General features: G+C 37.2%; 5 protein-coding genes and 2 long non-coding RNA genes across 9 annotated transcripts; 2 read left to right on the top strand and 5 right to left on the bottom strand.

Moving 5' to 3' along the window:
• Positions 1 to 19,611: 19,611 nt before the first annotated feature.
• Positions 19,612 to 25,994, bottom strand: LOC110834730 (uncharacterized). Its single transcript, XR_002544676.2, has 3 exons — positions 25,925 to 25,994; positions 22,657 to 22,715; positions 19,612 to 19,719 (listed from the first exon to the last, which is right to left on the bottom strand). It is a non-coding gene; the product is annotated as an uncharacterized LOC110834730 (long non-coding RNA).
• LOC110834728 (uncharacterized) lies at positions 25,878 to 37,458 on the top strand. The gene is made up of 2 exons (XR_002544674.2): positions 25,878 to 26,017; positions 33,824 to 37,458. It is a non-coding gene; the product is annotated as an uncharacterized LOC110834728 (long non-coding RNA).
• Positions 37,459 to 99,494: 62,036 nt separating this feature from the next.
• Positions 99,495 to 138,644, bottom strand: LOC110834736 (uncharacterized). Of its 2 annotated transcripts, none has more exons than XM_022074182.2 (5): positions 138,392 to 138,644; positions 134,120 to 134,243; positions 133,166 to 133,326; positions 103,628 to 103,725; positions 99,495 to 99,765 (listed from the first exon to the last, which is right to left on the bottom strand). In XM_022074182.2, exons 2-5 carry the CDS (start codon positions 134,229 to 134,231, stop codon positions 99,549 to 99,551), a joined length of 588 nt encoding a protein of 195 aa, XP_021929874.1. In that variant the 5' UTR covers positions 134,232 to 134,243; positions 138,392 to 138,644; the 3' UTR covers positions 99,495 to 99,548. The 2 variants fall into 2 exon arrangements, with proteins under 2 accessions (XP_021929874.1, XP_021929875.1); XM_022074183.2 differs by having other exon boundaries at positions 99,495 to 99,762; positions 138,392 to 138,605.
• On the top strand, positions 99,995 to 230,309 carry Osi24 (Protein). 2 transcript variants are annotated; one of them, XM_087350639.1, is made up of 6 exons: positions 99,995 to 100,282; positions 215,943 to 216,691; positions 217,259 to 217,682; positions 218,338 to 218,664; positions 224,551 to 224,820; positions 227,781 to 230,309. In XM_087350639.1, exons 2-5 carry the CDS (start codon positions 216,028 to 216,030, stop codon positions 224,780 to 224,782), a joined length of 1,647 nt encoding a protein of 548 aa, XP_087206765.1. In that variant the 5' UTR covers positions 99,995 to 100,282; positions 215,943 to 216,027; the 3' UTR covers positions 224,783 to 224,820; positions 227,781 to 230,309. The 2 variants fall into 2 exon arrangements, with proteins under 2 accessions (XP_087206765.1, XP_087206766.1); XM_087350640.1 differs by lacking the exon at positions 99,995 to 100,282 and adding an exon at positions 204,050 to 204,287.
• On the bottom strand, positions 172,161 to 177,090 carry Osi20 (DUF1676 domain-containing protein Osi20). Its single transcript, XM_022074180.2, has 2 exons — positions 176,597 to 177,090; positions 172,161 to 174,320 (listed from the first exon to the last, which is right to left on the bottom strand). The coding sequence occupies exons 1-2, from the start codon at positions 177,030 to 177,032 to the stop codon at positions 173,902 to 173,904; spliced, it is 855 nt and encodes a 284-aa protein (XP_021929872.2). The 5' UTR covers positions 177,033 to 177,090; the 3' UTR covers positions 172,161 to 173,901.
• LOC110834735 (DUF1676 domain-containing protein Osi19) lies at positions 181,622 to 186,574 on the bottom strand. Its single transcript, XM_022074181.2, has 3 exons — positions 185,997 to 186,574; positions 185,130 to 185,376; positions 181,622 to 183,729 (listed from the first exon to the last, which is right to left on the bottom strand). The coding sequence occupies exons 1-3, from the start codon at positions 186,459 to 186,461 to the stop codon at positions 183,416 to 183,418; spliced, it is 1,026 nt and encodes a 341-aa protein (XP_021929873.2). The 5' UTR covers positions 186,462 to 186,574; the 3' UTR covers positions 181,622 to 183,415.
• Positions 190,983 to 193,843, bottom strand: Osi18 (DUF1676 domain-containing protein Osi18). The gene is made up of 3 exons (XM_022074179.2): positions 193,182 to 193,843; positions 192,268 to 192,466; positions 190,983 to 191,421 (listed from the first exon to the last, which is right to left on the bottom strand). Exons 1-3 carry the CDS (start codon positions 193,752 to 193,754, stop codon positions 191,102 to 191,104), a joined length of 1,092 nt encoding a protein of 363 aa, XP_021929871.2. The 5' UTR covers positions 193,755 to 193,843; the 3' UTR covers positions 190,983 to 191,101.
• Positions 230,310 to 231,177: the final 868 nt, after the last annotated feature.

The raw sequence follows: 231,177 nt of genomic DNA, 5'->3' as shown, positions 1-231,177 counted from the left end.
AAATAAATGGCACATGTATAAATTATAAAACAAGCCGTTATTTATTTACAACGTAAGAAAAATGCGATAAATTAATATATATACAGATTCATATAAATCCATTCTGTTTTTTTTTGTCCTGAAAAAATTGGTATTCTTATCACTAAAGTACATTTTTAACTAAAATTTGTCAGATGAGAAACTGTGGGTCTATTTAATGTTGTACTGAACATTTTTTGGGGTATCTGAAATCATAAATCCCTGCCTTTAAACACAGCCCTACACTTCCAGGTGTAATTTTCTGTAAAATGTATACACAATCGGTTACAAAAGAACGCGTACATGGACACTTGAATGCTCATGTCAAATCCCACAAAACAGCACACCGCTGGTCATCCACTACGCGTTGGCTCACAATAAAGAACTTAGTCACGCCTTTGAGGTCGATCTCACTTGAAGCAGATGCGGTCGGCGCGTGTGGTCAAGCCTGATGAACTGACCATGGGCCACTTGACCCCTGCAGAGTTTTTGGGGCATGCTGACAGATCTGCTTAACACAACATACACACCGCATGTAGACAGATGCTTTCAGCAGCTGTCTTGGGACGGTGTGTGTGTGTGTGTGTGTGCAGCCATGTTTTGCAAGGTGGTGTATGTTATTTCTCACAAGCCGTGGAGAGCAAATTTTGAATTTCTTTATGTTACAGTCCGAGTCATGACATCGCCTCCTCAAATGCAGAAATCAAGGACTCTGTAACTGGCCTCTACACATTCCCCGTGTAGGAATCGAATCTGCAGTCTCAATTCGATCGACGACTAAAATCGGAAGACTTTGACAATGCAACAGGAACTTTGAAATCTGTTTTGATTTTCAGAACTATAAACCAACTCTGGATTTTCCCAGGCTCGGTAAACTATATGTCTTGCATTGCACAATATAAATAGTAGTTGAAAAATCGAGTTATTATTGATCGTAACTTATAAACATATTTATTTATATTATAAAATTAATAATAATTGTTGGGATGCCACGGTGGTCTAGCGGTTAGAACGCTGGCCTTGTAATCCTGGGGGTCTCTGGTTCGATTCCCGGCGGTGCCCGAATTTATAACTTGTGTTGGGCAAGGCCGTGGTCTAGGCAACACGGAGTTTTCCTCCGTGGCATCCCAACAATTACTCCATTCACACACAGAAGAAGGCAATGGCAAACCACTTCTGGATCATCTGCCAAGAACGTATATGAACAGGTCCCAGTCCGAGAAAAGGATGGAAGGATCCTGTTCATATGGACCTGTCGTCAGACAGAACACTAAATAATAATAAGATGAGGTGGTCTAGCGGTTAGAACGCTGGCCTTGTAATCCTGGGGTCTCGGGTTCGATTCCCGGCGGTGCCCGAATTTATAACTTGTGTTGGGCAAGGCCGTGGTCTAGGCAACACGGAGTTTTCCTCCGTGGCATCCCAACAATTACTCCATTCACACACAGAAGAAGGCAATGGCAAACCACTTCTGGATCATCTGCCAAGAACGTATATGAACAGGTCCCAGTCCGAGAAAAGGATGGAAGGATCCTGTTCATATGGACCTGTCGTCAGACAGAACACTAAAATAATAGATAAAATTACAGATAGTATGTGACTAAAGTAGAAGGAACGTCATATCACTAATATGGGACGTTTGAAATTGACAGTTGTGAAGAAGTCTTCTGCTGATTTATATCAGAGAGAGAAATAATCATAATTGATTTTGTTGAACAGATACTGTACAAAAAACAGCTGTGTTCAATACAGACTGTATTAGTTACTGAAAGGAAAAGCATAACGAGAAGAAGCTGCTTTTAAAGTACTGACTGAATATAAATACTGAGTAGAATTTGAGATCTAATGACGGAGTCTTATCATTTATGCGAGGAAGATTAAAAAAAAGACCGGAATCGACTCTATTGGAAAAGAAAAAAACAACAAAAATAATTTGTTTTGTTTAGCACGATATACAGAAAGTTATCGCATGTTAGGAAGGTCCATCTGTCTGTCTGTTCGTCTGATCTCAGAAATTTCTGGAATTAAATGAAACGTCGACTGTGGAGTCCGTAACTTTTCTCCCACCCTAGGAAAATGGTTATGCGACCTCACCATTATGTGTTTTATTCAGTCTTGAGGGCCTTCAGAGGCTAGATTAACGACTGGCTTATGTCAAAAAATGTCACAGCATGTGCTGAAAGCGAATATTACTGGTTTCCGTGGAAACGCCAAATTCAAGAAGTCTGATAAATGGAGAGAAGGCATATTGTATTACGGCTGAAACAGTATGAAGATTAATGGTTAGTAAATGTGTTGAACTACATATTTTAAGAAAGGGTGGGTAGAATATTCCGTATCCCAGGTGAGGTGATACGCGGTCAAAACAATTTCTCCTCCCCTCCCCTTCCTCTGGAAACTCGTGGTACAAATGTTACTACACAGCGCAACAACCCAGAAGACAGAAATCTTCATACTCATCGCCCTGATGATGGAGGCTGTATGACCTCTGAAACGTTGGTCAACATCGACCAGACTACACAGCGCAACAACCCAGAAGACAGAAATCTTCATACTCTGATGACGGAGGCAGTATGACCTCTGAAACGTTGGTCAACATCGACCAGACTACACAGCGCAACAACCCAGAAGACAGAAATCTTCATACTCTGATGACGGAGGCAGTATGACCTCTGAAACGTTGGTAAACATCGACCAGACTACACAGCGCAACAACCCAGAAGACAGAAATCTTCATACTCATCGCCCTGATGACGGAGGCAGTATGACCTCTGAAACGTTGCTTAACATCGACCAGACTACACAGCGCAACAACCCAGAAGACAGAAATCTTCATAAATTGTTATCCGTTCAACTGCTATTTCATTCTTAAAAAAACATGAAAAGTAATATAAAATGACAAAGAATAAGGGACAAGGTTAGGAAATGGTAAAAGCACTTTCCCTTAAACGTCTTTATTTACGTCGTCTCTCAGCTTCCTGGGAAGCCTCACAAGCTTTCAGCCGCAGAAAACTAGTATTGCGGGCTGCTTCTGTGCGGTACACAACACAGAAGCCGGATTAGCAGAATGTCTCGCCACTTAGGAGCCGGCTTGCTCAAAACATTCACACATAAAGGGATGGGGAAATATTGCGGTTGCAACGTATAATTATATCTCTTTAGGGATTAGCTGTCTTTAAAAGAGTGAAGACTGACTGTCCTTCTAAGAAAAATATAAAATAAAACAAAGCAGACCTAGACCCAGCTGGACCTTCACTTACAAGCCTGACCATGTCCAGGTAATGTCATTTCTACAATTCGTGAAGACGAATGATTTATTAGTATTTATGTCAAGAAAAGGACCACCATAAATCAAACACGACCTCCACTAACAAGTCTCTGCTGGAAGGAGCTATGGAAAGAGAAAAATTACATTGGTTGAGTCACACATTCTTACACACAGAACCATGGAAGCAAATACACAGGACACACTACTTTATGAAATTCTGATACTTGTCTAATGAAAGGAATCATTCTGACCGAAATCATACATTCAAGATACTGAGAAAAACACTGATCAAAATTATAAAATATCAAACCTGAAAAATGTAGAAAATTACATAAGAAGATTTTTGCTTGTTATTGAGATATGAAATGTTAAAAAACCCCTCAGAGAATAAGATAATTTGGAAGACAACGTAGCAGATGGACAGAGATACGGTATTAAAACAGATCTTAGAGAAAAGGGTGTGAACTGGACGTATTTTGGGCTAGGATCTATTCGTGTGAATACAGCAATATAAATTGTAGTTGGTTACAAAATGCACACGAAACTGTGATATTTTATTGTATTTTTGTGTGAGATATTAAAAAACTTAATCAATCTGATTATCGTAGTTGTATTACAATCTTTATATTTGTGAAAAATTATTTTGTGTGTAGGTAACTATGACGTGTACAGTTTATTTGTTAATCGTAACACTGATATATCAACCGAAGAAGGTATTTACAGTTTATGTTGTGTTTAGTTTCAAAGAAGGCGTTATGTATTGGAAAATTGGTAAGAAAATTTTAGGAAAATGCAGAATATTACAATCAAATTGCTCGGCGAGATATGTATCATCCAGATTTTTCACTTTTCACTTTATTAACGTTTCAATTCACGAAGGGTTTCAATTAATATCACTATTTAATCGAAATCGAACGAATAACTGAAATGTTTACCTCAATTAATCCAGACATCACACGCTTCGCACTACACGCAAAATCTACGAAAAATATTGCAATTCAGTTTCGAAGTTTAGTCGAAAAACATAATTCCTGGTGATAATGCACTATAAAGTTGTCACTAGCATGTCAGTTTAATGATTGGGCATAGAGGTTACGTGTACCTTATAGAATTATATGCAGGCCTAAATAGATAGGCGGGTTGTCAGAACGGGGTTTCTTAGAACATTAAATTGATAAACAAAAATCTATGAAATAGAAAAATAAACAGTCAAAAACTTATAAAATCCTGTGGTTTTAGACCAGTCAGATTATTCGCAGAGACAATTTTTAGAATATCTTCAGATCCAACACTCGACTGAAACACTGAAAACTAATTGCCTAGTTACTGATTTTAATACACTTTCATATAAGTCATTATTCCCCACCATTCTTTAACTCACGGCACTCCACAAAATTTCACCTCACGAAAAGAGGATACAAAATTATAACATTCTTTCTGTAACTACATATCAATCCTTATCCTATAAGAGTGCAGGCAAATTAGAACCAAACATAACACATACCGAATAAAACTCTCGATGATGAAACTGTGTCCTGGTAGCTTTCACGTTGAAACCAAAATAAATATATAAGACAAATTATCAGTTAAATTCTACATAATTCTGAAATGACAATTTCAAATTTCTTTAAAATAAAGAGAAAGACTTGAAATGTAGAACAATATAATATCTACACAATTCGGTAGTCGATACTAAACATTTGTAACTATCAAAATCGAAACATTGAATTTCAAACTATATTATCGTGTACTATTAAATGATAAGACGTCTTAGATCAATCAAATGTATGTTAGTTTTGAAAGTAGCCTATATTTTGCGTGATATTTTAGATATTCGACCTTACACATGCTGAGAGAGATCTTTGGCTATTTAACGTTCTATATAATTTATATCTCGATTACATATTAGCTGTACACATTGGACGTGTGAGGTTATGCACCCCGCATTATGAAAACACAAACAAACAGCAAATTATAAAATCTAAACCCACCTAAATGAATATCCGTTTTACCAACTGACGGTTGGCTAATATCTTATGCCAAGAAATTACTAACTGGGCACAAATTCAAATTTATATCATGGATCTTGAAACATATTTTGTTACTAATATTTCAGACGTGTTTGGTTAAGGACAGATTTAACATACAAACCTATAAAAAAATATTACATCCACAGGGTTGCCAAATTGACATTACGACTTGCAGACTATCGCATGATTTAAAGTTATCACCATGGAAAGCCTGGAGTCTGGATGACTGACCTAATTTGCTGCCAAGTATCCTGTCCATACATCTTTGGAGAGGTCCTCAATTAGTAAGTGTTAATTTCAACTCACGGTTTGTGCGTTGCTCCTGTTGAAAAATCACAGGTTTTGAATTCTGCCTCGCTGGAATTCTAGAACACGTCAGCCGCTGATAAGATCCGGAGGTCACGTGCGAGTCTTCTGCTTGCTGATTTCATTGCAAACACACGCTAATAACCGGACGCGATCACAAGAAACCAAATTGTTCGTCAATGAGGAGAAACACGTTTGTTTTTCAATTATATTTACAAGTTTAAACCACAGCACAGAAGTTATTTCTGTTTACATGACAGCCCATACAGACTCCCATACGAACACTTGTATTGTTAATTGTAGTTCATTTTCAGAAATTCAACACACGCATCTGGAAATTGGTTGCATCACACAATACCATGCTGTTCACACACACTTAATTATCCGGAGTTTTAAAGAAACGAGCTCCTTAGAATCTTTCCTGCCTTCCACCGCCACAGCTGGGCTTTACGGATTTCTCTGCTCGAGTTTAAATAATATTACTTTCTGGAACGGAGCTAAGAGTACATTATAATAGAATTTCTCTGTAGATTTAAACCGGGAATTTAAACGGGGTGTAAAAAGTTGCCTATATTTATATCGGTACAATTAACACACGTTTATCTTTAACTCACCGTTAAGAAATGTTTAGTTGATTTAAATTGAAATCGTTGAAGGCTAAATAACATTTTTTTTTATCAAAACACGTCATAAATTTTGGGTTCACTGTTCCTAGTTTCTGAAACGGAACTGTTCACCACATGAAATTTCATTTTTTTTTTCTATCACGTAATCACCATAATATGAAGTGTTCATTTGTCCTACTAAATGCATTATCCCTGTGAAACAACTTGTAAATTCCCTTTTTTTCGTAAAATCTTACTAGAGGGCCAATCTTTACAGTTTCAAAAATTAAACCACGTTATTATGTAATGCGTTATGAAACTCTACACAAGGTATATAAAGCGAAGCTTTCGTGACATTTTCTCCTGCGTTGTCTCTTCAGAATTTTACATTTTTGCCTACATTTTTTTTCTACGTTAGGCCGTTTAGGAGAAAAACTACACTATAAATTTTTGAACAAGCATGTTTCTAATTTTCGAAATGGAGAAAGTCAACACATTTAGTGTGTGGTTTCCTCAAATGGAACATTTTTAATGCTGGTCAATTTTTCGACGACTCGATGTTGCATAACGTCTTGGACACCTTCGTTCTAATTTTAGAAATAAACATAAGTCAATATTTTCCCTGAGTTCTCTCTGCAAGAGTAACGTTTCCTTGTGTTCGCAACTTTTTCTACAACTCGCCTTTTTTTTTTGGATAATTTTCAAAATTTAAAGAAGTATACAATTTTTTTAGCGGCCGTCTCTTCAAAAGAAATATTTTTTTGTTTTCTTATTTAAAAAACCTCCCGTTTGGGAGACATCTGCCGTTTTATATGCTCTTAATGTCATCATAAGTTTATGTTAATATTTAATTTACATAAATAGTAACAGAATTAAATTTTGTGACATTTCAGCACGCCTACATTTTAAAAACCCTCAAAAGTTAATTTTAGGATAATTAATTACGATCTGAAAATTTTCAACATGGTGTCTTTTGGGTCGCCATGGAGAAAAGATGCAAACCCACCAATATTACTTTTCTTTGAAATATTAATTAAATTACTTCCATAATCTATATGGTTGATTATTTTATTATATTAACTTAAATAACGTTTTACTGATAGGCGTGTTGCTGGGTGAGAATAGGCACCACACAAAGCTTTGAACTTAAAAACAGACGCTAATGATTCCAAAGAAGCCATGTCCACTTACAAAATACTTTTAATCCACTACTGTCTATAAACGTTCTGTAATAGCCTTAATTATATCGAAACAATGTTATGATTTCTAATAAAAGATTACTTTCAACTTACAGGGATGACAATGGAGTTTATAAAACATAAGAATAGAACACCCACGAGGACTGCAGCAGTTCTGTTCCAAACACTAGCAGGATGTGACGAAACAGGTACGCAGCAGTCGTTGTTTGGTTCCATGGTAACTAGAACTCACCCGCTGAAGGTCAGTCATATCGAAATCAAATCGACCTATACTCTAACCAAAGATAACAAACCATTTAGGTATTCAGACAGTTTCGCTCTCACAAATCTGATTGGTCTGTAGTTTACTTAGCTCAGGCTACAGCTTTGAATAAAACTAGTCTACTTGATTCTACATGTTTCATGTCATGAGGTTTCAGCTGTTTCCATTTACAAAGATTCTAGAACTCTTCACTGTGCCAGTAGGATTTTTTTTTATATCTTAATTGCGTCATGTTTGTGTTTTATTGATACAATATTTTATTTTCCGTCTATACACAAACTTAAAATAATGTTGTTTAAAATTACTTAAAATTATAACATTCTCAGTAGATACTGCATCTTGTTACATTTTTTGTATCGATACAAAAAATGTAACAAGATGCAGTATCTACTGAGAATGTTATAATTGTAAGTAATTTTAAACAACATTATTTTAAGTTTGTGTATAGACGGAAAATAAAATATTATAGGATTTTTGTTGTTAACACAATGCAAATACATTCCTCATTGATTTTAGCGTGTTTCATAATTCAATCAGCTGTTTGATTACATTGGAATCTGATGGGGGAGATACTTGGTATTTAGAGTGATTCATAATGTCACATGTCTTCTATCGACCTGAACATGAACTTAAGTCCTTATTAACTTTAGCGAATTTCAAAATTCGCTCAGCCTTAGTGATTACACTAAAACCTGATATATACTTGTTAATTAATTATGCAATATGTTTATTGTGGGACATTAATTCCATTTCTTATAAATCTTAGCGTGTTTTATAATTCACGTACTCTTTGTGACTAAACTGAAATCTGTTATTTTTTTTAGCGTGATTCATGTAACGTAATTGATGTGAGTAAAACTGAACTGCATCATTTAATAACTTGAGCGTGTTTAATAATTTGTATATTATTTGTAAGTACAGACATCTATCATTTCTAGAATATTTGTCAGTACCATGTGAACTGTCATCACAAAACACAAAATGGATCCCGATATTGTTTTAGAGCTTTTCATAATTTATATATATTGCCTTTGTATAATTAAAGGCTCACGAGTTCTATTTATTTTGCTATGAAATTGTGCATCTAATGCATACCTTACTGCATTTGGTACATTTCATAATCTGCGCAATCTTTATCATAAGCAAGCTATTAATTATAAACCGACATTTTAGAAAGGTAAATTTTATGATATTTTTATACGGAATAATATTATTTGTTCGAGTTAACTTTAGATTTGTGTAAAATAAAACTATTAAATTGTGTTATACATCCCAAAATTAAATTAATAAACCAACTTTACTCCAAAACTTATCTAGTTATTATTAAATATTAAAAACTCTGGCGAACAGACACGGTCTCCGATTTATTCAAACAGGGCAACTATGAAATAAATAATTAAAATTCTCCTCTTAGAATAAAACTCAAAAATGACGTGCCTTTGGAACAGACAGCTGTAAGACCTTTTCGTAGTGCCTGACACTTGTAGATCCGTGTTAACAAAGAAGGAAGGAAAACAAAGAATAGCCCAGAAACCTTTCTATACTTGCATACAATCGCTGTAAAAAAAATTGAAGTCGTAACTTAATAATATCAGCTCGTTAACCTTGATTTAAGGAACACTATGTGGAAAGTAACCGTCCTTCAAATATGTCTTCTTGTCAGGAAGCTTTCGAATGCCATCCAAAAGGTTTCGGAAGATTTTCCCCTTCTTAATTTTATCGCAATAAATGAATTTGCTTTGACGTATGCAATGAGAGAGGCGACGAATTTTAGTCGGTGCAAATGGGTAGACTTAATGTCAAATGGAAAATTTTTGCAGAGAATTAAGTAACGAGTAAGGAGTACAACCCCAAAATAGGAAAAACACATTCCAAAATTTCTATTCTGTTATGGCATGTTGGATTGTGACGCTTTGTGGACTTGTAAGGAGATAAAATTTCGGAGGAACAAACTGCCTGCCTGTGTCCCAGAATTTGGACTCATGTTCCCAGCTACTGAAGCTCTTTTACGCTTACTACGTGTCATACCTACGCTACCATTCATGCATGGCTGGACATTCTGCTTTCATCTGCACCGCCTGGTGGCTGTAGGGACCACCTGCCGAAAAGCAGACCACAAGCAAAGTGTGCTCAGTTCTGCGTCTGAATGGAAAACACTCACACAGTGGTGAAAGAGTTATAAAGACTAAAATCCTTTTCAATCTAGTACACCTACTAGAGGCAAGGAACCGTGTTATAATAAATGGAAGTCTTAAGATGTCCTTTGACAGATTTATTACTTAAGACAGGACACGGTTCTCAAGGGACAAAACTGCTTTGGAGTAGTAAGCATATTTTTGGAGGATAATATTAACAGCTTAGGGATTGTTGGCTTAGCCAAACAATTTGTGGAACTTTTGCTAGAATTTGTGTACTTCCTGTCATGTACCAACAGGCACTTATGCCAACATTTTATTCGGCACTGACTAAAATTGCAGTACATATTTTGAGTTAAATTTTGTGTTACTATTCTAAAAATTTATATTTCTTTGTATATTCAGTGAAAAGTCCAAATTTCAGTTATCTCATTTATTACTGTATTTATTTTTTTATTATTATTCTTGTCCCATATTTATTTTTAAAATATTTTATGTCTATTTTGAGATAATTTTCACTGCAAGTTTGCGACTATTTGCATTGCCTGGATTGTGATAGAACATTTATTTATTTTGATTTTTGTTTTTGCCCTCTCATTATTCCAGTGTTTGCAATTCCATCTATCATTGTACCTGGTATTATTCTTCCAGCTTCCAGTTGATAATTAATACATAATTATGTGTAAAACAAGTCAGATGACATGTTCCGATGATAGTTGTTTTGGCAGGTCTGAGTTGTACGTGCAATACGGAGATATTATTTTAATGGGAATTCCACGTAAATCCTCATTTCGCATACCAGTAGACAGGGAGGGAACAGAGGAGAACCAAAATGTGCCTCAGACAAAGTCCAACTTAATTGTGGTGAACCAACCATAATTACAGACCTTTAAAGAATCATAAAAGTTTTGCTGTAGGTTTAATTAACCGCACATTATATTTGTTTGGAATTATCCGTTGTAGAGCTAATTACCTAAACGTCGAATTCTAGTACTAAATATTCATCAGGCAATGACCATTATCGAACACAATAGCGGACCTTTGTTCGGTTGAATGTGTGTCAACCTTTTAACAGAAACACGGTATAATAGAATTTAATACCAATAGATTTTCAGGTTATTTAACGACGATGACTCATCTTTGTGGACTCTAGACTGTAGTGTTTAAAAGAATAAAAGACTTTAGTGATCGTTAGGACATGGAAGAGGGTAGCCTGATCTATTTGCAGATATTGTTCCAGAATTCGCCGCCACAAATAACATGTGGTCATAGATTACAACGTCTCCGAGATTCAAAACTCTTATCTCACAAATACAAGTATAAAGCGAGTTACACAAAATAGTTATTACAGACAATTTGAAGGACATATCATCGAAAGCGTAAAACCTATTAACATTACTAGAATATTTCTTTAATTTCTCTGGATTGGATTAGAGAATAAAATAATAATAAAATAATAATAATTATTATATTATTATTGAACTATGGGTTGTGCAAATCAGGAATTAATATTGAACTTAAGATGGCTGTTTTCTGAAATGTTGACCTAAGCAGTATCGTAGAAACTGATCGACATTTCAGAGGTGCTTACTGCCTCCATCATCAAGTTTTCATGTCGACGTCATCGACTCACGTGGACCAAGTATCGATGTCTCACGCCGCGATGCCTCAAGACCACGCGTCTCTGTGAAGAGGCTCTTAGCCATCTTAAGTGAAGTGACAGTTGTTGATCTTCAAGAATAAATCTGATCTAAGTAACTGTTCCACATTACTAACACTTTCAAACAGACGAGCTTGTTACTTGATTTGGCTTGGGCTGTCGAAACGGCTTTGTGAAGTTAAGTCTTTGTACTGACGACTTCTCACTAGCAAGTTGGGCTTGGAGATGAAGATGAAACTAGTGAAGTGTTACGTATGGAGTGTCGCGCCGTATGGAGCAGAGACTTGGACACTCAGGAAGAAGGAACAGAAATACCTGGAGAGTTTTGAAATGTGGTGTTGTAGAAGAATAGAGAAGATCAGGTGGACGGATCGAGTGACCAACGAAGAAGTATTGAGGAGAGTCAACGAGCAAAGAAACATTCTGCAGGCGATTACACGAAGGAAAGCTAACTGGCTGGGACATATTATGAGAAGGAATGGGTTACTGAGTGATATCACCGAAGGCCAGGTTGAAGGAAAGCGAGGACTGGGAAGAAGATTGATACAGCTAACCGACGACCTTAAACAAGGAAAGAAGATGACGTTCCAGGAATTAAAGCGAGAAGCCGAGAATAGGGACAACTGGAGAGCTCTTTTTGGGCAGAGCAATGGACCTGTCGTAAGACAGAACACTTAATAATAATAACTGACGACTTATGAACCCAGTCATAAGTAGAGCTCCTGTAGTCGTTGTAGACTTTCTATAAAAGACAGGAGTAGAAGAAGGAGAAAGTGGAGAGAGATAAATAAAAAGGAAAGACAGATAAAAGAAATACCAGGCCCTTAAGTGCCTTCCAATTGGATCTCTTTTCGGTTATCCTATTCGCTCAGCTAACACGAGCGAAAGAACACGTTAATTTTCGCTGTCAGGAAAACACGTGGCCTTTGTCACGATCGGCGAACTCTTTACTAGAAGATAATTCATGCTGTTTCCACGGTACAGGCTGTTCGTTCTAACACTGAATTGAGTGAGACCCTGACGACGATCAGAGAATAACCGAAACACATAACGATCTCTCTCAACTGTGCTATTTATCGTGGTTCTTTAGAACTGAAACACAGAAATCAGGGCGAGGATGACAGGCATTGCCGTACTAAGCGAGTGTTTTGGATGAAGGAAAACCAACATTCTTTAGATTTGTGCTGTCAACCGAGGTTATTGTTTAACATCACGTAATTCTTGTACTAACGTAATCAAAGTTCTCTGTTGAGTGTTGCAGGTCGCCTACTACCCCGCAGGGGAAAACGTGACTGACAGACAGACATACGGACACAGGCGGGCCCACAAGGTGAACTTTGTCCACGCCAGAGCGCAAAGAACATCCAACAAACATTCTGAACGTGGTCTGAAGAACACGGCGCAACTGAATGTCGGGGTGTCGGTATTACTTTATCACAAGCCCGTGTTCACGATCTTCCGTCACAATCTAATAACGTAAAACATCGTCTTATCGGCGTGAAATAACACATACCAAAGTAAAACCAAAATCTGAAATTGGATGAGATCTTGAGTCATTTGAATTCATACTCACCGCCCTGATGACGGAGGCAGTATGACCTCTTAAACGTTGGTAAACATCGACCAGACTACACAGCGCAACAGCCCAGAAGGCAGAAATCTTCATACTCATCGCCCTGATGATGGAGGCAGTATGACCTCTGAAACGTTGGTTAACATCGACCAGACTACACAGCGCAACAACCCAGAAGACAGAAATCTTCATACTCTGATGACGGAGGCAGTATGACCTCTGAAACGTTGGTTAACATCGACCAGATTACACAGCGCAACAACCAGGAAGACAGAAATCTTCATCGCCCTGATGATTGAGGCAGTATGACCTCTGAAACGTTGGTTAGCATCGACCAGACCACAAGGCACTACAACCCAGAAGACAGAAATCTTCATACTCTGATGATGGAGGCAGTATGACCTCTGAAACGTTGGTTAACATCGACCAGACTACACAGCGCAACAACCCAGAAGACAGAAATGTTCATACTCACCGCTGTGAGAACCTCAAGTCTTACGATTTTAATATTGTTCAAAATACCTCTGGGAATAACTTTAACAAATTAATTTTAAAAATAAAGTTTACGATTAAATTAAAAATAAAATAAAATTCTGGAACTGCTATTTATCATTGCGTCTTTTTTCCAAAATCGTTTAGATAAAGATGCAAGAAACAATAATTTTGCCAGTAGCTTTGTTTGACGACAACGGGGAATCAGAAATTTTTATAATAGATACAGACTACATCGTGTGACTGTACAGTTTCTTATAAAAAGTCTTCGGAACGCTGCCATGAATCCTGTTGGAATTTTATACAAGCAAATGTATGAATGTTCATATGTAGTTCTTGCACTAATTCTCGCAATTATGACATACGTAAATTTATCTTTTGTCTGGAGACGTTAGTTGCATAAAGAAGAGCTGGCAGCCAACGGGACCGCCACCCACACGTGAAGTAACAATTGACAACCATTACTGCGTCAATACGACGGTCACCGTGTCGCTGACATTGTTTACCTCTCCCCGCCCACTAATTCCTGGTACGATCCGGGTAATAAACGTTTCCCTATTGGCCTATTAGTAACCAGGAAGTCGTCAACATGCGCTTGTCCCAAATATTTGTGTACGCGTTTCTGGCAATGGGCAGTGAAGTTTATTTTGATTCAAGGGTCTCGTAGGGCTCGTGATGGAATGTTGGTGGTTCGTTATGTACGAGATAACGCTTACTGACCCTACAGATTCATCAAACAAACGCCGTCATTGAAAAGATTTATCTCAAGATGAAGATTTCTGTCTTCTGTTTTTGCGCTGTGTAGTCTGGTCGATGTTAACCAATGTTTCAGAGGTCATACTGCCTCCACCGCCAGGGCGATGAGTATGAAGATTTCCGTCTTCTGGGTTGTTGCGCTGTGTAGTCTGGTCGATGTTTGCCAACGTTTCAGAGGTCTTACTGCCTCCATCATCAGAGTATGAAGATTTCTGTCTTCTGGGTTGTTGCGCCGTGTAGTCTGGTAGATTTCCACCAACGTTTCAGAGGTCATACTGCCTCCATCATCAGAGTATGAAGATTTCTGTCTTCTGGGTTGTTGCGCTGTGTAGTCTGGTCGATGTTAACTAACGTTTCAGAGGTCATACTGCCTCCACCGCCAGGGCGATGAGTATGAAGATTTCCGTCTTCTGGGTTGTTGCGCTGTGTAGTCTGGTCGATGTTAACCAATGTTTCAGAGGTCATACTGCCTCCACCGCCAGGGCGATGAGTATGAAGATTTCCGTCTTCTGGGTTGTTGCGCTGTGTAGTCTGGTCGATGTTTGCCAACGTTTCAGAGGTCTTACTGCCTCCATCATCAGAGTATGAAGATTTCTGTCTTCTGGGTTGTTGCGCCGTGTAGTCTGGTAGATTTCCACCAACGTTTCAGAGGTCATACTGCCTCCATCATCAGAGTATGAAGATTTCTGTCTTCTGGGTTGTTGCGCTGTGTAGTCTGGTCGATGTTAACTAACGTTTCAGAGGTCATACTGCCTCCATCATCAGAGTATGAAGATTTCTGTCTTCTGAGTTGTTGCGCCGTGTAGTCTGGTCGATGTTAACCAATGTTTCAGAGGTCATACTGCCTCCACCGCCAGGGCGATGAGTATGAAGATTTCCGTCTTCTGGGTTGTTGCGCTGTGTAGTCTGGTCGATGTTTGCCAACGTTTCAGAGGTCTTACTGCCTCCATCATCAGAGTATGAAGATTTCTGTCTTCTGGGTTGTTGCGCCGTGTAGTCTGGTAGATTTCCACCAACGTTTCAGAGGTCATACTGCCTCCATCATCAGAGTATGAAGATTTCTGTCTTCTGGGTTGTTGCGCTGTGTAGTCTGGTCGATGTTAACTAACGTTTCAGAGGTCATACTGCCTCCATCATCAGGGCGATGAGTATGAAGATTTCTGTCTTCTGGGTTGTTGGGCCGTGTAGTCTGGTCGATGCTAACCAACGTTTCAGAGGTCATACTGCCTCCATCATCAGGGCGATGAGTATGAAGATTTCTGTCTTCTGGGTTGTTGGGCCGTGTAGTCTGGTCGATGTTTACCAACGTTTCAGGTGAACCATTTTTTAATCAAAAGTCTTCGGATATTTTAATAGTGTTCTTATAGTACGTTGTGCCTTTCTACATAGAGAGAGCATCATTCCCTCTTTTTGTTTCTAACAATTCTTAAAAATTTATACTGCAAATGCTTACACACACACAGACAAATGTGTAGTCTACAGTCAACTTGTCTTCCTTTAGTGGTATTGAATTTCTAGGGAATTAAAATTTAAGAAAATCTATTCAAATTAAAATTAAAATTACGTATTTTCTGAGTACAAATTTAAAGATAATTTCTACATACTCAGTATTTCTAGAACTGACACTAAGTATAAATAAATGGGACGTTAAACGTTCGCTTCGGGGCGTGATTCTGACCACTCACCCCCATCTAGTGCCGAGGTCAAAAATGAGTAGGAGCTATACTTCTCCTCCCCCAAGTGCCTATATGGCGTGTAGTGCGACAGCTTTAATGCTCGCTTAAAGAATTTTCAATTTGTTTTTATCTGTCTTTATCTTCTTCCCCTCTCTCTCTGTTTTGTTTCTTATGATATGTATTTCTTTCGTGAAACGCAACATTGGTAGACCTCGGGAAGATGTCGGACACTCAAAGAGTATTCACAGGCCTACCTGAGTTCGGTCACAAAGGAGCCGTGACTAGTGAAACGAAGTGCCAGGTTGTTCGAGGCTGTCTCCTACATACTGACAGATATTCTTTACATATGGGTGACGGCCATCGTGTGAGGGACCCACCTATGGGTTTGTAGTGTGTTGCCTATTAGCACAGTACTAGCTGACACCTTGCAAACAAGAGTCACATGAGAAGCATAACACGCTTCCCGGTTCATTGACAAAACTTCTTACTGGGTTCAACCTCCCATTGTCTGGCTTGCGAGGAGAGGAAGTCGGTTGCGAAATTCCTTGGCATATCAATTGCAAAAAGTGTCCAACTCCACTTCGTATTTCTGAAGTAAATTCTGCAGAAATGTATTATTTTTGTTCTTAAAGTTATTAGTGAAATACAACAGCGCACACAAAATTTCATTTGGGTTTGGGGGGGGGGGGGAAATCGATACTTTTAAAAGTGTGACTAACAAGAATGGGGCCCCATGTGTTTTGGAAGTTTCATGAGCAAACATTTATTCACATGAAGAATGGCTGTCTTCTGGGTTGTTGCAATCTGTAGTCTGGTAGAAGTTTACCGACGTTTCAACAACCCAGAAGACAGCCATTCTTCAGACTCACCTCCGCGTAAACCTCAAATCCTACAATGTTGAAGATAATTTCTTCTACTGACTTAAGGAACAAAGTTATTCACGAGAAGCAAAGGCCCTGTATAATGTGTCTTAATATGATAGTTTTGAGGTGAGCTCCATTAGGCCCCGGTTTCTGCTCAATCTGGAGGACTGTCCCTTGTTGGCTGTCCTCAGCCGCTTATACATTGTATTCACGACACCTCGAGCACAAACTGAGGACGTGCTATGACGTGGTAACAAGTAATTCCACTCAATATGATAAGTATTGAAAGAGTCAATAGATTCTTCAAGTCTGTGACGTATAATTTAATTCACTTGGTAGTAAGATAAACGCTAGGAGTGTTATCATAGAGGCAATGCAGAAGTAGGCTACATGATGAACGAATATGAATGGAGGCTATCATAAGACCAAAAAGGGCACCAACCCATGATATAATTTTGTCCCCCTCTCCCCCTTATTTCCAGACGGTTGTTTCTCGTCGGAAAACGCCTTGCAAAATCTGCATTCACCGACGTTGGTTTTTTTTTTTAATTTGTCCAACCTGCCGCCTGTAAAATAGTTTTTTGAAGCTACTTCGATTCGAGTTGAATGACCTTAGTCAGGCAGAGGAGTGCGACAGTACTAAGACAATTTCTGTGCAGTTCATGTTACACGACAAAATTTCAATAGTTGGTTTGATTTATACCATTTATTGTTGTAAAACCCGTGTTAACATTTAATAGATTTCAATTCTTGTAGTAACAGAATTTAATTATAGTTTATATCAGTGGTATTCAACCTTTTTATGTTCGCGTACCCCCAGATATAATTTCTCTTCAATTTTGTACCCCCCAAAGTTGTTGGTGTATAATTCAAGTTATACATAGTATATAATCTACATATAAAATAAATTAAATAAATTACATTACTCATTATTCAGTGTTTATCATAAAAAATATATATATTTTTTAAATTTCACGTACCCCCTATGATGTCTTAGCGTACCCCTGGGAGTATGCGTACCCCAGGTTGAATACCATTGGTTTATATGATATTCTATCCCATGCCACAGAAAATAGATAAATAAATTGAATGTATTAAATAAATTAACAGCCTTGAATGTAAAGCAGATGACATCGTTAAGAGACTGTTTGGTAAATGTTATCGGAAATTCATATAAGACTGGATGCACATTACCGCAAAATAATTTTTTTAAATATGGTATTGAGAACTGGTCATTTAATTAAAATTTGCAAAGAAAAGCTTGAAGCAGCACAGTGGGGTATTACGAAAGTAGAAAATCACCCGAATACAGACATAAAAAAGGATTAAATGATCAAAATTTTATCTGTGAAAGCGAAGATTATAAAAGTAGGACCTGAGATATGAAACATTTGGACGAACTGCACATAAAAAAGTTTAGGAAGAGACTATTGAGCCTAGTTATTAATATTTTATTATGTTGACTGAGGTCTTTTCAATATCATTGTAAAGTGCTAAAGAATGATTAACACCCTTAAGTTACATGCCTTCGACATCATCTTGTTCCGCGACTATACATTTTGTATCTCTGCACAAAGTGAATGAATCGAAGGCATGTCTCCATTTATTCACAAATTTCATCTCCGAAATTACTCATCGCATGAAGATTAGATTTTATATTCGTTTTTACACTAAAAAGTATTCGGAAAATTTACCTTCTATTCTGCAAAGTAAAGGCCTACATTGGATTGGCTTTAGCGCTAAGACTTTGAAGTAAAGGAATCAGATTGATTCGTCGTAGTTTCTGTAATCAGAGGACATTCTTATTAGTTTTTCTCGGCAAGGGTTCGGCAACCTGATGACTGAATCGGCCTCAGGGTCTCCATACACGTCGTCCTATAGGTTTATAATTTCTCTTTGTATTTTGGCGATTCGTCGTAAGCCATCATATTACTTCATGAATCTAGAAATCATTTCAGCTCCATTGAAGACGTCAGATTTTTAATCTCATTGCGTACATACAACGAAGCATATCTTTCCTGACACTTAATTTTTACCTTTCACCACTAATTTAACTGATATTTTGTATAATTTAAAATATTTATTACTAGACATTCATTCACTAAAGGATAAATTATTCCTCTGTTACGTACAAATGTAAACAAAAAAGAAAGCAATATTTTGCTACTATGTAAAATATCTGTGAAGAAATTTAGAGCAGAAAGTATAAATTAATGGGTACTGTAATTATGAACCTCTGTGTGTTATTAGACAACCTCACACATACCCACAATCATCATCTTTGTATTTTCTAGTACACGACAGAATCTTTGCATAGTATTTGCATATGGAATAATTCTATTTCCGTACCAAACTTCGATGGCCACGGTAGTCTAGCGGTTAGAACGCTGGCCTTGTAATCCTGGGGTCTCGGGTTCGATTCCCGGCGGTGCCCGAATTTATAACTTGTGTTGGGCAAGGCCGTGGTCTAGGCAACACGGAGTTTTCCTCCGTGGCATCCCAACAATTACTCCATTCACACACAGAGAAGAAGGCAATGGCAAACCACTTCTGGATCATCTGCCAAGAACGTATATGAACAGGTCCCAGTCCGAGAAAAGGATGGAAGGATCCTGTTCATATGGACCTGTCGTCAGACAGAACACTAAATAAATAATAATAAAAATAAATAGACACAAAAGCTTTTTGATAAATTCACAAATGGCTGACGTAATCACAGGTGGGCATGGGTTATTCTCACCCACAACCGTTAGCTACGTTTTATCACCTGTTGATGATTGAAATGTGACTAACGGGTGTCTGTCCCCACGGGTCACATGCAGTTGAATACTGAGCTCTAGCACTTAACTCTTATAGACACGATTTTGACCTCCTCGCTGAAAAAAGAATAAACTGTTATCATGAACCATATTAGGAATAACCATCTAGCTTATTGCGAGCAACATTATAATATTTTATTGTTACTAATAACAAAGTTCTATCAGTTACAAACTAATTCTATGAGGCAGAGTCATTTTGGGAAGCTAATAGCTGTTTAGCTTGTCAATAAATTCCCCGGACTTCATGTAATCCAAAGGTTTATTTCCATGTTCACTCCAGCCCGAAAGGACCTTAATCTGAGCCACGTCACTCATGTTATGTCTTTAAGATCCGTTTGTGAAGTTAATTAAAAATTAAATATTGATTTATTATAAGTGTTGACGAATGACACATCTGGAAGGGAAGAGACTACTGGAGACACCTAGGCTTAGATGAGAGAATTAAAATGGATATTAAGGAAATATAAGTGGATGAATCATCACTATGAATGAATATCAGAATCCTTACTTGTTTTCTTTCATAAAGACTGAAAACTTCGAAGGTTCAGAAGTTAAATTGGGTTGATGAAAGACTCTCGGAGAAACAAACCTCGTCAGATGGTTGAATGGTGAATGAACCATTTCTACCGCCAACGTATCGTTTTGCAGCTGCCCTGAGGATGAGAGCAGAGATGGCTCTCGAAACTTTGGCGGAAGAAATGGTTCATTCACCATTCAGCCACCTGACGAGGAGGTTTGTTTGTCCGAGAGTCTTTCATCAACTTTACTCGCCGCGAAAGCATCACTTTATACATTAAATTGGGTTTCTTCTAGGTCTGTCAATGTCTCATTTTACTCTTAGAGACTGTGTTAACCAATGTAGGAACTTTGACTGACATTTACATTTCATATATTTTATCAAGAAAATGAGGCATTTTCAAGCCAGTTCAGAGGTTAAAATTAAAACTGATATTATTGTCTAGGCCTAGATCTACTTCTAGATCTTGCTGCAGGCCAGTGTCTTGCGACTCTGAGAACAGAGATTCTGTATTTTTGCATTCAAATTGCGTGTAATTTGTACTGTAAGGTCATTTACAGAAGCGATATTCGACATTTTATTTTATAATATTCTATATTTTCTGACGTTTTATTAAATTGAATTTTCTGTCTATATGATTTTTCAGTGTTATACTTCCGTGTTCCTTAAATCAGACTTGACAGTTGCTCAGATATTAAATAAATTTAGAAACCAACGGGTACCGACATGAGGAATGCGTTTGAAGTTTTTCATTCATTTTCTGACGCGAATTCGTCGTGGGGAGATTCAACAGGGGCTAATTTAAGTTTATTAAATGTTTTCTTCAGTCTAAGCCAGTTGGTGAAGCGGTGGTTTGTATTTTTCGAATCTTGACTGAGTCAGAGTCAGAGGCAAACCTGAATGAGACATTCTGTAGTTTTGCCTCAAGCAAATGTGATATTTTCTTAAAACTAAATACGACTTTTCATTCTATATCTTGTCGCTCGTCATTTTTATAATGTTTCCAATTCTATTAATTACATTTTGGTAAACGTTAAGTAACAAATATTAAAGTTTTACAACGTTTTTCTCTGCTTAATCTTGCAGGTATTATTTTTGCTTATTTTAGTTTTCTAATCTGAAAATAATTGATGATGAAATCAGTTCATATTAATCTTCCATCTGAATCCATACTATTGTACACGTTAGCTACTGGTACAGATAAGCACAATTTAAGTATCTTCCGTCTCAGAATGGTCAGAGTAGAGGATCTGTCATATTGAGACCAATGGCACCCAAGCTTTGAACGGTCATTCACCCCAAGCATCACTAGGTTAAATGTACTACCCATTTCCAAAACATTTTACGGAAGTTGTTATTATGAAATTTAAAGACTGCCTCTGTAACCATTTTAGAGGCTTAAAAAAGGGCTTAAACCTAATAGGCCTAATACCCTTTATCCAGCGTTTCATTCGATCTTATGGAATACCCACATTTTCTCTTTTCCATAAAGTTCCTTTTTCGTTTTAATGGATTTCATTTTCAGTGCCAAATTTGTTATTGAATTTATGACATATAAATTTAAAAATGTACAGAAAGCAGGGACCAGGGCTGTAATAAAAATACAACATACAAATATAAATATATATTATTTAAATCTTCTCCGTCTAATTACAATAAATTCTTATTAAATATTATATATTAAAATATTACATTCATTAACATTTAAAATATTTAAAATATTAAATGATGTTCTTTATCGAAATATTCGATTTACATTAGACCATCAATGTAATCTAATGTAAAACGAATATTTCGATAAAGAACATCATTTAATATTTAAATATTTTAAATGTTAATTAACGTAATATTTTAATATATAATATTTAATAAGAATTTATTGTGATAAGACGGACAAGATTTAAATAATATATATTTATTATATCACAATATGACGCAACTTTACCATCTCATACAAATATAACATATTAACATTAAAATTAAATTAACAATTCTATAATAAGGAAAATAAGAAAGGATATTTCAGGTGAAGAGGGACTTTTGCATTTAGATTTCTGTTGTATTCGATTGGTGAAGTGTCGATGTGGCAGCTGAGACATGATTTAAAAAGTGATTTCAGTGAAATGCTGAAGTAAATTAGTAGCTCAAAGGAGCTAGGAACAGTGTCGAATTCGAGTTAAAAGTGACTGTATATAGATACAGAATTTAAATTGTTAAAAAGTTTTATTGTAAAAGATAAATCAAAGTTTCTAAGCATGCCTTTAATTTTATTATGAAAATCTTATGTGCAATATTTTAACAACATAAAAATATAACGTGAATTTTCTGAAGAAGGCCGGAAGTATTCGAAGCATTAATATTTGAAGGACACAGTTATATTTTTGATTGTGTTAAGTTAGACTAAACACTTCGATGTAAATGATTAGCATTAGATTATGTATTTAACGTGTTTCATGTATCGTAACATTTAAACTTACAGATTTGTTTGGCACGAAGATCCTCTGAGAATCTCTGCTCCAGCAATTTGCGTTTCAGCCTGAAACCATAAAAGAAATATCTAAGGTGTTAGCGTATCGATATTACTTAAAAGGAACGCGTACTCAAGTAATCTCTCGCTGGAGGGTATAATCTCACCTTCCCCATTCATTAGTGCCTCTTCTAATAGGCATAATCGTACTTTTCATCATCAGACAACAACTAAATTCATAACAAGTTTGACGTCTCATTTTCACGTCGATAAAAATGTAGGATCTAGCTTTTTGTTCCGGAAGTACTCCTTGTTTCCTGGTTTAGTTTTAAATTATCCTGACTGATGTTTCTTGTCACATATGGTGTGATAGAATCTTTCAAAATTACAATTAAATCAGATTATAGTTAAATAGTCAGTAATAAGTTGTTATATTACAGGCAGTTTCTTAACGTCTAAAGGAGACAACAGAAAAATATGGATCCTCACAAATTTATTAAAATTTATTGCAATTGGAGTCATGAATATTTTGGAGATTAATTTCTGAGACAGGTCACAGTTGATGCTGCGATTTAAGTTAACTTACGAACCGAACTGCCATTTAATGTTTAAGTGAAACATAGCTGGAGATTCTGGAAAGAGAGAAATGTTGAAAGAACAGAAGTTAGAGAATGGAATAAAGGAGGATGAATGAAAGGAATTTACCTCCGGACAGAGCATTACAATCACAGACAATATGAACAGCGGTCTCGAAGCAAACTGTGACATCTGTAAGGCCCTGGTATAATCAGGTACGTGAAAAAGGGAGCACATTTGATGAGACAGACAGTGAACGTGATAACACGGGGCTCCTGAACGTAGGTGCTGTCTGTTTCCCCGGAGTGCCTGGTTTCCTCTTGCCCTATACACGTGTAGGGGGCAATGACCCGGCCTACATTAGCTGTAGCTATGTTCTTGGTACGGAGGACGGTAACGAGCTTACAAACCAACCACTTAATAAACTAAAACAGACAACAAACTTAGTAACCAAGAAACTAAATAACTATCTCACTTTATACACTCGTAAGATGTCACCGACGTTTTGGAGGACCATGCTGTCCTCATCTTCAGAGCAGAAGATTTTAATAATGTACAAGTATTCGTGGTGTCGTTCTCTAGAAGTTCACAATCTAAACTAAGTAAGCAACCACGTAACTGACTAAAGATTAAGTTAATACCGTAGCTAATTATTCGACATGATAACGGCCCTTCCACCGTGGAACAGATGAAATGTCAGTGGAAATATCTTTAGAAATGTTTAATTCTCTTAAACATTTCGTCTCAGAACATTGGATTTGGACATCACAGTGAAATAGCAATGTTAACTACAGAAACAAGCATTTTTAAAATTTGGTCAAGCATAAATCTTCAAATCCAATTCGTATAGTCAGTCCCTGGATTATCAAAACCCGAAATATATGAAAAATATATACGATATATTTTAATAAATAAATGTTACTGCTGACGGTAGTGCTGTAACCCATCTGGGTAATGTAATGTAAGTAATAAACGAAATATGAATCGCGTTAAATCAAGAAGGGGTGCATTATATAAAATCTGTAATAATAAATCACCTGACATTATGATGCAAGCTGGAACAAATTTTTCTGAATTAGTAAAATCACAAAAATAATTAATTTATTAAAATGCTAAGTGTAATTTGATGCGAATTTTTGACTGTGTTAGAGAACCCGGCACATTTTATAACGAGGCAAATATTTTCTTTCATATCATGTGTAATCTTACTACTTTAAATATTACATAGGTTTTCCTTTCCTGAATTCGTCACCTCTTATTTTAATAAGTTGTATGACTGTTTACATAGTTTAATACGTACATCTTGAATATTACGTATTTATTGATTGCATCATCTATAAATATATTTATATCGAAGTTTATACATTAGTTATGTGTATAATTACCGATATTCTCCCAAAAATTTATTTATCACATATAATATTGTTTCCATGCTGTAGCTACGAAATTTTAATGGTGAGAAATTATTGAAGACTTAGTTGTGTTTAGGGGCGAAGTGTTTAAATTCTTGTTTTTGGGTTTTCAAAGTGTTAGCCGGGCTAACACGATTAACGAGAACGTTCCAAATTGATTTATACGATGAAATGTATTCAGTTCTTTTTAAAGATAAAATTGACATATTTTATAATAGTTCACATTTGCATGAAGAATGTAGTCTGATGTGTTCCTTGTCGCTTTCAGCGTGGGGCAGAGCACACTGGCAAAGTGAGCGAAAAATACTATTTAACCTTCCAGACTCTTTGGTCTGGAGTTTTGTTTCAGAATGTAAAATACGTGAGATTTAAATTTATTAAATTTATATCTTATATGCGTCAAACGTTTGTGTATAGACTGTACAAAATAAATATATTTAATATATTAAATTTATTAATTGAAGTGCAATTGTAGAAGATTGTTAATTTATACTCTTGCTAGAACTGAGGCATTCGACTGGCTTCTAGGAGGATACCTGTTTTGAATCCGAGAGCTTGACATAAACAACGAATAGAAAGGAGATGTAGCGAAGGAAACAGTCATAGTGAATCAGGGGTACCAGGTACGTACAGTAGGAATCAGGCCCACTCTCACTACTCGGTCAGTTTTAAGGTTGAGAAGACAAATAATTCGAGTGACTCCTTTTCCTGAACTGTTCGTACAGTTTGAAAAAGTGTTGTGTTGATATTAAATGACTGTTGACGGGAAAGTTTCTAAAAAATTTTAAGCACGCAATATAAAGTTTAATTTTAAATTAAGTTACATTTATTAAGTAGAATTTTAGACGCGAGTCATTAAAGAATTAGTTCACGAATTGTTTCAGAGCAGTACAATTTAAAACTGAGTAAGACGGTTTAAAAAATAAAATGAGAGGAATTTGATTCCCTGTTTAAATCTTCAGGGAAATGGTTCCCTAATTTACCCTTTGCTTCGTTCCAGTATTATTAATTAAACTGGAGCAGTGTGGCGTTGAAAGACAGGCTGGCAGCCAAGGGTCTATTGCGCTATTTTCAATCCACGCGTCTCTAAAACCCCAGGTAATGAAGAGAAAGAAAGTGCTTAACAAGGTTTTATGTGATGTGACCAATTTTTTGATCTGTGTGCTGGATCTCTGTAAATGAAATGATGAACTACAATTAACAATTCAAGTGGGACTCTGTATGTGTTCTTGTGATCTCGTCTACATATTAGCTTGTGTTTGCAATGAAATAAGTAAGTTGAAGACTCACACGTGACGTCACTGGTCCTTGTCAGCGGATGAGGGTTCCCAGAAAGGCAGACTTCAAGAACTGAGACCTGTTAACAGGAGCAACGCAAAAACCGTGAGTGGAACTGGACAATTGACAGTCGAGGGAGGACCCATCCACGAAAGGATGGGGACAGTACTTGTACCAAATTAGGTGTGCCACAATATTAACAAATTCTTATCGTCTCAGTCAGATTCAGGGCTGGCCATGTGAACACTATAACCTGCCACGACATTGTACTTGAAGCGGTAACCACCAAATCAAGTTAAGTCAAATGTTAAAATGTTAAGGTTAAGTTGGTAACCTTGTGGACGTGAAATTTTTTTTTTTTAAGTTTGTGAGTTTAATTTGTTATTTCCATTTTCTCAGAATGTGATTAAACACATACGTTACAAATTAGGTTTTGTGTACAGTTGGTCCTTTCTTTAATTAGACTTCAGCTAATCTTCATCCGATAAAACTGTTGTTAAAATAGTGTAGTTGCGTCATATTGTGATTTATTAAATTAAAATTAAATTATTTGGTTATTCCGTCAAATCAAAATGTATTTAAAATAAGATAATTAAAATATCATTCTGTGTTCCAATTGTAAATCGATTATTCGATATGGAACACAGAATGATATTTTAATTATTTTAATTATCTTATTTTAAATACATTGTGATTTGACGGAATAACCAAATAATTTAATTTTAAAACTGTTGTTCTTTAGGAGGGTAATTTTCTTACGACGTTGAACTTAATTTTTTAAATTTTTTAGCTCCAAATAGATTTATTTTCTATCAGATGGTGTAAAATAATAAGTGAGAAAAATACGTTTTCAGCCTGGACACATCTCTTAGATTCACTCCAGTCCCACTACACAATTATTGAACATCGCTATGATTGGAAGTCTTCGTCTTTTAGGCAGACTACAAGCTGGACTGAAATAACTGATTAAGGTTTAGAAATCTTAGGTATTTTAATGAAGTTTTAACGTAAAGACATACCTGTCTATCGTCACTGTTAATATTTTAATAGTACTGAATTTGACTGGCGCATATAAATGTTTATATGAAGTAGGATCTATTGTTTATCCATCTTTCATTTTTCATAGACTTTCTGTTTTACCAAATTCGTTATGTAATAATAAAATAAAACGTAGGCTTACTGAGAGACAGATAGGCAAAACGTACTCATTAAGCTTTCATTTTTAATAATTTTGTGAAAAATCACAAGAAGGAAACTTAAGTTTTGCTTTCTGAAACATAGCTAAAATCTTCTCCTCCTTACTTACAGGCTTCACCCTTACGCCATACTCTGTGGCGAAGAAAAATCAGATATCAGAAATATCTGTGAAATCCTGTACAGCATCACTAGACACAAGTGAATGAAGTGTGATGAATGAATGAGCTTCAGCTACGCTGATGAGTCAGCCCAGGTTTTACCATTAATTTTTGTGTTCTTAGAACATGCTGGATTAGAATGAGTGGATACTAAGAAGGTAGCATCTCTACGTCCATCCACATGTTTAGACTATTTTATGTATTGATTACATTTTTTTCAGGGCTAAGGTCTATGAATTAATACACTCCGGTTCGTGACCTTTTTTTAAAATATTAAAAACAAGATCTTTAATTAACTTTTGCTTTCTCATACGTAGTTTCTTTTTTTAAGTGTTCTGTCTGACAACAGGTCCATATGAACAGGATCCTTTCATCCTTTTCTCGGACTGGGACCTGTTCATATACGTTCTTGGCAGATGATCCAGAAGTGGTTTGCCATTGCCTTCTTCTGTGTGTGAATTGAGTAATTGTTGGGATGCCACGGAGAATCCAGGGAAGCCCCCGGAGGAATAAAAGAACATTGCGATGTTTATGGAAAAGTTTTTTGGGTACCAGTACATGTGTTTACTATTGAATGCCTGGAATTACTATCCCTATGACGTCATGCACTCGAGGACTCTTTATACTAAGTTTTATTAACACCAAAAACATAGGCCTAGAGCCTAACATACCGATGGACGGAAACGAACCCTTCCATTACGCATTCAGTTCATGTGTTTCCTGCTTTTAATTAAAAGGCCCCACAACCCTGACTCCTGTTCATGTCAGGACGTGGTGAGCAGGTAGATGACAGAGAGGCAGTCACTGAGGAGACATTAAAAACAAAATTTCAACCTCAGCGTCTCCGAGACTTAAATCTCAATGTAATGAAATTAGTACAAAAGGATTTTTCTCCTGAATTCATGTGTAACTCAAATAGACCTATTTTGGACTATGGTCCAAACACTTTTGAGAGTTAAACTTCGCTTCACTTTATATACCTTTTTGCTAATTTCTTTTGGAGATGGGTCTTAGTGGCTGTGAGGATGGAGAATTGTTTTTTAATGACTCATCTGAGTCTATTTGCCTTTCTTTAATTTATCTATCAGCTCGCGACATAATCAATAGAGGTGTGACCGAGTGCATTCTCTTAATACTACTGAGTTTTTTTTTTACAGTGGGATAACTCTGGAGTAAGATGTGGGCGGATGGAAGGGGAGAGTAGGATGAAGTAAGGCAGATTAACCAAAAAGGGGAGTCGAAGAAATGACAGATATTTTTGTTGGGAACTTTTAAGGGAGGAGCTCTTTTTACTATCAGATAGGTGGATAGGAGTCTGAAAAAATACATTAAGATAAAAGGAGCCGAATGTAATTAGCTATTGAGGCAGTCTTTGATATCAGCTGCATTGAACTCTCTGTTACCAGAGTTAGATTATGGGTTTTCAGATTCTAGACTATGTCAATGATAATAACAGGTTCAGGCCTGTGTGGCAAAGCATTTACCAAAACCACGAACTTGAGGACAATATATAGCAAAATATGCACAAACATCAGCACTTATAACGGAATTTTAACTCACTCAGTTTAATATAATGCCGACTTGAACACGGCAGCTTCCGGCGTTCACTGCTATTTCCGTTCTGTATTAAACATAACAGCACTGCAAACGAGTAGTGTTCTAATAATAACTTATTATGATTTTGTATCCTAATAGGGAAACCGGCTTCAGACTGGTGTAATGATCGATATATCGTTTCACCCAGACGGTGTCTATTCATTTTAGTTGATCGATTGCATTTTGGAAGCTAACATTGTGCTGACTGATACGAAAGCTATAAAAAATAGCAAATGGTCAATAGACCTTCATTTCGACAGTGTATTTATGTTAATAACAAGAAAAACAATTCTCCTAGAACTGAAATGTTATCTACTAAATTTAAATTTAATCCATCTTCACACTCGCTGCTGTGATAACCTGAAATCTACTCTGTCAGTGATGTGAATGATTATAGGCTCAACAGGCCTGATTCATTTCCTGGTTTAGGCGTTGAGACTTTTTGCCAGTAGGTACAGCCGACGATTTGGACAACAGGGGTTCGATTTCCGTCAGGGGTTGTTATTCTTTTTCCTCACCACGTTTGACTAGCGACTTCATGGACAACCACGTTTAAATTCCTGCTACAAGCCGGATCTGTAGTCCGTTCTGGAAATACTACATTCCTATCCAATAGGAAGAGATTGTGGGCCTTTTCGAAGGGGGTATCATAAGAAGAATACGATTCGCCTGTATCCATTACCGGGGTTAAGATAGCTGGAGCTCTGTCTCACCCTAAACGCTCTCTGAGTAAAATAGCGAGATGATCAAGATTGTGAGCTGTAAGCATTTGGAAGGAGACCGTCTTGATATTTCAATGTACTATCTCAGCATTCGTGTGTAAAAATAAAAAAAAAAAACACTGGAGTAATTATTCCCTGTCTTGTTAAATTTAACATTGACTCAATATATGACTTTTAAAGGACGTCAAAGTCGTTATTGAACTACAGATAACTGAAAGTAACGGTGGAACGTTATGTTTATTGTTAGACTATGCTTAGATTACATCTCAACAAGATTGCAGTCTGCATGCATTATCGAAACAGCCATTCTTGGACAGCGGGCACAGATTTGAAATCTAATTCCTGTTTGCTTGCAAGCTGTTAGTGTTTACGAACTAAAAATAATTATAGCTACCAACAAGTGCTAATTTAGAAGTACGTAACACAGTTCCATATTTAGAATGGAGCTTTGACCGCACTTTTGAAATGGGCTATCAGGCACACACATGCAAGTACGAAAACTCACATGTGGTAATTTTCTTAGCTGGTAATTATGTCTTGGCGGTATAACCGTTAGGCTTGCTTACCGTTCATTTAGGCACTTAAAATGATGCTAACTAAACTAAAATAATTTTTTTTTTAGAGCAGGCCTTGTGTCACTAATTTAGCAAGTAACAACATACGAACAGACAGACATAGAGAAACAAATTATTAATCTTGAATTTCTTTACAGCTGTTACAGAACATTAGTTGAAAAGCTGATAGTACCAAAGGTGAACAAGAAATTCCCCGTCATTTACGGAACCTATCCCGAACCAGATGAATCCATTCTATGTTTTGTATTTAAGATACATTTTAGTATTATTCTATCTACTCCTAGGTTTCGCAAGTGGTCTATTACCTTTCGATATTTAGACTATCCGTGTCTGTGAGCATCTTCATGTGTGCTACATGTCTCGCCCATTTCAATTCCACAACTGTTTTGATTCTAATAATGTCTGATGAAGAACAGAATCATTCTCTTTACAAATGCACGTAAAGCACTTAAAATTAAAATACAGGCTCTGGAACTTAAATTTTCATGCTACTGACTTATTCTAATTTAATAAATAATTCTGCCTCTCTGTCAGCAAATTATTGTTTTTGAAAGAAGATTAACAACGAAGCGGTGAAGTTAGCGTGCAGATAAGGCGTGTTTTAAGAAACGAATTCTACACATTTTCAAATTTCTATTTATTTTACATCCATACTTTCACACAAAAAACTCTCTTACAGATATATTTCGGCATAAAATTTCTGTCATCAGTTTTTAATAACCCTATGTAAACAAAAAATATTACATCGTAATGATTACCTTAGACAATCCAATTTATTCCTTAAATCACAACGATGGACTACCTACATGTACAACCTATTTTAATCCTTTAAATTCCAGTGGTAACTATGTATGTTACCTTACTTAACAATCAGTAACTCTGAATTCTGTTCAGTCCTTACGCAATTCATATGATTCTCGCAGAAAACAAGAATTATTTCAATATTTAAACAGCATTAAGAAGCTGGTCGTTGCAATGGAGTTCCTAGAGATATTATTGAATAACTGTGCGTTTCGCTCACAGAATATAGCCAATGTACGGGCTTCATATGATTTCAGAATAAAATTCTATTGTTTTCTTACACATTAACAAACCAATTTCTGTAATGGACACGTCTGTGTTCTTTAAGGAATATTATTTAGATAAGATTTGTGGTTTGAATGGTTTAAACGTCAAAATATATGCATATCTATTACAAGTTTGGTTATAATAGGAATCAAGAAGGATGTGATGGACTAGGCATGTAGTATGTATCAAGAGATTAATGTATAGGTACGCGTTTTGTTTGGAAAGCGTAATGGAAAACGATCACTCGGAAGATCTATCTTGTGGAAATGGGTTTAGCGATTGTGGATTTTAGTAATCTAGTTCAGGACGGAGACCAAGGGCTCTTGTGAAGATGGTAATAAACTTTCGGGTTCCATAAAAGGCAGGAACATTTTTGAATAGCGAAACGGACTATCAGTTTCTCAAGAAGGATTTACGGTCTAATAGTCAATGTTCTATCTCAGTGGTATTCAACTTTTTTTGTTAGCGTACCCCCAGATATAATTTCTCTTCAACTTTGTATACCCCCAAAGTTGTTGGTGTATAATTCAAGTTATACATAGTATATAATCTACATCTAAAATAAATTAAATAAATTACATTACTCATTATTCAGTGTTTATCATAAAATAATATATTTTTTTTAAATTTCACGTACCTCCTAAGATGTTTTCGCGTACTCCCGGGGTACGCGTACCCCAGGTTGAATACCACTGTTCTAGACAATCTGCTAACAATTTTTTAAATATAGGATTTGATACTTTCGCGGCGTGTACAAACAATAAAATCTTCTGGGGCAATCAGCCGCGTCAACTGGTTACCGTAGTAAACCGACGTTTCGGGAACAAACTCTGTCCCCATCATCAGTGTACTACGGTAACCAGTTGACGCGGCTGATTGTTCGAGAAGATTTTATTAATTTTTATGAAATTTAAAATCAGTATATTGGACATTTTTAATTGGTGTGCGTATACTATGATGCGTGCGTGCAAGATATATAAACTTGTGTAAAAGCGTGGGTTGAAAAGTAAATACGAATTTGAAAGTCTTTTGATAAAATCCGGAAATGTAGGTCTCTTCAGAATAGGAATTTTACCCTTCGCAAGTCAAGGTTTGCCCAAAAGCAAATTACTGTCCCAGGAGTCACGAAACGTCCCACCCCAGGGAAGCGACGTGACCCGTCATCACAAAGCGGCCTACTTTGGTCAGTGGGCATCTTGACCCAGGGTACTTAACTCCGCCCACTTGGTCTCCGGTTCGACCAATCCCACGCGACTCCCCTCCTAAAGTAACGAAGATTCGCGATCAGCTGTTCTCGTTGTCATGTGGGTTTTACTGGTACGCATGAGCGACTTTCTCCTTGTTTGACTGAACAAAAACATTATGCAATACTCGAGGAAGGCGATGTTACCTGTTGCGACAGCACGCCTTGCGTTTTTCTGTTACAGAAGGTTAAAAAGTTAAGATTACTCTGTGCTAAACCACTCCTTTAAGGCGCGTTCTAAACCTAGGCACGATACTGAGATCGATAAATTTTGAGCTTTGCCCCCCAGAAAGGATTTTTAGTTCAGACTGGAGAGGAGGTTACGGAATGCAAAAATCTAACATTTCAAAGTTTTATTCTGTCTACCTACCTGTTGTCACCGTTAAGCTGCCATTTTTAAATAAGATCTGACGCACTGTAGACGTTGACATATTCCTTCCATTTGTAGTATCGTGTATGTTGCTTATTTAACAACTGCTAAATGTCATATGTCCAGACAGCCTTGACGGCATCTGGAAATGTTTAAACAGCCTCTTCAGGTCATGGTCAGTGTGTAGACCCGGACACTGTCTGTTCTAAGATGAAATATTGTTTATAAAATTTAGTAAATTACAGATAATACAGTGCCATTACGACAGGCATAACCAAGGACGTACTCCCATGATCAATGTTACAGATCGTTGACAAACAGCGTTTAGCAAATAAAAGGTACTCGAACCATGGATGGCAAGGAGAACACAGAAGTAAATACGTAATAAAACATTAAAACAGCTCACATTCACAATTCAATTGATCATAAATTTTAACATCAGTTGTAAGTAGGCACTCGCCACGAAAATAACTTTATAATTGGTAATATAATAATATAATATATATGTAAAACTGGATCCATTTAATGACTCATAATTATTAATTAATTATTAACTAATCTAATAACAAACAAAATTGTATAAAGAAATCGTGATGGAACACGTAGCCTAACCAAATCATTTATGGTGGTTATTGTCACTTAATGAAGGTATTTTTCTAATATAAGTTATAAATAATTAAGCTCATTATGCATATTTAATAGTCTTCTGTTACTTACTATCAGAAATGAAACAATAAAACTTTGTTGTACATTAATGTTGTCCATGTTGTACCTGTAGACCTTATGTTCGTGAACACTGTACAAGAACGGACTAAGTTACATCCTGAATAAGTTTTTCCTGAAAGGGATAATTACATTCCCTCACAAACTGTGACATGCCGTTAATATAAAATGACATTCATATTCCTTTCGCTGCTGTCGTAACGAAGGGGGGGATAGATATCTTCCCACTACTTATATTATTCCGAACGAATGTTTCCAGGTCGTTCAGAGGAGACAGACAGGACCACCGCAAGATTTTAAACTTCCGGGGGTCTTACCCCTCCTATGTTCCCCTTCTCCATATAAACCCCTACCTCACGACCGTGTCTGCGCTCCGCTAGTCGTATTGAAACTCAGGGCTCAGGCGAGGCAGGTTGCAAGTCGCGGTGAGGTCCTCGAACGGAGAGGTGTTTCAGGCTTACGCGCTGCTAGCTGACGTGAGTGAGGTCGTTGAGTGTGACGAGGGAAGACGAAGCCTGAACTGCGAGAATCAGTTACCTACTCAGGTACACATTGACACTGCCAAATACCTCTGTGAACATTCTTCAAAAATGGGTCCCAAAACGCTAGATCCTACTGGCTTGTACTAGTTCCTTGAGGTCTTCTCAGTTACCAACAGCGGAAGATTATTTCAACATTTTCATTTGACTTCAAGTGTCGCGACAGTAACCATGAATCCTAAACAGCTGGACCCGACTGGTCTCTACTGAGACGAGGCAATGCTGACCATCAAGACGAAGAAGCTGCGATGAAGACATGTTACCATATTGCATCACGTGACATTTCGAACTGAGGGGGAAGAACCATTTTTTTTTCCCGGAAGATGATGAAAATCAAGAATAAAAAGACACAGGACATACAAAGGAAGAAGAAAAAGAAGAAAAAGGGATGTGGAGGCACGCGTGTTCCTGATCAAAGCCGCAGCGAAGGCAGGCGGGGAGGAGACGAAGCGATCAGCTGTTTCTGGTCGAGACACAAGAAGACTGCCAGCGGTTGTGATACCACGTGGTCTCGGCTTTCGGTAAGCCTCTTCAGAAGATATTTATTATTTATAATGTAATATTATGACGTGCCAGAACAGTTTGTTCTACGTTCCACGTGGTATTTAAACATCTGTTCGACACTGGTGTTTCTTTAATAATCGTGTTACCATTTTAATATAGTACGACATACACTTTCGAGTTTAACCCTTTCCATGGCGTATGTGAACGATATTGAGTCTAGTAACACGTGTCATTTCTGCCTGAAATATTGTTCAAACAAATTCTGCAATTAAAAATGATTATTTACCAATAAAAATGGCATGTACGTTATTACGTAAGCACAAAATATGCCAAGTTAAAGTAACCTTTCGTATGTTATGTTCTCTTTTATACTCAAAATAAAATAAAAAAAACATTAAACGTAAATGTATTTTAAAATTATCAGAAAACTTCCGTGTGGGTACGTACATATTGTCTAGGAAGTGAGATTTTCTGACATTTTACAGTCGTCAAAGTAGATAATGCAACCCAAAATAAATTGGTATCGCGAAGCCATCACAGAAAATCACTGGTGACATTTGACATGGAAAGGGTTAAAAGATCGCTCTCTGCAAATGATACGTAAAGTTTATCTGTGGTTTGTTTGACATTTGGATACTGAGATCAAAATCCAATTGAGAAGTCGTTACAATTACGTAAACAGAGATTTACTTAAAATTTGTATCTTTATTTATGAACGTTTGCTAATGTGTTAAGCCTTATTTAATCTCCGCATTACGAGACTTGAGTTTCTTGAACGGGCGTTGACCTTTCATATTCAAGAGTTGTGGTTGCTTGGTAACTAGAGAGAGTGTGTTGGATCAGATACTTCTGGTTTGGCCGCTGTCCTCGCCACGTTGTCAAATTATTGGTTTGTTTGTTGTAATAAGTACTCATACATGTGCGAACCATGTACTGTTCAAGAATCTACTCTGATGTGCATAAATTATATAAGACAAATCAAATTCGCCTCTTCTGAAAGTTATAAACTCTTTTAGTACAACATATTATGTAAAACTATTTCGATGTGAATGATAATTTTTTGGGAAATTATTTTCGTGCAATGTATGTGATCTGTTTGTTGCCCATAGCAACGGTAGTCTACTATTAGGTCTATTTTAAATTAGCACGTCTTTTATATTTACCAGAAATGTACTATATATACAAAGAAATACATATAAATGTACTCTTAACCTTTTAAGAACTAATCTGTCGGATACGGATATAGTTCAATTATGAAAATATATGCTCATATTACGAAAAGCATAGTAATGAAAGAATGGTTTTATTCTGTTATCCAATCTTGATAACATGGCTGTAATAATGAAATATTACAAAAATTTCCAGTTCTTAAAAGGTTAAAAATATGCCAACTCTCAGTCTTATTGCTAGTATCATAGCAACAGATTTAATGTTGCTCTGAGTATATCACGTTTGTTTACCACTCTGTTGTGATAAGTTTGTCTTGTGATAAGATGAAGTCTTAACGTAAAATATTACACAACAGAATCGCTATAAGTTTTAGTTAATCGTCAACAACAAACAATGAAATTGTAACACCAGTAGACAAAAACTGCTAAAATAACTTTTCTGTCTGTTGTGTTTAACAGACTTTGTCTGAAGCAGTACATTTAATCTGAACATATGTAAATGCAAAACACTTTTTACATACGTTGACAATTTATGCTGAGCGGTTGAAGTGTTTTAACATTTTAAATATTGCCAGCAGTACTGAAACAACATGGCTTCATTCAGTCTTAGAATATATATATTACCTCCTTCTCCGAGTGAGAAAAATGGAATAGCGTTAACACGTTGCTCAGTCACGAAATAATTGGTGTTCTTCATTTTAATTAGTGTAGATACTTGAAATGTGTTTTCATATACAGGGTGTTCAAAATATCTCTATAGAACCGCAGTTCTAACTCTACATATAGAAATTTGAACAACCTGTATGTTAAAAAGATTTACTGAAGCAGTTGTCATAACGTCTTTAATAATTAAGTGGGGTTACTTTTAGAGGTGCGTAATGATGTATGGCTTAGCTGCATTTGGTTTTGATTTATTTTATCTTACTTAAGGAAATATTTTGATCACAACGTATTTAAATTTTCAGTTCATGTACCAATGTACGTATAGATGTCTGCCTTTTATTTAAATGTAGATCTACTAGAATTGTTTGTCAAAAGAAATACTTTCGTTTTTTTTTTGTGAACCGCGGAAGTTTAGTCAGTGACTGGCTACGTACTGCTCGACCGAAGTTCGATTCCAGGAAGATGCAGGATTTTTATTTTCATCACAACATCCAGACCAACTTTTGGATTCATCAAGCCAGGCCCGTCTCTAGGGGATGAAGCGGTCAGCCCCATCTAGTGCCGGTTTAAAAAAAACCTTGGACATTGAGCTCACAAGCCTTCGTGGCACAGGGCGATTTCATAAGCTTAAATTTTAAAGACTTTCGTGTACGATTGTACCAAATGATGTGAAGTTAAACTCAAGAGCACCTGTTGCAGAACGTGACTTTAAAATAAAATCGGTTCACAAGAGGACGATTTTAGGAAGCAGTTAACACAGTATGCAACTCGTTCATGTATTAAAGATAGATTACTTGTGTTGAAGCCTAACTCTTTTGTGAATCATCACTGCCACGGACATGAGAAACAGTTAGGCCTATATAAGCAGAGACACTGAATTTAGTGTGTATATTATTATTATTATTATTATTATTATTAGGCCTATTATTATTATTATTATTATTATTAAAATGTATGCCATTTCTGTGAAATGACTATTTTTTACGTTTGAATAAAAATTATACATAATTGGTATGAAATGACTTTCATTATTTAACTGGAAAGCAGCTCTGTAGGTTCCATCCTTGTATACATGCCTATATTTCCAGCACTAACTTCCGTTCCTTCTCGAATCTTTCACAAAATCTTTTCCATTTAAGATACTACTTGTTAAGTGTATTCAGGAATCTACACTACGCGAATGCTCTCCTTTCATTTCCATTACCACCTGCATCCGACCTTGTCACTTGGTCCGAATTTACTATACATATTCAGCCCGACCAAATTTTTTTTAGATTTCAAGTTTTCGTTATGGCAATCTTGTTAGAAACTTCTATTCATTTTATAGAAATTCGTAAAATATAACACAGTTAATTATCCTAACTTTATCTATATATTGATAACAAATGTTGACCTTCATCGGGATTACACTCCGCAGACAACCTAGACTTCTGTGTGCATCCCACATCGAGTCACCGAGAAGCTGACAACCTGGGCTTTATGGAAGCCAAAGATTTATTACTTACCGTGATCAAATAGACCCCCCCACCCTTTTGTAGTGGACCGTACACTGAGACATTTGAATGTAATCGACATCCTGACATCTCGCTTTTAAAGTTCATTTTTAAATATATACTCCCATCTACTCTTAGGTCTCCGAATCGGTTTCTTCCCTCCAGGTTTTCGACTAAAATTTATACATTTTGCTATCCCTAATGCGTGCTACATGCACGTTTTCCTTGATTTGGTCACAGTGGTGAAATAAGGAGAATACGTTCAGGAAATATTTGTTTAGTCTTTCAACGCGAAATATCTGCAGGGTTTACATAATCATCACTTTTTTCAGAACAATAAAAATAAACTAAGCGTAACAGATTTGTGTCTACAGTAAGTTAACATCAAGATCAATGAGATAATATTAAAATAATGGAGAACGCATTTAGAACTTGTCTTAACTGAATTACGCATTCTTATCCATTAATCGTTACAGCTATATATCTGAATACATAAGAATACACAATCCTTTCACTGTGCCGGTACTCGCAAAGAGAGTAACAGAGTGGTTTGACAGCACACAGACATATACGCTTAAAGTAGAAAGCTTTCTCTGGAAATTCCGAGTCACTCTGTGAAGTCTGAAGCAAAATGTGACCTAGTTTGGAATAGGAACAAAAAGAATTTTACTTTCTAACCTACAGACACTGGATCTTAAAGATGTAGCCCGTTGCTATGCGACCTTCAGCAAATGTTTCTTGAGTTCCACGAACAAGGTGCATAATGAATGTCTGCATTTCCGAAGGTACTCGGTGGCCTTTGATCACATTTCGGCATTCGTGGTTCTAATTCAATGTCAATGAAGGAGTTCAGTAATGTTATTTTCATCTTAAAGCTTAAAGTAAACTTAATGGGTTTCTTGTTTGAGTCGTAATGCATAATTGTTAGAGCATAGCGGATAGAAGGCTGGCCTTGTAATCCTGGGGTCTCGGGTTCGATTCCCGGCGGTACCCGAATTTATAACTTGTGTTGGGCAAGGCCGTGGTCTAGGCAACACGGAGTTTTCCTCCGTGGCATCCCAACAATTACTCTATTCACACACAGAAGAAGGCAATGGCAAACCACTTCTGGATCATCTGCCAAGAACGTATATGAACAGGTCCCAGTCCGAGAAAAGGATGGAAGGATCCTGTTCATATGGACCTGTCGTCAGACAGAACACTACAAATAAAAAAAAATAATAAAACAGCCAGTGGATTGATATTTGTGATATTTTACTGCAGTTTATCTTCCAGATAGGCGATACCCCCTTTTTATAAAAAACAAAAAAGTACACATCTTTTAAATATTACGAAGTTTGGGGGAAAAAATCTTTGAGGAACACATTCAAGGCATTGTGAACATGTGCTGGCCTGTGAATCTCAGATGGTGTCTCCATGATATCAATAGCTGTGCATTAATCGTTTGAAGTCTAGTGGTAGCTATACGTATCAGCTGATTTTTAAATATTAGTACAGCTGCTTTTTGTATTTTTTTGGATTTTATCGAAAATAGGAATTATTTCCATAAACAGCATTAACCAATTAAATATTTTCTTTGAGACACAGATTGATTATTAAATATTAATTGGACGAACTTCTTCTTAAAAAGGTTAATGCAGGCCCAATTTTTGTCTCCAATGAATGTAAAGTCAAGGCAAATTGCAGACACGATGAAAGAATTTTGGAAATATGTTTACCCTTTTCAACTATTGTTATTTATGACATTTTTGTACATATAATGGAGAGTTTGTCTCACCGTCATCTTTCCTTATACTTAACGATTTGTGATTAAACTTTTACATGCGTGATCTACACATAATTTAATTAACGAATTTAAGTTTCGTCCATTCAACTAAACAAACAGTAATTAAATTCTCAGAGGTGACGCATCATACAGATAATTCTGAAAATGCTTTGTACCCCTATTACCATGCCCCACGCCACAAAGGAATATAGGGGAGTGCAGGTAAGGTTCGCGTTCTAGACATCGGAATTAAATGAAGGTGAGTGGTAAATTTCATAATCTGGCTGCTATACGTTCTGATAAATAAATCTCGACAGGAATTGGATAGGAGAGAGCGTGGATATAAGGGCTGATCTCCGTGCGATGGAAAAGGGAAATCAAAACCTGGTTTTCAAGCCAATAACAAAACTACCCCGACAGTGAATTACGGTGCCCGAATTTATAACTTGTGTTGGGCAAGGCCGTGGTCTAGGCAACACGGAGTTTTCCTCCGTGGCATCCCAACAATTACTCCATTCACACACAGAAGAAGGCAATGGCAAACCACTTCTGGATCATCTGCCAAGAACGTATATGAACAGGTCCCAGTCCGAGAAAAGGATGGAAGGATCCTGTCCATATGGACCTGTCGTCAGACAGAACACTAAATAATAATAAGATGAGGTGGTCTAGCGGTTAGAACGCTGGCCTTGTAATCCTGGGGTCTCGGGTTCTATTCCCGGCGGTGCCCGAATTTATAACTTGTGTTGGGCAAGGCCGTGGTCTAGGCAACACGGAGTTTTCCTCCGGGGGCTTCCCCGGTTTCTCCGTGGCATCCCAACAATTACTCCATTCACACACAGAAGAAGGCAATGGCAAACCACTTTTGGATCATCTGCCAAGAACGTATATGAACAGGTCCCAGTCCGAGAAAAGGATGGAAGGATCCTGTTCATATGGACCTGTCGTTAGACAGAACACTAAATAATAATAATAATACCATTTGAGATTTAGAAGTTCTCACAGTGGTGAAGATGATAATGTTCTCGGTTGTGACTCGAAGGCGAAACCAACGTTCTGTAGATTATACTGTCGCCCTCTTCAAGGCTGCAGGTAGGGATCGTATGTAAATCTGAAACGTCGGTTTGTACCTACGGGTCTACACGGCGTCATAACACAGAAGATCATGCAGCTGATTGTCTTTGTCAGCAGCGAAAATTGACATTGTCAAGAGTCGTGCATCTGTAACAAATCAAATGCGAATGAGAACCGAGCGGGTTGCATAGCACTAAGGCTGTCCACTCTTGTATCCAAGTTCTGATCTCGGCAAAATTACTTTCTGACTTTTTGTGGGGTTTTTCATTCTTACCCGACGAAAGACGAGATATTACATTGCAATTGACCACGGTCACATGTTTTCAAAGTACTCCTTACTAACCATTTATGATGATGTGGTCTTGTTACTGTGGAAATGGTCCGTTGAAATTCAACGTAGAATGATTTATCTCGTTACTTTATCCCTTAGCCTACCTTCCCCTTTTCTCCCCTTGCTTTATCATCGTCTTACCTTTATCTCCTTCCATTCTTTCTCCCAAATTTCTTTCTCATAATTTTCATATGAGAATAATATTGAAAAATATAACATCCATTCAACGCACTGCGTTATTTCAGTTTTGTCGTCACCCATTTTAAACGTATTTTTCAAAGTTGTTACTTTACCGTCTGACGTCTTAAGTGAAAACTTTTAGGCTTCTAAAGCACAGTCAGTCATAAGCCAACATCGAAGCAAACAAATATCGTACTTGCGTTAATATAACGCAGATGTTAAATATTCACAGTAACATTAAATACACATTGTAAGACAAGGTAATCAGCAAACTCAAGCCGGATAATGATTCAATTCAATTCAATTCAATTTAATTCAATTAATTTATTTACGTGTTTGCAAACAGCAAGAAGCCAATAACAGGCAAACACTGATAATATATACAATAATAGTGAAATAATAATGGATAATATTACACAAACGGATTAACTAAACTTATACATGTACAGTATTAAATATAACTGCCAAGTACAGGCAAACCCAAAATAGAAACAATATTAAACAAAAAGCAAAATAAATGAAGAAATATGATAATAATAATAATAATAATAATATGATAAACCTGATTTTTAAATTAATAATATAAAACTCAATGAATGCAAGAAAAGAGTTAAATTGTTTAAATGATTTCCTACTCACAGAAGTGGTTATAAATGACAGAGTAGCTGAGATGTCGCTTCTGTAAGCAGCTCGTGGTATTTAAACGAAACAAAGCAAAGCGACACGCTGAAGAATAAGAACAATAGACGAATTGTACTTCGCCGCTCTAACCTTTTTCTTACATGAGGCTACCGGCGTTCAAATGCATCAGTATCAATGTCTTGTTAACAAGGGCACTCACAGCTACGCTCGGAACAAATTGACTGTTTCACGTCAGCCTGTGGATAAGCAGAGAGCGAGAGAGGATATTAACAAAAAATATCAAAGACATTTTTCACTCTTCAGCCTTGGTTAATCATGGATAAGCAGACGAGAGACTTTATTGAGCCCTGCTTATTAAATAATCTTGAGCTGGTTTATGATTCTTCGACATTTAATTAATTAAGACTCGTAAATAGTTTTTGTCTGTAGTTCTTATGATGGTAACTGCGTATGTATTGAATAAGCATCCATTGAGATCCAACAAGAAATGGTCCTCTAGCTTGGTGGTTGGGCACGTGAGATGAAAACAATGACGAGTTACGAAAAACTACACAGGCGCTCTAAATTTAAGAGTGTTTCGACCTGAACAGTGGCTAATTGAAAGCCCTCGTGAACACGATAATGAATGTATGATTTGAGGTTTACACAGCGGTGAGTATGAAGATTTCTGTCCTCTGGGTTGCGTTGTGTAGTCTGGTCGATGTTTACCAATGTTTCTGAGGTCATACTGCCTCCATCATCAGGGCGATGAGTATGAAGATTTCTGTCTTCTGGGTTGCGCTGTGTAGTCTGGTCGATGTTTACCAACGTTTCAGAGGTCATACTGCCTCCGTCATCAGAGTATGAAGATTTCTGTCTTCTGGGTTGCGCTGTGTAGTCTGGTCGATGTTAACCAACGTTTCGGAGGTCATGCTGCCTCCATCGTCAGGGCGATTCTTAGTATGAAGATTTCTGTCTTCTGGGTTGTTGCGCTGTGTAGTCTGGTCGATGTTAACCAACGTTTCAGAGGTCATACTGCCTCCATTATCAGGGCGGTGAGTATAAAGATTTCTGTCTTCTGGGTTGTTGCGCTGTGTAGTCTGGTCGATGTTAACCAACGTTTCAGATGTCATGCTGCCTCCGTCATCAGGGCGATGAGTATGAAGATATCTGTCTTCTGGGTTGATGCGCTGTGTAGTCTGGTCGATGTTTACCAACGTTTCAGAGGTCATACTGCCTCCGTCATCAGGGCGATGAGTATAAAGATTTCTGTCTTCTGGGTTGTTGCGCTGTGTAGTCTGGTCGATGTTAACCAACGTTTCAGATGTCATGCTGCCTCCGTCATCAGGGCGATGAGTATGAAGATTTCTGTCTTCTGGGTTGTTGCGCTGTGTAGTCTGGTCGATGTTAACCAACGTTTCAGAGGTCATACTGCCTCCGTCATCAGGGCGATGAGTATGAAGATTTCTGTCTTCTGGGTTGTTGCGCTGTGTAGTCTGGTCGATGTTAACCAACGTTTCAGATGTCATGCTGCCTCCGTCATCAGGGCGATGAGTATGAAGATTTCTGTCTTCTGGGTTGTTGCGCTGTGTAGTCTGGTCGATGTTAACCAACGTTTCAGAGGTCATACTGCCTCCGTCATCAGGGCGATGAGTATGAAGATTTCTGTCTTCTGGGTTGTTGCGCTGTGTAGTCTGGTCGATGTTAACCAACGTTTCAGATGTCATGCTGCCTCCGTCATCAGGGCGATGAGTATAAAGATTTCTGTCTTCTGGGTTGTTGCGCTGTGTAGTCTGGTCGATGTTTACCAACGTTTCAGAGGTCATACTGCCTCCGTCATCAGGGCGATGAGTATAAAGATTTCTGTCTTCTGGGTTGTTGCGCTGTGTAGTCTGGTCGATGTTAACCAACGTTTCAGATGTCATGCTGCCTCCGTCATCAGGGCGATGAGTATGAAGATTTCTGTCTTCTGGGTTGTTGCGCTGTGTAGTCTGGTCGATGTTAACCAACGTTTCAGAGGTCATACTGCCTCCGTCATCAGGGCGGTGAGTATGAAGATTTCTGTCTTCTGGGTTGTTGCGCTGTGTAGTCTGGTCGATGTTAACCAACGTTTCAGAGGTCATACTGCCTCCGTCATCAGGGCGATGAGTATGAAGATTTCTGTCTTCTGGGTTGTTGCGCTGTGTAGTCTGGTCGATGTTAACCAACGTTTCAGATGTCATGCTGCCTCCGTCATCAGGGCGATGAGTATGAAGATATCTGTCTTCTGGGTTGATGCGCTGTGTAGTCTGGTCGATGTTTACCAACGTTTCAGAGGTCATACTGCCTCCGTCATCAGGGCGATGAGTATAAAGATTTCTGTCTTCTGGGTTGTTGCGCTGTGTAGTCTGGTCGATGTTAACCAACGTTTCAGAGGTCATACTGCCTCCGTCATCAGGGCGGTGAGTATGAAGATTTCTGTCTTCTGGGTTGTTGCGCTGTGTAGTCTGGTCGATGTTAACCAACGTTTCAGAGGTCATACTGCCTCCGTCATCAGGGCGATGAGTATGAAGATTTCTGTCTTCTGGGTTGTTGCGCTGTGTAGTCTGGTCGATGTTAACCAACGTTTCAGAGGTCATACTGCCTCCGTCATCAGGGCGGTGAGTATGAAGATTTCTGTCTTCTGGGTTGTTGCGCTGTGTAGTCTGGTCGATGTTAACCAACGTTTCAGAGGTCATACTGCCTCCGTCATCAGGGCGATGAGTATGAAGATTTCTGTCTTCTGGGTTGTTGCGCTGTGTAGTCTGGTCGATGTTAACCAACGTTTCAGAGGTCATACTGCCTCCGTCATCAGGGCGATGAGTATGAAGATTTCTGTCTTCTGGGTTGTTGCGCTGTGTAGTCTGGTCGATGTTAACCAACGTTTCAGATGTCATGCTGCCTCCGTCATCAGGGCGATGAGTATGAAGATATCTGTCTTCTGGGTTGATGCGCTGTGTAGTCTGGTCGATGTTTACCAACGTTTCAGAGGTCATACTGCCTCCGTCATCAGGGCGATGAGTATAAAGATTTCTGTCTTCTGGGTTGTTGCGCTGTGTAGTCTGGTCGATGTTAACCAACGTTTCAGATGTCATGCTGCCTCCGTCATCAGGGCGATGAGTATGAAGATTTCTGTCTTCTGGGTTGTTGCGCTGTGTAGTCTGGTCGATGTTAACCAACGTTTCAGATGTTATGCTGCCTCCGTCATCAGGGCGATGAGTATGAAGATATCTGTCTTCTGGGTTGTTGCGCTGTGTAGTCTGGTCGATGTTAACCAACGTTTCAGATGTCATGCTGCCTCCGCCATCAGGGCGATGAGTATGAAGATTTCTGTCTTCTGGGTTGTTGCGCTGTGTAGTCTGGTCGATGTTAACCAACGTTTCAGATGTCATGCTGCCTCCGCCATCAGGGCGATGAGTATGAAGATATCTGTCTTCTGGGTTGTTGCGCTGTGTAGTCTGGTCGATGTTTACCAACGTTTCGGAGGTCATACTGCCTCCATCGTCAGGGCGATTCTTAGTATGAAGATTTCTGTCTTCTGGGTTGTTGCGCTGTGTAGTCTGGTCGATGTTAACCAACGTTTCGGAGGTCGTACTGCCTCCGTCATCAGGGCGATGAGTATGAAGATTTCTGTCTTCTGGGTTGTTGCGCTGTGTAGTCTGGTCGATGTTTACCAACTAATTCATCGCCCTGATGACGGAGGCAGTATGACCTCTGAAACGTTGGTAAACATCGACCAGACTACACAGCGCAACAACCCAGAAGACAGAAATCTTCACGATAATAAATGTTTGAATTCCACAAAGTCGTGTAATTTATTGATGAGTTATGCGACTACTACCTTCTCAAAGATGACTCTACATTATTATTGTAATTAAGATTTTATCACACTGCTTTATGGAATTGATCCACATAAAGATTAAAACATTATACCGTGAGATGAGGTTTCTGTCCCGCGGATATAGAATCCAATGTCCTGTTTTGTCAACCATCGTTTTATTATTGTTTCTACGTCGTGATCAGTTTTAAATTCCTCACAGATTGTGGGCCACCTTTATCCATCGTTGAAACAACATCAGGGAGACCAAAAAATCAATTGGTTTCCAGTGGATATGAGATGGAGACAATTCATCTGATGGCATGATTACGTGTTTTCAAGGGAATTACGTAGAAAAATAATTTACATGTGGCACAATGAAGTTGTGTTATTACACCACCGATTCAATTACTCATTTCATGATGTGTGTCTCGTAAACGTATTTTTAAACCGTATAAAGAATTTTAAGTGTTATATTGCTGAAAGATGTATTCTGAAACAAGGTCAACGCATGAGATGTACTGAGAAGCATGAAGGATTGGGTGGGGCGGCTGAGTTCCATTCTAACGACACTGGAGGCCACCGGGATCTGCGTTCTGTGACTCCCACTTGCCAATGCAGAAGTACGGAACTGACTGCTATAGTCACATGAAATAACAGACGATGATTAACATATCACAAGCTGTGATTTAATAAAGGCTAACAACCCACTGTTGTAACCCCCAGAAAGGTACATTTCATCGCCTTAATCCTGGATTTCTGGACGTGACATATTAACTTTAAGATAATTCTATAGGAAATTGACGATGGTGTATTGCAATAGTTTTGGTTAAAATTATGGACATTATGCATCGTTTGTAGTTTGTCATAAAACGACGTTTCGGAGACTAGATCTGTTTACGTCATCAGATAAAATAAAAGTATAATAGACGCCTACTCTACGGGGCCCCTTAGAATAGTGGTATTGAACCTTTTTTGTTCGCGTAACCCCAGATATAATTTATCTTCAACTTTGTATACCCCCAAAGTTGTTGGTGTATAATTTAAGTTATACGTAGTATATAATCTACATCTAAAATAAATTAAATAAATTACTTAGATGGTATAGTTGCGTCATATTGTGAAAATATATTTAATTAATTATTCTTGTCCGTCTAATCACAATTTAAAATTTAAAATTAAGATAATTAAAATATCATGTGATGTTCCTATCGAAACATTCGATTTTACATTTAGAACATCTTTTTTCTTACGACATGTTTCGGTTCTTAAATCAACCATCTTCAGGTGTATAAAAATTAATTAAAATTATATAAACATCACTATTAACTGATAAACAACTATAAAAAAGTTGCATATAAGAAATTATGATTATGTTTTAAGTTTATATAATTTTAATTAATTTTTATACACATGAAGATGATTCATTTAAGAACCGAAACATGTCGTAAGAAAAAAGATGTTCTAAATGTAAAATCGAATGTTTCGATAGGAACATCACATGATATTTTAATTATCTTAATTTTAATTTTAAATTTTAAATTGTGATTAGACGGACAAGAATAATTAATTAAATAAATTACATTACTGATTATTCAGTGTTCATCATAAAACAATATTTTTTTTTAAATTTCACGTACCCCCCGGGGGTACGCGTACCCCAGGTTGCATACCACTACCTTAGAAGATTAACTTTACTATTTTCTGCGTCTTATAGTGAAAATACAGTCTAAAACGTTTATCCCATAAAATTTAAATAGATCTTTTTATTTTTATTCTTTTTCTATTACTTTATTTAATATTTTTTTCATTTCCATCACTTACCTTCTTTGTTCCATGTTTTATATCTTATATTTTTAGTTTTTCCTTTTATCATTCCAATGCCACTGCATCAGGCCACCAAACTTCTCGCTCAGAGAAGAATTCAAGTACAAGTGAGATGCAATGTGTTGACAATTGGGGATGTTTACATAGACCAGTGTGTGTATTACGAATTTTAATTACGAAAGATAAGAGTTATCGCCTTTTTATAAATGTAACGTGAGAATAAACAATTTAGTTTAAAAATTCGCGGCGCACTGGTTTCGGAACACTGTCATAGATAAAGACGGAGATATTTATGTGAAACATAGATAATATTGCTAGACTAAGGCAACGTTTCAGGATTTGTGTCGTGAAATGTTGCGAAATGACAAGTGACAGTTTGATGAGCTCTGTTTTTATTTATCTCATCGACTTATGGTACAGTTTAATTATTAAATTGTTGATGCCTTGATATTTCTGTATATGCACTGCATTTATCATCCTTTTAGAATATGACATTCGTTTTTAATATTAATATTTTAGTCACTTATCGGACCCAAGATATTTCTGTATATGTTGTCAGTATATTAAACTAATATTTTTTTGATGTACTCCACACATAACATGACATTAAATACATTAAATCAGTAAAGAAATATGAATAATGACTTTGCTTAAGAAACTTTTTAGAAACGTGATACTGGAATGAGGTATAAGGATGTGACAGTATAATATTAATATAGACTACAGTGAAGTATGTTCTGAAGATGGGAAGAAATTAGAATTTTGGCTAATGGTGGGATTTGGTGTTAGCAGCGATCAGCTTACGGGTTCTACCATCACATTTTTAATTATATAGCCGTACTCCATCTTTAAGGTTAACTAGAAATATGTGAAAAATTGAACTATGTTTTAAATAAACTGAACAATAAAGATCAAAATCAGTTCGTAATTAAAATGCTGGTATAAAACTTATAAGATGGACCACAAAATATAAGTAGAGAGCTACGCCAAGGCGTTGTACGTCCTTAAAGTAATTACTGAGTCAATATTAAGGAAACCGGAGACCAAAAATTGATTTGACACTTTGGCAGAAAATCGCAGATCGACAGACTATACAAATTAGTTATGAAACAGATATCAAGTGAGACACCTAGGCCTAATGACCTCAAACAGTTTGCCTTTAAGACGGAGCTATGCTATCTGAAACGTCGGTAATACAGCCTACGTTTTAACCTCCAGTGTAGGTAAAAATTACCGGATTAAATACGACAGAGCCGGTTTTATAGGTTTAAGTCACCGCTCTGTACTTTGTTTCCAGGGTGCAACGAATTAGAATCAGCCATAATCGTTTTCGATATTTTCCTCAGTCTTTGTAAGAAAATTTCGAAAGAATGCCTTGAAATAGGTCGCGACTGTTCTCTCTCGAATTTTAACTATTTATTCACAATTCCCTGTGATCTTTCAACGCCATTACACCTGCTGTAGCATAGATAAATAAAGTTTGTCCCACTATACGCCATGTAGGCGCTTGAGGGGAGTGGAGGTATAGCTCCTCTCTTTCTTTAGCTCGGCACTAGATGGGGGTGAGTGGTCAGCATCACGCCCCGGCCGGCTTTACCCCCGGGAAAGGACCCCGGTACCCATTGTAGAGGAGGCTGGGTGGGCCCCAGAGCCGGTCTGGACGCAGAGGCTAGAGGAAAAATCCTCTGTCCCCGTTCTTTGAGGTAGTACGACGTTACAAATGATGACGGCCGTAAGTACGTAAATTCATTCACAGACCAAAGAGAAACGAGGGTGCCGGAGGGGGCAAACCATGTGAGGGGAAGGCGGAAGACTAACGAACATTCGCAGGGATCATGGCGTGAAACATTCATGCATGTTAATTGGATTTCCGCCAAAAGTAGTTTGCAGTGCTTTTTAGATTGCCGACTGGATATTACAGGCGACTGAGGCAAGTTTTTGTTGCCTATAATTCTTTTCATATCGAGAGCTCATTACATTTGTTGTGTGCTTACTACCATTCAGTCCAGTATCATTCAGAATATTTGTCTTCCCGTTTTGTATCGTAGAGAAAATAAAACAATTATTTTATCTGTTGAAGGTTTGTCTTCTGGGTTGTTGCGCTGTGTAGTCTGGTCGATGTTTACCAACGTTTCAGAGGTCATACTGCCTCCGTCATCAGGGCGGTGAGTATGAGGATTTCTGTCTTCTGGGTTATTGCGCTGTGTAGTCTGGTCGATGTTAACCAACGTTTCAGAGGTCATACTGCCTCCGTCATCAGGGCGATGAGTATGAACATTTCTGTCTTCTGGGTTATTGCGCTGTGTAGTCTGGTCGATGTTAACCAACGTTTCAGAGGTCATACTGCCTCCGTCATCAGGGCGATGAGTATGAACATTTCTGTCTTCTGGGTTATTGCGCTGTGTAGTCTGGTCGATGTTAACCAACGTTTCAGAGGTCATACTGCCTCCGTCATCAGGGCGATGAGTATGAAGATTTCTGTCTTCTGGGTTATTGCGCTGTGTAGTCTGGTCGATGTTAACCAACGTTTCAGAGGTCATACTGCCTCCGTCATCAGGGCGGTGAGTATGAGGATTTCTGTCTTCTGGGTTATTGCGCTGTGTAGTCTGGTCGATGTTAACCAACGTTTCAGAGGTCATACTGCCTCCGTCATCAGGGCGATGAGTATGAACATTTCTGTCTTCTGGGTTATTGCGCTGTGTAGTCTGGTCGATGTTAACCAACGTTTCAGAGGTCATACTGCCTCCGTCATCAGGGCGGTGAGTATGAGGATTTCTGTCTTCTGGGTTATTGCGCTGTGTAGTCTGGTCGATGTTAACCAACGTTTCAGAGGTCATACTGCCTCCGTCATCAGGGCGATGAGTATGAACATTTCTGTCTTCTGGGTTATTGCGCTGTGTAGTCTGGTCGATGTTAACCAACGTTTCAGAGGTCATACTGCCTCCGTCATCAGGGCGATGAGTATGAAGATTTCTGTCTTCTGGGTTATTGCGCTGTGTAGTCTGGTCGATGTTAACCAACGTTTCAGAGGTCATACTGCCTCCGTCATCAGGGCGATGAATATGAAGATTTCTGTCTTCTGGGTTGTTGCGCTGTGTAGTCTGGTCGATGTTAACCAACGTTTCAGAGGTCATACTGCCTCCGTCATCAGGGCGATGAATATGAAGATTTCTGTCTTCTGGGTTGTTGCGCTGTGTAGTCTGGTCGATGTTAACCAACGTTTCTGAGGTCATACTGCCTCCATCATCAGGGCGATGAGTATGAAGATTTCTGTCTTCTGGGTTATTGCGCTGTGTAGTCTGGTCGATGTTAACCAACGTTTCAGAGGTCATACTGCCTCCGTCATCAGGGCGGTGAGTATGAGGATTTCTGTCTTCTGGGTTATTGCGCTGTGTAGTCTGGTCGATGTTAACCAACGTTTCAGAGGTCATACTGCCTCCGTCATCAGGGCGGTGAGTATGAGGATTTCTGTCTTCTGGGTTATTGCGCTGTGTAGTCTGGTCGATGTTAACCAACGTTTCAGAGGTCATACTGCCTCCGTCATCAGGGCGATGAGTATGAACATTTCTGTCTTCTGGGTTATTGCGCTGTGTAGTCTGGTCGATGTTAACCAACGTTTCAGAGGTCATACTGCCTCCGTCATCAGGGCGATGAGTATGAAGATTTCTGTCTTCTGGGTTATTGCGCTGTGTAGTCTGGTCGATGTTAACCAACGTTTCAGAGGTCATACTGCCTCCGTCATCAGGGCGATGAATATGAAGATTTCTGTCTTCTGGGTTGTTGCGCTGTGTAGTCTGGTCGATGTTAACCAACGTTTCAGAGGTCATACTGCCTCCGTCATCAGGGCGATGAATATGAAGATTTCTGTCTTCTGGGTTGTTGCGCTGTGTAGTCTGGTCGATGTTAACCAACGTTTCTGAGGTCATACTGCCTCCATCATCAGGGCGATGAGTATGAACATTTCTGTCTTCTGGGTTATTGCGCTGTGTAGTCTGGTCGATGTTAACCAACGTTTCAGAGGTCATACTGCCTCCGTCATCAGGGCGATGAGTATGAACATTTCTGTCTTCTGGGTTATTGCGCTGTGTAGTCTGGTCGATGTTAACCAACGTTTCAGAGGTCATACTGCCTCCGTCATCAGGGCGATGAATATGAAGATTTCTGTCTTCTGGGTTGTTGCGCTGTGTAGTCTGGTCGATGTTAACCAACGTTTCTGAGGTCATACTGCCTCCATCATCAGGGCGATGAGTATGAAGATTTCTGTCTTCTGGGTTATTGCGCTGTGTAGTCTGGTCGATGTTAACCAACGTTTCAGAGGTCATACTGCCTCCGTCATCAGGGCGATGAGTATGAACATTTCTGTCTTCTGGGTTATTGCGCTGTGTAGTCTGGTCGATGTTAACCAACGTTTCAGAGGTCATACTGCCTCCGTCATCAGGGCGATGAATATGAAGATTTCTGTCTTCTGGGTTGTTGCGCTGTGTAGTCTGGTCGATGTTAACCAACGTTTCAGAGGTCATACTGCCTCCGTCATCAGGGCGATGAATATGAAGATTTCTGTCTTCTGGGTTGTTGCGCTGTGTAGTCTGGTCGATGTTAACCAACGTTTCTGAGGTCATACTGCCTCCATCATCAGGGCGATGAGTATGAAGATTTCTGTCTTCTGGGTTATTGCGCTGTGTAGTCTGGTCGATGTTAACCAACGTTTCAGAGGTCATACTGCCTCCGTCATCAGGGCGATGAGTATGAACATTTCTGTCTTCTGGGTTATTGCGCTGTGTAGTCTGGTCGATGTTAACCAACGTTTCAGAGGTCATACTGCCTCCGTCATCAGGGCGATGAATATGAAGATTTCTGTCTTCTGGGTTGTTGCGCTGTGTAGTCTGGTCGATGTTAACCAACGTTTCTGAGGTCATACTGCCTCCATCATCAGGGCGATGAGTATGAAGATTTCTGTCTTCTGGGTTGTTGCGCTGTGTATCTGGTCGATGGTTACCAACGTTTCAGAGGTCATACTGCCTCCGTCATCAGGGCGATGAGTATGAACATTTCTGTCTTCTGGGTTGTTGCGCTGTGTAGTCTGGTCGATGTTAACCAACGTTTCAGAGGTCATACTGCCTCCGTCTACAGAGTATGAAGATTTCTGTCTTCTGGGTTGTTGCGCTGTGTAGTCTGATCGATGTTAACCAACGTTTCAGAGGTCATACTGCCTCCGTCATCAGGGCGATGAGTATGAAGATTTCTGTCTTCTGGGTTGTTGCGCTGTGTAGTCTGGTCGATGTTTACCAACGTTTCAGAGGTCATACTGCCTCCGTCATCAGGGCGATGAATATGAAGATTTCTGTCTTCTGGGTTGTTGCGCTGTGTAGTCTGGTCGATGTTAACCAACGTTTCTGAGGTCATACTGCCTCCATCATCAGGGCGATGAGTATGAAGATTTCTGTCTTCTGGGTTGTTGCGCTGTGTATCTGGTCGATGTTTACCAACGTTTCAGAGGTCATACTGCCTCCGTCATCAGGGCGATGAGTATGAAGATTTCTGTCTTCTGGGTTGTTGCGCTGTGTAGTCTGGTCGATGTTAACCAACGTTTCAGAGGTCATACTGCCTCCGTCTACAGAGTATGAAGATTTCTGTCTTCTGGGTTGTTGCGCTGTGTAGTCTGGTCGATGTTAACCAACGTTTCAGAGGTCATACTGCCTCCGTCATCAGGGCGATGTTAACCAACGTTTCAGAGGTCATACTGCCTCCGTCATCAGGGCGATGAGTATGAAGATTTCTATCTGCTGGGTTGTTGCGCTGTGTAGTCTGGTCGATGTTAACCAACGTTTCAGAGGTCATACTGCCTCCGTCATCAGGGCGATGAGTATGAAGATTTCTGTCTTCTGGGTTGTTGCGCTGTGTAGTCTGGTCGATGTTAACCAACGTTTCAGAGGTCATACTGCCTCCGTCATCAGGGCGATGAGTATGAAGATTTCTGTCTTCTGGGTTGTTGCGCTGTGTAGTCTGGTCGATGTTTACCAACGTTTCGGAGGTCATACTGCCTCCGTCACCAGGGCGATTCTTAGTATGAAGATTTCTGTCTTCTGGGTTGTTGCGCTGTGTAGTCTGGTCGATGTTTACCAACGTTTCAGAGGTCATACTGCCTCCGCCATATTCCGACCGCGCCACATTCATTCAATCAGTCATCCTTAATTACCTCGGAGGTTTACAATGGTCCCGACCAGCGAGTTTATTATCGCAACCTTGTACTTCAGTCTTCAGAAGTTTCACTTCTTATCTGTACTAGCTGCACTCAGAGTAACATAGGCTCTGATGACAGCCATTAAGATATATGTGTCTAATATGGTTATTTGTTTTGGCAGATATCAGCGGCTTCACTGTTTGATGTCATACCGGCGCTAGCAAGGTACAAGCAAACAGTAATGTTGGAAGAGGACTACTGTCTTCAAATTCCTTTTCGCTGTAGAACGACGTTCCTCGTTCCGAAATGGAAATAGTCTTTGTTTACCGATCAACAAATCAATTGTTTGTTTAAATAACCAAATTAAATGTTTCTCGACCACGTTTCCCATTCTTATTTAGTAATTTGATGGGTTCATAGTCGACCCAAGTAGTTATATACCGACACAAACTTTCTTATATTCACTTAACAATTCTGTGTTTCTGATTTGGGGTTTCAACGGCGGTGATGATTATGATTTTATATGGATTTGGGAGCCGTGAAGACCTTTCGATAGATGTCAACGTTTCAAAGAAACAATCTGTCTCCATCTCCAGGGCTGTGTTGGGAATTGAAATGATTTTTGGGTCAAGGAAGATGTTCCATATCGATTGACCCACACCTATTCGAAAACACTAGTACTTTTGGACATATCGGGACACTCACTCCTACATCTTTGGCCGATATGTACATCTAATAACATTTAAGAAAAAACAACACCTCCGCCCAAAAATGGAAAAACAAACGTAATGAAAACATCACCAAAAAACTACAAAAATCATAATTGAGTTTTAAGTTCTTAGATATATTTTACACCTGATGATGGTTTTATAAAAACCGAAACATGTTGTGTAAATGTTCCGAAATGCAAATCGATCAATCGATATGGAACATGAATGATATTTTATTATCTTAATTATAAGAAATTTTAAATAAAAATTATATCGTGATCAGACGGATTAAAATAAATAATTGTTATAAGAGATGTAGGCTAACTCAATAATAAAAACATAATATCAAAATCGAACTAAGGCTAATGGTATTATGTCCGTGTATCATTTCGCGAAAAAAGTGAAGAACGAATGATGATAAATACTCCCAAAACTTCTCTGTTGCAAATGCTCACTTCATGTCTCTTCATCCCGCAAGCACAGCATCCTATAAATAGGGGTACTTGTTTCCTTGTTACAGTACCAGCTGTACAGTAGCAGTTATCTAGTTAGTCATGATTCATGCTAGTACTCAGGTTGCTCAATAGAGTTCGTGAGATTTGCAACGAACTACACTAGAATTTGTTTTCATACAGACTGGCACTCCAGAATAATCATAAATACGATCTTGTGCATCCGCTGAATCAATGCAAAGTTTCTGCTTTGTGACGTTTCGTAATATGGAATTTTTTTTTAAGGTTTTGTAGCAAACTAAGAAATAGAAACCAAATAAACGCACTTAATACTCTTTTGTATTGGTATTGCGTTCGGTAACCTAACCTAACACACAAACCTAACCTAACCTAATCTGACAATGTAGGAACAAATAATGATTACGTAACAAGAAACTACTACAACAACAACAAAAATGAAATGCCTTTGCTCTGAACCTGTTGCTTATAAATTTTGAAGCTGTGAATTCTTGCCTAAAAGAGATAGGTTTATTACTAATGATTTCACCCATTCACAAATCTCAGTATGAATTCACACGCCAGAAGATGAAAATAACGGGTGGGGGGGGGGAGTATTATTATTTGAGTCTGAATTCGATCCTAATACGCCCAAAACTGATGCCTATTTATTTTATTTAAACACTAATTAAGAACACTGTACTATCAGCTGTCTTTTGCAGAACAACTGAAAGGGAATATGCATTTAAATAAAATAACGCCAAGCGTCTTTCAGTCATGGCGACGTAGGCATGCTCCCTGATAGGTCAATGACCTCTGATGAACCAATAATAGTTTATATACCTGGTTCTTTGTTATTCAGCAGATAGCCTATTCCACTGAAGTCATATATTCTTACATTAGTCAGCGAAAATAAGATCAAATTACTTACTTACTTAGCTGATCAACAAATTCCCTACTTCAACGCAACACTAAGTTTAATTACTGTGTTGTGAAATAAGTTAAATCCAACCAACACACCCCCCCCCCGCCCCCCAGCACCGTAGTTTTGTGAACTATCGATTTGAATATTATCTTGGCATACGCACTATTCTCTTTTAAGATTTTCCAATTAAAAATTTGTAGATATATAAATATATTCCCGTCTCTTGCCTCTTACCTATTTATTCATGATGTAATCAGCCTAATAATGTTTGATTCTGGTCAATAGTCATGGCTTAGTAAATAATGTTTTAATTTTGAATTATTCTTGTGTTATAAAACCGCTATCACATTTAAAAGAGAGGGAAGGAGATAAGCAGATAATATTAAAAAGAGTTTTAAAACCGTGTCTTTTGAAGATGTGAATTAGCTCAGCATCGCGTCCAATATCAGTTTTCTGCGTTCGTCATTTGGTAACGTCAGTTACCACAAAGACATTCTTGCGTGCACTCACTCCCCTGTACTTTGGGCTGCCATATTTCCCTACACTCGTTACATTGTCGGCTCTGTAAGTTACCCGACTTAAGCAAGGAGCTTAAACCTGTGTACAAATAGACCTACACTTCTGACGTTAAACACACAAAATAATGCCATTAACAAAACTGTCACGATGTGAATTTGTTAAAAGCCAACGGTTAATGACCTTCGTATTTTGGACAGTCAGCCAAATCTGTGCCCTGTACGAAAGTTCTCATTCTTTTATTTCCACTGCAAATAAAAATATCTGCTCAGGTTTAAGAAACAGCGTGTCGTTCTATCCGAGTTAAATCCTTCGTTGATTTTTTTATTATTTCCTTTATTTTAATATGATTTTCTGAATGAAAATGTTAAGTTATCAGTATTCTGAGACGACATGCATCAACATTTTAAATTCAAATGCCTTTTACAAATATAATAACATTTTTACGAAGTTATGACAATATTTTGTGGGATATTGTCCAAAATATATGGAATATATTTAGGATTTGAGGTTTTTACGACGGTAAGTACGAAGATGGATGACTTCTGGGTTGCTACGACGTGTAGTCTGGTAGATGTTTCTTACCTTTTTAACTGAAAACTAAATTTGATCGAATTACTATTGAAAGTCTATTGATATATTTAATAAGAAATTGGTTTTGTTATAAAAATGTCCTTGTTTCGCACTGGATGCATTTGTGTTTAACTTTCGTCATAGCCACATAAGTTCTAGATAATTATATTATTAATATTTTAATATTTTCCGTTAAATCACAATTTTAATAAGATAATAAAATATAAAATATTTAAAATATCATTTCACGTTCCGCATCGAATGATTCAGTATTAAACCTCGACCCGACACAGTAATACTTCTAGATGTCTTCCGCCAGACACGTCGCGTCTCTATCAACTCATCACCGACTAACATTGAACATCAGATGAACCACGCCATATAAAAAACAATACCTTCGTTCTAATATATAAGAGTAATCTGATAAGAACATTTCAATAAACTGTAAATGATTGTAATTCGAGTTTTAAATTTACCAATCTAATTTTATACCTGACGACGGTTAAATATAACCGAAACATGTCGTAAGAGACGTTCCAATTTGTAAATCGATCATTCGATACGGAACATGAAATGATATTTTAAATATTTTATATTTTATTATCTTATTAAAATTGTGATTTGACGGAAAATATTAAAATATTAACCTAATTCACAATATGACGCAACTATACTACCTTAATTATATTATTGTTAATTTGTTGTATATAGTATTATGTTCTTCTTGACTATCTCCTGATGCAGCAGACTAATCACAAATAATGAACTGAAGAGCTTTATACATGCATAAAACTTATAAAATTTAACATTATCAATAATTAAATCGGAACGTGTCAGACAGCCTAATTCTTGATAGCGGAAGAAGATTGCAGTTCTACATAATACTCTTTTGCACTCAATTGTCTAGAAGCTTAGTCTGAGTGTTCGTGATAGTTGCCTATATTAGGGGAAGCATTACTATTCAAAGTGTTTCTTAAAATTCTTTTTATTTGTTTAAAATGAAGAGAAATAAAAACTAAGATCTTGTTACAGAGAACCATATAAAATCAATAATCCAAAGAAGGCAAACTTAATTCGTCTCATTGTCCATTTACGTCGATACGCATAGAAGTTTTAATAGTTGTTTCTGGTTCAGTGGGGCACCATATGTTATGTACAGGCTGTCACAAAACAATGCAACTGCATGAAGGATAAGAAACGACACTAACATCTGCTGTTAATGGAATGCAAAGGATCGTAGACACTTTGTCGTTTCAACTAGGTTTTGTTTAAGACACGTCTTCAGACATGCTCAGTGCATACCCCATCAATATATGACCAAAATAAGAAACACGAATTTTAAGTTATTGGATGGTACATATTTTCACTACTTTATATCTTCTTTTTCATGATTTCTTTCTTGCAGTCCATTAAAGAGTTATGTAAATGTTTTGCCCGAGGTAGACTTTCCCATTAAAATACGTCATGTCTATTCATTCAACATTTTACATTTCATAAATCATATTAATCCTGTTTAACAATATGTAACTCACGAAATTGGAAAAGCTTTGTTAAAATTCGTAACACTATCTTCAAAAACTTTTATTTTCTTATAAGCTAAGTAATATAAAGAAAATATTCTAACGTTAACTCCATGGAGAAGAGTTCTTTTTAGAATCTAATACTTGCTAAGTTAGTAATAAAATTACACATCCTTTATGGAACCAAAAGCCTGTTTACAGGAACCTCTCACTAAATAATATTCTGAGGTAGCTGAAACGAGCTGAAGCCATGAGATCCCATAAATTTAAGATCTATTCTAATAATATCCTCCGAGCTGAGTCAAAGTCTCCCAAGTAATGTTTACGTCAGGGGTTTGTAATAACATTTTGTATAGATAAGAGCTAATATATCAAATGAATTAAAATCGATATTTAGACGTATAAATGCTTCAGGGTATCTGTTATACGTATGTAGGACTGCTATTTATTTTATTCTGTCTATGAATGACAATGAGAAAGTCGTGATCCGAATTCGGGGCGCTACACACTTAATATTAGACTAGCTTTACTGAGGTTCGAGCAAATAAGTCGCGTGAGGAGAGTTTAAATAAAACTCTACACATTTCTACCTCCCGCATTAGATTAGAGGTGGTTAAAAAGCTTCACGCTCTAGCCGAAAATTTCCAAAGAAATTGTCACAGGATTCAATTGGGTCCATATTTTAAGTGGGATCTGATGTCACAGAGCTCCTTCGTCCAAGCCTTCAACTCCCCATTTTGACTGGCTGAAATGCCCCGATATTCAGTCATTGTCAGTGACAGACAAGTTATGAACTACAGCCCTTTTCTTACTAGGCTGACCGGTCCGTGGTAACGTCGTTGAAGTCTTATTTCGCTGCCGAATACATCCCATTCACGACAGCACACAGAAGTTGAGTTGGCAAGCATGAGTCAGTCCAGTTGTCTAGTCGGACAGACTCTGTAAAAGGAGCGATACAGATTCTGGACATTTTCTCTGTTGTGGTAAGTTTTTATCAGCACGAAACTAATTCCTCAAGTCTCTCCCAAAACCAGAAATCGATTCCTTGAATGGGCAATGGAAAGGTTTAATAATGTAAAACGTCTTAGGAGCTGAAGCAATGGAGACGATGGTACACAATAGAACGTACATTCTAGGTTGTATCGTGAGCTGGAATATATTAGTCAGTAAAGGGACTGGTTACAGGGTTTGATTCCCGACACGGGAAGGGACTTTTTCTTTAGTGTAAATGAAGGTGTCCTTCCTAAGTAGGATTTGAGGTTCCTATTTCGGTAATGGCTGTCTTCTGTGCTGTTGCGACGCATTCAATAGCAGAAATTTAAGATAGGAGTTAATGCGTCTTAAGTTAAAAACGCAGTATCATGTACTGCATTAGTTAGCAGGTCACTTTACGTTTTCACTACCTAAATTAGAGTTTTATAACTAGCGGCCCACGGACCACCTACTCAGCTGGGTCCGTTTGAAAGAGCTAATCTCAATCATCTTTTCGATCGTCCAGTGATCGACATTAATTTAATTAGACGTAACCAATTGCGTAGGATCCTCTAAACCAGGGGTGGCCAACCCAAATGATCTTTCGGGCCACTTTGGAAATGCATCATAACTCCGCGGGCCACATATAAAATTATAGACATTTTTTTGGAGTGAAAAATTGAAACATAATGAGTTATTATTATTGTGTTTACTATTATTCATTATAAAATAAATATATTTTGTAAAAGTGTGATGAATCTCGCGGGCCGGAAAAATGTTCAAGGCGAGCCACATGCGGCCCGCGGGCCGCGGGTTGGCCACCCCTGCTCTAAACCTAAGGACAAAAATAGATCGCGTTTTCGAAACGTTATGTTGTTTAATTTTAACCGTCTAATCACAATAAAATATTTTATTAAATATTAAAATATTATTATCACAATTAACATTTAAAATATTTAAAATATATTAAAATGATGCTCTTTCTATCGAAATGTTCGATTTACAATTAGAGCATCATTTTAATATATTTTAAATATTTTAAATGTTAAATGTAAATTGTAATAATAATAATATTTTAATATTTAATAAAATATTTTATTGTGATTAGACGGTTAAAATTAAATAATTATAATCATCACAATATGACGCAACATTATCATGTCATGAAACGTTATGTGTTTTAGAATACCAGACGACAATTTAAGTAAAATAAATAAATGAAAAACTCAGTTATTCAGAAATAGATAAATAAATAATACGTATAATTATTCTGTTTATCGTATGGCGAGGCGTTAAATATTCTTCCCAGAGCTTTTCGCATTTGTTAAGGAAAATATCTTCAAAAAAAAAGAGGAAACGATATTGCTTGTTAAGCGTTTGTTATTTTTCCATCTCATCATTTCGCGTAGTAAGGAGAGATTTTATTTTATTATTTAGTGTTCTGTCTGACGACAGGTCCATATGAACAGGATCCTTCCATCCTTTTCTCGGACTGGGACCTGTTCATATACGTTCTTGGCAGATGATCCAGAAGTGGTTTGCCATTGCCTTCTTCTGTGTGTGAATGGAGTAATTGTTGGGATGCCACGGAGGAAAACTCCGTGTTGCCTAGACCACGGCCTTGCCCAACACAAGTTATAAATTCGGGCACCGCCGGGAATCGAACCCGAGACCCCAGGATTACAAGACCAGCGTTCTAACCGCTAGACCACCTCATCTTATTATTATTTAGTGTTCTGTCTGAGGACAGGTCCATATGAACAGGATCCTTCCATCCTTTTCTCGGACTGGGACCTGTTCATATACGTTCTTGGCAGATGATCCAGAAGTGGTTTGCCATTGCCTTCTTCTGTGTGTGAATGGAGTAATTGTTGGGATGCCACGGAGAAACCGGGGAAGCCCCCGGAGGAAAATTCCGTGTTTCCTAGACCACGGACATTGAAAGTAATTTATGGTTTGTTTTGAGATACAAACTGGAAGACCTCTGCCCTCATATCACTGTGCTTACACACAGCGAAAAATCAAACGTTATCAGTTCCGTACTTAGACTTTAATAATGTTGTCGAATATAAATCGTGAGGGTCTGAATCGAGAAAGATGTGCTGTGATCGAGTAGACAAAATTTCGGAACCTTGAATTTTTATTTGTACACAAGTTGTTTGTGGCCTTGTCAATTAACGCTGTGTCATTTATGTCGTCTGTAGGTCAGTTTGCCCAAGTCGTGACAACATAGGCCACATGTATCAAGGTCACGTAGAATTAAAAGCGATAAATAATTTTTAATTCAGTTTCGTTGCTTTGCTGGAAAGGCAAAACGTACTGGAGAGACCGAAGAATGAAGTCAATCTACATAATTTGGTGATCTGTATACTTGATCAGTACTGACCCTGTCGATGTCGCTGTCGTAACACGAAAAAAAAAATGCCATCGCCATTTTCAAAATTGTTATTAAGTATAAAATAGGTTTCATAAAAATATCGTTCATGTTTTGTAACTATACAAAACACTACATGTCGCAAAAAAAAGGTTTAGCCCTCCGGATAAGTTTTTGAGAGGTACTGAGTTGAATCTGGAGTCGACAATCCTGTTTCCTCAGTCGGGATAGTATTTTTAATAGGCTACGGCCGCTTCCTTTCAAGTTTCTTCTTCAATCAGCCATTTGCACAGAAAGGCTTATATCCTGTGGTGGTAAAAATTTGTCATTAAATGCATTAAAATTTAATCTATCAGCACAAAATTTAAATAGCTCTGAACAGTTGAAGTTATACCTTGTAATTTTGGGCTTTATGAAGTGGTTAATTGGTTAGGTAGATAGCTGATTAGCTACTTGCACCCCCCCGCCTCTACCTTCTTCGTATACTGACTATCAAATTGAGTAACTATCTATCAAGTGAGTTGGTGGATTGTTTGGCTGGATTATCAGTTAAAGAGAGAGTTCTTATAAAAACAGATATATACAGTTAAACAACAAATTTTTGAAATACATAAAGTTATATTTATCTATTTTCTATTGCTTTGCTCTTTTTTCCTTAGTATACGCAAAATGTATGTAATATTTCAATATATATTATGGTTAATTCTGACTATGAACTAAGCCGGTAGGTTCAAAGACCATTTTATAGGAAAAAAGATTTTTTGAATCTTGGAAATAATAAATTGTTGCTGGCATAGCTTGTAAGCTTCAAATTCAGTTCGTAGCTTCCAGAAAATCTTACTTCTTTCAGGTCACTACGTTTCCGATAAATGATTCACTGACCCTCGTGCACTATCTGTAAGGATATTTGTAATACATGTAGCACGTAAGTTATAAGGATCTTAGAAGTCGATGGTTGCTCCACACGTTATATGGAACCCGAATATTACTTAATTCCCATTAAAATTTATACTGAACCAGTTGAATCAAGTCTACATCATCAGAGCCAATGTTTTAGAAATACATTTTAATATTATCATCGATTCTCGTGAGTGATGTCTTCCTTTAAATTTTCACACCATAATTTTTATACATTTTTCATCCTCACTTTTCTCCATTCAGCATAAATCCTATAATTTATGGAACACGAATATTAATTATGGTGTTCACAAGAGACCACCTCTGTTGTATATCGTGAGGTTGCAGAATCCAATCCACATCCTCTCATCCTATTCCCCAAGATCCATTTTAATATTATCCGTCCAATTACGTCTATGTCTTCTCTCCTATGCGTTCTGTATGCCTCACTCAACTCACAGGCCTAATTTAGTCACTTTTATGAAGTTTACAAAGGATGAAGCTTCTACTGTCTGTCGTACAAAATTACAAAACCCTGGATTCAATGGCTCTGATTTTTTTCCCCACCTCAGACGTTGGCACAGATGAGATGTCGGTGTTATTAACTAAAAAAAAAATTCAACGTACCACAGTGGTGTTCACTTTAATGAGCTAATTGGCTTAGAAGTTGTTATGGGCTGGACATAGGGTGTGTAAGAATACCGCACACACTTTGTGTCTCATCCGTAAGTCATAAGGAAATTAGACTGAACTGTGCTACCGTGTTTCTAGTGAGACTGAAGTTATTTTGGCACACTGTATATTTAAAGACAGAGGCTGGGCGAGTTACATGGATTTTTGCCCTCTGGCGCCCTTGGGGGGAGGGGGGGGGGATAAAGCGTGACCCATAAAAACTCGCGTAATTAGTGACTACATTCCGGAGTGTTATAGGCCTGGTGAGTTCAAGAATATGGCGCTTCGAGGTCCTAACCTACGTCTTCGTTATTTTAATAACAGCTCAACATCTTTTTCAGAGGAATTTAAAATAAGCCACAAATAAAAATATTTCACATTTTTGCATAATAAAACGTTTTTTTTTTTAAAAATTTTGTCTGCGTTTTCTACGTCTTTGTAACTCCATTGGTCATGCTATTAATTGGTGGCATAATTATGAACTAAGGCTAATGATGATTTTTATGTTAATTTATAACGATGTATTAACTCCTAAGACTTCTTTTCAAATGCACTGTGATAGAAAGCTTAAGAATGAAGCATTATGACTGAAAGTGAAATGTATATTTACGTGTCATGCCTGAAGAAACTGAGACATGTAAACAAAGTTATTCCTGGTACTTAATTAAGCACAAAACCACGAAGACATGTAGGTGAACGGGAATGTAGCCTCACGCTCCGGTCGATTTGTCCCTGGTAAAGAGCCCTGATTACCACTGGGAGGGGGCTGAGTGTGCCCCATAGCGGTGGCCAAGAAAATATTCCTTATCGATGTCAGGAATCCAACCCAGATAGTATTGTCCATAACCACATTACTGTATTTTCAGAACTATCCTGGCTGATACATAAACTGAGGAAAAGCACGATAAATATTATTATAATCTTTCTAGTTACTTATTACTCATACGAAATTCTTAATGGAAATCTCGTGTCTATCCATCAGCATGTTTAATGTCAGAAACTGTAACATAACACTTACTCGAAATATAGATCTGAAATGTAACAATTCAGTTTTAACAAATAGAAGTATTTTTTTAAATAACATATAATATAAACCTCGTTAAAATACGAGTACATCATAAAATATGTTTACTCAGAGATGAGCCATGTCCGGGGTCAGTGATAAAAACCCTAACCTAGAATTAAGGGTACAATATCGTGGTTGGTGAGGTCCATGACAAACTCCATAGTAAAACGTAATGGATAAATGATGATTAGGGAGGAAAATCGAAGAATTCGGGTAAAGAACTTCTCCTGCCCTACTTTCGTCTCCGCCCTGGATTGAATCTTGGTCTCCGCAATGAAGAACCGCTTTTTAGCTGCACGAGATATAACACCAATTGTAATAGTCGTATCCTTTTAAATTCATCATCCATAAATCATACACTTGACAGTACACAACATAGGTAGTTGAAAACGCGTCGTTAAAAACACAATACTCGATCAAGTTATGTACCCTATTTGTTGTATACCTGTCGATAAGAGTTTTTGAACATGCGCGTTAGAGAAGTTCGTATGAGCGTTGGACAGCCGCAGGGGAGGTCGAGAATTATGCCTATTAAAGAGATTTCTTTTTTATTAAATATCGTATCTCAACTTGGCGCCAGCAAATCTGAAGCAAGTGTATATAGAAGCACGGTATCGGTTGATCAGACATTCTTGCCGACCCTGACATTTTACATAACCTTTTCTTTTTTTATTTTTCGAATGGACGTTCTATACGAAATCAAAGTACCCGCTTCCTCATAAGGGCAACATCAGCTACCACATACATTACCTGCGATCGCGTAAATAACTGTTTATTTTTTATGCTAAACGTCACTGCAAAGCAGGTAACACCACTGATTTGTATTTGGGAGTCTGGTATTTGAATCTCTTTGTGGAGGTTTTCTGTACTTTTTCTCAGTCTTTTAAATAATTACTGGTATAGCGCCTTAAAACAAACACCAAAGAACCTCCTCCACTCTTCATATCTGGTATATTTTTAAATTAAAATTTCTCAATATGTAATTTTGTTTTCTATCTCTAATATTCATTTAGTCTTTATAATATTATTATTTAATTTACAGACAGATTATAAAAAAACCACTACAAACATTTCACCCACGCAAGATCACGCTACACGCGAAATACATTTACGAAACAACATTGAATATGATAACAAAGTACAATTGATCTAGAAGAAGATAACTTTCCGATATTTAATGGACATCTGACGAAAGGATTGCATTTAGAATATTACATTTAAATTTATATCGATTATACACCTGAAGATGGTTCATTGAAAACCGAAACATGTCGTGAAAAATATGATGCTCTAATTGTAAATCGAACATTTCGATAGAAAGAGCATCATTTTAATATATTTTAAATATTTTAAATATTAAATGCTAATTGTAGTAATAATATTTTGATATTTTAATATTTAATAAAATATTTTATTGTGATTAGACGGTTAAAATTAAACAATTATAATCATCACAATATGACGCAACATTATCATCTCATGACGTGATCAATCACCAACTAACACGGCTGATAGCCCGAGAAGACTTTATTAATGAAAGCCACTGTCAAACCTTCACATCATATACCAAAGAACTTATTTCACATCCCAGTATTAGACGCAGTTGAAAAGTGTCGTTAAAAACCTAAGAATGAATCATTCTATGGTTTATATGACGATATAGTAAAGTATACATAGTTTACTATTTTACAGTGTCCTGTGTCATGTTTTACTTTCAAGTGCGTGTTTATTTGAAGCAATGTTAAAATATTTATTCTACTCATAATTCTTTACACACTCTGTCTTTTACATTTAGATATTTTTTTAAATAGTGTGTTACAGTTCGTAATTTTTAACGGATTAGAAACATAAATAACGAGAGTGACAGACAAATGACATGAATATAAAAAGTTTTATTTTAATTGCTATTCTGACAACAACGTAGCATATAACAAGAATAAATAAATAAGAGAAATATTAGGAAGTAACAGTAGCATAGCTTAGTGGTACTGAACAAGACCTCAGTGCTGTTGTCACAATTTATGAACTGATAAATGTGTAGAGACGCATTTATTTTTTTAAAATCAAAATGTCGCCTCACATCGGCTGAAAAAACACTGCGAAGATAAATAACTTATGATGATGATGAATTTCCATCGATGATAGATGGCACCGTACGAAGGCTGCATGTGACACTCTGGCCGAAGTTTGTCTACAAATTAAAAGAAAAAAACTCTGTCCTTAAGGGCCCCTAACTACGTAGGCCTACTTCAAAACCGGCTTGACGATACCACCACAAATTTTTTGTGTCGTAAGTTTGAACACTGTCGGTATGTCAGTCGACTGCTTTGAGAACTAAGAGTTACGAGGTGCGATCGGAAAGTTTCAAGACTGTGTCAATAGAGGGCGAACCGGATGTAGTACGAGCTTCTGCCGCTAGGGGGTTGCGGCCTACATTCATAGTGAATCAGTGTGCCAGCCGGCATCAACGAATTAGCATTTGTTTCTTAGTTACGGGCGTTTTGGTAGTGCATTACACCGACCCTCCTGCGATTTCGGAATGGCGTGTGCATCAAATTTTGCCAAAGACTCGCCAAAACGGCTACGGAAACCTATGAAATGCTAAAGCAAGCATTTGGGGAGTCCGCAATGGGTCGTGAACAAACTTTTGTGTGGCATTCACGTTTTAAAAATGGCCGAACCTCTGTCGATGATGACGAGCGTTCTGGACGACCATCTTCGAGCACAACGCCCGAAAATGTTACGAAGATTCGGCAGGCCATTCACGAAGATCGACGTAGTACCATCAACGACTTGTGCGACATTGTTGGGATAGGCTATGGGACCTGTCAGCTGATTCTAAAGGAAGAACTCCACATGCGACACATCATGACAACGCGCCAGCGCACACCGCCCTCAAAGTTCGGCAGTTTTTGGCCTCAAACACCATGGCCGTCATCCCGCACCCTCCTTATTCGCCGTGTGACTTCTTTCTCTTCCCAAAGATGAAAATTCAGCTAAAGGGAAGGAGATTTGAGACGATAGAAGAGATTCAGGCAGAATCGCAGATGGTGCTTGACAGGCTGACAAAGAAAAATTTTACAGGGATGCTTCCAGGCTTGGCAGCGGCGCTGGGATCGTTGTGTTCACTCCCAGGGGAACTACTTCGAGGGTGATGGATGAATTTAATACCTGAGATAAGTGTACGGGTTTTTATATGCGCAGTCTTGAAACTTTCCGATCGCACCTCGTACATAAACTTGTGACAGCAACTTAAAACAGCAAGATGGAAATCCCATTATTCTCAAGCTAGTGAAATCTCAAGACAGACCTGTCACAGCGCACGGAGCCTATACACGGTATCACGAAAAGTCTCGAATAAAAAGTTTCAGATTTTAATGAGACCTTCATTTGCATTATGTGCCATTTTGTTCGAACGAGTTCTTTTCGAGAACCATGAGAAATATCTTACACGTTATATTAACCAAATTCGAAACAAGAACAATTATCTATAATGATTAATTTAGTCAGCAACGCCAAATTTAATTGAAATTCGTTCAGTAGCTTTGGATTCGAAACATACTGACCGGCAGGAAAAAGTTCCTAACTGAGCGTTCATTTTTACTCTTTGTGCCATGTAATAAAGTTATCCATACGCCTTAATATTATATATATATATATATATAAACGGGTTAAATTAAGTTTGGCATTAAAGGCTGCTTTAGATGTAATTAGGCGAATTTGATTTTGGTCTGATTGCTAAATAGAGTAAATGAAATTCAAATAGAACGTCATCTATTCTTTCGAGGGTATTTAATAATCTTGGATTTCCGAGATCTGACTTAAGTTCCAGGATTCTCCACTGAAGTTGGTCGTTGATTTATACCCAACGTTCATGCATCTTTGCACTCCTTTCACGAAAATTAAGTGCGAGTCACGGACAACTTTTCAGTGACCTCCTTCTATAAATAATTATAGGATTCTTACAGAAAATTATAGCAATATGGTTTTTGCGGTTATATAGGGCGCCTCTCTCCTCCCCTCCCCTCATCATCCTTGTTTCATCTTACGTCTGACAATGAAAGGTTTCTTGTAGTATGCAAAATGTGAAGGAAACTGAGTGGGTGACATTAGGAAATGAAAGGGCACATACGAGAGAAACCACACAAGTGAAAGTTGTCAAGTTCAAGACACCTATTCTAATATCGAGGTTAATTGGAGGTTGAAAGACAACTCATCTGAAAGAGATACAGGCTGTGCCAAATCGTAGTATAAGAAAGGCTTCTTGTAGGATTTGAGGTTTTAACGGCGGTGAGTCTGAATATGGCTGTCTTCTAGGTTGTTACGTCGTGTAGTCTGGTAGACGTTTTACCGAAGTTTCAGAGGTCCTTGCTGCCTCAATCATCAGTTAGGTCGATTTTTATCATCTTTATGTACAGGCTTGGCTTAACCCTTTTTATCCTACTCACAAAATATTTTGCTGGATTAATCCGATGTTTGAGTGGGTTAAATATAGCAAAGATCCTTACCACATCTCGACAAACAAAATGTTAGGTACTTGTGACTTTTTCATAGTGTAAATAGGTTACAACGGAAGTTGAGGATTTTAACGTAATAAGGTCTCTGTATATAAAGGCCAGTGTTAAAGGTTAACACACTGAAGAATACGAAGGATATACGTCTATAAGAAACTTAGTTAATTTTGACTGTAAACAAATTCTATATTTTATAATGAAAAGTAAAAATTAATTTATTTTTTGTTATTGCTAATTTAAAATTGTTAGAATACAAATAAAGATTTCTGAACGTTTTATAACTTCACGTTTTGGCCTAATTTACCTTCAGGGTTAAGCGTCCTCGGTATCGATACGACAGCAGACTACAGTAATTTAAGACATGGTTAGAAAAACAAAATATTTCTGAATGTACCTTGAATCGATCACTTTTATTCCTGTCTCTAAACTAACTGAACTGTCTCGGTTTATCGTTAACAGAAATATACGAGCCGGTCAAGACACTTGTTTCATGATGTACTCTCTACATGGGAAATGTTAAATAAGAAAATTATGACCCCTGTTGGATGTACACACAGGATACATAAAAATTATGTATTTATATATGCATGTGATGATAACGTCAAGAAATTTATAGGCAGATTATAGGATTTCATTTGTCTAGCTGTTTAATTATGATGTGAGTTCCGCGAAGAGAGAGACATTATTTCTAAATTAATCAAATGATCATGATGACCTCAATTGCGTCAGTTCTAATTGCCGAGCTTTTGTCACAGAAAACGGGGAATCCCAGTAATAGACGGCAAATGTGTAAATTAAAAGATTTTGTATTGGAAACGGCATTAACGCGTAGCATTTCTCGATAAGTTCTTCCTGGTAGTTGATTGAAATAACATATGTCAGAAATGCCATTGTAAATAGTGAAGATTCCTTTTGCATATATAGCTTTTATAATGAAAATAAATGACTGTCGAGAAATTTTTTTTTAAACAGAACAATTAAAATTATTAACCTACTTATTAAATATCGCAGCTGTTGTTAATGACTTACGTCTTTATGAAGTTTATGAGGGAAATTAAGTGGAATTTTTGTTCAACTATTAATGTATATTTTTATCAAGGACATTGGCAGGATGATCGATTCTAAACTGAGAGTTCGATACAGAATGTAGATGGTCACTGTTTCCTGCGGGCATCGTCTGGTCAGCATTTAAACCTTTCACTCTTTGATTGGACCTGATATTAAGTTGCTGCAGATACAATGTTATTGAAAAGTTAATGAACAGCACACTCTGGAATTGAATTCAGACATGATATCTTTCTTGTATTTCGTTAATAACATCAAATCGAAAAAGAGTTCATGAGGTACTTGAGAGGAATTTGGACAATACAGAAAATAAGTTCATTTTGCTTCCACAGATTGTCAACAGAAATTAGCACCAGTAAGTCAACATCGGCCACGCTGTGTTTAGTGAGACAGTCGCCAACTGCGTGGCGCTACATGTCATCAGACGTCATTTAAATGTCAGTTGAACGAAGGAAATAATGTGTACCTAACTTTCAAAACATAAGGAATGTCTTTAATATTCTCCATAAACAGAAAATTCATAATTGCTTAGAGCTGAATCAAAAGGGAAATTTCTGCACATTTATACGGAGAAACTGGATTTTACGTCAGGCTTTGTTAGATATCATTTTGACAAAGATAGAAGAGAAACTTTTCAAGTGCAGGTTACATGGCCAACCTCACTCAAAAATTAAATCTGTTCACTGTTAAAGATTATTTTGATAAAGTCAAAGAATTAGCTACTAATGAGGTTAGATATATGTCATGGACAAGACTGAATGGATTATTTACAAAAGAGAACGCAAGTCGTTTCTTCTTTATCTACCCAAGATATGTCACTTAATTTTAAATTCCGAGATTTGTCACTTAATTTTAAATTCCGAGATTTGTCACTTAATTTTAAATTCCGAGATTTGTCACTTAATTTTAAATTCCGAGATTTGTCACTTAATTTTAAATTCCGAGATTTGTCGCTTAATTTTAAATTCCGAGATTTGTCACTTAATTTTAAATTCCGAGATTTGTCACTTAATTTTAAATTTAAAATAGCCCTCTCGTAAATGTTTTCTGCTCAAAAATGTAACAAGAATCTTAATAAAGCTTTAAATTTCACGTGTTTTAATTATTTGAATTTATATTTGTATTTACATACTTCTATATGGAAGAATTTATTTGGAAGCCTGCCTGAAACGTTGTGAGTATGAATCGACTTTTCTTTCCTACAATTCTCTAACAAATGGAATCACAACACACACGTACAAAACCGGAAACGAACATTTTTGTTTAGGTCTAACATTTTAATCGTTAATATGAGAAAAATAATATTCTAATGAATACTTTTATGACATACTTGTGTGGAAGGCGCAAAGTTAATGTAAAGCGTAATACTCCCTTCTACCATCTTCTCAGTTATTCTGGCGTATCTAATAAATTGTCTGTTGGCCACATCGCGAATACGATTTCGAGGTTTACTCTGTTCCTGTCTTCAGGTAGAAGGGAATTTAACATCTGAGGCCACAGAGTAGAGACCTGCACGTGCTGAAATTTTAGAATTTTATCCGGTCGTTCAAGAAAAATTTGGCCCGAATTCCTATTATTCCGACCCGAATGAAGCCCAGTCTATTTAAAATATTCCCTGACTATCCTATCATTAATATATGTTTCCTTTAATGTATAAATGTAAGCAAACTTTAAATTAACATTCAGTGATATTGGATACCAAGTTTGTAAAATGTTATCTGGAGCTATTTCTGGGAGGCACCAACTGTAAAAATCTAGTTTTGGGATTTATTTTAGGAGTCCGACAGGGTCACGAACATAACATGAGTGCAACTTCCAATAAATTTTTTTGTGCAAAGAAAGAACGGCACGAGAAATTCCGAAATGTTCTTTTTTACGTAGATGGCTGTTTTTTTTTGGGTTGTTGCGCCGTGTAGGACTTCTGAAACGTCTGTAAAATTCTACCAGACTATATGTCGCAACAAGGCAGAAGACAGTCATCTTCAAACTCACCGCCTTGGAAATCTCAAATTATCCACGTTCAATTTTACGTCTGATTGCTATCATTTGAACCAGGTCTGAACTCAGCCCGGGCCCAAATCTCTGTCACAGTTACTAACGATTTAAAAATTCTGATACAAAGTCTGTTAGATATGAATACAAAATTTATTCGTTGGGTTGCTCAAGGCATAAGACCAAAGGCCCAGACAAGGAGTTAACGAATTAATGTTTTAAAATTTCCACTCGCGATGAGTAATCAGAATGAATCATTGTAGGTGAAAGTGGATGAGGCAGTGTAGGGCAGAACTGTATTAAGAGTGTCCTGATTTCAGTTGCACCAAGCAAAAGTCACGTGGTCTGGTGCTAGGTTTATTATCATAACGCAATCTGAATGAAATGTCGTCTTAATTTTTTCGAGTTTTCTCACGACGAATAATACCGAATAAATTATGTTGTAAAGGTTGCAATTTGTATTCGGAAGACTATTGGTTAGTATCCCCGCCTCTGCTACCATTATAATTTATGCCAAAATCTGGATTTTGTTGGCCCAAGACAGGGTCCGGTTGAGGGCTTTGGTTAATTCTGTGATGAACCTTCGGGTTCCGTAAGCCATCTGGTTGGTTGGGTCCACTATTTGGGAAGCCTGAGGGGAAGAGACCGCTGGGGAGACCTAGACGTAGATGGGAGGATAATCTCAGGCGGGATCTATGGGAGATAGGAGTTGAAGGAGACTGGATTTTGTTGGCCCAGGACAGGGCTTTGGTTAATTCGGTGATGAACCTTCGGGTTCCGTAAGCCATCTGGTTGGTTGGGTCCACTATTTGGGAAGCCTGAGGGGAAGAGACCGCTGGGGAGACCTAGACGTAGATGGGAGGATAATCTCAGGTGGGATCTATGGGAGATAGGAGTTGAATGAAACTGGATTTTGTTGGTCCGGTGGAGGGCTTTGGTTAATTCGGTGATGAACCTTCGGGTTAGGTAAGCCATCTGGTTGGTTGGGTCCACTATTTGGGAAGCCTGAGGGGAAGAGACCACTGGGGAGACCTAGACGTAGATGGGAGGATAATCTCAGGCGGGATCTATGGGAGATAGGAGTTGAAGGAGACTGGATTTTGTTAACCCAGGACAGGGTCCGGTGGAGGGCTTTGGTTAAGTCGGTGATGAACATTCGGGATCGGTAAGCCATCTAGTTAGTTAGTTAGTTAGTACGAAGAAAGTCTGACTGTTATTACGCATGAATGTGGGGATTGCGATGAGCGCTCCGTCATGTTGCTGCAATGTCGTTCGAAAGGACGCTGAGATAAAGATATTTAATTGGTGATCTATTTCTCTCACGATGTGCTGTTAATTACAGGAACTCAATCAATAATTGCCTCTAATTTGTGCAACTTTTTGAACAATGTGATTATAAACGTTACGAGACTATAAATTTATTTCAAGGTTTAAGAGTAATCTGAAGCGTACAAAATAACTCAATAACAAAATGTTACTTGATTATGTAAAGCCGAGATTTCTATAAGTTGTGATTACAAATGAAATATTTAAATTAACTATCTGTGCAAGCAAAACAAATGAAAGTTAACTTTGAGGGGAGAGTATAAATTGCAGGTAGCTAACAAAATATCTTAAGCTGTGGTGGATGAAGTTAGTGGAAAAGTCAGAATATTATGTGGCAAGGAGCTTCGTGATTTATTCAGGCTACATAATATTATTACTCATTAAATCAAAAATAGTTAACGACGAAAAGAGTATGTAGCTATGTGGGGAAATAAGAAATGCACACAGAATTTTTTTGTGAAAATTGTGGATGACAAAGGAAGAAAATAGGAGGTAACATTAAAATGAAAATATTTGATAATGAGAACTTGCTCAGGATTGCGTGTCCAATTCAAATTTGGTTGTTAGCAGTGTTAGTTTGTTCGTTGGTTAGTTAGTATGAGGTGGAGCTAACTTAAAAAAATACATATTTCGGAAGGCAAATAAACTAACACTGATTCATTCGCTATATATTTTCTTCTTGGTGAGAAGGTATTTAATTATATGTAGTTTATATTGACTTACGACCTTCTTACCAAGAACCAAGGATACAGCGTCGAATGTGGTGGGAAGTCGAAGTGAATGTGGAGTAGCCAAGGCACTTCCGGACATTCCTCTCAGAACACTGATGAACAAAACAAAAAATCTCTCAGTTTATTCGACATCCAGATTGTTTAAAACCGGGTAACTCCTGAAGCATTACCGACCTGCATGAATGTCAGAATTTATGAACTAGGTCAGTAGGCTACTTACGGATTGGAAATTTTTTGAACTCTATTGGAGAGTGACAATGTGAGACGTCTACAAATAAATAGCCTATATATTTCCTATTAATATGCATGAGACGTGAGTCTGGATAACTAAGCCAGTAAAGTGATTGGCCGACGTTCGATTCCCGGCGGGGACAGGCGTGTTTCTCTTCTCGACCACTTGCAAACCGGTCCTGATGCCCACATATCGTCTTATCCCATGGCCACTGGGGTGTCTTTCTATGACATTTAACTGCCGGAGAGCCAGGTACCACAGATTGTAATTAGTGGAGGTTTCTCTCTTCGTCTCTTACACGCTTTCAAGACTTTGTGCTTGGGTATAGAATACACTAATAGGGTGTAACCTTTTGCTATCATCCACAATGTTTAACGACACAAGAGTTTGTTGCTTTCGAATTAAAGGCGAATTCATGGAGACGTGTGTTCCTACTTCATGTCACTGACAGAACACTTCTTGAACTATTCGTATTACTGTTTCTTCCTGTTAGAGGTTATAACGGTATTAAATAATACAAAATAAAAGAATAAAGAAGTTGTATTGATACAATTAGACATAAAATATTGGACGGGAAATTATTTATGCCATCTTCTTGATTCAATACTAGACGATGTCACGATGTCATTAGCAAGTAATTAATATATCTTCCTCCGCCAACTGTAACCAGCAGCAAGTTTCATTTAATGCATGATTTATTGCTAATCTTCGAGAATCACGTCAAACAACTCAAATTGATTGCGGTATTTTGTGGGTAGAAGAGGTCATATTTCTCATGCAGAAATTAGGAGCAGCTCCATATCAGTTCCTGGCAGTCTTCCATCAGAAAGGAGAAGGAAGCTGTTGACTCCTAACTATTCCCCTTTTCTTCAGCTGCACAATGAATGAATATTTGTCAACTATGCAATGATCTGTTCTTGGTTAGCTACACGCGGTTACGGTCAGGCGGTTAGTAATTGTTGCTGAATGTACAATTGTTTGATGTACTCTCTTATTATTATCATTATTAATATTATTTATTTGACTGCAAATGGGTTTTTACCCCGTGGCAGTGGTCCTACAATAAGACACAACAAAAACAATAAGACACAACAAAACAATAAGACACAACAAAACAATAAGACACAACAAAAACAATAAGACACAACAAAACAATAAGACAGAACAAAACAATAAGACACAACAAAAACAATAAGACACAACAGAACAATGAGACAGAACAAAACAATATGACAAAAACATAAGGCACAACAAAACAATAAGACACAACAAAATAATAAGACACAACAAAACAATAAGACACAACAAAACAGTAAGACAAAAAAACATAAGACACAACAAAACAATAAGACACAACAAAAACAATAAGACACAACAAAACAATAAGACAGAACAAAACAATAAGACACAACAAAAACAATAAGACACAACAGAACAATGAGACAGAACAAAACAATATGACAAAAACATAAGGCACAACAAAACAATGAGACACAACAAAATAAGACACAACAAAACAATAAGACAGAACAAAACAGTAAGACAAAAAAACATAAGACACAACAAAAACAATAAGAAACAAAAAAACATAAGGCACAACAAGAACAATAAGACACAACAAAACAACACACCACATTCAAAATACACACCACACTGTCTGAGCTGATCTCGGCGATGTGAATGAATATCAATGTTCAAATAGCAGCGCCGCGTAGAGGAGCATTCTGTCTGTCATCAATTGTTCTTAATAGGGTCTACTATTGGTTCTAGACCTTGCAATGCTGTATTAATTGCTGTTTGGTTAATTTATTGACTTTTTATCAAGTGTAGTTGCCTCCAGCAAACAATGTTCCAGGAATTACAAGAGAGAAACAAAGTAAGATGCAAAGAGATTTGTAAAGGAAGAAATGTAGAGGTAGGAGAGAAGTGAGACGTGAAGAAAGGAAGAGAGAAAAAGGTAAAGATAGGGAGGACGGGAGGAGGTTAGGAATGAGACTGCAGTGCGCCTGCTTGCGTCTACATGTCGACGAGATCCAGCCTGAGAAATGGAGTCACGGGCGACCCTGAACTGCTTTTAAAAGTTTGCGTGTTGCATCACAACGCCGTGAGACAAGGTCACTAGTGTGGCAGTTATCTCTCAAGTCGTGGGCAGACAAGTCACAGGATAAAAACACATAAAAAAATCAGACGTGCTGAAAACGATTAATTTTTAAGTTACTTTTATCATTTCACAACGAGTTGCCGTGACTGCACGTGTGTCTACACGTAATACATTTTCAAACATAGGCCACATCCCTAAGATTGGAAAAAAAAACCAGATCATCAACAAACATCTTCAACGCCGCGAGAATCTCCATATCATGAAACGGACACGATTTGTTGAAAATTGGCATTAAAATAATGTCACATGATACCACTTAATATTTATAAGGTTTAATTTAATAACGTATACTGGCTTCATGGATGGTATGGTAGTAACTTGGCGGCAATAGAACCGACATTATGCGCGCAGTGTCAAGTAACTTTGTGTTCTGTGGAGAAATGTCAAAAACTTTCTTTTTGTCTTTCTAGAATGTAAAATAATGATCTGCAGTGACAATGCTGCCACCTTGACAGGATACTTCCGCTAGTCGTGTCTGTAACACCTTTGTCTCCCTTTTCTGGGGTGACATTCCCCTTTCGCTGTCATGTCAACGTCTAAGTTTTACTATTGATAACATTAAGAGTGTACCACAGTAACGTCTCGCCCACGGCAAGAAATTCCAACATTTCAGATAGCAAACAAAGGATCTGCAACGATTTCCTCTCTTTAAAATTTTTCGTAGTTTTTCAATTAACAAAGTTCTCCTATGACGTAAGACTTGAGGTTCTCACAGCGGTGAGTATGAAGATATCCGTCTTCTGGGTTGTTGCGCTGTGTAGTCTGGTCAATGTTAACCAACGTTTCGGAGGTCATACTGCCTCCATCATCAGGGCGATGAGTATGAAGATTTCTGTCTTCGGGGTTGTTGCGCCTTGTAGTCTGGTCGATGTTAACCAACGTTTCGGAGGTCATACTGCCTCCATCATCAGGGCGATGAGTATGAAGATTTCTGTCTTCTGGGTTGTTGCGCTGTGTAGCCTGGTCGATGTTAACCAACGTTTCAGAGGTCATACTGCCTCCATCATCAGGGCGATGAGTATGAAGATTTCTGTCTTCTGGGTTGTTGCGCTGTGTAGTCTGGTCGATGTTAACCAACGTTTCGGAGGTCATACTGCCTCCATCATCAGGGCGATGAGTATGAAGATTTCTGTCTTCTGGGTTGTTGCGCTGTGTAGTCTGGTCGATGTTAACCAACGTTTCAGAGGTCATACTGCCTCCATCATCAGGGCGATGAGTATGAAGATTTCTGTCTTCTGGGTTGTTGCGCTGTGTAGTCTGGTCGATGTTTACCAACGTTTCAGAGGTCATACTGCCTCCATCATCAGGGCGATGAGTATGAAGATTTCTGTCTTCTGGGTTGTTGCGCTGTGTAGTCTGGTCGATGTTAACCAACGTTTCAGAGGTCATACTGCCTCCGTCATCAGGGCGATTAATATGCCCTGATGATGGAGGCAGTATGACCTCTGAAACGTTGGTTAACATCGACCAGACTACACAGCGCAACAACCCAGAAGACGGATATCTTCTCCTATGACCCTGAATTTGTGGCACACATTCTGTATGGAGTTAGGTTATAAACCAACTTACAGATTATCTGTAAAATATTGCTCTGTATGTTAACTTACAAACATGTCTCCAATAACGTTGACGTATGCCCACTTTTGGGTTTCATAAAAAGAACAGGTTGTTGATGGGTTGAATATTTGTCAGCTCATGAAGGAAATTCCTTCATTTCATATTTTTTCCCCCTAAATTCAACCACCTGACACGGCTGGTAGTCCGAGAATATTTAATCGTGCGTAGTTTCCATAAAACTTCTGATCGTATATCGCTAAGAAAAATTATGTATCAAAGAACTATTGACGTTAATCATATCCGTGAAGATGTTTCTGACAGTTTTAAAGGAGATGTCAAATCTTACTAAAGTATAGGCCTTTTTCTTTACATAATTTTTAAAGGCAAAGTTTCCCTTTGGAATATTAAGTAATATATATCAAGTGTCTTATATTGATTAAAAATTATTGAAAATTAACAAGAGGCAAGAAACCACAGATTTTACTCAGGTATAGCTTACAACACTGTTATTAATGTTGTTTGTTCGTGCAATCTTTCATATTAATGGCGTTGCCATCGTAATGTATGCAGTCCGCACATCCAATGGCCGGGTGACCCGGATTTTGTAAAATTTGCAAATGTTTTAACATAGCTATTGATTCAGTAGTTACTGGAGTTTATAATAGATTATAGAACTTAGGTAAAATTTTACTAAACCTTCAAGCAAGTTCTTTTTAAAACTTCTGGTTTTGTAAAAATATTTCTTTAAAGTAGAAACCATCTTATAGGCCTATATTATTTGTTATAAACTTGTAACATTTTATGACAATCTTTTAACTAAAGTACGTCTCCGTGCGTAATAAAACTACCTTTTTAGAAGAAATTTACGGATTTCAGAACTTGGTCGTCCTTCAGCTGGTGGCGTCACTGCAAGGGGCAACTGTAAATAGTAATGTATGCCCGCCAAGCGGTTTCTTAACAAAGATCATTTCGCCTGTTCTTTAGTGCTGTTTTTAAAGTTTTTTTGCAAAATGCTAGTTGAATGAACTCATTCAGGTTATGGGTCTGCTAGAATTATTATATAGTATCACCCAAGGTTAGCACGGCAATCACCTTGCAACAAAAAGTTTCTTTCAGTATGAACAACAGAACTCAAGACATTTTTGCGACATATTTATTGCATTTTATCATGTTTATTCCTTATTGCAAGTTTTATTGTCACAGGACTAATGCTCATTGTATACGTGTTCAAGCCGTGCCTCTCCTTTTATGAAAAGATTTACAACTACCAGTACCTTGCGAAAATAAAATAACCTCTCTTCCTATCCGCCTTCTTAAAAAAAACATTCGTAAAAGTAACTTAATTTTAAAATGGATTACGAATAATATAATCTCTCTTTACTTGACTATAACTTCTTTGAAGCAAGGCTTTGCCACAAATAACAGATGGCGCGCGAAATTTCCCTTTCCGGTTTTGACCAAAATGTCTACATCAGATATAAGATAATTGTATTAATTATATGAAATCAGACAAATTAACCAAGTGCATGCTGTAGAGCAGTGATATTCAACATTTTTTGTTCGCGTACCCCCAGATACAATTTCTCTTCAACTTTGTACCCCCAAAGTTGTTGGTGTATAATTCAAGTTATACGTAGTATATAATCTACATCTAAAATAAATTAAATAAATTACATTACTGATTATTCAGTGTTTATCATAAAATAATATATTCTTTTTAAATTTCACGTACCCCCTAAGACGACTTCGCGTACCCCCCGGGGGTACGCGTACCCCAGGTTGAATAACACTGCTGTAGAGTATGTCTACATAATTTTTCAGTTGTTATATCGTCAAGAAATTCCTACTATTTTGGAACTGGGTACTGCACAAAATACCGCCGTTAGATACTAATCTTAGGCACATTAATCTAGTCCAGGCACTCACACGCCAATTGATTAAGTTGCATACTTAGTCGTAGGAAGCCAGAGAAACAAAATTTTGAAGGAAAATGGTAACATCAGATTGTGTTCGACAAATGAAAGACAAAAGCGAGAAAAACATTAAGGATATATCAGAAAGGAGATGAAAGAAATAATGACAAAATGGTGGAATTAATAAATAATGAAAGAAATATTTAAAAGATTGATTAATTAATTAATTGAAGAAATGGAGGGAGAAATGAAGCTAGAAATAACTGAAAAACAGACAATGAGGGATGAATATGAAAGAGGGAGGAATGAAAATTGTGGATTGGCCGGAGTCTGTTGGATGTGACGTCTTGTTTCCGGATCAAATTTTAGATCTGTTTTAGAATTCTTGCGTCTCTCAGTCTTTGTGATTTTTTTATTTTTTTTATTTTCGTTGATACACTTTTAGTTTGCTATTAAGCGACCTTACTCGATCCTTGACAACGCAGAATATTCTGTTGGATATTCGGTGAAAGGAAAATATATGTTTTTTTTAAAAAGGAAAGTTCGGAATATCTGGCTGTGAGATTCAGGGTCTGATAACGTTCACTTTGTCCTGCATATTATGCAATTTTATATTTGTTTTAATTTTAATTGTGAGTCACAACGCTTCGAAGCGGTCTTCCGGGACAGAAAACTGTCTATATTATAAGTAAGTACACGGGTATTCAGAAGATGTCTGCAACTTTTCGTGAATTTAATCCACCTCAAAATGTCAGTATGTATATTAAAAATGGAGCCCTCGGCCTTTCGTCGTGATATCATAAATATATTACGATATTAATTCACTATTAACCTAATATTATTTCGGGGTATAATGCAGATGGGAGCCGTCGGCGTAGACTGTAGGATAATATTAAAATGGAGCTCATATCAATTAATTGAAGCGGTGTTGGTTCAGCGAAGTGTCTGTGTTCTTATGAACACAGTAACGGACTTCGGGTTAATAACTATGAACATTATATTATTGAAGGAATTTAGTGACTACAGGTTTTCTCATTTTAAAAAATATCTAAAGGTGACAATAGTTTTCTACAGCTTTAACAAAATGTCACTGCTTACAACGAAATGTTGGCTTGTAACCAAAAGGAGTACGAGGAATTATGACAGAAGATCGAAACAGTGACAAACGAGCATTGATGTTTCATTATTTAAATGATCTTTCCCCCGGGGTAAGTTCTAATTTACCTGAACGGCAATGCAGCCGATCCAAATAACCGCAAATCAACCTTCAGTAACCAAACCCAACGTTCCTTAACCTTCCCATATCCTCAAAAATGAAAGGAAGAGGAAACATAAGAACCTTCACATCATTGACAGTAAACTTATACGAGGCCACTGAGCAATTTGCTGCAAAAGTATAGCAGAAAACACTACATTTCTTTCTTCAGTTCGCCAAGGTTACATGCCATGGTTCAATTCACAATGTCTCCCTCTACCTGCAACACCATGAGACTGCTTGTGTCACGTAATTACGTAACTGCAGAATAAGATTCAGGGTGTTGGAGAACAAACGAGGGACAGAACGAGAAGAGGACTTTGAAAAAGGACGAAGAACTTAAAAGTAACATAGGATTTGAGGTTTACAAGGCGGTGAGTCTGAAGATGGCTGTCTTCTGGGTTGTTGCGTCATTTAGTCTGGTAGAAGTTTACTGACGTTTCAGAGGTAATTGCTGCCTCAATCATCAGGGCAACAACCCAGAAGACAGCCATCTTCAACTTAAGTAACGTGGAGAAGCGTTATAATTTCTCTTCACGCTGGCCTTGTAATCCTGGGGTCTCGGGTTCGATTCCCGGTGGTGGCCGAATTTATAACTTGTGTTGGGCAAGGCCGTGGTCTAGGCAACACGGAGTTTTCCTCCGTGGCATCCCAACAATTACTCCATTCACACACAGAAGAAGGCAATGGCAAACCACTTCTGGATCATCTGCCAAGAACGTATATGAACAGGTCCCAGTCCGAGAAAAGGATGGAAGGATCCTGTTCATATGGACCTGTCGTCAGACAGACAGAAAGAAAAAAAGAAAAAAAAAAAAGAGAGAGAAGAGAAGAGAAGTGAAAAATGCGAAAAAAGAGTCGGATATCATTCAGGGGAAAGAAGACTTTGGTAACGTGTGCGTACATGAGAATACAATATTAACCGGTTTTTTAGATAAATAAGTTAAGCATTTGTGATCTGAATTCATCTGACTCAGTATAGAACGTGATAAATCATAATATTATGATTTTGAGTAAATAGGTTAAAATTGCCAGTAATAATCCACGACATGGCGTTTAAATACAATATTATTCTCATTAATTAGAAAATTTACAGAATTTCGTCACTGGTCCCTACGAGAGCCAAATGAGTGAAGTCAACGCCCTTTATAACATCTGATATTTGACGTTCCACGGTGGTATTCTGGATGACAAAGAAGTACGTATACCCTAAAGATAGAGGCGACAAATTCCTTCTAATCTTGGCAACCAACTGCGTTACAACCCGGAAGACCACTCTCTTTCTTTGTCATCAGTCTTCCGACTGGTTTGATGTCCTCCATTTTCGTCTATAAACATTCTTAACATTCTACGTCGAATTATTATCAGCCGCCACCCCCACACAACCTCCAAATAAGAAGAACCACCCCCTATCGTCTGTCAGTCGTTACTGTGCCCTGGTGACGAGGGATCCACTTAAAACGGCAGCAGATACTGAAGACGTCAGATTGTACTTCCAATTGCTAAAGATCAGATCCGCGTACGGTAAGACTCGTGCTAAAAATAACATCAGCGTGTGTTACAAAATAAGTAAATAAAAAGTCAAGGTCTTTGCATGTTTAAGTGTGCCTGGAGGAGTTGGCTGGCTGCAGCTCCACGATCACTGGGCCATCGAGAGGCCCCAGGCAATAGACTGAAAGGTCAGCAACCTGTTGCAGCGGCTTGTTAAGTAATGGCCAACTGCTCATCCTCGGTGGCGTAACGAACTAACGGGAACGTTGCAGCAACGTCCTTTCTTCTGAGTCTCCTCTCTCTTTTTTTACTTTATTTCTTTTATTTGGCTGGGTCTTTGAACTAGGGTTCTTTCACTGGTAGAATTAGGGTAAGAGGAAACGAACGTCACTTCTAGAGTCCTGACCTTTTTTTTTGTACTATGTTGATAACGGTGTTTTTTTTATATTTAAACCAGTCTCCGCGTTTGTTTCGTATGTAGGTGGGTCAACCTGAAATTCTAATTTAAACCTCACTTAATAAGTCGTCCTGACTCGGTAAAGAGTGTAATGACATTGATTGAGGGAATTAGAGAGGAAAATAATTTATGGTGTTTGAGAACAAAATATACGAACAATATCTAGCAAAGATAAAACAAAAACAAACAGAATATAAAAATGAGTAATGAGGTTGAGGTGTGAGGATCTCACGGCGGGGAAGAAGTCGATGTTCGTTTTCTGTGTGACAAAGGCCGCGTGGTGGATGTAAACACTTCGGAGGAATATATTGTCTCCGTCTTCAGAGCCACGATCAATCTACATACATGACAAGGAGCTTAAAAACTTTTGTGTTTTTATCTATTATTACTAGAGCAGTCAAGTAAAGTAGAATACAGTCAGGGGTTATAGAAAACATGGCGGAAAATACAAATTCATACATACATCGCTTTGGTAGGAACACCTCAAGGGATTATGCAGTTTGGGAGACGAAGGTTTAGATGAGAGAATAAAATGTTTATCAGATCATAATTTTAAAAATTACAGATTGATGGAAAAGTCACGCAAACCATATTACATTTGTTATTGATGGTTGAACTTAAATACAATAAGGTTGTCATGAAACCATGGATTAGAGAAAACGTTAGGTTGCTAAGAGCCTGAGATTTGAGGTTCTAACTGACGCCATTTTGTATTGTTTGGTTCAACTTCAGGGCGAAGATCGAGACTGCACGTTCCTCTCAAATCCGGCAACCACCTACACGACCACAGGGCGTCACAATATAGACCATAGGTTCAGTTTGCCATAAAATTTACCAGTTTCAATATGTGTCGAAGATTGTGCTACCCACAGTCCGCCATTGGTCCATATCCTGAACCAAATTAACCCAGTCTAACCCCCCCCCCTCCATTCGATCTTCTAAAATTAAATTCGGAATTATCCTTCAAAGTGATTTCCGGCTATGTACGTATTTATAACCTCTTCGATGCGTACTACATGCCTCGCCCAACTCATCATCGTTGATTTGACCTTCCTAATAATCATCACCCTCCAGCTTCCTGTCACTCCCTTCGTCTTAGGCCCAAATGCTCTCCTCAAGTTCGTGCGATCAACGACTCTAAATCTGTTTCCTTAAAAACTGTCGTACGTGCTTCGCTCGCCAACACACTCAATTTGTTAGTTCGGACTAATGTCAGCATTTGCTGAACTGCAGGCTTGCATCCTGAATGCCGTTATTACGATGGAACGTTGCAACCTTGACGTAACTCTTCAATTGGCCGACATTTTCATTCTGGCCTTCAGATTTCCCGTAAGCCGACTGGCCTGCGGATAGATCCATCGATGTGACACGCACCCAAGTTTCCTGGCATGTGCATCGCCACTAGAAAACAAGACAATTTATTAGTACGACAGGTTTTAGATGTTGGAAGCGTTGCAATTATTCTATGAAGCAGAGTCCTTGAAAATCTAAGATTGTCAGAAAATTCTCCGTTTTATAGGAAACTCGAAGGTTCATAACCATGTTGACAAAAGCCCACTACTGATCTCTGTTCTGAAAAACAAAAGAAATTATTGTTGTAACATAAGAAACACGTATTTCCACTGAGGTTTAAGAGCTAATTTAGTTCGCAACCTCAAACTTAACAGAAGTTTTAATATATATTGTTTAAATCTTGTCCGTCTAATCACAATAAATTCTTATTAAATATTAAAATATTACAATAATTAACATTTAAAATATTTAAAATATTAAATGATGTTCTTTATCGAGTGTATTGTGAAAAATGATGGTCTAATGTAAATCGAATATTTCGATAAAGAACATCATTTAATATTTTAAATATTTTAAATGTTAATTATTGTAATATTTTAATATTTAATAAGAATTTATTGTGATTAGACGGACAAGATTTAAACAATATATATTTATTATATCACAACATGACGCAACTTTACCATCTCAGAAGTTTTAATATTATTCTCCCACCGCTTAGACCAAAGGCTCTCAGCCTCTTCGAAATTCGAGGCCATATTAACTCTCCCAATCGACTCGCGGACTACAGGGTTAGAAATGAAGACATATTATTGAAACACCATGACAAAATATTAAAACTACTACTGAATGTCTTCTTACTATTGAATCCGATAATTTATCATAATTTTCACAAGTGCCAACTATTTCATTCCATATTGAGGTGTTAATATTTAGTTTATACAGAATTGTTTGTCAAATTACCGTCCCATATATGGCGAGGTTACAAGCCTTAGTTCATTAATGCTCTTAACCTTAAAAAGCGGTATGCATGTCTCATGTCTCTATGCGTGCTATATACTCCCCCCACCCCATTAATCTGGATATAATTATAATAACAGTGTTAATGAAGCGAATCCTGTTCTTCGTATGGTGCTTGAAGCAAAGTGTTATACTCATTTAGGCTTACAGTTTAGCGTAGGAAACTACTGATAAAAGTTATGAAGCTAATGATAGCAAGCATTTCCAATATTTCACGAAATATTTTCATCTGCAGTATTCAAATAAAGTCCTAAGAGAATGATTATGAATTAGGAAAGAAATGACGTATTTTAAAACTGTAATCCGGCATTTCGGACTGAGGACACCATAGAAAATGCAGAAGTTATGTCGCCACTTAACCGAGTCCTCCCGAATACGAAACGTGCTGTTCTAATCTAAGAGGATACTTACAGAGAACTGTAGTATCGACGGAACAGGTAGATTGCAATTTGCATATGATGTTTCCACACACGTGGATCACGCCAGCTGTCTTTATGCAAGCAGAGATACCAGTCTCCTTGACCTCAGTTAATATCCGCCTCGGACCACGTGACACTAAGGTAATGTCAAGTTCTCCACACAATAATGTCATCAGAATCGTCTAGTGGAGTTCCCGTCATGGGGCTGGGCGACCTGGCGACCTTGTGTGATCCCGTGATGTCCAGCGGTCCTGTTTCTGTATACTCCCTTCCACTACAAAAAGTCACTTACTTTGCCTTCAGAAGGCAATTTATATATTTTTGGTCTTATTATTATGTAGTGTTCTTGCTGAGGACAGGTCCATATGAACAGGATCCTTCCATCCTTTTCTCGGACTGGGACCTGTTCATATACGTTCTTGGCAGATGATCCAGAAGTGGTTTGCCATTGCCTTCTTCTGTGTGTGAATGGAGTAATTGTTGGGATGCCACGGAGGAAAACTCCGTAATGCCTAAACCACGGCCTTGCCCAACACAAGTTATAAATTCGGGCACCGCCGGGAATCGAACCCGGGACCCCAGGATTACAAGGCCAGCGTTCTGACCGCTAGACCACCTCATCTTATTATTATGTAGTGTTCTGTCTGACGACAGGTCCACATGAACAGGATCCTTCCATCCTTTTCTCGGACTGGGACCTGTTCATATACGTTCTTGGCAGATGATCCAGAAGTGGTTTGCCATTGCCTTCTTCTGTGTGTGAATGCCACGGAGAAACCGGGGAAGAAGCCCCCGGAGGAAAACTCTGTGATGCCTAAACCACGGCCTTGCCCAACACAAGTTATAAATTTGAGCACCACCGGGAATTGAACCCGGGACCCCAGGCTTACAAGTCTAGTGTTCTGAATTTTGTTCGTATGAACGTGGCTTTTAGACGGAGTTATAGTGGCATACCCGATTTAATCTGTGCTCCGATAAGTAATGCCCTCACTCTTTCCAGACGAGTTTGAAAATAAGCGTTTGTTCACCGTTGATGGAATCTTAAGAACTCTATTATATTTGTTTCTGCATTAAATCCATAGTTGATATAACGTCTTTAAATTAAGCACCAAGAAAGCGGACTTCGCGTTTGTAATTTGAAACTGGTCCTAGTTTGACAAGAACTCGTGCGAACATTGAGGACTCTCGAGACGGAAGTACCGAGGGATACATTTAAAAATATACAAGACTTAGAAATAAAACAACAGAAAAATAGCGAAAAAGGATTTACTATTAATAAAGTACATTAATTGTAATTAAAACAAGATTCTTTCGATGGGTTGGATAAGTAGAACGTATGAAAGAAATTAGAAATGTATACAGAATATTGGTTAAAAAACGTGAAGCCTAGGTAACACTATGATACGTACCGGTGGCTTTAGGTGGGAGTATAAATTTTAAGTAGATTTTGAAGAATTAAAAACTTGAATATGTAAACAGTATTTGGGAAATGGGTGACGGGTCTCAGTATTTAATGCAAATATGAGAGACCTTTTGGATTAATATCAGTGGCTAGATTCACGCTCTGTAGTATTAAGTTACTAATGACAATTCATAGGTTCCAAAACCTCCACGAATTTCTCATACTTTGTAGTGACAAAGAGTGTACGAATTGTGTTATCTGAAACTAGTTTTAGTTTGACCAGTCAACTGGAGTCCTCGTGAACAGGAGAGAGAGAGAGAGAGAGAGAGAGAGAGAGAGAAACCGAAAGTCTGCTGTCGATGGTGGGTGTAACTGAGACTGACCACACGTTGTCTTTATTATAATTGGCGCTCTGCCATTATAACGAATAGCCTTCGATTAGGCGATTTCTCGTTGTGGCATGATATATTTTATTTCTTTATAATATGTATCTGTATTCGTGCTTGTATCCAAAATCGTGCTATGTAGTCTTCCAATCTTCAAGTTATAGTTATTACGTAATTTTTCACAGCACGTGTTTATCGTCCTCAGAATCTCTTCCAAGGATATTGAAACAAATCCTTAATAATTTACAATCTACCTCAGTTTCACTAAATACATTATTCTGTTCTGTCTGACTGCTATACATTGTCCTAGACTAAGTTTTAATCTTGAGTTTTTTTTGGGAGATGGTATAGTTCAGTCTACATAGTGTTTGGCTATGGGCTGGAAGACCGGGGTTTGTTTCCCAACAAGACAGTATTATTCTCTTTTCGTCAGCCATCGACGGGTATCAATGTTTTCCGTGTTTCTTTCCCCAAATACCAAGTGGGAGGAGCATACAAGTAACCAATATATTAATTTAGTGAAGAATATCTGTAACTCTACCTCCACTCCCCCATACACCTTTATGGGTGGTGCTTAGTTAAGCACCAAGGATAACTTTGCATTTAATATTACATAGGCTTCCTAATTTTGACCTAGAAAAGACGAAGTAACGGAAGGATTTCAATCTTTAAAGATATAAATCCTTTGTAAACTAGATGTAGGCAGTAGTCTACTTATCATTCAATATAATTAATATACAGTATTTCCTTACGGATTTTATGAAATATGGATGTAATAGACTTCAATATCTGTGGTCATGTTCGTCTAATTAGGGTATGTTCGTATTGACAGAAAAACCAAGTTAAACTTTATCAGATTTCTGAAAAACTCCTAACCAGGCAAAAAAAAAAATTAGTATATAAATATATATAACATAAAATGTAGATCAAATATTAATATATATTTAAAAGTTTACATTCTACAATATGACAAAAGTTTGACATCTACTGAAAATAATATTTTCTAACTACGTAGTCTAATATCTGTGGACTGTTTAACAAAGAATTTATGCCTACAATAAATGAACAGCAAGGTTTTGTGAACATAGATAAAAGAGAACTCAATTATAAATAATGTGTGCCCTGAAATGAGATTTACCTCTAAAACTTAAAAATAATTAAAATTACAAACTTTTGCACATGACGGCACATTAAACTGTAAATCAGTATCTCATGGTATACAAAAATTATTATGGATTTCATTATGATACGCTGTAATGTAAATAATAGTTCCCCTAAAGCATATTTAATATTACCTCATTTTCTACTACTAATGTCGCAAGTTGTATCACTGAGGTTTATGACGAAAATTTTGTGCTCAATTCTTATTCTGCCTTTCGGCACTCCATTACGAATGGATCGGTGTCAGGTTAGACGTATTTACATGTAAAAGTTCTTAGCCGTTTCGGTGGAAGGCCTTGTGCATATAAAGCAGAATGTACATCACGCACTAAATAAGCTTTGACCGGTTTTTCTCTCTGTGGGAAGGAGGAGCATTTCGCGTGTCGCATAATCTTTGGTAGGGGGGACATTTATATCACTTGCTATTCTGCACATGGCCATTTGTCGCAGGCGTGCGAGAAAACAAACAAGAAACTGAAACATAAACACACAAATTATGTCGTTATATGCCACTTATTCGCTAAGGCAAATTAAAAATTGTCTGAATTGTACCGTGCTGCTAACGTTAAGTCTTCGGAACATTAAACAAAGCATTTAACTGATTTAGTGAACAAAGAAACATTCATTGGATACCACTAATTAAACTTGTAAATTCCAGTGGTGACTATATGTACCACCTACGTTAAGAATCAGTAATTCTAATAAACAATCATACATTTTATTTAATAATTGTGTTTTTTTGGAGATACGAAGTCATAAGATAGCATAATTGCATCATATTGTGAATCAAATATTAAATTAATTATTCGGTTTTTGTCCGTCTAATCACAATTATATTTAAAATTTACAAATAAGATAATTAAAATATCATTTTATGTTCCACATCGAATAATCGATTTACATTTGGAACATTATTACAACATGTTTCGGTTTCATCGAACCATCTTCAGGTGTAAAATATTATTTGGAAAAAACTTCACTGCTAGATGGCTCTGGCAGTCAAATCGGGATTGAGTAGAAATTGTACAAAATCAGTCGGCTGGTCACTCACTACTCATAAATGCACACTTGAAGACCAGGAAATCTCTCAGGATAGCACAACTGATAATGATGATTATTTGGAAAAATTTTACCTTCAAAGATTTAAATGTCTAACTAACCAGTGGTATTATGGTTTATTTATTTGCTAAATGAAATTCTTGCTACTATTATGCCTTCATTATCCTGCTCACAAAATCTGCCCGACATTCTTATCTCTAAGATCTTTTAATAATATCCTTCCATCTACGCCTAGCTCTGTCAATTGCTGTCTTCCCTTTAGGAATGTTAGGTGGAGAGTATAAATTATCGTGTTTCTCCTTACGTAGTGTTCTGCATTCATTTGTGACGTCATGTCTCCTCCTCAGTGTGGAACCACCTGTGTTTCTGATTCAATATACCGAGAACTGGCTCCTCTACATGTAGAACTCCAGTAAAGATGCAGGTAATTCACGGAAAACTATTGATCATCTGACATCATCAAGTGAATTTTACTTAAACCGGTAATTTAATGGAGTTGCACCTTCGTAAATACAGTAAGAAAAGAACGGTTTTACTGGTCCGTTATGTAAAGAGGAATGCGAAAGCCTGTTGGCTGTTCATCCTACAGCATCAAGCCAATATACACTTCAAATTAACCCCCACTCGTCAAATTTCCTATGTAGTCCTGAAAGTATTTCATTGTTTCTGATGAATATTTGTTAGGAAAGGAGTTTATTTATTTATTTATTTAGTGTTCTGTGTGACGACAGGTCCATATGAACAGGATCCTTCCATCCTTTTCTCGGACTGGGACCTGTTCATATACGTTCTTGGCAGATGATCCAGAAGTGGTTTGCCATTGCCTTCTTCTGTGTGTGAATGGAGTAATTGTTGGGATGCCACGGAGGAAAACTCCGTGTTGCCTAGACCACGGCCTTGCCCAACACAAGTTATAAATTCGGGCACCGCCGAGAATCAAACCCGAGACCCCCAGGATTACAAGGCCAGCGTTCTAACCGCTAGACCACCTCATCTTATTATTATTTAGTGTTCTGTCTGAGGACAGGTCCATATGAACAGGATCCTTCCATCCTTTGCTCGGACTGGGACCTGTTCATATACGTTCTTGGCAGATGAAGCAGAAGTGGTTTGCCATTGCCTTCTACTGTGTGTGAATGGAGTAATTGTTGGGATGCCACGGAGTAAAACTCCGTGTTGCCTAGACCACGGCCTTGCCCAACACAAGTTATAAGGAAAGGGATTATCAAACAATATTTGGATCTGGTTAGAAATATTATCTCAGATTTAGTTCTGTTTTGGAAACTGCCAGCACATCTAATCTGTGAAAATAATAATATATGATTCATTGGTGAATATTTGTGAAATTCATTTCGCTCCACGACATTATAGTTGCACTGAGAAGCTTATAGTATGCTGGGTTCTTTATAAAGTTATCTAAATGCCATTTAATTGACAGAGCGAAAGGTCAACTGGTATTAGTTTGTAAGGCCACTACATGCTCCACACACACACACACACACACACTTATAAGTTTATAAATATACAACCCGAGGCACGTGACTACAGGTTGTTCAGAAATACTCTTTATTACAATGTCACTGTGATTAGCCCAGGAGAAGGTAATTATGATTTGCTATAGGGGGCGTGGATCTTCACTTCAGAGACCTCTATATACTATTATGAGGCGGTGTTTGGACACAGGGCCAGCTTCAGTATTTATCTTTGATTTAATGGTGAATTTGACTGTTTTAAGCCAAATGGAAACATGATGAATATAGGTAAAGATACACAAATTATAGTAGTAGACATATAATGGGGAAAATGGTTTGATCCCTGCTTCGGTTGTAGGTTAGATTAGGTTAGGTTAGGTTGGGTTAGGTTGGGTTAGGTTGGATTAGGTTAGGTTAGGTTAGGTTGGGTTAGGTTGGATTAGGTTAGGTTAGGTTAGGTTGGGTTAGGTTGGGTTAGGTTGGGTTAGGTTGGATTAGGTTAGGTTAGGTTAGTTTACGTTAGGTTAGGTTAGGTTAGGTTGGGTTAGGTTGGATTAGGTTAGGTTAGGTTAGGTTAGGTTAGTTTAGTTTACGTTAGGTTAGTTTAGGTTACGTTAGGTTAGGTTAGGTTAGGTTAGTTTACGTTAGGTTAGGTTAGGTTAGGTTAGGTTAGGTTACCCACCGACCCCCCAGGGTAAAGATCCCGCAGTACTATTACAAGGCGAAATATCTCTGGCAGAACCATGAAGAACTACGTTTAATAGACGTAGTCTATGGTCATTTATTTTTGTTCGGGTACCGGACTCAACAGTTAAAAAAGTTAAATAGCCGTCATTATTTCGTAACACTTTTTCGTTACATTTTTGCCGAATGACACTGACCCTAAAATATAGACGTATTTACGTCAAAAAGAATTAATCGAATATATACTTTGCAAAAAATTTTCAATCTGAATTATACAGGCCTGATTATATTCAAAGAAAATCTATCTTAAACAGAAGAGATAAATATTAAATATCCTTTTTAGTCCATTACTAGCATTACTCAGTGTTACTTTGTGGAAATTCGACAAATGCATACATTTCTTACCACAGGTTTGATCATACGATAAATATCAACGAGTATCACAGAATTTATTTTTCTAAACTCATCTTTACCGAGATTCCAACCCAGGTTGGTGTTCAGGTTTGCGACCTTATTTCCTGTAATATGCAAGCCATTCTTCTATTGTTCTTAGTTTCGGGGCTACAGGAATAAATCTTTGCGGGATTCAAACTAAGGACAATTTAAGAGCTATGGCTTCTCTAAAGGCTTTTCTTGATCTCAAGGAATAATCATGCCAGGTTTGGTGCAAATTGGTTTATCCGTTCTCGAGATATAAGGAAACATACATAACCACAGTTTCAATTTTATACCTGGTAGCAATGGCACCTGTCATTTATGAGTAATGTTGTCTTAGCAACTTAAATAAATGAATCTGGAACACAATAGAGCCTTAATCCTATCACTTCTCAAATACAGCGCTGCTATTCAGCAAACAGAAATATGGCGGTAGATGGAAGTAATGTGTTGATTGTGGATTCTATTTTTTATATCTGTCTCATGACGATGTATTTTCGCGCTCAGTAATTTTTATTTTATATTAACCGATGGGCAGTGCGAGAATGCAGGTGGGGTGGGAGGTGCAAAATTTGTTCTTGAATGAGTTTTTCGTAAAATCCTCAATGTTATTAACTGAGGTAACTTAAACGTTGTCAAGGAAGTAAATATATGCGGCGATAGATTTTAAAATGGAAATGCAAACAAACTCCAGCACAATCTTAAACTTTCATAAATGGAGATATATATTCGGTTTCGTTAACAAAACGTAACAGCGAATTAATAATGTTTACGATATATTATTTTATTTGTATATTATTTTATTGTGAATTACACTTGGAGAAGTCTAGCTAATATATTTATCTTTTTTTTTTTCAGGTTTGAATCTCAACATTCGACTTCGCGATAAAGCCACAAATTGACCAGGAGTTCCAGTCTTACCACCCTACATTCCTTACTGCCAACCTTGTGTGATATGACCCAGACAATAATTCCAGGGAAGCATGCTCACAATTACCAAATTTCCGTGAACATGTTTAAAATACCATTTCTTAGTTCAATATCAATATTAAGCGAAATTAAAACGAATTTTTAAATCTAGATTTACAACTAAATAAGCATAAGCAGTTGCTCATGACAGTTGACTTTAGTTATAATCTTTACAATAGAAAATTTATCCATGAATGGCATTTGGTTACCTAACGCACGAAGATAGATGTCTTCCGGGTTGTTGTGCCATGGTAGAAGTTTAACATCATCGCCCTGATGATGGAGGCAGCAAGGACCTTTGAAATGTTAGTAAACTCCTACCAGAACACACGGTGCAACAACGTCGCAGACGGCCAGCCGGGCATCTTCAAAATCATCGCCGTGACAACCTCAAATCCTACCTAACGTACGTTTAGAATCAAGAGAAACGATAATGTTCTACATGACTACAGGGTGTCCGGTCTGAGGTGGAGCTACATTTCGTCTGCCGAGAGTCTGAAGTACAAGATAGCGTCTAGGACGACTCTACAAGTTCAGACAAGTTAATGAAGCGATGAACTGTCAATCTCGTTCTAGCTTATAGTGAATATGAAGTGTGGATAAAAGTACCATTTTTATCTCTTGTATATTAACCCTTTTTCATGCTAGGAAAGATATTTATTCGTTCAGAAATAGTTACTGTTCTGAATAAGTATGGTTCAACAACGTATGTGAAATTGTATTTGTATTGGTTTCTTTCTTAATTCAAATAACTGTAGCTTTCCATCGACTGAAGTCATGCATTAGTTACCAATTATATATAACCAAAGGAAACACGTTTTGCTAAACAGAACTTATCGTGGAAAGGGATAAAATTGCCTTAATTATAAATAGACTGGAATCCCTGTTCAATGTTTCTCGACTTTAACGTTCTCCTTCATTTAATTTTCAGTTTTGATGATCCCAGCCCAAGTATTTTATATTTTCCTCAATGTAATGTTCATTTATATTGTCCTGAGTATCAGTCTTAACAAATAAATTAAAAGAATTCTAATATGTACTCCTGCATGTTACTTTATTAAAGTCTTTGTAAATTATTCCACTCATAAATGTTTACCGTATATTTAAAAATTTTCCTCTCTTCTTGGATTATTATTTTTCTTTAAACATTTAGTCTGGTTAACCCATATTTTGTCCTTTTAAAATGACACTCTGTCAAATTTACTCTGATTTGGTTTATAAACTGTCGGACTCAGCACGACACTGGATTGAAAATGTATTTACCGATGTCGGACTGAGCCCAAAAGAGGACTTACTTTGAGGTGCATTTATTTGAATATATGACAAATGATCAGTGGTAATTTATTTTGATAATAATGTTAAGATAATTGTAATTGTTGGACTGAGGCTAAAATTGGGCCAGAACACGGTGCGTACAAATTTCGGGCTAAGGCCGTCTAATGGCTCGGAAGATTTAAAATTGGGCACTTGCGATAAAATATCAATGGTTTATGTGTGTATTACTTTAAATTTTGGTACTAGGGTACTTTAGATTTCTGTAAAGTTATATTAGTACATAGTTACCGCAAAATATATTACCAAGCCGAAAACATAATTCAGTTTCATAATTAATAACTGTTGTTTTCGCATATATATTGAATGATTTTTTTTTATATTTTTATACACTAATTTTTGTAAGAATCTGTTATAAAAAAATGTGTGTAGTAACTTATATTTTAGAATTTTCGTGATTATTTCACATTATTCGAAAGACTGAAAGTTAAAATTGACTAAACTATTATAAATATTTATGGCAAAATATATCTCATATAAATGTTAAGATGTCCTACTGAAGCTTATGTAGGCCTAATTGTTATAATTTTAATATATTTCTTTTATTTTAAAGCATTTTGTAGTAAGATTATTCAGGTCTACAAACTTTGTACTTTCAACTTCAGACTGGTCGTGTTTTATGGACGACGGTAAGCTTACGCACTATGTATCTTGAAATTATTCCACTGAATTCTTGATATGAACAATGCGTAATTGAGCTACTATAAAATTCTCATCATCAGTTTTAAATCAGTGGCCTCTCAGAACTGATACAGTGGCTGGAAAAGGGCGAAACACTATTGGGAGACCAAATATGATAACGTAGAAGCAACAGTGACTCCATGATTGAAAGTACAGGACTCTGATTCCTACGGGCAGGAGATAGAAGATCTTAGCCACACTATGACAGGGTCCATGAGACCTATTTCCCGCGGGATTAAATAGAAAATATTCATGAAGGCACTTGAAGTTATACATACACCATGTAAACTTGGTTTCTGACGACCTGTTAAATGAAAGCTATTCCACCATAACTTTTAAATTTTACATAATTCTTTGATGTGTCAATTTGATTTACGTTTCTACATAGTATCAACAGTCTATCATCTGACGACGTGAGTATAGATTCGTCATCATGAACTGTATACAACGTATGTGTAAATTTTAGACCTCGAGACTTCCCTACTTTAATAACTCAGATTACAATTATTTTTTATAAAAAATATATATATATATATATATATATATATATATATATATATACTGTCAGTTTTCCATATGATATTTCGAATTTGCTCATTTTATTAAATAACATAGGTCTGTTTCGTTTGTACCATGTATAAGATGGCATAATAAAACTTAGTTCAATGTGGATCTGTACACAAATGTATCCTGTGAAAGGATCCATTACAAACCTGTCTTGCTTCTAAGTAGCCGTTGCAAAGAATAAAGTATACAATCCATTTGTGTAATTTCATTTCCTTAATTTTTTGAATCCAGTACCACGAAAAGACGTTCAAGGGGAAACTCAACTTATATTTTTCCTTTTCTACTATCACTCGATGTCGTATGATGTGGTTAGCAAAAATTATAAATTAATATGCTATAACAGTATTTTCCTCCGAAATGTTGGTACCTACCTACTAGATCACACGCCGTTCTAACACGAAAAATCAAAATTGACAAATTAATCTAGTAATTAATTTCTTCTGTATTAACCTCATAGTTTAGGACCGTTGCCATACTTGTAAAAATAATTTCTGTACAGAATCAGTAGGTAGGCCTATATGTGTTTGTGATCTGTATACATACGAAATTTCATATTCCTAGTTGCAATGACAGCTCTCATACTTATAGACTTCACTCAACGGTCATCGTATTTTTAGCGTAAAAAAGTAATTCATTAACAAGAGTTGTATATTTTTCTCAGATTTAATACCACGCAAAAATTTCTGGACTCTACATTAATCGGTCTTACTGTCGCTGCTACATCAGATGTTAGTTATGATTATGCTATTAATTGTAAGAAACTAACTAAAGTTGGAATATTTCGGTCATATCATGAGAAATAATGATAGATACGGGCTGCTTCAGCTGATAATCCAGGGGAAATGTATTCGGAAAGAGGGGACTTGCCAGGCCAAGAATCTCCTTGCTTCAAAACCTAAAAACTTGGTCCTGGATGTCCACTGGAGGGATGTTTATGATGACAATTCTTTTGAGTTAATGATTCCGTTTCATGTTAAGGGATTTGAAAGATTTGCATTAAATGTGAGGGTAATCTTAAATAATGACCTGGTAATGTTGTCAAAAGGTTCGGTTGTGGCGTATTTTAAGGTATTATTTCTGGAATGTCGTGGATACAAATAGAAAAAATTTAGTCGGGAAAATTAGTTACCAGATCGAGATTCGATTCGGGTACTATCCGTATATCAGACAGCTGTACCTAGAGGCAAAGTAGACAAATACAGCAACGAGACGCCTTGCGATACATTTTGCGTCATTCCTCCAAGTATGAGTACTCGTATCTTGTCATTAAAATGTGCCTTGGTCTTAAAATGGACATATGACAATATGACACACCTGAATAAAGTCTAATAAACGTTATGCATTTATCACCTTGTATTGAAAGTGTATGTCCGTGTGGGTCCTTCCACTTTCTGCAACCCACACGCAGTCTCGATCCGCACAAGAAGAACGAACAGTCTTCAGACTGCTCGGCCCACAAGAAATTCTGACTGACTCCACGGCAAACTACAATTTTCTTTGTGCAAGATGAATCTTAGTCATTTTTCAAGTCAGTAAATTACATTTTGCTAAGAAACTTGAATGATCATCACAGTGTTTACAAAATACCACCATCCGACTATATTCTGAACTTGTTAAATCGATTTCAAATGTCGAATTATTCCTCTAAGATCTCTTGTAATATCGTCTCATCTGTGCAAACTTGAACGAAGATCAGACAAATGTCAAACACTATATACTAAACTAAAAATTCATGTATTTTGAATGGATTTTTCAGCCGGACACAGCCCGATATCTGGGAAATCACATTCCATTTCATTGTAATTCAGCGTCTTATAATTCTGATATTGATGCAGAATTATATGGACCAGACTGGGCTCCATACTTTAAAACTACCCACACAAACCACAAAGCATTTTACATTTATTTAAATAAACTTGATTTGTGGAATTCTGACGCAGCTGGTTTCAGTGATAACAACTTTACAGATTGAAGATCGGGAGACATTGAGTTCGAGGCTTAAGAACTAACCTCACCGACGATTCTCGTGATTATCATGAGTTACTGAAGATATCTTTCCATGCGTGTTGTTTAATTCAGCGCATGGGAACTGGTAGCATAGTCGTGCGCTGTCAGATACATGAGACAACCTCGCTCGAAGCTAAGCTGTGTTGATCATTACGCAGATGCAGTTCTAATTGCTGATTGACAGACTGCTCTATACTCTCACGGCCAGTAGTCAGAAAGCAGACTAAATCGGTTTCAGGGAAGGTTTCTACAGAACGTGATAGCCAATTTAGCTATGAAAGCTACAGAAACGTCAGTAATCTACATCAACACTGTATATTTCATTAAAATATAGCTACAAAACTATAATTTTGCTTATACTCTGAAACTTGGTATCATCCTAAGGAAAGAACATAAACTGAGAATTTTAAAAGTGCTGATGAGAATGTTTGGACCTCTTAATCAAATATTAAGGTGATTATGTTGAAATGACGGGTGCAATGATCTGAGTGTGAAGACAAAATTACGAACAGTTACATTTTGAAAGTTTTAAGAGCACAGATTACTTGGAAGTCCAAGGCATAGATGAAAGTTTAATGAGCCTATGAGTTTAATTAAAGGTGGGTAAATTATTAACTAGCTGAGCGCAACTGTCGTCTTGTAAAGGCGGACTCTGCTCCATAGATTTAGTTTAGTTATCTCCTGGGCAATTAGCTGATAGCACTTTGGACCATGTCACAAAAGCCTTTGGCCAGCTCACATTGATGGACTTTTCCCCACAAACTGTTTACCTAAAATCACAAAAATATATTATCTAATAATAAATTTTATATATTCTTATAGGCCTATATGTGTGTGTGTTCGCGTGAAAATCTATTTTTTTTTTTTTTTTACCATTTCGGTTACTGGTCACAAGACTCGTAATTTGTTCTTGAATGTTTTCAGAAAACGCACAATGGGGATGTATCTGTTGTGTATTAATTAAATATAAACTCTGCTTCTTGTAAAGCTCAAATCAAACTTATAGATTTGCTCATTAACGGATCGTCGAACACATGTTGTAATATGTGTTAAAATATAGATCTAAATATGTTAATAACGTTTTGTTTAAGGTAAATAAATGGTTGAAAAATATTTAGAGAAACGAAGGAAAGAGTAAGGCTTTGGTCTTAGTTGTGACGCAGTTCTGTCTTGTAGATGCCTTTTGATCATAGTATTGCGTCTTTTAGAATGTTACCAATGTTTCGCCTCCATCTTCATTTAACCCTGACTACAGAGATAAAACGCTCCTCTGAAACTTTGGTAATAATCTCAAAGAAGCAAAATTATAATCGACAAACATCTATAAGATTACGTGGCGTTTAAATCGGACTATAATCGACATCTTTTTCCTTGAGAGTTACTTCAAATCTTAGATATTTAGAAAAATGCTTAGCTTACTGAAAACTAGCATATAAACTTATTATAGATTTTAAGTTTATGGGAGGATAGTTCTGAAGAGAGAAGAATGGTAGCACGTTTTACTAAAACATTTTATTGCAAATGTTCTGAACTTGAAGAATCTTTGTTCACTCGCTGATTCTGAAGTTAAAGGCTGAACCCAGAAATTTCCAGAAATTGATAGCGTCCATGTCAAATATCTTTCTTGCTTCGGAACGACAGGAAGAGAAGTGGTGTTCACAGCTTCCGGTCTGAGTATCATTCTCTGCTGACATGACTCCGTGTTGCGCCGCTATGACGTACTGTGAGTAGCGACCGCCTTCATCTTCCGGGAACCATAGTCTGCTTAAAACAATATTTCGACATGAGACACAGAAAGAAAGAACCTGTAAGTTCTAAGAATAAATTCAGATGCTTCATTTTATACGACGAAATTAACAACAAATAATAATTTATAATTATACAAATTAGTTATAATTTCTATACATAATTTTATGTGGCAGGTGTTAATTTTGTCATACGTCATCTTAAACATTTCCGCCGTCACCGTGGAATCTACTGTCCTCGCGCCACGAGAAGTCCGTTGCGAAGTCGGAGGTGAAGAAGGGGTGATCCTTACTCATGCGCACTCTTCCTTTCCCTTTTCCAAACAAATTGTACGCCAGTAGTCTCCAATAGTGCAGTGCATGGTATTGTGTGTGTGTGTGTGCAGGAGCGAACAGAAAATTCGTCCCAGCGGACTTCTCTTGGTGAGCGTGCATAAGGTAGAATGACTGAAGAAAGATAAAATGGGCAGGGCATACAACACGCACTAGGAAAATGGAAACGAATAGCTACAACGTTTATGCCTGGAGAAACAAAGGCAAGTTACCAGTTTGTAGACGTAGTCGTAGTTTGGATGATAATATTAGAACGAATTTCAGTGAAAGGCCTTCCATAGGTTATAGTAGAATCAGTTAATTTTTATTAGAAAGGAAAACATTAAGAACTCGGATGTGAAATTCACAATGAAGCTATTTTAAGGTCTTATTGCTACAAGGAACACGCGGTTAATCGGGGCATACAGTGGTTAAAAAGAAATGTTCATGCACCATTTTTTCTTGATCTGCTAGAAAATATATTTATGTATAATTAATATTTAATAATAAATTTATAATAATATTTAGTCCAAAAAATGTAAACATAACACAGTTTTCAGTAAACAGAAAAAATGTCTTGATTTCAATGTAAAAAAGTTTTCATACATTAGATTATGTTTACAAACACTAGGCTTTCCTATTTGAATGTTAGTCAGTACTAATCCATAAATGTATCAAACAAACATTTGCCTTTGTTCTCTTGCTTATAAATAAAAATGAATCAGTTGCAGGCATGTAAACAAGCTTATCGACTTCTGGAAAACAGTTTTATTCTCTGATGGTTCACAGTATGTTTGGTGAAAGTCGAAATATAACTTAATGAAAAAAACTTTGTACCAACAGTGAAACATGGAGGATATTACGCAATGTTTTGAGGTTGAATGAACTACGTAGGTGTGGGAGAATTTACAGTTGAAAGGATTATGAACGCTAAGGGATATGTGAACATAGTTCAGTGTAATTTAAAGAAGAGTTTTCTCAATTAGGGATCCAAGACTCGTATTTGTTTCGACAAGATAATGATCCTAAACACACAGTTCGTGTAAGGAGAAAATGGCCTTTATATAACACTAGCGATTTATTGCAAATTCCTCCACAATCTTCTTATATTAATCCGATAGAAAGTCTCTGGTCACTTTTTAATACAAAAATTAGGAAATGAAAATATTCGCCAAGAAAAATTCTCATTGAAAACTTGAAGAAATAGGATAAAATAGGTCAAAAGTGACTGCCAACCTTGTTAATTAGATGGTAAGAAGACTTCAGGCAATAATTAATGCTGAAGGTCTTCATACCAAATACGATATTTGTTTATTTTCAAGAATATTTAATAACTTTGTTGCACGAATACTTTTTTTGACTTGAATATATTGATTTTTTATATTATATGTATTTTAGACGTTATATTTACTCTTGATAATATAAATGTTTTTATAAATGTATCGTTAACATAAATTTACTCGATAAATGCGATATGGCAAAGATCGCATTTATTAAATCATACGACTTGTTTGCCAACTGTTTCTCAACATTTTAAGATGCGGGACAGCATTCAGCCTTCCTTATAGACTCGGGGCACGCCGGTTTAGATAATAATGATTTCCGTTCGTTGTACTTCACATTTACTGTTTTTTTTTTAATTATTCGCTAAATATAATATATTTAATTTAGGAGATAAAAATTTTGTATTACAAAAAGTGATGCATTGTTTTTGAACAAATACACAAAGTACACGAAAGACATAGTTTCTCGGTCCGTGGGCTACAAGACCTTCGTATGTGTTTCTAAGCCTCCGTTAAAATTCTCTGACCTGTCAAAACGTCTGTCCTCTCATCAAATTTTTGGAAATGTTCGGTAGCTAATAATTTTTTAAAGAATTTCCCAGTCATTTACGAACTCTTATTTTATTTGGGATTTTTGAGTTCTTCACTACGGTGAGTCAGAAGATGGATGTCTTCCGGGCGCCATAACCCAGAAGACAGCCATCCTATATTTTATTTATTTTTGAAATATTTTGCCTCGTATTGTTTTTGATAAGACTTCGTTCCATATCTCAGTAAACATCGTCTCTTCGGATTTCCATATGTTATTTAATAGACAGACATAATTGTAGGCAGTGACTGTGGTTCCGCTTGGCAGGAAATTGACTTATATATAATAGACTGGTCATATCAAAGAACTTGATAGTATAAAGAAATAATAAAAATTATATCCGGGTAGAGCTTTATCTAGCGGAGCCAGAGTCTGTTGGCATATTATTATTGTTGTTCATTTGTTTTAATTAACTACTAGAAATACCGTGTATTGGCGCAGTGGGCGAATGCAGATGTGAATATAAATTATCCATTGTCTGATCTTACTTACTTCTAAGTTGAACGCCTTGTGATGGCAGTATTTAAAGGTCATTTGTTTTAGAACAGCGTTAAATTTGTTTGGTATACACCAAGTCAACATATTGTCTTGTTAGATAAACAGTAGTCAAAATTTTTTGTTACAAAATGTTCTTGGATAAAATTTTTTTCGTATTTTGGTTTCTTTCTTGATATTTTTTGGGAAGTGACGTTGAGAAGTCTAATTTAAATCAATAAAGGAAAAAGAATCTGTACATGTTGTGTTGTACTTGACGAGCGTGAATGAGAAACTTAATAGGTATTGCAGATTCCTGGCGTAGAATTTATGGACTAATGAACGAAAGGAGTCGCCTACACATGACAAAAGAACAACATCACGCGTCACAAGAAATTAATTTCGTAATTGAATTATTGGGTCTAATTTCTATATCAGGAATCCTACCGAATACTAAAGTTTTCTTCTCTTTCGAGATTAATTATGAATATGAAGAAGTTGAAGTGTTTACCCATGAAATCTGAAGTTGAGAAGTTATGAAATTTTCATAACTGAAAAGCATTCTTAGATGTAATCGGTTCTCCAGCTGATGTGTCATACAGGAGACTAATAACTCTTAATCGTAAAAGTACAGCATAATACGAAGTGTCTGTCTTTGACGGATTCCTTACAAGGTTGGATTCGTATGGTTCAGAACATATTTCTATTTTGAATATTCTTGGAAAACGATGTTTCTGCATTCGTTTCTCATTGCTTTGTTAGATTCTAATGTTTTAAACTATGAAATATGCTTAATTGTGGATCTGTATCCCGATATAAAATGAGATAAATCTCGACTCCGCATGTTTTATGATGACCAGAATTCTGACTCATAGGCAGCCAATGTAAGGAATCTGCATTGAAAGACTATTTTGTAATCAAAATATGGGCCTAATTGAAGTTAGTTACTTGTTCAAGTACTTTTCCCCGTTACAGTCTCTGCTGTTAAGGGGGCTATCAGTTGAGAAGCTAAGAATTTCGTTTTGATTTATTATAATTTTAAATAATTTTCAGATATTCTCTATAATGTACAAAATGATATTTGCAGGCTGTTATATATTTAATGATATATAAACCTTATCTTTGTACTGGCTCAGAAACTTGATAGCTAATGTGTTAAATAACAGAAATATCTATTATTATTATTCTAATAAACAACTAAATAAAAAATAAATGTATCTTACTCAAGTTGTTTAAAGAATATATCGGATAACGGAGAAAAATCTTCAGGATTTTCAGCCAACTCGCACAGAAATTTTCGACGACAGATTTCGCTATCGATCTGCAAGAGAGAAATTATTAAGCAGGATTTTTAGGTTTTCACTGTGGAAAGTCGGAAGATGACTTGTCTTCCGGGTTGTTGCGCCGTGTGGTCCGGTAGAATATTTGCCGAAAGTTTCAGAGGTCCTTGCTGGCTGTGATCGCTCAGACTACACAACCCAGAGGACAGTCGTCTTCATAAATGACTAAGATCAAAATCGCCATTGATTTTCATGGTCCTCGTATATCTCAGTATACATTTATACCACAGGGTTGAAATATCTTCATTAAATAATCAACTCAGTAATAATATAAGCATGTTATTTAACCCTTGGACCTGAAACAAAAGTCCACAAACAAGAGAAATAATCTGTTTTGACGTTCTATAAAAAAACACTTGTTACAATTTGACCGTCCAATCACATACTACACTACGTCTGTATGATTAAGCTGGCGTATTTAATGATTTGTTTGGTAACAAACACTTAATTATTCGGTGAAACTGTATGGCGGCCATATTCCGACCTTGTTCGTGCTATAATTTTTAATGTGTATTCTATAGAATCTTTAAACTCAGTTGACAGTTGGAACGTTTTTGTTTTCAAGATAAATTACTTCATAAATCAATTGAGGGACAGATACATTCATTAACAAGCAATCGGACGATAGTAAAGTCTGAGCAATTTGTCAGCCCTACAGTTTACAAAAGCTGCCACGAAGGCGTTAAATGTTTTGGACACTTACAAGACTTTTGACTCTTCTATCTTGTTCCGTGCTCAGTTACTATTGGCCCAGTGAGACTGGAATGAAAGTTCAACGCCCCTTTTCTTCAGGCATTACAGAAAATCAACGACAAGGTCATGGTAAGAGCCTACTCAACTTACTAAGCTGTAGTCATTACTGGACATAGAATCACAGTAAATTATTATAAAACAAAGGGACTTACATTTATTATTTGGGGAAATTTCTTTGGTCTGAGAATCAAAATTAATATTTGGTTTCCATGTCATTTTGTGTACTGTGATTTACGAAATCTGTCTAAAAAGAAATCAGCACATCACAAAGAGGAATTTATACCGACAGAAAACATGCAGGCTTATAATATTTTAATGAACTAAAATAAATTTAGATATTATTAGTATTATAAAATATATGCGGATGAGATGGGCAGGGTATGTAGAAATCTTGGGGGGGGGGAGATGACAAATTCTTACAAAATTGTGATTGGAAAGCTTCAAAAGAAGGGGCCACTTTTCGTCGTATATGGGAGCTAATATTAACGAGAAGAGTAGGTAATTTGTTTGTAAATTGTAAATTGGATTCATGTGGTTCAGAATATAACAACACGAAAACAAATCTTAGGGTTTTTTTCGAGAGACTTTGATTTATCAAACAAAAACAAATTGTTTTAAGATTAGGCTGTGTTGATGTTTTTAGGACTGTATATTTCAACAGAGAAAAATATTTGAAATTATATGTCAAAAAAATAAGATCGACAATTTAAACTAGGAATAAACAACATTAAAAGTATAAATGAAAAGAAGAGGGTTATATAAGCGGTACATAAATTACGAAAATTTAAGTTTCGGTAGCCTAAAATATTCGCATAACTGTATTGGAGCCGTTACTGAAAAGGACTGTAAACTTCTGCTGGATGTACTTTGGCTAATAATAACATAAACAATAACAAAAATACAATTTAATTATTTATTTTAGTGTGCTGCATCATAATCCAAACGGCCAATTACAGACACAACACAAACAAATATTCAAGTTAAACCAAAATAACAACAAATAACTTACAATAAAGCTTAGACAATTATACTGAACGAAGACAAACTAATGTACAGATTTTACAAATACAAAAACCTTGCTATGACATATGCTTAAACATAAACCAAATATTTACTAAACATGTCAACATCTTAAAACACATTGCTTGTGGCTAATGCACGTGTAACGGAGGGTCGGTTTTTATGTAACTATATTGAATAATAACAAAAAAGAATGCCATGTGATAATGGCAGAGTTTTGTGTGTAGTAAATAAATCTGTCCGGTAATGAGATATACTGTAATTATTCTTGCTATGGGTTCATCGAAGTTCTTTTGAATTTCCTATAAACACGTCTCGCAGACTGAGGAACGCACAAACACACCCAAACCTTCACAACATTTATTATTTGCATGTCTATTTGAAATTTCATGGCCACTGAAATGACTAAGTTGACCCACTAGGCTTAAAGAATCTTGTGGGCGTTTAAAATACTAAGATTTTAATTTTCTGATCCCATGTGCAAACACATTTAATTATTATACGGCCATGGTAGTACAATACGAAAATAATGGATCATGTGACCCTGAAAGAAACTGGTCCACCAAGAAACTTCCCCACCCATTGCTGAAAGGGGGGGGTGGGGTGGGAGGGGGAGGTAAGTTGATCTTGTAGGTCTCTAAATAAGGAGAATCAAGAAACTCAAACATATGGGCTGGACGAGACCCATGTATGTCAGTGCTGTGTTTAAACGTTTCGCTCGAATGTCACAGAACTTCACACATTCAAGAACCAATTCCTACACAGTTGGGCCCACCAGATAGAGCTAATCCCTATCTCCGAAACGTCGTTTTACGTTTTATATTTACTAGACGATGGATAATATCCAAGAAAATTTTTATTCAATTAAATAATGGTATTGTTTCTTTAGTGCAGATTAAACAATAATCTACACGCATGTTCGGAAGCTTTCACTGCAAATAAATATAATAAATTTTTCTCAGTACTCATTACCCTGAGGACGAGGACGAAGATGGTTCTCGAAACGTTACTAGTGTCTTCATCAAACCACCTTACACGGCTGGCAGAAGAATTTATTATCATCATCTAGATACTGTTAGGTACTCTTGGAAATAAGGGTTAGCCCGTCTCAAGGTGTGTACCTAGGAAGAGAAACTGAGCAATGCAAATAGTGGATGAACGGCTGTGACTATCACAATCTGCAATTCGTTTAGTCCAAGACCCAGAGCGTTTAGGTCTCGCCTTCCTTCTCAACAGAGATATTATTTCTGACGACAGGCGGCGTATTTAAACACGATGAAATATGAAATGCTCACTTATTTTTTTATTATTTTCTTTCCTTCTTTCCTTCTTCCTTACTTTCCTTATATTCTTCCACCCTCTTTCACTTTCTTAAACTTTCTTTCAAGTTTCTTCATTTCTCTCTTTACTTCATTTTGTTTCCTTCGTACACGTTTAACAACGCGCACCAGAATGTGAAATCGCTATTAGTAGCAGCAAAGTGGCCTTCGGATTTGGACATAAAATTGAACTTGTTCTATGGCACGGTAATTAAGCACGAAATTGAGTTATGTTCTGCATCAAGTTACTTCTTAGAGAGCGTTGAAGGTTAGAGATTCTAGTTAGGAGAAGTGTGTTACAGAGCGGTTTATGTATTAACATTTCTTCAATAACACAAGAAAAACAGTGGAATACATTTGAACGATCCTTTGTTCGTATTGGTCGCTCAATCTTATTGATCCTTTACGATTGTTAACAAGTCAATTTATATCGAAACATAGCTGAAGCTAGTTTTTCTTCTACGTATTGGAATTTCCTCTACACTAGAGGAGAAACTCGTGTGTCAAATTTAGAATTAGGCCTACTTCGAAAATGATTGAAACTTCATCTTTGTAAAGTATTTATTGTTTTTAACTTTTAACTTACACTTATAAACAGAAGTGGTAGTATAGGGCTCTTAAGAGAATATTTGAATGTAAGAGAAATTAAGTAACATAAAGATGGAAAAATCTGCATGAGAAACTTAATAATTTGTTATATTCATCAAATATTAGAGATGTCAAATTAATTATTGAGAGATGGGCAAAAACGTAGCATTCACACAAGAGATGAGAAATATATAAAAGATTTTGAAAGGGAGAGATCTTTTGAGTTAGGGGAATGACATTAAAGATCTGAAAGATATTGGATGTGACATTTTGAACTGGACTCAAGTGACGTAAGACAGAATCCACTGGGGGGTTATTGTGAACACGGTAATGGACATTAGATATCTATAAAAAGCAGTAAACATTTTAGTCAGCTAACTTTCACTGGACCTCATAGTGAAATTGGTGTTGAAATTCTGAGATGCCCATCTGTTTTCTCAACTAGCTCAAAGTAAAGAGTGGACACATTTTAAATACATAGCCAGAAGGATGCGGTTTTCATGACAGCGGAAATATCAAAGTTTTATTTACGATAACTGTTTTATTAAGCCTACATGAATGGGGCAGTTGCATGGACTGAAAGATCGCCGGATTTAACGCCCATGGATTTCTTTCTTTGGGGGTACACAAAGGACCAGGTGTACCGCACACAAGTTACTTGTTTGCAAGGTTTAAAAAAAAACTCATCGTCCATTCCGTGGAAGGAATCACGCCTCAAATGTGTGACAACTTTTTCCGTGAATTTGAATACCGGAAGGACATTGTGCGAGCAAGAAAGGGAACTCAGGTCAAAGTTCAGTGAAATGGAGAAAGGTGGCGAAAGAACTGTCTGAGTTGCTGTTTCATCTGGTGAAAACTGTACTCTCCTAGCTCTATTTATTTTCTCAGTAAACATGTTTAAAATGTGTGAACTCTTTCTTGAACACTCTGTAGTTAGGATTTGAGGTTAGGTTAGGGCGGTTAGTCCGAAAATAGCTGTCTTCTGGGTTATAGCGCCGTGTAATCTGGCAGAAGTTTACCAGTGTTTCAGAGGTCCTTGCTGTCTCCATCATCAGGACGATGAGGACTTCTGAAATGTTTTTATGAACTTCTACCAGATTTCACGGCTCTACAATCAAGAAGACAAGCCATCTTAAGCTCAAAGTAATTCGATGTGTTATGAAAGTGAAGGGTTTAGTATTCAAAGGTTTCCGGGTTCGATACCTATCTATGTTATTAATAACTGAATTAAAAGTAATTAAAAAGTCTGTTAATGTAAAAATGATGATTAGTATCAACTTTTGTGTTGTCATATTGCATGCCTCAATGTAACCTGTGGCTGTCTCTTAGTTCAGTGCTGTTTTCAACACGAACGGTGTCTTCATTCAAGTCGTCTAATTTACACTGTGACATTGAAAAGTAAGAACCCGTACCAACCCGGATACGTAACCACATCACAGTCGAATCCTGACCTCTGTTCAGCAAATGACATTTATCCTTTATTACAGGTTTTAACGCATTCAGAGAAAAGTTAACTGACTTGCACGCCTAGTGTTTAAATAGTTTGTACAACAATATAGAAAACCAACCGGTAATCATCTACACTAACAGTAAACAATATCTACAGATTCATGTGGACATGTTACAAAATAGCATTTCTGTTCTATCGAAGGTGATCTTACCTTGCAGTCGCAGAAGGTCGCGGTCGAGTGGTTAACATTAATGCCTTCGTATTCAGTAGGTTCCGGGTTGAAATCCCGGTCCCCGAGACTGACTGACTTACTTAACTGAGTTTTTTTTTTATTTTCTACATTTTCTCAAGGAATAAACTCAAACGGTACCTTCAATTTGGCTACGACCACTTCCATGTACGTTATTTACAACTCATAATTAAGCTTTCGATTCCACGTAATCTGAGCTACTGAAACGTATTTAAATAAGTACATTTGCACTCGTTAGTCTAAATTTTAATTTGTAGTAATTAAATGGTACATAAATTTAAGGTTTTACCGCCAGTTTTCAGAATTTTACTGTTATTCTCTTAGAATTATGCATTGAGTGATTATGTAGTATCTCACTGACAAAGTTACTGACTAAATTACTGTTTAAATAACTGATTAATTAGGTAACTTAAAAGGTCACTATCATATGATCACGGTAATTTATTAACTGACTGACTAGCTGATTGTGTGATAAATTTACCGACCAACAAATTTACTGAATTTTTAAAGAATTGACTCATTATGTCAGTACTTTGTACAGATTCTACCTTGAGCAGTTGATATTCAACCGCCAATCACTTCTACTTTTATGACAACCAGAGTGTTTATCACAGTGTTAAAAAAGCCTGCCAGTTTACACAATTACATTTGTTTTCCTAATAACCTGACAGTTTCAATGTTATCCTATCATATATGTTTACGTCTCGTGACTGGTAATTTTTCGTGTGATTGCCTTACAAAAGTTTTATACTCATTTCTTGTTACTGCTATTCGTGCTGTGTGTTAAGGCAGTCGCGTTGTTCTAAATACAGTAATCCTAAAAATATTAAAAAGACAAGTGCAAACTGTAACACTCTTCATTATGTTACGTTTTGATTTTCTGTCTCATTTCATCTTCGTGGGCCCAAATATTGTATTCTTTAGGCTGCTGACTTAAACGCCTCCTCGATCTGTATTCTTAAGAGCCGGCAGAACCAGCCCCTGGTGAATATGTAACTTATCTAGTTTCAGAAACCTTGAGTAGGTGAAAAGCCATCTCCTTATATGTTGACCCAGTAGACCCTGAACTTTCCACGAATTGGATTGATCAATAGGAGGAAGAACGTGGACCTCAGAGTGGGGAAACTTCCCCTCTTACGGTATTGAATACGTACTCACACAAAAACAACATTAACATTTATTTTTCTGACTGTTAATCCTCCAGTGACTTACAAAGGGAAAATAAAAGAAAAAATCAGAATAATTTGTACTTTCCTTAGAACATTATTAGGGCGATCAAATCAAAGAGGATGGAGTGGACAGAACTGTAGCATGTATGGAGGGAAACACAAGAAATGCTTGGTAAATTTCAGTCGAAACACCTAAAGGTAAGAAGTCATTTGGGAGATCTGAGTGCACAGGAGGAGAGACATCAACATTTTTTAAATGAAGTCTGTGAAAGGTTGATGGATTGAGATGGATTAAGACAGGGACAAATGGCGATATTAATACCGTATTAAACAATTAAGTTACACGAAGACAGAGAATATTTTGAAATATTAAGAAACTGTCAACTTTTTAAGAGACGTCGTGTACTATGTAAGCTGCTTAGTTCATTAATATCATTCTTAAGCGTACATGGTTCATGAAGAATTTTCCCGCTTTCATGACACTTCTGACAAGATTTCATCGATATCTAAAGACAGAAGACGAGACAGTAGCTAAAATCCACTCCCCCACCACCACCCCATTAAACGCTGAATGTTCTCTGCAGTTGATACAGCAACTCTGGTAGTGGAACCCAAAGGCTAAAGAGTACTTATTCCTGTACCATATCTCAGTATTGAACAAGATTCTGAGTCAGATCCATCCATCTCCAATCAGTTTGCCTACGACCAGTTTTAATATAAATCTGATATCTCATGGGTTTGATAAGAAAGTGTCCACTTCTAACTTGCTATCAGCATTTTGGTGTCTGGTAAGAAAGAACTGTGTAAGTCATGGGGTGGCCAACCCAAATGATCTTTCGGGCCACTTTGGAAATGCATCATAACTCCGCGGGCCACATATAAAATTATATATCCCCATATTAGATTTAGATACACTATAGACATTTTTTTGGAGTGAAAAATTGAAACATAATGAGTTATTATTATTGTGTTTACTATTATTCTTACATGTAAACATAGATAATATAATAATAATGATACTAAGCGTACATTGTAAAGAAATATATGAATCTCGCGGGCCGGAAAAATGTTCAAGGTGGGCCGCATGCGGCGGGTTGGCAACCCCTGGTGTAAGTGAATTGCGTCTGGCTGAAACCATTCTCACAAAGCGTCGAACAGTTTTTAGTTACTTCATTATTATTAGGTCAAATACTTTCCTAAGGACTGTTTTCATACATCTGAAATTTGTATTTTTTTTTCATTGTAAGATACAGAGTTTCAGAAAATACAAAACAACTGAAAAAATTGTTGTTTTAAAAGCTAGGATAGCTCAGTAAATATATTGACTAATTACGGACTGGACGACGGAGATTAGATCCGCGTCGGAAAAGAAAAGTATTTTTTTTTTCTAGTCTCTGCGTCCAGATCCGCTGGAGTCTATCCGCTCTCCTCTCCAGTTGGCTTCGGTTGACAGCTTTATTTTACTTTTATTTAAAAATAGTATTAAAATATATTAAAATTGTCCGTCAATCACAATAAAGTAATATAAGATAATTAAAAGGTTAAAATATTATTCTTTGTTCCGTATCGAGTACTCGATTTACATATGGAATATTCTCGACATGTTTCGGCTTTCATAGAGCCGTCATCAGGTGTATGTTATAAACTCTTAATTCAATTACTAATTTTTAATTTTTAAATAAAATCACAATATGACGCACCTACAATATCTTACTTTTATTTATTTAAAAATTAAATATTATAATAAAAGTTTTGAACTGAGGACTCAACAAACGTTTCCTGCACTCTCCTCCCACTTTGATTTTTAAGGTGGCATCCTAACCATGGTCTAAGACAGGTTTTATTTTTACGAACTTATATTAACTCGGAAATTCTTTTGACATGTGGTTCACCTTGTTGCTACGCCTTCCAAAAAGCCAGTTTATATCTTCAAGGCGTAATTAAGGAAGCTACTGTACATTCCGGTATTCTTTCGAATATTTAATTAAGAAGCTGTAGGCTATCCGCATCCTGGAATCCCCGTTTCGATTCTCTTTCGGAGTTTGTCTGTCTTGTTGAAATTAGAGGCAGAAATTGATTTTTACTGAATGTTTAAAAATGACTAGACGTGATTTTTATTTATTGACTTTGTGGAACTAAACTCTCTGTTCCCTAAATGATACGTAACAGAATATGGAGCAGCAGTGGAAGGAAAATAGGTCACAGTGCCAACTTTGTCCACCACAAATTCCACATGGACTAAACAGGGCGCGAATCTGGGTCTCCGCGGTATAAGTGATACAAAGATCGAAGAAGTCAATGTTATGATCCTTGAAAGTAGGAAACAGACAGAAGAATCAGAAGAAGACGTAATCAAGGACATTCAACAGAAGTGGTCAGTTGTACAGGCTGTTCCAAAAGGATGTAACTGACTTAATGGAACTGACATTTCTTATTTGAGAGCATGGAACACACAGCGTCACGAAAAAGTCGACATTTGGGACAATTCTAAGCCCAGAGTTACTAAGATAATTGGAACAGTGTAAATATTGTTAAAGTTATAAACGAAGATGTACTGTCCCACAATGCAGTTATTTTTGGACCACTGTGTTGAATGAAGATACGGTATTTTTTTAAAGGTTAAATGGCATCGCTATATAGAAGTGAAGTTTAAAATTTATAACACTAGATCCACTCTAAGGCGTCCCATAACACTGAGATGTTACCACTTACTGTGAAAAGTGACCCAATGTCTGTTTTCAATAATCACAGTCATAATTTTAAAAGGTACTGTAGTAGAAATATTAAGCCAGTTTCAATTTCTGTCCGGCGAAGAATTCATGTTTCGAATTGATTCATTCATGCTCTCTCTATCATATATTTCGTTTCATATTTTTAAGTTTTAATTTTTATTTTTTCTCTTAGAACTGATGATAAGCATTTTAGGTCTTAAATTACATGTCGATAGTTAATAATTAATAAGAGATTTTATTGTAATTAAAAAGTTAAAAGGGAGGAAGGTTTAAAATAAAATAAGATAAATGAAATACATTGAAATCAACGGTAGTGTCGTCATACGTTAGGTTGCAACCACACAGATCATTAGGAAATCCAGCCGAGCGGGTGTGTCCTTAATCACAGAGAGAGACGCCGAGCGCTGTGGCATGTCCGGTACTTGCACAAATTTGACGTGCTGTGTGCATAACCTACAGGGCTTGCTTCTTCATCAACATTCTGTCTTCGCCCCTCACAAGAAACAGAATAACTTTGCAAGACCAAATCATGCATAAGAAATTACAGGATTCGTTATGTTATTTGAGAGCAATTTCTCAACTGAATTGATAATGCAATGTCAAATTTTAAAGTCACTGAATGATGAAATAAAAACTGTGTGAACTAAAGCCACCGTGGCCTATTTTAAGGTAAAATATCAGCATTCGTCTGAAGAAACTATGAAAATCTGTCACTGTCCGAGAGCCTAGAGTCAAAAGGATTGCCAACCATTCGACAGCTGTGTTCAGTAAAAATGTAACGTGTTCGATCTCGGAGTGTACAGATCTCAGAAATGTATTTTTCAAGATTTTGTAGTCAATATAATGCTGATACAAAAACTATTATTTTGTTCAAAATTTTTTGGGCGAATAATTAACAGTCGAATAATTAAGATCGTGTCGTTAAAATTTCTTATCAAATCATTCGTATTACCAACTAATTAGATTCTATGCTGTTATTCAAAATGATAATGGAGAAGGCACGTTTTCAGCAGGATAATTTGAATTTTCTCGTTGCTTACAGAATTTAGAGTTTTGAAATGTGTCAATGATTGTGAGATTTCAGGTTTTCACGGTTGTGTTATGGGTTGTTGAGCTGTGTAATCTATTAGAAATTTACCCACATTTCAGAGGTTCTTACTGCCTACATCATCAGGTAGATCGCATTGATGATGGAGACAGTAAGCTCCTCTAAACTTCCAGCCCAACAACTAACTTCACATCGATAATCGTCTGCATTGTTCAAGGCGGATATTATTTGCTACTCTCCGGGATGTCTCAACGATTTCCACATTTCTGGGAAGAAAAGTAATGGAAGTTATGCTGCGCCCTGCATTTCTGTCATTGCGTTGAGACCTGTTTCGCCTTAACAGATCTTGAGGAAACGTACTGCAAAAGTGTTTCGACACCCTCTCAGTCCACACTTTGCTCCCAACGTGTTTTGACCTTTAGGGAAGCTGGAGGAGACAATATCAGACCAGAGGTTTTGAAATGATGAGTCGGAGTAACATCACACCTGCCATCTCCTGGACAGGCTTCGAAACACCACTTGTGGGAAGCTGACGTTATAAAAATTGTACAGCGAATGAAAAAATGCATGTCGTTAATTGTTTTAAGTCGGTAAATAAATTTACCAAAAACCCTCGCAAAACGAATATAAGGAACAAAATATAATCTAATCCCGGGATTTATTGTACCACAATCGTAATTTAATAGGAGATTAAATAGGAGCGTGTAGTTAGATTTTTTTTTGTGAGAGTTGCCTGGTTTTATTCCTCTATTCCCAGCGTGTGTAAGTCAACTGGACAGATTCAAGGACTTCCAGGTCTGGCAAACCTTGAATGCATCATGTAAACTATAGCTAATCATCTCATAACGGGTACCCGCATCATTCTTCAAGTCTTCTTGTCTGGATTGCCAGTAGCCGAGGTCATTATGGAGCATTAGTGCTGGGGACAGTTTTCAAATCCGCTTTGGGTCATAGATTTCAGATAGCCCTGATGATGGAGGCAGCAAGGACCTCTGAAACGTCGGTAAACATCGACCAGACTACAAGTCGCAACAACCCAGAAGACAGAAATCTTCATACTCTGATGACGGAGGCAGTATGACCTCTGAAACGTTGGTTAACATCGACCAGACTACACGGCGCAACAACCCAGAAGACAGAAATCTTCATACTCTGATGACGGAGGCAGTATGACCTCTGAAACGTTGGTTAACATCGACCAGACTACACGGCGCAACAACCCAGAAGAGAGCCATCTTCAGACTCACCGTCATGGAAACCTCAAATCCTACAATGACCGGGAAACCTGGAGGCAAAAGATTGCTGAAAAAACTACTCGTGGATGTAAATGTTAATATTGAAACGGATATTACAGCACCAGGGCGACAAAATATGAACTGAATTAAGTGCGTACGGGGCAAGGTCCAGCGGGGGGCAGTTGTGAGCATGACGAGTCCCAGTAAACCAGAAACATTTCTTAACCAGGCGATCGACTTTCGAGGAAGAAGGAAGATTCTGTACCTTCGAGGTATTTCATGTGTTTTGTAGTGTCGGTCTTGTAACATGTAAAATCAGAGATGCACACGATCTCTGCAAAATGCTTTTAACACGTGCAGTTAGTGGAGGAAAAAAAAAACGCATATAAAGACAAGTTGGAGGTTAAACCTCTGTTAATTTTCTATCAGTGTAATTAATGTAAAGTTGAGTAATGTGAAACCTAATGACCATGGCAGTGGATTCCGTTGTCTTAATTTATGTTGTGTTACTTCAAATTCCATTCTTAACACGACACGTTTTGTTTAACAGAGTACCGCAATCCGGACATTAGCGCATGTGACTTTATATGAATCAAAGTGATTACCGCTGAATTAACCTGAGATAGGCCACTGCATTTTACAAGTATGCGTTAATAATATAACCAGTCTTTTGTGTGATTAATGTAATAGCAGAAATAATATTAGAATCAAAAGGATTAATTACTATAATTTGTCTGCAGGTAAGAAGCAGTTTGTACCAGAAATCTAAATATGGCTGGTATCAATATTACACTCGCTTGAGTAGCCTTGGGAAGATTAACACAGGAAAGCTATCCGATTTGCAGTAATTCTGATCCCGGACTTGTCTGATTAACACGTGTTCCATTAGTTAAATCCATCTAAATCTGTACAAACCAGAGCTAATGTTCATAACAACACAAAACGTACGTCATTCAGCCCGGATTAGGAATTGAAATTATTACAGAGGGCTGGTAACGCATTATTCTTGGACGTGTTTTGTTCTCCAGAATTTGCCAAAAAAAAAATAAATCACTTGTTATGCAGAATCAGTGACCTACTAAGAACACGCTTAAAACCAATTTCAAAGAGATTGGCTGCATTCCGTTTCAGACAAATTTGCGTTTATCACATATAATATGTTTCTGAATGAAACAAAGTAAATATTGAACAGTATTCCACATATTTATAATTATAAATTACTAGAGGATAAAGATGTTGGCGTCCTGAAATGTTTGCGGAGACTTAGGTTTCCTCTTAGGATGGTCGAAGTTGAACTTTGCGATGGATAAAGTGACACTGGGATAGGTTTCACCCCGAGTCCTTCGGTTTTCCCCAGTCACTATCATTTTCACCATTAACCATGAATCATCTAGGGCAGGGGTGGCCAACCCAAATGATCTTTCGGGCCACTTTGGAAATGCATCATAACTCCGCGGGCCACAAAGTTAATTTTTTCTCATAATTTCGACAGATAATTTTTGAATATATGGATGCACAAATAATGTATTTTTTTAATACATTGGTTTTCACTACTTTGGCCATTATAAAATAAATATATTTTGTAAAAGTGTGATGAATCTCGGGGGCCGGAAAAATGTTCAAGGCGGGCCACATGCGGCCCGCGGGTTGGCTACCCCTGATCTAGGGGGATGAACAATTGCTAGCCCCCGGAGAGCCACAAAGACATAGCTCCACCCATTCGAAAAAAGAGCTAAGTGAGATTTGAGATTTTCACGGCGGCGAGTATAAATATGGCTGTCTTCGAGGTTGTTGCATCGCTTAGTCTGGTAAAAGTTTACCGACGTTTCAGAGGTGCTTGCTGGCTCCATATCATCACTCTGATGATGGAGACAGCAAGGACATCTGAAACCTAGGTTAACTTTACTCACAATACTTACTGAGGTAAACCGGCTCTTAAACTGATGACAAAACAAGATTCGGAAGGAACCAGTTTGAGAGAGAGGAATAAACCGAATCTGAAATAAGTCAGAAGGTAAAATGACAAGGCCTTTGTTTAACAAATGTCTTTTCCTTGTTTGTCTGCTCTCACGTTTAATTGCGACAGACAAGAAACAAGTCATTATCGCCATCACAGTTAATTGTTTTATACGTAAAAGTAATAGGCATGGCCTTCTTAAAACGACGTTTAGTTTTTGGTAGTAACAATTCACGGCACTCATAACCTGGTAACAACTTTGCAGATAGGCGATCTAGTGGTTAGAACGCTGGCCTTGTAATCCTGGGGTCTCGGGTTCGATTCCCGGCGGTACCCGAATTTATAACTTGTGTTGGGCAAGGCCGTGGTCTAGGCAACACGGAGTTTTCCTCCGTGGCATCCGAACAATTACTCCATTCACACACAGAAGAAGGCAATGGCAAACCACTTCTGGATCATCTGCCAAGAACGTATATGAACAGGTCCCAGTCCGAGAAAATGATGGAAGGATCCTGTTCATATGGACCTGTCGTCAGACAAAAGTATCTCGGAATGGTGGTCTATAGGCCTATTATAATTTGTGTTAAATACGAATTTCGTTCTCTCGACTACGTCATTATTTGTTTTTTTTAATTCCTTCATTCCACTGGAATAGTAAAGTTACATTAACTTAGAAAGTTTGAATTGAATATATTAATAAAGAAAATCGATATATATTTAATATTTTTTTATATATTTTAAATATATATATTTTTATATATTTTATTTTATTTTAAATATATATTTTTATATATTATCGAGTTTAAGATAGATTAAAATTACATTATACTGAACGGATAAACAATACATTAAATCATGCTTATAACGATATTCCGTTTCAAACATAATTTGTTTGTTATTGACATCGGTCCATTGCAATACCAAATTTATACAAAGCGCGAATATAATTTTATTTAGTTCCTCGTGGACCAAGAATATTTACACAAGAAATACGACAAATATCTTATTGCGACCTACATTTATGTAGATATTAAACAAATAGAAGATAAATGTTGGGCGTCTCCAAGAGACGGAATTACCTCATTCAGTGGATCAAGAACCTCTTTTATGAAGTCGAAGGTTCCTGTTAGTGGTCGGAAGAGCGTGCTACTGGTCCCTGTTCTGAGTCTCTTAAATTCGGGTTCAAACCTCTCAGCCTACTCCTACTTATTTAAGATTCATCTCCCATCTAAGCCTGTTTCGTCCATGCCCTCGCTTTTCTTCAACATTACATTTATCTTTTTCTATGCGTTTCTATATTCGCCCTGCGTGACAATTACGTAATGTTGCAGACAGTGGACAAGAGTGATTTGAATAACCGAGGAACCTTGTTTAAGCACACAAGGTTCGGAGCATGCTCTAATTTATTTCCTATATACGTCTTACGTAACGCGAAGCTTTCGATTGAGTTTCAATGCCGAATTGTGTTTAAATCTGTTAAACTTGTTTTGTGCTGTAATACTGTCTATAGTGACCACACCCATCTACTCGGTCTTTCAATATGTGGACTTGTGGACTTTCTGATTTTCCATTGCTCTGTGGTTTTCCTTCTTTTTCTCTATCCCCCCACCCCCCGCCGAACCCCCCCCCCCCCCCCCCAGACGAGTAGGTCATGGGATTTTTGCTGTCTCATACATGTGCACTTTTTGGAAGCCTGAGGAGGCAAAGAGATTACTGGCTAAAACTAAGAACGTAAATGGCGGACGATCAGGGTCTGGTATGTTGGCATGGTGACCGCAAGGAAAATACCGTCTTTCCCCCTCAGTTTTATGTAACAAACTCACTTCTTTGTTACATTTCGGATAAATTAACTACGGAACAAGAATTTTTGCTAAAAACTTGTAACATGTAGCTTTCTTTATAGGATTTTACTTAAGCTAGCAGAAATTACAGGTAAAATATATAGGGCGTAATTTATAACAATATATACATATAATATGCCACGGTGGTCTAGGGGTTAGAACGCTGGCCTTGTAATCCTGGGGTCTCGGGTTCGATTCCCGGCGGTGCCCGAATTTATAACTTGTGTTGGGCAAGGCCGTGGTCTAGGCAACACGGAGTTTTCCTCCGGGGGCTTCCCCGGTTTCTCCGTGGCATTCACACACAGAAGAAGGCAATGGCAAACCACTTCTGGATCATCTGCCAAGAACGTATATGAACAGGTCCCAGTACGAGAAAAGGATGGAAGGATCCTGTTCATATGGACCTGTCGTCAGACAGAACACTAAATAATAATAAGATGAGGTGGTCTAGCGGTTAGAACGCTGGCCTTGTAATCCTGGGGTCTCGGGTTCGATTCCCGGCGGTGCCCGAATTTATAACTTGTGTTGGGCAAGGCCGTGGTCTAGGCAACACGGAGTTTTCCTCCGTGGCAACCCAACAATTACTCCATTCACACACAGAAGAAGGCAATGGCAAACCACTTCTGGATCATCTGCCAAGAACGTATATGAACAGGTCCCAGTCCGAGAAAAGGATGGAAGGATCCTGTTCATATGGACCTGTCGTCAGACAGAACACTAAATAATAATAAGATGAGGTGGTCTAGCGGTTAGAACGCTGGCCTTGTAATCCTGGGGGTCTCGGGTTCGATTCCCGGCGGTGCCCGAATTTATAACTTGTGTTGGGCAAGGCCGTGGTCTAGGCAACACGGAGTTTTCCTCCGTGGCATCCCAACAATTACTCCATTCACACACAGAAGAAGGCAATGGCAAACCACTTCTGGATCATCTGCCAAGAACGTATATGAACAGGTCCCAGTCCGAGAAGAGAAAAGGATGGAAGGATCCTGTTCATATGGACCTGTCGTCACACAGAACACTAAATAAATAAATACATATAATGTTGACCTAAAATACAGCACCCAGAAATAAGAACGGTTATTAAACGGATGTATGAGAAGACTTCAATTCATTAATTTAGCACTCAAGCCTGTTTCATCACGAAGAACTGACTTGACCTCACGGTTTATACTCCGGGATCTGGGTATTATATCATGTAATTTATTTCCATCGATTCCTCGAACTCTGTTTTATATACTTTATTTGTTGCCGACTGTATTTTAAGTTCTTCCCTGATGTTTATTCATTCATCTAATGTCTTCTGGTCTTGTACAATCTTAATCGTTCTTAAGAATCTTATCTGTCCTGATTATATTTTATGTAAGTATAAAAATAATCATGCAAACAAATTGTTTATAGTGTAAACAGTTTGTGTACTTATTTTTATATTCCAATACACTACACTGTATGCAAAGTTTTAAGATTTATGTAAGTCTTTTGCTTTAATAGTCTAAGATTCGCTTTAATTAAGAACAGCTGCTAGGGTTATCACGAAACAAATTTTAAGTTGTTTCTTCCTTTGTTATTGTCTTTAAGGATCTTTAAGAATTTTGGTACCAGTTACTTAATTCGTACTCACTGAGTATTATTTAAGTCATTATCTAATGCATTTTCTACGTCAATTTTTAGTTAATTAAAATTAGATAATATCAATAATTATTTTAACTATGACTAGAAACTTGCTTTAGAACTCGTAACTTATTATTTGTTGGATTTTTAAGTTATATGTTTTAACAATACTATATAAAACATAAATAGAACGATACAAGTAATTGTCTTTTTCCAATTCCTGCATCAGTTTTTACTTTCAATTCACTCAGGAGGTCGTCTAGATAAAAATTAAACAGACTTGGTGAAAGACAACAATCTTAAAAAACTCGATTTATTATTACTTTTCTGGGTTCTTATATTTATGATCAATAAAATTATATGTTTTGGAAAAGGATTCAGCTTAAACATTTATACCAAACTCATTACAAGAAATCTTAATTATGTAAGTAAGGTCTTATTACACAAGTCTTCAGAAAAAAATCATTCTTGCACAGACTGTGTATTTATAATAAAACAAAGATACCAAAAGTAAGAATTTAATCTATAAAGTCACACTTTGTTTGTAGACTACATTAATCATTTTGTACGGTCTCCAGAAGCAAACTGTACAATGACAGATAATAAAACTTTAATTTTCAGATATGAAACGGTCAATAAAGTTGTTATGCGAGGATGATTTACGTACATCGTACGTCGGCAGTAACTTTTAATATTGTACTGACGTGGCCACGGAATAATGTCAGTCAACTGAGGAAGAATTTTAAATCAGATTGTAGACGACCAAGTCACTTTTGCAGAGAAAATGTGAACTGCAACTAGCCATCAGCTATTGCATAATTATTATTATTATTATTAGTGTTCTGTCTGACGACAGGTCCATATGAACAGGATCCTTCCATCCTTTTCTCGGACTGGGACCTGTTCATATACGTTCTTGGCAGATGATCCAGAAGTGGTTTGCCATTGCCTTCTTCTGTGTGTGAATGGAGTAATTGTTGGGATGCCACGGAGGAAAACTCCGTGTTGCCTAGACCACGGCCTTGCCCAACACAAGTTATAAATTCGGGCACCGCCGGGAATCGAACCCGAGACCCCAGGATTACAAGGTCAGCGTTCTAACCGCTAGACCACCTCATCTTATTATTATTTAGTGTTCTGTCTGACGACAGGTCCATATGAACAGGATCCTTCCATCCTTTTCTCGGACTGGGACCTGTTCATATACGTTCTTGGCAGATGATCCAGAAGTGGTTTGCCATTGCCTTCTTCTGTGTGTGAATGGAGTAATTGTTGGGATGCCACGGAGGAAAACTCCGTGTTGCCTAGACCACGGCCTTGCCCAACACAAGTTATAAATTCGGGCACCGCCGGGAATCGAACCCGAGACCCCAGGATTACAAGGTCAGCGTTCTAACCGCTAGACCACCTCATCTTATTATTATTTAGTGTTCTGTCTGACGACAGGTCCATATGAACAGGATCCTTCCATCCTTTTCTCGGACTGGGACCTGTTCATATACGTTCTTGGCAGATGATCCAGAAGTGGTTTGCCATTGCCTTCTTCTGTGTGTGAATGGAGTAATTGTTGGGATGCCACGGAGGAAAACTCCGTGTTGCCTAGACCACGGCCTTGCCCAACACAAGTTATAAATTCGGGCACCGCCGGGAATCGAACCCGAGACCCCAGGATTACAAGGTCAGCGTTCTAACCGCTAGACCACCTCATCTTATTATTATTTAGTGTTCTGTCTGACGACAGGTCCATATGAACAGGATCCTTCCATCCTTTTCTCGGACTGGGACCTGTTCATATACGTTCTTGGCAGATGATCCAGAAGTGGTTTGCCATTGCCTTCTTCTGTGTGTGAATGCCACGGAGAAACCGGGGAAGCCACCGGAGGAAAACTCCGTGTTGCCTAGACCACGGCCTTGCCCAATACAAGTTATAAATTCGGGCACCGCCGGGAATCGAACCCGAGACCCCAGGATTACAAGGTCAGCGTTTTAACTGCTAGACCACCGTAGCGGTTATTGCATAATATAAGAAAACAATTTGGAAATATCCATCCGAGGTAAACAGTCAGTAAGATCTAAAACTGTGATAAATAATCAGAAAATGTGCTATAATTATTACGTCTGATGTCCTATGAGAATTCGGTCTACACACTCGTACTCTTGCTTGTTTCAAAAACATCAATTTCTAAATTCTCTTCTCTCATCTTCGCAAAGGATTATTCTAAATTGTCTCTTGTCTTAAGGTTTACAAAAATTTTGTATGAATTTATAACTTTTTCGTATGCATTCAACATGATTCACCAATTTCAATCCTTCTTGCTTTGATTATTCTAATAATATTTGTTGAACAGTACAAATTATGAAGCTTCCCTCTTAGATCCAGATACTTTCTTATCACGCTCTATTAAACACTCTCGGTCTCTATTCTATCCCTAATGTTGCAGACTAGGTTTCAGACCCATACAAATCTATTGATAAATTAGAGTTGCGTGTGTTTTTAATTTTGATGTTTTAAATAGCAGATGGAAACAGGAAATATGTGCGAAAGTCAGCTGAAATTCAAGGCCTCATAATCATTCATGCTCCTATAATTAGTTTTCAGTGAACTTATGTGGGTTATTGGTGGTCGTTTAACTGATGATTAACACATAGAATTTAAACGCTGAGAGAGTTTGCTAATTATTTCATAAGGTGCGAGGAATGTTTAACATGACCGAGGTTTTATGTACATTTAAAATTTTCTTCTGATCGATGAAAAAATAAAATTTGTTTACATATTCTGAAAAAAAGGGACCTTTATGAAATTTTAATTACTCTTGAATAGTACATATAATGTAATACACCTCTTGCACAAAATCGTTATATTTATAAAAAAAATACAAGTTTTGCTGTTATTATTAGACTATTTAATTTTAAACTTGTTGTATCTTAAAAAAATAATAACACAATTAAGTGAGAATCACCCGAATTTTTTTCATTTCTGTTTTTACATCTTTGTAACACAATTACAGATCGGAATATCGTATCTAAATTAATTATTACTACGATATTTTTATGCTAGCCTAAAACATATTCATTTTATGTAAATAACCAAAAACTAACTTAAAACTTCTGGAATCACAAATTTTTTTTTCGAGAGTCTCTGCATTCAGCTGCCACTTCGAGAATATCTCCTCCCCTAAGCGCCTACATGGCGCATAGGGGGGCATCTTTACTTTTACTTATTTAACAATAAGAATAACTGTGTCGTCGACATCTATCTTTTATATTAATATTTTAATATTTTCCGTCAAATCACAATTTTAATAAGATAATAAAATATAAAATATTTAAAATATCATTTCACGTTCCGCATCGATGCGGAACGTGAAATGATATTTTAAATATTTTATATTTTATTATCTTATTAAAATTGTGATTTGACGGAAAATATTAAAATATTAACCTAATTCACAATATGACGTAAATATACTACCTTATCTATCTTTTAATTGTGTTGTGTTCAATTTACATCTGAGAGATATTAGGATCTAACTTCTGTCAGGGACTGCCTAGTTTGCGTGGTCTTATTCTGTTACCTTTACGGCACAGCAGTTGAAAGCTACGAGTGTTTCTCTCACATCCCCATACTTTATCCTTTGCCATGTTACTACAGATTATGTACATTTTCAATTGTCTCCAGGTACATCAGCCACCCCAGTCTTAAGCCATAGTGAAAGGGTCGCTATTCTGTTTCTCCTGGGTGTCCGTGATCCGCTTTAATAAACTGAAATTTCCTACGCAAATAATAGATTTTTAGCATGTGATGAGATGGGCACTAAGTTTTCTGTACGTTAACTTCGGGCGAGGACAGGTTTTTAAGTAATTCACATGAATCAAGGTCTGTCAAAATGAATGCTACAAATTATTTTACAGTGCAATGAAATGTTGAAACATGTCACTATTATACAGGCAGCAGGAATGTGAGAAATACCAGATTGAAAAATGAGCATGCCAGGTTCTATTGAATAAAAATTTCCTTGGATATTATCCATCGTCTAGTAAATATAAAACGTAAATCTCCGGACCGGAGATAGGGATTAGCTCTATCTAGTGGGCCCAACTGTGTAAGAACCTGAAGACTGAGATAGAGTCCCATCTCCGAAACGTCGTTTTACGTTTTATATTTACTAGACGATGGATAATATCCAAGGAAAAAGTCCGGAGATAGGGATTAGCTCTATCTAGTGGGCCCAACTGTGTAGGAACCTGAAGACTGAGATAGAGTCCCATCTCCGAAACGTCGTTTTTTACGTTTTATATTTACTAGACGATGGATAATATCCAAGGAAAAAGTCCGGAGATAGGGATTAGCTATATCTAGTGGGCCCAACTGTGTAAGAACCTGAAGACGGAGATAGATTCCCATCTCCGAAACGTCGTTTTACGTTTTTTTTATATTTACTAGACGATGGATAATATCCAAGGAAATTTTTATTCAATTGACTCTTCACCATCGTCAAGAAGTTTTAGATTTGATATGCCAGGTTCTGTTCAGCACCCCTCGTTCGTTGTTTCATGAGTCATTTAATTTTAAATTCGTTAATAACGCTGTATGATATGCAGATGTCGCATTGAAATAAATGAGATGATAACTTTTCATGAATCGCGAAAGTGTGAGGATTTTAAATGTGAAAGTGGTCTATGTAAAGGAGCGTCCTACTATCCCAGCATTACACAGAGATTAGTGTTATCCGGGAAGGCAGAGGTACGAACCAAATACCTCCCAAATGCAATGCTACCGTTGCACTAACCTACTCTACGTATCCTGAAGTTGGCCAGTTGTTACATATGACTTCTAGGTATTTATCGCGCATAAACTTCTGAATTCCAAGTACTAATTACCATCTGAAGGATACAGAACACGAAGTTGTTCGTTATATAACTCCCTAATCCACTTGTTGGCAGGAGCCATGACATACCACCCCCCTCTTCAAGTCAGTTCTTACTCTAACCTCTAATATAGACAATCGAGCTTGCGTCAAATGATTTCGTGTTGACGACCTGATCTATTAGTGTTGGCTGTATCCGCCTCACGATTAGAATCAGGTTGCAAATGGAAGTATTTGGGTTAAACCTATCAATTAACATTTATCCTTTGTTATCGACTGTTCATGAAACATATTTTAGGAACTGACAAGTCGGTATATATTTTTTTTGTAGTCAATGAGCTGGGGGAGGGGTCCAGTCTGTTATATCAGGCAGGAATTTGATGATTATGGTTATTATGCATTTGTTACACGAAAGTTCGTAGCATTATGGACTGATCGTGTCTGTCCAGTCGATTCATCACGAGAACCAATGGACGAATTTGAATGAAATTTCACGTGGATCTTAAGTTATTGTACACGATCTCAAAATAATACTTTTTATATTCTACGAGCTTTGATAAGAAAATGGCGGATGTGGAAGGTCGTGATATCGGTATTGAGATGCTGCGATCTGGTGGCAGAACAAGTGTTATTCCCTACAAAACCACAACATAAAATAACGAGTTGTTTAGTTAGTTAGTCAGTCAGGCACTTAGTAAGCGAAACATTCAGTCAGTAAGTGAATGAGTGAGCCGGTGAGTCGGTTTCCCCGTGATTAAAACAAACACATCGTGAGTCAGTACCGTCTTTGAGTAAGTTGAACGATTAGTCCGAGAGAAAACGATAGAATCAATGAGTCACTGAGAGAATTTCTGACTCACTGGTAAAATTTTGAGATGCTTGCATGAACAAAGCAAGCAAGTCACTATCTCGCGGCAAAAACCGAATTCTGCAGCTTGTGTGAACTCCAAACTTTTCTGTTACATGAGACAACGTGTAAATATTCCTTCTGGCCACGAATACTTTAAATAACTAAACGAAATATATGCAAGAAAATAACTGACGACCTTCATAATTTCAAAACCTCCCCTGAGGCATGCAAACAGCCTTACTGATATTTTCAGAAACGCTCCTTGAAAGTAAAATCTCTCCCTCTCTCTCTTTAAAATTCTTGGCGCAACATTCACTTTTCAAGGCGTCCCTCTGAACGACCACAAAAACTGTGTCTCTTTTTTTCTCTCCCAAGTGTGGTGCCAAGTTTCTGAGAGATACTCCGGACTTACGTAACGTAACTGAATCGAAGATAATTCAAGGTATTACTGGGTTTATTAATATGAGAACTGGAGGTTAACTGAAATAAATTACGAACTGAACACGTGGAGAAGGAAAGAAGAAAACTTATAGAAAAGGAAAACGTGATATAAAAAAATAATATATTTTAAATATTTTAAATGTTAAATGTTAATTGTAGTAATAATATTTTAATGTTTAATAAAATATTTTATTGTGATTAGACGGTTAAAATTAAACAATTACAATAATGAAAATAAAAGAAAGAAAATAAGGATGGAGGGTGAGAAAGAGGAAGACATAAGGAATCATGTGAAAGGAGGAACGATAGAACGGACGAAGTATTATTCTATATATTTATTTTGTACAGTCTATACACAAACGTTTGAAGTTTATTGGTGTTGTAAAAAATTATATAATATTAAAAGATTTTGTTGTGTAAAATATTATATTAGCGCTCTTAATCGTAAATACAATTTTACATTATATTTTTTAGCGCTTTTATTAAAACGACATGTTTCGACGGGTAATACCGTCGTCTTCAGGTTTTTATCAATTTAAAATATTTTAAAAACTATTAGATATTTAATGCAATATATTATAATGATCCGTAGTTCTGTTTGTAGCTTTCCATTTTCATGGTAAGTTGCTTATTGTAGTCAGACGTTATATTTATCTGTGGAATTAATGTTTAATTATTTTCTTGGAATGAGTATGAATTGACATAGGAAATACATAAATAAATAAATAATCGTATAAATATATTTATACGATTATTTATGAAAGCTACAAACAGAACTACGGATCATTATAATATATTGCATCAAATATCTAATAGTTTTTAAAATATTTTAAATTGATAAAAACTTGAAGACGACGGTATTACCCGTCGAAACATGTCGTTTTAATAAAAGCGCTAAAAAATATAATGTAAAATCGTATTTACGATTAAGAGCGCTAATATAATATTTTACACAACAAAATGTTTTAATATTATATAATTTTTTACAACACCAATAAACTTCAAACGTTTGTGTATAGACTGTACAAAATAAATATATTTAATCAAACACAAACATGACGCATATAAGATACAAATTGTATTATTCTGTATTTTCATTTACCATATCACATGACCAGTTTTCAATGGTTAAGTCATACATCATTACACATTTTCTCAAACGCGTACTCCGTGTAAAGTCGAATTATTATCGATGTGCGAAAAGAAAACAACATTCAGACTAAGTTTAATAAAAATCCACCAGTTGTTTTTAGGGGTGATAGGCGCAGACCGACAGGTTCATAGCATAAGCGTTTTAATCTGATTGCGTTGGAGTCATAGCTCGGGAGAAATTTGTGAAAGGGCACGAACATGCCCATCCACCGTCACGTCTAAGTTAAAAGTGAAAGGTTTGCAGAAACAGGTCAGAAGGGAAGCATTCTGTGTCAGGCAGTACATTTTAATCCGCGTTGTTATTGTTCTGACTGGTTAGGCCTATAGTTCGAATTTGGTCAAGTATTTAGTTCAGAGCGTCGGTTCTCCACAACAAGATGTCAAATAAGGCAAGAATTCTTTGCCACAGTAGAAGCGATGCGCCTGGAACAATAGATTCTTACTGAGTGCAAGAGTGTATTAATATTCTAAAAGGCATTGCTACTAGATGCTGGTCCTTCGTTTCGGGAGAGGAAATTGTTTTTAAAAACAAATTTTATTTTACCGAATAGTAATTTTTAACTGCCGGGTTACACTTTAGGTTTACGATTTTCTATAGTCCTTTCAGGTAAATTCTGAAATAGTGCCGTAAAGAATTCTTTCTACATATTTTAGAATTCGGTATTCACATCCAGACATATAACTTAGACGAAGAAGTGTCTTTAAATAAATAAATTTATATATAACAGAAAGGACCAGTTAAGTGTTTAACAAATTAACTTTATATTCCGGTGGTCTTGTATTTGGACCTTAGATGGGAAACCTCTTTTCTGTGATTTTCCTCCGTGGGGTATTACCTCAAAGCAGGCCAAGGCACCATTTTTTATATTTTCTTACGGAAATATCTCATGAAACAAGTACTGGTTCAAGAAGGCAGGATTTCTGCTAATAGTGCTAATGAGAGTTCTTTTCTCATCTTAAAATTTGGCAAGTCTTCCATCCGGTATGTATCGAGGGATGTCTTCCCGTGTGTCGGAACGTGAGGCTATCTACGGGCGCCTTTCTAAGTCCAGAGGGCCAGAATTCTGAAACCTCTGCTCTCCTACACGCCTTGATGAAGGATGTTTGGTTATAAAGACACATTTTTCGTTATATGATTCGATGACACATAACCTAAGGAGCAGATATAATACCTTCACACACCATAGTAACTTCTTGATATCATATATTTCAGAACCATCTGTGTCTACTTGTCCAATGTAATGAAATGAAGATTATAAGTGTACGAAACTTAAGTGCTCATAATCGTGTAACTGTGGAATTTGGCTTGTCTTATTGAAAGAACGTAAATTAAAGATAGAAAAACTTTGGCTTTCACGAATGAACAACATCGAAATGTATTCAAGAGTTTCGGCAGACATTGTAATTGCTATCTTTAGGGTGAATATGTATTATTAGGTCGAAACTGAAACGTCTTTCGAAACGTAGGATAATTTTCAACTTTTGGAAAAACCTGATCCCTGAAAACCAAATTATTACAACGATCTCCAACCTCGAAAAACTTAAGGACATCTGAAAGCATTGGTGAGGATATTTGTGGCTGGAGAACGAGACAGTTACAGATGCAAATAAAGCAAATCAAGGATGATGAGGTGGGCAGAATGAACAGCGAAAATGATGAAGAAGATAGTTAAGGTTAGCCGGTAGACCTGGAAGGTGTAGATTTGGTTGAACTGGCTTTTGACAGAGTTCATTGACGAGCTTTTTTAAACAGGCTTATGGACCTTCGGGTTTAAATAATAGCAAATAAATTCTTGACGAAATTAGTAAGTATCAACTTTCCGAGTAATGGACTGCACCATGCAGTTAAGTAATTAGTGATAATAAGAGTTCCTGTCAGATCAACATTGGTCCCTGACCTGAGTGTCTACTACGAGCTGTATCTTACAATCACAGCAACCTCAATGAACATTCTAAACTCACGTTTACTTCTCAGGAATGTCTAATTATCGTGTAAATGGCTTGTGAAGAACTATGAAGCCGCAGGACGTGAAAGGCTGTCTGCCGAGTCAGGGGTAGATACGGCGTCTCGCGTGTGACGCAAGCTTAATTAAGAAACTGAGTTCACTTCCAAAAGCAGTGGAAAAATATGATAAAATACGATAAGTATTTAAAGATTAACGGACTAACTACGCGCCGTAATTAAATAACTTTATCGTACAGGTCTCTTTTGTATTTGTTTTTATTCCTTGTTGTTATGCAACCGAAACATCTGCAACAGCAATTACGCTCTTCTGTCGGCCCTGATCACAACATTTGATCTGTCACCTGAATGAATCCCTAACTAATCTGAAACTACGTCCAAAGACAGAAAGATTTTTAATGCGAAAACTTAAAAAGAAGATATGTAGATAATATGAATAATAAATTAGTTTTCGGTGGACACTTTTGGTTAGTGTTACATTTAATGTGTTAAATTAGAATTAGTGGTATGCCAACGAAAAAGAGTGAGAACCCCTGCTGTAGGTTAATTGAATATTTATTATTTGTGTCTATGTTATTTTTTCCTTTATTGTGTTTCCTTGAAATTATTTTCTGAAAAAAAAAAACATCGCGGTCAAAATTGAAGGTCCGATCATCGACAAAATATGTGAAGACTCCTTTAATAGATAGTACATAAAGATCAAATAAGGAAGGAGGAGGATGAAAAATAAACACTTGAGGAATTGTGTGGAACTACAAATGGGTAATATAAAAGTGCACGTAAGATCTCAGTAAAAGAATTTTGAAGGAAAGAGACAACTCGGGAGAACTAGGCACAGATGGAAGGATGTTAAAGAAATATTGTGTGAGTGTAAAAACTAAATTCATGTGATTCAAGACATGGTCCAGCGGCTGGATCGTGTGAAAACGTTCGAGCCGCTTAAATGTCAGTTTCACACATGTCGTACAATGCACATAACGATTGTGGACGTGACATAGACGAATTCAGGCTATTAATTAAATTCGATTATGTAGGGAATTAGGAGCAGTAGCGACCTTCATTCCAGAAGCGACTCATTCTTCTCAGCTGTCAGCATTTTCACCAAGTCGTGGATCGTTGCTAATTGTGACCCGTGCTGGTATCTAGGTTACTACGCATGCGTGAAAATATCTAATACTGCTGTTTGCACTGCTGGTTCGTATGCTGGAGGTCAGGTCTGAGGATAGGGATTTGAGGCTTTCACAGTAGTGATAGGACTGTAATCTTCGAGGTATAGTCACGAAGGTGGTTATCAGCTTTTAGAAAAAATCTATTACCCCCATCCTCAGGGTATAAAATGGAGACAGTATGTTTTTTTCTCCCCGAAACGTTGGTGATAACCTGCTCATAACTCAGAAGACCTCGACATTAGTCTGAGACGACTTATTCTTTTATTCCCTGGACAAATTCTGTTATAAAATCTCAAGTCATAATATACGATAAAATTTAACGAATAGATGATTGGCAAAACTGTTTTCTTATTCGGGAGATACACAGTTCGAACCTTGGCTTAGGTACTGGCTTTCTGAATTCCTTCAAACATGATCCATCATTTACTTATCATAGCATTCGATGCCAATCATAAACTAATCAAATACACGAAGTCCTAAATTTACCATTTTAAGATAATTTGTTCTCTGAATAGTTTAGTGCATTATAATATTCAGTCATTTTATACACGAAAAGTTTATTACTGTTTCGATGTCTGTCTTCTTGGGTTTTTGTGCCGTGTAGTCTGATAAACGTTTACCGACGTTTCAGAGGCGATTGTTACTTCCGTCATCAAGGCGATGACTCTGATGATTAAGGCAGTAAGCACCTCTGGAATACTGGTATTTTTCTTCCAGACTACATGGTGCAACAACCTAGCTGGCAGCCATCTTCATAATCGCCGACATGTGAACTTCAAATCTCTGTACGTAACTTCGTTCCTATTCTGATGGAAAGATTGCGGGGTTCGAAAAAAATATTCTCCGGAGAATATTTAGTCTTTAGAAAGAGAATGAACCAGGGAGATGGACCAGATATTAGCCCCTAGGAAGTTTTATTGTTCTGTTAGTCAAGACATATGTTTGATTCAAATATATGAGACAAGAATCAGATATCTGTACAGGCCAATTAGAGTAGATAGAAAATAATGAAATTTTTTCTAAATTTGGTAGATTTGATTTTTGTAAGCATAACAACATCAATTATTTCTTACTATTACAGTAATTAAGAACAGTGAATGACTTTCTTGACTGATGCACAAGAACATAACTGTTTGCTCCGTGCCTCATGAACAATTCTGTGGCTTTAGGACGTTCTTACTCTGACAAGCGACAAACGGAGATGCGGTCAGCTAGACTCATAGCCTTTTTTGGGGGACAATCGGCATTTCGAAATGGAAATAAGGTTTTGAGAACTATTACTGAATACCAATAGATAGCAGACCTAAAAATGTTCTTTAGCTAACAAATATGCAAATCGTAACGCAAAACGAGCAATCGTGAGTTTCAATAGGATGTCAGGATTGTTTTTTTATTTCTGGATTATAAACCTAAATATGGAGAGGGCAAAGCATATCATGAACCAAACTGAAATCAGATTAGAAAGCCAAGATATGTTCATGTAACGAGGCATTTAGTTAGATTATTTCGTCAGCATATATATATATATATTTATATATGCTATATCTCTGACTACTGAACGGATTTAAATTGTATTTGGTATTGGTGGTCGACACTAACAATTCCTGTACTGATTTAATTTTAGTCTGTATCGTTCCAATAAGCAAACGTTTTTACATAAACCCTACATATTAAAATTAAAATTTTTCTAAATACTTCCTTCCTCTTGCTGTCTTCTGTGTTGAATCGCCCTGATGATGGGGGCAGAAAGGACCTCTGAAACGTCGGTATACTTCTACCAGACTATACCCAAAAACCAGAAGACAGCAAACTTTAGACTCACCTCCATAGAGAGGAGTTCTGTACGCTTCCATATCGCGATACTTATGCACAGGGGCAAATCTTTTATTTGTATCTTTGTAGCGCGAAAAATAGAATTATCAGAAAACTTATTCTTAATCAAATCAAACATTTCGTGTAGTCAATAACAGGCGAACTAGACTTCTGTGTTGGAGATTTACGTACGTACCTCCAATTGATTGAAGTAGAAGTCGAGCCTGGCTAGCCGGATGCCATATACCGGATGTTCATGATCAGGAATCTTGTCTTCTGTTCTCTCGCGACGTCCCTCACGACCTTCCTTCTTCACCATCGGCAAGGCGACGCCGAACGGCACAATAACTTGAAGCGCTGTATGTAACAAATATTGGAAGATTCCGGCAAATTCGTAAACTAAGACTTGATGGAGAAAGTTGGATAGATTTTAGGCAATACGAGAATGTAGCAACATTACAACACTTGAAGAATAAAACTTGGGGGTAAATTCCGGTAACATTCTTTCTTAAGCATTTTCATATGGCAACAAACCAGCATCTCACTTGCCACCAAATTATATGTTATTGTGAAGATTTGTAAGTTATATATACGCTCTGTATTCTGGCGAAAATGGTGTTATCGTTTATTTTATATCGACTTTATAGGAAAATGAGAAAAGACTGGATGGACATCAGTTTTCTGGCCGAAACCAAATACCATAACGCAAGAAACTGAAATCTATCGATGCTATTAAGGTTGTTGGCCAAGCCGTAAACGCAGAAGAAACGAAATATTTAATCCTAAGCCCCCCTCTGGCTCGTTTAACCCAGCGAAATCTTTGCATAACTCTATCGTTTTACTAAAACTTAGAAATCGCTGTCCTAATTTTTATGAAATAGCAACTTGTATACTACAGATCAACATAAAAGTGACTCGCTACGAGTTAGAAGACCTAGGTTCGATATCAGGCAGGTCCTTTCCCTGTCCAGATCTGCTCTGGGGCCCACCCAATCTTCAGTTCTTTTATCTGGAATAAAGCATTAAGATGGTCTCCCATATCAGCACCAAAGTAAACGAAAAGTATGTGATTACCTGCACGTTGTGTTTAAGTTTATGGACTGATTTTCTTTTACGTTATACAACCCTCAGGAAAAACTTCTTCTCTTACCGATGTCAACGCTCTGGTCAGTGTTCATGAATATTACTCTTCCTTCCCGCCCTTCGGTCAACCGGAAGACACTGAAAGTTGCAACGAACAAGACCGGGCCCCAGGACTGCATTCTAACAGTTTTCTGAAACACAATAGAAAGTCTTAATTAATACACACGTTTTAACTGATGTGATTACAGCGTCGAATGGATTGTGAAGATGGTCACAAATGTTCAGTAGGCAAGGATTTGGAAGAAAGGGACGTGACCTCTTTCGAGGTACTATGCTGTTATTGAAAATTTGAGGGAAAACGCAAAAACCTTTAGACAATATTGCTAATAACATGCTTCAAAATCGTGATACTTCCCATAACGAGTGTCACAAATTGAAAAAAAGGAAAAGAAGTATTGAGAACTTATGAACCATATTTGTTTCAGATGTTTGAATTTTATGTATCGTAATAACATTTTTAAAAAAATTCTGATCTACACAACATGTCAAGACTTCATTTTACATTAAATGACACTTCTCCCCTGTCAGAAAACACTATTGGCGTGATAACATAAAATAAGATCATTTTTATACTCAGGCCTATCGCATTCTTATTTTTTATACGTCTCATTATGAATTAAAATGTTATCCAAGATGACTGATTGATTGAATTAAGCATAGATTGATGTAAAATGAACTGATTTACGTAGAAACTGTTACGGATACAACACATCAAGTTACTAGCGTGGTACATAAATACAGTTAGAAATTAAATAAAAAATAAATAAATTCATTGAACCACAACTAAAGCGACCGGTGATGTGTTGACAGCGAGATGCAAATTGTGACTTTGCACACTTCCAAGTATCCTGCACGCCTTTGTAGCGTGATGCATAAATTCAGGGACAACTGCGTCGCGTTTACTATACGTGGACCGAAAATCACTGCCGAGTGCTTTTAACTAGTTTCATATTTGGGAGATCCTGGGTTCGTGTCTCGTTCCCACGACAAGCTAACGTGACTGAGGTTTGTCGTAGTTTTGTTTAGACTCTCCAGGCATATACTACGATAGAACCCAAAACTAGGCCACGACCACTTCCTTCCACATACTTTCAAACTCAGTATTCATTAATAATTTGAATATTAGCTACTGACCACATCGTTAAATAAACCACGCACATGCGCCATAATGTCTTTTCTTGTTCCAGCCATTGTTTTTTTTTTGGATTGTGGAATTTTACTTCTCCCCCCATCACGTCAGTGTTTATGAACTTCCTGATACAATAACAGGTTACCTTCCGCCCCCGCCCCCTTCCGGTCAACACGGAACTAATCAGCGTAGCATTGTGTGATTGGTACTGTAGCGCGCTAACTTACCGGCCAATGCACAGTACCGTTTGTTCAAGGAAAATCACTACCAGAAAGTTCATCACCGTATTCATAACAGCCCGAAACTTGTACCTATCGCAAATCACGTGAATTCAACCAGCACTATTACATACTGAGTCTTTAATGTTGTCCTCTAATCTGCTGCTTATTTCTCCAGTGATCGCTTTCCTTCAGTTTTAACACTAAAATTGTGTCTGCATTAAGTTTTTCCTCATAAGTGTTATATTCCAACTGCTTCCTGATGTAATGACCAAATTAATAGTTTATATCATGACCAGTACAAATTACGAAGAGTCGATCTCTTATGAATCCAAGAGAACACTGCAACGTGGAGGACGGAGTTTATCTCGTCGATTCTATCTACATAAGAACAGAAAAATTGTAAAAATCACTGAACACTGGCCACTGAAGCTGTGCGTTTGTTTTATAATTTGATATTAATCATAATACTAGTGTCCATTATTTATTTATTTTGGTGGAAGGTAGAAATATTGAAGTGTTTGGAAATACGGACCTGCCGGATTTGTAGGTAAGGAGAAGAATTGTGGCATATTTTGGAATGGGATGGAGGGAAAAGATTTTGGGTAAGACCTTGTAATTTGGACTAAGTAGTCTGTGCACAGAGAACTGACGTAAGATTAGGTCACGTCTACAAACAAAGGAAAAAATCAGATATTTTCCTTAAAATTGTCAGGTAAAGACTACAATAGTTCGGAAAATAATGCAGTCAGTGAACCTAAATATAAGTAGTTGTAAATGTAGATAATAAATACAGATTACCAATAACTACACAAATGAATAGGGATATAATAGAGATGCAGAATGTTGGTAAGTAACTAGAAACTCTATCATTAAGTTATCTCGAAATACAAACAGAATCATAGCCTATTAATGTATAAGGATATATAACACGAAAATGGCTTTATACATGAGTAGAATATATTAGGAAATATGTGTAAATATATGCAGTTAGGAAGATATCGGTAAAAGACCAAGGAGTCTTGTGCTATTTTCTGTAAGATGCATCAGGCAGACTTAATAAATTAATTACCTTAATTCAGACTGCACCATTTCAGCGCTTGTAAGAACGAACTATAGGCCTACGAGAGCACAAAGAAATAAGTAGATATGTAAATTGACTGTTGAGATTATTAAATTTTTTAATAAAACATTGTTACGCCTAGTCACCGTAAGACACTTTACCAGCGAATAACGTTGTTTACTTAGTGCGTTGTGTATTTTAGCGTGAAGAATATTCGAGTCCTCAAAAACGAATGATAGTTATTCGTTATCAGACAGCTTGTATTTATTTTAATATCACGTTTTCTTATGTGTGCGTGTGACACACTTTTCCTTCAGCTATCAGCATTATGCTGGAAAGTTTTGTTATCGTCACATGAAAACTACACGGGACGAATTAAGAAAGTTCAAATACCCGTCCGGGCCACAAGGCAACTGACAGCTTTGTCAGTTAGCTGTCCAAGAAACATTGCGTCTTCAAAGCACTAATTACATATTAACATCACACGCTATTTATATACGATATACTTCGGTATTGTTCTCCCATCAATGCCTAAAACTCCCAGTTCGTCTCTTTCCTTATAATTTTCTGACCAAAATTTTATATCCATCTCTCATTCCGCCCATCACATATGAATTATACCTGACGAAGGCTTGGGTACAAATTATTAAGGTTCTCATGATGTTATCTTATCCATATTTCTATTACGTCTTCTCTCTAAGATCAAAATATTCTCCTCGTCACTTTTTCTCATGATATTTATTTAATATCACATAACGACGTTCCACAAAAAGTTACAACATTGATTATAAAGCATCCATATATATATATATATATATATATACACAAGGGGATCCTAAAATAAAGGTTAATCAAAAGTGTGATTATTGTTTCAAGTTGTAATTCTTATATTTTTTAAATAAGAGATAAAAATAAGAAGGATTCCAACCTCCATGATAGGAAACATTTTCTAAATTTAATTTTCTGATACTTTTCTTTTGAATGTAATCCTTTCTTTTGTTACTATCGGTCCAACTTTGTCACGTTTTAAAGTATTTATTATGTATTAATTTTGATTTTTGCCCAGCATTTTGGTGATGCGACATGAAAATACAGAGCCTAATTAGTTTCTCTGCGTTCACTTCTGACCAACACTTCATATTATATTACACTAACTAACTAACTAACTAGATGGCTTACCGAACCCGAAGGTTCATCACCGAATTAACCAAAGCCCTCCACCGGACCCTATCCTGGGCCAACAAAATCCAGTCTCCTTCAACTCCTATCTCCCATAGATCCCACCTGAGATTATCCTTCCATCTATGTCTAGGTCTCCCCAGAGGTCTCTTCCCCTCAGGCTTCCCAAATAGTGGACCCAACCAACCAGATGGCTTACGGAACCCGAAGGTTCATCACCGAATTAACCAAAGCCCTCCACCGGACCCTGTCCTGGGCCAACAAAATCCAGTCTCCTTCAACTCCTATATCCCATAGATCCCGCCTGAGATTATCCTTCCATCTATGTCTAGGTCTCCCCAGAGGTCTCTTCCCCTCAGGCTTCCCAAATAGTGGACCCAACCAACCAGATGGCTTACGGAACCCGAAGGTTCATCACCGAATTAACCAAAGCCCTCCACCGGACCCTGTCCTGGGCCAACAAAATCCAGTCTCCTTCAACTCCTATCTCCCATAGATCCCGCCTGAGATTATCCTCCATCTACGTCTAGGTCTCCTCAGAGGTCTCTTCCCTTCAGGTTTCCCAACCAGTATCCGGTGCACACCTCTTGTCCCATCCATGCGCGCTACATGCCTAGCCCATCTCATTCTTCTCGACTTAATCAACCTGACAAATAAAAATAAATTCAGAAATTTTAAAAATTTTCTTACCTTTTAACAAAGTAGCTGCCCTCTGTGGGCCTGTCTTCAACCGCAGCGAGGGGTCGTCTAGCACCTACAGAACCGCATACATCGTACCGCAGAGCGTAAGGCGAAAACCTTCTGCAGATGAACTACACCCGATACAGAAGCGAACAGAAATTGCTTTCAACGCGTGAGGCACGAATATAATCAGTAGTCGGGACCACTATTAGCATGTGAATACCCCGTGACTGTCCAGACGAACTACTTATGTATTTAGTGTGTTCCAGTGAAAGACTGAGACAAGTGTGCGGCGTAAAACAACCAAGATAGGAAATGCATTTTCAGGGGAAAGATTCAATCGCGTTCGCCAGAATTTGACCCATGTATGACCTTCCTGAATGACACTAGTGACGTCAGAATTTTCTGGGATAAATGTGTTACGCGTGGGCCGGGGTCTGACACATGTCATCCTGGGTGTTGAGGTCATCATTAAAGATTTTCCAATGCAATTTGAACATGGATTATGGTTATCCAGACTGAGATATGTTTACTTCGGTATTTCTGGGTTGTTGCGCTGTGTAGTCTGGTCGATGTTAACCAACGTTTCAGAGGCCATACTGCCTCCGTCATCAGGGCGATGAGTATGAAGATTTCTGTCTTCTGGGTTGTTGCGCTGTGTAGTCTGGTTGATGTTTACCAACGTTTCGGAGGTCATACTGCCTCCGTCATCAGGGCGATGAGTATGAAGATTTCTGTCTTCTGGGTTGTTGCGCTGTGTAGTCTGGTCGATGTTAACCAACGTTTCAGAGGCCATACTGCCTCAGTCATCAGGGCGATGAGTATGAAGATTTCTGTCTTCTGGGTTGTTGCGCTGTGTAGTCTGGTCGATGTTAACCAATGTTTCGGAGGTCATACTACCTCCGTCATCAGGGCGATGAATATGCCAATTGGGTGGTTGGGGCTGAAACAATGTTGTTATTTGTGACGTAAAATCTTTCTGTCTCCTCCACTCTCCTTCTTAACCCCGTCCGTTCTGATGCGGTTGCTGGATGAGAACTTTAGGTTTAATCCATGAAGTGGTCGTTTCTCTGCAAGGTAAATGTAGGTCGTAAACTAGCATCCTCCATGCAGCAGAGTCCTTTTTGAGAAGCTGAGCGTTGCTAAGCTTACCAAGAAGTAACTTTTATTACCGTGTTCACAAGATCCCGACACTGTTTCCCATTCTGTGCATTAGCATGTTCTAATAAGAACGCTGGTTGTGGGAAGCATCCGGGGATCTACCCATTAAGTATCTGGGACATTTTATCCCATTTTATCCACTGCAGTGCTACCTCATTTAGTAACGAGGCTTCGACTGCAGGGAAATCTACTTCTGTGACATTCATACTCCTTTGTGCAGAAGAATAGGTCTAGTTTTCGTAAAATCGTGGTTTTTTTAGAATGTCAGACGATGGATAAAGTCCGAAACTGATTAATACAAATTGCAATACAACATCGTCAGAGACCATTTGAAATCGAAGACGTGTGAGGCGTGGAGAGATAGATCATGACATTTTTGACTTTGATACAAAGACGGTGATGATATCGATACTTGTTGATTAAGAATCATTATGGACCACAGGGCCGCTGTAGATTGTTCTGGCGAAGGGAAACAATGTTGCCCTACGGAGGGACGAAGGGCGGCCATCGATTTCACTGACTGTTCTGTGAGTCGGATGCGATCACCTTCGTGAAGGTTAAGGCTGATGGAAATGGGTTAACGCATTAAAAAAATAAATAAGGAAAGAATGCGGAAGAACGGTCGGATGGACAGAAGGAGAGACAGAGACAGAAGAGGAAAAGAATGAGAGTGAGAGAAATGTAAAGTAAGGGTTGAGTTTCAAGATAACGGTATTAAGGGAGAGAGCACTGGAGTTTTTACATTGTATTGACGTAAATAGTCGCGTCTTATAACGCGGGGAACCTCTTTGTAATGATCGAGTTGACGCCAGGGGCACGAGCAAAGGGCCCCCGGGGCGATTATACTGTACATTCCAAAAACATTAAAAAAAACCAGCTCTTTGTCAGATAAACGAATACTTTGATAATACGAAAATGTCAAAAAATTGCTGTTGCTGTGATTCTATAACGACGAGGTTGACAGAGAGAGAAAAGGATAAAAGAAATATACACAAAATTTTAGTTGGAAAAATACACAAGATGATTTTTAACTGTAGAAGAGTGGCGATACTGTTAATAAAAATATAAAGTTCGGGAAATAGATTGTGAAGATGTAAACTAGGTTTAGGTATGTATAAAAGTAAAACATGAAGTTGTTCTTGTGCTTAATTAAACACCGCGTAGTGAAACACATGAGGGAGTTGATTCAATTTAAGCTCCACGCATTTTTTAACCTGCCCACTAAATGCAAGAGAATTGCAAGATTTGGCCGCTGCTGGTGCGATTATGCGGCCGGGTGGGTCCCGGGGATCGTCTGGAGACGAAGTGGTGAAGACAGAAGCCCTGTTCTGCCGGGAATCGAACTGCGGTCGCATAGCACTTAGTCTAGTCACTATAGTTAGTTGAGGAAGAAACGAAGAATAAGCCAGACCGAGAAGGAATGAAAGAAATTAGAAGAAAAAGTAATCAAAAATAGAGAAAGGGAGAATGAAAGAACAGATGGAGGAAGGGAAGAAAGGAAAAAGAAAGTGGAAGAAAGAAAGAGGAAACTAATAATAAAAAAACAAGGCATAACAAAAATAAAAAATAATTCTTTCATGTAGTCAAGGATAATGGTAATCAAAATAAACAGATTTAGAGAGACTGTAAAGAGTGTGGTATCATGTAATCGAAAAATGAATAATTTTCGCTCTTGTATTTCCAAAAATTGTTCATAATTGCCAGTAGTTCAGTTAAAATATATTATATTTCAATAAGCGCATTAATAGTGAGTTCTGTGACCTTTGTTTCCAAGTATTTGTAAATCACGAATGTGTTTAAACACGACGAAACCAATGCATGATTCACAATGCATGACGCGTATCTGACTTCTCGATTGTTTTCGTAAAATTTATCATCGTGGAGTCTACAGGGTTCATGGCTGAGGTAACAGTTTAATTATTCAGAGAGTTAACTTGAATTGTAGATTCTCTAATAAGCGTATATGAAAAGAAATATGTAATTTTGTTCTTCTGAATAATCATTCATTACCCGTCCACCTTAGAAAACAATGCAACAAGCATCTGGCTCCTCATGTCTGACGTGTCAACTCCAGAACATCAACAAGTCAGACTAATCTTTTCAGTTCCTTTGTAATTTTGTATATTTTTTGTTTTTGTTTTTTAAAGTAGGTACTTACCATTTCGTAAATACTGTGTAGTATTAATAATTTATTTTCAAAGCGCGTCTTCATATTTGGGATATTCTTATAGTAGCGTCTCAACGATGGACTCCATGATAAAACGAGCGTGCTCCTACAGACCTTGGAGAAACTAGTGGACAAGTCACGAGTTAATTATTAGCTTTCTTACATCTTTTCTGAAACAAAAGTGAAAAGGAAAATTAAATTGGAATATCTTTGCATGAAACAATGATGACTCAATTATTTCATCTATTGTTTTTTAGAAATACGATAGTCTATAGCTATCTGTCATGTTATCATGAAATACGTTCTGTTAATACGTCGAAGAAGGCCATCGAATTGTATTCATCAAACCACCGGTGAAGGCTATTTAAAATCTAAATATGAACTGTAGATAGCATCGTAGTTTTAAAATTAAAACAAATGCTGGAGGAGGGGGGTGTCTAGCACGCAATTTCAAGTTAAGAAAAATTAAATGTTGCTTAGTGATAGCTTCAGCTAGATTTTAAAATTAATGACTGGACGTTAAATAGCTCTCTAAATGCACATGATTAAATAGGTTAGCGTTTTTACCTCAAACAAAGAGAAAAGAAATTAAACAAATTATATTAATGACTTTTATAGAATTTAATTTTTCTAAGTTTAAAAAAGGGACACAGACCGGATCTCATTTTGGTGGGAAGGGCACTGTTCCCGAGCAGCGACTTCCGAGGATCCAGTCACATAAGAACCCTGAAGAAGGGGACAGAGTTCGTTACCGAAACGTCGGTTTACTACGGTAACCAGCTAACGCGGCCGATTGCCCCAGAAGATTTTATTGTTTGTACTCTCCGCGAAAGTCTCAAATCCTATAAAAGCGTAATAGAAATAACATTAAAATATATTTTATTCCTTTATTATAGTATTTATCAACAACAAAGAGCCTATAACAATCAAAAACCAATAAAATATATAAAACTAATAAAATACAATAAATAAAATAACAACAAAGATTTGTCTAAAAGCAAATAATCTTTGCTGATAATCTATATATTGTGAAAGTCTCCTCAAAGCAAACAATGTTTATAATAAATACGTCCAAAGTCTTAAGTATGTCATTTGTAGAATTGACGAGCATGGCTGAAGACTGTCAGACTAAAATTAGAAAATTCTCTTATTTGCCTTGTGTACCAACAGAGTTTATGATGGAATGACAACTTATTTTGCCCTTGAAAACACTTTAAGAAATAAAGCAACAACATGTCTGGAATGGTGTTCTAAAATTTAAATGAGTTAAAATCAAATCATATTTACGTGAAATATCGAATTTGGAAAACACGAAAAATGACACAAATAATCATAATTCCTTTGAATATTTTATAAGTTATTACTCTGTCAGTATAAGATTTTTCTATATGACCGACGCACGTTCTAATGACAATAACAAAAACAATTTGATTTAAATTTATAGTTGTTGTTCAAAGTCATTATTATTTTATCGATCCTTATGTGTGCTTAATAAATCATCTGCATAGTGTTAAACGTCTGGAGGCTTCACAGTGGTACTCTACCTTATTATAATCACGTTGTGGCGAAACAGCAGTGCGTTACCGGGGAACGATAACCTATCTGCTTCACACAGTACAGTAAATAAACATATTTGGACTTGGCGCGATAAGATTTGTAGACAATACAAAAACCAGCGTCTTTGTGTAACAAGAAATTCGATGCATAAACACCATAATTACCCACATTTGATGTTTCATATCAAAAACAAGTTAGGATATGTACGCTCAGTGTATAAATTCTGCCGCGTTAACTACAATTTGATCTTTGACCTTTGAAAATAACGAGTTTTCATTAGCCGAGTTTCTGTTTTTTCTAAATCTGGCTGGATTATGACGTCACCATACCGGATGCCGTCTTCGGGGTTAAGCTACTGGCTGAGGATTTCGCACGTAGGGAATCCAGGGAACAGACAGACAGACACGCATTTTTGCAAGTTTTTGTTGCGAAATTGCTTCCAGTAATTCACAAGAGGATACGAATTAACTTGCCAGTCATAAGCCTATACTTCGTTGAAAGATGTGGTTGTAACGCGGCCCGGACGACTCATACTACGAAGACCCCCCCGTTCCTACCAGTCGACCGGCTACATAAGCGCCTCAAAGTGACAGATATTGAAATGGAGCTTAAGGAATTATGGTGGGAGGATGTGAACTCGATTCAGCTCGGCCGTGTTCTTGTAAAACGATAACAAACATTAAGGTTTCATAAAAAGCGAGGAATTTATTGACTAGCTGAGTGACTGTTAGCTTCTCAGGAAGAACTCAGAACCAGAATTAAAGAGAGGGATAAAGAATATCAGTGTTAAATATACAGCTAAAAGACAGTACGCAACTGGCGACTTCAGGACAGTAATTTTCTTATTTATTTTTATAAATAATTCTATAGTGTATTGATACGAAGCTAATTATAATCTACACGCCGACATGCAGTCAAGGACCACCTGTTGATAGACTTACTTTCAATAGAGACTTTCAAAAGTTCGTTTTAGGATCATTTACAATACATGGTCTCTATTGATCTTTCATATTTATAATTTGAATAAAAAAACATATTTAGCTTGATCATAGTAATGCCCCTGAGGCCGCATTAAGCGAATCCTGGATTTCTCGCTCTGTGTATGGATGAATTTCCTGCGCCGGTTATTAGGTCGTTCTTGGAAGGTACAACACATCCTACGACCTTCGAAATGTTTTGACGTACTACCGATTGTAACGCTAAAAATTAATGTTCACTTTTTTATTCCATATGCAGGATACCGGTTCTATAATTTTATGTTTAGAATTTTTTTTATCGGATAAATTATTTGTTAGTCGCGAATTATACGCCCATCTGGTAATAATACGTGACAGTTAAATTCAATTAGTACGTTATTTAAGAGTGCCAGATTTGCACAAATTAACTTGTTGACTGTTTTTTAAGCTCGTGAAACCATATAAAGCTTGTCTATTACAGAACGTATATCCGTAGAAACTTATCGAGCACACTCCAGTTATATCCTACGTGCAGCAAGGCTAATAGAATTTTGAAGGCAACTTTATTGAAAAAATAAACTGACATAGCAATAGGAGATAGGAGATATGCAATTTTTTTTTTATATGTGATCTCCTTCCTTTTAAAATAATTTATCCATACAGTCCTAAAGATTTCTAGTTCTGTTAAAAATATATATATTTTCGGTTTGGCCTGAAGACATTATTGTTCCCCGTCTGTCCCGGATAAACTGATCAAAAATGTTTCTTAACCTCAGTACTTTACAGTTGATTCTCGTCAAAAGCATTCATCCGCCCTGAAACAAATCTTTCCATTAATTTATACGCTAAACTCTGACTCACACATTTGTTGCGATTACTAAAGGGTCTTCCGCGGATGTCCTCTGCTGTCATCTTCACCGTCGTGCGTACCTTAAATTTCTCTAGTTTCCTTGCCCTCTGTCCATAGAAGTCGATGGCAGATAGCTGTTGTTCTTTGGTATTCTACGTGCTGGGTGCAAATAAAATACGATTCGTATTTTTTTTAACATGTGACGTCTTTTTCAATTCCACCAACTTTCCTTTCTGGGGTAAACTGAAATTGCCTTGATTTTACTTACACATAGCCTGTTTTACATTTGAAATCTGTGAAAATCAGAGGCCATCACTTGTTGGACCCTTTGAGTAGTCAGAAAAATTTCTACTCGCCAGACATTTATTCCACAAGAGAGACCATTATGGGTAATTGTCTTCGGCGACCTGACCTGCGCAGTTGACAAATCGGCAGCTAATACTTTTAGCTCTTTACACGAATCAAAGCAGTAGAATGAAACAAAATAATGGATAATTTAATAAGACATTGTCGAATAATATTTTGTATTCCTCCGGACATTAAGAAACATAAATGTTGCTTTAACAAAGCCTCTAACACCCTCGCCAGTTACATATTGACCGCTCTAGCCCCGATATTTTGTTCGTCACAGTAGAGCTCTAGTAATAAGGATTAGTTCATTTTCGCAATATATGCTAATCATCGTACATTTCCCTATTTTAATAAGTTAAAAACAAAGTATGTTTTACTATCGTCTTCGAGACAGTGGGTTGCAATGTATTAGCAGTACTTTATTTTTGATTATACTGTACATGCAATACTTGAAAAATAAGGTCGTCCTCTCTATTAAAACAGTTGAATTTTTTAACTAGTGATCAGATATTCAAAATAGTAATTTGTACGGAAATTTCTTCTACAAATTCCATGAAATTCGAAAACAAATTTCAATAGCTCAATGTCTCCCGGAATGACAAATCTGACGCGAAAGCCTATTAGCAAGTAATGGTTATCTTTTCTTTCGAATACAAACACACCTACAGTAAATTTTAATATATTTATTTACGTCGGCCTCTCAAGTGATATTCAAATAAATTATACTGTCTTCTCTAACAGTACTTTCAACAATTTCAAATTATGGACCTCACTTACGTACTTGTCTCCAATCCCAAGCAACCTCCCTCCCTCCCTCTCTATCTATCTCTCTCTCTCCCCCCCCCCCTCGTGTTCAACTATTCTCCACAGTTTATTTTATTCCAAACTGTTCTCCATTCTTCCGTCAGAACGAAAAGAATTTTTAAACGCCTGCTAAATTTTGAGACTTACTTTATAGGATATACCTTAATTTTCGCTACATCATTAAGCACCATCAAATTAAACTCTCCCTTCTGCTATCTGCCGTATATAAGACTACCCGAAACACCCAATCATTATGGATTTACCTCGACGGTGACAACTGCAGCATGATTTTAAAGTGGTTAATTTTTGAGGAAATAAAATTCGTTATTTAGTCTGTGTACTATGATAAGTTTAGTATTTATAACCTTTGAAACAACAGATTTATAAGTGATACAAATTAACATAAAGGTAAGTTAATTATATACAGTTAAAAAAAAAGTAGTTTGTTTTGCTATTAAGTTTAGTTTCAAAATAATTGGCGCGGTTAAGCGGACTTTGACTAAGTAGGTGTCTGTGATGTAAATATGCAGTAGCTTTAAGACACTCTTGCACTTAATGGGGACCCGTCACTTTGCATGACAAGTAACTGTTGTGAACAATAACGGAAGACGCTTTCTTTCCTTGTAGAAACACTTGTAAACAAGTTTGATCTATTGACCTGTGAATACTTGGACAGTCAGTTGAGCTGCTGATGGTGGTACAGCCACCTGAAAAGAAAATGAACTAAACAGAGGACGACAGACAGAATAAAATACAAAAATAAGAAAGGAAGGAAAACAGAAACAAAGAAAAGAGAAAGAAAGAATAAATATGACGCATGACAGAAATGAAACAGGGAAGGAAGAGGACAGAAGAGTCCTAGCTCATGTGCGCTCGCCACCACGTCCACACCGAATTTGCAACCCAGCAAACTTTTTATTATTATTTAGTGTTCTGTCTGACGACAGGTCCATATGAACAGGATCCTTCCATCCTTTTCTCGGACTGGGACCTGTTCATATACGTTCTTGGCAGATGATCCAGAAGTGGTTTGCCATTGCCTTCTTCTGTGTGTGAATGGAGTAATTGTTTGGATGCCACGGAGGAAAACTCCGTGTTGCCTTGCCCAACACAAGTTATAAATTCGGGCACCGCCGGGAATCGAACCCGAGACCCCAGGGGATTACAAGGCCAGCGTTCTAACCGCTAGACCACCGTGGCGGTCCAGAAAACTTACTATTCAATTTGTATCGGAGACCCCGTTAACTGGGAGGAAAGCGGCCGGAGTCAGAAACTGACAACTCACCTTCGACAGATACAAAATTTAGAGTAAGTGCGGACTCACTCTTCGTCACGTAGCCCTAACATCACATCGACGTATCAACATAAACATAATAATTTAATCCCAGTAGCAGAGACCGCAAGACGGGATAGTTCGCCGATCCCTACTGCCCCAGTGGAAAGTGAGATGGAGACCGTCTAGCCTGCGAGGCGACTTGGTCCCGTATTAGCCAGCCATCTGACGCGGCCAGTGTTTCGTGCTACTGCGAGAAACTGCAGGCTTGGATCTCGAAGTTATTCCAATAGTTTTTTGTGGTCCAGATAGTGACGCACTACCTTGATGTCAGAGGAAAGTGTACAATGAATAAATCTTATTTCCTTGCTTTCTTTAACTCTCATTTCTTAGTCCACCACATTTTTAAGTTCTTTCTAAGTCTGACTGAAAAAACTTAGGCTTGAAACGCATTAAACAAATGCCTGACGGAAAGATGATGTCATAACGTAAATCAACGTTTTTCATCTCCGAAACAGCGTAATGGGTTTCCACATGGAATTTTAAGGGTCCAAGCCTCGTGTCTGATAGGCCTGAGCGTAAAATTGATTACACGAAAATTAGGCAGAGTAGAGATGAATGTCAACGAGTGATGACGAAGGCTCCGATATCGGGAAGATGATAATTCAATTCAATTCATTTATTTATTTAAGTGCTTGATAATAGCCAAGCATTGACAATAGTATAGGATAAAATATAATAATTAAATTCATTTCAATAATAATAAAAGTAAAAAATTACAAATACAAAGAAACAAATGAATAATAATTCAATTCATTTATTGAATAAAAATTCAAAAGTAAATGGGAAAAATAAATATGCCTAAGTAATATAATAATTAAATTAAATTATAAAACAATACATAGATAACATACAAAATAAAATATTAATACTAAATAAAAACCAAAAAAACAAATAATAATAACAATAATAGCACAGCGTTGTGGTGCATTTGTACGGAGAATTTAATAATATTTCATTTCTTCATGACGTAAATTCTAGACCAGCATTCACCTGTCCTGTTATTTACATTTGAAAAGTAAGTTATATTTTCTTCGATTTTAGAATAGGGCAAGAAAGGTTACATGCGTAAGATCTGTTTCGCCGGTTTGACCGGAATCATTCACGTGATTACTCCGAACTGTATTTCTCGTTCTCCCTCAAATGCCCGTTAAATCAACGGCCACTGACTCATAATTTTATACCAGAGCATAAATTTGTGGTGTATTTAGCAAAGCTCTCATGCATTCTTAAAACGACTAGACGATTAGTGAGCAATGAATTTAAAAAATAATGTGAAAATAAATAATCGTGGCCAAATTTAAGGTACTATTGTGCCTTAAGTGACTGAGAAAAATCTCAAGATATCTCCGTGACGATAGTCAGTCTACGGGCTGGGATACTAACCCGGGACTAGTACTGACCGGTACGTTTCGCGTTAGGGAATTTGAGAAGGAAAATTTTTAAATAACAAAGAATCAGAAAATTCAAGTAGGCCTGTACATAAATAATGAAACAGAGAAAAGGAGAAACCGCGAATTGACTTCAAGGTCACTCTTCTTATCCCATTGTTTCTTTGAAACAGGCATTCGAAATATTGTTTCAAGAATACGGCGATAGGGCAGTGGGACGGGGAGACCTACAGGGAGAAGAGCAGATTCTTTCTGTAGGAGATTCAGCCACTTGGGTGCTTCTGGTAATACTGAACTTATAAGGCAAAGTTCTCGACTGGTTTCCGTCTTTCTGCCTTTCACTTGCCACCAGAATCTTGCAACGGCAGAGTATTTATAAATCTTTAGGCCGTTCGACTCTGAATTTTATTAAGCGAAACGTCGCTTTATAGTCATAAACCGGCAATGCCTCGGTTAATAAGACGACGGACTGTGGACTGCCAGTAGTAGTGTTAGATTCTCAGGAGAGGTAATCATTTCAATTTTTACGAAAACGTCAATTTATGTACGACACTTTCATCTCGTGTCGACAGAAAAATAACGTGAAACACCACCCACACCCCGCCATATATCTTCATAGTTTATTTAAGGGTTAATTTTACCTTTTACATTTTTTCTTAATGGTAATTTCCACATACGATTGTAAAATTACCATCTGTTAGTCCATAGAACTCTATTCTTTCCCTACGCGTAATTCACAGCCAATTTACGAATAAAGATAACTGTCTTCTGGGATTTTGCGCGGTGTAGATTAGAGGAACTTTACCGACGTTTCAGGGGTGCTTGCTGTCTTTTTCATCAGGACGATGACTAAGTCGGTCCACTGGAGAAGAGGCTGAGTATTAGGTGTTCTATAGCCTCTGCAACGTCGGTAAACATCAACCTGACTACACGGCGTAAAATTCCAGAAGATTCATCTTCCTACTCGCCTCAATGAGAAACTGAAATCTCATTTAAACGTAAACTGGCTCTGGTTATAGTACAATGACAGTTTTTTATGTGCAAGCTGACCAGTAACGCGTCATTTTTAACCAACTATTTGTCCTATTGTACTCTGGTTTGGTTGAACGACTTACATGACAGCTCAGCCAAAATATTTTGTGGTTCACCTTCTGGAGCCATGTTTGGTTTCCTTTGTATTTACCGAGTCTCATTTCTTGTTGTTTGCTTTCTAAGTCCGAATAACTTATAAATTTACTAGCATTATTTATATAAAAACCTTTTCTGCGAGATATTTCTTTCTGATTTGTTCTCTTATTAAACATAACTCAGTTTCAGAGAGAGACACTTCTTCGAAATGCATTATTTTCAACTGTGCATACGCCTTTATTCCTTATATTGTCCTATTACTGATAGAAATGTATTGTTTAAATGCTAATAACATAACAAAGACTTGAGATATTTATTCATATTTCGTTAAATATTTATTACAATAAATCCCTTGTATATATGAGACAAAAATATAAGATATTAACCATGTCCATTGATTGTTATAAACTATTTGTAAGCATAAACAGGCACTGACCCTGCATGAGAAAATTAGAAATCGAACTGAGAAACATGTAAAGTAAGTGTTAGTGTACACTGAATCCACGCGAACTACATTAAGATGTGCCGAACATCGTTTAGTGTAAGTGTCGTAAATACTAAATTTAATAGACATTTGTCAAGTAGTTACGAAGTAGAAACATGCAGACTGACATATCATTCCATTTTACGTTTATTTTATGAATGTTTACGAAGAACACACGTGAAGTACGACGAGACTTTAAAGGATTTTGTGAAATTTTAATAACGCCAGCAGCGTTTCGAAGACGACAGATGTCGTCATTTCTTCCTTCCTTTCATCTTCGTCCCCCCCCCCCCCCCCCCCCCCGTGGTCGTTCTGACGTTCCCTTGTAAGGTCTCGAAGCCGGTCTGTATTTGGTCCTAATGAAATATTGTCCAGCTCTGCTCTAACTACCACTGATTAGTTTTTATGTTCCTATCCTTATTTCATTATTTCAACATGTCGTTGCCATTTGATTTCTCAGTTTCTCTGTAGACGAAGGTCATCTATTGGTAGTCTAAAAATGAAAATATCTACTTCTTCAAGAGAAAGGGTTAGTTTAAACCATTATGAAGTTATCTCTAGGTATCTTCATAGGTAAATTTAATTTTAAATTTTAGTGAAAAAGAATCGTAAAATGTTGCAAATTTAGAATACTTATTAACTACAAGAACATTATGTTGATGACGAAATTAAGAGTAGACTGAATTCTGGGAATAGTTCCTCTCATTCAGTTGAGAATCGTGCACCTTCTCGTCTGATACATAAACCTAACGATTAACTTACGTTGTTTTTTCCAGTGTAATTTTTAGAGTATGAAACTTGGTCTCTCGCTCTCGTGGTCTCTGAGGCTGTTTGAGAACAGGTTGCTCAGGGAAATATTGAGATCTAAGATACGGAAATGATAAAAGATGTATGTTATATGACTTTAGCTGATTATTATAAAACAAACAGTCTACTTGGGAGACCTAGAAGAGGACGGGGGTTTGAAACCAAAAATTATCTTAGAGAAACTGGGTTTAAAACTATGGACTGATTCAAATAGCTTATAGCAGGCTCAGTCTTTAATAACCACTGTAATGCAATCTTAGGTTCCGTAACAGACTGGGATTATCTCGTCCAGTTGAGCGAACCAAGGAAAGTAAGAATCCCTGTTTAAAGGATTTATGCTCCTATGAAGAACTTCAATGGAAATTATGTTTTAAATGTGTCAGTTCTTTCCTCTCACATTCCTTCAGCAGACACACACTAGTACGTATTTAGGCTTTTAGAGTCTGAAAAATGCAGAATGACATTAACTCTGCTGTTGCAACAAAAGATAATTCTTATGTCTGAAAGTCACTACCTTAAATAAATATGACGATACACATGTTGAAGTGGTCTTTCATTTTTAATGGGTCTTGGTTTTGAATCTCGGACCGCGAATTAGATAGCCTGGGATAAATTTCTTCCGACTTTCATCAGCCCCATAGTGAAATGATTTTAAAATAGGCGAAGATATTCTAATCGTACGTCCTTCCTAATTTGTCATCCATAATGTTGTGCGTAAAATTAGGTCACTTGTACACTTTTTTTCATTTCTTTGGGCTCATTCATCCGCTTTCCAGTTAACTGTCGTTTTCATCTTGTAATAATTACATTTTAGGCTTATAAAACCAGTTCTATTAAATAATTCAAAAATTGTACTTGCGATCTCTTTTATGGGACGACCGCTATTTCTTTTATAGTGTTAACTTAGTGTTTTTTTTCCTGAATTCTTTCTACATTTTCCAGCTTAGCTGACAATCCTGTCCTCCATTGCATTTTCAACTTGTTTTCCTCACGTCTGTGTTACTTTTGATTCCATTTCTGTAAACCTCAGTAGTAACTTTACAAAGTTCTTCTTTGGTGCTTTCGAACACAGGGAGAAAATGAAGTTACAGACCTAAACATTACATCACATTACGTACATAGCCATAAAATATTGTGCCTTGTATTTCCTTAAATACGAGACCTATCATAGAATATTTCTGATAAAATTTGTGTAAATCGTGCAAGAAGTTTTAGTAAAGATCCGCTTTTTATAAGATGTAGAAGGTTCGGTTTGTGTAGGCATGGTACAACTTTTACTTAACTTCAATCCGTTCAGCAGCTTCGGAGATTAAATACGCGGGCACATAAGAACTCGAATTTTCAAGACCATAAAGGGACTGAAATCCAAGATAAATGTATTGGTTGGCCGAAGAAGGCGTGGTTTCAGCTTCTACTTGTAATGTACAAAATCTATTTCATCATACGCATTCAACGTAACATAAAAAGTTGAAGATCAATTGTAAAAATCCGAATGTGACTAATATACCTGGTTGTCATATCAATACACCAATTCGACTCAATTTTAAATTTATTTTACTTTTCAATTTTAATTAATTTTCAGTTCCACCTTAACACCAATATTTGCCTAAAGATGGTATGTTAATACCAAAACATGTCTTTAAAATAAATATAATTTTAAGAATAATTAAATGTGCTGAAAACCATAATTACTGTATAGTATTAAAGTAACACACTGAATTGCTTATACTTAACATAGGTTGAGTTCGTCTTATCTGTAGAGTTCACTGCATGCCTGGATCCTCGACTGCCAAATTAATGATGTCATAAAGAAGGCGGACAGACTTAATGGCTGTCTCCTAATCAACTCTTCAAATGACGCGAATCTGTTTTATATGGTCACTGTCGTGTTTATCTCACGGCCTGCAAATAGTTCTATTGACTGTTGAGACCGAGCTCATAGACCCTGAGCAGTAGCGACAAAATAATATTTAATTTCTCGTCTTACTAGAGTAAAACAGGACCATGTCGGAATACTTAAGGCGCTTTCAGAGAGTAAAGGCCTCTTAAACAGGGTGGAAAACTGCGGTCTCCTGGCCGGATGCAGCCTATAAAATAATTGTTTCCGACCTACGAAGATGTTCAAATAGACGTGGTATTAATAGCAGTAAGTTGGTTACTTTTGGTTTTCTGCAAAGTGTAGAGAATATGTTGTTCTAGCAGGAATATTAGGGGTTTTAAGAAAATAAAAATGTATTTTATTTTTTCCTGCACTTACAAGTAGACCTAGACACGATTTGATTCTATTAAAATCGTAAGGGAGCCGAGATTTCAGAATTTCCTGTTGGAATTAATCACTAATTATGTTATATGCACGTGTTTTAAAATATTTAATAAATTATATTAAAACAACACGAATAATTAACAACAGTATAACAGGTCTGGCGTTATAAAATTCTATCCTGCTACATATAAATATCACTGTACATTCATTAACCCATCTTTAAAATTACGAGCCGGAAATGTATATTAATTTTTTAAAACACTATTAAAGAGCGGTTCTGGGGCTTTCTTTATTTGTTTTCTAATTTTTCAGCGTTTTTGTAAAATATTCTGCACCTTCGTGCTAAAAGTGGTGTAAGTACCCGCCTGATATGGGTCAGTCGGACCGAGTAGTGATGGAGGAGACTCGATACCCCTCACACACACACTAAATTCGTCGCGGGTCACTGTTACATAACGTTTACAACAGATTCAGTGCCAGTAGCTTTCTTACAAGTCAAGGATATAGGCCTATGGAATTCAGCCGCTGAGCTGTTGGAATGCGTAACAGGGAAAGCTTTTGTTTCAAGTTAGCAAGGTACATTTACTTCTGATTTCGGAAGGATTTTGAGACACGGGAACTAGACACAGTGTAACATGGGCGGCATGTTCTTTGCAGAGACGTTTCGGTAAATATCTGCATATTTGTGGAAGTTGGAATTCGACAAAGTGAAGTAATAGTGATTTCACCACAACTCGAGACGTGGCTTCAACGTAATTAATTAAAGAAATGAAAATAAAATATTTACGTTAACAGATATTTCCGAGGAAATGTTAACAGTATTTTTCCAGAACCTGTAGCCACGATGTAGTGTATTATTTGACACAAAACATTGTTTTCAGTCCTATTTGTTTGTCTTGCGTCTTTGTTGCTATTATCATCCAGAAATTTCACACTTTACCTAACTCTCCTTGAGCCAAATAACACAGTGGATAAGTTTTAGACTACCAAACAATAATCATACTCAGCTTGTAGGATGAATAAATGAAGGAAAATTTATGTACGTGACACGTAGCACGATTGGATTACATACAAAATTTTAGCCGGGTATCCTCAAGGGAAGATATCGCTTGGGAGATCTACACGTTGGTGGGAGAATAATATCAAAATTATACTATCTTAAGCCGGGTCTATATTTGCGCATTCTGCCTTAGCGTAACAGCGACCAGAATTCGCGCCGTCTGATCCACATATGAATCTCTGAATCATTTGTTGCTATATTCTGTTACGCAATGGCAAATGCGCATGGACCCGACTTCAGAGAAACATCTTGTCAAGGAAGAAACTGGCGAGCACCAGTGAACACGACAATAATAATTAGGGTTCGAAAAAAGTGGATACTCTTCAAGTTCTGCTGTCCTATTACACGCCATAGAGACGCTTGTGGGTAGAGGAGGTTAAACTACTCCTCGTTCTTGATGTCGGCGCTAGATGGGATGAGTGGTCAGCGTCACTCTCTTGTATTCAGCTCATTGAGCAAAATCTACCCAACACGATGCAAACTTATGCTTTCCAGAACCTGCGAACTTCTCTCAAGTAACCTGACTGTTTGCGACGTTTTGGAGGAACATGCTGCCTTCTCCTTCAGTCATGCCTTACCGTGTTCCTTGTCACAAAGCAAAAGAAATGTTCATATTATATCATGTCATAGTGAAACACAGGCCTACGCACTTTCTAAACTTAATCATGCGCTTATAAAACTACACTTACAAAATTTTTTCAGTCTGCTCTCAGACCACGAAGACTTAAGATTAGAAACAGCATTACTCCGAGACCAGCCGGTCCCGGGTTCGAAATAAAGCAAATAACTTTTTACCGAGGGTATGATTGTAAGCTATAGATGATGGTTTTCTGGGTTGTAACGCCATGCGGTCTTATAGTGGTTACCAACGTTTCGAAGGAATGTCTCACCATCATATTTGTCCTAAAGATTCAGCTTACTGAGTGAAAGAACAAGTTTCACACCCATATAAGAAATACAATTAATTTCTACTATTGCTGCTTATGTGGTGAGAGTGTAAAATACGACAAATTAATAAATTGTAATTAGAACACCTGAAGAAAACTGTTAACTTGGCAATCTATTATAGAATCAAGTGGGAGAATTATGTTAAGAAAATACAATGTGTATTGGATTCATCTGGCTGCGGATTGTGCCTAGTATCAGGCTATTGTGAATAAGATTCGAAAAATGCATGGAGTAATTATTGATATAAAGTTAAATTATTTTATTATTGTTACTATTATAATCATCCTTTCTCATCATAGCATCTCTAGTCCTTCTGTAAAAACTTATACTCCGTTCCCTCGACCTTGGCGTGACAGCCACCAAACATTTAGGGGCATCAAAGCTTGAAATCTCACCCCACAACTTGGATAAAAAAGTAATATAAAAAGTAGTTCCGGAATGTACAGTACATGCCAAAAAGCAGAACTTCTTCCATGCAAATTTTATTTTTGTTAAAGCTACAGGCACCGACGTACTTTCTTGATATTAAAATCTGTGTTTGTGGAGGGTGTTTATGTATGCATATGTAAATATATACACGCACGCGCGCGTGTGTGTATTTCGTGGATCTAAAGTTAGTCTACTGCAGGATACATAAAATAATAGTGTATGCTCTGTTATGAATAAATGAATGTCAACCGACGACCATATCTAAACTGCACTAAACATGGCATACTCAGATACCTGAGTGTAAATACTCGCCCAAGTTACAATGATTTGAAATAAATTATTCTGGTCTGAATTTGATATATCGTTTTTATTGGACACTCAATATAGTACATACAAATTATGTGTGCAGTATCTATATTGTTATCACAAAAGAGTTATTTTATATCTTTGTACGTTTTAAGAGAATTAAGCACTATGGTGTTATAAAGCTTTCCTTGTCTTAATGTTTACGTATTTTATATTGTCAAAAACGAGGCTGTTATGGAGACGCAATCATTACATTTTGTATGGAGGAAATGCCACTACAGGATAAAATAATATGTGGTTTACAAGGTTGGATATTAATCTATTGGATCTTATAGTTGGATAGGTGTTAATAGTGTAGTTGAGTAAAAGGTAAATGCGTTAATAAATTTTTAATTTTTAATTCCTGTAGGTGTTACTTGTGAAGAGTGTAAAATACATTTTCTTACAAGATTTTTTTCTTCTGGGTTGTTGCACTGTGTAGTATGGTAGGTGTTTACCAACGTTTCAGATGAATCGCCCTGATGAAGGAGGCAGTATGACCTCTGAAACGCTGGTTAACAACGACCAGACTACACAGCGCAACAACCCAGAAGACAGAAATCTTCGTACTCACCAGTGAAAACCTCAAATCATATATTTTCTTAACTCTTTCCTCTTGTGGACATATTTTGAGCTGTCCTGTGGCTAATATTGCTTCTTGCTATACTGAAATACGTTTTGTTCTCTGTCTTAAGTATTTACCCCGCCATTGCCCTAGAGAAAATAAAACGAACCACAGAATCACAGACAAGATAGTTGGCATAAATGCCGAGATTCGAAGCGGATACCCCCGATTACAAGGTGAGGGCGTTATCACAAAACTTTGCTGCTAGAACATAGATAGAAAACAAAATGCTTTTTTTTTATTCTATTTGGAAGATTGTGTTACTGAGTTTTTATGTTACATTAGTTACACACGGCTTATGAGAGAATAATATTAAAATGAATCTTCATGAAATAATATAGATTTGTGATGATGTTGCCTTATGCGTGTGAGTGACAATACGGGCAGATGCCTGTCTATTACGAAGACGGTAATGAGTCTTCGGTAATTTTGTTGAGGAGATGAGTAACTTGTCTTCACTATAAGAATTCTACTCTGTGGAGTAAACGGATTTTCCTATATTTTATTTCAAGGATGTCTTGAGGTTGTCTGTACCAGAACAGGGCATTGACCCTTCCTTCATGTTAATGAAGTGCGCAGGTAAGGAATATTCTTTTGATAGATTTATTCTTTCGGTTTTCTACTTCGTTTTTTCGTTCTCAAATGTTAAGTTTTCTCGTAAGGGAGAATCGTTTTTTATCGGGATCTCACGAGATGAGGTTAGGTAGCTAAGGGGATGAAGAACTTTTCATTGTTTCCCAAGCGGGGGTTGAAGGAATAAAATAAAAAGGTTCTCAGATGCTGAGAAGGGATGAAGTATTTAAAAAAAGAGTATGTTTACTCTGAATTCATTCAATCATTTATGATTCTGATCTCAGTGCACAAATTGGGAGAAATGTTACAAATTCTGAAGATCGACAGAAATACGAAACGAATTGTGGGAAAATCAGAAAACTGTTAATTTCCGTGAAAGTAGTTCAGTGTTTTATTCTCCACAGCGAAACATTGAAATGTGATTAAATATCTCGTCATACACTAGCCCAAAAAACTTCTGTAGAAGGTATGAGAGTCTTTTAGTACTTGGTTTTCAAAATTTTTATTTTTTGTTATATTTTAAAATAATTTTAATGAATGATGAAGGATGAAATGTTTCTACAGTAACACGGATTTTTGTTTCCTACTTCAATCTGTATTTCTGCGCTACAAGCGGTCCTTTAATTCGCCTTTCTCTTGTAATTTTAGAGACCTTTTACGTATATATCAATTTCTTGAAATGACCAAAATACTGCATTAATCTTCATCATTAACTCATTTGAAAACATAAAGATATTTCTGTTCAAAACTAAATACCAAGTACCGAAGACTTACGGTAGACTACCAGTAAAATTCCATGCAATCTTAAAGTTTTTATTTGTTTAGTCAACTTCAATTTCCGAAAGTTTTAACCGAGGGGCTAACGTCTTGTATAAAAGGCTAGACAGTTCACAGAACCGACATTACGATATTCCTAATAAACAACTCATTACAAAGAAAAATGACATAAAATTATATACGTTATTAGGATCTACCTGTTTTTATTCTTCGAAATGCTGAAAAATTATAAAAATTTAGGATAATGTTCTTTGTCCCTTTGTTTTACCTGTGAAATTTAAATATTTGTAGGTTGAATGATGTAATTAGCACACATGCTTTGTATTTGGCTGTTATGACAGAGGTTCTCGTGGTATTCCTCAGCAGATTTCTTAATTTGTTACAACCATTTCTTTCCAAATTCTTCGCAGTTCATCAATTTCAAAAATACTACTGTTCCACGCTCTGCGTAGTTGTAAAAGCGTTGTTATAGAAATAAAAATTAGCCAAGAACAGATCTGATTGCGAAATAAACGTCATTGAAGTAACCGAAATTACTCGGGGGCTTTTGGGAAATATTTATACTCCACTGTTGCTCAAGAAACTAGCCGAACCGGAGTGGAATAAAAGTGTAAGGGTCAGGATCGTGAGATGTAGGAAGTCTCGAGATAAAGGGATGGGAAACATATCTTAACAGTGCATTTACCTTTTCGAGAGTAGACACAAAAAACATCCCCTTCCCAGAGGCTGATCTGAACCTATGCCAGATAGGTAAATGTTGAGGCAGGTTGGGGGATTGGGAAGGGGAGAGAAGATTTATATAAATAGGAGTTGGAGACCCACCCTGTACACACGCGCCCCATTCAAACTTGAGCAGCTCGACCAGAAAACGGACTTAAGAACGTTCTATCAGCTGCTGGGGTCACAATGGAACAAACGGTGATGTTAGCGTTGTGAATTGTGGAAAAGTAACGATGGAGTAGGAAACTGAAGTAATTCCCCTGAGAAAAAGGAACAAAGAAAGGAAAGGAAAGAGTGCAAAAAGGATAAAGGGTAAAACTCAAGAGAAAGATAGGTAAGAAGGATAGATAAAAATTAATAGGGGAAGGCAAATAAGGAAAAAAAATATAATATTACTATAATAAACACGACAATAAATTATATACCAAGAGATACAATATAAATGATCGATATTTGTCAATGAAAATTATTGAAATATCGAAAGAACGTGATTACCGAAAAATCTTGCAATGAACAAACGTCCAGAAGCTAAAATGATAGCCTTTTTAACCGTAGGCCCACTCGCACGCACTGACCAGTTCATTCTACCAGCTTTGCAATCACGCAACCGTGACCTGTGATTACCATGTGGCATTTTTAAACAGAAGCTTTATCCGTTTTGAGGGAAGAATCCTCTTAAGAGACTCCGTATAGAGCAAGATAATATTAAAATGAATCTTAGGACAGTAGGCTTCGCAAGATATTAGGTTGATCAGGTCAAGGTGGATGAGAATTTGGTCTCGTTTTACTTTGAAAGCATGCACATACCCAGAAATATGTCTGCATGTTGAAACCAACTAAACTGCTAATTTAAGCTAAATTTATTTCTAATATGAAGAAGAAGTATGCATATGGTATATTATCACATCTTATAATAGACCTGTCTTTAAGTAAACTGGCAGATTTTTATAAATTTCGTGTGAAGTAATGTCGCTGGAGGCTGTCCCATTATATCGCGTTATCATGCCCTGTCAATAATACAGCATCGCAGACGTGCGAACGTCTGAGGTGGGAGTGGCACTAGCTTCAATATTTACAACCAAGAGAACACTGATTCCTTTTTAGTAATGGATCTTTAAAAAAAAAAATGTAACTTTTAAAATAATTTTTTTAGATAGCATAAATAGAACATGATTGCCGAGCAGAGTCTAGTATACATTTACATTTCAATTTGATAGCGATAATGAATGAACGATTGGACCTAGACATGTAAAGTTAGATCATAAACGTATTTATAAATTCTGTATAATATAGTTCTTCATATTTTGACATTTACAAAATATATATTGGGTGTGTTTATAATAACTGAATCACTAAATATTTTAATAAATAATCAGTTTTTGGTAATGGCACCAAACAGATTAAAGTATTTTGCGGAAAGTGGGATGCATAAGTTATTTTCTAACACTTCTTGTTTCTTTCGATAGCTGTGTTCATGTTCTGCCTGTTCCTTATTTCTGATGATATTTAAAGATTCTCTTTATGTTTGAGTAGGCTGATTAGAAAATAACACCACGATATGGGTTCTGTTGTAAAACTCAGAAGTAACTGAATCAAACCCCAAGAAATATCACAGTGACTCATGGAAACCATAGAATATATAGCTGAAAGCAACGCTGACGAAACATATTTCTGGTACCTTATCAGATCTGAGAATGCATTGTCACCGCTTGGTTTCGGTCAAAATGTCAAATAGAGGTCAGTAATTCTTTTAAACAGCTCAGCTACCAAGACATACGCAGTACGACGCAGGATACGATGAAGAAACACAGGACATCGCTCTGAAGCTTAACTCAGGAGGAAGGTATATAACCTGCAGATGATACGAATCGATAGGGTCGAATTACGACGTTTTGTGATGAAGGTAACAAACATTTTAAAATTTCTCTCTTCTGTCTTCTCCCTGATGACGGAGGCAGTATGACCTCTGAAACGTTGGTTAACATCGACCAGACTACACGGCGCAACAACCCAGAAGACAGAAATCTTCATCGCCCTGATGATGGAGGCAGTATGACCTCTGAAACGTTGGTAAACATCGACCAGACTACACAGCGCAACAACCCAGATGACAGAAATCTTCATCGCCCTGAAGATGGAGGCAGTATGACCTCTGAAACTTTGGTAAACATCTACCAGACTACACAGCGCAACAACCCAGAAGACAGAAATCTTCATACTCACTGCCCTGATGATGGAGGCAGTATGACCTCTGAAACGTTGGTAAACATCGACCAGACTACACAGCGCAACAACCCAGAAGACAGAAATCTTCGTACTCACTGCCCTGATGATGGAGGCAGTATGACCTCTGAAACGTTGGTAAACATCGACCAGACTACACAGCGCAATAACCCAGAAGACAGAAATCCTCATACTCACCGCTGTGAAAACCTCAAATCATACAGGTTATCTCTTATACTTCTTTTCCAATATTACCTCTCTGGTAGCACAACCTGAATTTTCAACCCCGCTAATAACAAAGCCCACATCTGCTCCCCCCGAGTTATTGCATCCATCCGCCATCTTCATAAGATACATATTAATGTTATCTTCCCATCTAATTCTCCGTACTTAAGTCACAGCTATGCGTACAATTTCACCACCAAAATTTTGCAAGTATTGCTTGTGTTAACCGCCCTAGTTTCACGTTCAACTCAGTGTTGTGCTTTTGATTTCATTAAACATTTGTAACAAAATGTAAACTACATTACTTTTATTGTGTTGGAATGTAGACGGCGTAATAGGATTTTTCATTAAACAAAGTTTCCGTGATTTACTTCGAAATACAATTTGAAGAGATATTTTAAGCATTTTCGTAATACGAATCTTTTAATTTGATATATTCTTAAACAATATGAAAATTATATAATTTTTGTTAGCAAACACTATCACTGGACTGCATCCTGAGCTAGTCAATTTCAATTCACACATTCACTCTTATTGAAAAACTACCACTGATTATGATTGATGACGTCATCAAGCCTTATGGAGAATATTTCGGGTGATGTCTGTCTGTGCGCATGTAATAACTCGAGAATGGTTGGATAAAATTTCACGAATTCTTTACGGACGTTATGTCATTTGAGACTCGTCAAATTTATGAATTCATTTATAACTTGTGTTGGGCAAGGCCGTGGTCTAGGCAACACGGAATTTTCCTCCGTGGCATCCCAACAATTACTCCATTCACACACAGAAGAAGGCAATGGCAAACCACTTCTGGATCATCTGCCAAGAACGTATATGAACAGGTCCCAGTCCGAGAAAAGGATGGAAGGATCCTGTTCATATGGACCTGTCGTCAGACAGAACACTGAATAATAATAATGTCGTTTAATTGATAATACCAATATGACGGATACATTAATTTACGAGGTGGAATGATGATGACGTCATTATTTATAATCATCTGCGCATGCGTGGTTGCTTCATAGCCACTGATACTGACATCAACCTTGATGACGTAATTGGCCTTGCTATGTGATTTCTAGACAACATTAAAATGTGTGCCCACAGAATGTAGAGAGGAAAAAACCCTGTGAAATTTGCGTGTTCTGTAAAGAGGACACATTTCGAATCTGGTTAATTTTTTTAATATTTACTAAGTATCCTACCACTTTCACCCCCTTTCATTTAATCACCCTAATAACATTTGATGAACATAAGAACTAGAAATTTCTAAGACTCATTATGCAATTTTTCTATTATTTTGTTAGTGTCTCATTTCAGTAATCCCTTTTCGACCTCCCTCAAACTATGTTTATATCTAGGAAGATAACTTGCAGTATATTAGCGAATAGATAGGGTAAGGTTTCTTTCAAGATTTTTCGAAGGTATTCGGCGAATTTACGACATTAAAATTAGTCTTATAGAATTACCGATAAACTAGGACCCATGACAAAATTGGGAACTGGATAGATTTCTTTACTTCTGGACACGCCACTGAAGACGGCGCCAGTGTGATTTCAACTCGAATAAAAACAAGGAAGACTCGGTTATCTTGGAGGTCACAGAAGGACGGTGCAGTGACCAAAAGTTCAACTTTTAACACTACCAGACTGGAGCTGTTGTAATATATCTCTAGGCAGGTATTAAATTATAAGACTTTGAGGATCAGCTGTCTGACGTTTGGGGATGAAGTATGTGCGTGAGGGGTAAAATTTGGTAGGGTGAAATCTCAAACGCATCTTTTCCCGAGGCAAAAGACTAGACACCCTAACATGTAGTTCATGGCAGGACATTGACCTGTTCAGGTCCTCACGGAACATCGAAAGAGGATGTTTTGTCAGATAAAAAATGATGAACAAATAGCTTCTGTGTGTTTGTATGTGTGTGGCACTTTAAAGTGGTTCCCAGCACCACAAATTCTATTCCTTCCTGGCCATCCGACAGTTCCCACATCCCTTTTCAAATGCTGACAAAGATACCTCTGATAAACTCTCTCAGTACTCTACCGGATGAATGTGCTATAATATTTATCCAGAAGGCGAAGAGACCTACGAAGAACTATAAAGTGATCGATTATATCTGAAGACGTAATTGAAATTACCAATTCCACTGCTTACGAGTTAAATAATTTTGCAATCTTTGTTAAATATTTCTGTGGTGAATCAAAGGAATTGCGTAGGCGGGGCATTATCTCGCAGGTAGAAGATAAAAAATGGATAGACTGTACAGTATTTTTAGTCCTGGAACAAAAGGGAAGAAACTGCTTGGGACACCAAGGTGTTTGTAGTTTGGAGGATAATATTAAAATGAATAGGGTGTGATGATTCAGTATAACGTGGACTGGGGACTCCTGCGAACACGGCAATAAACCTTCGTGTTCCATACAAGACAGCAAATTTCTTGACTGGCTAAATTACTCTTAGCTTCTAAGATGTAGTCTGCTCCATGAAATTATTTTATTATATTTATTTAGTGTTCTGTCTGACGACAGGTCCATATGAACAGGATCCTTCCATCCTTTTCTCGGACTGGGACCTGTTCATATACGTTCTTGGCAGATGATCCAGAAGTGGTTTGCCATTGCCTTCTTCTGTGTGTGAATGGAGTAATTGTTGGGATGCCACGGAGGAAAACTCCGTGTTGCCTAGACCACGGCCTTGCCCAACACAAGTTATAAATTCGGGCACCGCCGGGAATCGAACCCGAGACGCCAGGATTACAAGACCAGCGTTCTAACCGCTAGACCACCGTAGCGGTCGTTCCATGAAATTACGACATAATAATGATTGAAAGCCTGGAATAATTTAGAAAATTTGCGAAAGTATTTGATTAACAAGTATGTACAGTGTAGGTAGAAAAGATGCAGAAACTATTAGTTGAAGTCATAACGAGTTCCGACAAGGTGTGATCGTCCAACTTGGGGGTTGAGTTGGGCGCTTATAATCCCTGAGAGTGAAATTACAGTTTTTAATGAATGTAACACAGTGTCACGGACTTGGACGAATTCTTCGGAGCGACCTAGCAACGGATGTGGATTAGATTCATCTGGCTAAGGAAAAGAAACAGGGAATATAATAATGACGCTTTGATTTTTATGAAACTGAACAGCTATTAACTTGCGAAGGAGGACTCTGCTCTAAGGAGTCAGGAAAAACTTTATGTAACATCACAAGTTATTAGAAGATCTTTCTTTGCCCCGCGTTATTGTTATTGGGTGCCTGCAGTTGGGTCCTAGACGTATGTTTGGGCAGGTTGTTGACCTGGCAGAGAGAGGTACAGCCTCTTGAAGGAGTGGGATGGGCAGTCTCGTGTGTATTTGAGTTAGAGGAGAAGCAGGTCCTGGGTTAGGGGTAGATCATGAGTCGCTTCAAGAACACTGATGATATGTTTGTACGTCTGTTATACAAGATAAAGTAAGATTATTTTACTGGAACAAGTACCAGTGGTTAAAGAAGTGACGGATTGTGTAGGACACTCCTTATCTCTCACTCATATAATTTTGATTTATGAGCGATTTAGTAGAAACTGCAGAAATTTTTTCGAATATTTGGGCATTGCTTATTATCGTAATTGTTTTAAGCAATTTATTTTTATTTAGTGTTCTGTCTGACGACAGGTCCATATGAACAGGATCCTTCCATCCTTTTCTCGGACTGGGACCTGTCCATATACGTTCTTGGCAGATGATCCAGAAGTGGTTTGCCATTGCCTTCTTCTGTGTGTGAATGGAGTAATTGTTGGGATGCCACGGAGGAAAACTCCGTGTTGCCTAGACCATGGCCTTCCCCAACACAAGTTATAAATTCTGGCACGGACGGGAATCGAACCCGAGACCCCAGGATTACAAGGCCAGCGTTCTGACCCCTTGACCACCTCATCTTATTATTATTTAGTGTTTTGTCTGACGACAGGTCCATATGAACAGGATCCTTCCATCTTTTTCTCGGACTGGGACCTGTTCATATACGTTCTTGGCAGATGATCCAGAAGTGGTTTGCCATTGCCTTCTTCTGTGTGTGAATGGAGTAATTGTTGGGACGCCACGGAGAAACCGGGTGTGATTGAACACTATGATGTAAAGACGTATGGGTCAGTGGGCGTATAGCTCCACGTGTTCCTTACCTCGGCAGTGCTTCGGCTGATTTATCCCTCGATAAAGATCCCCTCTAAGTGCTCACTGAATAGGAGGTCTAATGGGCCCCAGAGTCGGACTGAAGTTGACAATGAAGTATATGATCTTTGCATACATCGGGAAGCAAGCAATAGTCGCTGGTAGCCTAGTTGTCTTTGCTACTGGTTACAACTAACTGAGAACAAATACAAAATGAATAATTTTATGTAGCATTTGCACTTCTATTATACTTCATTACGTCAGAACGATGGATTCCACTTTCGATGTTAAAATTTCGTTTTTTCATAATTTCTGTTCAGTGTATTTTGAATGTGATACAAATTGTTTTTGTATCCTTGTTGCACGGAGTGAAGCTCCCACGATAATTCGTGTTGCGGCTATCTGAATGTTGTGTCTTCCAACTACTAAACGAATTTAAATCAAGTCGTTTGGTGGGTTTACTTTCAGTCAATGTAGACAAGTTCAGATATTTGACAGTGACGAAAACTAATACAAAATTCGTTCTTGAAGAAATAAAAAGGATATTAAATTCGAAAATACAAAAGCATCCAGATTCAGAATTATTTTTTTTATCGACTGCTATCAAATAACATCATAATTACAATAAATAATTCGTGTCTCATATTAAGAAAATATCTAGTTTGAATGTGACTAGTGTGTTTGTGAATAGATTGTTGAGGAGGACATTTAGACATAAGAAGGCAGAAATGAGAGGAGACTGAATAAAACCACTCAATGAGGAATTTTGTGATTTATGCTATTAGTCAAATGTTATATAATTTCCAAATCAATGAGAATGAAATGGACGAGGCATGCAGAATTCATGGGTAAATGAGATATACATACAAAATTTTAGTTTGGAAGCCTGAATGGGAGAGACCGCTGGAAAAAACCTAGGCGTGGATGTGAAGATAATATTAAAACGGATTTGGGGGATGTGGACGAGAGTCATGTGGCTCAGGACAGGGACCAGTGACGTGGTCCTGTGACCTCGGTAATGAATTTATGATTTCATAAAATATGCTTCAGCAGCTATTAAGTTTATTTGAAGGGTTGTTCCCCGTGGAGTTATTTATTTCTCCACAGTATATAGGTTATTCTCACATCTGAAATGAAGACCACATTCAATGACGGCCATTGAGAACAGACCCTAGTGAGATAAGATCATATTTGAGCAACTGGTAAAGGAATTTCTTGAGTTAGCTGAATCCAATCCACACCCTAACATTCGATTTCACAATTATATAAATTAATAGTGTACTTCCATCTACGATTAGGTCTCCCAAGCAGCTTCTTGCCCATAGATTTCCCGACTAAAATTTTGTATTCTGTTTTTATCTTTCCCATGCTCGCTACGTGTCCTGTCCACAACCCTATAATATTTGGACAGGGTACAAATTATAAAACTAATTTACAACGTTATTCATTTTATTTGTACTCCTCTCACAGACTTTATTAAAATTTATTTCGTTTAAAACTTTCTTCAGTTTGGCAAACATTTTAACAAAAAATGTATAAAGTATATTATATACTAATCATTCTGTATGGAATGCGATGTCTGTTGCTCATTTATCTTTCCAACACGATATTTTTATGTCATAAATGCACATCAAGGTCAATATGAGATATATGTTTGTGCGGAACCATGGATGCAGTTACCAGGAGGTCCTGGTTTTCGGTTCTTGGGCCAAAGTCTCGCGCGCATTGAGTCTCCGAAAACTGTTACATATTTGCGACTAGTGTTTGTTCTCTCAGCCTTGAGGCAGCTACATCATAATGACGCAGATACGGATGCAAAACTCTCACCTTCCAGTGCAGTCCCACCCATGCAAGAAAGACGACATTACTTTAACTAAACGCGGACTTTGGTTGGTACATCTTACAGGAGTATGTCTTCTGGGTTGTTGCGCTCTGTAATCTGGTAGAAGTTTATCGACGTTTCAGAGGTGCTCATCACGGTTAATGATGGAGGTAACAAGCACCTCTGAAACGTCAGTAAAATTATACCACACTACGCGCGTTGCATGCCAGGAGACAGCCATCTTCAGTAATGGAATTCATACAGAATTTGAAAGCTCACCGGGAACAACGCTCAAACACCCCGTTCAAAGTTCACCCACCAGCCTAATGAACGAAGGTCTTTGAGGAGACCTTACAAACGCTGCCATGACCTCGTAATAGGACATTGGGTCTAAGACGTAGAAGGCTGATGATAATCTCTAAGATTCTTGCTTTGCTCACTGTTAAATTATGTGGGCTACCGTTTTGTTATGTATATTGTTAAATTTCCTATATTTTTTTTTATAATTTTTGTAATTTTTTCGCGAACACTTCCATCAGTCAAAATGTTACTTTCTATGTTCATTAAGCTTTCCATTTTCTGTTTCATTCCCAAAATTACACATTTGTCTTAATTAGTATTTAATTTACTGTGAATTGTCTTTTAAAATGTCTTTCGTAAAGCGTTGTCTCTCTGTTATTACGCCAAGACTATGTCATTTTCGATACTTTTTGTTAATCTATTCACTAGTCATTCTACTAGTTTCATTTTCTCATCCAATTATCACCCTTCTATACCCATCCCTTTTATATTATCTCTCTCCTTTTGTTTGTGAGTAACTGAACGGAACAGAGTCCTTTAAAATCTAGGAGTCGCATTTGTCAGATAAGAAAAAAGTTGTCAGTGGAACTACGGTTCCGGAGAATTTGACGTAAATACGTCTATACGGAAAGGAAGTTTATATATTTGCTTTATTCTAAATATTTCCTTTATAAATGCTTTACAATTGAGTAAAGTTTGATTAAGACTTTGCTTACTTAATCTGAATTAGTTACGCTTAAGATGGGTCTGTGGTAGCTGAATGTAATGTAAAGTAATGTTATTATTATTATTTAGTGTTCTGTCTGACGACAGGTCCATATGAACAGGATCCTTCCATCCTTTTCTCGGACTGGGACCTGTTCATATACGTTCTTGGCAGATGATCCAGAAGTGGTTTGCCATTGCCTTCTTCTGTGTGTGAATGGAGTAATTGTTGGGATGCCACGGAGGAAAACTCCGTGTTGCCTAGACCACGGCCTTGCCCAACACAAGTTATAAATTCGGGCACCGCCGCTAATCGAACCCGAGACCCCAGGATTACAAGGCCAGCGTTCTAACCGCTAGACATTGTAATGTAATGTAAAGTAATGTATTTTAATGACGTTTTCTAGGTAACAAAATTTTCGAGTAAATAGATGATCCTTAGGTAACCATTGTTGTTTATTTGTTGATAAACAGATGACGTTTCCTAGGTAACATAACAATGAAGTTACAGTTTTTCGTTTCCCTTTTTCGTAACACATTTTTCCTTATAGACGTATTTACGTCAAAAATTCGAGAGTTGTCTCTTATCAAGTGCAGGATGCGTGGTCTTTACCATCATCTTCCTCTCATTCTGTACTTCTTGTCTTCTTTCTTTCGTCGTTTCGCTTAAAAATCTCTTTCTCTTTCCTTATTCACCTCTTCTCTTACTTTTCTTTGATTCTCTTCCTCTCTCTCTGCTTCTCCGACGCGAGGAGAAAGTGTGGTCAGCGGGCGATACTGAACTGGGATAATCCCGCCATTCCTCAGAAGCGGATGTTCACTCTGCAGAAAGTGACAGTGACCTTGACATGGTTGCGTCGTGTCTAGAAACCGATTTCCTTCTCCTGCACGGAACTGGAGCGCGGACCGGCACGCGGATATTCCGCACACATGATTTCCGGTTCCGTCTGCCCGATGAGTAACCCACATTTTGTTATGACGCAGACGTCGTGACGTGTTGTAACGCCCGTCATGGCCAGCGTTCCCAGATCTTGGTGGGCGGCGACTTCCTTACATGACTTGCATTCAGCACTCAAGTTTCTTAACGTAGGTCTACAGCTCAGGCATGTAACCAAAATATTATGCCCTAGAAATTCGAAAAATGATCAAAAGACATGGAAAAGATTGTAAGGATTTAAGGTTTTCACGGTGGTGAGTCCGAAGATGGCTGTCTTCTGGGTAGTCTGGTAGAAGCAGCGAGCATTGGAACGGTTTCCACGCTCGTGGCTTGCTTATCGCCCTGATGATGGAGGCAGCAAGGACCTCTGAAACGTCGGTAAACTTCTGCCAGACTACACGACACTACAACTGCAATTTTATGTACATTCAGACTCGTTTTCAACGGCATTATTCTTGCCCTGGAACAACATGAATTTAATGTGTAAGGAAATTGTCATAACATCATCAACTATTACGGACTAGACTTTGTAGAATGTCCGAATTCAAAATTTCTTCTAAAATTATGAGTCATTGTAGAGATGAAGTCTGACGGCAAAAGATCGGCTAAAGATGGAGAAAAGATGCTTTGTTCTACTATTAAATTACTTATTTTGCTTGTGAACAGGTAGTTTTGACTTATCTCTTAAATGTAGTCTCTGATAGCGTGTGCCTTCTACGCTAATGTTCCGTAAATTTTATTCATCTGAGGTACACTAATTTCTCAGACACGTGACAGCACACCACAAAATGTCTCCTCACTAAAGGCAGCTACGAAACTACACATTCTCTCTCTCTCTCTTTGTATGACGCTGGAAATTCTTTGAAATGTCGATTCTACACTCGGCTTTAAATGCTCAGACATACGAAAATACCGACTAATTTGTTAGGAAATAATTACAGCTTGAGGGAAGTTGGTGTTGCTTGAACCTCAGAGATGCGCCCGACAGGGATGTTCGTATTGTATATTGCAGAGGGTTGAATACGAAGGGTGGTTACTGTAGCAGAGGGTTTAGAATAATGAAAAGATATTCAGTGCCTATGTGACTGTATTGACCTGTAGTTTCACAGAAATACCGTCTGTTAATTTCTGTTAATATAAATATCTGTACTTGAATAAGAGGACAGGCGGTTAATAGCAACTCCCTCAGAGGGTTACAAAGGCCCCGCTTTCTGGAGAACCCAGATCGAAAGAAAATGGATTGAATGGATAGTGTTTTCACAGGAAAATGTCCGTACTTCAAAGAACATTATACAAGAATTATATTAAACTAACCTTAAGAACCAGTAACTTTCAAAATTAAAACAGAAAGGGAAAAATGAGAATTTAAGTGACATAAACTCAATATTTACTGTTTCAACACAAAATTTTGTTCCTACAAACAAAAAACCTTGAGGTTGCTGTTTCGTGTTATGGGATTTCTGGGGTTAAAATTTCGGGTCCGAAGGCTAGTTTTTGTGAGTGTGATTTTTCGTGGGTTTTCCCCATCTCTCAAGGCAAATGCCAGGATAATACCTTAAATTAATCAACTTAAGCTTCCTTTCAAATCCTTCCCAATTAATTATTCATCAAACCACCTTATTATTCGATACTGTACTGTCTGATCTGTTGGCAGCTTTGTTAAAGAAATTAACGTGTTCCTAGAATTTATCTGAAAAAAAAAAAACATGTGGACAAATCATGTGCAACAAATTTGAAACTTCTGGTGAATAAATTTCCTTTTGCTACGAGTGAATGTTTCTTGAAGCTGTTATATGTAATTCTTACTTCTAATACCTAGTGGTGTAGTAATGTAGGCAATGGAGTTATACTACCGGTGCCATCTGTTAGAAGATACACCAAATTAACATCCCTAGCGGGATTGACGTAAACTACTTGTCACCATCTTCGCCGGCTCGGAATACCAAGTAGGCTACGTACACTATTTGGTTAGCTATCTGATGTGTGTGCTAATTTTACGAAGCTATATCAACTGCAACCCCCAAAGGGCTCACATAGTGAGTACGGAAAGTGGCGTTCCCGAGGCACTCCAGCTACCCAGTGTCCGGGAGTACAACTCTATGTCATAACAACCTCTTGTTATAACATAGAGGAAATTACGAATTTTTACAATTCTACTATTGACAATTGCCAAACAAATTTTGACCGAAGGAACTCGGTGATAGCTAAATTCAAACTACTGCACTAATGTACACCATTAAGCATGTAACTCATCATCAAAGAGTTATATTGACCTTGTATTCGTAGAAATTTAATTTTGAAGCCACTGAAATGAAGGCGTTTTAATGAACACAGACTAGGTCTGATTTTATAGTTTTATTTATTTGTAAAAGGCCTATGTTTCGACGTCTCTGGTCGTGTGGTTAAACTTAAAGCTGATTTCTTGTCTTGAAACTAAAAAAAAATCACTCAAGTTTTCATTAATGAAAATCTGTGGACGTTAGGGTTTAACCCCATCTCATCACCCCCTCCCCAGCTAACGCCAGTGTTTGATTCAGTAGACAAATTGTGAAGTGCCAGCGAGTGTGTTAGGGAAGTAAGAGTAGGAAGGGAATTTGGACTCAAACAAAGATAAAAATACAAGTAACACGAGTTCTCAAACGATAAAATTATCTTGAGCAACTCTTAAATCAGTTGTTAAAAGATTCTGCATATAATATACGATTTTATTGAATACAAAACATATTATTGTGTAATAAATAATATAAACTGTAACAATAAATTAATGCAATGTTACTTTAATTATTACGTACCATTAAATCTTGAATATTTATATTTGCTTAGATAAGCTATAAATTTAAGATCTTTGGCATAGTTTTATAAAATCAATTTACATTTGTATGTTACATCATTGTAGAGACTAGTGGCAGTTTATTTTATGTAAAATTCAAAATCCCCTTTACTTACCTTGCAAAAAATTATACTTAATGACAACCATTCCCCACTTAATAAATTCGAGTACCAGGAAAAACTTCTTCATATGACTCCTCTGTATAACATGACAACAAACAATTATGTTACAGGACTCTAAATCCATAAACGTGATAAATGGTGTGGGACTTGTTTAAAACTATAGATCAGGTACATGTTAGAAATAAATAATAATATTGTTTCTTGAAGTTCGACCTTATCCTACGCTCAGTTTAGCTAGACAATCACAACGTTCTTAAAATAAAACAAAAAATAATAATTTGAAATTGGTACTAGTCGTAGGTAATTTTTTCAAATAAATTAATCTCAAAATGTTATCCTCTCTAGGGCTCAGCCCGACGTTTGCAAAATTAAGTATTATTCTAATTTACTGCTTAGCCTGGCAGTTGTGAAATTAGAGAAATAATTATAATATTACGGGGATATAATATGCCAAAATACGACCACAAAGGCAACCTGGTATTTATACTGTGAAGATCTTTGGCGTCTGGCAATACCTACTTAAAAGTATGTTCTTCTCTGATCTATTAATACTTCAAGATAAACATCTACAGTTTTAATAAAAGAAACTTATAACGATTATAAACATATACAAAGAAATTAAGACAGTTATTTTGCTATGTTAAACTTACTAAGAAAATATTTCGTCAATAACAGTCTCCTTGAAAGTGTTGAACTAATAAATTAAGTGTAGTACTATAAAACTTTATAACCATTGCCCAGTTATAGAACAATTTCTAATGCCAGATCTAGAAGAGACAGTTGATGCAATGCCGAGTTATGAAAAGTAAATTTATTTTCGTTGCAAAGTATAAATAGAAAAGTTTGAGTGGGAGCTTTTGTGTGTTCAAAACAACCTGAAATACATGAGAGTCTCCTCACAAAGTATTAAGAACAAAATATCTGATAATGTACACTTGTAGCTTATTAACAGACGACGAGCGGTTATATGCTTCAGAATAATTATGATAATTATCTTCTACTAAGTCTTATAGTCGCTATCGATAGACTGATTTATGCTCTCCAAAAAAATCTGAGTTTTGTCTAGTTTCTTAATACAAAAGTTTTTCTTGTTCGATCTAATGTAACAGTTTAATTCAGATTTTCCAAAACGAATAAAGAAAATCAAAAATTTCGCAGGTTATAAGATATTCATTTATTGAGTTTGCTGTGTCTTTATAAAACAATAAATTCCAATAAGGAAAGTAACTTTAATATAAATTTGACTGTTCCAACTTTCTTGTATTATTAATTAAAAGAGGTGCTGTCGCTTTAAAAATCATTAAAATGTGCACAGAAATAATTTTTTTAAAACTTTCGGAGAATATGTAGAAGAAACTACTCTTTAGCTTTAGGTGTATCCTACCCGGGCACTGGGCAGTTCAGTAAATATTTCAATTGAAGAATTACGTAATTGTTGAAATTTCGAAAGTATGAACTCCAAATTGGAAAAAATTACTGTTGTGTCTTTTGAAGCTGTTGTCCTGGTTGTTGCTGTTGGTTGTAGTACCCACTGTATGCCATCTGGTGAGGATCCCAGACCCTAGAATAGGGTCCTCCAGAGGATGCATTTGGGTCCCAGCTAGGGTCGTACGATGAACCAGGAGTGGAAGGCCCTGGTGCAGGGGCTCCGTAAGGTGTTGGAGGCGCTGGTTCCACGGTCACAGGGTTCGTCGGCATTGGCATACCCGCCTTCTTGCACAGTTGCATGATGAGGAAGCCAGCGACGAGGAGAATGGCTAGTTTGCTGAGGATAAGGGCCTTCAGCGCCTTCACGCCTATGATGGCCACGACGATGGGCATTAGGGCTTTCAGCTTCAGCTTGAAGAGTAGCAGGAGGGGTAGAAGAAGCTTCTTCTTCAGAATACCACGAGCTGAAAGAGACGCAAGTTAGTGCCAATATCGGTTAAATCGACCGTAATAAAAATTGTATAAAATGGCAACGACAATTTTTAAGTTGCTTATCTTGACTGCTACCACCGGTAGAGAGGAACAAAAGAATTTCATATCTTAGACCCACCGGTTCAGATCCAGGAGAGGCAAATCGTAAGGCAATTTAAAACTATCCCATGTGAGGCATCCGGTTCGACTTGCAATGGAACAAAGCCGAACAGATGACCACTACAGTTCAAACGCCAAGTCTGTAACGACACTGGTACAACTGATTACATCTGTGCATTTATAATTTTTAAACTTATTTTGTTTAATGCAGAATAGTGTTTTAAATCCAACAGTCACATCGTATTCCCTTAATAGAACCTTTAGCATATACATAAATATGTTGAGACACGACGGTCGTTTGGATTTTTAATTCTTTTCATAATTCACAATTGATATCTCGTTTTAAGCACTAAACTTTGTACTGTGGTTTTCACTGAAGTTTGAGAATATCAATTATACCGGAGCTACCTTGGAACTATTAACAGAAGACGTTTGTTTAAATATAAATAGTACTAAAACTGTTACCATACTCTACACTGAATTTCTAGTACGTGATGACCAAGGATCCTCAGAGATTAGGACATGCTGACAGTTGGAGTGTTCATAAATAACGAATTTACTTAAAAATGATAAAGAAATTGTAAAGTTACACAAATCATGATTGATAAACTTCTTTACTGATGTAGAATACACTTCTTGCTTTAGAGGAAATACTCGTAGAATGGTCTCAAATAATATTTGGAGACTTATTTGCTTTATAAGGCCTGATATTGTCCTTTGTCAAGTTCTTTCTCAGGCTTAATAAAGGAAGTGAAAGTTTTGTCCGAATACTTCTGTTCTCCTGTCAATTAATCGTTTTGCTAGCAAATAAACTCAGCAAGACATTTGAAATAGTTTACGTTCTGAACCACAATACGTAACAGCTTCTTAAGAACGCAACTTATGATAAATCTAATTTGTCAGATAGGCTATAAACAATTCTCTATACCTCGCGCATATTTTGAAACCCGTAAATCATAATTTTATTTACGAAAAATACTACATCTTACTTGACAAAATAATATAATGACATAAAATAATGATGATGAATATAACTACTGTTATTACTAACTAACGTATTACTATATGGCGTATTCAGGAAGGTTTTTGTAAGTCTTATACAAAGAAGAAACCAAATAGTATGGCAATGCAGTAGTAAGAAATGCTAATTTGGTTAATGTCTATTATTTGCTCTAATTAATGTTATCATTAATAATGACGCTTTTAAATATAGCATAATTTGTAAATCATGTTCACATAGCTTTATAAGGTACATTAAAAATAACGAAACCAGAAACTCTTTCCTTTGAAACACAAATGAACGCGGAAGTGAAAGGAATAGACGTTATACCTGTAACTGCTTTCAACAAGAGAACTGAGATCAACATATCTCAGTGAGGCAATCGATGCATTCGATAGGTTCGTACCGTAGCCCGTCGGACCTCAGCATGCAAATGATGCACTTTTAAAAATATAAGAACAATAGAACGTTTTAAATTAATCCTTTGAGGCGTAGTTGTTTTTAAGCTCTTAAGTTATGTCGTGTAAAAATGCGAATGTAGACGATAATAATAATATTAAAATCTCAAAACTAATGACAACTAATTTTTCATCTCCTTTACAATAAAGTTAGCGATTTTTTAAATTTTTCTATTGTTATTCCAATTCTATAGAATAAGTTTTTAAAAATTATTATGTGGGTCACCATCTTGTGAATGCCATTTGTTAACCGCGCTATCTTCAAAACGTTAAAATCAACCTGAAACATTTATCCGTAAAGCTTATTTTATAATTAGTTTAAAGAATTATATAATGACGTTAGTATAATTAAATTTTACTATCTTGGATAAATTTTCTGTTAAATTTATATTATTCTTCACGAGCTACAATTTTCATAGACTAATATATGTTCAGTATGTTAAAATAATAAGACATCAATGCTGAATTTTATAAGGATTTTTACTATGAAACCCCGGACACCGTTCTTTGGATCCAAAATTAAGATGTAGGTCGCCTTTGTCGAAATTAATCTTTACTTTAAGTGCCTTCGTATCACTGGGATTAAAATGATAGTCCGGACCAATGGGATTTCTAGGCGGGTAAAGACGCAAGCCACAACAGAACTACCACATAAATAACTTCAGTATATAAATGTATTGATAAGATTTACCTTGTGAGATGGCCCTGTCTTCATTTGCGTCTGGTTTCGGGAATTCTACCTTGAAGTCTGTTAAACTCTTCCCAGGTCTGAAAGTCAGTATTGCCTCCTGGAACAAGATCTCTGGTAGCTGGACCTTAAACTCGTGGCCCTTGAGATACCTCGTGACCCTCGTCAATATCATGGCGTCCAGATTCTCTGCGTCATCTAGTGACCTTGAATCTTGAGCACCGACCACAGAATCTAGATACGTCAGAACTTTCAGCCGGAGACACGACATCGAAGAAACTCTTTTGTCACTACCGGCAAAACAGTCTCCTACAACAGCCGACAGTAGTTCTTCGCCATTGCTAATCCTTCTTGAAGAACTATGTATGATTTCATTATCGCTTACATTTGAGGCGCTGCAGGCTACAGCGAAGACGAACAGTAGGACCGGTAGTAGCATTGTATCGCCGAAGATGGTGGTCAGTACTGGAGGGCCACTGGGTTGAATGTGTTGGGCCACACCTCCTGGCGCCAACCTTTTATTGTTGTGGTCTTAAGAAGGTCAGGAGGTCGTGATGCGGATTGAATATTGTCATGCGTCTCGGTGCTTAGGCACGGAGGGACTCATATGGCCAGGACTACGTCACAGTGATGGACACTTATCGTGGTCTAAGAAGATGAATATTAAATGGTAGGTTGTCTGTGATTGCTAACACATCAACAGACAGACGAATAGAAAAAATGTAGGCATATTTATGTATATTTCTATAAAATTCTGTTTCTTTTGTAGGGTAAATACCTTTTCCCAACAGACTTTATTACTTAATTTATTTAATTATTTGTGATTTACTAAACAGAGTTGTTAGTAGCTCAGCGTCTTCACAGATTTTTTGTCTAAGGCCTATTTAAATAGCTTTCTAATATTAAGCCTCGAAAAAGTTATGTAACATTCTCTTACGTTTCCCCCACCTCACAATTTTTATATACTGCCCTAAATTGAATTAGGCAAAAAAAAAATACTTTTCCATCATAAATTTTCACATTTCGTAATTTATTTTTACTGTCTTATCATCTCTCTATTTCGAAGTGCTCTCCTCAACAGTTTGTTCTCAGATTTCCTCCAACGATATTCTTCCACTAGAACGAGAAACCAAGATTCACACCCATACAAAGTTTACCTAATGGTGCGTCCGAAAAGCATTGAAGTGTGCGATATATTTCTCGTAGCCTCTTTAATCCTATTTTGGCTTGTGTATTCCACATAAAAACAATCTTACCAAAGTTTCATATATTCTAAAATCTAATACCACAAAACTTTTAAGAGTTGTACGTTAAATAAAACGAATACCTTTACCAACTCAGAATTTCGCTCTAAAGTCGTGTTGATGTTATTGTTAACGAGGAATTCAAATATACGAAAATGGACTCATTTCCAATGCTGCTACACTTGTAATAAATTTCATGAGAATCCATCGGCAGTTTTAAATGTCATTAGTGAGATGCTCACGAATATTATGATACCACAGGATTCATTATATGGAAAGTAGGCTGGAGTTAATCATTTTGGTGTCGAGAGAAAAAGTCCTGTTGGCTCCAATCCCAGACAGTTCCGTTTAACTGTAGGCCTAGTGCGTCGTGAATGCTTTATGAGTTCAGGGTACAGAAGAGAATGAATGACCAATATTTGATGAGAAACGTAAATGTCAAATAAACTTTTATATAGTAGTGTTACATGCGTGAGATAAGAAAAATATTGATTTACGTCAGAAATATTTAATTTTTTTTGCATTCTGTAATTAACGTCTTCCCTCACAATTTCTTCTATACATTAATGCACTAGTTAGTTTAATTCCTCTATAACACATTAGTTTACATGTAATTCACTCATTCATTCATTAATTCATTCATCAATATATTCATTCAATTTTTATTCAAGGTCAGGCGAGAAACACGTTCCGAGCTCTCAATATCCGATTCTTGATCTTAATATTATATAGGACCCTGGATTCCACACGTAACAGAAAGAAATCGTGCTTGGTAAGAAGGGTTTAAGTAAAAATAATTTCTGTTGGTTTAAATTCGTCTTACAGATCACCAAATAAATGTGTTTTACCTTATATAGAAGTCAGTCTTGATGTGTATGTGTGTTTGTTTACTTGCATTCCCAATGGGAAACATATAATTGCATAATCTTCCGTCAGCTAAGAAGATGAAACAATCATTTAAGCATAAATTTAGTAAGTAAATAGTTTAGGGATGAATTAAGAAAAGGAATAATTTCACGGCGAAGTTCATTCCAAAGGCCTTTTTCCGGTTGTAAAAACTATCAATTTCTTAACCGACAGATTTAACATTAACTACTCAAGAAAGAGACTACAGATTTAAATAAATGTTGAAGACTTGCCATTACATAACTCCACTGAGCAGAGTCGTTGAGATACTAACAGTCGCTTAATACCCAAAGAATTCCCTACCTTTAATTTAACTCGTTTCATTACTATTGTCCAAGCAGCCAGCCACTGGTCCATAGCATCATATTCTGTCCACAATCTGTCTCACACAATTTTCCTAAGATTCATTTTAATATTATCCCGATATCTACGCATAGGATTTTCATAATGGTCTCCTCTCTTCAGGGTTTCCACCCAAAATTGTGTGCATATTTATCATTACGCATCTAATAAGCGTTAAAATTTTCATCCTTGTAATGTTTAATGAAGAATAAAAATTCTTAAATTCCTCATTATGCAAATTTCTCCAACTGTTGTCACGTCCTTTCTCTTACATGCATTTTTTTTCCGAACATTCTCAGTCTTTTGCCTTTCCCTTAAAGTGACGGACTAATTTTCACGCTTGTAAAAGAAGACAACAGGTAAAATCACAATATTCAGTATTTTAGTCTACGTTTTCAGCAAGCAGATTTGAAGACAAAAGATTCCTAAATGAACGACAGCGAATTTTAATACCATCGCCGAACGAAGAATATCACATTCAGACCGTGATGAAGCTGGGTGTTGGTGAAGCTAAACGGAAAGTATGTCGGTGATGGATTCCAATCCTAAATGTGCTACTAGACGCTACGTGTTTCGCATGGCCGCCATTTCATTCATGCACACGTCACACGTAATTCATTCACAGACAAACAGACCGTCTGTGAATGATACTTCCTTCTCTTGCTTTAATTAACGACAGTTTATCAACTGCATGAGCTACCTAACTTCAAATTTTAAGTTTTTTGTCAATAAATGAGAGGCATCCAGGAATGAGTTTTCATGGCATTATTTTAGGTAATGATTGGATCTTTAATTTTTGTAAAAAAGTTTCTTTAATAACATAACTTATTGGCGTCGTATGTTGAGATGTTTGTAACTTATGAATAGTAATGTATAAAAGAAAACACGGCCGTGGCATACTTTAAAATAAATTTCTTTAATAAACGAACATTCTCAAATATTTTAGTGGTCTAGCGGTTAGAACGCTGGCCTTGTAATCCTGGGGTCTCGGGTTCGATTCCCGGCGGTGCCTGAATTTATAACTTGTGTTGGGCAAGGCCGTGGTCTAGGCAACACGGAGTTTTCCTCCGTGGCATCCCAACAATTACTCCATTCACACACAGAAGAAGGCAAAGGCAAACCACTTCTGGATCATCTGCCAAGAACGTATATGAACAGGTCCCAGTCCGAGAAAAGGATGGAAGGATCTTGTTCATATGGACCTGTCCTCAGACAGAACACTAAATAAATAATAAATAAAAGTGACATCGAGAGGAAAAAAGCTGATGAATGAACTGGGAGAAGCGGTCGTGACGTCACCAAATGCTTTGATCGGACTGTAACATACAGGATGGACATGCTGGATTCATGATCAACTTTTCATGAGAAAGTAATCAAGAAATTCTCCATCCTTCATGGAACCAACGGTTTATTTCGGGACAATACAGAAACAAAAATCCACGCAAAATTTTTCAAACAGCTTCGGCGACGAAGTTAGGACCGAAAATGAACAAGTAATACGTTACGAGGACAATAATAATTGTGTACTGGCAGGAGCCCGTTTGTGTAATTCTGTAATCTACGCTTTAAACCCAAAAGTTTGATTTAACTGTTATTTAAAAATTCGGCTATTATTTAAAATGAAAAGTAGTGTATCTCGGTTATAGGATTCAGCTGGTTAATGTTGTTTAACGAAATAAATAAAATATTCAGATAATCGTATTAGACCAACAAATACACTGTCTGCAAAATGTTGAGTTACTGAATGTGACACATACAGAGTTCACTTTATTGCGTCTAATTTTCAAAACTGTCGATACCAATCCGATATTGAACTTGTGTTGGAGAGCGATATTGGTCCGAATGCAACAGAGCTTCACTTATACAAGAATTTCAGTCAATTTATACCATGTGAGTTCTCAGGTTCTCACGGTAGAGAGTATAGTTTAACTAGTTTAATCATAATGCTTTCCTTGTGAAGAATTAGGAGGTGATTAATGATAATGTCACATTTTCGGCGTATTTGTTTGGCGCCCTGATACAAAAAGTAATTTCCTTTAGTTTGCAGTTTCCTAACGAATTTCATGGTAAGAAGGTAATAGTTACTCAGCTGGTCAGGAAATCCTACGAAAAGTTTTGAAAACCGAAGATTTATATAACACTACAACCTACGGCAGGTTCTGTTCTGCGCTACACAACCCAGTCAACATCATATCTTAACTAGTGTCCTGCTTTCATTAGTGTTAAACCTGAAATTATGGCTTTTTTATCTTTATTTTATATATAATTAACTCCTTTAAATAGTATCACAAAGAGAGTAGCATGACGCAACTACTTATTCTGTTATCAAGAGAATAAAATTTAAAAATCCAATACTTAATAAATTATCATGCCTACAGCGTTGACGTGATAAGTATTTAGAAAATGTGACCTTTTCAATCATGGTAAAGGCAGGTTTAGAAGGTATTAAATCATTATTTTAAAGTAATTTAGAATTTTGTTAAATTCCAAGGAAGGACATTTTCTATTAGGATTTGGGAGAATTCACAGTAATTCGAAGGTTAGAAAATATTTATTTAAATAATTAAAATACATAGACTAAACGAATGAAACGTTCTTATTTTAACGGATCTACGCAAAGACTAGATTACAATACTATTTTACCTGTATTTAAATCCATAAAGCAGAAATTTATTAATGAAATAAAGACTTCACTTTTATTGTAATTTAATTAATTGTGCATCTGTAAGTCATCCAAACCATGAAATATTTTCCATCTACGTCAACATATCATTCAGTAATATCTTAAGATATTTCGATGAATTTGATCAACATGCAATTATATCAAATAGAAACAAAATAAAATGAAATTCGAAAACAAGACACATATAAAAACACACACAAACAAACATATACATATTATTATACAAATTTTAAAGATAATTCGGGAATTACAAATAAAATTGACATTTATATGTGATGAATAATAAATATTTTATTAGAAATTTTTCGTAAAATATTCAGGCCACAGGCTATTTTTTTTAAACATAAGTCTGAATTATTTTGGTACCTGAAGATGGAATCAGTATGTTTCTCCGAAACGTTGGTACATACCTGTATGTCTACACGGTGCTACAACTCAGAATAACAGACATTGTCACAGCCGTGAGAATCTCAAATCTCACAATGTCATTATTATTATTGAGTTTTTACAGTGTCCCGTAGCTAAAAATACCATAAAAATAATTATGGTTCCTTAATTTTAATTAATATTTTTATCTTTAATGAGACGAATGAATATCTAGTTGTTACCGCACTGCTTTTATATAGGCCCAAGATTGATTAGAGCTATTTTAAGAATATCCCATAATGAGTCATCTTCAATACAATCCTCTACGTCAGTGGTACAAGGAAATACAGAATTTTATTACCCATTAAATAAAAAAAAAATAACACATTTTCTATGCTCAGAGCCTTTGGGGGGGTAATAACTAAATGAATATCAACCTACTTATCCCAGTGTGACTTAAAATCCGTCTTATTTATCTTGAAATATAAGCTAAGAAAGTTGTGATTTTTATACTCCTGAAAAATAAACACTGTGTTAGCTGCGAGGTTATGTCGAATATCCTTATCCTACCATCACTGGGAGAATGTATTTTTATAAACGACAGAAATAACATACAACTACATAGTAACATATATTTTGAGTTTCATTTACAATTGTACATTATTATTTATCATGCACACACACAGAATAGTCCTAAAAATTGTGGAGGGGGGTAGTGTCCTCTAACAAGTAGCAGGGACAATCAAAGACACAACATGACTTGAATATTTGTTACGTGCCTGTAATTGTTTGTACAACATTGAACTTGATGGTTCGGTATGAAAAATTAGGGTGGACTTACGGAGTGAGGTAACATGCGTTATGGATACAGGAACACCTCGGTGGTGGCTTCTAGCGTGGTAAGACTTTCACGCTTCCTGTAAAGGGGGTTGGCTTCGTATCAGACAGGGACTGAGAGGCTTCCAGGGTCATTCAGGAAATGTTGGCGATGTCCTTACTGGAGATTAAATCTCCGCAGACCGTCGCACGTCAAGGCTTCACAAGGCATTTTTTCAACAAAATTCAGCGAGGCCACCGTGGGTAAGGCCCTCGTAAACATAAATAAATTTCCATCTGGATTAATAATTTTCTGGAGCACGCAGAACTGCTTGAGAATTGCAATGTTTTTTCTCACATTAGCGCTAAAGTTTGCTAATTACGTCTTACTGAATAGTACAACTGAAAGTGACCAATCAGATGACAAGGAAATTGTTTGGTTTAATTTATGCAAGTTTTCGCTATTCACTCCGCCTGGTTGTGAGATCTGTAAGCCAGAGTATGTGAATTTAAATTTCTGGCGGCACTGTATTGTGTAGGGTTCGAATCCCAGGGACCGTGGGCCACGACCTGTGGCGGTGACGCATCAGCTGCAATCTTCTTACACAGTTGGAAGATGGCGAGCGCCACCGATATCACGAAGGAGAAGAAGCTGAGCTGGAGAGCGTTCCACGCCTTCAGACCCAGAGCCCCGATGAAGAGGGGGACCAAGGTGACGACCTTCAGCAGCAGGAACACTAAGATCGGGACGAATATCTTCTTAAGCTTGCTCCTCCGACCTGTGCAAGAAGACCACCGTTACTCTAACATACGATTGAAATGACAAACACGAACGACGACGCCCGATGTTTGGACTCTTCTGCGCAACAACTGTCACGTGTCGTCACGAGCCAATCAGCTTCAGACAGTTGGTGTATAAAGTATATATATCTCTGTCTCCGCCATCCGCTTTCGTACGTGTCGGCCAGAGACTGCTCGAAGAGGCGATATTTCTAGTGTAAATAAATGCATTTTGCTTTATAACGCAAACAATTAAAAAAATTTAAATGTAGTTGGAAGCCTCCAAGGAAAATATCTCACTTGCGGGATGAGACGTACATTAGTAGTATGATGTTAAAAGTGAATTAACTTAGCTGCGGAGTTGTCTCAGATGCATGATTATGTATTAATGGCCTAAATAATTTTGTTCTAACAAAAAAAAATTATATATTAATTTAAAAGATGACTGTCTTTGGGATGTTACCACATATTACAGCTTCCCCCGTACTATCAGGGCACGTTAATGATGGGGGATATAAAATATATCTGAAACGTCGGTCAGTTTTTACAAGATTGCATCTCGCAACATCCAAGAAGACAGTCGATTTTAGACTCATCGCTGTAAGAACCTGAAATCTCATGAATATGTTGAATTAAATATTTTGTTCACAAAAAGACATATAGATATTCACAAAAGTGTATTTGTCTAATAAATTAAAATAGGATGAGATGATAAAATATGAAGTATGTACATTTTAATCTTGAGGTACAGTTCAAAATTTGTCATTCAGTTGACATGCAAGCTGGAACCTATATAACAATCCACATATTGCTTTAGTAATTGTTAGAATTTAGCACTAAGTACCAACAGCACCTCGGTATGCAAAATTAGATATAGTTCCTTTAGCTCATGCATATGTCTAAGGACAGCCAAGGATGGTTTGATTTTCGTGGTTTATTTAACTTTAATGTCAGTAGCTCAGAGAGTAATGTGTCGAATTATAGGATAATTAGTGAATAATGAATTTGAAAGACTGTGAACTGATTTAAGTTACTATTGTAGCATTTGCCCGGAATGACTGAGAAAGACTTTGGAAAACCTCATTCAGGATAGCCAGGTTCGTAGCCGATATACGAAGCCGGAACCTCCAAAACACAAAGTAGGTAAGCTAGAGACGTTCGGTAGTGGCTGATTTTAAATTATGCAAAATGTTCTTTGAGTCAAAAATGTTGTGATATTTATAAAAGTGATCGAGAAAATGGAAATATTCGAAATGAAATGTAGACACACAAGCGTTGAAATAAATCTTTTCGCCATTTATAGTTGGGGGAAGATCGGATTAGGTATATCCGATTTTAAATAGCATCTCCACCGGATATAATCGGAAACCATCGCTTAAGTGAGCCAGTAGAGAATTACCTTCATCTACTGTTGAAGCCCTGCCCTGTTCCTGACTGAACTTCAGAGATATTGTGACTTCGTCATGGTCTAAATGTCGTGGCGACAAGTTGATGGTGGCCCCAGGTAGTGTTACCAACAGGTCGTGCCCTTGTACAAAATGTCCCACTTCGTTAAGTACTTCGTCATCCACGCTTCTGTCCTCAGAAGGGGTCGTTTGATGCTCAGGGTTGAACGAATTTCGTATTAAAGCCACAGCATCTGACACCTGCAACACAGGTCACAGATAACGAGGAGAAGCAGACTGTAAGTGACAAGGCCGACATGACGTGATCTCAATCCTCACGTGCCCATTTTGTCCAGGTTGTTGGTTTACATTTTAAATAAGTATGTCTTCCAAAAAGGAACAATTGGAAATCTCTTACTATAATGTAGATCTAACATTTTTAGGGTACGCTTCAGAATCATGTATAGTCACCAGGGTATCAGTACTGAAAGTACAAAAACTGGCGTAGTCCCTAAATGTTGCGTGATGTCCACAAAACACGTGTATGACAAGATAATATTAAAATACATACGCTCTGGCGAGAGAAACATGACGATATAACAATTTAACACGTCGTAAAGGAATTTCCAGTTCTTATTCCCTGAGACTGATAAATAATTATAGTCTATGTATTGTAGAAGAACGAATTATGGCGACATGACCATTAGGCCCCACATCTGCTTTTTGGAAGTTACAACTCCAAGAACATAAGCAAAGTTTAATAATAAGTATAATAAAATTTAAAATTAGTAATTAATGAATAATACGATTTGTCTAAACTCGTGATATTTCTCTCATGATGGTCTTATGAAGATTGCATTTACGGAACTTCGTTTACTTACCTTAAAAGAATCCCTTCTGAACATTTCATCCAGAAGGTTCAGAACTTTAAATTTGAGGCATGAGGCGTGATCATTTCTTTGCGCGCACTTCGTTTGAAACTCTTGAACCACTCCGTCCATTGGCGTCTCCTTCCAAAAAGCAGCGTCTTTCGCCTTCTGTCCTGTTGGCTGCGACGCCGCCAGTGAAGCTGCTAGAACCAGGCACACAGCGGGCGACCTCCACTTCATTGCTACCCTCTGGAAGTTGGACGGATTCAGTCGAGGTGTGAGGTACGTGTGGCAGGGCCCGGCGTATGTCGTCAGTGTTTTATACCAAGGCAAAGAGACGCAATGGTCGTAGCGGTCCCTACGAGTTCGAATGTAGCACTTTTTTCCGTTCCAACAGGACACGCAAAGTAGGACCCATACTCTTATATCGCCTGATGAATAACAAGCAGCTGATTCAGTGTCACTGTCACAAGCCATAAAAATTCCTTAACACTTCCGTGAGACACGGCAATTTATTCCTTGTGAACATCCAACTTCCATTTGTTAAAACAAAGATCAATGAAAGAATTGTTGATTAATGATAGACATGTTTAATCATTTAATCATTATTCATAACCACGTTCCCATCCCATTCGAAGCTGCCTAAACTTTGCAGTTGAGGCAGCGATTTTAAACAACCGAATAAACAACAACAATACATCTAGAAGCCAAATTTCATAAGTTAAAAAAAAATATATTTTTGTCATCGATGTATGAACTTAAAAAAAATAACCGTGTACTCGGAAGGGCTATTTCTGTATTTTTGTGCGCATTAGTCATCACCAAAACTATTGGACTGATTCCGTGGTATTTATTGTTAGGATCTGTTCAGGTTAGACTAAAAACCCTCTTCCTTTTTATGAAGCCCGACTCAGTTTTCAAATTATACACGATGTCCGGCCCCAAATACCCCAGTTTTAATAAAAATATTTCACATGGATGTGAAATACCTACTTGCGTACAGCTGTTTTCTACTTAAATCAACTAAAGTGGAAATATGTTTAACCGAAATTCAGATTTATGTTTGCTTTTGGAAAAATTAAGGAACGAGAACATCTCAGTCTGTATTAAGCTTAGAGTTGGAATTAGCCTAGTTAAAGTAGGATGTTATGACTCCCCCAGTCCACGTGATGGCCCTAGGAACAGTCAACTCTTTTGTAAGCGAGTCTCATTAGACGTTGAGTCCGTATCGAGCCAATAACCTTTATACAAAACTCAAATCAAAGCTTATCGGTTATCTCAAAACACTTCAACAACCAGTAACATTATTATGAATGACTGTTACAATTCAATACTATTTATTACAAGCATTTTTCTATAGAATAAATATTAATAAACTGTAATTATACAGAGTTTCTGATTCTGTCTGTAGTGTGATTTAGCTTCCTGATAATGCATCTGCGTCTACAGCAATAGATTTGTTTATAAAATAATTGGACGTTAAGAACAGTGAAGGATGCAAAGTATCACAGAACATCACGAAATTCTCTCTGCACTAACCTGAAGTCTTACTCTCTGTTCATTCATAATGCTCGAACCGCCTATCATTCGCTCTAAGCTAATTCCGAAGTGTTTACTGGCGAGACATTTCTACTTCTCTAACTGTAATCTGATAGAAACTGGCCACTATTAAGGCATGGACGTCCTATTGGCTTAATTGGACAATTTTGTAATTAGATCAAGGTCAGAGAGAATAATTTGGCAGAGATCATAAGGCAAAGAGACCGTGCAAGATTGAAGAAAATGTCGTCCTGAATTCCTGTGCGTTGTATCCTGATGTCTACCATAAGCAAGCAAATTAGCTCGCTTCTTATTGTTTTGATATGACGCGTGTTGAATACTTCAGAATAAATTTTATCGAATCCCCACAAGGTCACGTTGTATAATAAGGTTTCTAGGTTATGATACGTCTAGTGTCCAAAACAATACACATTATATTAGCTTAATTACATTGAATATCAGCTGATATTACCAATTATCTGCATAGTTGTGAGGCGTAGTCTGTTACTCCAAGGAAAAAAAAATTAAATTACAAGAATTTAAAAGAATATATGTGACATATATATTGACATTTAACGAGACGGCCAATCGGGGTTATCTCTCCGCCTTGCACGGCCCTGAGGCCCACCCAGATCAGTATCAAAAAGGAATGGATAGGGGTTGTCTCATCGAGGTTAAAGCGGCCGGAGTGTGAAGACTGTACAGAGCTTCACCTCTTCTACATATCTCCATGGCGTTGAACTTACTTAAGCAAAGAGTCTGCTCTACGTTTGCCGAAAAGAACAGAACCACAGTAAAACATCTGCGAAGATAAAATTTAGAATTCAACAGCTGTATTATATAGCAAGGGATTTCGCGACTTATACAGATCACTTGATATTTTTTTTTGGCAGTGAAATATGTGAGATTACGATAGGCCAGAAATATAAATATATTTGGAAAGAAATAGATTTCACAAAATTGCAGAATTTTAGTAGAAAAGATATAACGAGAGGAAACATTAAGAATGACCTTAAAGAAACATTTAGAGGACTGGAGGTAAATGAAACTGACTCAGAATAATCAGATGGCGAGCTTCGGTATTAGCGGCGTTGAACTGTCTAGTTACTATAACAGAGCTCTGTTTCTCTAAGTGTCGATAATGCACACCACTGCTTTGTCGGGATGGCATAACGTAGGCTGATTTGTTACGCACTGGGTTTGAATTGGAAAGGGAAAATGAGAGCTACATAATTTATTTTGTTAGTCTTGTTCATGATTTTGGACGATTCGAAAACTGAAATCGCTCAGGTCATTGTAAGGTGATGTTTTGGTATGTGCGATGCCTTGCGGTGGGCTGATTCTTATTACGAAGAATTCTGACAGAAACGTAAAATATTTCAGAAATTTCAGAATTATTGAATCACATAAGACCAGTAGGATTATTCGCTAACAGTTCAAAAAGTAAAAGTCTTCTATTGAAACAAAATTAGATCCGTTTGTCTGTTAGGATTCAAATAAATTTTAGATAGTGATTCTTCTGAATAGGCTGTAGAATTACTTGGATGGGAAATATGAATGTTCAACAGAAAAAGAAACGTGGACAATCTTTCGTGCACCGAAACTCGAGCTCAAACTACACGGTCTCCAGTTAGCTTTCACTTTCTAAGATACACGTAATTAAATCGTACATGTTTTAGAAAATTTGATTTAACGTCATTTACAAAATGTCTTGCTTTATACGTTGTGACATTGGAACAATCAAGAATGAAACACGGTATATCCCAAGTACAAATCAGAGGCAATATACGCGCGACGTTTTGTGCAAAGTTTCTGAACTGGCACGTTTTTATTACTGGTAATATATCAGCGGCAATGACACAGACACCGAACGCGTTCGATTTTGGAACGTGCGTTTCTATTGTATTTCGAGCTGTCGATGTAGTTACGTGACCAAAAGTAGGAACAGGATATCCGAACTGAGTTCAACATAACTTTCATTTCCATTTACAAGACTCAGTACTGTTCCTTATGAAATAATCCGGTCACTAGTTAATTAATTGGGCGATTTTTAAGTGTCTTAGCAACAATATTTCAATGCGAGACACGAGATTCTCACTGCGATGAGAATGACGATTTCATTCATCTGGATTTTACAGACTAGTAGGAAGATACCAGCATTTCGGAGTCAGTATGTTCCTCCTACGCGTTACCTATGAGTTTAAACGGTTCTAAAACTCAGAATAAATACATAATTAATACTTTTTAAATTCCTGTAGTTTTAGGCGTGTATAATTTAATAGTTTCTTAAGATAATCACGATAGAATTTTGTTAAAGGCTGTCGTTTCGTACTACGACGTACATTCCAGAGTCGTCTGCAAAATCAGGGAATGTATTTAATCTGGGCTGTACTACGACAGAGATTAGAATAGTTATTTGGCAGGAGGAACTGAGTAAGACCATTAAAGTCTCAGTTAGATTAGCCGGAGTATCGCTGCGACAACCAGATCCTGACTTTTCTGCAGTAGACTCACTATGTCGGCGTTCTCCTGGTAGCGGCTGAGGAAAATACGAAGTATATTGGCCAACATAGCTGGTGACCCTGACTAGATTATAGTAGGATACCTTCCTAATATATTGAAAATATTTTGCACTGTCTCGAAATTTAAATGAATAAGTGAGCAATTTTATATAATATATTTATTATTAGATCAAGTATCGTCGAAATTTCGTGTGATGAACTATAAGAAAAATTTTATGATCCATTCTTGGGACAAGACATTTGGAATCTGATTTCTAGTTACAGTGTTACAGTTTTCTTTTCACAGACCTAGATCAAATAGTACCTCGTCTCCCACAGTCTCCAGCACAATCGATAAACAGCCTTCTTCAGTTATCTGCATCTGATGTCGCAGTATGTGACTTATTAATAATTTCACTGACTGGTACTTAGTCTCAAGGCTTAAGCCTATTAACTTAATATTCACTGCTTTGACCGTGATATTATTATGATAAGAAATACATTCCAGAAGTTTCCCATTTGCATTCCTACCGAAAGGTGATTTCTGGAATACTGATTGCTGTTATTTATTGTTTAATTTAATTTACCAATTTTATTGAAAACTGGTAAGATTTTCTACATTCCCCAGATACTACAGAAAAAGAGGGATTATAATAGGACAGTCCATCAACTACGTCTACGTCTCAGAAGTTGTCTCGTCCATTTTCCGACCATAATTTTGAAGTTTTTAAGGCATTTTCACATCTTCATCTCTGATGAATGCTCTTTCCATCTCATCGTCCTTAATTTGTTAATTTGATTTTAGTTAAAGGGCATAAATTATTAAGTTTCCCATTACTTAATTATCTCCATGTTTAATCGTTCCCTGACATGCCAAAATAATTTGATTATCAATCTGTTCGTCCACTCTCAATTCATTTTCATTCTTTCGAGTAAAAAACGAAATTTTACACGCAAATAGCACTGCATATTTTATATTTTCTAATTTTACTATATTTACATAGGATATTGGAAAAATAAAGATGGAATAAATAAAGTTTATTAAATAACACAGAGAAGCTAACAACATTGGTTGCCTCACACTCGAACATAGGCCCTGTAGGCCAAAGGTTGGGCGTCCATCGAGCGGCCCCAGCCTTGGTGCTCGTACGTTGGTGCGGGATGCTCAACCACAGGGGCAGCGGCGGGGTAGTGATACACCTCGTAATTCACTACTTTGGGCTTGGTGAATTTAAAGATCACCATGGCTCCCGACAGCACAATAGACAGCAAGGCCAGAGTAAGGGCCTTCCACGTCTTGAGAGCTATAAGTGCGAGGGCCAGTGGCACCAGAGCCGTCGCCTTGAACTTGAGACCCAGAAGGAACGGAATCACCACCCTCTTGATGATTCCGCGCTCTGTAAAAGCAGATCATGACAGGGTTAGTAAAAAATACAAATAAAGTCAAAACAAAGTTTTAAGAATTAAGAGTTATAAGTGGTTTACCACAAACTATTTGGTTGTACAGCCATGAGGTACAGTGCTATTAACACAGAAGCCTAAAAATTGGATATGCTCCTGTGCCAGTTTAATCCATTTCATAATATCACAACGTATTTTTCTGTGGTACTTTCAGATATTGAACAAATTAATTTGGAGACCAGGGCGTTAATTTTTTCTTGTAATCTAGGCACCTGGATGTTTGAATCGTGTACAACACGAACATTGTGGCTTCTGTTAACTGCGGAAGCATATTAAGCTAGTATTTAGTTCTGCCAGAAGGTCGAGAACAAGGAAGGAGGAGACAAGTAAGAAAATAATGGTATAAGAAGAAACAATAAAAAGTAGGAAGAGGAAATATGAGAGCTGTTATTATTTAAACGTCGTCTTCGTAAGAAAACTGTCGCTCAATGAAACTGACATTTTAAGATGTTTCGGTTAGAAGGGGCTAAGATCCAAGTTAATGTTAATCTTTCTTTTCCTTAGTTTTCAGATTTTGCTTATTCTGGGAGCATTCTTTATCGAAATTCTAGTCTCCCAGACCTGCCCACCATCATTTCCAGTGATTTACTACCCTAGTATTGAGTAAAATCAGACGCGCCATGAGAATTGACTTCAAATTGTGTGACGTTATAACGAAAATTATAGCTCTGAACATTCACAAATTAAAATATTTAATTTTTAAAATATATTTGGAATGTCGTCGGTGTTCTCTGTCTAGTATGATAGCTTCGTAGTGTTGTCGAGGGCCTGTTGTAACTTACCTTGTCCCATAGGCTTGCTGTCTGACAAAGGAACTCGGATTTCGGCTGGAATGTTTTGCAGCAGAAATTTGGGTACGTAGGGCAGTAACTCTCCGGAAACAATCTCTTTGGGAACTCGCAACTTTAGCTCGTGAGTGCCCAAGAAAGAGTCGATCTTCTCCAGCAGCACATCAGCACGCATTGAGTTTGATCCATCCCACTGCATGTATCAGAAATTTGATGTAACAGTAACACAAAAGTTTGACAAAATAACCTAAATCATGGTCGTTTTCAGAGTTATAAGATTCCTGGACTATATTAACCAAGTTATGTAATTTCATCGACCAGTGCCCACTGATTACTGCTGTCTCGGTAATTTTTTTACTATATTGTATTTGTTGTATATTAATTTTTTTTTTCAGAATAGTGATTTATAATCTTAATATTATATTTGTCGGTAATTTTTGAAATTTACTAATTCAACCAAAATTTTATTTTTCCTTTCAAATTGTCTATAAAATGTAATGTAAACAAAGTTTATGGATATGAAAAGCATAATTTAATATGATAAATTATATTAGTAATCTGTTCAAATATGTCTTGGTGGTTAGCACTCTGGCTTCGTATTCAGGAGGTCCCGAATTTAAACCAAAGTCTGGTGACTATGTGTCTTAAGTTAGGGGTTTTATGCATTTGAGTTTTCCCAGGCATCTATATTGACAGAATTTTAAAATAAGGAACAATCGCTTCCTTCCATGTTAATTTAAATCCACAATTTTAATATTTAAACATTCCACGCTGTATGAAGTGTGAATTTAAAAAATGTGTATTTAAATAGATTTAAAAGTACACACACACACACGCAATAGAGCAACAAATTTTTGGTGCAAATAGGATGTTGAACTATGTGTAATTATGTAACTGGAAGGTGCTACCTGGTGCGGTTGCTCAAATTCGTAAACGTCCTCCATTACTCTTCCGGTCTTCTCGATGATCAGATCGTCTGTCAGCATAACCGTGTCTTTGTTGACTGCAGTGCTCAGGAAAGACAAAACTTTGGGCTTCACGCAAGCAAAGGACCCGTGACGTACACATTCCTCATATATCTTCTTCAGCACATCCATGGCAGTCGTGTCTGACCAACCTCTGCCGATGATCTCATCGTCTTCCGTCACCTCTGGTTCTGGCATTGTCCTCTCTGCCATAATTTCGTCCTTAGCTCCTGGCACAATTTGTCCCGATGAAGCTTCTGTCGTCAGTGGGTCAGCGACCATCATCTCTGACGGCAGAACTGTCTCAGTCATTGGAAACGTTGAAATCATTACTTCAGGTTGGGACAAAACTGGAACTGAGTCATCTGCAGAGGTCTCTGAAGTCTTCGTGGTATCCATAGCACTCGAAGTTGGTAACGTTGCACCGTCTTTCACTTGTTCCAAAACCATTTCAAAGGAATGTGTTGAGGTCAATATCGCCGATAATACCGAAAGTAAGAACAACAGCCACTTCATTTTTCCTTTACGGACAACCTCAGGAACTACTGAATTTAATTAGTAAATTTATATTAGAATGACGAATATGACTCCACAGATGTATTACAGCAAATGAGTACTTAATCAATAAGACATTCAACTTTTATATCAGGTATATCCCCTCCACTGCTACCAACATTGTATTTCACTTGTCAGCCCCCGTGACACACTAAGAGCAAAATCGGAGACCTAATTTCCCCAAAGAATTTTGATCTGATATTGACTCACAGTCTCACGTGTGTAAGAAGGACGGAAATATAGAAAGAGAGAACACATCCCTTGAAAAGTAGAGCAATTTCAGTGACGGAATGAATAATGAACATCTTCATTTCATTTTTGGCATTGCTAGCGGAATGACACAGGTACGGTTCGTCAACCACATCAGTAGCACACAAATAGCTTCTAGTGACATCATCAATGACAGGAACTTGAATCGAGATGGACCATTCCAAGCCTCAGATTCACGCGATGCACTACATTACCACAAATGAGATTCTGACGGATTCATGGTTTTGTAATCATTGAATCTGGTTGGGCAGAAATTCCACTGCCTACTTCAAGGAAGACATTCGTGATTGTGTGCCTACCAAATTTAGTTTTGGAAGAAATTTCAGTATTATATCGCTTCTCAGGGTTAAGGGGTATTAGCCCTGAAATTCCAGAAAGAGTGAAAATTATTCATTAAAAGATATTTAAAAACATGATTTTACAATTTATTCTTGTACATAAAAGTGAAATGACAGTCTTGTTAAATAATAGATAACATGAATTAAAGGATATACAGTATAAATAATGCTTCTATTATGTAATATAGCCTATTTACTTTAAGAGTAATAGGCATGGAACAGAGTCCTTCTCGAGGAGCGAACAGTGGCTCGGCTAGTCAAGAAATGTCATTCCCTTTATGAATCAATAAATTTAATTTTTCCTGTGTTTTCAAGAGCTCACCATTGGACCGAGTAAAATGAATTCAGTCCACACCCTCACACCCAACTTCTCAAGGATGAATTTTGAGTCGTCCTCCCATCGACACTTACGTCTTAAAATCGGATTGACTACCTCTTATCTGTCCCATGCTTGCTGCATACCCCACCCATCTCATTCTCCTAAATTTTATCATTCTCATAATATTTGGTGAATAGCAGAAATCATGAAGTTCCTCATTGTGTAATTTTCTTCAGTTTCTTGTCACTTAAGCTTTAATTACAAAACCCAATTATTAATAAGCAAGGCAGTTATGGAAAATGTCACGGTTTTCAAACAATTTTTCCTGTCATTTACAAGTTTTAATAATATTCATTGCCATATAACTTAAATTTACCAACTAATTTCTTATATGATTGAAACGTAATACAAATTTTCTGTAGCAAATAACATGCGTATTTTAGATTTATAATTTGTCTTTTATTTCTGGCAAAAATACAATTGTTTTTTTACGTTTCTGACGTCTGATATGCTGGCGGTGGTCACAAAGTTTCGGTGATGCCTTGCATTTTTCTCATACTGTACACGTAGGAACTCGTGATCAGTTTGTGTGTAGTCGATCAGAGTAACATTCGATTCGAGGCACGTCCAGAAGTTCTGAAAAGGGAGGCCACAGACTGCGCTCCAATTGGGGACATGTCGGCACTGTCAATGAGAGTGGGAAGAGTAGGCCTACTCCATCTTTCTTATTTCTTTAGGCCAAGTTAATAAATTATATTATCATTTCACTCGTGAAAATTAAACGAAAATGATTACTATAATACATAATGTATCTTTTATTCTATCTAAACTCTATAGCATTCCTTCAAATTTCTTTATAAATAAAAAACAAAAGCCTTATATAATTAGCTATAAAGAGCAGTGTTCTTGAAAATCTGATGGTCGCCTAGCTAGTCAAGTACGTTCCTCCGTTTCCGGAACCTGAAATTGTTTTCTCCATATTTATTAACGCTCGCCAAAGTCTCTCCTCAACCCGTTTGTTTAAGATTCATTTTAACGTTAGACTACCGTATACTATAGGACATCCAACTGTTCTCTTCATTTCAGATTTATGACTGAAATTTTGTATGTATTTCCCATTTCTCCCATTTGTCTTATATGCCCCACCCTCCTTAACCCACACATACACACAGGATTTGAAGTGTTATGAAAAGTCTCACTCGCTGGAATATTTTTGCCCGGTGATACGACTATTGTACATTTCTGGTTTTAAATTTTATTTAGCAAGGTGAGTGTGAAAGCGTGTGTAGCCCAACAAATCATTAATATTTGGGAACTGTAACAAGTAAAGATAACTAAATTTCTTGCGAAATTAGCGTAAATATTGTATACGTAAACAGAAATATTCTTTCACAGTTTATGGTCTAAGGAACTTCATAGTGTGGGTTGTTAGATTGGGCGGTGGTCTGTACTGGTCGCGTTCAGTAGCTAGCTTTGCTATTAGAAGTGTTGAAACTTCGGATTTTACTACTGGATAATTATTTATTAAGCCTTAGACGGTGGTCTAGCGGTTAGAACGCTGGCCTTGTAATCCTGGGGTCTCGGGTTCGATTCCCGGCGGTGCCCGAATTTATAACTTGTATTGGGCAAGGCCGTGGTCTAGGCAACACGGAGTTTTCCTCCGTGGCATCCCAACAATTACTCCATTCACACACAGAAGAAGGCAATGGCAAACCACTTCTGGATCATCTGCCAAGAACGTATATGAACAGGTCCCAGTCCGAGAAAATGATGGAAGGATCCTGTTCATATGGACCTGTCGTCACACAGAACACTAAATAAATAATAAATAAAATAGGTTATTTAAGCGTACCATTTCAACTACAGAGATTACACGATTTTGGTACGACCTTGAAAAATCACGAATAAGAAACTGTAGTGGCATTTGACTGGGGACAATGAGGAAAACCATGGCAATCCAGCAGAGATTCGAAACGTGTACCTCTTGAACGTAATTTCGGTTACCGTTCTGTAATATTCGTCTATGTCCGACCCGTATATGAGGCGTGCAATGTCGGCTTTGAAGTAAATGTTGCATCCACGCGGACAGACAGCTGATCTGTTACGTGTAAAAGTGACACAAGTTCTCAGTGCTGATCTGGTGCACTTGTTCCTTACTGACACTTAATTTTTTATTGAGATATATAGGTTATACATCATCGGATGGAAAGGCGATTATGAATTATGTATGAGAAAGCGAGATTTTAGGTTCTCACAGAATTCATTCAGCTAGAGATGTTAAGGTCCAACATTCAGATCCGTATAATACTATAGGTCGTATTATAGTAGTTTACAACAGCACTTTAAGGTTTTGGTGGATAAACCTTTTCCTGAGAACTTGGCCTAGAGCGTAGTAGCATTAGTTACCAGTAGCGATTTTTTCAAATTCCCTCCCAGACTCATTGGCTCCGCTCTTGTTCAGTATGTACTTACTTTTAGTGTTGTTAATCTCTAGGACTATTTTCTTGGCTACAGTAATTATCTCTTCCATTGGTTCTGTGAGGTACTCCATGCTTCTTCCCAGCGCCACCAAATCATCTGACAGGTTCTATTAAAGATGTGTCCTCCAGGATTTGTTAAGATTGCTCTAAATACCTTTTCTAGACAAATTTTAAATAGCTGTGTAGACAGAGGGTCGCCCTGTCGTAAGCCTGCCACTGTTTCAAAGCTGTCAGAGACCCTACCTTGTATTTTCACCTTTTTGCAAATATTTGTCAGGGTAATTATCACCAATCTTAATAACTTTGCAGGAAATCCGAATTCTCTCATTATTTATATTAGTTTATTTCTATCTATTCTATCGTAGGTCTGTTTGAAGTCGATATATAGTTAATGTACTTCGATGTTTCATTCGCATGTCTTCTCCAGTGTAGTTCTAAGGCAGTGAATCTGATCAACTGTTGATCGGTTTTTCCTAAAACCACCCTGGTAGTCTCCTAAACAATCTTCATCATGAAACTCCATGGATAATACTGCTCTAAATATTTTATAGGTGACGTTGAGAAGTGAGTACTTTTATGTATATGGGACATATAAAGTAAAAGACAGACCTCTACATTATTATTACACTTTGTTCTTTGCAGGTAACGAAGAATAGGAATGAATACATAAAAAAATGTGTGTCAATCACTGTGATTGAACCAATATAAGATAATATTAAGTTCATTTTCATACACATTGGTATTAGGTTTGCGTGTGAATGTATTTAAATTGAATTGAATTAATCTGGCAATTGATTGTGCTGACATCGTGCGGTAGGCTCTTGAACAGACATTACTTCGTTCATCATTCGACCGCTAGAGTTCCCCTCAAACACCGAACGATCATAGAACAGAACTGGACATCTTTTCATCTCGAAATCGATGTTAAAAATTAAAATGACTTACAAATTTATTCTTCGCGTACTGGGCTAAAGAACATTATGTCTCCATGTGATTCACTCCTGGGTTCTTCCATGAGCGTTGTATTTAGTTAATAATTTCTAATTATATTTTCCCCCATTCCTCCTATTCCTGGGTTTTAATATCATCATTTATTACTAATCCGATAGGCTAAATCCATCTACTAGTATTAGAAACTGATTTTCGTATGTTTGTAATCTTCTTCTCTCACATTCAAATAGAGACGCTGAGATGTTCATTTTTTTACAGAATGTAATTTGAATTTTTTCCTTGTGTACTATATATTGTCTCAGAGACCTGCTTGAATCTTGTACTTATAAGCTCAGTGTCTGTAATTAAAACATCCAGTCAAAAAAACTGAAACCACTCACTTGTTTAGTTATTTCATTCAAAATTGCTAATTTTTTTTTGTACAACATACTTTCTTCGAAATGTAACACTGGCTTTTTAAAGGGTTAGAAGCATACCTCGTTTTATTGCGCTTCGCAGATATTGCGTTTTTTTACAAATTGAAGGTTTATGGTAACCCTGCGTCGAGCAAGTCTATCAACGCCATTTTTCTAACAGCACGTGCTCACTTCGTGTCTCTGCGTCACATTTTGGTAATTCTCGTATTGTTTTTTGAGACATAATGCTATTGCACACTAAGAGACTACAGTATAGTGTAAACATAACTTTTATATGCACTGGGAAACCAAAAAATTAGTGTGACTCGCTTTATTGCGGTATTCTGGAAACGAACCAGCAATATCTCCGAGGTATGCCTGTATATTAACATTACGACATAAAATTTACTAAAATTGTGTTTGTATTCAAAGCCAGCTTTATTCTGAATTAGTTATGAGGCCTACCACTTGATTGTCGGTAAACATTAATGTCCGTAAGATTCCTAAACCACTCTATAATTCCATATATTTTAAATTCTTATTGCCTGACAGTTTCGACAACACACAAGTCCAACAGTAGCGGCGGAAAATTCCACCTTCCCTTAATCGTGATGTAATAAAATGTATCTTATTTTTGTTGTATAATATTTTATCTGTATATTTGAATCCATGTACGTATTTATTTAATTCTAATTCAATCAAATGGGATACACCTAATCTCCAACATTTCCTATTCTAATATTCTCCTGTATTTGTTAAAAGCTTCAACATAATCCATAAATAGAATATATTCAATTTTGAAGATGGCTGTCTTCTGGGTTATTACACCGTGTGGTCTTGTAGAAATTTAACAACGTTTCAGAAATCCTTGTTTCCATCATCAGGGAGATGAGAAACTTAGAAGAACATTATTAAATTATTTTGTTGACCAAAATTATTGACATAAACCATTGCAGTTTTCGTATTTTTTTAATAGAAACAATATTTAGGAGATGCAACCAAATCAATAAATTATTCAAGGAAAAAAGAAAGAATTTATTCTAGAGCGGTAGATTTTTTCACAATGAAAACTTCCTTTCCAGAAATTGCCTGAGGGCCGCATTATAAAGTGCGACGTATCACGTGTGCTACATGTACAATACTCGAGTAGAGCTCAAATTCTCGGCATTTAGAACATCTAACGGTTGGCTGCTAATTGTCTCATTATCTGTGCTAGGTATGGGGACGTGAGACCACTTTCCCTGTGATGTTATATGTGTTATGTGTGTGGTTACCATTAGGGGCACCTACTTGTCGCTTACTAATGTTCATTTCTGAGGAAGTCAATGAAGTAGCTTTTCTCTTCGCCACGGTGTTCAGTGATTTAGTGGACGCTGAGACTACCCAGCTTCTTATAAATATTTGTTGTGGTTAGTACAATTTGAGGTTTACATGGCGGTGATTCTAAAGATGGCTGTCTTCTGGGTTGTAGCGCCGTGTAGTCTGGTAGAAGTTTACCGACGTTTCAGAGGTCATACTGCCTCCGTCATCAGGGCGATGAGTATGAAGATTTCTGTCTTCTGGGTTGTAGCGCCGTGTAGTCTGGTCGATGTTAACCAACGTTTCAGAGGCCATACTGCCTCCGTCATCAGGGCGATGAATTCATCGCCCTGATGACGGAGGCAGTATGACCTCTGTAACGTCGGTAAACTTCTACCAGACTAGACGGCGCTACAACCCAGAAGAGAGCCACTTCGATGCGATGTAATATTGGCAGCCAAAACATGATAGTGACCAATCACAGCCGGTTAATGGCGAGGTGTTCAGAAAGAATTGAAACTTCAGAATTATGTGCTATTAATTAGACAGGATACTGAGTAATATTTATTATGCACAGCGGTTAATTGGCTGGTTTTCTCAGCGGTTTCATATTCTAGATGCTTGTGTGTCTTACTTTGCGAGTGGAGGGTCAAATTAGACATTCATTTGTTTCCTTGGACATTACAATGAGCTTTTTTCTCAAAGTATATTCTCGTACATAATGAGCTCCAAGCACTCATTCTTTTCAATTAACATGTTTATAAATATTTATGATGGATGCACGCAGATGAAGTATACATACTGTTAACATGGTTTATTTTTAGTAATATTAATATAGGTTTATGTATATAGCATTTTAATGGAGGGCAATTTTTTAACTAGCTGAGTATACTCTTACTATTTTAAGAAATACTCTGTTCTTTGGAGTTGGTTTATTTATTTATTATTTCACATTTACAGTATTTATAATAAACAATATTACTTTTAAATTAAAGAGACAGTTATTGCCGTTTACTGATCTTTGCTTAGGAAAAGACTTTTGAGAAATGGATTTCTTTCGTAAGAAATAACACGAAATTTTTTTGAATAAATAATGAGTCTTAACTTTTTAAAAATCCTTAAATTAATGTCGTGCTGCTAACAGTAACTAAGTGTAAGCAATTTTCACAGCTAGTACAAATTCTGACTATGATCGCACGGTCGCCATATTTATAAATCTGATATACTCAAACTGCTCACAGACATTTTGTTGATATATTCATGATATCTCCAACGCAAATTGTTCAAATCTCTCTCTACAATCTCGTTAGATATCGCTGTGAAACAGAAATCAAACGGAATTCGTACACGGAAGTATTGTTTTACATTCTATAAAACAGTTGGTCGTCATTTGCAAAGGGAGAGTATTTTTCTTATACACATTACTACCTTAATAGTACTGGTTAAAGAATAGATATTATAAATAATTCCTCAATGTACGGTGCAAAATTTACGAAAATCTGTCAATAGATTACAAAGTAAATCAGGGAGATACACAAACGAAAATAATTATAAGGATATGTTTTATTATATAGGCTAATAAAAATGGATTTAGGTTATACCCTTTCCACACTAAGCCATTTTAATTGATTTGTGTAACGAAAGTAATAATTTTTGTTGTCGTTTACGTAGGCTCCAGCGTTATCTACGAAACATTCTTCGTAGCAAGTGTAACGCCTGAACAAATACTCTTGAGCAGGATTACAAGGCCAGCGTTCTAACCGCTAGACCACCTCATCTTATTATTATTTAGTGTTCTGTCTGACGACAGGTCCATATGAACAGGATCCTTCCATCCTTTTCTCGGACTGGGACCTGTTTATATACGTTCTTGGCAGATGATCCAGAAGTGGTTTGCCATTGCCTTCTTCTGTGTGTGAATGGAGTAATTGTTGGGATGCCACGGAGGAAAACTCCGTGTTGCCTAGACCACTGCCTTGCCCAACACAAGTTATAAATTCGGGCACCGCCGGGAATCGAACCCGAGACCCCAGGATTACAAGACCAGCGTTCTAACCGCTAGACCACCGTGGCTATACAGACATATAGTGGGGTATTAAATTAAAATAGACCACCACCGTTTCGTTCCAATTCTTCCTAATTATCATTCGTAATCACAGTGTATCGGACAAAGATCTTCATGAAAACAAACGAAAGTATTGACTAAATATATGAATATTACGAGATAAGAAAGTAACTTTTAATAACAAGCAGGATCAGATTCTTGTGATTTTATTGTGTATGTTACGTAAAGAAGGCAGTTAAAGAGATGATAGAAAGGAGGAAGAGATGGTGAAGAAGACATATGAAGGCGAAGGACCGCTAAGGTAATAAAAATAAGAAGAAGAATATCGTGGAAATACTTTGATAAATGTTGTTATGGGATAAATTTACCTTTAATAGTGACATTGAGTAGTGCGTTTTCATATAGGTCACTGTCCAATACAATAGAAGTAGTGACCAAGTCATCGTTCGGGGTCACAATTCATACTGAACGGTAAATTCACTTTATGATCTCTAATCAACCTGTTTATATGCATGACGTGGGTCCCAGTCTCTCGTGACAAATTTTCGATGCACGAATGTTGAAATGTGATCGGCTGATGGAACATTTGTTCGGCGAAAGTTTCATCAAGCCGGTTAATACTGTATAACAAAATTGGGGCAAACAGAAGAATTTCCCGTCTTAATATCCATTCCTGCTCTGGTATAGTTCTGAAGCTGATGTTACCTTTTTTGTGTGTCAGGCTGTGCTTAAACCTTCCGGGAAGTCTCGTAAGAACGTATATCTAAGCTATGCTAGGGGCCGGTCGAGCAGGTTAGTTGATCGGTTGTAGTTTACATGGGTCACCTTTAAACTTTGGGATTTCACAAGTTAACTGTAAATATTACGACATAATAACGCACATACTTAAGAATTATAATTGAAAATCACAGGATGATAATTCCGGTAGGAATTCAAAAGTTCAACAAACAACAGTTCAAGGCTGTTTTGAGACATTCTGACGTAATTCTCTCAGCCACTGATTTATAAACTCTGTTATGCAATTTTCCTCCAGGGAGTTGTAGTATAGGTATCTCTAGTTACGATAATAAGGATCGAGGAGCGCTTTTCATATTTGGGAAGTTCGGTGCGCAAAGACTGGCTCTTCGGGGGTTCGTTGTGGCTCCTGCCACTCTAGCCAGACACGTGCTGAGTTACCTCTTTGTTCAAGTTTAAAACGGCTGGATAATGAAGCTACACACTCACTTAAGAATGCGCAGAGACTTAGTTCTGCTCACTTTTGAACCTCAACGGCGTGATGTATCAGAATCCTTTTACCTCCGTACCTTAAAATAGTCCTTCCAGTTACTTATCAATTTATATTTCGAAACCATAGTGACAATTCTTCGTTATTTTGTGGTGAGAAAATTATTATTCCTTCTGTTGCAACACTCATGCTCTGTTATCAGAAATCGTTGGTTACGAGTTGGAAGATGGAAGTTCGATCCTCGGCAGGAAGACAATTCTTTCTTAGCTCATAACTTCTCGTCACCCCATTATATCAACTCCTACTCCAAGACAAGTCCTCGATGTTGGGAGCGCCTGGCATATAAAACCAATCACAAACATTTCTATTCTTTATTGAACATTTTATAGTCACTCTGATAATCTATAAATTCATTCTCGTTTTAAACAGATTCCTTAACATATTTACATGCCCGCCAAAACTGGGGCAGTTGAATACAATAGTACCTTTGGACTTTTCTCACAAAGACGCCAAATGCCACACGCATCTCGTCGTCCTCTGTGATCTAATCGCCATAATAATCGACGATGAATATTAAATTACAATCACTTTTATTTAATATCGATATCTACAATGCGTTTTACACCACATATTTCTTTCTTTCTTATGCAATTTTTTCCTTTCATCTTCCAATTTCCTCTTTTTTATTCCCTCTCTGCTAATTACCCCTGAAAGTATCTTAGCCACTTCATTCAGCAACTGGCATTCACGGATCAGGAGTTAAATAAAAGCTCTTTCTATAGCAAGGTTGCAGCCAAGGCTCCGTATGATGTCATGGCGCACATACACACACAGTGGGACGAACCTCGTAACCTGGTTACACATAATAACTGACAACAACCGGCTGAGTGCCTTCGCCGAACCACTGGTCCGCGCGACCGAGCGCTTCAGTACGAAGCTGATAGTGTTGAGGAGCAGAGGCGAAGACGAGAGATCTCTGGTACAAACTTAAATTACAACGATGTTCGGCAGATAAAAAGGAAGTCTTCAAGACACGTGTTAATCCGTTCACGTATGTGGATGCTGTATGGTGTACCAACAGAGTACATTCACATGCCTATCCAAGATTAATCGTGACATGAAAAGTTTCCAGGACATTCTAAGCACCAACACGTAAGTACATTATCTGATAATAATAAATCAGAATTGGAACTTAATTCACCTTTGGTTTTCTTAACGACGTTGTCTACAGTTCAGAAGGAACGCGATTTGTAAACAAAAATACAAATGAGTACTCATTGGAGTACACTCGTATTTTAAATATGTTCTTTTTAACCCTTTGAAGCCGAAGATCGTCTTCATAATATTTACGAATCCAGACCGTACCGCGAAGAAAACACTTCACCTCACCATTACGAAAATCAGCTGGTTAACCCTTTGAAGCCGAAGCTCGTCTTCATAATATTTACGAATCCAGACCGTACCGCGAAGAAAACACTTCACCTCACCATTACGAAAATCAGCTGGTTAACCCTTTGAGGCCGAAGATCGTCTTCATAATATTTACGAATCCAGACCGTACCGCGAAGAAAACACTTCACCTCACCATTACGAAAATCAGCTGGTTAACATAGTCACCTTTATCCTTCGCAGGATAATAGTAACTGTTGCGTTATGGCTTCTGTAACGTTCGTTATCTCGTCATGTCGCCGTCAGTCTCCGTACAGGACCAAGTTTTCATACGCCCTCAGAAAATGATTGGAGCAATCTGTCCCGAAGCACGTGCAGTTACCATGCGCCTTCAGAATGCTCACTCACACTCATGCTGAATGTGAAATATACTTAAAGCCGCTTGTACATGTATTACAGAAAGCAAGATTTTGTGATAACTTTAAATTTTAAACACGTTATATGCTGCGAAACATATACATTCTAAGAAATACTTTGTAAGTATTACATACAATTTAGATTTTTGTTTAAAGATATTTATTCCAGGTAAGTAAATTTTGCCCGTTGTAAAATATATCTGATATGAGATTCTGAAGAAAACCTTTTTTTTCCCCATTCTGTGGAACACACTGCCATTTTTAAATTTAGAAATACTTTATTTAAATTATTGTAGTCACCATATGTACAAATTTTACACACAAATATGTCATTATATACACCTGAACATTCTATCTGACACCGCTGTGTTTACAGAATGCCATCCTTATGAAAGAGTACACCTCTTAAGTGACAGCAACCTTCATTAATTAGTTATTGTATTTTATCTATACTGTGCAGATAATTATAAATACGAAATCCTAGCGACAGTTATATCGGACTGCAGTCATTACCCTTGTGAACTACTTCGTACATCGCTATGCAGGAAACGAGTACTCGTTCTGGTCTAGTGCGCTGATGGTCATATGATCGAATCCCACTTTAGTAAAATTCTTTATCGTTCTTTGAAACAAAAAGTATGTGTCACACAACATATTAGCCTTACTATTATTAGGGAGTATTATTATTATTATTATTATTATTTGGCAGAGTTCATAAAATAAATTCTATTTTAAATTGGTTGCATACAAACTGATTCGCACCATCGCCATATTTGTATTTGTTCACTGATATTTTATGCATAATTTGTAGGCATGTTTGTGGTGTACGTATTCTGAGCTATTTCAATCTAGTTCTTATCCTCATACGTTTGATCTCTAACATCCATTTTAATATAGTATTATCATTTGCAAATATTTGTCAAAAGCGATATTTTTTACTAAACTTTTCCTAATCAGAATATTGTAACTGCTTCTCATTTCCTCCACGCCCGCCTGTCCCATATTTTATTTTTATTTTTACCTAAACAATAAACTGCAGAAAAATAATAACAACTGTGAAATTCATTATTATGTAATTTTCTTCATTATTAAGATACCTTGTCTTCTATTGTAACTTCTTTTATATTTGGAGATTGTGATTCAACGCCCACCGCAAAATTGTCTGTTGATTGTTCGTAGTTACAACACATAAAACAACGCAAGATTCTACTCGAAATATGGAATAGGTCTGCAGGTAGCACAGATACCCACATGGAAGGTGGACTTCATGAAATTTTGTTGTCTCACGGCGGTGAAGACTTCGATTTTAATTTTGGTTGTGATGCATTGTAGTCTTTCAGTCAGTAAAGTTTCGAAGAAATGTCAACCTTAAAGATGGAAACAGTACGTTCCTTCGAAACTTTACTACCTATTAGACTAGTTACATAACGTCACAACCTAAAACACGAAGGAAGATATTCTTGTAGGGTTTGAGGTTTCCACAGCGGTGAGTCTGAAGATTTCTGTCTTCTGGGTTGTTGCTCTGTGTAGTCTGGTCGATGTTAACCAACGTTTCAGAGGTCATACTGCCTCCATCATCAGGGCGGTGAGTCTGAAGATTTCTGTCTTCTGGGTTGTTGCGCTGTGTAGTCTGGTCGAGGTTTACAACGTTTCAGAGGTCATACTGCCTCCATCATCAGGGCGGTGAGTCTGAAGATTTCTGTCTTCTGGGTTGTTGCGCTGTGTAGTCTGGTCGATGTTAACCAACGTTTCAGACGTCATACTGCCTCCGTCATCAGGGCGGTGAGTATGAAGATTTCTGTCTTCTGGGTTGTTGCGCTGTGTAGTCTGGTCGATGTTAACCAACGTTTCAGAGGTCATACTGCCTCCATCATCAGGGCGGTGAGTATGAAGATTTCTGTCTTCTGGGTTGTTGCGCTGTGTAGTCTGGTCGATGTTAACCAACGTTTCAGAGGTCATACTGCCTCCATCATCAGGGCGGTGAGTCTGAAGATTTCTGTCTTCTGGGTTGTTGCGCTGTGTAGTCTGGTCGATGTTAACCAACGTTTCAGACGTCATACTGCCTCCGTCATCAGGGCGGTGAGTATGAAGATTTCTGTCTTCTGGGTTGTTGCGCTGTGTAGTCTGGTCGATGTTAACCAACGTTTCAGAGGTCATACTGCCTCCATCATCAGGGCGGTGAGTATGAAGATTTCTGTCTTCTGGGTTGTTGCGCTGTGTAGTCTGGTCGATGTTTACCAACGTTTCAGAGGTCATACTGCCTCCGTCATCAGGGCGATGAGTATGAAGATTTCTGTCTTCTGGGTTCTTGCGCTGTGTAGTCTGGTCGATGTTTACCAACGTTTCAGAGGTCATACTGCCTCCGTCGTCAGGGCGATGAGTATGAAGATTTCTGTCTTCTGGGTTGCTGCGCTGTGTAGTCTGGTCGATGTTAACCAACGTTTCAGAGGTCATACTGCCTCCGTCATCAGAGTATGAAGATTTCCGACTTCTGGGTTGTTGCGCTGTGTAGTCTGGTCGATGTTAACCAACGTTTCAGTGGTCATACTGCCTCCGTCATCAGGGCGATGAGTATGAAGATTTCTGTCTTCTGGATTGTTGCGCTGTGTAGTCTGGTCGATGTTAACCAACGTTTCAGAGGTCATACTGCCTCCATCATCAGGGCGATGAGTATGAAGATTTCTGTCTTCTGGGTTGTTGCGCTGTGTAGTCTGGTCGATGTTAACCAACGTTTCAGAGGTCATACTGCCTCCATCATCAGGGCGATGAGTCTGAAGATTTCTGTCTTCTGGGTTGTTGCGCTGTGTAGTCTGGTCGATGTTAACCAACGTTTCAGAGGTCATACTGCCTCCATCATCAGGGCGATGAGTATGAAGATTTCTGTCTTCTGGGTTGTTGCGCTGTGTAGTCTGGTCGATGTTTACCAACATTTCAGAGGTCATACTGCCTCCTTCATCAGGGCGATGAGTATGAAGATTTCTGTCTTCTGGGTTGTTGCGCTGTGTAGTCTGGTCGATGTTTGCCAATGTTTCGGAGGTCATACTGCCTCCATCATCAGGGAGATCGCCCTGATGACATTCTTGTTTTGGGGAAGAGGCGACATTCTGCGGAACCGGATGTAGTGCAGATATTCTCGGGAGCCTTCCCCTTTCCTCTCCCGATATTAAACAAAACCTTGTCAGGTGGCTAGAATGTTCAAATACAATTTCTGGTGTCATAATAAAAGGCAAAACTGAAATACATATAATTTATTTCCTTCAGTCTTACACAGATTGAGGGTGTCAGAGGACAGAATGATGAGAATTTTTGGATGTACTTGGCGGGAAGAGACAAGAGACTTAAGACAATTACATAATAAAGAGCTCCTTATTGTGTATACTCCACCAGATGTTTTCAAGGCAACTAGATGTGGTCGAGACGTCGGTGAACGTGACATGCAAGAATAAGTTAGAAATGCATGTAACATTTGTCGGAAAACTTGAGTGAGGAGACCAGTTAGAAGAATTAGACATAGATGGAAGGATAATATTGGAATGAATCTCAAGGAGCTAAGATGAGAGAGTGTGCACAAGTTCATCTGACTCAGGAAAGGGGCCAGTTTCTGTCTATAGTGAACATGATATTGTACCTTTAGTATCCATGAAGGCCAGGAATTTTCTAACTACCTGAGTGACTATTAGCTTTCCAAGGAGGACTCTGTCTCCTGCCATATACTGCTTGTTGCTTAATTATTTATCTGATTTGCTCTCTTTTCCTTGGTTTCTCTCTTTCTTATTCCTTATAGCTTTCTTTCCACGTTTCTATCTTTGTATCTGTCAAGGTAGTAACAACCAATGACTTTAACGCAGGAGTAAAGTCAACTCCCGAAACACAGTGTATATCTATAATACGTAAGACAAAGTCAATTAGAATTACGGTGTAATGGATTAATTACTATTAGCAAATCTTTAGACTACATTTATCATCAGATTATAAGTGACACTTCATTAGGGGTTACTTAAACATTTTCGATACTTTGTCAAACGTTAATTTACTACATTTATTTAAAATAAAAACGCCTTCATAAGAGTATGTTGTTTACCACGGTCACAATTACTTTTAGTGTGAGATAAAAATGATGTTCCCATTGTAAATGATACATGAAATCTTACAAGAAAACAAATGCGAACGTCGAATGAAGCAAGGTTTAGAAATAGTGTCTAATTGAGTCATGCACATTGTGTCTCAGACCGCTCTCTCATCACACACTGACCCAGAAAAAGTCAAAGTTTTCTTCTGAATTTCTTAACGCAAATCCTACTTGTTCAAACACCACCTCTGAGTGTTGAGTAAATGTGTTATATTTGAACAGCTTCTAGTAAAGCCGAACACTGTGTGCCCATCTTTGTTACTGTTATGTAATACTCAATAAAAACAAAGTAGTTAATCTGGTCTTTGTAGGTCGTGAGCACACTAACCTCATAGTATATGTTCTTATTGAAAAGTTGATAGTTTCTCAGCTGGTCAAAAATTTATGCATGTAAAGAACTTGAAAGTTCATTACCATGTCAAATAAAGCCTGTCACTATCTCCACACTGACACTCTGTTTATTTAAGATTCATTTTAACATTCTGTCTGTAATGCCTAGGTCTCTTAAGTGACGTATCACTTACATTAGGTTCTTCAAAACAAAATTTTGTAAGCTTACTTAATATTCATACTAGATTTATATGTTCCGTCCATTTGGTACTCCTCGATTTATTAATCCTGATGATATTCGACGAAAAATAAAAAATATGAAATCCCTCGTGATGCAATTTTCTTTCTGTTTTCTGCGTTCAAATAGCCTGTTCCACTCTCAAACACATCGACATATATTTCTCTTATAATATTAGGGACAAAGGCTTACGTCATCTAATATAACAAGTTAACGCCCAAATTATTACCACATGGCCCCTTACGAGGAGCAGTTTTGACTTCATACGTTTTACAGTGTCCATGGCTTTGTCACATGTCGTCAGATCCGGTTGGCATTTTATTTATAATATTGGAAGTAATGATAAATCGCTCATGTCATTGCCCTGGAGAATAGTCCAGTAACGAACTGCTAGATTCAAATTACCAGAAAGGCAATTTATGGCATTCTTTAATAGCAATGAAAGAATAAACGTTTAAAACATGGTGGTCCTCACATCTATGATAATAAAACCATAGTGGGTTTTCTATGTTGACAAAATTCAGAGACAGATATACTAATCAATAATAAATTACAAATTAACTTAAACAAGAAATGAAGCACGACTTCTGAAGAAACTATTAGACGTCTGAGACTGGATCGAGTCAACTGACGGACCATATTCTTGACAGCTTGATGATAACAGTAATAATGATTTAATGACTTACTTCTACAGAAAACATAAACTTAACGAACAATTTAGTAAAGTGGGTGTTTTTATCTCTTCTTATGTTTATCTCCAAATCCATTCAACTCATTTTGATTTAACTCGGTACATGTGCACTAAATGCTGTTTGGATGATTTCGGTTTAGTGTTGGTCGCCTACTTTGATTGGTTGCTGGGTTATTTGACGACTGAATGAGTCTCGTTCGTAATTACAGAGGGGTTGGAAAACTTACACAGATCGCGGTAAATATGAGTAGGCCTACAGACTAAAGTCTGAAACCACTGGATTCCGAATACGAGACAGGAGTACTAACCACTGAACCGTGGCATTGATCCGCGTTCTGTTCATATGGACAGCTTATTGCTATCTCACTGGCGACTGTTCGTTAAGCTTGAGCTGTTATAAACATGGGTGACCCAAAAGGATGTATAGACACTTTCACTTAATGAAATAAGGAATTTAATGAACAAAACTATTACATACGTCAGCATTGGCACTTGGTGAATTAGCGAATCTAGTGTAGGTGTTCAAAATGGCCACCGTTTTATAATGAGTGTGCATTTTGGGGGAATTCTTTATGTGCAAGGCTTAGTGTATCTGGGCTAAGTATGAAATATGGAAATATAAAAGCAGATTTGTTATAAGCGACTTTATTAACAGCTACAGAACTTAATGACAGAAATATCTACTCTTGTCTTATACAGAGCACTTAATGGTATTAACGTTTAATAACATGAACATATCATAAGAAAGAACGTTATTTGTTACGAAAAATGAAGAAATTGTGTTGAACGTAATGATTGCTTGCGTCCTGGGATACGAAGACATCTTACACTTACTACCTCGTTTTATTTACTTAACGAAGCCAGCGTCAAATACAGTAAAGTGAAAAATGAACTTTGAATTAAGATCAAGCGAGGCCTTATAATTCAGCCTATTATCTTGGCATGTAAGTATATAGACTGAGAAAAACCACATAATGTCTCACTGAGGAATTCTTTTCTTCTGACCAAGAGTCTGCCTTGAGGCTCTCGACAGAAGAAACGTGAATTCTGTCTACTGCCAAATGCGGCTTATAATTGGCCTATTTCTTACCACACCCGTGCAAGAACAGTTACAGAATGGTATTTATAACATCAGAAGCGACACAACAGTTTGTGGTTGCCTTAGGAAATTCGGATACTGCATTTTTCAGAATTATATAAATATGTGCAGAGCTTCCGCATTGCACTGAATTTTAAAAAAAAACATTAAATCGAGTAATTTTAATTTTTGGAAATAAGCGTTACCAATATAACGTCATCTCTAATCAACGGAAAGATATGAACGCGGAAAGAATATTGTGTATGATTAAATAAAGTTTTCTGTTACGTAACTTTATTCATTCTTATGCGTGATATTCATTTAAGAAGAATTTTTTAATGTAAAGAAATTGGAAAAAAATATTAAACTTTGTCATCGAAAAAAATTATGAATGACTCCTCAAAGGGTAACTTGGAGACGGTGAAAAATGTAACGAAAGAAGAAATTAAAAGAGGGGAAAATAATTTAATAGATTGCGAAGTTTTCTGAGGATAGTAAAACAGTATGGAGAGTTGTCAATCGAGATCAGCTCATTCTAACGAACCCCACAGAGTAGATGTCTCTTCACTACACCTGAAGACAAGGACAGACGATGGACAATGTCCAAAAAACCCAACTATCAAAAGAATTTCATGTTCGGCCTACCCCTTATTTTTTAAAATAAAATTATTAATTTTCTAAAAAATTGCTTATATGATACAGACAGTCGGTATATAGCGTGTAGACATCATTAAGATCCACATACGTTATTGTTATTAAGTATGGTATATACAGAAAAGTTAGCCCTACAATTCAGTTCTATCAGCAATAAATGAAGATAAACAATAAAAATAATATATGTGGAAAATATATGTGGCTCAGTTGGTGTATAGATAGGTAACCTATAGTTCCTTATGTTCACTACAAATGTACCTAGATCGAATCTCTTCTGTCTTACAGGCTATAATGACAGATGTTTTAAAGGTCAGATTCCGGCGAACATACCAGAAACTCTGCTGTACGTGTAGAATATTTCCTGATTTCTTATCACTTAGAACAGGTAGATTAAGTTAAATTTCACTTATCAAATATGATTTAGTTCTATAGAGTGGATCCTAATCGTTACTATGGATTTCCCTATCGAGAAAAACCGCTGCCCGAAGGCGAAATTACGAATGAAGGTTTGTGGACCAGTTTAATGGCCTTTAAGAGTAGAAAAAAATGTGGGTTAATAGGAAGGTAAATTATTATGAGTTAAAGTAGCAATTCGCAGTACATGATCCATCAGAGGATGATATATAAATCGAGGGAGCGATGAGTAATAGCGAGAAATCTGCAGAACTGGAATTCATTATTCGGAAAAGGAATTTCTATACATAGAAATTGTACCCCATGTTTAATTTCTTGTAGCTCGCCAGATTTTACCGTTTGGCCTGTACAGTACATAAATATTTATGAAAACTGGTGGTGTGTCAGAGCAAAGTGCTGAAAGGAATATTTCATCGGAAGAGAGAGAGAGATTAGCGTAAGGGGGAGCTTCGAAATTCCATGTAATCTAATTAATACGAAAGTGATCAAAGGAGTATGAGGATGGTGGAGGATGTACAAGTGTACAGCATACGGGGAAAAAAACACGAAGAGAAATGTTTCTTAATTCTTGGTTGAGCGATTGACAACGGTGTTTTTTATCTTGATATCCCGGGTTTGTTACATTTCACGTTTTCATGTCAGTGAACGTGACGATGAAGTTCTTGTGGTGTATGACGTCGCATAGATAAGAAAACTTCTTAAAAAAATTGTCATCATCTTCAGGGTAGCCGTGAAGATGGAAACATTATGTTTGTTAGAAACGTTGGTATTACCTGCGTGTCTACACGGGGTCACAACCCAGATGAACAACATCGTTATATCAATTCTTAGTTTGGTTAAAATTTTTGTTATATTTGTTAGTTCATCTGGGGAATTAAATACTGGAATTCGCTCTAGACTCTAATAATCTAGAGTCTGTATTCATATTCTTGAGTAACTAATTCTCAAACTCGAATGTGTTGAAACCTGTTCTGGCAGGTGTTTTAAGTTTATCAAGCAAATACGTACCTGGAAATTAGGAACTATCTTAAATCATACCGCGATCGCCATATTCTAAAACCTTGCCTGCTTAGTTTTAATAATAATTTTTACATTTCATTCGACGCAACATGAAGTCTTCAAATGAAAAAGCGTATGTATGTTAATTTGTATGCATGAATCTAAGTCCGTTTGCACGAGTGTATGTGTTAATATATATATATATATATATATATATATATATATATATATATATATAGCGTTTAAAGTTGGCATTAATTATTATTCGTGAGGTACCAGAGTCAAATCTATGCCCTGAGCACGATTTTCACATTTAGATTTTTTATGATAATTTTTAGTTCAAACAATAAATGACCGGACCACTACAATTCCTTAAAATATACTATGACAGCTTCGATGTTATTTTTTATTAAATCTTTCATAGTCACAACCCTTTCGGTAGAAAACACGTCTTCGATAAACATTTATAATGAGATACGCGAGATATGTAGCAATCATTCAGCACCTGAGGCAAATGAAGTCCAATGAACGGATTTTGAATATATGTATGTTCCATCTTTGTTTTTTGCCAGTGTTCCGCAAAATTATTTTCCCGCGGCACACTATAATTTGCCAAAAATCCTGACGGCACACCTCAAAATTTCGCCTTACGAAAAGGAGATGATAAACGTTACATGGCCGTAATTATTTATTTGCATTTTAATCATTGTCCTATGAAAATATATGAAAATGGAAAAAAATAAATAAAACGTTTTGAATAAAACTGTTGATAATGAACCTGTGTACGATTTATAATTACGAAAGATAAGATACAACGTTTCTCTAACTATGACATGGCAATATAAAATCTGTAAATTGAACGATTTCGGCTATAACTTCATTTCTTCACGTCACTTAATATTGTTATTATTATTTTTAAGGAATATAACATAAATACTGAATGTAACTAGGGGCTGGACATGTATTTCGGACAGTGGATATATCAGAATTTTAGTTAGAAATATATTTACAAACGGCCACTTTAAAGAAATCTAAAATAGGTCAACTTTACATTGCATGTTCAGAAGATGAGCTAAGATGAAAATGAATTTTCGAATTCCACTGCTTGTTAACAATTGTATCGTTACTGAGATCTCATTGAAAGTATGAATTTTGAAAATCTGACCACTTAATTTAGTCGGGCAATACATGTGTAGAGGAATCGCGGACATACGTCACTCTTACCGTATTTACTTGTGTGGTTCCGTTAGAACTGGCTAGAGTATGTAATAGGACTGGGATGGGTGTCACCACAGATAGTACCAAACACTGTCACAGGTGCAGGCCTACTAAACACTAAAAAGCAGCACAGGTATTTGTTTTACAGGACAGTGTAGTGACCTCAGTTGGTTTATTTATGCGAAGTCAGTAACATGAGTGTAGTCTTTCCTACCCTTCCCTGTGTTTCATATCAAAAACTACTTGATGGATCCAGATAAAATTTGATATTGGGTAACTAATAGAATGTATGAGACAAATCTAATGTTGGTTGGTACATACGAATACCTAATACGTATTTGTGTTATTAGGAATCTCGTAGTAGATTAATTAAAGACCTGGGAGCAACTGTGGTGCTACTCCACAAAGCAAGGAAACATTTGAATATATTTTGTTTCCCTCTGCATGAATACAAAGGTGGTCTAGATTACATGTGTTATGATTTCTTTAAAATTCCTTCCTTCAGAATATTGCTATGTCAAATTGAAACAATCATGTCTGTATAGGATTTGAAGTTTCACGGCTAAGATTCTGAAGATTTCTGCCTTCTGGTTTGTTGCGCCGTGTAATCTGGTAGATGTACACCAACGTTTAAGAGACAATGCTGCCTCCATCATCAGGGGACATTCAGGCACTTTAAAGACTAAGATGTACTCATGATAATGGGGAATATCAAACTATCCGTTCGTATGTTCCATCTATAAAATCACTTAAGGAATGTAATTGTATTTGATGTGGAGTGTCTGTGGCAAAATTTATGAAACTAATTTTGTTTTAGTTCAGTTCAGTTAGGTTCTCTGAAATTCTTACTTCAAATAAATCTCAATTAGAAATACGTCAGTTGGAATAAAAAAACCCACTAAATGTTGGATACATTAAGGTGTAGATTACTTGTTTTAAAAAATATTTCTATCTTCTACCGGGATGTCAACTTAACCATTCAGAATTCAAATTGTTTTTTGTCTCACGTGATCTGCAGCTTGGCATAAAGTAGATTATATTTTACATACGTATATTATACGTGAATTTCAAAGTGGGAAGAATAGTTTTCAGTTAATATTACAGAAAAATAAACTTTTAGATACCATCAAACTTTGCGAAAAATAATAAGAAAAATAAATGACCTCGAAATAAGAAACTTTTTATTTATTTTTTGTAAAATTACAAATGCTTTAGCTTTGAGCAATAAAACATAATATGCTTTGATTCTAGGTGGCCAACAAGAATGTAAATGAGGGAAAACTTCCTGTGACACACCTCGTCACTACGACAATTTTTCTACGAGTCTTCAAGGAGAATGGGTCTGGCATTACTGATTCGACGTCGACAGCAACCGAGTTGTCTTATAATCACAACATTGACACTGCTGTCGGTTTCAACACTGACGACATGCACTTTAGAATATACGACACAAGACGTTTCACACAACAAACACAGGACTGACCGTACTGCTAACAACAGCCAGGAGGCTGCTGTTACGAATTACGAGTTTGAGGCCAAAGACACTTCTATGTCCAGAAATGTCACTGATTATTCTGTTGACATATCGACAAAGTCGATTCAAAGTATAGGACATTTACCCACTATAAACAGCCTAACTTTTAAAACAAATTCAGATTTTAATTCGAGTTTATCAATTGGTTTTACACTTTTAAAAATTATTTCTTCGATATCTCAAAACTGTTGGAACGAAAGTGATGTGGCGAAATGTGTTCGGGACACAGTGATACGGTTTATGAGTAGTGGTTTGTACTCAGAAAATTCTTACTGGATTTCTCGCAGTGTCGTAAACAACGAAACAGAACATGACGAAGTCTTTAAAAACACTGAAGAGAATATCAGTGTATTCCAGGAAATTGTTCTGAAGCAATTAAGAAGTTACGATGTGTCAGTGAATTTGAGTGAATTCGGGAACCAAGTGGATGATTCTGCTAGAGCAATGCTCTCCTGGTTTCAACCTGGTAAGTTATTGTGATGAATGGGGGTACACTGTTTCTGGAATAAGCTGAAATGTACGTATTTACTGGGGGGGGGGGGATGCAACACATGAACTATGCTAGAGTCTATAAGGAGCAGGGTACAGACGTAAATACAAAACTTGAGTGTGTGTTCATGAATTTCAAAAGAATGCAAGAAAAATCTCAATAACTTACAATACTTTTATTTTCCGTCGTTTACACAAGCTTATTGTTAAAATCATATAAAATTTCACATAAAATTGTTACATTTTAAAATTGACGACATGTTTCGATATACAATCTTATCATCGTCAGGTCTATCAAAATTAAAATTAAAATCTGGTGTTTATAAAATATTATTATTTTAAAATAAATGAGATAGACGAGGCATGAGATGAGAAATGCGCACACAAAATTTAGTCGGAAAAATTGCAAATATACTTTTCTTTTATTGAAACTGATTTTGTATTGTGTTGTTTTCCTCATATACGTGTTTTTTTTTTATGTAACCAGGCTGACTTTTGTTTGTACCTTCGTTCGATGTCTTCAAGATATGAGTTTATGTTTCAGAGGGATCGGGAAAGAGTTCCTTCCTGACTGGTTTCGGACTTGGATTCCTCGCCTTCGGTCTGAAGAAACTTCTCTTGCCGATTTTCCTTGGAGCGCAGATAGTGAAGTCGGTGCTGATAGCAATGTTTCTGCCTAGTATTCTCGGAGGACTTGGAAAACTGGTGGGGAAAGGAGTTTCTACATTCGCCTCAGCATCTGGTTCCTCTGGTCCTTCAAACAATAATGTAGACGATTTTGAATTCAAAGACAACATGGGATTCGACTCCGGAGATACAGCCACGGCTGCTTCTAAATACTCTTCAGCGTTCACTTACCCGGAAACGAACGGCGGTCTGGCCTACGTGAACGGGTTATCAGCAGGTACTCTACCGGCTTCGGCGTTATACGTACCTGGTACGGCCGCAGGCCTCGGATCCATCAACAGGTAAGCCTCAAGATATAACAGAAAATGACGTCAGACCCTTGTCTATCAATTTCAGTCCCTGAAGCAAAATGTACACATTACTGTCTTCATAGCGGAAGGTTCACGGTTACTGTGCCGGCAAAAGGGTGACCTGCTTTCAAGAAAAGTACTCACAAAATTCCACTTCATGGTGCTACAACCCAGAAGACAGCCATTTCTGTTCTGCTGTTACTTTGTCCAACCCGTTGAAATGACAATTTATTTAGAGGCATCGCCTCGTCTTATTTAATGTGATATAACCGCCACGGTGATCTAGCGGTTAGAACGCTGGCCTTGTAATCCTGGGGGTCTCGGGTTCGATTCCCGGCGGTGCCCGAATCTATAACTTGTGTTGGGCAAGGCCGTGGTCTAGGCAACACGGAGTTTTCCTCCGTGGCATCCCAACAATTACTCCATTCGCACACAGAAGAAGGCAATGGCAAACCACTTCTGGATCATCTGCCAAGAACGTATATGAACAGGTCCCAGTCCGAGAAAAGGATGGAAGGATTCTGTTCATATGGACCTGTCGTCAGACAGAACACTAAATAAATATAATAAAATATAAATAAGCTATTTAATGACAACATAAAATAACATAACAATTCAATTAAATATCTGTGTGAACTATTCGCAGATTCCAACAGCAAGGTACAGGGAACTCCAAAGTTAGCTATGAGTCGCTTCCTATTGGAGCCCAGCATCACTATGGGAGCTATTACACGCGTCACCAGCAACCCAACAAGAAGCAGGACTACAAGGTGTTCCACAACATTCCTTCATCATCGCTTCTACTAACAAACTATGACCCTTTCTACAGTCCGCTGCTGTCGAGACTAGACAGCGTGTTCAAGCAGTTGGGGTACGAAACAGAGACTTGCAGAGAGCGTCTCATTTGTGCAATGTACAACAACCCGGCCAAATTCGCGCCGTACAGCAATCTCGTTTCTGCGCAGCTGAGCAGGTGAGGTTTGCCTTTAGTGTTTGTTCTAAACAAATGCAAATGAAGTGTAACACGGCCAGGGAAAGAGTTCTATCTTCCCCTTCTAAGAAATGCCAACTATGATAAAATTGTGATTTGTATCGCAAGATTTGAGTTTTACACGGCGGTGAGTATGAAGATTTCTGTCTTCTGGGTTGTTGCGCTGTGTAGTCTGGTCGATGTTAACCAACGTTTCAGAGGTCATACTGCCTCCATCATCAGGGCGATGAGTATGAAGATTTCTGTCTTCTGGGTTGTTGCACTGTGTAGTCTGGTCAATGTTTACCAACGTTTCAGAGGTCATACTGCCTCCATCATCAGGGCGATGAGTATGAAGATTTCTGTCTTCTGGGTTGTTGCACTGTGTAGTCTGGTCGATGTTTACCAACGTTTCAGAGGTCATACTGCCTCCGTCATCAGGGCTATGAGTATGAAGATTTCTGTCTTCTGGGTTGTTGCACTGTGTAGTCTGGTCGATGTTTACCAACGTTTCAGAGGTCATACTGCCTCCGTCATCAGGGCTATGAGTATGAAGATTTCTGTCTTCTGGGTTGTTGCACTGTGTAGTCTGGTCGATGTTTACCAACGTTTCAGAGGTCATACTGCCTCCGTCATCAGGGCGATGAGTATGAAGATTTCTGTCTTCTGGGTTGTTGCGCTGTGTAGTCTGGTAGAAGTTTACAGACGTTTCAGAGGTCCATGTTTCTACCAGACTACACGGCACAACAACCCAGAAGACAGCCATCTTCATTTGTATCCGGTGTTTACTAGATAAGAAAGACATTTAAAAACGTAGAGTTGTAAGTTAAAGGGGAAACTGTTCCTGGTGCTTAACCTAGCACCACGTCATGTACCACGTATTGAGGTGTGGTAGCATAGCTACGCGCATTCTTAAACTAGGCATTAGTTTTAAGTGAATGTTGAGCTCCATGTTCCGCTTACTGTATACCCCTTATGAAATAACCACTGTACCCAGTGAACAGGAGACTAGGTAAACCCTAAATTTGTCTACATTTCTTGACGAAGAAAAAAATCTTTCCCTTTTAGGAATCGGATCACAGTATTCCAGTCCTTTTGTTCAGGTGTGACTTCCTATTATATAATCTGGTACAGGTCAAAGGTATGGAAGATCGGGATTTGAATCCCGAGAGGAAAAAGATTTATCTCCGACAACACACCCATACGGTTTCATTGACCGTTACCGTGCAGTTTACGAATTTCTGCAGAAGAATTGAATATAAAACTGATTGTGAACTTAGTCTCGTATAATTGAACACAGACGTCTTAGAAAGCGTGTAGCTATAATATCACAATCCTTTGCGTTTCTAATGGCTCTTATAATGGCTCCTCCTGAACGTATCTGTGCATGAAATGCAATGGTTTTTATGTTTAAGTTGGTGCAAAACTTTGAAAATAAACTGTCGATTAGAACGCATGTGCTCTAAAAAGATGAAATGATAAGAGACAAATTCATAATCAAGAGCTTCATAATTTATATTTTAAAATTAATTTCTGGAACTATAAATTCTTTTAGATATTTGATAGGAATCCTTTTAACGGAGTCCAAACAGATATATGAGCTGGTAATATATGTAATGTGAATAAGGGAAAAGTTTGGCCAACAAACTTAACGCGAAGACATCATTTGAAGAACTGAATTATTGTTAGTTTATTTTAAAACGCTATTGCTGGCATGGCAGAACGATTATTAATAGTCAGCTGGTAAAAATCTGAAGAAAGACTGTTTTTAACTCATTTGAAAATACAGACTCAACATCTGTCTAAGTAGACTTATTAAAAGCACGGATCCACGCATATTCTGTTCAAATTGTACATTCCGTGTTGTTGGTACTAGAAAATCAGGGAATTTTCCATTTTGGTCGTACTGAGACAAGTCAGCGCTCATGATAGCTGTTCTGATTATCCTAGCAGATTACAGCAAAACAATTAATGCAGTTTTTGCAGGCAGGTTCAGGTTTAAGGCACTGTCTTCCTAGTAATGTGGTCTTAATTTGCAATATTAATTTGTGTATATTACATTGGATGTTTGATGTGGTTTCCATTTTACGTTACATTTTTATTCTGTGTTATAACATACATTAAAATTAATATTTTCACAGATATCTGGCGATTTATAATAAGTCCGCTACTTTAGAATTATGCCTTTCTTCCAAAATGTTCTAAGTCAACTGATTTAGTTCAGTCTGGAACAAATTGAAATATTTACAAATTGGGAAAGAGGAAATATTTTTCCGAAGTAAAAAAAAATATCAGTATCATTCTGTTCTAGACAAACGTTTTCCCTACATAAAATTAATTTGCAGATATACGGTTTTCTCGTTTTCTGAATAAAAAATACTGTTTTTGACTTAGCTTATTCTGGGAAATCATTCTTCAATAGCTTGTAGAAAGACCAACTAGGAACCGTTCCATTTATATGGATCAGTGAACAGAAAATTGTACGATACGGAATTTGTTATTACAGTAGGCCTAATAACAGAAACACAGGGGTTATAGAAAATAGTTATATTTTATTTTCATTGACATTCTTTTCATACATAGGTCATTTAAGGACGTCCTCCTGATGGACTTATCCTAGCATTAACTTCCTACTGCTTTTAAACGTACTCATTTTGGTATAATCCGATACGGTCAGTGTTCTCGTAATCCGGTTAGCGTAATTTTATACCCCTCGCAACGTATAAAGAGGTTACGAGTGACCACGAGGTTAATGGTCGGAACATTCAAATGAGGAGACCGAGGTTTAAATATGAAAATAATATAAATAAGGATCAAGAGATTGTGGTCTTCTGAGTTGTGAAGATGTTAACTGAATTCATAAGGCTGATGATAGGGTCTGGTGCCGGGCTGTTGATAACACGGTAATGAACCATTGAGTCTCATAAAACGGAAGAATTTCTTAACCATCTGAGCAAGTTTCAGGTTCTTAAGAACGACTGAACTTGTAGTTAATACGACCATAAGCAGTCCTTGTAAAATGTAAAATAAAGCTGTCCCACTATAGGCCATGTAGACGCTCAGGGGGAGAGCAGATGTTAGCTCCTACTCATTCGTAAACTCGGCACTAGATGGGTCAGCGTCACGCCCGGCCGCGCTGTACCCCCCAGGTAAAGACCCCGGTACCCATTGGATAGGAGGCTGGGTGGGCCCCAGAGCCGGTCTGGACGCAGAGGCTATAGAAATGTTCCTATGCCCCATCGGGGATCGAAACCCGGTCGTCCAGCTCGTAGTCAGTCATTACACCGACTAAGCTACCTCGGCTCATAAGAAGGTTTGTGTATCGGTCCAAATCGCTCCTAAGAAAACTGTTTCACGTAGCTTAAGAGCTTTAACATCGTTTTCGCTGACTGGTGCATTGAACCAATCGGACAGTTACCGTTTCGCCACGCTGACTTGGACAGCAACTCAACCGGGAAATTCAGGCGTCGCTTTACAATTTCCAGAAAACTGGACTTTCAAGCACGAAGGAACAATCTCTTTATGGGAGGGGCGTGTCTGTCTGTCCATTTACGTTTTACCTCTGGACTATGCAACGAGTTTTAATAAAATTTTCTGTTATGGGTGAATTTAGGTTTGGTGCTTAATTATTAGCTATTATTCATAGTACTTTACTGTAAATCCCAAGTTAATTGTTTTCATATATTTTAAACTAGCTCAAAACATCTTAATGTGTCTAATGTTCATAAAATACAAGAAAATATAATAATTTATTGTATTGAGTGTAGATGATAACGTTATTTTATTTTAAAAAACTCACTTTGTCTACGATACATAAACACCAAGACTAATTTTAGGTATGAAAAATGACAGAAGATTTTGTTATGTTTATCAAATGTCGTGGTTTGAAGAAAAGTTTATTGGTTCTATTCTGATGAAGTTATTAGGATTTTGTAATTTTAATATTTTCAAATAATTTATGATTATGCTACCTTTGGACCGCCAAATTGAACTCAGCCCTTCAATATATTCATTGGGCAGGCCCTGCATATCAAGAGTAGTTGGTCTTTAACTTTTGAGTGTAAAACCGTTGTTACACAGAAGGGCAAGGCATTCTTCACACTTAGTGAGAAATGGGGTCGACTCATTTCCGCTTACAAGTGCTTTCTGGAGATTCCGAATAGTGTTCAGTTCCGAACTGAACATGTACAGGATGTGTTCTTCTCAAGCTCGAAAGTAGTCCAGCTCGAGTCGTCCTTCACTTAGAGGATTCCCAGTTAAGCATTCGTGTTAAAAAGTCAAGGTCTCTAACACGGATATGTAAGGCGTAAATCTTAAGCAGCACATTTTCTGCATGAAAGAAATCAACAACAAATTTACTGATACTTAAATAAGTAATTCCAGACGTGGAATTCAACTCAATTCAACTAATAACATAGGAACGACATTTTGCTTTTAAAATTGAATAGCACATAAATAATAAATTTACTGGAAGCAAGTTAGGAAATGAAGATGGACAGATAGAACAAGGGAGAGAAAGGACATCCGACACCTCGCAACCTCAGCAGGCCTTATTATAAACTAATTTCATGATGCAGAAACTGCCTATAGTAATTCAAATAGTCAAGAAATTCTCGCTTTTTATGAAATCCGTCTTTTCATTACAATGTTCACAAGATACTGTCATTGGACGTTATCCTCAGCCAGACGAATGTAGTCCACGACCTCACACTAAGTACATTTACAATAAATTTCTAACATATCTTCCCATCTGTGTCTGAGGTTTAACAACGTCAGCTGTTGCATGTTTCCCTCATATTTGTAGCATGTTCTAAACTCTTCCTTGTTCAGTCACACAAGCAGTGGATATCCCCCTATTTTAAAACCAAGTGTTTTTCCTTCAAATTTCTTCTGAAACATACACAGTTGAAGCAGCGTCACTATATAACCTGATACTAAGTTTAATCCTCCCCTGTTCCATCCTGAATTTATTTCTGGAGTCAGAAAATCTAAATAGTGGTTCAGGTTTTAGATTACTGTTAATTCTTTGGACCACAAGTAGCCCACATCTTCGCCTGTGTGCCACTCCGTAACACGTCCGATACAACATCCGCTAACACATTTTGTAATGTACGCGTTTGGGTGCCAAAAGTCGACGCACGAGGTGAGGCCTCTGAGCTGGTACAGCTGTCTCGACACATTGACCGATATTGGATGCAGTGACGTCAAGATGGAAGGGGCCCCCAACTTGGCTGACCTACTTCGACGCTAGACCTAAACCAATAACCACGTCGCAATAGTACGTTTACCACTGCCTTTGGTGTCTGTTTATTTCTAGCTCGAACCCCGTGTTAACTTGTCGTTTATCGTCTCGAGTTCTTTGATATCTTCACAGAAATCATACAGTACAGGCAATACATCAGTACCAAAATATCAAGACACTTAAATCAATATATGCTTCCATATTGCCTGTCCCTACTTTCAAATGTGAAAACGAAAAATAAATTTAAAACTTCTTGACGATGGTGAAGAGTCAATTGAATAAAAATTTACTTGGATATTATCCATCGTCTAGTAATAAAAAGTAAAAAAAAAACGTAAAAAACGTAAAACGACGTTTCGGAGATGGGGCTCTATCTCCGTCTAGCTCTATCTAGTGGGCCCAACTGAGTAGGAACCTGAAGACTGAGATAGAGCCCCATCTCCAAAACGTCGTTTTACGTTTTTACGTTTTTTTTTACGTTTTATTACTAGACGATGGATAATATCCAAGTAAATTTTTATTCAATTGAAAAATAAATTATTCGCCGGTGTGATCCCCTTATTAACAGCACATACACACCTGTTTTTCAGTCTATATGTTAGCCATATTATGTATACATTTTAATCGAGCAATGTTTCCAATTTCAGAGAGTTGAATGAGTTGAGAAAACCATCGACAGACAACCCAGAGATTCTACGATTCTTTCGTTACATGAAAGCAGCCAAGGACGGCCAAGATGGCGCGGACTGTATTCATTTGCATCCAGGTTGCACGTCCTCTAGCGCAAACAGCAGCGTTCATCCTCCTATGATAAAGACTTATCAGGACATCAACAAATTGGTGCAAGCCAGAAGATTGGGGGAATCTGTCGGGGTTTAGGAGAAAGCAGGACTTTACTAGACCGTCCACCATTGGAGGTAATCTTTCGATAATGCTAGGTGGGACACTGCATTGTAAGGGGGACATATATTTCCACGTCTAATCCAATGTATTATAATTTATTTTCTTGGATCAGGATATTACGACATAGACAAAAACAAATACGTACAATGCAATAGTTAAAGAGTATGATTACATATGGGGCAGAAACATGGCATTTAAAGCAAAAGATTGAATCAAAATTAATTTCAGCAGAAATTGATTTTTGGCGATGTTCTGCCAGGATTTCCAGAATGCACGAAATTAGGAAAAAAAAAATGAATGTACAGAATTTTAATGTAGATTTTATAAAATCAAGCAGTTCAAATGGCAGGTTTGCTAAAAATGTATTAAGAGTATTATCCACAAGGAAGATAGAAATTGGGAAGTCCTAAAATTACTTGGAAGCAAGGAATATCAAGAATGATGTGGGAGAAAGGGTTGGAAGAAGGTGACTAGGGAAGACAATAGAAGGGTGGACGATGATGATGGAGGCAGTATGACCTCTGAAACGTTGGTTAACATCGACCAGACTACACAGCGCAACAACCCAGAAGACAGAAATCTTCATACTCACCACCCTGATGATGGAGGCAGTATGACCTCAGAAACGTTGGTAAACATCGACCAGACTACACAGCGCAACAACCCAGAAGACAGAAATCTTCATACTCACCGCCCTGATGATGGAGGCAGTATGACCTCAGAAACGTTGGTAAACATCGACCAGACTACACAGCGCAACAACCCAGAAGACAGAAATCTTCATACTCACCGCCCTGATGATGGAGGCAGTATGACCTCCGAAACGTTGGTAAACATCGACCAGACTACACAACGCAACAACCCAGAAGACAGAAATCTTCATACTCTGATGACGGAGGCAGTATGACCTCTGAAACGTTGGTTAACATCGACCAGACTACACAGCGCATTAACACAGAAGACTGATATCTTCATACTCATCGCCCTGATGACGGAGGCAGTATGACCTCTGAAACGTTGGTAAACATCGACCAGACTACACAGCGCAACAACCCAGAAGACAGAAATCTTCATACTCACCGCCCTGATGATGGAGGCAGTATGACCTCAGAAACGTTGGTAAACATCGACCAGACTACACAGCGCAACAACCCAGAAGACAGAAATCTTCATACTCACCGCCCTGATGATGGAGGCAGTATGACCTCCGAAACGTTGGTAAACATCGACCAGACTACACAACGCAACAACCCAGAAGACAGAAATCTTCATACTCTGATGACGGAGGCAGTATGACCTCTGAAACGTTGGTTAACATCGACCAGACTACACAGCGCATTAACCCAGAAGACAGAAATCTTCATACTCATCGCCCTGATGACGGAGGCAGTATGACCTCTGAAACGTTGGTAAACATCGACCAGACTACACAGCGCAATAACCCAGAAGACAGAAATCTTCATACTCACCGCCCTGATGATGGAGGCAGTATGACCTCCGAAACGTTGGTAAACATCGACCAGACTACACAACGCAACAACCCAGAAGACAGAAATCTTCATACTCATCGCCCTGATGATGGAGGCAGTATGACCTCTGAAACGTTGGTTAACATCGACCAGACTACACAGCGCATTAACCCAGAAGACAGAAATCTTCATACTCATCGCCCTGATGACGGAGGCAGTATGACCTCTGAAACGTTGGTAAACATCGACCAGACTACACAGCGCAATAACCCAGAAGACAGAAATCTTCATACTCACCGCCCTGATGATGGAGGCAGTATGACCTCCGAAACGTTGGTAAACATCGACCAGACTACACAACGCAACAACCCAGAAGACAGAAATCTTCATACTCATCGCCCTGATGATGGAGGCAGTATGACCTCTGAAACGTTGGTTAACATCGACCAGACTACACAGCGCATTAACCCAGAAGACAGAAATCTTCATACTCATCGCCCTGATGACGGAGGCAGTATGACCTCTGAAACGTTGGTTAACATCGACCAGACTACACAGCGCAACAACCCAGAAGACAGAAATCTTCAGACTCACCGCCCTGATGATGGAGGCAGTATGACCTCTGAAACGTTGGTTAACATCGACCAGACTACACAGCGCAACAACCCAGAAGACAGAAATCTTCATACTCATCGCCCTGATGATGGAGGCAGTATGACCTCTGAAACGTTGGTTAACATCGACCAGACTACACAGCGCAACAACCCAGAAGACAGAAATCTTCATACTCATCGCCCTGATGATGGAGGCAGTATGACCTCTGAAACGTTGGTTAACATCGACCAGACTACACAACGCAACAACCCAGAAGACAGAAATCTTCATACTCATCGCCCTGATGATGGAGGCAGTATGACCTCTGAAACGTTGGTTAACATCGACCAGACTACACAGCGCATTAACCCAGAAGACAGAAATCTTCATACTCATCGCCCTGATGACGGAGGCAGTATGACCTCTGAAACGTTGGTTAACATCGACCAGACTACACAGCGCAACCCAGAAGACGGAAATCTTCAACTTACCATTTACTTTGACTCCTGAAGAGTAGAAAACGAAGGTTCAGAACCTTAACACCAAAGCTTGCCATTGTAGGCCTACAAGATTTTGGGGCATGCCCTTCAATCTCACAGCCTCACAATCCATATCTGTAAGACTGGTCTTGCTGCTTTTTAAGTTATATTTTAATTTGTTGATTTACATCGCTTCTCTTAGATACAAATAGCCTTATTTCCTTACTACTTTGTTTTCAAATATCTATATTTTGTCATTACTCAATGTAAGGAAACGTGATTCACACTACAGAAAACTCTCATAATGGTTGTGCAATACAATTTTTAATATTTTGGAAAGTATAAAATGGTAAACACTTTTTGAATTTAATAGTAGGCCTACATTCTAAATATTTGCTCAAAATGTATTTTAAATTTTTCTTCTCTTCGCAGACGGTGGATTGCACACAGCTCATGAAACAACAAATCTGCCATGCTCATGGACAAAGTGTCAGCTTTTGCAGTGGTTATTCAGTTGGAGACCGTTGAGAGGTAATCTAATAATTAGCTCAGGGGATATAGGTTAAAATAAATTTGATAAAGTCAATATTAAAAATTTTGTAATTAATAAAGTTCCCGCGCCGTAGGCGCCCGGTCTGAGGCATCATGCTTCGGACCGGCGATACGGAATGCGCGCTGGTTCGAGTCTCGGGGGAGAAGAAATTTTCTCATGAGCTTTTCGACCAGTGTATGGGACCGGTGCCAACCCAGCATCGTGAGGAAATTGGGAAGCTACGATATGTAGCGTAATCCGGTCAGGAAAGCTAGCAATGGCTGGGGGTTCGTCGTCCTGACCACACGTCACCCTGTATCTGGTTGGATGATCGTTCACCTCTGCTTAGGCGTGTGAACGTAAGGTCATCAGTCAACCTACTCGGCTTTGGCTCTCTGGAGCTGTTACGCCACGGATTATTATTATTATTATTATTTAATTAATAAATCTCATTGTTATTAATATGCCAGCTATGTTAACTCTTGAAATAGTAGTAATAATTGTTTGTACTATTTAAGTTAATGTCGAGTAATTTGGAATTTGACCGAGACAGTAAATGTATTTACTAAATTTAATTCAGTTTTTAGAGTGAACAGCTATTTATTTCTTAAACATTAGTAATTAATGATTATTTGAATAGAGCTGAAATATGTTTTATTAGAAGTAAGAACTGAATTTCTTAAATCATATAAAGATAATGTTCATCAGTAAACTTGATAATAATAATAATAATAATAATATATATGATCAGGAAATTTCTCTAACTTGGCAGAAGGAATTTCTTTTTTCCACATGCCTAAAATACACAATTTCGGATATGTGATTTTGAGTATTCAAACGCTGATAGACATGGCAGATATGTCCGCACCAACTTATTTGCGGTCTCCAATCCTAATATTAACTAGTCCTTATCTGGGTTTCTGGGATTTTTGAATACCTTAGTTTTTCTGTATAAAGTATTTATTTTCATGGGGACAGGGATAATTCTAACCTGTCTCTCTGATCACAGATTCTTTCTAAATCATATTCAAACCTGCAGTAGGACTATTATAATGTAATTACAAAGATATTCTCACCTGGATATTGACTTTATCATAATTCTTGAGATCGGTAAGAACATAGATAATAGGACGCATTTTATCATATTCTAGAACTTAATTTTTTTTCTGTTTATTTGGAATTTAAAGGTGGGTTAATTCTTATGACACATTGATAGATTTATTGATTGGTTGATTATTCATTGACATTTTAAGTTGAGAATCTTATATGAATTAGATATTTGATCCTGAATAATAAGCAGTTAGGAATTTGAAAAGGAGAGAATGAGTATATCTTTCACCTTTACTTACCTTATATTATTCCTTTGATATGCCTCTCGTCATCCGTCATTCTTTTCCTCTTATTCTCTCATCTTTATAGTCTGCTCTTTCTTAAATATTGTGAACCACTATAATTTTGCATTTATGGTCTGAAAGATATGTTGACAGTCAAATAAGTATCTTAATATCTGTTAAAAGACCAACTTAGTCTATGATAAATGTTATGTTTGTAGAGGTTTTTACTTAGCTGTTGTTTTTAGAATTTTGTATTTATTGTATAATTTATTTTATAATTTGTAAACATATTTATAATAAAATAAAATAGAATAGAATAAGATGAATTAATGTTGAGACAGTCTCCAGCATTCGTAAAAGTTTTGCAAATATAAGTGTTATAAATAAATTGTTATACCCGGATTTATCGGTAACGTTTCGGTGAAATCCGACTCTTATTCTGAATAGTTCGGTTTTAGTGTTAATGGTAACTGGATCGAAAGACAATTTTGGACAAATCAAACTCTAGGATTAAGGATTAAAATCCCTGTCAGGGTTCTGGATTTGTGTCTCTTTTTTTGTTTTCTCTCATATAAGTACAGACCTTGCTTTTGGCCAGTCCCCCACCAAACGGCTTTCTCAGAACACGTATCAAAATTAAATAATGGTAACCTCTAAACCATTCAGTAATGTGGTACTTGTGAGAGAACATATGATGTTCATTTTCCATTACCCTTTTCATCTATATACAAAGTAATTACGAACTAATAATTTTACATTTTAATTATAAAATTTATTTGCGTACTGCATCCTAATATACATGATTGTTACATCAATTTCACCAGATTTGAATCTAAAATTTTTCTCCGTCAACCTGTTAGTATATATATTAATATGTATGCAAAGATGTGTTTTATACAGTTTTGTTTTTTAAAGTTTATGATCAATTTTCAAAACAAATTTCACATGCCTATATGCAGTGGTTCATTATTTGTTACTGTCATATTGGTGATTTACTTTTGAAAACCAAAAAAAAAAAAATAATAAAAAATTCTTTTTAAATATTTTAGTGTACAAAATGCAATCCATTTAATAATACGATAATAATTATAATTAGGATTGGAGGTATTCATGATGGTGAGTCTTACGATGGCTGTCTTCTGTGTCTGGTAGTAGGGTACCGATGTTTCAGAGGTCTTTACTGCCTCCATCATCAGGGCAATGAGTAAGCTGCGAATGTGGTAACGGTTAAGAGCTATAGGAGACTGACAGTCAAAGAAGGAATTGTAATGTTGTTCATCATTTTGTTGGAAATATCTCATCTGTTTTGTTTACAGCTTTTAGTCAAACAGTATAAAATAATGAACTTCACTAACCCTAATTATGTAAAGTGCAGATACGAGGGCAGTTACTGGCATCTCGTGAATAGGTAGATCTGCCAGACTCATAATCTAGTGTTTATTCCGCAATTAAGGTGATTGTTGTTACGACAGCTTAAATGTTTGCTCCTTTATTAGTCGTACGCTTATCAAAATTTTGCATAAAGATTGGCAAATGTTGTTGGAAGTTCTAACTATTAACCTACAACATAATATGCGTTGTAAATATACCTGTCTTAGGCTCAGAAATGTATGTTCTAATTTGGGCAAAAATTGCTATAATTAAAATGGAGTTTGCAGGAAGATATGGAATTTCAAAATTTCCAAAACATCAAAAATGCTGGAAATTGTCCCCTAAGCGAACTAAGCTAAAAAAAAATGAAAAATGTTGACTTAATTTATTAAATATTTCGAAATTTTTGGTTTTGTGCGCTTTTCAGAAACTGTTTCAAGTAATTATTGATTTTTCGATAATATTGAAATATTTGATTTTTTTTTTAAATTTTTATTCAAGTGATCCATACCGGAACCGATCTCTGCATTACCCTGATTCAGCGAAACTTGTCTCTGGCTGACCAGGTACCTGCTCAAACTACATGTGGCGG

This window comes from Zootermopsis nevadensis, unplaced genomic scaffold (genome assembly GCF_977971745.1).
Source record: "Zootermopsis nevadensis isolate Lab colony 2312 unplaced genomic scaffold, Znev_1.0 Znev_ptg000017l, whole genome shotgun sequence".
In the NCBI taxonomy this organism is placed as follows: domain Eukaryota; kingdom Metazoa; phylum Arthropoda; class Insecta; order Blattodea; family Termopsidae; genus Zootermopsis; species Zootermopsis nevadensis.
Note: the sequence above shows the minus strand (reverse complement) of the source record. Positions and strands in the feature narration are given on the sequence as shown.

What these genes read in the sequence shown, in the direction of transcription:
- LOC110834736 (XM_022074182.2), bottom strand. Translation starts at nt 134,231, where the DNA reads ATGCAGTCCTGGGGCCCGGTCTTGTTCGTTGCAACTTTCAGTGTCTTC. An exon ending in TGACCAGAGCGTTGACATCG is followed by an intron (nt 133,327 to 134,119) that starts GTAAGAGAAGAA and finishes TGTTACATACAG; the next exon opens with CGCTTCAAGTTATTGTGCCG. An exon ending in TCTACTTCAATCAATTGGAG is followed by an intron (nt 103,726 to 133,165) that starts GTACGTACGTAA and finishes TCTCTCTTGCAG; the next exon opens with ATCGATAGCGAAATCTGTCG.
- Osi20 (XM_022074180.2), bottom strand. Translation starts at nt 177,032, where the DNA reads ATGCTACTACCGGTCCTACTGTTCGTCTTCGCTGTAGCCTGCAGCGCC. An exon ending in AGACAGGGCCATCTCACAAG is followed by an intron (nt 174,321 to 176,596) that starts GTAAATCTTATC and finishes CGTCTCTTTCAG; the next exon opens with CTCGTGGTATTCTGAAGAAG.
- LOC110834735 (XM_022074181.2), bottom strand. Translation starts at nt 186,461, where the DNA reads ATGGCTTGTGACAGTGACACTGAATCAGCTGCTTGTTATTCATCAGGC. An exon ending in TCAGAAGGGATTCTTTTAAG is followed by an intron (nt 185,377 to 185,996) that starts GTAAGTAAACGA and finishes CCTGTGTTGCAG; the next exon opens with GTGTCAGATGCTGTGGCTTT. An exon ending in GGCTTCAACAGTAGATGAAG is followed by an intron (nt 183,730 to 185,129) that starts GTAATTCTCTAC and finishes CTTCTTGCACAG; the next exon opens with GTCGGAGGAGCAAGCTTAAG.
- Osi18 (XM_022074179.2), bottom strand. Translation starts at nt 193,754, where the DNA reads ATGAAGTGGCTGTTGTTCTTACTTTCGGTATTATCGGCGATATTGACC. An exon ending in AATTTGAGCAACCGCACCAG is followed by an intron (nt 192,467 to 193,181) that starts GTAGCACCTTCC and finishes TGATACATGCAG; the next exon opens with TGGGATGGATCAAACTCAAT. An exon ending in CAGCAAGCCTATGGGACAAG is followed by an intron (nt 191,422 to 192,267) that starts GTAAGTTACAAC and finishes CTGCTTTTACAG; the next exon opens with AGCGCGGAATCATCAAGAGG.
- Osi24 (XM_087350639.1), top strand. Translation starts at nt 216,028, where the DNA reads ATGGGTCTGGCATTACTGATTCGACGTCGACAGCAACCGAGTTGTCTT. An exon ending in GGCCTCGGATCCATCAACAG is followed by an intron (nt 217,683 to 218,337) that starts GTAAGCCTCAAG and finishes AACTATTCGCAG; the next exon opens with ATTCCAACAGCAAGGTACAG. An exon ending in GTTTCTGCGCAGCTGAGCAG is followed by an intron (nt 218,665 to 224,550) that starts GTGAGGTTTGCC and finishes TTCCAATTTCAG; the next exon opens with AGAGTTGAATGAGTTGAGAA.